Raw genomic sequence first — 288,358 nt, forward strand, 5'->3', positions numbered from 1 at the left:
CAAAATGTTCCGGTGGGTCAATAGGGAAATGGGATTTGAGTTTGAAAAACAGGGACTGACGAATTGAGATTTCATTCCTGCATTTGTCGCGGCACAGAGTGACTGGCTGTGGGGAGGTGTGGCGGGCTCCCAGGGGTTCCGGGATGGGGACCGTGTTAGTCCTGGCTGGTCTCCTCCTCCTGGCCTTGGTTCCTCGCCTGCAGGTGGAGAAGGAGGAGCAAGTGGGAGGCTTGGTTTGCCTCACCCCTGCTCTGTGCCTGACCACACTGGGCCCAGGACGTGTTCCAAAGCGGGGGGCCTCCCTGTTATTCACCCCTCTGCGTTTCCGTCATTTGGGTGGGGTTGGCAGGGGAGGCAGGCAGGTTGTTTTAGAAAAATCCGTGGGTGCCAGAGGGTCCAGCATGGCTGGGAGCTGCCTCGGCTCTGGCCCGGGCTGGCCCCCAGTGCAGGGCGGCTCTGGAATCATGCTGGCCACCATGGGATCTGACAACGGGGTGCAGGGGAGCCAGGCTCAGACACCCCCTCCCCACTCTGCTTGCAGGCTCCCTCCTTTGTTTTCTCTCTTTCCCAAGCAAGGCACTGCCTCACATGAGAGTTTAGACCAGTAGAATGCTCTTGATCTCTGCCCCTTACCTGAACCCAGCCCAGCACCCCCTCCCTGCTCCACCACGCTCCCCTTCCTTTGAAGCGTGCTTTGCTTTGGCGAGGCTGGGTTCCCAGGCTGGGGACAGCCTCTGCAGCTGCACCGCACAGCCGGCTGCCCCTAACATCTGGCTGCCGCCCTGGCCACCTGTCTGTCCCTGGGTCTTTTCCTGCGCTCCACCCTGCAGGACTCCTTGGGGCTGAGAAGGGGAAGGCATGGCTGCCTGTCTGAGATGGAGAGAAAGAAGGAACAAAGAGGGAACTTCTACACCGATATGCTACATGCCCTGTCTCAAAGGGCTTTCCACAGTTACTGTTACCTCGGTCCAAAGAGGCTTGTGTGGAATCTGGGGCTCGAGGGGCCGATGACCTCTGCGATGCTGCCGCTCCCTGGCCTGGGACAGATGTCGGTCCCTCACTCTTACAGTCTGTTCTCTCATGACGGTGGCCAGCCTGGCCTCACTCAGGCCTTTCTGGGGTGCTCTCCTGCACTTAGTCCTGACATTCTGGACTAGTCACTGTGGGCTTGCAGGGCTGGAAGAGGTTCTAGATGCTCTATAGCACAGTGTCCTCACCTCGGCACTACTGACATTGAAGCCGGGTCCATCCTTGTTGTGGGGCCATCCTGCGTACTGTCAGGTGGTTAGCAGCTGCCCTGGCCAGGAGGACCTTCCTCTCTCCCCCACTGTGACAACCAGTAATGTCTCCAGACATTGTTGAGTGTCCGCTAGGGAACAAAGTCAGTCCCAGTTGAGAATCGCTGCTCTACGCTATTCTTTAACAACTAAAAAATGCACCGACCGGTATCTAGAGATGGGCGGCATCATAAGCAAACATCCTTCAGGGCGAAATAATGGAGTGGCCACATGCTCAGGTTCTAGAATCAGTCATACTAATGATCGCATTTCAGCTCTACTCCTGACTAGCTCTACTGTGATCAGTGGTGAGTAAACTCTACTCTGCCTTAGCGTGCCCATCTATTAAATAGGGATATGAATATTACCATCCTTAAATAAAAAGCATTAAATAAGGTGGTGCACATTAAGTGCATTCGGCAAATTGGTGCCTCGCAAGGGTGCAGTTAACAGCAGTGAATGTCAGAATCAGAGACAAGTACTAATTGAAAATCGGTAGGTCTGAAGAAGGTGCTGGATGATGGCGTTCTGAGGACACACTGCAACTTTCTTCCAACCACAAGGTGTCTCCTAAAAGATAGGGAGGCTTTTAGATTCCTATAATCCCAATCAACTAGAGATGATGGAAATTAAAATTTTGTTAGTTGACATTAAAACAAAATTTCAGAATTGATGCACTGAGTTGGAAAATGAGTGTGGATGAAGGAAATGACCCTTGATTGCTGAAAAATCAAGACAAGACTTTCTCCAGAAATGCAATGCCAAAGGGAAGGAAATAGAAAATAGGAGAGAAAGATGAATCAACACCAAACATATGTGAATTAAGAGTACCAAAAGAAGAAATAAAAATGATGGAGGAGAGGCAATACTTAACAAATTCATAGAAGGGAATTTTCCAGAACTGAAGAAAGATAAAAATCCTCAGACTTAAAGGGCCCCAGGATGGCCAGCAAAATTTAAAAAATCCACCAACATAAACGTGTCTCAGTGAGATTCTAGAACATCAAAGATACAGGGAGACCCCTAAAAAACTTTCTTCAAAGAGGAAAATAATTATATGCGTGCCTATCCGTTTCCTATAACAAAGGATCACACCCTGGGTGGCTTCAAACAATAGAAATGTAATTAACACTGTTTGGACACAAAGTTGCCAGCATTGGTCCCTTTTGGAGGCTCAGAGGGAGTGTCGCTTGGGTTCCTGTCCCCTGGCTCTGGTGGCTCCCGCCAGTCCCGTCCCCTTATTGGCTTACCATCTCTGTCTCTGCCTTCCCATGCCCTTCTCTAGGGCTCCCTGTGTCCTCTCTTGGTATAAGGACACCGGCTGTCAGAGTTAGGGACCACCCTACAGAGTCTCATCTGGAGATCCTTCACTTAATTATATCTGCACCTATCATCTTTCCAAAGAAGTTCACACTCAAAACCATTGCTGGGAGTTCGGATGTGGACACGTCTTTTATGCGGGCGGGGGGGCACGATTCAGCCCTCTGTGCATGGGAACCAGGACTGGATTGACGTCATGCTCCTCATCAGCAAAACTGGATACAAAAAAATAATGAAGCATATTTTCAAAGCTCCGAGGGGAAATGGCTTTGAACATAAATTATCATTCAAGTGTGAGGGCAAAATGAAGCCCTATCAGATGAGTGCGGACTCAGAACATTTACCAGCCTTCCCGTTCGCCTCTGGAAGAATTAATGTATTGGGCTAGTGTGAAAGATGCCTTCTTTTCCCATCACCTCCCCTGCCACCCCCAGATTGCCCGGCATTCATCTCTTTCTTTAAGTATATGTGATTTCTATTGTTCAGCAACTTGTACCATTTATACAGAGTAAAAAGTATTGCCAGGGCTCTAATGGGAACGAGCAGCGGGCTACCCTCTCTCTGCATCATAAATCCAGACTCCCCGGAGCAAGCACTGTCCATTCTTTGAGCTAGTTCTCCTGCCGTTTACTTCTGCATTTCTCCATTTCTGGTAGATGTAGCCTTTTCTTGATTTCTCCATCTTGAGAACTATCTGTTGACTCGCAACTGTGAAAAATCAGATTTTCCTCTGCGCACATGCTCACATGCCCATTTCCTCCCCCACCGAATACGCTTATCCGTCCTGCCTGCGCCCGTTGAGCCCCAGCCAGACTTTTGGGGAAAATCACCTATTCGTGTGACCATAGAGATCCTATCCAGGCTTGGCTGTGCAGTGTGTTAGGATTATGTCTTTTTTCCCCCCTCCCCTCCGGATTAAGACTTGTTTTCATTTTTATTTGCTTAGTTTATATTACCTGTTAGCACATGATTGTGTGTCTGTTCCCCAAGTCTCCCACAGACCTGAAGATCTCTTCTCGTTGTGTTCAAATGTGTTGACTGTTCTGTCGGCCATCTTCCTTGGCTTTTTCCTCACCTCTTCTCTTGGTTGGGCTCCTGTTTTCTGGATCCAGTGTTTTCCTTTTTCTTGGCTCACTTCCTCATTTTGATGAAGTGCATTCAGGACCTCCCTGTGAAAGAGGAAAACTCTCCCACTGGCGGGTTTGGTTGGAGATAGAGTTTCAAGTCGGAGATGCTTTTCCCACAGACTTTTGAAGGAATTGGTCTCTTGCTTTTTAGCTTCCATTGTTGCTGTGGATGTTCTGATTCTAAAACATGGGAATGGGACCCCCCCCCTTTTTTAAAAAGATTTTATTTATTTATTTGAGAGAGAGGGCATGAACAAGGGGAATGGCAGAGGGAGAGGGAGAGGCAGGCTCCCCACTGACCAGGGAGCCTGATGCGGGGCTCGATCCCAGAACCCTGAGATCATGACCCGAACCAAAGTCAGACCCTCAACTGAGCCACCCAGGCACCCTGTGAACTTTTATTTTTAATGTGACTTTTTTTCTGTTCTTCAGAAGCTTTTAGGATCTTCTATTGATTCCTGCTATTCTTAAATTTCACTGTAATGTGCCTTAATGTAGGCACACCTCTGTCCTATTAAAAAAAAAAACTCATTTCTTAGCCTCTGTTACAGCTAGGTATAGCATATAAATATAAGTAGAATTATTGTGTTCTGGGAAGTCTCCTTAAAAGGATAGGGTGCCCTTCTTTTTCTGCCTTCTTCCTTCCTGCTATTTTTGATGTAATGGCTGGAGGCCCAGCAGCCGTATTGAACCATGAAGTGGCTTTGGGCCATGTTCTGTGGAACAACAAGAGCGAAACCCAAGTGCCTGACATCATGCAGTGACTATACTAGACCTGCGCTGAGTCCCTCTGGGCTTTATTTTACTTGAGAGAAAAATGCACTTCAGGGTTTTTAAGCTGTTAGTCTGTGGGCTTCCTAAAATTAATATGAACAAAATAATATATTCCCTTCACAAAAAAACCCTTAAAACACTTTCAAATAACTTCCAAAGCTTATAGGATAAAGCCATGTAATTCTTTCCCCCCCAAATATATCTGAATAAAGTTGAGATGGGTTTTATACAACTGAGTGTCTCACACGTAACAATATACCAAATAATGAATCTATAAGGAAGACACAATGAAGTGAAGAGAAATTAGTAAAACCTGTTATTTGTTGTAAAAATATTTTAAAAGCAAAAGCTAGAGCAAACATTTTAGGTATGATTAGCATGAGAGATAACAGGTGGAAGTGGTGAGGGAGGGAGTGATAGGCAGGCAGTTTGTTTTCATTTTGAGCTAGGGGTGACTCTCGGTACTGACTAGTATAGATATTGTTATAGAAATGCAAGGGATTACTCACAAAATTTTAAGGGTAAACACTAGAAAAGTAGGAATCTATGGTATAGTCTCTATATAGCAGAAAAATGGAATTAAATGAAAACAGCTCAAACAAATTATCGAAAGGCAAAAAAATGGGTAAAAACCAAACCAGAAAGCATGGCAAATAGGATACGCAGAGATACATATGCATGGCATTGTTAGAATAATTAAGCATATCAGCAATTGTAATTCTTGTGAATGAGTTAAGTTCTTCTCAAACTGGATTTTTAAAAAATCCTAAATTTCTAGCAAGATACATATATACAGGTGATAAAGAAGCTGAAAACCCAAGGAAAAGTGTAAAGAGATATATCAGGGAAAACTCATAAAACAAAACACAGGAATAGCAATATTCATAGCAAATAAAATAAAGAGGAATAGTTTATGTGGATGAAAGGCACTTCCTGTTAAGATGATATATAATAATCATAAACCATTATGCACATACTAAAGAAACCTGAAAATACATAAAGCAAAAATTGATAGCATTCTTGGGAGAAACAGATAAAGACAGCATCAGATCAGAGGCTTTAACTTAGATCTCAACAGAGCAACAAGACAACCGGGTAAGGATCTAAAGGAAACAACATGATTAACGAGGGTAATGACATCAGAATGTGCGATACATGTTAAGCAAATAGAGAACACAAATCCCTGTCAAATGTATCTGGAACGTTCGTATACTTACCTATGTGTTAGGTCACAAATAAACTATCAATACCTTTCTAAGGATCCCTATCATACCTAAATGTCACATTCAGTAACCGTAATGCAGCAAAATGAGAAATCATCAACAGAATGATGGCAAGAATAAAATCTGTGCACCTGTCATTTAAATAACTTAGTTCTCTAAATAATTATTGGAGTAAAGAGTCGATCACAAAGGAAATTACATTACTAGAATAAATCCAAGAATGCAGCATATTAAAACGTATGGAGTATGGGTATTCAGAAGATAATTTAAAGCCTTAGGTCCATTAATGCCAAGACACCAAGTCTGAAAATAAATGACCTAAGATTTCAACTCAAGAAATTAGATAAAGAGCAACAATACAAAACCAAGGACAATAAACAGCATTAATAAAGCTAAAAGCTCAAATGAATTTAACAAAAAACAAAAAGCAGAATAAATTCATAAAGCCAAAAGTTTTTTTTTTTTCTTTTTTAAAGGCCACTATAATAGAAAATCCTTTGCCAACATTGATGAAAACCAGCAAAGGTAGATATAAGTAAACAATGGCAGGAACTAAAAATGGACCCCAGCTACAACCAGAGGAAAATGGAAGAAAATAAGTGTTGACTTTGGAAAAAATATTCACCTCAAAATTTCCGCTCGTACGTCAGCTTTACGTGTCAACAAGCATGCTGTAAACACATGAATAATGTAGTTACTTCATTAGTAACATTGAATTGTCCACTTTAATGTTCCTACCTTGTGCATCTTTGGGTTTATAAAGGACACCATTGTATTTTGTACTTATTTCAAAGTTTTCATTCTTTTTCTCAAAGTCCCTCCCCGTCTCCAAGTTTCCATCCTTCCTGGAAATGTCCCATGTCACCTCGGGCCTGTCAGGTTGGGCCTCTCCTGCTCTGGGCCACCGCTCGAGGGCCTCATATCATGACTGTTCATTTGGTGGTGGATTCAGGCTGATCTCTTGGCTACCAAGGACCGAGAGCTGACTCTGGAGCAGAAGACCTTTGTCCAGCCTCTTTTGGACATGATTGGGAATGGTATTTGCATGGTGACAGAAGCAATTCCCTCTCTCCCAGCATCTGCTTCTCTCTGCAGGCCCTCTCTAGTCTTCTCCCTCTGCCGGTGGCCTTCCTTGTCCTCGGTGGCCCCTATCGTGCCGGTTAGTGTGGCGCAAACGAGCTCTACTTTCCATCCACAGGCCGTCTCTCACTAGCCTCTGGTTGACAGTCATGAGAGAGGGATCTGCTCATCGCTTTACACCAGGACTTTACAGGTCCCTGTCCCTCCCACGGTGTGGCTGCCCTTAGACTGGGTGCCCCTGTCTGGTCCAGACATACAGAGTGGGCAGCAGGTGTAGGCCATTTCCCCTCAGAAGGGGCGTAGGCACGTCTGGAGATGACTTGACCTCTCTAGGACACGCTGAGGCACTTGCTCCGAGTGTGACCACAGGGGCCATTCAGAGGTTCTGCAACTCATGCTCCCAGCCATGACTGTCCCCTACTGACCCCTGCGAATGCGAGGGTGAGCTCTGACCCTCTCAGAATGGGAGAACCATGTCAGGAGGCAGTGAGGGTACCCAAAATCCTGCCATGTCCCCTGAGACCGCGCTTCCTTGGGTTGGCCTGAAGCCAGTGACCCCTCAGCATCTCACTGGCCTTTGGGGAGAGTTGCCAGGAGCTCTGGATATAGCTGCTGGTTCCTCCATCCTTGGAAATGTGAAAAATGTGCAGGCTTGCACACATCTGCTGGGGACACCTCCCTGTAGTTAGGACCCGGGACAGGCAGCTGTCACCGAAGACCTCGCTTCTCTGGAATCAGCCCAGCCCCGAGACCCACTGAGCCGAATGCCGTGTCCCTGATCGATCACTGAGGCCTACAGCGGCCGGCTAGCGCGGTGTTGGCAGTTGTCTGTACTGTGGTTCCATGTTTGCTGCGCCTCCCGACCAAGCCATCCGGCGGGAGGAGGACATTTCCAGGCGCTCTGACAGCACTGGGCCATGCAGCGTGCTTTGGACAATGAAATGTGAGTGGAAGTGACATGCGCCTCTTTGGAGCAGACGCTCCCAGAACCTTCATGTTTCTCTATGATTTCTCTCTTTTCCCCCCACCGCCGCCACAGGACCTGCATGCTTGAAACGGTGGCTGCCCCTTCCACCTTGGTGCTACCATGCAGAGGGTGTGGAGCAGAGGGCCGTGGGAGGCGAGAGAGCAGGAGGAGGGCCGGCTGTGATGCTCGTGGACGTGGGTAAGAAGTAAATTGCTGTTGGAAGCCACTGCGGTCTGGGCTCACATACCACTGCAGCATCGTTAGCCTGAGGTGACTGTGGCCCACGACCCCCATACTGTAGCCTCAGTTAGGTCCTACTTCCTGCACCAGACGTCAGGGCAGGGACAACCTTTTCGTTTGTCCAGCAACCAGTCGTTCAGTGCCCTCTGTGTGACAGGCTCCATGCTAGACCCTGGGGATGCAGAGACAGAAAGATTAGTCCTTGACCTGGCATTGTCCATTTTGTTATGGACTGAATGCTGTGTCCCCCTTCACCCCATCTCTACATTTGCATGTTGAAATCCAATCTCACCCCCAGAGTGATGGTGTCAGGAGGTGGGGACGTGGGTAGGTGATCGGGCCATGAGGGAGGAGCCCTCAGGAATGGGATTGCCGATCTTCCGAGGAGAGACCCGAGAGCTTGCTCTCCATCTCTCTGCTCTCGCCCTGGGAAGACACGATGTGAAGACAGCCGTCCACGAACCAGGAAGCTGGCCTTCACCAGACTCCGGGTCTGCCGGCACTTTGATCTTGGACTTTCCGGCCTCTAGAACTGGGAGGATTAAGTGTCTGTTGTCTAAGCCGCCTCCCCAGTCCAGGCTATTCTGTTATAGCCACCCAGACTGACTAGGACACCCACATGGATGACAGTGCTGAGGGCTCTAAGGGAAAGGAGGCCAGAGGAAGGACACCCCATCGCTGGGGCGGGGAGGGCCAGGGCAGGCAACACATAAGCCTCGTTTACAAAGGTGAATAGGTTTGTCTATGTTTGTTAATTTTGTTGACTTGTGGCCCCCCCCCACCATTCCCATTCTTGAAGGGTCTGGAAGGTGAGGAAGCCCTTGCTTTGGTGCCTGTGGCCCCGCTGCCAAGCAGAGAGCCGGGCGCACTGAGTCCCTCGACAGATATGGTCAAATGGCGTCCAGACGCCCTGGCCCATTCTCTTCCTTCGGCGTCCCAAGCCCGTCCTCCCCCTCCCGCGGCCCATGGATTTAGCTTCCTCCCTGCCAAGCGGGTGGCTTTCCTGATGCGAGCTCACACCCGCCCGCCGAGCCGCTGGCCTCGCATATCAAGCAGGTGGATGTCTGATGTGAATGTTATTCGGGAACACACATTTAGGATCTCCAGAAATCCTTGTCCACCTCTCGGCCGCGATACCTGAGATTGAAGGTATGAGAGAAGCCATGTGGGAATGGCATTTAGAGTAAATTATTAACGCTAAGAACCTCTTTATTAGCCAGTCGTACACAAAGGAATCTTATTTCAGATCCTCTGACACATGACAAATGGCGGCTTCAGATGAGGCGAGCGCGGCGTCCTCTGGCAGGCGGCACCGGGGGCTGTGTCAGCTGGGGGAAGCCAATCCAATTTGCTTTTAAATGCCATTTACAGACTGTTTCTCTTTCCTACCAATGACCCAAGTTATTGAAGTTGAGAATGTAGAAGTTTCGCCGAGAAGAAACTTCCCTTGGACTCCGTCCAGGCAGGGAGATGGCCCCCTCAGCCCTGACGTGGAGGGTGTGCGGGCCTCCGGCAGCCCCGTGTTTCATGCATCTTCTTTCTCTCGGATATGCCAGGGGCTTGTGGAATAAACGACTTTGCCAGTCAGTGAGCGGAACATAAAATCCACCGAATTACAGCCTACTTAGGAGTTTCCAAAAGGCGGCTTTGCAACAAATTCCCGAGGATAAGTAGGACAGGCCGTGGTGTGGCTAATATGTGTACACACACATAGTGATCAAAGCCTGTCTTCCGACTGTTTAAAACAGCCAGGGGTGGGAAGAGGAATGGAATTCATAGTCAATAGCCCATTGTTCTGCTGACTCGCTGTCCTTCCACACCACCACCCTTGCTGGGCAGTGGTGGATGGCCATCACCAGTTCCTGGGTTAGGAGAGGAGTTGGGGGGTCGAGGGCCGCCATATTGGACGGCAGGCTTTTGTGGGTGGGCCGGATGGAGAGTCAGAGCTGGTGGAGCTGAGGCAAGGCTGGGAACAACCCCAGAGGGACAAGGACCTGGGAAAAACAGTCATAACCCCAGCGGCTACTGTGAAGCCCAGAGGGGCTGACGGGGTCACTGAACACACAGCGGTGGGAGGTCACAGGGTTGCTCGTGGGTGGTGTGGCCGTGGTGGGTGCTGGTGGAGGTGAGTGTCAGGGAGAGATGGAAAGAGCAGAGATTTCAGGACAATGTGAGACCCATGTTAAAAAGCCAGGAAGCACACAGATTCCTGAAGTCAGGACACAGCCCCAACACCAGCCGGGCAGTCCCAGAAATGCTATTTAAGTGCTAAGATAGCACTGACAGGCGGACTAGACAATGGGCTCTTGTCCTGCTCAGCGCCCAAAACTCTGCCTGAATTCTGTCGCTGGCAAGAGGAACTTTGAGGACATGGTTAGCCTGGGCCCTGCAGGTGGGAGCTGCAGTCAACGGCTTGTGTCAACGGCTTGTGAGTGGGGACTCGCAGGTGGGGCTGGTCATCATGGAGGAGGGAATGGTAATGGACAGAGAGCCAGGGCCCCGGGGTCGGGGAGAGCGGAAGTCAAGATGTGAGTGCTGGAAACGTGTGTCTTGCCACCCTAATGCAGTCAAGGAATTAGAAGGAGTTATCACTAAGGTTGCTGGAAAAAGTCGCCACTCCTCACCCAAACTCCTTCAAAGTCCAAGGATCCAGTTTCTTCAAGGCTATCTGGTAAATACTGTGGGGTTGGTGGATTGGCCATGACCCTGCTGTGCACCTTGGAAGAGAAGTTAGCAGACAGGAGAGGTGGCGGAGTCTTTGAGGCACGGGCTCAGGAGTGGTCCTAGTGGTCCTCAGTCCTACTTCCCAAGTCTTCCTTCTGTCTCTCGTGGTTTCTGCCTCTCCACCTGTGGCTAACCAACTGATAAACTAATCACTTTCCAAAAGCTCCTCTCGCAAAGGATGTGGACTTGAGATCTCTGTCTGCCATCCCCAAGACGAAGGGCTGGCTCCTGGTTCCCAGCACCGCAGCCCGTGCTGGAGACCCCTTCCTCGCTTGCTGGGGTGAGAGATTAGTTAGCTGGAGACATGGAAAGTGGGGACAAACGTGGAGCTTCCCACAGGTGGAAGGACAGGAGAGAGGCATTTGGGGTTCTCTTTTGTATGCCCAAATCCTAGTCCCAGCTCTGCTGACCTATTCTATTCCATTCCATTCCACCCATTGGATTCCATTCCATTTGATGGGCACCTACTATGTGCCAGAGAGACAAAACTGAGACAGCACCCACTCTTATGTGGCTCATATTTCTGTGGAGGAGACAGGGGGTAAACAGTATCATGCCTTTGGCTAAGGGGAGTGGAAGAGACACTGCCCTGGGGATTAAGAGGCCTTAGTTTGAATCCTGGATCCATTACCGACCTTGGGAAATCCTATAGCTTCATGGGGCCTGATGTCCTTGTCTGTTGACTTGGAGGTTCACCTAGAAAAATCTGTAATATTCTTTCCCAGCTCTGACATTTCTGTCTTTTCCAATTTACTTTTTATTTTGTCTGCCTATTCACTTACTTACTTCTGCATCTACTTGTTTCCGAAATAATTCGAGGCTATTGTCCGTCTCCAACACTTTTTCCCTCCATGGCACACAATGTCTGCTAGTTTTCAGTGGGACTGGCATTTGGCACCAGGGGAAGTGAGAGCTCTCTATCCTCAGCGTCCCCCCATCCCGGCCTGCTTTTGCCCTTTCGCCAGCCCTCGCCATGCGCTTCTGCTCAGCGGGTTACCACTGAACTCCCGGACTGGTCCAGCTGTTTCCCGCCTGCCGCAGCTCGCTTCTCAGGTCCTCACTCAACTCTGACCTTCCTTGACTTTTGACCTTGTCCATCCAAACGGACTTGGCACTTAGGCATGGACTTGTCCTTGGTCCACCTTTGCGGCCCAAACACACCCAGATACCTACTTTTATCATGACAACTAGCCCACTCGTTAGAGATAATAATAAGAATGTTGGAGAATATAGTGATATTGGAAATTATAATAACAATGATAGTGGAGACTATAATGCCATATAACATAATATAAAAGAGCCCACACAGATGCAACGGGGAGCAACAATTCACGGAAAGCCCTGGAGGGCAGTGGTGGGATACGGGGAGCTGGCCAGACACAGAAGCGATGTTGGGAACTGTTATGGGAGCTGGGGTCAAGGATTATGAGGAACTGGATAGGACCTCAGGGTGTTGAGCTATAGGCCCAGCACAGCCTCTCCTAGCACCTGTGCCCAAGGGCTCAGCCACGAAGCAGTCGGCATTCCCGCCCCACCCCTGGTGGCCTCGCTCCCTCCCTGTTCCACTCAAATAAACATGATTGCTCTCTGTGTGGCATCGTTGTGCTGAAGACTTTGGAGCTCCGGCGGCCACCACCTCTTCCAAACCCTCCGCCCCCAGATTCTCTGGAAATCTCGATGCATGATGACACAACGTGGACATGTGTTAGAGAAATGTACTGAGCGACCAGAGGTCGGCAGGGAGCCTTTGAGCCTCATCCCCTAACCTCGAGACTGCCAGAGCCATTCTGGAGGCCGCGGCTTCCGCACCTTCTGTACCTGTCCCCTGCAGTCACCTGTCCTGGGGGTGGGTCGGATCTGGTCATGCAAGCTCCGGTTCTCTGGTGATTTGGGGTGGCTCTCTGGTCTTCCACGAAGGATAACAGACACTGGGGACAAACCAGTCCCTTCGGCAGACCTGGCCTGGCTAGCAGGGGCGTTGAAGGAGACTCCGTGTGGCTGTTTCTATTTCCGGCCCTTCTTCCTTCTGGAAGCCACTTGTGCTTACAGGCCAGTCCTTTATTTCAAGCCTACCCAGCATTCCCTTTGCCTTCTTCTAATTAAGAGAGATTTGCCCGATGGCTTCAAGTGGCACCTTCATCTGGCTGTGAGTTCTCAGAGGGGTGATCCCACATCCTGTTTTCCTTCCCGATCCTTACCAGTTACCACAACACTATTCACAATCATGCCAAAATACTATGATTACCCAAACACTGTATTATAATAAAGGACTTTTCAAAGGGGAGGGTAAAATCAACATCCTCCTTGGAACACGGTTTTTACAAAGTGCTTTGATTTTTCTGGATAGCCATTTCATCCTTGTCCCTATTGGAGTTTACCTCGTAGAGTTGTGGTAGTGGGATCATGTTTCACGTCCTTACGTTCTTCTCTTTAAACTTGAAAGTACCTTCAACTGTTATGTCAAGAGCGTTTTTCCGATGCTCGCCCCCCGACCACCCTCCATACTTCCCTCTGCCCACGGTGCCAGGCCCAGGGGAGCCAAGGCAGCTCTGGGGCGGAGGCAGGCAGCTTCTACTGGGGGGCTAAGATAGAAATCATTGAGTGACTTCTTGGAAGAAGCAGGCACACGGGCTGCTCTGGGCCTCCCCTCTCTGTCCCTCCCTCCCTCCCTTCCTCCCCTCCTTCCCCATCTCCCCCCACCCCCAAGCTGCTGTTTGGTTAAACACGTTTCTGCTTCGGTTGTTTCTTCCCGCATGCTGAGGCTTGGGGAATAACTACATTGCAAACTATCGAGCAGAGGCTGAAATCCACGCATTACATCCTGCTTAGGAGTTTCCAAAGGCGGCTTTGAGATAGATTCCCAGGGATAAGTAAGATAAAAAATATACCGGGTAATGTTTGTACATGCACAGAGTGAGCAAAGCCTTCCAGACTTGTTAACAGGGGAAGGTGGGAGGGCAATACATTTCATGGGCTGGGGCGCCAATAACCCACACACCCCAGCCCAGAGTGGGCGGTGTGGGGGTGGGGGAAGCTGCCCTGGGACAGAGTGGCTGGCCCCGGGTCGCCTTTGGGATGCAGCATTTCCTGACCTGCTTTGGGCATTGGGTGGTATTGTTTCTTAGAAGCCCTTGGCCACGTGACCGAAAAATGGGCTGTCTGGGGCACCGTGGGATAGAGGACCTGGTTAGTAAGGGGACCTTGGTGGTGTGAGGCCTGAGATTAAGATCTGATTAGGGCACTGCCTTGACAGCTGGTGAGATTAGGAGGACCCCAAGGACCTAACCCAATGTTCTCTTCCCCACTGTGCTTCCACACATAAGGCTCGCAGACCAGAGGGGACCAGGTACTAGTTCGTCCTTATCCCCAAATTATTCCAACAAGCTGGCCACACCTTCCTTTGAGAATCAAGGGGCACCTCGCCCTCTTTCTACTCCAAAGCCCGCCTCCCACGGCACCTGTTGTTCCCTCTGTTGCCAAGCGCGTCCCTGTGTGTCTCTGCACAGCGTGCGGTGTCCTCCTCCCCTGGGGCTTTGAGCATATGGGACTAGAGCTGCCGCCCATCTCACCTGCCTGGTGTGGGGTGTTGTGTTCAGTGAGCCATATAACACTAGGGTGGGAGCCCTCCCTCGTCCATACAGGGAGCAGGAGGGGGTGAAAGCAGCCTCAGGGACACCCAGGGGGAGAGGGTCTGAGTCTACCTGCTTGAGCCGTGTGACCTCTGGTAGGCTCTCCCGTCTCCTCACCTGCCCCCTGGGGACTCTGATCTCTGCCCTCCGGTGTGTGATTGCCAGCGCCCAGGTGACAGCATCACCACTGTCCTGGCGGGGGCCAGGGTGGGGCCGGGGGCTCCGGGAGTGCTGCGAGGGGGTGGGCGCTTGTGTGCATCAAGGACTGTTGTCCACGATGGGATTCCCTGTTCCTGAAGCACTTTCATTGTTGATCTTTCTCCACTGGGAGCGGCTAGAGACATTTTGTTCGTGAGTTTCTCCGTCAAGCCTCCCAGCTTCTCCATGGAGGAGTCGATGATCTGTAAACAAACACCCCCATGCACAAGGGAGCCCCCCCACTTAAAGGCACCTTAGGGGGATCCCTTTTACAGTGAGAATTATTGCCCTGTAATGGCTCTATCTGTGAATTTGGAGTTTTGCTTAGCAAGTTACTTGAAAATGAAGACCGTGTACCCTGGGAGACGGACCAGGAGCGGGTGGACGAGACTTTTCCAAATCCCATGCGGGGGCCCCTGGCCCTGGACACAGCCAGGTGGGGTGCGCTTCTGTTAGGCAGGTTGTTTTTAAGAACTCAGGGGCTAAGGAAAGGTGATGCTGGGGAGAGGGTGTGGTGTGTCCGAAAGAGCCCCAGGCTTTGTCTCTTTTAAGGATGTGATCTGGGGAAGACGTCCTCAGTCTTCCCGCCTGTAAAATGGAGATCGTATTTGCTGCCTTCCTGTCTCACTGCGGACGAAGCAAGGTGTGGCCTGTGGCACTCGTGAGATCTGCAAACTCGGGGTACCATGGGGCTCCGAGCCTATTTTCTTTTCGCCTCATCCCACCCTCCCCGCCCCTCACAGAGAATGACCGGGAAAGGCCCGTTGGTGGTGTTGCTACTGTCCCGTTTCTCCAGCCTCCTCTGGGGGCTCCTTCATGAGCCTGTCATTGTCCCCGAAGCTGGGGGCTGTGGCAGGAGTGCCCTGTTCTTGTACACGTTCTTCCCAGGGTGAGTGCACAGCAGTCATGAGAGACCCCACTTCCAGGAAGTCTTCCGTGTTTAATCTCACCTTTGGCCTGATGGCTCCACTGCCTTTTCTTTATAACTCCTGCCCTGCTGTCCCTCATTTCTTTCCTCTGCCTTCAGTTCAGGGGCCCCCTTCCTCCTTGCCAGCCCCTCTCTGCTGCTGCTGCTTTCTACAGCACTACCTTCTCTTGGGGGGCCCTCCTTTCCCCCCCTCCACCTTTCACACCTGCTTCTCCCATGGCCCCTGCTGTTTCCTCTCCCCATCCCCACGCCCCTTCCACCCTGAACCCCTCAATCTGTGTCACAGAATTGGGAAGGCAGGCTCGGTGGCCTCTCCTGCCGTGGCCTCCCTCGAGTGCCACCGTGTGGGATCGCCTGCGGTCCTGTCCCATTTTGCCCTTCTGTGGTCAGGATTTGCACAAATGAACGCGGGGCCCCAGCTTGGGGACCCAGGGCACCAAGGTCTGGAGTGTCATCTTCCAGCCCAGCCGCCCCCTGGAAACAAGCTGCCGCCTTGCCCAAATGACAAAAATAAAAGAAAGACGGGGCAAGGGCCCACACAGGCAGGCCCGGCGGTACCGAGCGCAACTTCCCACCAGCCTGCTCACCAACTCCTGTGAGCTGGGCTAATTAGAGAGGCCTTGCAGTCCCCGTGGTAATTTGCTTAAATGGAAGAAGTTGATTTCCTCTCCTCTTTCTGTTCTCAGGAATTCCAGTTTTAGGCTCTGGCAGTCTCTAACCACCACTCCCTTTGGCTCTCTGGGGACGTGTTTGCTATGGAAATATGCAATTAATATTGCAGCGATCATAATTGCTAATTATTAAAACAATGCTACCCCCTTTTCCTGGCCTAGTTTCATGTTTAAAACCATTTAAATAACAGGGAAGAAGAAAAAAAAAAGGGAAAAAAGTTAAACACCAGTGCTGAACTTGTGCAAAAGCCAAATGAGAGGGTCCCCGGGCAGCCCGGGACTTGTCCTGGCATCTGGAAGGACAGGGCTCTCTCCAAAGCTCAGCGTGTAGACCCCCTCCCAGAGCCTTGTACTCGATAAAGTGAGGAGCCCATTGTCTTTTGGGTACTGGAATCCCACTTGGCAGTGACACAGAGCTCTTTTCTCTTTGTTCTGACTGAACTCCAGTGGGGTCCCAGACCGTAGCGACCCTCCTGCCCCACCTTTAGCCCAGGGCCAGGCCAAGACTCGTCTGGGAAGAAACTAGTCCGTGGGTTTGGCACCTGGTCATTCCAACAGTAGAGCAGAGAAGGGGTCTCTAACGCATCACTATAGAGCCATCATTTCTGCTGGTTCTTTCATCAAGACTTTAAAATAGCAGTAATAACCACAGGTTGGTTGCCCTTGTCAACCAAGGCATGACAGTATGACGTCAGACCGCAACAGAAGCCTCTTGGCACCCTTCTGAGCCCACCTGAGATATCGGGGGGGAGGGGTGCAGCCCTAATCATTAGCTTGTCATTTCAGTGCTCCCTGTTCCAGGCTCTGTGCATTTGTCCAGCCCTCCCCCCAACAGGACTCCCCACCCCAGCCAGGCTGGCCATTCCCCAAATGTTCCCCAAATGGAATACTTCTGCATTTATGTGGAACGTCCTTCTCAGCTTTACTCAGCCCAAACTCAATGCTATCCTCAAAGATGTGCCTTAAATCTTCCTCTCCAGGACAGCGCCTTCTTTGCAGAGATCCCCCCCTGCCCCACACTGTCCTCTGAGCTCCCCTGGCAAATATTTCATCCCTCAGAGGGCCTCACTGCACGCTGCTTATCGCCTGGGCCGTTTCTAGATGCATCTTCTGGTTTTGATTAAACCCTAAGCTTCTTGAAGGTGTTGAGTTGTACTCCCTGACCTTAGTCAGCTCTGCGTCTCCCGAGCCTAACCCTATGCTTTGCATATAGTAGGGGTTCAATAATGATTAAAAGGGAAGAATGGATAAGACTCGAGAACATTGTAAAGCAAACAATGGTCACGATCATTGTATTGCCTTCCTAGGGCTGCTGTAACAAAGTACCGTTAACTGAGTGACTCAAAACAACAGAAATTTATTTTCTCACCATTCTGGAGGCTGCATGTCCAAAATCAGGGTGTCAGTAGGGCCATGCTCCCTCTGAAATCTCAATTCTTCCTTGCTTTTTCCAGCTCCTTGCAATCAATACCTAGTGCTCCCAGACTTATAGATGGTCGCTCCAGTCTCTGTCTTCTATCACCTGGCCTTCCCCTTGTGTGTGTGTGTCCATGCCCAGATTTTCCTTCTTCGTGTGAGGACACAAGTGACCTTGTCTCAATTTGACTACACCTGCAAGGACCCTCTTTCCAAGTAAGGTCACATTCCCAGGTTCTGGTGCACAGCATTTTTGGGAAGCCACTCTGTCACCAATAGGATAATGGGACCTGGATATGAGGTCTTCACATTCTTAAAGCCCGAGTATGTGGGAAAATGGTGGAGTCATCGGCAGCAAATGGAAAGATTGCAGGTGCTTTCCGTCATGTCGCAGGGGGAGCATTCCAGAAGCAGGAGGTATGATGAGACAGGGCTGCTGGGGATTTAACTCGACCATAATCAATTGGTTATCAATCAGCTAATGTGAAGATAGGAGCTGAATCCTAGTTTTGGACTTCATTCAATAAAACTTTTTTTCAATAAAACACTCTTACCTCTTCTATCTTAAAATATGTATTACCATGTAGTAGAGAAAGAAAAGATAGGTTAAGTCACAAGTTCAAAGGAAACGGGAGAGCAGACAATGGTGCACAGAGGGTTTTGATAATATTTTGGGGAGTGGAAGGCAGATCGAGGCACATGCGTCAGATCTCAGAGAGGACACCATGGTCTAAGTGTACACAGGAGAAGGGCAAAGAGAAGTGAGGGGTCTGTCCCGCAAGTCCTCCAAGGGGCCCACGTGTGGAGGTTCAGGTTACCCCAGAAGGAGAGAAGGAGGTGTGAGGTTGCAAGCAGGATTGGGTGCAAGTCTGTTTACAGATAGTTGGACTCTAGGACTCCTCCCCATTTTGTGCAAGCAGATGTTCCTCTCGTTCCCAGGCACCTCGTTGATACCGAGCTATGTTATTTTCTGGACAAGAGAGGCTCCATACTGAACACCAGACCAGTGGAGAGTGCGGCAGATCACTTAGCCGAACATGGAGGGATTCTGTGAAAGACCTTGTATTGAACCCTCAGTTTCCCCCACCCCTAATTTACCCGCATCATTTACATGGTGGGTGCCGGGGGAAAAATAATGTCCGATGTGTGGGGAGAAGCCCTAGGCTTACTGTTGACTTTGGCACGTGACACATTTTCTCATCTGAGAAATGGGACTGTTCGGTGCTAGGGTCAGGGTGTGCTGTATTGGAAGTGCCTTGTCAGACGTCAGGAGTACCCTGTAGACACGAAGTGTGTGTGAGGATGTGCAGAGGCAGGGCACAGAGCCAGGGCAGGGTTGGAATAGATGGGAGGATCTGAACGTGGGGAGCGTCCGTGTTTCCAAAGCCCTCCAGTTTGCCAGACAGCATCTGGCCCACCCCACCATCTCTCCGACCCTGAACCTTTGCTTGTTAATGAGGTACTCTTGGATTCATCCATGTGCTCAAGGGACAGGTCCGTTCTGTGCCAGGCGCGGTGTGGGATGCTGAGAGCACTCGGAGTGAACCCCGAAGTGCTTGCTCCCCTGGGACTAACAGTCCAGAGGAAGGCAGATTTAACTCAATAGTCCAGCAACTGAGGGAAGATCCCAGCGGTTTCGAGGGTTGCAAGAGAGAAGCGGGAGGCTCAGGGAGAGTGGTCTGTTCCGGAGCCGGATGAGGCTCCCCCAGGGACACCGCACGAGGCTGAGGTGTGAGCAAAGGGCAAGCCACAGCTGGGGGGCAGCAGGGCTGGGACGAGGCTGCGCTGCGTGAAGGGAGCCCTGGTGCCTGAGGAGGCCCAGGGTGGGCATTACCAGGCCCACTAGGGATTGTGGTCTTTAGCCTCAGAGCCCTGGCAAGCCACTGAAGGTCTTAAGTAGGCGGATGGTGGGAGCACGTTGCCCCACCCACCCCTGCCAGCTAGCGTGGCTGAAGTGAGGGCCACGGGGCTCGCTGCTCTGTGTGCCTTCTCCCCACCTGGACACAGAGCCAGTGGGGCTGCTGTCCTTGATCTGGGTCCAGTTCTACACTTGCCCTTGTCCCCTTTCTCTAAAGCACTTTAGCTGCGGTGGCTATTTTTGAAGGCTCTAGCAGATGAGCCCAGTTCTTCATTTACCCTTGATGGAAACACTGTCCGACTGGGAAGGTCACTGCTGCATCTATGCTCATTGTTTCTGGAGGCTCCGCCATGGGGCCCCGAGACCAGGAGGGCGCCGTGGAGATCCGCAGGGCCGATTCAGTCCGTTCAGGTCCCCCGGGCTCCAGACACTGGGGGTTAGATGCCCCTCAGCCGCATGGCGCTGTGTGGTTGGGGCAGGTGACTTGCCATGTGGGAGACGCCAGCAGGAGCTGCTGAGGCTCTTGGACTGATCACAGGTGTGCATCGCACGCCCACGAGGTCATAACGCTTCAAGGTGCTTCAGTGTCACCAGCGCGTGGAGACCTCACTGAGGGCTTCAGCATGACTGGTCCTTGGGTGGGGGGGTGTGTAGAGCAGGCCCTGGCCAGCTATAGAGAGCTACCAGCTGGTGTCCCAGTGTCCTAGAGGCTCTCCTCTGACGGGTCCAGCGCCACAGAGATGTGGGTGTGGGCAAAGGGTCGTGTCTGAGGTGAGTGAGTCTCCATGCCACGTTTTGGGAAGAGTGATCTATTTGTGGCAGGGACTGGGGTGGTGGTTGTGACTAGCAGCGGGCTTCCTGGGCCACCACGCACCACACTGGACCCCAGTCCAGCAGGGAGGGGAGGACAGGGCAGGGAATTAGGGCACAAGCCCCTCAGGGTGCTCTGAGAAAATCCTGCCACGCTTGGCCCCCTCACGGGTCGAGGGCAGCTGAGAGCCCCAGCAAATGCCCCTGTGTCAGCAGGGTGACGGATTCTGGGCTGCTGCAGGCTGGTGGGGTCAAGGTTACTGGCATTGTGCCCGTGTGCCTATGGGTGGTCTCAGTGTCTATGCTGAGGGAAACAGGGACCCATAGGACTGCCACAGGGTCCTGTTTGTGACTGAGTTGGCTAATTTTTTCAACTCTGCTGAGATTCTAGCCACAACTCCTAGCTTGGGATATGTTGGAATGCTGCTTTGTTCTTGGGATGAGTATTATTGCAAGCTGGGAAACAGGGCTGTGTGCTGTTCTGTCCATACACGGTCTGGCCCCCGCTGGCATGCAGTTGGGATCTTCATGCTTCTGGAAGCTACCGTGGGGTAGCAAGTGACCCTCGTCTTCTCCGCCTTTGCTGAAACTGAAGCCACAGATCTGAGACAGGGGGTTTTCTTTGTACCGAGCTGCACTTTGACAAGTAAAAGTGTGCTATGAGTGTCCCCTCCTAGAACCAAAGGTTCATTTTCCTCCCCACATAAAAGGAAATGAAATGTGCAGAGCTATAATAAAACATGAAAGGCTTAGGTGTAAGCCAGGAAGCAGCGCTTTGAATGGGATCCGGCGGTCTCAGCTGGTTGGAGGTGTACCTATTATATGTCGAGCAATTAGAAATAGGTTTCTATTAACTGGCTGACTTTGTTCGCTGCTACCAGTGAAATGGACCACTCTCCCCGCGGTACCCGCCAACCTGTGAGCACCCTGGAATCAGTTATTGGGGTTCAGAAGTGCCATGTTGAACATGCCCTTGGCTTTTGCAGGCGTCCTGGGGTCTGAGTTGTAATGCTGACGTCAAACGGTTTCGTTTCTCCATCCGTTCTTGCTTACAAATCCCGCACCAGCACGTGTGCCCAGATGAAAACAAGTCATCAAGTAACACAAGGAGCTAGACGATAATTGTTACCCATGTGGCTCTGACAAGCATCACGGGGGTTTGAAACAGGGATATGGTTCCTGGGGGCGCTCCATGGAGGAGGAGGCACCCAGGCTGGACCTGAGATGGAGGGAGTCAGAAAATGGCACATGCCCCAGGGTGAACTCAGCCTCGGGGACAGTGAGGAAGCAGAGATCTGGCTGAAGGGACAAATGGGGGAGGGAAGGGAAGACATGCTTGGTGAGGGTTTTGGAGGAAGAGCACATCTGAAGATCCAAGTCCCTGCTCTCTTTGGCTGGTTTTGCTGCCTTACTCTACTTGAGCATGTGCACTTGAGCTAGGCCAGCCAAGTGTTGCATTCCGGCTGGGGCTCCCTGAGGTCACAGGTGGTAGCGCAGAGTCCCCGAGCTAGCCCTCTGAAGCAGGCTACAGGACTCTCGGAACCTATGCCTTTAATTGTGTTTGGGAGGCAGCTCTCTGCCTGCAGGTGTCAGGAGCTCAGGCATCCAGGGCTGTGCCCCTGCAGAGCCAGAGTAGGGAGCTTAGTTGCTGTAGGAACCTGATGTCAGTTCAACACACCAAGAACATTTCTAAGGCGGAGTGGGTGGGTCCAGGCAGGAGCTAGGAGAGCCTCTCTTGGGTGGAGGCTCTTGTCACATTGGCCTGATGCTGAGACAGGAAAAATTCCTTGACTCACTTGCCTTCATCCTATAATAAAGTAACCAGTGAAGGGAGAGGAGTTTCTGCAGGGACTGAGAGCAAGTTTGCCCCATACAGCTGCACAGGTTGTCTACTGAACAAATCCAGGGATAACGTTCGTATAGAGCAGCACTCCTGGAGCTGTTTGGGTATAATCCCAGCATGCTGGCATGGCAGCTCTGGCGTGGGAGAGGAGGATTCAGATAGCCTCAGAGGAAAAACCTCTTTTAGGTCACACAGCTCTGAGGTCCAACCTCCCAGCTGCCCAGACAGGTACCCTCCCTCCTCAGGTCCCCCTTGTTGGCATTTGGTACCCGACCGGGCATGGCCAGCCTGTTTCCAGATTTTTCTGGGAGAAGACCTATGGCATTAATCTGGGATTACCTTCTGGATCCTTTCTTCTGCCTGCAGAGGGGGAACCAGGTGAGATAGGCAGCCCAGCCAGGGGAAGAGGCAGTGATGGGGTTTGGGGAGAACAGCAGATGGCCCAGCAAACTAGACAGTTAATCCAACCAAATTACGGCAACAGATGTTTGAGGATGTTTGCATTCAAATTCAAACTGTTAGGTCTCTTGGAAGAGCCAACCAGAATGGGGAAGTTCAGTCTCCCTCTTAATTAAAAGAAGACAAAACTAAACAATCATTTTTAAAAATCAGGCCCTGGTACCAAGATGTCAGGGATCATCCACCAGCACTGGTGGAGACCCTGGCTGCCCATCCTGTGTGGGGCTGGGGCCCGGCCCTCTGCAGAGGGGCTCACTGTGGGAGCGGGACGTCGGGGGAGTGTGGTCAGCTGCCCTGCAGGTGGGGGAAGGAGCGGTCCGGGCGGTAATGATGTGCGGCGGGAATGCCCACCAGCGATGGCCAGGCCTGCGTGCAGCGTGGGGGAGGCGCAGCATCTCGAAGAGGGAGCATTATTGATGCCCTCGCCTCGGGGAGGGAGAACCGATAATGGATGGCGGACAGGGGATGAGCTTTGTCATCAAACAAGGGGGCTGAAAGATGGTCTGCCAGAATGTTATCAGTCATGCCTTGATCAAGATGTAAGACTCTCAAGGTCTTCCGTCTTCTCTCTCCGACTTCCTCCTGCTGCCCCCGTGGCCCCTCTCCCTCCCGGCTCTCCTTCGCTTGCGGATCCCACCCTCCTCCACTTCTCCCTGTGCTGCCTTTCCCGCCTCTTCTCCTCGCCTTCCTTGGTTTATGGGGCGGCTTCTTCTGTCTTTCACCTTTTCCTCTTTCCCCTTCCACCTCCCTCCTTCCCGCCTCTTCCTTCCTTCTGTCCGGTCTTTTCTCGAAGTTGGGGCCCCTCTCCTGTCAGTTCCTGGCCCCGCCTGGCCTATGCTTTGTGTGGATAAGATTTTTATTTCAAACCAAATTCCTAAGTGGCAGCTTCTTTCTGTCATTATATTCCTCTGTCTTTCCTCCTCTCCCCTGTGCACAGATGTCACTAAAAGGATCTTGCATGTGAAGGAGTGGGTTTAAGGAACTCAAATGAACCCGTGTTCTTAGCAAATTCTCAGCCTCTCTGGACCCCGGGAGTCACACCAGACCATATCCTTGCCCGGCCCATGCTGCCCGTGCCACGGCTCCCAGCTACATGGCTCTCTGTCTTCTGAGCCCCGGTCCTCTACTGCCCCAGACTGAACGTTCTCCCAAATAACGAAGGTGCTGGGAGCTGCTGCCATCATTTTCCATCGGGACCAGGGCTCACCTGACCCAAACTGGGACACCGTCCCATTGGTGTAGAGGCCTGTCCCCTCCCCGGTCTCACCTTCTCTACACCCAGTGCCTTCCTGTGCCTTCAGGGGACCTCAGGCTCTTCCGTCTAGTGCCCTAACCTTGATGCTCACTGCTCCCCAAGGAATTAGCACATGATAGCTGCTCAGTGTAAGAATGAACCCCCAGTGGCGGAATTTCAGGGTCGTTGAACAGGTGTGAAAAATATTATTTGGGACAGGAGAGCTTCTTGATGCCCTTGAAATCACAAAACATAGGAGATTCATTCTATATGTATAGTTGATCTCTTTTTCTTTGCACAGTAGATATAATAATAACACCTTTCCGATCTTAAGGCAAAAGAACCAATTGCAGCTGAATTCTCAAGAGGTTTCTCCAGGCTCGGATAGTATGCCTGGCACTGTGCAAACGCCGGGGCTCCCTCAGCATTTGCTGGTAGATCCCTCGGACAGCAGCATGCTGCGTGGGTTTCCCTCCCCACTCCTGGCTACGCGTATCAAGTTCCTCCTAGCACGCACTGTGCTAAGTGACTTCTGTGCAGGTGCTCGTAACCCTCCCATGTCTGGGATGGCAGTTAGAGTCATCTTATTTTACTGATAGGGAAAGGTTAAAGCAACTTGCCCAAAGCCATCCATCTCATTAAATGGCAGAGCTGGGCTTTCATTCTAGATCAGACTCAAAAGGCCATCCTCTTACTGCCTTGTCCTGGTGGGGAGAGGCCCCACCTTCCCACACAGCGGCAGCTGAGGGAAAGGGCAATGCCAGCCTGGGAGGGGGCCGGCAGGTGACTTCAGCACTGCCTGGCTGGCTGTGTGCTGGGACGGGTTCTTACAGCATCTCTTCCCAAGTCTGCATCCAGGGCAGTCACTTGGCATGGGCCACGGTGGGGGTACTCACACCATAGAAATTGGCCAGTGCCACACATCAGGACTTTTCCTCCCAGGGAACTGGCTGTTCCACGTGTAACAGTGCGCTGCTGGTTCTGGTCCACCCGTGGGTAAGGGTAGGGCAGCTTCATGGACTCGAGTCCCAGCCTTTGCAAAGTAGGGTTTAGGAAAGCTGGAGTGGCCCATCATTTCAGGAAACTCACTCTCTGCCAGCAAGGGCCTGGGGTGGGGGTGGAGTCAAGGAGGTGGTGGGGGTAAGGGCCAGGGGGAACTGACTTCCAGAAAGAACAGGTGCATTAGCATTCCCCAAAGAGCCACAAGGCTAGCTAATGCCTGAACCTAATGCCTGCTGGAGCACCTGCCCCCCAGGCCTCCTGGCTTACATCGGTGGGACGAGGAGCCAGGGGCATTGGTGATTACAAAATCAATGAGGGAGGGAGGGGGAGGAGGGTCGGTTTTAGCTGGGGCTGGGAAGGAGGTAGCCAAGGGAGGCCTGACTGGCCCTTTGCCCACCGCCTCTCCACCTCTCTACATTCATCCTTCCAGGTCTTTCTGGCTCTGGGCAGGCAGGTGCTGAGGTGGTGCAGGCGTCTGTTCTGTCCTGACCTGCATGACAGAAGTCACAGCCAGGACCCTTCCCTCCAAGTGCCCACCTACACGGACTGTTCAGCGCAAGCCAGGAATCAGGTGGTGTGCTGAGCTGGGAGGGTCAGTGACGGCTGGAGACACGTGCTTGCCAGATTCACCTGCTGCCTCCTCCTGAAATCTGACCCCCTTGCCTGTTCCAGCTGTGTGCCCTTCCTCTGACTTCCCATAGCCCCCGCCCCTAAGCTTCCCTGGAAAATTGCCTGACACCTACCACCTACTTGTTCCTCCCACCTGTGATGAAGGAGCCTCTGTGTCCCTGCAAATTGCCACTGCACGTCTTTACTAAGTAAATCAGTGGTGAGGAAGGGTGCCCATGGGAGGTGTGACCGCAGTGAGGAGTGGAGGAGATGTGGTTCGAAGGGGCCCTGAGGAGAGGGGCTGGTGGCAGGCTGTGAGTGGGGCCAGACCCCTGAGCCGGGGCCAGATGTGTGTCCTGTGTAGTCAGGGAGGGGGGATCTCCTACAGGCCGGGGTCAGAACACAAAGGGGTCAGACAGCCTGAGGGGGCCTTCCTCTCCTGCACGGTGCTGCTGCTGCTGCTGGTGCCCCAGGGGTGGAGGCCCAGGGGGAGGAGGTGCCTGAGCCTTGAGAGTTCCGTGCAGTGTGGGCTGGGGCTGGGGAGGCAGGTCCAGGCAGGAGAATTCTTTGTTCCACAGCAGAGCAGGGAAGTGACGTCGGGGTGGAAAGGACACCCTCTGGTCAGAAACGGGTAGCTCTGGCTTGGGGTACAGAGCTGTCACTGCACCCCAGGGGGCTCTGGAAGCTTCAGCTCTTCTCAGCCCCTGCCAGCCGCATAGGGACTGCAAGACACGGCTGTGGTGGAAAGGCTCATGGCCCCCGAAGTTGCCCGTGAACCTGGGCAAATATTACTGTACATGGCACCGTGGACTCAGGTGACGGAGCTGAGGCTCTTCACATGGGACGTTATTCTGGATCACCTGGATGGTCTGCATGCCATCCAAGGGTCCTTATCGGAGGAAGCAGAAGGGCCAGCATCAGAGAGCCCAACGCCAATGCAAGCAGGGATTGGAGGAGCCGAGGAGTGCCCCAGCGTCCTCACCTGGGGGACATGTCCCCTGGCACTTCCGGGGAGAACTGGCCCCGCCAACACTTGCATTCCAACCCTTTCAGACTCATTTGGGACCTCGGACCTCCAGAACTGTAAGGGAGTAAGTCCGTGTTGCTTTCAACCACTGAGTGTGCAGAAACTTGCTACAGTGGTGACAGGAAGCTAGAGCCACCCGGAGACCTGGTGAGACCCAGGGCTGTGGGTATAGATGGCGCTGCCAGCAGGCCAGCCTCCCTCCGCCCCAGCATCTGCGTCTCATGCCACCCCAGACATCCGGGGCCCTCTGCGGCTTCTCTGTCCCTCTCCCCACCTCAGGGTTCCCCTTGCCTGGAACATCTCCCCATTACTCCTTCTCCATCTTCAGTCCTTGGCCTAAATGTCACCTCCATCTAAGTGACATCCCCATTATTCTCTGTCAGGGCGCCCTATTTATACACACACATGCACACGTGCATGCACACATGCCCACACGCACACATACACAGGCATATTTGATCTGCTCCTGGCTCATTGATCTGCTCCTGCTCCTTGATATGGATCATGCTTGTCCTACTCCTCTCTGCTGTATCTTTTGGTATAGCACTTACTCCCACCTGACTTCACCCTTGGACAACCTCTTCCCACTTGCTTGAATGTAACCTCCATCCCCTGCACAGTGTCTGGAGCACAGAGGGTGCCCAGGGTGTATTGCTGAATGGGTGGGGGGTTGGAAGGAAGGACATCTGGGTTGATGAGTGGATGGGTGGGTGTATGGTTGGGTAGTGGGATGGATGGATGGGTGCTCTTGGGAAATGTCCCAAGAGCTGTCGGTGACCATGAGCATAGATGTGAGGGCTTGAGCACTCTCTCTCTCTCTCTCTCTCTCTCTCAGGGAAGTTGTGCCTCTACTGTCCTAACAGATTCTAAACTTGAGCATTTTCTAGGTGTCAGCACCTCTTAAAACAAGCCAGCCAGGTAGGCATGATTATCCCTGTTTGAAAAGGAGGAAACTGAGTTGTAGTGAGATGGGAAATTGGTTCAAGGTCGCAGAGCAGTGGGTGGTGGGAGTGAGTTTCAGCCGGAAAGGAAGCTACTGTGCTAGGCCACTGGCCTGTGGGTGGTCAGAGAGCTGGACACGTGGGAAGGGGATTTTCAACATTCTAGGGCAGGACGAGGAGTGCTTTGGGGCAGGAGAACGTTCGGGATTCCCAAGGGCTCTTGTAATCACACCACGAGGGCTCCGTCTGTTGGCGGGGCCTCTCAGCTGCCAGCATGCGCACGCGCCTTCCTTCATAGAACCGCTCCTTCCTGCTGTAATTGGTCGATCCCTGTCCTCATTAGAAGCCTTCCTGGACAGAGGCTGATGAAGCCACTTCATGGCCCCTTTCGTGCACTTTGGTCACATGGCCGCGGGGTTTTATGGCTTGCTGAGCCATAAAACACCCTTGGAGCGGCACACCTTTTATTGACTTCCAATTGCCTCTTGTCGTCAGAGGTTGGGGATCATAAAATGCTGGTCTTATTAGTGCCCCCGCAGTGGAAGCTGCTCAGGGGGAGGCTGGAAGCAAGGTGGTAGCAAGTGGCCTCCCCCCTCGCCCAAGACTCAAGGACATCTTCTGAAGGAGGCTGGGAGAGAGCTGGGTCTGTCCTCGTCTCTCCGGCACAATTGCTTGGTTGCTTGGTGAAGACAGGAGGTCAGCTCTTCTAGTAATCTATTGAAAATGCTCATCTACAAGACCCCTCCACGGACGGGTCTAAAACGTTGCCCCACGACACACTACATACTTATGCCTTTGTGCGTTTTCATGGACTTCCTTCATCCACTAGAAGGAGGTTCCGGGAGGCCAGGGCTGACTGTTTGGAGCACTGCCGTATCCTCAGTACCTAGAGGAGGCCTGGTGCAGATTTGTAGAATACCTTGGAGCTTGAGTGAGGAGAGGATCTGTCCCCGGCCTCTGCCCCCATCTCAGCTCCCCTGGCTCTCTGCCCACAAGGCCAAGCTCCAGCCAGCGGGCCCCCAGAAGCCCACGGTGTTTGCCGTCTCCCTGGCCCTGCTCCTGCGCCAACGTTCTAGCACTCTCCCCACGCCCGCCCCTGACGCCTGGGCATGGAAGTTCATCCTTTCAGACTCAACTCACGTGTTCCCGCCCAACTCTAGAAAGTCTCCTCAAGACCCCCGTCTTAGTGGACTCCTTCCACGTGTTTCTCAGGTGCCTCTTGTCCCCTCACAGAGGGCTCCATGCAGCCAGCAGCGCTCCCCGCCCCCACCCCAGCCTGAGTGGTCCTTAAGGGAAGATCTTTTGTCTTATTTATCTTTGTAACATAGGAGGTGCTCAAAGTTTCTGGAATGAAAGATGCGATAAGAGTCTGGAGATGGGATGCCCTAACAAGAAATTTATGATCTAAGAAGGGCCAGGGCACCCCCAGAAACTGCTAGTGGAGGCAGAACGTCGACGGGGAGCAGACACAGTAGTGTCCACAAACATGTCGTGAAGGTGGGGGCTGAGCAGGACGTGGAAGGCGGAAGGATGGAATGAGCAGGTGGACGGATGGGTGGATGGTTGAGCGGTGATGGGCAACAGCCCACCAGGGACTTTCTGCAGCAGGAGGAAGTTTTGGTGGGATTAGAGTATGAGAATGAGGCAAGAGTTATACAAGGAGGAAGGCAGGCAATGCAGCTAACTCCCCATTTCCCCTCGAGCAACAGTGTCGACTTGGAGTTTGCTTCTTGACTGCTTTCTGTCCTGAGTTGGTGTCTCGGTTTCCCTGACTGGTAGCGTAGGAGCTCTCGGACCTGGTCCCTGCCCAGTGAGGCTGTTGTGGAGTGAAGCCGGGAGCCTGGCTGGGGCTCTGACACGGGATGAGATGTACAGGGCTGGTGTTTGGAGGTCGTCTTTCCAGTCAAAGCATTCTGTAGGCCTGTCCTCAGCGAGGCTTCTGGGCCAGGGTGTCTGTGCAGAGCACCTCCCCGATGTCCTCTGTCCGCTCCTCCTCTCCTCTATGGCCCAGCCAGGTCCTCTGAGACTCCAGCCAGGGAGGAGTGAACAGGACCCCAAGGGGCAGACACAGTTCCTTTGGCCATGGTCTAGACTTTGCCGGTCGCTGCCCCTTAGTGCTCCATGGAGAAGGGGCGTTGCTGTAAAAAGAATTTAAGAGCGTCTTTGACCGTAGAGCGTTCCATCTGCAAGGGTATGCAAAGCTCTTTCTTCAGTAAGGCCTTTTCTTGGACTCCTAAGGTGCAAAATCAGAACCTGATCTCAGGCTGTACTCCTCGGGGCCATGGCTGATGAGCTGTGGGAAATCCTTATCTCCTGTTCATCTTTATCTCCTGTTCACTCTGCAGAGTTTTACAACTAACCACCCAGGCTGCAAAAGCTCATTCGTCCTCCCAGAGCTTGATCTTTAGGGATCTGGGGAGAGACCACGGACGGGTATGCCCCCCAAACCCATGTACTATGTTGTCCGTCTGTAGGCTTCTGTGCACACATGCAGTAGCCCATAGCTTTGCCCAATACTCGGAGGCTTTCAGTGGGTCAGAACAACAACAGAGACATTGGGAACCATGCTCTCAAGCCTAACAAAGCACCTCCTGTGTGGCCAGGACTGCAGCTGACCAGGAGCTCACATTTCAGTGGGGCGATGCCCAGTAAAGGTGCAGAACCACGTATGAGGTCATGGGTGAGGGTAGCGGCTCTGGGGCCTAGGGAGCCGGGGAAGGCTTGGGCAGAGATGGGAACCTGAAGGATGGCCAGCACGTCCGCTGTTCTGAGGTGCCTCTACCACGTGGGGTTGGGAGCCAAGGCGAGGAGAAGAAAACGTGCAAAGCCATGAGGCTGTGAAGGATGGGTCGTTTAGCGCAAGATGAAGGTAGAATCCATTTCCACTGCTGGTCTGTGAGGAGCGGCATGCGGCGTTAAGCTTTTCCCTAAACCTCCCGTCCCTGATCTCTTAGAAGGAGGCCCCACCAGACGCACTGTTTAAACCTGACTGCAGTGGAGAGGGGGGCGGGAGCACATGCCCGGGGCCATTCATCGTCTTCACTTGTTTAACTGGCCCGCAAGTTCCCCCATGACCTTCTTCCCTTCCCACAGCCCCGCTTCTGGCTGTCCCGGAGCATTAAAAGGATTTCAGAATGCCGAATGATTATTGATACACTAATGAGTCTGTCCGATGGCCATTAGCCTGCAGACTACTTGGATATTTTTAAACTACTAAAATCAAATCTTGCAACATCCATTATGCCCTGGGCGGTACCATGCTGCTGGGGTCCCAACATGCATAAATGCAACTGAGCCTGCATTATCAAACATTTAAGCGCTTAAAAATTGCCCAACCTCTCAAATCTCCTCTTAGGACCCTGCCCTGGCACGGTCCGAGCAGACGCTAATCTCCCCATTGAGACCTCTCCACCTGCTCCCCCCCGGGCCGGGGCCTGCTTTAGACCCGAGCCGTAGCTTTCAGGCGCATTAAAGGATCAGGCTGGAGCAAAGATGATCTTCTTCTAAGTTGGTGGGGGGGCGGGCTAAAGTGGACAAACCAGCCAATCACTTTTGCAGATGGAGCTCTATTGGAAACAATTCCGGGTGTATCAATGTCATTGGGGCTGGGGTCGGTGTGGGGGGGTGCTGTGTCCTGCAGAGCTGGGTGGGTTCTGATGTGCGGGTGTTGGTTCCTGTGCCCCGTGGAGAGACCAGAGGGCTTCACAAAGAGCAGACGCAGCTGGGTCAGGGCGAGAGGCAAGGCTTGATTTTAGGGACACCAGTGCCTGCTTCCCTTTGTTCACCTTGTATCGGGAGCCACTCCAGAGTTTCCCGCCTTGGCCCCCAGGACAGGTGCGCCGCCGTTTAGAAGAATGGGCGAGCTGGCTTCTGCAGATGGGGTCGTGGGTCCGTTCCCTTCTCAGCTTGGCCTTGCCCGGCAGGTGCAGCCTGACCTTCCCCTCCCTGCGGTCTGTTGACAGAGGCAGGTCCAGCCCGGTGTGGGGGAGGCCCACTGCTCTGCCTGGGATGGGAGGATCCTGTCTAATTCAGGAGTCAGGCATGCGGGAGCTGGTGGCTGGAGTCAGATTTCCAAGCCAGCTTTATCAAGAACTCAGTTATTTTGGATTCCTTCTGGCTGGCTCTTGTGTCTTATTTCTCAGTTGATGCAGAAAGAGAGAAGAGGAGGGTGTTTCTTATCGACCCCCCAGATCTGCCTCTTCCTTCCTGGGGTCTAACACCCTCCAGTTTCCCAGTGAATGACCTCTCGCGTTTCCCTTTCGTGAGCACTTCCCAGTGCCACAATCTTCTTATACCCGGAAAGCCCATCATGCCTATCCCTGGGCCTAAGCTCAGAGCAGATCTGATAAGGCGACCCCAGGTTCCACCCTGTTTGAGGCAGTGGGAGAAGAGGGAGAAGCCTGCTCGCGGGCTGCTCACAGTCTAGCTGGGAGACAGACAGCCACGGCCCAGACCGTAACTTGTGTTGGCCCCACATTGGCAGACTCACCCCAGCGTACCAACCGCCCTCACCCACTCCCCAGCATGGGATGTTCGGAGCCGCGGGGCGCTGCGCGCTGGCACCGGGGCGGGCTCTGTTCTGGGTCAGTCCCCAGGGCTCCAGCTCCGACCCGCCGTGGTGCTGTGGGCAAGTGATTGAATATTTACTTATCTGAGCCTCATGTCTCTGTCCTTTTCAGATTCTAGGATTCACTAGGGTTCCAGTGAGGGTGGTCAGCCATGAGCACCTGGCGTAGGATAGATGCTCAATGAACGCGACTGTCCACCCTTCCCTTCCCTTCTCTGTGCTGGTTGAGTGTCCTCGAGAAGCCACACGGCCACTCCCACCTCCGCTTCCATTTCCTTTCCTCTCCAGTCAGCCTCCCCGCTGGGGAGTTTCCTCATACAACTCTCGGTGCATCTCCCTTTACCTGCTGACTCTCCCGTGCCTTTGGGTCACTGTAGGGAGAGGAGGACACAGTCTTTTCTGTCCTCCCTTCTCGGCTCCCTCTTCTCTCCATGACGGGGGGCCACGGGCAGAGGCGGGAGAGCAGCAGAGGAGGACAGATAGCGAGCGGGAGCTCAGAGTCCGTCCGCCGCGCTGGCCTCTTCTGCAGACAAGGCTGCATTAGGTTCATCGGAAATAGGGTCAGTTCACCAAGGCAATGATCAGCCTATTGGAAGTGATGGGAGGCTGCTTTCCCTCTTCCTGGGGCTCTGTCCTCCCATGGTTATGACGGCTCTGGACGGAGGGAGGCCGGGAGGCTGAGAATGTAGCTTCGCCCAATGTGCTATGGTACAGCCCGTTCAGTCCACGCCAAGCCCCTCTGGTCTGCTCCTGTCTAGGCAGGGGTCTCTGGGGCAGGGAAGGGGTGGGGGCCAGAGAAGGCAGAGTCTGTGCTTGGTGGTTGATGAGCCCTCATGTGACCTTGGGTGTGGAGTTTCCGGGGGCGGGGGGAACGCTCCCTGTCCCAGCTTCCTGCCAAGTTCACCTTCATCAATTCTCATCGCTCAGACCTCTAGCTGGAGTTAAGCCGGGGCTTCTAACTACCCACCACCTAGCAGTGTGACATCTGTGAATGGATTTCTAATTACACATATAAATCAGCATGATTGGAAATTCTTGAAATTTTATTGGGAAGGAAATTTATAGTGATTAAAACCAATTAATTTGGGCCTCCTATTCATCCAGGCGGCGGGCTTGGGTCTGCCTTGCTGCTTTGCTTCCTGAAAGCCATGGGGTGGGCATGGGCTCGATCTGGGGGCCACTGGGGGCGCGTGCTCATTTTCCAGGTTACAAATGCTCATCCCATGTTTTAAATTACACCCCTGCCCCTGGCCACGTATCTTGTTTTGTGTCTAAAAATAGAGTTCTAGGCTTTCACTAAAGATTCAGAAACACTAAAAGGAATCTTTTTAATCAAAATAAAGAACCCTTTTTAATTACTCAGCCTCTCTCACAGTTGGAGGTAATAATTGTCGTGTGCTCTTAAGTAGGGCTGTTATTAGATTTCCCTGGGGCTCCTCTATTTTCTAGAAGTTAGCATTGCTGGCTATGCAATGCCAAAGAAGGAGTCAACTTCTGTCTCTTTAAGTCTTTAACGTCAAGATCCCCTTTAATGTCAAGAGCAGGTTGGGGAGCTCCCCTGGTCACATGGAAAGAGATGGGAGAAGAGTGAGCTATGGCAGTTTCCAGGTCTGTCCTGGAAAGAGCCTCCGGGTGCTTCCTACACTGCAGGCAAGATCAAGTGCGAATCCCTCCACGGCCAACCTCTTTTCCCCCATCTAACATCTTCTCCCCGAGATCCCAACCAAGACCTTCTCCTGCTCCATCCAGGCCAGGAGCTTTCTTGGCTTGCATTCCTAGCAACTCACCCCCAGCTCTGGGCCGGTGAGATCGAGTCTGAATTAGCATCCCCAGGGCTGCCGCAAGAAAGGACCACAAAACGGGAGCTTAACATAATAGAAATTTCTCGTCTCCCAGTTTGAGAGGCTGGATGTCAGAGATCAAGGTGTCTGTGAGGCCATGCACCCTCTGAAACCTGTAGGACAGAATCCTTTCTTGCATCTTCTGGCTTCTGGTGTTTGCCGGCAGTCCCTGGCTTCTAGATATGGTGCTCCTGTCTCTGCTTCCTTGTCCCTGCTTCCTTGGTCACGTGTCTATCTTCTTGTATGTCTCTGTCTTGTCCTCTTCTTGTAAGAAAATCAGTCGTGCTGGACGGGAGCCCATCCTAATGACCTCATCTTAACTTTACTACGGCTGCTAAACTGTATTTCCAAATAAGGTCACATTCACAGGGTTTAGGACTTCAACATGTCTTTTGAGGTCTATAAGTTAATCCATAGCATGGTCCTTGGTGATGGATCCCAGAAGTCACTGGACTATTTTTGGTTCTAGTATTAGTGATCCTTTAAAACTTTAAACATCTGTTTTTTTGTTCCTTTGATGTTCACCAGCATCTTTGGACTCAGCATGGTGTGAGATGGGGACAGTAGGCCCCTAGTCTTCCCTCCAGCTCTCTCTCCTTCTGCACCTTTCTCTTGCATCATGTGGCCCTGTGCCGCCAGACCCCATTTCTTTTCTTCATAAGCTGCATTTCCCTGCCTCCCTCATGCAGTTGAGTCTGGCCGACAGAGGGAAGCGAGAGGTGTGTGTGCTGCTCCCAGGCCCGGCCCTCTAGAACCTCCTGCATCATCTCCAGCCTGCAGGACAGATGTGGGCAAGGTGGGGGCAGCCCAGATAAAAAAGATGGTCTTTCATCCCTCATCTCCCCCTCTCAGGGCCTTTTAAATCCCCCTTTCCTCAATCCCAGCCCTCCTGATTCTGCTCCCCTATAACTGCAGTACATTTATTTGCCCTGAAGTCATGGGGGCTATTCATCCCACTTCTGGGGGGCTATGCAGTGAAAGTATAAGGCATCACAGAAGTGAGTTGAAGAAGGGAAAAATTTCAGGTGTCAGTGAGGGACATAATGGAGATGTAGGCGACTCCCTAACCCAGGCTGTGTCCTCTGTCAAGGGCCAAGACCAGCTCTCCTTGCAGATTCGAACCCATTCTTGACTTTTCCCCAAGTAGCTGAATCCTTTCCTACTTCCGTATCCTCCACCAATAAATAGGACCTCTTTCTTCCTGCTCTCCTTGGATTTGGTCACGTGGGCACTTGACTGGGAAGGATCCAGGAGGATGTGGGCATATATTTATTCCCCATGTGTCCGTCATAGCGTGAGAGGGAAAGCCCTCCCATTTGCTGAAGGCTTAACACATGTCAGGCTTTGTGCTAGGTGTGTATGTATATTCTTTAAACCTAAAAACCTTAGTAGGTAGATATTACCCCATTTTCCAGATGAGCAAACTGAAGTACAGAAAAGTGAATTAACTTACCCGGAGTCAGAAAGTGCTAGGACTTAGGCTCATTCTACTAGCTTCCAACATGGTGCTCTCTCCAAAAATACGGTACACGTAGTAGGTTCTCAGAGTATTTTTATTGAACTAAGTCCAACCAAACACTTCACGAGCCCTTGTGAATGAGGTTTTGAAGCTGGATGAGGCCCAGGATAACTGGCAGAGACTCATCCCTCAATCCTGGTTCCCTGGCATCCAAGTCCCTTTAAATCAGGCTGGTAATTGCTCTGGGCTCGCTGTAAGGCAGTGCATTTAACAAAACAAACACAGGTTCCGTTTCACACGCAAGTAAACATTTTCCCTAAGCGATGAGCACCCAGACAGCTAATAATTACCCCACGTGACACTTTTAAAAGCTGACTATGCATATTTATGGAAAATGATTATTATCACAATATTAGGAGCTCATTAATCCACAAGAGCACATGTGAGAACATTCCAAAGTCAGTGTAACATTTGTGCGCAGTAACTACCCATCTGCTTTGAAAGCTGGTGTGGCGAGGGTTTGAGCATTCCACAGGTAGGGAAGCCCTCTGGGTGAGGAAATATGCTCTCTTGTTTGGGGTGTGGCTCTGAAAACAGCCTTGTTCTTTCCAAACACAGCGCCGCACACACATGCACGCACACACACAAGTTTCCTAGCAGGAAGGGCCCTACTCTCTCCCACACAGCTGCTTCACCCAAGGCTGAAGTTCCCACCCTTAGATGACTTTCCAAGTTCAGGGTTAAAGCACAGGCAGTGTTATTAGAATGTAGGCAGACCCTGGGATCTACCGACATGCGTTAATTTAGTAGGAGTCATGAAGCATCACGTTGCGGAATGAGAGTCCTGAGGGATCCAACCAGAACAAGATGGTCCAAGCCAGAGGCCCAGCTGGGCAGCTGGATCTTGCAGAAGCCATGTATCAGGGCATCGTGAGCACACACGGAGGAGAGAGAATGGACGAGCTCTGGCCTGGAAGCCCAAAGTCCTGGGCTCGACAGCCACCTTGTTAGGAAGCCTTGGACAAGTTGTTTAATTACTGTGGATCTAGTTTTCTCATCTGGAGAAACGAAGCGTGGGATTGGAGTGATCGCGAAAACTTTTTCTTCTTTGATCTCGTCTCCACAGAATTAAAGGGAGAACAAGGAGACGGCCCTAGAGACAAGTCAGGGGCATAGCGTCAAAAGCCCCCAGGACCTGTCTGTGGTGCAGAGGACAGCATGCCTCCTTGTAAATGCATGGCCTCCCGTGTCAATCACGAGACCACCAGCATCCCTCACCGGTCTCTTATTTGCATTCTCTTCGGAATCCAGCTTCTGCAAAAAGCAATCCCACTTCCCACCCACTCTTCACCCCTCACCCGAACTGCTCTGCCCAAGGATGCGGGGACCTCTTTGTGGACAAATCCCGTGGGGCCCCTGAGGAACTCGTCGGCCTCCTGGCAGCATCTGGTCCTGCTGACCTTGCTCCCTTCCTGCAACCGTCTCTTCCCTTGTCGTCCGCGACTATTTCTCTGTGGTTTCCTAGTGCTCGGGCTCCTCTTCCTCCACTCACTATGTGGGCGTTGGTCCTCACCATGCTTCTGAGTTAGCGCTTCTCCCTGTCCTCACATTCCTTCTACATCTTTGGCTTTAGTTGCCTTTTCTATCCTTGAGCTCCAGACCCATTTCCATAATCAACTTCTAGATCTTTCTCCATGTAGTTCCCCTGAACCTCTCAAACTCCACATTACCTGGACAGAACTCGCCCCTCCTCCCCTCTATAACTCTACCCCTGGAAGCCTCCACTGGCAGTCTCTGTGCTCCATTAGCTCTGCTTCTAGGCATCACTTCCGTGTGTCCAGCAGCCCCTCCGTCCTCTGGCAGCCGTCCTGTCTCCCTTGTTCATGGCTCTCACTGCTGGTGCTGCTTGTGGTCTCGCCCCACTCACCTTTCCCCGCAGGGTCACAAGAGTCTGGCTTGTTCAGTGGTTCCCCTTGAGTCACGAATCTGAGAAAAAAAGTCACTCCTTGCCAAAAATCTTTCCTGATGGATTTCTCTTTCTGTTTTTCGGTTTGGCTGCCCAGCCCCCATGTGTCGTTCTATGGCAACACATCTCCAGTTTTCCTTGAGGGATCTCCCCTCCCACCCCTCCTCCCCCTGCCCCGCTCTGGCCCACATCTGAGGGGTGGGGAGATGCAATAAGCCTCCCCCTTCACAGATCGTCCCATGTCACTCTCCAGGCCACAGTGGTCATCAGGGATGGGCTGCTGCTCCAGCCAGGCTGGGCCCACCCAAGGCATTCCCTCAAATTACCTGAAAAATGACCTGAGAAAGGATCAGCCAGAGTACGTGACATGTGTGCAGCCGTGGTGTCACGTGTGGAGCCCAAGGTGGGAGCCGTCTCCTGCAGAAGAGAGAGCTGAGCTGAGAGATGGCCAGGCCAGGTCCCCACAGCTCTTCTGAACCCAGCCCTTTCCGGCTCTAGACAGAGCCCAACTCCCCACAGTGTCAGCTGCTGGTGCCCGGGACTCTTTTTGCTAAAGCCAATGCTGCTGGGGTTTCCCCCATTTGCTACTGATACACGTTCAGTGATCCTCCCTTGCCTTTGGGAGAAAGTCCAGGTCCCTGAGCAAGGCTTACAGGGCCCTCTGCCACCCGGCCTCATTTCCCTCCCAGCCTATCCCATCGCCTTGCACGAGGCGGCAGGACTTCTTCCAGCTCCCCGAACACCCCTCAACACTTTCTTGTAATTGCTTATAATTGTCCACCTCCTCTGGGAGATCGCGATGCCACAGGGATAAGGCTGTTTATTTTATTCATTGTTGTAACTCCAGGTCCAAACAGGAATGTGGTTGAAGCCTTAATAAATATTTGTTGAACCTCTCAGGGAATGTGGGTTCACGAGATAAGGGTACAAAATACCGCTTGGAAGATTCTTTTGTTCTTGGGCTAAATCTCATTTTTTTCATTTGTTCAATATGTATTCAACATCTATTCTATGTCAAAAGTGGACAAAAATAAAAAATAGTCTCAGACTTCCAATAGTTTGTAGTGGAGTCGGGGAAAAAAAGATACAGAAGCAATTACATGATATAATGCAATTTGGGGCTATAATTCAGCGGTGCACAATGTATGATGAGAGCACGGGAAAAAACTCTCCTATACTTCCCTGGGGATGTCAAGGCTGTTAGGAAGACGTCACAGAGGAGGTAACGCCAAGATTTCATACCAATGACAATACAGGAAAACACAGGGGGCAATCTGGAAGCAGAAGGAGAGGGGAGACGCTGAGGGCAAGAGCCTTTAGTATGGTTCCTCGCAGGGGGGAATGAGCAAGGCAGGGGAGCCATACGGAGGGTGGCCTCTTCTTTGGTGATGTTAGCAGGCTCTGAGGCATGGAGGCTGTCCCTAGTTTCCTCCTGTACCTTGTGGCCTGGAGGGATTGGGGTGTAGATCCTGGATGGGCTGGTTTATATTTGAAAAGCATGTTCTCAGGTGAATTGTTTACTGTCTCTAGGAATCGGCTAGCCTTGGGAGGGCAGTCTGTCCAGGATCGGCAAATCCCTAGAGGTCATCATATCAGAAATGCTGAAAACAAAAGACGTGACTAATACAGGTCTCCTGAACGCAACTGGATGGATTGACCTTGGAAGAGATGAGGGGCTCCTCTTCCGTAAAGGTGGGTCTTAGGTAAGGCTGGATATGGGTGCAAGTATGGTATGTGTGCACTCAGGGGTCGGTTATGCTGGTGAACTTGAGGAATTCCATGCTTTCTTCTCTTTTAGTATATGTGTTACTGAAGCTGACACTCATGCCTTCTTCTCCCAGGTGACCATAGACTCCACGTAAAAAATTGGGTCATGTGGTCCGATGGTACAAGCGAACTAAGGAGCTTTTCTGGAGAACATCGGCTCTCCAGGAAGGCTGGATGTGCCTGACAAAGGAGCTGAGGCCCAGCAGTGCCTGGACTTCTATTCTTGCTTTGACTTCAAAATTCCTCAAGTGACCTTGATTAAGTCATGTCCCCTCTCTGGAGTTCCCATGTGAGGGGTCTCAGGGTCCCAGAGGGAGGTAGCCCTGAGTGAGGTGGGGCTGGGGCTGAATGGGGACGTGAATGCTGGCAGAGGCACTGTTGTGGGCCCTTGCCATCAAGGGCGGCTGCCTATAGGAGTTTGTGCTCTCAGGGTCTCCCATGTAGAAAAGCCTTCCTTAACCCAAGTGACAGATTGGAAGGAGGTTGTCCATTTTATACAAGAGCCTTTTAAATGACTGTCAGATAATCAACGACTCGACTAAGCTCTCGGAGGCAGAAAACCTCAAAACTGGTGTTAGGCGCCATTGACTGTGGGAAATCAACTAAAGCAAAAATAAACATCTCTGATATTTTGAAGGTCAGAGGGTCCAAGACGGCTCCATTTATCAGCTCTGGTTTGCACGTGACACTGCAAACACACATACACAGTAATAAGCTTTTTCATAATTTAACAAGCACGTGTCTTTGGAAGACCTGCTGTGTGCCAGACATTGTGTGCAGAGGTTTACATTTAAATTAGATATAACCTCAGAACTCAAGCGCAAAGATTCTCAAACTCAGAATGGATTGAAGATTTACCTGGGGATTGAAGATTTATCATTTTCATTTTAATCGCGTTTCCTTGGTTCCATCTCGGGGGCCAGATTCTGAAAGTCTGGGATGGGACCAGTGATCTGCATTTCTAACAGGCATCCTGGGTGATTTCCAATAAGGAGGTCCAAGATGGCGCACTGAGAAAGTTGGCTAAGATGTCACCATCATTGGTCAGTCAAATCTGTCTGTTCAAGAAATGGGGGTGAATGGTGGAGGAACAAATAGAACCGTCCTTTATCATCATAGCCCCACAGCTTGCAAGTGGTGGAGCTAGGAGGCCAGTCCTACAGGGATGACATCAAAATTCGGCTCCTAAAGGAGCATGACCAGTGTTGGATGGGACGCGACGTTTATAGTAAACTCTGGGCCCAATGGAATGACAGGAGCGCCCAGTGTGCTCACCTCCCAGAGAAACATCAGAAGCTTACATGGAGGTGAAGGAGAAGGTCTGGAGGTTTAATGCATTGTGCTTCCCCATGGAAAGCCATGGCTTGCTGGAATTAAATCGGAAAGCGCTTGTTAAAGTAATCAGACTCAGAGAGCCAGAGAGAGAAATATGAGTCTAGTGTTGCCTCTGATCATTTAGCCAGGGGCTGACTTGCCATCTTCCAGGGATTTCTGGAGCCTTGGACTTTACACCTCCGTCTTCAACCCTAGAGAAGCTGCAGTTTTAATCTGAGAGGAAAAATGGATTCAGCCTCTAGGTTTTATTCTGCTGGCCACGCCAGCCCTGGGCAGCCTCTGGTTTGCATTTCCGTCCCTGCTTTGCTCAGGCTGGTGAAGTTCAAGGGTGTTCTCTGACTTCTTCCACTAGTTTTCAAAACCATCTCCAATTTCCTATAATTGCCAATCAAACTCTGTTTTGGAAATAGCCATTGGTTCTCTGGAAACTTCTGAAAGGTTTTCTGTTTTCTTCTATGTAGTTTTAGGGAAATACCCTGTTTGCTCTTTCCAGATTTATTTGATTTAGCTGAAGACATCAGAGGTATGGCGGAAGTCTCTGCACCTATCAACCCCTTTCCCAAGCACACGGGCATGTTGGTCGAATGTCTGTCCAGACCACCTGGGTTAAGATGAAGGCTATTGGAAGCAGGCCTTTGAAACAAGCTTCTGGAAATAGGACTTGAGTGCCATGGGAGTCTCGCGGATGTTCTTTTTTGTCTTCTGAGGGCCTGACACTGGCCCTCCTCAGGTTGCTCTACAGATCTAGGGGCAAGACACAGCTGCCCACCTCATTTGAGGTCTCTTTAAAGTCTTTTTTGTAACTTATAAAAAGGTCTATCTTGTTTGCTCCCCATGCTGTATCCACCTTACTTTTATAGGAAAGTGATTTCTTCTGCCTGCCTTGCTCCCCACATTTCTGTGTCTATCTTGGAGTAGATTTTGTGCTGCAGGAGGAGACCCCAAGTTCTCTCTCCCTGGTGGCTCCCTGTTTCTGCTGGGACACCTGTCCCTGTTTGAAACTGGGGGACAGGAAATGCAGAGACTTAGGTGGGGTGCTCCTACAGAGCAAGAAATGATGGACTAATTATGTCCTAGGCCACTGGGCAAATCTTGGGAATGGACATAATTTTTCCCTCAGTGAGGTTATAGCCATCGGCTTGGTTTCTGGTCTGGATATGGTTAAGAATGCAGGTCCTGAGATCAGACCCGCCCACGTTCATGTCTGGCCATTTGCTAGCTGTGTGACCTGGGGCAAGTCACTTAGGCCTGTCGTATATCCAGGTGGGGAGGCTGGGGAGACAGCCAGATGCATGAAACTGGCTGGAGTCCAAGGGGGAACCTGGAATAGGAGAAACAAATGAGGGGTCAGTAAATAGGTGGTGTGTAAACCAGGAGACTGTGTAGTTTGACCTCAGGACAACGTAGAGGTGGAGAAAAGAATGAGGCCCAGGTCTGAGTCCTGGGCTACCCTAGCACTTAGCAGTGCAGTCTCGGGGAGAGGGGAGGGAATGAGCTCATGAGCAGGAGTGACCAGCAAGAGGGAGGAGATCCTGGATAGACAGAGGCCATGGAAGCCCCAGAGGCCACAGTGCTTCTCGGAGCAAAGTTAAACACAAGAGACAGAATAATGGCCCTTGTACATGGCAACATTGAAGCTTTTGGGGACACTGACAAGAGTGGCTTTAGTGACATGTGTGCATTCACCTCGGGGAGTGGAGTGGATTGTGGACACAGCGGGTGGTGGGGAGGTGGTGATAGTGAGGACAAGTCAGCTTGTTGCCAAGTTTGCTGGAAAGGGGCACGGACAGCTGGGGCTGTAGCTGGAGGCTGAGTGTCTGGCATGTCCCACACCAAGTGCTAGGACATAGCAGCTGCTGTTATCACCTGCTGCTTTCGGTCCTCAGCAACACACTGCATGGGGGTGTGCCTTGCAGGGAGCTCCAAAGACCAAAAGGTTCTAGACACGAAAGAGTGAATTTCTAGTGGTGAAACTGTAGGTGAACAGGAAGGTTTTTCTTTGAAGGGATAGAAGGACCTGTTCAACTCCCTGTGGGCAGAACTGCCGCTGGGAGGTCTGGAAGACGCCTGGAAGCTTCCTCTCTGACCATCCAGGTCAGGGGCGGGGCGTGCAGGTCTCCCAGGTCTCCTGCTCACAATTCTCACTCACAAGTCAGACTTGCCAGTGCAACCTGCATGTGGCAGAAAACCAGTGTGTGTGTGTGTGTGTGTGTCTGATCTTTTTTAAAGAACAGAGTAAGTGTTATACAAATCAGATAATCGTCTCAGAAACTCTGGCTCTTACCATTTACATTCGCCAACTTAGTCTCTCTTCCACATCAAGGACAAAAATATCGGCTTGGCAGGACTTACCGGCTTAGGGATGGAAAACTTAACACCGGTCAGATTCTGCCCCAATCCTATCAGATTTTCTTGCTTCTCATAAACCTTTAATCGGCATCAGCTCTGTGTGTGTGTATGTGTGTGTATGTGTGTGTATGTGTGCACGTGCATTTGTGGGCACTCACAAATGCATACACTCTGCTTTTGTCCTCTCCATCAACTTCAACAGCCTAGCGACAGTGTAAAAGATGCCCACACTTCCTCCCGGAGCTGTGTCAGAAATGGGCTCCAATATTGGCGACCGCTGGGGTATCTGAAGGCAAACTTATTCCCCAGCCTTGGCCAAGGATGGGAGGGAGGGTTTCTGGGCTCCCTGACTCTCATGAGCCAAGGCCCCAAACTCTCTGCTCACTGGCTTTCAAGGCACAAGGCCATGGATGAACAGAAGTCTGTTTGTACCCAATTATCCGTCCTTAGAAATCTTCCTTCCTCCAGCTCCACTCTACATCTAAGCTAAGTCAGTCCTGAGTATTTTCAGTGGAGGAACTCCTCGGTTATCTTGAGACAGGGCCGAAGTCTATTCCACGAAATACCCATAACAAACCAACCAAAGATTCTGGTGGGTGTCTGCATTTTTGGACATTATTTTACCAGCAAAACTTCACTAAACAGAGCCTTCAAATAACCAGATTGTAGTTAGCCCTTATTTCTAGTAATACGTCATTTTGGGAGAAATAGATGAAATCAGAAACTACAAAATAGGGAGGTACTGATCACAGGTACAATTAAAAATAACCCAGTGAGTTTCCTCATCAGGAAATACCTGTTCAACCTGATTTCTACATCCAGCCTGCACAACGAGAAGTGACTTGGGGCTCTGGGCTCCGTATTAGTCAGGGTTCTCCCAAGAAACATATACACACACATGTACACATACACACCAAAGCAGGAGTGGGGATTTTAAGGGATGTCTTATGCCATTGTGAGGGCTGGCAAGTCTGAAATGTTCAAGGGAGGCCAGCAGTGGTTTATCAATATTGTGGTTTGGAGTCTGAAGATAATCTGGAGACAGAAGTCCTTCCTTCTCAGGGAACTGTCTGTTTTCTTAAGTCTTTCGACTGATTGGATGAGGTCCACCCACATTATGTTGGGTAATCCACTTTACTCAGAGTCTACTGCTTTAAACGTTAATCACATTTTAAAAACACCTTCACAGTAACATCAGGACTGGGGTTTGACCAAACAACTGGGCAACTTGCTTAGCCAAGTTGACCCATCCAACGAACCGTCATAGACTCCATACTTCTCAGACAGGAGAAATGTCATATTAGTCCATTTGTTGTCATTACCAATGCCAAGAAGCGTACACAAACACCTTAGAAATCTTTCACAACCAAAGACTGAAATTAAAAGAAGGTTTTCTGTTTTTTTTTTGTTTTGTTTTTTGTTTTTTTTTTTTTTTTTAGAGAGAGAGAGCAAGTATGAGCCCAAGTGGTGGGGGAGCAAAGGAAGAGAGAGAATCCTAAGCAGGCTCCAAGCCCAGTGCAGAGCCTGACACAGGGCTCAATCTCACAACCCTGAGATCATGACCTGAGCTGAAATCAAGAGTCAGACTCTTAACCAAATGAGCCACCAAGGCCACCCCAAAAGAAATTTTTTAAATAATATGAACAAATCACAATTAACAATCCTCCTCTACCCCACCTGCATCCTCCACCATTCTAGAAACAGCTCTGCCATCTGAGATACACAGATCTGTTAAAGTTTGCCATTGAAAATAACAAATGCAAATCAAAGACCTAACCTGGACTCTTGTTTTCTGCGAGGGGAACTCAGAAAGTAGAGGCAGATGATCAACCAGAATGAGAGTTTTTAGTGCCATGGTGCCCAAGCACTCGGGCCAGGCATTCCTGTATGGACTGACCCTGCTGTTGGTTGATCCAACGCCAGCTTCTCTCTTGATAGCCACCTGCTGGCCTGGGGTGGCCAGGGACGTGGGACATAATCAGGGCTAAAGAGATTTTTTTGTTGTTGTCTTGACTTTCCAGAAAAGCCTTTGCTTTCCCATTTCAAACGACTAGATGGGGCCCTTCTGGATGTAACAAAGTAAGCTTATTCCACCCTATCTCTTCCACAAAATATGATTAAAACCCAGGGCAGAATATACAAAACAACTATCTGAAGACTACAAAAAGAAAATAATAATAGTGAGTTGGGGGAGAGGGAATCAAAACTCAAAGAATGAGGAAAAAACCCTCAAAAAGTGATCCAAACTATGGGGAAACCTCCCCCCATTTTTTTTTCTCCCATAGGATCTTGGCTTAGATTCTGAGGCTGCCGTAACCCCAAATGGCACAGACAAAAAAACCTCCAGGAAAAACTCTCATTCTGGCTAATGGACTGGGAAGGAGGCTCCTCCAAGAGAGAAAGTAGGGTGGTGGTGGTGGCTTCCACTGACTTTCCTTTCTATCATTAATCTTTTGGCCTAGCCTGAGGCAAGCTAAGCCACCAAGCTGTACTCCTGCCCTAGTGGCATCAGTACTAGATGGCCTCACAGGCACCCCAAACCCAGAGAAAAACCTGTCTCTCTGAACTGGGAAAGGGGGCTTCCAGATCTGAAGAATGTATGTGAGAGGTAATGCATATTTTCCTCTCTCTTTTCTCCTGCTATTTCAGCCCAGGATGGACCTAATCATGATAAGATGTGACAGCTGAATCCCTGTCTCCCTAGCCAGAGGGCTGAGAGAAAGAGCTCTTTCTTGGGGCAATTGCAGAGAGGAGGAAATTTCACAATGAGGTCTTTTAAGTCTGCATGTGAAGCCTTGAGATTGTCTCTGGGCTGTGGATGTATGAAACTGACCCAGCGCTACAAAGCAAAGCTTTTGAGAACTGAACTACGGTGTGGACCGCCACCCAGCCAGCCCCCAGTTGTGCACATGGTAGGTGGACCAGATAAGCTCTGCAAAGCCTTAGAAAAGAAGATTAACATTGGAACCACAGCCCCAGGAAGGCAGGTCAGGACTTGCATTCTGAACTTAACCGGGTTCATTGCCTATTCAAATAAATTACCTACTAGAACAACATTCTCCAAGCCATAGTATCAGGACCCCAAATCTCATAATATGTTTAATATATCCAGGACACGATTACTTGATATACACAAAAGAAGGAAAAAATTTTCAGAGCTCTCAAGAGAAATCATAAACAGGCACCACCTCTAATATGACACAGATGTGGAACTTTAAGAAAAAGACTTAAAGCAACTATTCCAACCATGCTTCATGAAGTCAGGTCAAACACTGTTGAAATGGATAAAAGGATAAAAAGTTGTCAACAAAGAAAGAAAGCCTCTAAAAAAGAAACAAACAGAAATTTTAGAACTGAAAATTACAATAAGGGAGATTTAAAAAAATTCACTGGAACGGCTTAGTAGAAGAATGGAGATGACAGAGGAATCATGAACAAGATAAACTCAGAATAGTATAAGAAAAGAAAAGGAGAAACCAATGCACCTATGAACAAAGACATAAAGATCTTTAACAAAATATTAGCTAATTGAATTCAGCAACATAATAAGAGAATACTACATCCCAAACCAGTGGGGTTTATCCAGAATGCTAGACTAATTTATCATTAGAGAATCAAAGTAATCCATAATACTAACAGACTAAAAAAGACTGCATGATCGTATTAACAGATACAGAGAAAGCATTTGACAAAATTCAATATTCTTTCATGAAACAAACTCTCAGCAAACTAGTAATAGAAGGAAACTTCTTTAACTCCAAGAGGATTATTTACAAAAAGCCTACAGGTAACATCATACTCAATAATGAAAGATTGAGTGGTATCCCACTAACATCAAGCAGAAGGCAATGTTGTTCACTTTTCACCAGTCTTCTTCAAGACTTTAGTAGAAGTTCTAGCCAAGGCAGTAAGGAGGGAGAGAAGGAGAGAGAGCGAGAATGCATATAAAGTGGAAAAGAAGAGAGAAAACTGGTACTATTTTCAGATGACATGCTGTCTACATAGAATATCTCAAGGAACATACAAAAGTTTCTAGAACTAATTAGTGCCATTAGCAGGGTCACAGAGGGCAAGGTCAATATGCAAAAAAAAAAAAAAAAAGCTAAACCTATTTGTATACATAACAGTCAACAGTTGGAAACCAAAAAAATTTTTTAGTAAAATTTATAATATCTCCTGAAAAGGGTGCCACTCTAACAAAATATATGCAAGATAGTCTAAAAATATGCTCAGAATAATGGAACTCTGACAAAAGAAGTCAAAGACCTAAATAATTGGAGATATATACAAATTTATGGGTTGGGAGCCTCAATATCCTTTGTGATATCAATTCTCCCCAAGTTCATATGTAGATTTAACACAATTCCAATGAAAATACAAGCAGGACTTTTTGGTAGATATTCTCCAGCTGAATCTAAAATGTATATGGAACCACAACAGAAAAAACAACTTTGGAAAAAGAGCAAAGGTGAAGGACTCACAGTATTTGAATTTAAAACGTACTATAGAGTTCCAGTGTTCGTGACAGTACGCTATTGGTATCACAACAGGCATCAGAGACAAATGCAACAGAGCAGGAAGCATAGAAATAAACCCACACAAATACAGCCAATTGATTTTTGACACAAGTGCACAAATAATTCAATTGAAAACTGTCTTTTCAACAAGTGATCTACGATCTATGGACACCCATATACAAAAAAATTGAACCTTGACCAATACCTCATACCTTATATAAAAATTACCTCAAAATAGATCCTGGGCCTAAATATAAAATGTAAACCATAAAACTTTCAGAAGAAAACATAGGACAAAATGTCTGTGACTTTGGGCTAGGCAACTAAACACCAAAAGCATGATCTATAAAAGAATAAGTTACCTAATTGGCATACAACACTACCAAAGTTTTGCTCTGTAAAAGATACTGATAAGAGGATGAAAATTTATTCACTTTTTTTTTTTTACAAGATTTATTTATTTACTTTAGAAAGTGTGCACATATGAGCAGGGAGAGGGGCAGAGGGAGAGGGAGAAAAAAAAGTCCTCAAACAGACTCCCCAGTGAGCATGGACCCTGACGCAGGGCTCGATCCCAGGATCCTGAGATTATGACCTAAGGCGACATCAAGAGTCGGCCACTTAACCGACTGAACCACCCCAGGTGACTCTAAGAGGATGAAAATGTAAGGTACAGATTGAGAGAAAATATATGCAAAAAACTTATCAGACAGAATAGATGAAGAACCGTAAAACTCAACAATTAGAAGATTAACAATTAAAAAGAAGGAAAGTCTTAAGTAAACTCTTTACCAGAGAAGGTATATAGATGGCAAATACGCACATGAAACCAGGCCAAACATCATTTGTCACTAAGGACATACAAATTAAAACTATAATGAGACAGCCCTACACATCTGTCCAGAAGGCTCAAGTATAAAAGCAAGAACAAAAACAAAACACTGACAATGCCCAGTGCTGGTGAGGCTACAGAACACTGGGAACTCTCACGCACTGCTGGTGGGAATGCAAAATGGCGCAACCTTTCTGGAAAACAATTTGCAGTTCCGTATTAAGTTAAACATACTCTCGTCATCCAGTCCTGCAGTCCCCCTCCTCGGTATTTATCCTAGAGAAATGAAAACTTTGGTTTACACAAAACTCTGTTCATGAATCTTTACAGCAGAGTTATTCATAAAAGTCCTAGACTGGAAACAACCCAGTGGCTTTCAGTGGGGGTAGGAATAAAACTGTGGCATCCCCCTACAGTGCAACATAAAACCTCAAGAACAGGAAAGAACTAGTAACACGTGTAAGAACTTGAATGGATCCCAGAGTGAATGAAAGCCAGCCTAAGTATTTGATTGCACTTGGAGGATACTCTGAAAAAGGCAAACGATAGGAAAGGAGACTAATCGGTTTTTATTTATTTATTTATTTTTAAAGATTTTATTTATTTGAGAGAGAGGGAGGAGACAGCACAAGCAAGGAGAGTGGCAGAGAGAGAGAGAGAGAGAGAGAGAAGCAGACTGCTCCTGGAGCAGGGAGCCCGATGCAGGGTTCCATCCCAGGACCCTGGGATCATGACCTGAGCCAAAGGCAGATGCTTAACTGAGCCACCCAGGTTCCCAGACAAATCATTTTTTATTTTTATTTTTTATTTTATTTTTTAAAAAGATTTTTATCTATTTATTTGACAGAGAGATAGAAATTACAAGTAAGCAGACAGAAGGGGAGGGAGAAGCAGGCTCCCTGCTGAGCAGAGAGCCCCATGCGGGGCTCGATCCCAGGACCCTGAGACCATGACCTGAGCCAAAGGCAGAGGCTTAACTCACTGAGCCACCCAGGCGCCCAGACAAATCATTTTTTAGATGATTGTTCCTGCCATTCGGTTTCATTGTATTACATTTTAAACACAAATTTGGACACTCTGTGTGGTCCTATAGAATGGCAGAATTGAAGTAACTCAAGTTCAGATTCTCTACTTTCACAATCACTGTGCTATCATTGCTCATTGTGAATCTACTGTTTAAACACAGGGATGTGTATACAGGTGGAGTCACAGATTGCACTCAGGCAAAGCAAGACAACCCAGACCGCTGTGAAGTTGTTGGGAGTTTTCGGAATTAACTTCCACGCCGAGTACAACGTTCATTAAGAAAATATGTAATAAAATATGCTAATTTGAAACGTACGCTGAAAATAATTTTGGTGTAAAGAGAAGTTTTAAAAAGCGAGTCACTGCAGTTGTCACATAGGCCAGGTCGGCAATGGCTCTTGACTTCTCGGAAGGTAAATACACCGATATTTAAGCCACATTAAATGGGTAGTCGTTTACTTGAAGGTGAACTCAAGCCTACGTTTCTTGCTTTCGTGGGTGGCATGACAGATCTTCGGGAAGAACAGCACAAAAATAAAACCCATTACCTGACTCCACACCATCAGAACTTTGATTTCCTCTGGACACACCCCATAGCTATTCAGGGCTCTCTGGTGAGATGTGGCTATCTCTACTTACCATCCGTTTAGCCTTTGCAGATGACAAACATTATTTCTTTGTGGGGAAGTTGATCTCTGCGATGATTAGGTGGAAAACAGAATTCTAATACGGCAGAATTCAGTTTCCTTCTCAGACACATGGGTTTGTATCTCGCAATGCCAGGAAGAGAGATTGCCCTCCTGGAGCTGCTCCTAGAGAATGAGGCAGGTGGCTACACAGCGCTGCATGGCCCTGTGAAATGTTGGTTGTTGGTGTCCCTGGAGGAGACAGAGAAGTCCTGGCCACATCCCCTTCCTCTTCCCTGGGCTGTTGTCTCCGTGACAGCCAGGCTGACCTCTTTGGTTCATTTATTCCTTCTCTCTGTGCTATGCCTTGGGCATCTTCTCTGTTTGGAGCACCATGCTAGTACCAAGGCCATGACGGTGAGCCAAAGCACACCCAGCCCCTGACCTTCCGGAGCCCACGTTCTAGTGGGAGGAGACACAGACGGTCCCAAGAATCAGTGTGTAATTCTTAGCCATGTTAAGGGTTGTGAAGGGAGCTTAAACCGAGCCAGGAGAGAAGACAGGAGGTATGGGCTTCGTCTAGGGGTTCGGCAGGGCTTACAGAGGCTGCGGGGGTCCTGATGGGGACAGGCCACTCTTGATAATCCTCTGCTCCGGAAGTTACTGCTGCACCCCCATTTTGCTTAGGGGTGTTTGAATGGATTCTGCTCCTTGCAACCAACCCAAGAGAGAAGAGAAAGCAATAGAAACTCTTCCGGATTCAAAGGAATCCACATCACATGGGGAAATTCTAGGCGCCAGGAAAGAGGATGGTAGATGTCTTTGAGGGGAGGGGGCCTTTCGCTGCCTTTCAAATAATATTGCCAACATTCAGGCCGTTGCTCAGTAAGGAGGTGCTTGTGAAGTCTGAACCGTGGAACAGTGACCCTCTGGTTGGCAGGAGGGCTGCCCGTGGTGGCAGAGAGGTTCTTGCCAGTTCCCGGCTCAGGAGGGAACGGTGGCATTAATTCCAGGCCTGCAGAAGAACAGAAAGCGGGGCTCCTGGGAGCCCGGGCACAGCCCTCTGGCTTTGCTGGGAGTTTCCCCGTGTTAAAATGCATTGGCTGTGAGTCAACATTTCCCTCACAGTGGGGGGCTCTGCGCCTGAGTTCCTCGGCCTCATTTCCTTCCCCAGGACCTGGATGACTGGCAGGCAGCTGTGAATGACAAGCCCCCCAAATAAGGGAGGGGGTTTGGCAGGGAGGAAAACAGTCCTGACTTGACAACAAAGCTAGTAGCTCTGGGGCCGTGTGAATAGCATCTAGGCCCAGCCAGGAAGTGCCCCTATGGATGGGCGGGGGAGCGGGCGGCTTGCAGGTATCAGGGACAGTGGAGTCAGTGGGAGCGGGCAGTGCAGATTGGGGCTCAGAGGAGGTGGGGGCCATGAGGAAGAGAGAGACTGGCAAGGGTGTCCTGGCTGGCTTCCATGCGTGGATTACCAGTGCCCTGTCTTTTGGGAGGCATGTGGATGGCCAGGACACCACCTGGAAACCCTCACAGGACAGGAGCTCCTAGGATTCTACTTTGACCCCTGGGCTGGAAATTTGAAGAGCTGGGGCCTGGTTCCAGCTCTGTGCTGACCTGCTTCGAGACACCAGACTAATGCCTGAGTTCTCTAAGCCTGTCTCCTCCTACGGAAATGGAGCCTCAGCCCCAGGAGCTCTGAGATCCTTTCCAGCTCTGTGATGCTGTCTTGGAGGCTCTTTCTTCTTATGCATTTTAACCAGTACTGACTCATCTTCCTCGGTGTCTTTACGACATCACAAAGGGGGTGGGGGAAGAAGACCCTTTAATATTTGGGGGTCAGGTGGCCGTGGAATGAGACACCCCTACGTACCAGACTTGTTTATGACCACAGATTCAGACCCTCCTTCCCAGCTTCTCACGCACAACCTGGGGTGGGCTCGGAGCTTGGGGTCACGCACATCTCAGCCAGGTGGGCAGAATTTGCCAAGCTCGGGAAACTGCCGTGGAGAAGAAAGACTTCTCCTCAGCTTGGATTTTGTGACAACTGGCTAAAAGCCTGTGAGATTTCTGCAGTTTCATGAGTTTTTGGTGACATTTTCCAAAAAATTTTCAAACTTTTAATTTTAATAAAGTCTAAATAATCTGAAATGTTGCAAAGAGAGTAGAGAGAGAATTCCCTCCTACCTTGTACTCAGTTTCACCTGATGCTGACATCTTTCGGAACTAGGATACATTTATCAAAAGAGAGAAATTAACCCTTGTATCATGCTGTTAAGTAAGCTAAGGCTTTGTTCGGACTTCCCTAGTTTTTCCACAGGTGATCTTCCCTGTTCCTAGGATCCAAACAGGATTCTGTGATTCATGTGATCATCCTGTCCCCTTAGTGTCCCCTTAGTGATCTGTGACAACTCCTATCCTTTTTTTTTTCCTTCTCCGTGACCTTGACACTTTGGAATAGGTCTGATCATGTATTTGGAAGACCGCCCCTCCGTTTGGGTTTGTCTGATGTTTTCTCGTGATTGGAGTTTTGAATTTAGGGGAGAGTACCAGAGAGAAGGGCCTTTTTTGGTCATATCATCGGGGTACATGGTATCAGCATAAGTTATCACTGGGGCTATCACGAGGTCTACCTCGATCACATACACGGTTAAGGTGATGTCTGCCAGGTTTCTTCATTGTAAAATCATTACTTTCCCCCTTTCATTTAGAGGGGGGTATGAGCATTTTTCTATGCTTTAAATTTGTCTGGGGTACGCTTTCCAAATCCAGGTCCCGATAAAACAAATTTCTCCTGTCTTAAGGAATACGATTCTCTGAGACTTCAAGGTAATTATTGTACAAGGTGATTTGGGAGGTCCGGGTGGATGGAAAGAGGTGCCAGCAGGCTGGATACAGGCGGGCTTCCCCCTGAGATTTCAGGAAAGACATAATGGGCTGGAGCCGCAGGAGGTGGGGAGAAGGAATGGGAGGGCAGAGGAGGGACAACGTACAGTGAGTGCGCCCGGCGGGGCTGGAGCAGCAGGCTAAGCAAGAAGCTGTAAGAATGCAGGTTTTAGTGGAACCTATGGCAAATTTAGGGATCTCTATCAGAATCGTATTCTTCCATACTTTCTCCCAACCAGCTGGCTCCAGGAGGCACTCATCCAGATTAGGGATACAGTCTGTGGCCATGAAAGGGAGGCTGGCTTCTTGGCCTGTGTGGCTCGTAGAACCACGACTGACCTCACGGTCAGCATTATGGCACTGGATGGCCAGGAACCCCATTCAAGCAATTGTTAAACTACAAAGGGTCTGCTATTGGGGATTTGCGTATCTGACCAAGTTTGCCTGGGTTCCAAGAATGTCCGCCTGTGCCATTGATCAGAAGGTAATCTCACATCCACCGCAAGCAAGGGGCCCAGGGAGGGCAGAGGGTCCAAATGTCTGCTAGGTATGGGTTCGTAGGAGACTTCTCTCGCGGCTCATCCCCTATATTGCCCCACTGTGCTCATCGGGGGCCAGCCGTGGAGCTATTGTTTCAAGGGGAAGGCTCTGGGTCACTTTTGCTGCCTTCTTCAAGTCACAATGACTTTTAACAGGCAACATCTGACAGTGCAGGAGCCCCTTGCAGCCCTGGGTGAAATTATGATAACAAGAGAAAAAAGCTATTACTGCCACCATGCTTTCATTATGCAAATGATATTAAGATAGGCTGTGTGGATCGCCCCTGGCTATGCTATAATCTCCATGCAGTGATTATAATGTGTCAAACTTAGTCATTTTGATTATGACATGTTAATTACATGCCATCCTCATGTAGACATGAATATTACTCCCCGTCAGACAAAACACAAATTGGGGCCATTGTTAGTTGGTTAGTTGTGTGTGTGTGCTTTAACTTTTTTTTTTTATTAAATGGATTAAAAGACTTAAAAGATATGTAATATTGCAAACTAATTAAATACCGGCCTGCTCCTCTGTGCTCCGCTGGGTGGAGAGGGGGGCTGTGGCTCACTTGGACTGCTTGGGTTGCATTTTTGTGCTCTGGGTGCCGTTGGCAAAACGGGGTTTCCTGGGAAACAAGAAGCCTGAGTTGCTGGGAACAGGGGTGGGAGGGAGTGGGTAAAGGTTGGTTGGGGGGGATGTCAGGGAGCACTGGAAAACTTCAGGCCCCGTGCAGATTGGGAGAGAGTGGAGGATAGCGATGGGAAGCCTGGTAAGGATGGCTGAGACACAGGGACCCCTACAGACCCTCAAGGCCACCTCTCCTCTCACAGATGAGGAGTTTCAGGATGAAGAGAGGTCAAGGAATATGCCCAGGGTCACTGGGTCAGGGTGAGAGATTGCTGGGACGCAGCACCACACTGTGCCTCTATGACATGGGACTGCCATTTCCCTGTGGCAGTGGAAGGGTTAAGTCTGGCCTTGATGGGAACTATCACATCTCCTCTAAGTGATCGTGTAGTTTCATGGGTCAAAATCAAGCCCGAGCCTCCCAGGTGGTCCCCGGCCTCCTGTATTTGGGCTTCATTCTACCCATGTTTCGGGCTAGTCTTGTCTACCGTAATTTCTTTACTTCCGTGCAAATGTTTTCCACGACATTTTCCTCCAAACACACCTTGAATGTTCATTCCTTTGGGCTTATATGAAATCTGAAATAATAATAAGAGCTGGTATTTATTTAGTATATTTTTACTGGTATCTATTTACTATGTTTCAGGCGGCATTCCAAAAAAAAAAAAAAAGATTTGTATGAATTCATTTAGTTTCGTAAGTCTCAAGTATGTCATATTAGCATTGTATCAAGTATGTTTTATTAGTGTTCCCATGTAACAGATGAGGAGACTGAGGTATAGAAAACTCAATCCAGGGCAGTCTGCCTCCAGAGCCCACTCTTCAAACTTCTAGAACATGCTGCCTCTCTGAATGAATGGCATCTTTCCTTCTTTAAGTTGCGTTTATCTTTTAAGGCCCATGCCACCTTGCCTCTTCCCCAGGAAGCTTTCCCTGCTGTAGGAGACTGTGTTGTCATTCACAAGTAAGTTCTGTGTCTCTGTATTTCATAGGCAGTGGCCTTGGCCACGTTGCTTGTCTTGGTCATAACACAGAATGACACTCGATGTGGAACTCACTCAACGAAATGGGAGAAAGAAATGACAAGAGGCACATCTAAGCAGAAACATTCCCAGCCAGTTGTCTCTTTTCTGGCTACCAGGACAAACAGAAATGTCCTAGAGAGAGACTATTGCGTCAGCCTCGGTTGCAGAATGAAGAGGACTTGCAGCAGAATATAGTTGGTCCATGTAGAGCAAGTTAGACATAAATCAGATGTAAACCATTGCTGTCGTGAGCCACGGATAGTTCTGGGCATGTTACCCCGGTATAACAGCCTATTCTGACTGATACACCTGCTTATGCATCCCTGAGGAGTCTGTGCCCACCACTGGCCTCCTCACCCAGCACTTACTCTCTGTACCTCCTGGCATGTCTAGACTGGTTAGCTAACTTGTCACACTTCTTTCTTAGTCCCTAATGGGACTGTCAATGCCTCGAGGGCAAGCCATGTGACCTACACCTGTCTACGGCCCCTATACCCTTAATTCATACCTAGAACAGTCTGGGTACATAGTGGTTTCCTAGCACAAGAATACCTATTGAGGTTTTTTTTTTTAATCATTTGTTTATGGATTGATTGATTCATACATTTTTGTTTAAATTCAATTTGGTTAACATGCAATGTGTTTATTTTTAATCAGAGAAAACACTTTACGGAGACCCCATGTGGCCAGGCCAGGGACTCTGGGGACAGTCTCCATCTTTCCTCACACATCTTAACATCCAGTCTCCTCTTAAAGCTGCCATCTGTGTGCTGGGGACTTGGGGGTCACAGTGGCCACTCTTTCTTCAGAGTGACTCTTTTCAGGGCTGCGGGAGGAGATATTAAAGGTCAAAGAGTCAGCCTTGGTGAGAGGAAGCCTATGGGAAAAAAATGAGAATAAAAATACAATAATATAAGTCAGAGAGTCCAACAGCCAAGCCCATCCTTAAGTTCTCTCAGTTCTAAGTTCTCTAAGTTCTCCCCCATCCAAGTCTACATCCAGCCTTAACATGTTGGACCCATTTCCTCATCCTTAAACACCAGTGGGCTGGACCAGATGATCTCTCCAGGTTCCTCCCAGCTCTATGATCTGTGAGTCCAGGCTTGCCGTTTATGGTGGTGGAGGAACCAGTGAAGAGAGAGGACAGTGCGTCTGATAACTCTGCCATCTCCTTTGATGCCACTGGGCTGAGGAGAGGAGGTCCCCCGAGGACTGACTGAACAAGAATGGCAGTCAGAAGAGGGAGGTTAGCATCAAGGTCAATAGCCAGGGCAAGGGGCTCATCTGAGACCGGAACGGCCAGCACCAGCATGACCATGCTCTGACAATGGTCTCAGATGTCCATCCCGGGTCCATGCATTGGCCCCTTCCCCTCCCAGGTTAATGCTCTCTTACTCATCCAGGCTTTCTTGGGGGTGGGAGTGGGGCACATAAACCTATCAGCCATCAGCATTGGAGTCTGAAGCTCTGGGTTTCACCAGTGGGCGCTGGAGGTGAGCACATCTCCATAAGAGCCCCTTGGAAGTCACCAGGGGTTGTACAAATGGAAGGGATTATCATTGAAATATAATTTCAACAAAGATGGCACAATGCTCTGTTCTGCTGTGATGAAATGTGTCATTAAATATAGAAATAGATCAAACACCTTCCCACTGAGATCCTCTGGTACCAAGTATCTAGGTGAAAAGCTGAGTATCTGTGAGAGCTCACAAAATGTGAAGGAGGTGGGAGGAAAAAAAATCCCTCACTAGGGAGATATACTTAACGAGACTTATAAATAGCCTGATCACAGCTCGTTTGATTAATTTGGGGAAAAGGAGTAAAAGTGTTTTGCTAATTCATCAGATTTCATGCTTTCAAAGCAGTTGCTAATGTAAATATTAGCATCCAAAATGAACAAATGGTCTCTGGTAATTAAATGCCCTAATTTACAGGTTCTATTAGCAGAGAACAGAGATAATTTTCCCCTTAAATTAACTTTTCTCCCCTTCTCCCCTCTCCTGTCTCAACTTGATGTTATACGTCTGTGGATGTGTTTCTAGATGGGCTGGGAGGGATGCGTGGGGTTCTCTCACACTCGGAGTACAAAGGACTGAGTGAGTCCCTGGAGACAGAACTCGAGAGAGTGGAATGAGCTAACCTCTAGGCAGCTTAACTTCCACTAAATGTGGCAGGGTGAACTCAACCCGCAGTGATGGCTGTCTAGAGGCCAAAGGCCTTGGTCCATGGTATGGGGTCAGCAATTCTCCCAGTGACTGTGAGATCTACCTTCTTCTGTTGCCTCTTCCTGGATAGGGACATTTCTCTCGGGAAACTTGCCCTGAAGAGAGGCGACCATTGACCTGGCCTCCAAGGCTGGCCCCAACTGCTAAGTCATCCTCTTTGGTCTTTGCGTACCTGCCCCTTTCTGAATGTCTCTCATCCCACAAAACTCCCCTAAGGAGCCCAAGACTGTGCCCTATGGTTCAGTGGCAGCCTGTGTCTCCTGTTATGCCTTCACGGGCTGGGACTAGGGTGAGGTGAGTCAGGCGCACCTGCCATGAGAAATTTTTTTTTTTTTTTTTAAGATTTTTTTTTTTTAATTTATTTGACAGACAGAGATCACAAGTAGGCAGAGAGGCAGGCAGAGAAGAGGAGGAAGCAGGCTCCCTGCTGAGCAGAGAGCCCGATGCGGGACTCGATCCCAGGACTCTGGGATCATGACCTGAGCCGAAAGCAGAGGCTTTAACCCACTGAGCCACCCAGGTTCCCCTGCCATGAGAAATTTAAGAAAAGTGTAGGGTCAACATTTGTGGGACCCCGAGAGTGGGTTTCTCCCTAAATCTGTGCCTCGGGTGCCTTCTCCATTTTACCTGAGTCCTGGCCCTGGCCCTTTCACACCTCCGTAGGAGTTAATGGAGGCATCAGGGCCCCCCACCCCTTCACTGGTTATTCCACTAATATAAGCCTGGACTCATGGACCTTACAAATGGGAGGAACACAGAGCTACTTTGGTCCAACCCATGAGCTTTGGGCGTGAGGCAGCTAGGGCCCAGTGATGTTTAGAGTCCTGCTTAATTCCATACACCTGGGTGGGGGTAGAGGGTAGAGTCCATGCTGTGGTCTTCCACTGTTAGGGGCCCCACCAACTTCATGAAGCTGAGCCTCCTTCGTCCTGTGAGCCAGGCGTAGAGGAAGGACCACTACATGTTGGATGCAGCTGGCTCTTGTTCAACAATGCTCATTTCTGCCTTGACTGTGATCACTGCTGTCACTTCCCTCCCTGTTGCCTGTTAGCCACCCCCCGTGTGAAGAGGCCATCTTCAACTCCTGCCCTCAGAGAGCTCCTTCAAGCATGCCTAGATTTCTGTGATTTTACCCCCAGAAGGGAGAGAAACCTAGACATAGCCTTAAGAGCTCGCTCTCTGCATATAGAAATGGTCAGTCGGGAGCCTGGGTGGCTCAGTTGGTTAAGCATCTGTCTTCGGCTCAGGTCATGATCTTAGGGTCCTGGGGTCGAGCCCCACATCAGGTGGGCTCCCTGCTCAGCAGGGAGGCCTGCTTCTCCCTGTCCCTCTGCTCCTCCCCCCATTCGTATGCTCTCTCTCTCTCAAATAAATAAGTAAAAAATCTTAAAAAAAAAAAAAAGAAAGAAACGGTGAATCAGTGTTTGGCATGTTTTCCATCTGTTTTGTGATATGTCTTTCTGAATCTCAGAGACTTGGAAAGCTAAAAGCTACATTTCTAAGCCTCCCTTGCAGCTAGGGTTCTGTTTGAGAATTCAGTTCTTTGCACTCGAAATATCCTTGTGTGATGTCCCAAGGCCAGGATAGTTTTTCTGAGGGTGCCACTCGTGCTGCAGGAAAGCATGGTGTGGACCTCTTGGGTTTCTGCGGGAGACTTTGGGGACGCAAACACGAGTTCTGAGGGTGTTGATGGGCAGCTGTGGGGAGAGCAGGCAGGGGCTCGTTGCCTCTGGACTGCACTAGGGAAGCTGTGCTCTGAAATTCAGTAGATCCACTGTGGGCCCCCCATTCCCACCTTTCATGGGCTGGTCAGTTTGGCATCGCTTGGCATGCTCAGGGACAGTCAGGCTCCAGCACCCTCCTTCAGCCCTTCTGCTAATTTTGTTAGTATCAATGTCTCGTGTTACATTATTTTCTGCTTTATATAAAATGGAATGTTTTCTGTTTCCTGCATGAACTCTGGTCGATCTTCCGGTGACTAGGCTAGAGCCTGCTTTCCTGTCTCGGGCCACTTGTCCCTCGATATCCAGTCTGCCTCCCCCATCTGCGGGTGTTTACCCTTCAATCTTAACAGCTTGCACATGTTAGAACCAACGCATTTGACCTAAAATAGCGGCAGGAGATGGCAGAGGGTGAAGGTGGGATCTTCATTCCTGCTGTTCCTTTGGTATATAGTTTCTGTCCCGTGTTGCCACAGTCAATTAGAATTGTTCGGAGATGTGCTTACAAAGTTGAAGGCCCAGAAGGCACCATATGCTAAGATGGGAGGGATTCTCTGGGGCCCCGGGGCTTTCCTGTCCAGAGCACTGATGTCCTAACATACCAGGCCCAAAGCTGCCAAATGGGCTAGGCTCCCACAAACCTTAGTGGATGGCATCCTATAAACAGAGCAAGTCAAAAGCCAAGAGACCAGCTTTGACAAGCTTCCTGGAAAGCCCGCGTCGTGAGCAGAGTTTCTAGGTTGAGGAGGGAAGTAGAGGTCTGAGGGTATTATCACCCTGGGGACACGACAGGGCAGAGGTGACCCACAGTGACCATCTAGTTGTGCCTAATCATTTGCCCACGTAGTTGGGTTCTAATTCAGAGTTGGATATAGTTTCAAGTTCTGAATTATTTACATATTCCTTGCTGTGGGAGACCGTACCCCCCAACTTAGTGACTTAAAATAACATTTATGGTAGCATGCAGTTCCTGAGGGTCAGGAATCTGGAAGGAGTTTAGCTGGATGGTTGTAGCTCAGGCTCTGTTGTGAGGTTGCTGTCAGGATGTCAGCTGGGGCTGCCGTCCTCTGAGGGCTTGGGTGGGCTGGCAGACTGACTTTGCAGCTCACTCTCATGGCTGTGGGCAGGAGGCTTCAGTTCCTCACCACGTGGGCCTCTCCTGCGGGTTGGCTTCCCTTGGAGCAATGATCTGAGAGACGGAGGGAGATGGAGAGAGAGGGAGGAGGAGAGGACGATTAAGAGAGAAAGAGAAAAAGACAGAGCAAGATATAAACCATGGTGTTTTTTTGTAACCCAGTTCTGAAGAGGTCATACGATCCCTTCTGCCACATTCTGCAGGTTACATAGACCAAGCCTGGCATGACATAGGGGAAGAGTACGCAAAGGTTTGAATACAGGGGGCAGGACTGTTGGAGATCATCTTGGAGACAGGCCACCTCATGTGCTTTATCCTATTTTTTTTTTTTTTTTTTTTTGTGCTAGGGTGATGCTAGTGGGCAACACTCCCGATCCAGGGCTCAGGTTTCCTGACCCTTGAGCTAACAGTGTGGGCTGACCAACAGATCCAAACGTAGAATTTAGAGTTTGAGGTCTAAAGAAATTAGCGGTATTTCCATTTCTTAAATATTTCCATGTGAAAATATTTTAATTGCTTTGGTGATAGGAGGAAAATTCTTTTTTCTAAATCTGAAATAGTATTTTAAGTACATTCTTGAGCCCAGGGAGTGAACTGCTTACTTCTCGCTTGATTGTGGTATGTGTTGACTGTGACCCTCTTGTACCTTACGCACTTGGCTCTTTCTCCAGCTGTTCCTCAGATCAGCTCTGCCCTCTCGTTTAGTTTCTCCAGGAGACAAAGCACAAGCCACCAGCCCATTAAGATAACTTTGGAACCACTTAAGATGGGCTATTTCAAAAGGTACCAAATTCCCTGATCTTATAACTGAACCATTTAACTAGATCATCCTGTAAAGAGAAAATGCGTTAAAAATACCAGTTAATTACTTTTTTTTTAATTCCCAAGGCACAAATAAGTCCTAGTTAACTGTCTTTGCACATTTATATATTTAGACATCAGGGTGTGACTCTCCAGCAGCCAGAGAGCCAGCAGACATTAAGTAGAGGACAACTGATTCTAAGTAATGGACTGGCTTCCACAGTAACTCAGGGACACTTGCCGTCGGTAGGTTATACTGAAAGACCTGGGAAAGATATCCCTTGGACCAAGGCCTTGTTAGCAATTCTTTTTCTGGAGGACACACATCGTTGGCCTAAGTAATATGGAGCACCTTGATTAGCAGTGCCAATGCTAAGAAATGTTAATGCTGTGATGTGCCAGATGAGGAAAATCCAAAAGCAAGGTTCATTGTACTCCTCAGAAGCAATGAGCATTACAGAAACCCTGGGGACTAGAAACTTTAATAAAATACAATTTGGGGGTTAGAAAATGGTTATCTTTTCCCCCCTCTCTGCATTTGGACTTTAGAGCTGTCTATATGACAAAGGCCTTGTATAGGGAAGACCTCTTAAAATCCGTTCATACCACATTAAGGACATCAGATAGAACTGGTTCTTATGGACTAGTCCATAACCTATTTTACTTTTGGGGGGACATTTCATGTTTTTGAAACCCAGCTACCAAATGGTCCCCAATATTTGGAACCAAGTATGGATTGGATTGATGAATGAGTAAACGGTAAGCCCCTGCCGAAGTTAATTTCACCTACTGATGCATATAGAGATTCAAGGACTTTATCAGTGAGAGAAACTTTTAAGCCCTATCTCAGAGCCCTGGTGTACCTTTATTTTTTGTACTAAGGAAGAATAATTATCTAGTTCCTGGATAATCAATGCATCAGGATTGGTGAACTAGAAAGAGAAGTTGCTTCCAGAGGTAGGCAGTAACCCTAGTAAAACATGACAGGTGAAGCTCCCCAAAGAGGGAAAAGACAGGAAGCAGGGAAGCAGACACAGACTCAAAGATGTATGTTACTTAGGGTTGTAAGGAAGTGCAAAACCCTAAATAGTTTCTGAACTTTGGGGGGGATTTCGTGAGCTACAGCTCAGTACAAATTTTTTATTCTTACATTTAAAGAACATTTAAGTTCCAAACAGGTGCCAACAATGAGGGAACTGGGCACTATATTGGGTAAAATCTTAAGTCCTCTAGCTTTACTGTTCAGAAATTATTTATTAAATGTTCCATGAAGAGTCTGTACTGGCCATTCTACACTCTCTGAGTCCATTTCTAGGTGCCACTAAATAAAAAGTCTAACTTGCATTCAGCTTATTCTACAAAGAAGGCAGGAAAGCCTAAACTGCTTTAGGAAGATTTCCTTCTCAATGGGTATAACAAGCAAGTGTTGCTTCTCATGTGGGAGCACAGCCTACCGGAGTGGCACCTTCCAGGGAGGCAGGAAATGAGGCATTACCCTATGGGTCTGTGAAGGTGATGAAGGAGTAAAGCCTGAGTAATATAGTTTCTATCTTGGGATTGGAGGACAAGTACATGTTGGAAGAGTCAGAGTCTCCTGAGAAGCCAGGTGAGAACATCCCAGAACTACAGTGCTCACAAAGTCAAGGCCTTGGTCGCCATTTTGGTGAAATCAAGACACTGGCAGCCCATGAGTAGGGAAACACCAATAGGGGAGCCCTTCTTCAATGTCAGGGTGAACCCAGGACCACTGCTATACCAGGCAACATAATTTGACCTGAAGAACTTTTTATCATGTGGTGATGGTATTCTCTTGAAGTGTATAGATTATTGAATGCAGGTTGGGTTTACTAAAAGATTTGTTTATGCCCTCCTGGGTCCTCAACATTCCAGGCTTTCCCCGGAATTCTAAGACTTCTAAATTTGAAGAGACTTCAATGAACCCATTTCTTCAGAAATGATCTGGGGCCCCTAGGTGTGCTATTTGTTCAGAGTATCTCCGTGGACACATATGGACACAGCACTATTGCCCTCTGCCTGTTGGATGAGACTGCAAACTACACGGAGCGATGGGACATGGGACCAGGGTGGGGATAGTCTGCTGTGTCATGGCCAATGGCAACCTTAACACAAAACATAAAGGAAAGCACCCTGACAAACTGAACCATGCTTTGTTTTCTTCATTTCACAGTAAATGGAGAGTGTCAGTATGGGGGGACCAGTAAATTATTGGAGGACAATACAGCCATGCGGAGTATAGAGAACTATCTCCTTTTTATGTAGCTTACGACAGGAGGATTGGTGAGGTTCAGGAATGTTTCCTAGTCATTTGGGAAGGAAGAGGCAGAGCCCGACTTGAGCCTTTCTCCCCTCTCTTGGGTCCTACTGATCCCTGCTGTGGTCTACACGGAGGAGGTGAGAGGATCCTCATTTCCTGAGTGGGCTTAGACATTCATGACTTGTCCAGGGAAGCCCATGTGATGGTTCCTTCATCTTCTAAAGAACAGTTTTCCAGTTTTGGAGATGAAATTAAGAGCTTTCTTTCCAAGTAACTGCAACCTTTCGTAGAGAAGACCAACACACCAAATGAGAGCAAAAGCACATTTTGTTGCTTTTTCCTCAAAGCCTAAGACTCTTTCAGAAGAAGGAGAGGGAATGTCTGCATGGGGTTCACATGATGGACACTGGAGCCAAATGGACCCTCATAAATCTACATAGCCTTACAAATCCATTGTTAACCTAACTTGTGTGTGCTTTCATTTTCTCATCTGGAAAACAGGGCCAGTAATAAAAGCTATTCCATAAGGGTGTTGAGAGGGTAAAATGAGTTAATGCATTTAAGTGGCTTTAATACAGTGCTTGGCAAGGAATTAAGTGTTAGCTAACAAGCTGTCACATAGCCAAGAGGAGAGTTAAGTTATAGCTTTCAGTTTTCCATGCAGGATAGGGTCAGCTTTTCACTCCTAAGTATCAGGTAGAAAAGGAAGTGTAGATTAATCTCGAGCTAAATGCCCATGGTCTGAACAGTCTCAATGCGAGTGACAGAAGGTCAAGACATACGGTGAATCAGCAACCTTCCATTAGCCACTTGAATTCAAATTCAAGATTCACGACAGTAGACCTGAATTTGGCCAATGAATTGAACTTTTGATAACATCAGGTTTTGGCCCCAGAGTTGTGTCCTGTTAATACCTGGTGCTTTCTTGCTAGCAGCACTGGCTTTATAGGCTACACTGGTCTATACTTGAGATGAGTTTCAGATGAAGGGAGATGGATATTAGAGCCACATCTGGTTTATTATACGTACAAAGTCTCCCTTCTGAGATCTAAAGCAGGTCCCAGAGTTCAGGGCTGAATTTGGAGTCCATTCAGATTCCTATTGCCTCACTAATTTTTACTCCCCTGTAAATCATTGTGACTATCAAATCTATACTTAGTTCAGGTTAGCAAACATTTGCTGACAGTCGCTTATATTAGACACATGGCTGTAGGACTCAGTGAGTCGGATGAAGGAGAGGCACTTCCTGCCCTCCAGGAGCTCACAGCTTGTTCAGGGATGTACCCACCCAGGTGGGGGAGTGAACACAGAGGAAGGGAAACTAATCTGTAGGTGGAAGGGAAGTGGGAGGGATGAAGGAACCTTCTTAGCCTCCACCTCTCCCACTTCCCTTCCACCTACACTCCATCTCTGTTCCTCCTCGTAGAACCCTTCAGAAGTCTTTTCTGCTTCTGCCTCCAATTTCTCCTTCCTTTCTCCCTTGAACTTGCCCCATTTAAGTTTTACAACCCCCCCCACCCGAGGGGGTTCTTGTCATCCTATTTCCAGATCGAATAGCCAATTCTCCATCCTCTTTATTCAAACGCTCAGCAGCATCAAACACAGTTGATCTCTCTCTCTCTCTCTCTCTCTCTCTCTCTCTCTCTCTCTTTTAAGATTTTATTCATCTATTTGAGAGAAAGAGAAAGAGAAAGCATGAGCAGGGGGGAGGAGAAGCGAGAGAAGGAGAAGCAGACTCCCTGCTGAGCAGGGAGCCCGGTGCAGGGCTCAGTCCCAGGACCCTGAGATCATGACCTGAGCTGAAGGCAGCTGCTTAACCAACGGAGCCACCTGGGCACCCCAGATCACTCTTTCTCTTAAAAACACTTTCTTCACTTGGCTTCCCGGACACCCCACATTCCTGTTTGTCCTCCTGTTGTACTGGCTGCCACTTCCAAGCTGCTTCATGCCCCTGGCCACTGGAGCTGGATCTTTCAGGGCTCAGTGCCCAGATGTCTCCTTCTCTGTTTCCTTATACTCCTCTGGTGGTCCCCTCCAGTTTCAACTATATGCTGAGGACTCTAAAAATTTTAACCCTAGTCTGAACTGCTCTCAATTCAAGATTCATATATTCAGCTACCCTCCAGACACCTCTGCTTGGGTGTTTAATAGGCATTTGAAGCTTTCCATGTCCCCTCCTGAGGCATTGATCTCCTAATCCCTACACCTGCCATTTTTCATAACTAACACCATCCTCCCAGTTGCTCGGGTCAAAAACCTTTTGATTTATCCTTAATTCTTCTCTATCTCTCATACCCCACATTCATCAGCAAGTACATTTATCTTCACCTGAAAATAACACCTAGAACACGAGCTCTTCTTATCACCTCCTCTGCCACCACCAAGCCAATGACAAGCCATTGTCATCCCTTGCCCGGAATATTACCATAGCCTCCTTGTCATTGGCCTGTGCTTCCCTCGTGGTGCCTTTTTCATTGACCCTTGATATACAGGCTTATTAAGTCAGATGCTGTCCCCATCCATCCCTTCCCCCACATGACTCCCATCCCAGAGTCCAAGCCAACGTCCTTACCGTGGTCTGCTGAATAATAGCTATTGTATGAATATCCCACATTTTGTTTGTTCATTTGTCCACTGATGGGTGCTTGGATTGTTGCCACTTTTTTGCATGAACGATGCTGTCATAAATATCAGCATACAGGTATCTAAGTCCCTGCTTTCAGTTCTTTGGGCATATACCTAGCCCTAGAATTGTTGGATTATATGGTAATTTCATGTTTAACTTTCTGAGCAGCTGCCAAGCTGTCGTCCATAGCAGCTGCACCATTGTACATCCTGCCCACAATGCACAAGGTTCCTGATGGCTTCACACCCTTCCAACACTTGCTACCTTTTGCTTTTTGGACAGCCATTCTGCTGCTTGTTTTTCCTCGAAGGCATCAGTCATCCTCTGGTCTTGGTGCCTTGCACTTCTTATTTCTCTTCCTTGGAAAATTCTTCTCTCATACATCTGCATGGTTTACTCCCTCATCTCCTTTAAGTCTTTGCTCAGCAGTCTTTACCATTAAAATTTCACGTCCATTACCAGAGCGCCCTGTCAACTTTCCCCTGCTTTAGTGTTTTCCCATGGCACTTAACAGCTTTTTAACTTACAGGATAATTTGCTGTTTCTGTACTACCTGCCCTCCTCCTTTACCCATCCTGTGAGAGCAAGGATTTTTAAAAATCTGTTTTGTCACTGCTCTACCCCAGTACCTAGAATAGTGCCTGATTCTTTTTTTAACTTATTTTTTAAATTTATTTTTAATTAACATATAAGTATTATTTGTTTCAGGGTACAGATCTGTGAATCATCAGTCTTACACAATTCACAGCACTCACCATAGCACATACCCTCCCCAATGTCCATCATCTAGCCACCCCATCCCTCCCACCCCTGTCTCCTCCAGCAACCCTCAGTTTGTTTCCTGAGATTAAGAGTCTCTTATGGTTTGTCTCCCTCCTGATCCCATTTGTTCGATTTTTTCCCTTCCTATCCCGCAGGACCCCCGCCCTGCCTCTCATATTCCTCATATCAGGGAGATCACAGGATAATTGTCTTTCTCTGATTGACGTATTTTGATTAGCATAACACCCTCTAGTTCCATCCATATCATTGCAAATGGCAAGATCTCAGTGATTTTGATGGCTGTATAGTATTCCATTGTATATGTGTGTGTGTGTGTGTGTGTGTGTGTGTGTGTGTGTGTATATACCACATCTTCTTTATCCATTCATCTGTTGATGGACATCTAGGCTCTTTCCCTAGTTTGGCTGCCGTGGACATTGCTGCTGTAAACATTCGTGTTAGTGCCCGATTCTTAGAGGAAAGGCACTGTTGGTAAGAAATAAGTGTGAAATGAATGAATGATGTCAGAGCTGACTCTTGAAGGATGAGCCAGATGAAGGGAGGCAGAGACGGAGAGGGCAAGGAAGAAGTTTTCTGTGTTGAGGAAACACACGGATTGCTATGGATTGGGGTTACTTAATGAAATGGATGAGGGTCTCCCGGAGGCAGAGCCCCCATAGCTGTAGAACGCATCCCCGGATTGTCTTTGCTCACTGTCAGTTTCCACTTATTTCCCCTGCATGCACCACGATTTGCTTACAGGCTGATGAGTGACCACCAGAGTCTGCTGAGTTACGACAGCGCAGACGTCAACGGCCGAACACACCCCAGCAGTCTCATGAGAGGAGAAGGCGACCATCCGTCCCTGAAAATAGGCCTATAGAGTCGACCCCTTGAAGTTCCTGTCGATCCTGTTAGGATCAGTACTAAATGCAGGAACTTCCAGCTCTTCCATGCTGCACTGCCTCCTGCTGCCCACTGGCAGAGCTAGAGGGGGCTGGAAACTCCCCTCCTCATCTCTGTCAGCATTTGGATTTCCCCCAGACCATGATGGTGGCCGCGCCGGGCCGTCCATCCCCATGCTCTGTGGCTCCCGAGAAACTTAGAGCATCAGAGGAGATGCATGAAATCACGACAGTTTGCGTCAGGGTTGGAGTCAATTGAGTAGTGGTGCTGCTGGCAAGTGCCGGGAAGTGTCCTCCTCCCTCTTTACACCCTCTGCTTCCAGCTCTACCAGGCAGCACCTGGTTCAGAGACTTAGTCAGGCTTAAGGGCGGGTAGAAAAAGAGGAAGAAAGGAGGAGAAACGGATCTTTCTGGCCTGTTTTCTAAGTCCAAAGCTTCCTGGAGGGAGTCTCTGGGCTCCTGTCTGAATCTGAAATTCCTTCTGATTCTGCAGAAGGAATACTCCCTATGGCACCCCAAAGGCAGTCCTCCTCCTGGCCCCCACACGCCCCCAGACAGCAGAGAACATGGATGTGAGCCGATAAGCAAATCTGAGTGAGTTATTTTGCAGCCCCCCACAGCCGCCCCTACTTCTGGCCTGACCCATTTTCTCCAACTACAGTGTGGCTGTACTAGTCCCTGCTCTGCTCTCCATCTTGCCTAGGGGCTGCTAGAGTTCATTAGATTAAAAAAAAATCTATAAACTACTTTGAGCACCTTGGAGGTAAGTGCTCTATAAGTACAATGTAATAATAATAATGCTACAATAATTACCTTGATTAATTTATGCATAAGACAAAAAAAGATTCTTAATTAAGAGACATTCCAACAGCGTGAACACAGGCCCCATATATTGGAAAGTAATACCACCAGCAGGGATTCTAACTCTGGGCCAGAATGACAAGGATAATGAGCCACCCACGCTTACTCTGAGTGTCCTCTGCATGTTTTGTCTTCTGGGTGACTGTAGGCTCTGTGGCCAGCAGACTGGAAAGGCAGAAGATGAAAGAGAGGAGTTTGGTGTTATAATTACACAAAAACAAACTAACTTAATCTCATTGAACTGCAAGTAATTAAGAAACAATGGTGAGCTACTCACTGACATCAATAAAATGCTTGGATTTCTTTAAACGCAGACAAGACCAGATTTACGGACTGGCCCTCCCTTTCCTGGATGGCAGCTGACATCCGTCCTATGGCTCTCTCCTCTTCTAGTAGAACTTCATGTAATCTTCAAGGCCTTGTTAGGTGATGGAATATTCGATTCTAGCTAAAGTGTTAATGGCTAATAACAGCAGTGTTTCCTCTGGGTTCTTATTCTGCATTTGAACTGAAGTTTTCGATGTTTTTATCCATTGGGATCACTCGACATTGTGATCCTCGAAATAGGCTGCTGGGGATAAAAGTGTTAGAGCATGGAGTTCTGGTGACCTTCGGATTACACTGCCAAGCCAGCTGTAGAAGCTGAGAGAAAGAACAGGCATACAGCTTTTTACCAGCAGACCACTTAAGGCTGTGGTTCATGTTTGACCCTCGTGTACTCTAAGTCAGCTGTAATCAGCAAGTCTGTGAAATGGGTCTTGACTTCAGAGCTAGGGTGTGTGTGCATGTGGACTTGACCTTAGATATTCTACTTCTGTCTGCAGCTTGCCGTCACGTTATAATGCCGTATAATCAAATCCGAGAGCCTGAAGAAATGTCCCAAAATTGTCTGCTGCACGTCCTGCCTTTGCGCTACTAACATTGTCATCATCAGCTCCATTTTAAAGACGGGGCGGGAGATGCACCGAGGGCGTGCCCAGCTCCCACAGCTGCTACGAGGAGGAAGTGCGACCAGAACCCAGGACTTCTCCCTCCGTTCAGGGCTCTTCATCACAGCGATGTGTTTAAAGAGCTTCATCTTGTGCTCACTCTCAGCTTGGAAACACGAGTACATACCACCGCCCAGGGAATTATCCTGGCCAGTGTAGAAGCTTCTCGCAAGGCAAGCCGTGAGGTGTCGTGGGAAGGGTCCTGTATAAATTGCATCTTTATGAGCTGAATTTTATCTGCATAACTAAGCGAAGAACGCTAAAGGAATCTTCTGGTAATAACCCCAATATTCTCATGCCTGTACAGTTTGGAGTGGTTATAGGACATACATTGTGTTTGGACCTGTGCACTCAGTTTTAGGTGCATTCATATGTGCAGTTTAAATTCTCGGTTATACGGCATGGATGAAAAAGCTTGTGAATTAATACCTGGATATGCAAGACCCAAGCACAGAGACTGCTGCCCTGCAATCTACCCCTGGCAGAGAGCATCATGGCACAGGGACCAGGACACCCAGGCTCTTTTCCCACCTCTGACACTACCCGGTGACTCAGCCCTCTCTGGGCCTCGGTTTCATGACCTGCCAAATAAAAGGGCAGCATGATCAATTTCTAGGTCTTAGTTCCCATTTTGGCATCATAAGACTCTATGTGTGTCATGGACCCAGAGTGGCCCTTATCCATACGGGCTCTATGACCCTGCCTCCGGCAGTCTGCACAGAACAGAAATCAGAACGATACGCCACAGAGATGGAGCTGCAGGGGCGGGATTTCCAGTGTTATCATTGGGAGACAGTGCTGGGGGCAGAGAGTGAGGTCTGCCAGGGTCCCCGGAAGCCCAGCCCACAGGTGGCGCTTGATCTGCACATAGCCAAGGTCCTCAGTCTGAGCCCCTGTGTCCCAGCAGGCCCCCGCACCCAGCTTGAGATCCAGGTATAAACTTCGGGGGACTGTGGACTCACTGTTGGCTGACTATTTAGTTTTAATGCCCAAAACCAATTTTAAATAAAATAAAGGAACCCCCTAAATATTCTATATGGGGCTTTCCTTTTTTTTAGAAGGACATTTCAAGACTAGTTTCACACAGGTTTAGCCGAAAGGGAAATTAAACTCTACATTTAAATGGGAGATTACGCACAAAGGAATCCATTACTTTCAATATTTCTCAGCAGGAGGGCTCAGAGTTATTTAAATAAGTTTAGATATTAAACCTAAAGTAGCCATTAAAGCAATGTGGATTTGTTTGTCTGTTTTTTTTTCCCCCAGAAATCTTTTTTTCCAGCTGACTGAAAAAATCCGTTGCTTAACCAACGGAGGATATTTTAATGCATTACAAAAAAAATCCAGGGACTTTTTAATATAGCACTTCCTTTGAATTTTTAAGTACCATATAATGGTGTACTTATTATAGCCAAGTGTCATCTTTCGGACAGATTAAACGAAGCGTTTTCCCCTTCCCACCCCTACCCTGGGCAGAACAGTGCTAATATAAACACCGACATTAAACCATATTGGCTATGGAAGAGTCTTTGATTGTCATTGAGATTATTTTAAAAGTTATTTAGGTCCCCCTGTTACATCTCTGCAAACCACTGAGAAAATGTTGCGCTGGGTTTCTCTTTGCGACATTTCTTTGGGGATTCATAAATATTGATTGTACCGTAAAAAATTGATGGAATCTTGAAACAGACTGCAGTTGAGGCAGCTGGGGAATTTGCTCAATTTTTCTCAATCGCTGCAGTCTATAAAAAGAGGAGATTTTGCAAATTGTTTCTCACCTTGTCTTTTTAGTATTTAATAGCTCTCAATTCTATAGCCTTCTGAGCCATGCGCTGGGCATGTTTTCTATCAAAACAGAATCAGGCCTATTCAATGCGAATTAAAAGGTGGGAGCAGGTGGTGAATGGGTTAAAACTCTGTCCTGCTCTCCAGCCTCTCTCTTCCTCCTCTCCTACCACCTTCTGTCAGTTTTCCGTAGCCTGCTGCTTCGGTCATCTCCCTACATCTATCCTACAGATGCCCGTATTATGCCCTGGATCATCTCTTCTCCTCACTTCCCAGGGCCATGATGGAACTAAAGTCCAAGCGATGAATGCCGAAGACTGTCCATGGTCCTGTCTTTCACTACATCTTGGTAACTATTAAACCATACGCCCGTCAAGATACCCCTGCTCCTTCTTTTTTGACAATAGAGCACTTCACCATCCTGGTGTCCTGCCCACCATCTGGCTCCAATCTACCTCTTTAATTTATGCTCACCACTGTCCTTCTAGAACCCTAGTTTCGTTGGTTATGAGTCTCCTGTTTGTCCCTTAAATCTGCATCATGCATTTCTTCTTCTAGACTATACTTTCCCATCATACCTGAAATGTTTTCCTTACACTCCTGTGGCAGGAAAAATGATCCACCAGCATCCCCCCCCACCCCCACCTCACCCCAATGTCTATGTTCTAATTCCTAGAACCTGTGAATATGTTAGGTTACATGGCAGAGGGGAACCAGGGCTGTTAATCAGTTGACCTTAAGATGGGGGGATGATCCTACCTTCTCCCTTTGGACCCAGTGCAATCACAAGGATCTTTAGAAGCGGTAGAGGGAATTGGAAGGGGGAATCAGAGAGATGGCAACGTGGGAAGGAGGCCCAGCATCACTGGCTTTCGAGGATGGGCGCATTAACCAAAGAAGGCAGGTGGCCTTTAGAAGCCGGAAAGAAAAATATAAATGGCAAGGAAACAGAGCCTCCCATAGAACCTCTAGAAGGAACTTGGTCCTGCAAACGGTTTGATTTTACCAAGAGAGATGTGTGCTGAACTTCTGACCTGCAGAACTGAGAGGTAGTATCTCTGTGCTGTTTGAAGCCACTAGGTTTGTGGTAATCACGTATTATTCATCCTTCATGTCATTATCCTTAATCACACCTGCAAAGTCCACTTAGCCACTTGGGGTAACACTCACAGGTTCTAGGGGTTAGGACCTATCTTTGGGGGGTGCTTATTCAGCCTGCCACACTCGGTAACAAGAAGGAGGTGGCTCTGCCAACTCCTGGGCAAGAATCTAAGGCTAGGGAGGGGATGAGCCCAATCAGCTGACATCGAAATTATTGTTAGGTTCAATGCTGGGATTTCTCAGGGCAGGGGGAGGAGGGGTTGCATAAGACATGGCATTGATCTAGAATTAATCATCCATGGAATCAAGTAGAAATTTCCTTTGTTTTGGCCATCAAATTAATTTTCTCTTATTGCAGCTTGCAATCTGAGGTCCAGGGAACTTGTCCAGGATTATACAGAGTCAGTGAATTTATAAATCACATGTGGCACCTGAATGGGCTAGAAATGAACTCTCCTTGTAGGTGAGTACCTGTGGTTTTAGGCACCCTAATTGAAAGGAGCCCATCCTTGATGACAACCCACTCTCTGCTCCCTAAGACACAAAGTATGAAAGCATCAAAGCATCAGGAATCAGGTGTATATTCTGTAAAGAGCCCTGGGCTAGAGCCCCTGCCCTCAAGGAGCTTATGGTCTGATAGAGTAGTTGGGAGCTGTCCATGGTGGGCTTGAGTACCAACCATACAATATTAAGTAGTCTGAAAGTGTTGAGGAACAAGGGTTCCATGTGGGACATGGATGGTCTCATGGTGGTGGTAGGGCTCATAGGAGAAATAATGGGTAGCTAGAAAGGCATGGAGAGGCTTGGAAAGATATTCCAGGCACAGAGAGCAGAATAATAATTGAAGGAGCAGAGTGGGAATTCCCCTGCCTGTGAGGGAAGCCATGAGGAATATAGGCGAGGGACAAAAGATAGGGTTTCAGATTTCTGGATTTCCCTCCACCCTGGCCTCCAAAACCTGGCCCAGGTGTGACCTATTTTGGAAATGAACTCTTTGTGCATTTCCTGACCCTGACCCTCACTCTCTCACTCAACTAAATCCACTTTGTCACCTCTAAGGCATTCCAGAACTAATGCCACCCCCATGAACTCTAAGGAATACTGGTCAGGACAGAGACCAGAATCCAGCCCCATCCTTACCTGGGGCTGCAGCATCCGGCAGGATCCAGAAGGGCATCATAATAAGAATGAGGAAGCCAAGGCCTTGCCCCTTCTGGCCCGCAGAGCCGGTGCAGCAGGGAGCTTTGGTAATGAGGATTTACCCAAGAGAGAAACAGATCATGAGATGGAGTCCCCAAATTTTCACCAAAAGCTCCGCTGGTTTCTGTGGTCCCCACCAGCAGCCTTTCACTGGTGCAAACCTCCCTTCTTTGACTCCCCTGGCTGCAGAAGTCGGCTCACCTCTAAACTTCATTCCCATCCAGGATCTTGGCCCCTCCAGGGCTCATTTCCTCTGCAGACCTCCATCGCCTTCCAGATGAGTGATCTCCCTGTTTCTCTGGCCCTTCTCCTGGTTCTTGGCGGGAGTGCTTGTCTGCCTCAAGCTACCGTATCCCACCAGGAAGCAGAAAACCTTTCCATCTTTTCTTCTGAAAGATATATTCATTGTAGGAATCTGAGGCTGGCCGTTGTTTTCTTTAGGACTTTGGATATATTATTCCCTGTCTCCCAGCTTCTGCGATTTCTATCGAGAAGTTGGCTCGAAGTCAGCTATAAGTCTTCCTCCTGCTCTTCAAAGATAATATTTCTCTTTTTTCTCTTGCTGCTTTAAAGATTTTCCCTGCTCTAGTACTCCAATTCCAGTGAAGTTAATTTTGTCACCGTGTCCCCAATGGCCCCCGTGCTCTTCTCTATACTCCCCATCCTTTTGTCTCTAGGCTGTGATTTGACCTGTCACCAGGCCGCCATGCCTCACCTGGTTCAGGTTCTTGCGACCCTTCATTCGGATCCCTGCTAAGTAAAGCCCTGTACCACGCCTCCTGCTGCGTGGCTTGCTCTCCTCTGTTCCCTTCCTCCACCCCCTTGGCCCCGTGAGCTTTCTCACACCAAATCTGACCATGTCGCTCCTGAGCTTAACATATCAAGTGGTTTTCCATTTCTTGCAGGCAAGTAATTCCCAAGCTTCTTAATATAGGATTTAGGCCTTTACACATCTCCAGGGTGATCTCATGTTACCTTCTGCCCTTAACCGTGTGTTCTAAGAACCCTGATCAGTTTCAAATTCTCCCATGCTCCCGAACACACACACACACACACACACACACACTCCCCAAATTGTTCCTCCACCAAATGCCTCTGTTAATGCTTCTCCTTCTATCTGGAAAGCTCTTCTATCCCCTTTGTCTGATGAAGCCACCTTTATTCTTTGGGCCATGGTCATCGACCTTGTCTCTGCGCTCCACTCTCCTACTTCCCCAGATACCCTGCCTGGTTCTCCCATAATATACTTTGCTTATCGCTATCACTGCACTGACCACAAATAACCCAGTTTATCTTCCTCTCTGGATTGCAAGTTCTCTGAGCAACTGGGCCTTATTCATCTGTAGATCCCCAGTGCCCAATACCTTGCCTGAGACAAGGTACTCAATAAATGTTTGAATGATCGACAAATTAATATGTAAATTTGTATGAAATTTCCTTTAGTTTTCCACATCCTTGTATGAGTCAATAATGTTAGCCCTATTCCAGGTGTGAAAGAATATTGACTAAATTCCTTGTCTCTAATTGCACAGAAAATGAAGGTGAGAGCTCCCAAAATCTCTAAAACAGTAAATCTGTCTGATTCAGCCTGCACTGACTTCACCCTTCCTCCTCCTAACTCTTTTGCAATCAGAGTCCTTAACACACGACCTAGCCTTGATACTCTGTGGCCTTCTAGTCGCTACTTATAACGCAGGGGGGGGAATCAATTGACCGATTGTTCGCTATTACACTTTCCATCCGTTTGGCTCAACACTATGGCCATATTAATTGATGGTGTAGAAATTAGTCATTAGATAAGATTGTTTGACTAAATATCACTGTCCAGATGGTGGTCTAGATGGGGCGGAGCCTGGGACATTTCAGCACCCACCTCCCTGGGAGGGACTCAGGGCTGGGGAAAGGCCATGTCAAGAGCACATGCGGAAGAGCCGTATGCCAGCCTGCAGCAGGACAAGTTGGCTTGAGGTTGAGTGAGTGTGGCAGGAAAGGGAGGGGTGTTGCCAAGTGGGCCAGCTGGAAGATTGAGGAAGGTGTGGCTTCTCTGGGCAGACACTGACCACAGCAGGTCGCAGAGGCAGCCCGCTGGGGAAGCTGACAAGGAGCCAGGAAAGGAAGAGATGGGGCAAGCCCGGAAACCCCAAATATGAGGTCAAGATGGGATGGGGTGGAGCTGGGGAGAGCCTGGGAGGCTGGTGTTGAAGGTGGAGCCGAGGGCTGTGAGCCAGATGAGTGGGTCATGAGTCTGATTCCAGGCAGTCCTGCCAGGTACGAAAGCCGAGCATAGGCCACGTGTCCAAGGTGTCAGGAGGTAAACTGGGCATCAAGGGCCAAGGGGATGGTGATTGGACATCAGAAAGGGACTGGGTAGGATGAGGTTAAGACCTGGGTCTGTGGTCAGGCGCCTAAGAACTCCTGGAGGCAAGGGAGAAGTAGGCAAAATCTATATTTATGGCTCAGGACAAAAGGTGGTCATGAAGCTCGTAAGATGCTCAAATCCAGGGAAATGAAAGAAACCAGAAGGGCAAGAGAACCAGACAATGGCTGGGTATAGACACCAGGGTACAGGCACCAAGCTCTTGCTAACTGAGGTGACTGCCTCGTGTTCAGAGCTCCCAAGTCACCTTTAAGAAGGGGCAGAGTTCAGGCCCCAAGGGGCTTTGTAAGGCCTTCCTTTCAGATAGCAGCCAGCACTCGGGAGCAAATGACATCATTATAATAAATGTATTTGTCAGGGTTCTCCAAATACATTTATTATAAGGAATTAGCCCAGGCATTGTGGAGGGGAGAGGCCCCACAGGGGGTCACCTGTAAGCTGGAGACCCAGAAATCCAGAGGTGCGGTTCAAAGGCCTGAGTGCCAGAGAGTGAATGGTTCAGATTCCAGTGTGAGTCTCAGGGCCTGAGAAGTGGGCGTGCTGCCAGCAGGAGACTTGTCTCATCTCAGTCAGACAGACCCAGAGCGAATCCTTCCTTCCTCACTCTGTGTTCTAGTCAGGCCTTCGGTGAATTGGGTGAGGCCCCCCCCACCACCGTGGGGAAGACTGAAGGCAGGCTTCAGCCAGTCTGTGGAGTCACATGCTGACCTCTTCTGGAAACACTTTCACAGACACACCCAGCATAACGTTTCAAGCAGACGTCTGGGGGACCCTGGCCCAGCCAAGTTAACATATAAAATTAACCATTCCAAGGGCAGCCTCACAGATCCCACCTCCCTGTGGCTCAGGGATGCCCAGGACAGTTCTCTTGCAGATTGATGGCTGATATTGGCTCCACACTGGCCGGTCGGGCAGTCCCAGGCCGTTGCACAGCCTGGGGACTCAGAAACCGAGTCCTTTCCGGTAGGATCTTTTGCTGACGTGCTGACATCACAAGTGCGGCTTCTTGATGACATCTTAGTCGGAGCCATCCTGTACATCTGACCAATTTGCTAATTCCTGGCCTCTGCTTGGAAAGTTCCTACTCATTTTCATGCTACACTGCGCAGTTCTACCTTCTTAATGTAGTTTTAAAGTTGTATTAAACAATGGGTATAAAATCAAATTAATTATTGGACACTCCATGCTATTTAATTTTAAGGCTCCCATTTTGCCAGTATTTCTTTGGAGGACAACCAGGTGTGGAGTCCCAGGCATCTGGGATGGTCCTGGGGCATCCCAGAGGAGGAGGGAGAAGAGGAAAGGGGGAGCATTGAAACCTCTTAGGAGGAATGCTGGTGGAGAGAACCATACTCTTTGGGCCTTTGGCCCAGCTTCGTGGGTTCTCCCAATTGATTGGGTAGTGATTCCTATGAGGGATGATGCTTGGGTAGGGAGGCAGGCCTATACGCCTTCTCCATGGCTCTAGGTCCCCACAATTCTTCTCCCCACTGGGCTCACCTTATCCAAGGGGCTCCGGTGCAGTCAGGAGGCCTTCCCACTTCCTCATTACCCTGGACATGTGTCAGACACCAGCCTCGTGTCCTCTGATGTCTGGAGGCACAACACACTCTCCAAGGAGGCAAGGAAGCCCCTCTCACTAGACCTGAGGTGAAGGGGAGGCACACGTCCCATCTGTCCCGTGAGATGTAAGACCCAAGGGGTATGCCCAAAGCTCACACTCTCCAGGAAAACCCTCTGCCTCTTCGACTTCAGCCTTCTTATACCCTTGACGTGTGTGACGCTGTGTACTAGCTAGGTAGTCTCCACCTCGGTCTTAAGTGTGGGGGGCGCATAGCTCTTATTCGATTTTGTTTTGCTTTTTGACTGACTAAAAGGAACCTGGGCTCAGCATGAAAGTAGATGATGTGTGAGATGAGTCTGGAGCACCTGCTTGTGCCGGCAGGTAAGGAAGGGCTCTAAGAATAGAGGGGACACCGGGGAGACCCAGGAGCCAGCTTGAAGTCTCCCAGAGGCCAAATCTGGGACAATGCGAGCACCACAATGAGTAGTGAGGGTTGAATTACACCCTATGGAAGAAAAAAAGAAGTCTTGGGTGCATGCTTATACCAAGAAAAGCAATGGTTATAGAAATCATCAGAGGAGTGTCTGTGGCGTTTGTAAAGCCGCATACCTCCCCGCCTGGGGTTCTTTCATCGACTGGATCTCTCTCGATCCCATTCTTCCCATTTTCATCTGGAGACGTGGCCACTTTCCCAAGATGACCGAGTGGCCAGTCAGTGACAAATCCAAGACCAGACCCCCCCCCCCAGGTCTTTGGACCCTGGTCCTCTCTCAGGCAGGATGCAAGTGATGACCGTGAGCGACCTCCAGCCCCCACTGCTCAGGGTGTGCCTCTGTCCTGGCTCTGGCTAGCTCTTTACTCTGCTGGGTACAATGCCCTTGGAGCAAACCTCAGAGGACCCCACCACTCTCCCACCTCCTGGCCCCCACGCCAAAAACTTATTAAGCAGCCGCCTGTCACCTCCACCTTAATAAATAAGAATCTCTTTTCAGGTTCTTTGTCTCCCTCACCTCGGGGCCCACCTCCTGTAACCACACTGTCAATTACACCTCGTGTCTAGCAAGGCCAGAGCTAATGAAAAGCAATAGAGAATTCACTGCCTTTTAATGAGGGAAACATGGCTTTTTACAGGGAACAATTTATTGGGCCAATTCCCCCCGTCCATCACCCAGGGGAGTTGCTGCCTTTTTGTACCCTGCGTTTGTTACTGTGTCAGGCACTGTGTGAAATTGCCAGCCAAGCACTGGGGTGAAGGCTCTGACTCAATTTACAGGGTGACATCTCCAATCTCCCTCCTCGGATCAGTAAGTGATCCTGGCAATGATATGCATGGAAATTAATTACTCCACCCCTTCTGCTCCCCGGCAGCCAGGACTGGGGCATCCTCCTCGGCCAGAACAGCTGGGCCCGCAGGCCACTGACCTTCATCCTCCCCAGCTGTTTGTCCTGCCGGGAGGATGTAGGGGAGACAGAGGACCACGCTGCCAGAGGACAAGGAAAACACATGGAAGATTGCATCTTGTGCTGCTAAGCCCTACAGAAGGTCAAAAGCAAGTATCAGGTCCATCGCCATTGCCAGGAGGGAGAGGGAGGCAGGGGATGCAGGAAAAGCACCCCAGGCTGAGACTGGGGAGATACCTCATTCTGCCGCTAATTTTCCCTGTGACTTTGGGCTCGATGCCTCATCTCTGAAGTAAAATGCTTCAACCAGAGCAATTGCTCTGATGTTCTGCCAAAAGCAGAACCTCCCTCCGCATCCTCCTCCCAGCCTGTCTCTGGATAACAGATTAGGCTACTCCAAATCATTGTGCTTCAGACTTGATTGCGTTGGCGTGACCTTGAACAAGTCCCTTTCCTTCTCTGCACTCTATAAAGTCATATGTCCATGGTCTATCCAGTTTTAAGGATGGTTTTGGGAGTCAAATTTAAAAAAAAGAATGTTTTAAAACATAAAATCAGGGCACCTGGGTGGTTAACCTTAACAGGTGGTTAAGCAGCTGCCTTCTGCTCAGGTGATGGGATTGAGGGATCCCAGGGATTATGGGATCGAGCCACACATCGGGCTCCTTGCTCAGTGGGAAGCCTGCTTCTCCCCTGCCTGCCATTCCCCCTGTTTGTGCTTGCTCTCTGTCTCTCTCACTCACTCTGTCAAATAAATAAATAAAATATTTAAAAAATAAATAAATAAAACGTAAGATCATATCATTTAAGTTCCAGACCGCGTTAGCTTGGAAGAGTTAGGAAAATGACCATTCTGAGGCACAGCAAGAATTCCTGATTTAAAGTATCTCCCACATTTCTTCTTATATCTTAACCTTTGCCATCAAGGATTCATGTCTTTGTGACTTCAGATATAACTTCCTAGGGACAAGTCAGTTTTTATTAAGTGGTCACTCATTCTGTCCCAAGTACTTTATTTAGGTCACTGTAATACTTAGATGATCACAGCAGATTTGCAAAATAAATGTTATTTCTATTTTATGAAATTGAGACTCTGAAAGATAAAGTAACTGGTCTAGGCCACTGTAAATGATGAGGATAGAAGATTTTTTTAAAATAGACTTTACTAAAGTATAATTTGCAAATAATAAAATGTGCACATTTGAACTCTATGTGTAATGAGTCTTGACAAATGTATACAGCCATATAGCTAGTGCCACGATCCAGACATGGAACATTCCCAAAACCCCAAAAGGTTTCCTTGTGCCCCTACCCAATCAATTCCCACTCCATTCCCACACAAACACTGATCTGCTTTCTCTGTCATTTGTTAGATTTCTTCCTTATTTTTGCAAAAGTGAAGTCACTATACACTCTTTTGTATTTGGCTTTTTTAAAAAAATGAACATAATGTTTTAAAAATCGTATCCATATTTATGCACGTATCAGTTGGTTATTTCTTCTTATTGTCGAGTATTTGTTTATCCACTTGTTTCCCTAGATGGACTTTTGCATCTTTCTCAGTTTTTTGCAATTATGAAAAGAATTATTATTAATACTTTTTAACAAGTTTTTGCATGAACATATGTAACTTTTTTCATAGGTATCTTTGGGTTTTCTAAGTACCTCTTTCTGCAAATAAAGACACTTTTACTTATTTCTTTCTAATCCATAAGACTTTTATTTCTTTTTCTTGCCTTACTGCACTAGCTAGAACCTCCAAGGTAGTGTTAAATAGGAATGATAAGAATGAATGTTATTTTTTTTAAAGATTTATTTATTTATTTGACAGACAGAGATCACAAGTAGGCAGAGAGGCAGGCAGAGAGAGAGGAGGACCAGGCTCTCTGCTGAGCAGAGAGCCCGACTCAGGCCTCGATCCCAGGCCCCTGAGATCATGACCTGAGCCAAAGGCAGAGGCCTTAACCCACTGAGCCACCCAGGTGCCCCAAGAATGAATGTTATTTTTGATGTTTCCAATAGTAAGAGAAAAGCATTCAGTATTTCACTATTAAGTATACTGTTAACTATAAATTTATCAAAAATACCCTTTATTAAGAAATTTCCCTTTCATTTCTAGTTTGTTGAATTTTTTTTTCACCATGAATGGGTCTTGAGTTTTGTCAAATGCATTTTCTGCATTTGTTTAAATAAGCAAATAGTATTCTTTCTGTATTCTGTTATTATGATGAATTACATTGATTTTTGAATGTTACACCAATCTTATATTTCCGGTATAAATCCCACTTGGCCATGATGTAACACCCTTTTTTAATATGTTACTATATGTGATTTGCTAATAATTTATTAAGGATTTTTATGACTATGTTAATGAGCCTGTAATTTCTCTTCTTGTAATGTCCTTGGTTTTGGTGTCAGGGTAATACTCATAATTCTCATAAAATGATTTGGGAGGTATTCTTTCTTCTTCATTTTCTCTAAGAGTATATGAAGGATTGGTATTATTTCTTCCTGGTATTTGTTTGTAGAACTTCTTGGAAGGTTTTTATTGTTATTATCATTACTAATTCAATCTCTTTAATAGAAATAGGACTCTTTAGATTTTCCGTTTCTTCTTCAGTCAGTTTTTGTCACTTGTGCCTTTAAACAGTTTGTACATTTCATCTAAGTTGTTGAAGTTATTGGCATAAAATTACTCCCAACACATCCTTATTATTCTGTTGATATTTATAATATAGGAGCCAGGATTTTAACACAGTTCTGTCTGACTCCAAAGTTTGTGTTTTTCTTCCATGTAATCCTCTTCCTGTAATGAAATGCAGTCTCTCTGGGAGGACCCATATATGAAGTCCTGAGAAGGAAATACCTTAACAGCAATTGAAAGCCAGGTGGAGGCCAGGTTTACTAGAAGGATGTTCATATGTGTGTTCAGTAATGAACCAGGGACAAAGAGGCCAGGGAATTAAGTGAGGGGCCTCAGGAAAGGCATAAGGAAGGAAGCAGTAACAGTGTTTTTCTTTAATGTAATTAGGCACAAACTTACACTGCATGAGCCCACCAGGGTCTTATATGCTACGAAGGGTGGGTGTTTTTAGGTGGGGGAACAGAAAAAGAAGAGGAGTTATTGAACATATGCATAGCATTTTGAGTTGGGCTTGCCTATGGCAACAGGATGATTAAATCTCTTTCATAGTTTTCTCCACTTATTCCCCTGCAAAACTGTTGGTTTTATAGTACGTGTTGACAGCATGTAGCTCTAGGTTGGCGCAAATACATACTTTACTTACCCAGAAGTCGTCCTCCTCTTTTTCTTTCAAGCTGGCAAAGCTTGTCTTCTACCACAGAGGTTAAGGATGCCAGTTATTTGCTTTCCCAGCTTGCTTTGCAATGAGGAGTGGCCTTGTGACCAGTTTGAGTACAAAGACAAGTCTGTTGGAAAACTTCTAGGGGGAAGATTTTCCTCTTCTGACGCACACACATATTCCCACCCTGGTTTCTTGCTCTTTAACCTGGTTATATGAAGATAGGATGCCTGGGGCTTGAAGCAGTTCTCTTGGGATCATGAGCCAACAGACCTGGGTCTGGAAAGCCAATATGTATTTTGATGGCAAAGCAGAAAGTTAGAAAGAGGCTGGATCCTTGATGATATCACTGAACTTCTGAACCAGCCATGGAACCATGTATCTCCAGGCTTACCTTGTTGATGTAAGACAGTATCTTAAATTGAGGTCTTTTTTTTTTTTTTTAAGAGGCAGGTAAATGTCTCATTTTTTTAGATGTCATTCTTTTTAAAGATGGGTATTCTATTATTAGAGCCTTAGCATCTTACCTGATGGATTTTTTTTTAGGTCCACCTGTATTTACTGGTCTCACCTGGCACCAAGATGTTTATAATCAGAAATGTAGCATTTCAAATCATGCAGAAGTACTCAAAAATAATATGGCCAGGAAAATGTTTATATTAATGTAATTTTAAAGTTATGGCCACAATGAAAACATGCATTAAAATTTTTCTTGTAGAGAACTTTAGAACCTTACAAAAATATATCCATGGTCCTGGTCCAACAACCTCAGATGGGAAACCTTTTCTTGAAGTGCAGATTTGGAAAGTCAGAATTTTATAAGATTGTGGGACATTCACAGTACCCTCCTGTTTGTTATTTATATCATCTCCTGACACTTTCTCTGGAGCAATTGGCAGTATAACTGTTAAGCCACGAGGAGACTTGGCTCTTGCAGCAGAACCGTGAGAAAGAATAATGACTTTCTCTTGCAAAGGCAGCCTTCTTAAGAGGAGACCTGCTCAGGGGCACAGAAGAGCAGCAAGATGAAAGGGAAAGCTGCTATTATACAGAGGAGGAGAACTAAAGAGCTAGTAAATGTATGAAAAGAAGGTTGGTCTCTCCAGGAATCAGAGTAATCCAAGAAATGCAGGGCAATAAAAATTAAAACCACATGACACAGCTTCAAAATATAATCCAAGATACTATTACAAAAAGAAAGAAGTCTGATCATACCAATATCTGGTGAGGATATGGAGCAATCCTGCCTCACATACACTACTAGTGAGAGGGTCAGTTGCCAAACCAGTATGGGGAACAATCCGGCAACACCTGAGAACGTTGGAGATACACAAACTCCTATACCCGGAAACCCCACTCCTAGTTCTACGCTGTGCAGAACCTTTTGCAGAGTATGCATGAGGCAAATGGACAGGAGCACTGTTTGCAATAATGAGTGATCAGAACTACTCTGGTTATTCATTAAAAGGAGAGTGAGCTACTAAACTGTTGTGTCTTCGTGAAGTGGAATACAACACAGCCCTGAACACAGGCAAATTAGTGCTTCACCACTGTTGGCTGAGCATGGCAGGTGCAGGAGACAAGGCACAGCACATCACGATTTACACAAATTTAAAAACTGGCAAAACTGTACGGTGTGCCTTTTGTAGGTGCATCCACATGCATTAATATTGTAAAAATTCATATGAAAATTATAAAGCTAAGTTCAGGATAGTTCCTGCTTCTCTGGGGGGAAAGAGGCAAACAGGATTTCAAAGTGATGTGTGGGGGGACTACAAATAGATTTGTCATGTTTTACTTTTCAAGCAGGATGGTGGTATATGGCTCTTCAAGTTCTCAACCTTTTGTATGCCTGAAAAATTTCATTAACACTTTCTTAAAAAGAGAGACAAGCAGTGAAGCAAAGGAGATTCATAAGGAGAGAAGTCCTGAGGGCTTGACAGGAGGAAGGTCAGTGGCACGGGCAGGAGCCTCACAGTCAGAGACCTGTATCTGAATCCCAGCTCTTCTGCTCACCAGCCATGGTGTGGTTTGAGGGGCAAATTAATTAACCTCTCATGAACCTAAATTTCCCAGGTGAAAAATAAGAATAATGATATTTACTCTTACCTGAATGTGGTCAGTTCAGTAATTAAATAAAATATTTTAAGAACCTAGCACAGCGCTCGGCACATTTTTGGAAGATTACATATTCTGCTTTATCTAGGACAATCTTTGTTAACACCTGCTGTTTTATTAGGCCATCTTTTAATCTCATAAGTGTCCTGATTTGGAGGATAAATGGTATTGTTATCTTACACATTCAATGTACATTCAATATTCAATGTACTTTACTCATGTTAGTCTCATTTTGGTTTTCAAGTCCTTAGAACCAGCAAGCAACTTCCCCTCCCTTCTTTCCCTATGCTCTTCCTACTCCATCTCTGTGGTGGAAGGTTTAGTCATCTCTCCATGTTGTGGGTTCAGAGTATCCAATTGACTGGATTAAATGGCTGCAGGATTCCTGCTCAGTTTCAACTAAGCCCTTGGACTGGAAAAATCCAGAAAGTTCAGAATTGTTAGAGCAAAATGGTACAAGAAGTATTAATAGCAAAAAGCAAAAATTTGCTGAAGAAATACAATGGAAACTATCTTTTACTGAGGATTAACCATGTGCCAGGCATCAGATTTTCCCCTTCTCTCTTGTTCTCATGGTTTCTGACTTAACTTTCTAAGATGGTCCTCTCTGTGCATTATCCTCCATGGCCACAGCCAAAGTGGGTGTGGATATGCATGCATTTTCCAGGGCTGCCAACTTGCATAGCCTTCTTTCTGCTTGAAAGTTTGAAGACCTGGACTTATAGGATTCCTGGGGTTAATGGCCTTTTTAACAATATAATTATCTCAAAAACCTTTGGTCTACTTACTTCTGGTTGAATTCCACATAGTAAGAATCACAACCTGACTTCTCTGCCGTACATAGTTCTTAGACTTGTTTTCATGTCTCTTTTTCCCAAGTTAATGAAGGGAACCCCAGGACATCTGAAGCAACAGGCTTGAATTGGGCTGCAGAAGCCTTTCTCTTGCTATTTCTGGTGCAGGAGCGGATGACTTTTCCACCTATGTAAACTCTCAAATTTCTGGGCTCTTTTTATTCCCTTCCATCCCTATTCTTAAATGTCAGAACTCACATCTTTCTTTTGAAGCCTACCCTTCTGGATCTTTTTCAAAGTCTTCCCTTAGAATTACAAGTTCTGTAACCATCTTGGTCTAGCTTCCAAGTTACCGAATGTGAGAGTTCTACCATGTATTTGGCAACTGTTTCACATGGAGCTCCTTCTTCCCTGCTTCTAGTGTTTCTTTCTCTGCTGCTCATTTTCTGACCCCGAGGCCAATGCCCCAATGCCACATATTTTAGGTTGGCAGACAGCAATACCTACTTCAAGATATTTGGCATAGTATGAGTTTATTCTTGCTTAAGAGTTCCAATTTGATGTTACTGGCCATGGATGACTCTGGGATCCAGACTCCTTTCCAGTCTACTGAGGGCTGTCTTCTTGAAAACAGCAATAATTTAAAGCTCATCTAAAATAAAAGTTAGTTCTGTTCACCAATAGGCTTCACCCATTTGGGTGAATTGTGGGAAACAGCGATCTGAACAAAATCAGAGAAGCAAATAGATTTTAAAGACATTACCCGGGACCAAGGATGCTATTGAGTGGAGGCTGCTGGGGATCTGATTTAACGAGCTCACAAAGTTCCTTGTTAGCACGTTCATTACCTATACACAGATGAATGTCCCTGACGTGGGTGGGTATAGAGTATATTTACAACTCAGACAACGCCAGTCCTGTCTGTCAATTTTCTTAGTTCAAGCAACCAGGGTTCTACCACAGTTTCTTCTACTCCATGTCCCAGTGCCCTTGGGAAAGCCATGTTTCCTGTTTCCTCTCTGACCCCAGTGTCCTCATCTGCAGTCCAAGAAGAGCAACTAAAAGAATATCTAAGGACTGTAGTGACTCCAGAAGTCCACAATTCTATGATCTCGTGACTCATTCAGCAACTCTTGAAAACTATAGTTTATTCTTCATCTGAGTCCTAATTTCTAACTTGAGAAAGACCCAGAATCACATAAACCTATTTTCATAAAGACGGTCCTCTGAGTAGTACGATGTTCATGTCAAGAAAGTACATTGCAAGTGGCAGGTCTTCGGTCAAAGACTTGCTCTGGGGACCGGGCTCGCCATCTGGGACAGACCCAGTCCCCAGGATGAGCCCGCCTTAGACAACTCTGTCTTTCTGAGCAAATGGCATTGCATAGAAAGAAGCAAAAATGGTAGAGACTCCCAAGAACATGAAAGAGGTAGCACAAAAAAGCTGAACCTAAGGGGAAGGTGGACTGAGACAGGAAGAGGGACCTCTTTGCTTCCACGAGTCTCCACTTGGTTGTACAATAATCACAGGATTTTTTATCCGTCCTCCTCACCGATCGTCTGAAAGGAATCCTAAAGCCTCCTGTCCACCAGAGCATCGCCTGCACATGATTCAATTAACCTTTACAGTGGCTGGGGAAGTGTGTGCAATAGGAGAAACTTGCCTTAATTGTCAGCCTGACACACACAATAAAGCTTGATCAGATGAAGAGGGCATCGGGGACGTCATTAGCATCCTCTACTGAAGACTACGTGGTGTGTAAAAGTTGTTTAATTTCTGCTAGAGAAGGAAGGGAAGGGAAACCTGCTTCATATTTCCTCATGTTTTGGCTTATTAAATATTTCATTTCCTCGCTGTAAGCACCAAATGCGCCCCATATTTTGGTGTCTGTGCAGCTTCCCACCTAGCTTTTACTGCTCTGTAATCCGCCAAATGATCATAGCCCTGTTATTAAAACTTTGCATTTAGCAAGAAGTGTTTGAGAAAAACAAACATAAATAGAGACAGATGGAGTGATTCTTTCCTGAGAGTTTCGAATGGGAGAAATGGGGTGAGGCGGAGGGGAGATGAGACTGTGTTGGTGGCCTTAGTGGTTTTTCACTTTCCCAAGGGTAGAAGGTGAGGGAAACCAGGGGAATCACACTAGGCCAAAGTCTGGGTCCTCACTCAGGATCCAGATGAGGTAGGGATTTTTGTTTGTTTTTGTTTTGTCTTGTTTTGTTTTGTTTTGTTTTGTTTTTAGAGAGGCAGGGAAGGGGCAGGGGGGAAAGAGAGAGAGACTCTTAAGCAGGTACCACACCCAGTATGTATCCATGCAGGGCTTAATCTCATGACCCTGAGATCACGACCTGATCTGAAATCCAGAGTCGGACACTTAACCAACTAAGGCACCCAGGCCCCCCCAGATGAGTTTTTAAACCTTGGCTCTTCCAGGAAGCTTTCTCCAACTGAGAAGAGAGAAGGGAAGAGAATTACCTTTTACGGAGTGCCTCCTTGTGCTAGACATGGTCTGAATTATCTCGATTCTCACCATTAGCCCTAGGAATGAGGTCCTATATTGCTGCTTTTGGGGGATGAGGAATCTGAAATTGAGGATTTTTGAGACTTGTTCAGGGAGGCGGTCAGCAGGTGACAGAGCCTGAATTTCATCTCAACTCTGTCTTTCTCTTTATTCCACTAGAAGGAGGATGAATGGCCCTCTTCAAATTGAACCTGACCAAAAAAAAAAAAAAAATTCCCTCTCCTACTAACTGGATCATCTTCCCATTTCCCTACAAGAGACGAAGATGCCTACCAACATAACTTATGTACTAACTAATGTGCACTTTAAAGAGTTTGGAAATGGATAATGTGCTAAAAATGAACAATTAATTTCACTCATGTGAAGGCACTTAAAATTAAGTAGTTAGACCGATGGAGGTATGACTGTCACCAGTCTTATCAATTCTTCTGGAATCAACAAGTTGCCATCTAATATAGAGGCAATGCTCACTCTGAACAAAATACTCTGCTGAGGACAGTTGGGGAGAAAGACAAGTAGAAGTTGAGCTCTGGGCTTTGCAGAAGAGGAGACCATGCAGGAACACAAGGCAGCTGGTAGCACAGTTACCATATTCACACCCATTCACATACACATGCACACATGCACACATGCACACACAAAGACACACACAGTCACCCCTTACCTTGGGCATAAAGCTTAAATGCAAAATAATAGACAGCATGCCTGCTCTTGTGGAGTTTACCAGCTTGGGGGAAAGATAGGCCCAGAACAAGTGTTACATGCCTGAAGAGGAGGGAGCAATCAGGTCAAGAGGGGCTTCTTGGAAGAGGTCGGCCTTGGGAACACCTTCAGAGTCCCAGCCTCTGTGTCCCTGGGAGACCACCCAACCTGCCCATTTAACCCTCCAACATCAGGATGGACTCTGCTGTCTAAGGCCCTTTCCTGACCCATCATGACTGAGAATGTCATGGGATGCCACTGTCCCAGGCAAAAGGGGAAATGAAGAAGACTGTCTCATTTTTACCATCCTCCAGCCTTCTTCCAGGAGTCAGCCCCCAGCACACCTTCCAGCTGGACCATTCCTGGTGATTTGGACAGTTGTCCCAACTCTCACCCGACCTCATTGTCCTCATTGTGCTCTGGGTCACCTCTCTCCCCCAGCATGTTCCCAGCCCAGGCTTTGGTGCCCTCTGACACTTGTGCCAACAGGGAGAGGGCCTCACTTACCCTCACCAAATCCTTGACCATTTTGGCTGCAGCCTCTGGAGATGGGACTTGGGTGGGAAATTCCATGAATGCCTGGAATGGTGGAAATCTAAAGATGCAGAAAGAGAAAATACGGTATCGATGTAGGTACTTGGGGGCTTGGGGCGGGGTATGGGACTTCTCTTTATCTCAAAGCTGACTTTCACATTAGCCCTCTCTCCTTGGCATACTCAGTGGCAGGCATGTGAAGTTTGGAAGGTGAGGTGACAGTGAACCTAGAAAAGCTCCCTCCCTGCACTTAGATGAGTGTCTCTCCTAATTCCTTAATTTCCAGACTCCATTAAGGCTTATTCTCCCCTGACTGGAAGTGTAGGAATAGTTTGATGAAGCAGTCACTCAGCAGAAATAATGATGATGATGATGATGATGATGATGATGGCAGTAATAACAGAGGAGAGGCTCATTTATAGGGCTTCTCATTTTCCAATTTTCTCTTTGTTCTGTCTCAGATGAACATCAGCTAATTGATCCTCTGGCATCTCTGTGAGGTAGGTAAAAATTAGAATTCCTTCTCAAGAAATACTCAGTTTATTAATAACCAAGGAGGCAGATGATAAACTGTTAAGTTCTGGCTTTTCCCTTGCCCCCACCAAAGTCCTTGCCAGTGGGTTCCCTCCCGTGGTAACAGTGGGGGCTGGTTCTATAATCTGCTGGGCTGTGTCCAGCATATAGTAGACACTCGATACATTTGCTGGTAGGACTACTAAAATACTGACCCAATGAATGAGTGAATGAATGAAGATCTTGAGACGCTTGTCAGATGTAGCTCATGGGGGCCTGTGGAGACTGAATGCCTGTGTTCTGGATGCTTCTAACAGGTATGGTTTATTTTATTTTTTTTAAGATTTTATTTATTTATCTGACAGACAGAGATCACAAGTAGGCAGAGAGAGAGGAGGAAGCAGGCTCCCTGGCTGAGCAGAGAGCCCAATGCGGGGCTCGATCCCAGGACCCTGGGATCATGACCTGAGCTGAAGGCAGAGGCTCTAATCCACTGAGCCACCCAGGCACCCCGAAGTATGGTTTATTTTAGAGAGGCCATATGACATCTACAGTAGGTAATCCCAGAGACTAAAATTCCACCATTTCCATTCATCCTCATCTGCACCACGTTGGGAAGGAAGGGCTCCGGGAAGGGGGGGAACGACAGGAACAATACAGCTGTTACCAGGGAGCTGCACCTTGTGTTTCTTCTGGATCCTTCCGCACTCCTCACCTCTGCCTGCCTAAGGAGGATTCTCTACAACAGCTCGGGGAAAGCCAAAATGGCCTCTCAGTCTCCAGTTTCTCCTCTTCTAATCTATGCCCACCTCCTTGATGAATCTGGAAGTTTCACTCTGTCCATGTAGCTCTCCTGATCAATAAGCAAGCAAGCAAAGAGAACTCTTCCTGACTGTTGGAATTGCTTCTGACTGCCCCAACTGCATACACTTTGGCATTGGCAGACTGGGGTTATCAAAGCTTAGCCTTTATCAGCTTGGAGGCCTGGACTATGTCACTTAGTCTTTCTGGACTTAGATTCCCTATCTGTGAAATGGGAATAATAATACCTACCTTGTAGGAATGTTGTTTGAACCAACAACAAATGGGCAGTTGGGGTCCCTTTGTGGTTTTTTTTGTTTATTTTTAAAGATTTATTTATCTATTTTAGAGAGAGAAAGAGAGCGCCTGGGAGGAGGGGGCACAGAGGGAGAGGGAGAGAGAATCCTCAAGCAGATGCAGCATCATGGAGCCCCATGTGGGGCTCAATCCCACAACCCTGAGATCACGATCTCAGCTGAAATCAGGAGTCAGCCACTTTACGGACTGCACCACGCAGGTGCCCCAGGGTCCCTTCATTTTTGACTGACCCTTAAAAAGAAAAATAATGAAGCCAGGATCTAGAAGAGAATAATAAGTGAAAGATTAGGTCCTCCAAAGCCTTGAAAATATCCTGGGCTGACTCTAGCCAGAAGTGCATCTTACACCAGACTGCTTCACGTTTACTCTGCGTGAACCTCATCTATAAATGTCCCTGTGCCTCAAGGACCTGCCTTCTTTTTAATAATATGATTAATTAGTCACGAACTAAGGAATTAAACAAATTAAACAAATTAAAATATACCTCTTTCAGATATCTATTTACATTTAAACACCAACTTCCCCTACAGTCAACTTTTTGTTTTATTTTTGTTTTTTAATTTTATGTTTCCATAAGCTAGACATTATTATATTTGCATGTTTTTCTAAATTTTATTTATTTTTACATAAAGTAAAATTTGTTCTCTTTGATGCGTAGTTCTGTGAGTTTCTATCAATGCCTCGAGTTAGGGTAAGCACAATGAAGATACAGAACAGCTCCAGCAAGCCTCCAGAAATTCCTTTTGTGGTCAACCCCTCTCCCCCACCCAACCTGACAACTGCTGATCTTCTCTGTCTCTATAGGTTGGTTTTCTCCAGAATGTCATGAAATATGTAGCCTTTTGAGTCTGTCTTCCCTCCTTGACATAATTCATTTGCGATTCATCCACGTTGAGTCCTAGATCAATAATTTATCCTTTTGTTGCTGAGTAGTATTCCATTATAAGGATGTTTCATAGTCTGTTTATCCATTCCCTGAAGGACATCAGCTTTGTTTCCAGGTGTGGGTGTTATGAACAAAGAAAGCCACTACCAACATTTACATATGGGTCTTCTGTGATGCAAATCTCTCATTTCTCTTGGATAAGTAAGTGTGGGATTTTGGGGTCATATGGTAAGTGTCTGGTTAACTTCGCAGGAAACTGTCAAACATTTTTTCAAAGTGGAGGTATTGTTTTTCATTCTCATCAGCAATGGATGAAAGTTCCAGTTGTTCCGCATCTTCACAAGCACTGAGTGTCGCATATTTCTTTGACTTTAGCCATCCTACCAGGTATGTAGTGGTACCATATTGTGCTGGTGCCCTTTAACAGGTTAAAGAAGACTCTTTCCGTTCCTAGTCTGCCGAGAGTTTTTATCATGAGTGGTTGTTGAATTTTGCCAAATGCTTTTTTTATACCTATTGAGATGATCATGTGTTTTTTCTTCTTTTCTGTTAATATAATGAATTCCATTAGTTGATTTTCAAGTGTTGACTCAGCCTTGCATGGCAGGGACAAACCCCACTTATTCATGATAGATCATCCGTTTTATAATATATATTGCTGGATTTGTGTGCAGAATTTTGACATCCATGTTCATAAGAGATATTGGTCTGTAGTTTTGCTGTGTTGTAATCTCTTTGCCTGGTACTGTGTCAGTATTAGGGTAATGCTGACCTCTTAGAAAGCAGCCATAGACAATATGTAAATGAATGTACATGACTGTATTCCAATAAAACTATTCTTAAAAAAAGAGGTGGTGAACCAGATGGGGCCCACAGGCCATAGTTCACCATCTCTAGCTTTAGAATATTGACTTGAGATCCTTCTTCTCTAGCATTTAATGCTATGAATTTTCCTCTAGACTCTGTTTACCTGCATTCCACACATTTTGAAATGTCCTATTTTCTAATTTCCCTTGACACTCCGTCTTTAAACTCTCATGGTTTCTTTCAAAGTATGTTGCTTAATTTTTAAATATTTGGGGATATTCTAGATATCTTTCTATGACTGATTTCTAATTCCATCATGATCGGAGAAAATCACATGATTCCATTTTTTTATTTGTTAAAGCTTATTATATTATTCAAGATACAGTCTATGTTGGTGAATATTCCATGTGCACTTGAAAAGAATGTGCTTTCTGTTGTGTTTTGATGGAAGGTTCTACTAATCTAATATGAGTTAGGCCAAGCTGGTTGTTAGAGTTCTTTGGTTCTATATCCTCGGTGATTTTCTACCTACCTGCTTGTTCTGTGGGTAACTGTGAGAGGAATATTAAAGTCTCTAAGTGTGAGTAAGGATTTGACTACTTCTCTTTCAGTTCTGTCAGTCTTCGCTTCATATATTATGATACCCTGATGGTAGGTGCCTACACATTTAAGATTGTGGGGTCTTCTTGACAGGACCCTCTGGTAATTATGTAATGTTCCTCCTTATCCCCAGTAATTTTACTTACACTGATATCTTCTTTTTGTGACACTAAGATAGCTACTCCATCTTTCTTTTGATTAGGATTTGTGTAACATAGATTACCCCATATTTTTATTTTGATCTTTTTTATTTAAAATTTTTATTTTAATTCCTGTTGTTTAACATACAGTGTTACATTAGTTTCAGATACACAATGTAATGATTCAACGTTTCCATACATCACCCTGTGCTCATCATGACAAGTGCACTCCTTAATCCCTATCCCCTGTTTCACCCATTCCCCACCCACCTCCCCTCTGGTGACCATCAGTTTGTTCTCTGTAGTTAAGAGTCTGTTTCTTGATTTGCCTCTCTCTCTCTCTCTCTCCTTTTTTTTTTTTTTTTGGTTCATTTGTTTTGTTTCTTAAATCCTGTGTATGAGTGAAATCATATGATATTTCTCTTTCCCCAACAGACTTCTTTCACTTAGCATTATATTCTTTAGCTCTATCCATGTCATTACAAATGGCAAGATATCATTCTTTTTTATGGTTGAGTAATATTTCAGTGTGTGTGTGTGTGTGTGTGTACCACATCTTTACACATTCATCAATCAGTGGACACTTGGGCTGCTACCATATCTTGGCTATTGTAAGTAATGCTGCTATAAACATAGGGATTCATGTATCCCTCTGAATTAGTGTTTTTGTATTCTCCAGAAGTGCAACTGCTGAATCGTAGTAGTGTAGCTCTATTTTTAACTTTTTGAAGAACCTCCATCCTGTTTTCCAGAGTGGTTATACCAGTTTGCATTCCCACCAGTAGTGCAGGAGGGCACTTTTTACTCTACATCCACGCCAACACCTGTTGTTTCCTGTGTTGTTGATTTTAGCCATTCTGGCAGGTGTGAGTTGGTATCTCGTTGTAGTTTTGATTTGCATTTCCCTGATAATAAGTGGTTGATGAACCTCTTTTCATGTGTCTGTTGACCATCTGGAAGTCTTCTTTGGAGAGATATGTGTTCATGTCTCCCACCCATTTTTAAATTGGATTATTTGTTTTTTGGGGGTGTTAAGTTTTACAGTTTCTTTATATACTTTGGATATGAACCCATTATCAGATATGTTATTTGCAGATATCTTCTCCCATTCAGTAGGTTGCATTTTAGTTTTGGTGATGATTTCCTTCTCTGTGCAGAGGACTTTCTTCACAGTGCAGAAGTTTCTTTTATAATAGGAAGTCCTAATTAATGGGAACTAGGAATCTGTATTCTTAATAAACTCCCCAAACGACTGAGATGTAACCTCTAGCATTGCCTTCTCTTTATAGAAGTTTGCCCAAACTTTATAGAAGTTTGATAGAGGGATAGAACAGCAGCCCAAGAAGGGCACAAGCAGGGCTGAAAGAAATGGTTTTGTAGGATAAAGGAGACTTACAGGATTGGAAGAAGGAACCATCAAGGGAGAGATGGGTTGGGAAAGGAAGGTTATTGGTGGTGTAGATTTGCAGAAACAGTGAGGGTACATGGAGAAGGCTTAAGGGGGAGTGGAGAGACTTATCTGAGAATGGAGGGCAGGCAGGGATGATAGGAAAATGACCCTGAGAAAACCTGACATGAAAAAAAGAGACTGCTCTCTGCTGGTTTCTGGTTTCTGTTACCATTAGTAGAGGGGATTTTCTAGGCTGAGTGCAGGGCAGGGGCTGAACTGGTGGGCAAGGGAACACAAAATGGCCCTGGGTGATCATCTAATAGGACCTATGAAAAGGATAGTGCTGACTAGCCCTGAGGGAAGAGCTGAGGCCAGCAGAAAAAGTCTGTGATGGGGGTGAAGTTGCTGGTTGGGGCCTGGACTCACACAGGGAATTGTAGGCAGAGGAGAGGGAGGTGCTGGGAGGGACTGAGAGGGGCAAAGAGAAAGAAGTACAGGGCCGGGGTGGGGGGGGGGCGGGGTAAGGGAGGGGCCTGGGGTCTGGTGCAGAACCTACCAACACCTTGCTGCGTGACAACCTTCTGGTCTGTGTCTCCTCCTCCTTCACACGAGAGAACACAGCTTCCCAGGTTTCCCGTGAGGATCAGATGGGAAAGCAGGTTAAAAGTTTAAAAATAGATGGTCTACAGATGCAGCGTTGATGACTACCACTTTTGTTATTAATACCATGAGCAAGCGGATGTTATCTCCTAATGATTTTGGCCATGTTGGATGGGGGGCATTTAAGCATTCAAGGCGAGGAGTGAGCAGTTAGCTGTCATGTCATGTGACCTGTTACTAGTGGTGATGAGAAGAATTAATTAAGCCCGTCCCTGAGTTGGGAGTATATTGCGGTAGCATTTAAGGGTGCTTATCAGGAGTCGAGTAGGGCCCCCTGTATAGAGCCAGTTGGGGAACAAATGGCTGCAGAAGCATCGGAGACTAAGTAACACCTCTCAATTGGTGATGTGGTTTTCAATAATTGACATAATGTTTCTGATTATTGTTTTATAATACCTTGCACGCTCCCCCCATTACCATTCCATTTTATGACAATGTTAATATACAGATGTTGCTTTAATCTGTTTTTTAATTTATCTCGGCTGCCCCACACGTGCATTTTCAAGTGATTTGTTTATTTAGTAACACCTCATTTATTTTAGAAGGGTTTTTTTTTTTTTGTTTTTTTGTTTGTTTGTTTGTTCTTATCACTCTGAAAGCGCTAACGACATTCAGACATGGCTTCTCTTTCATTTCTTGCTTCAGCCAGAGGAGAGGGATATCCGCCATTCTTCTCCTCAGGGCCAAGGTCACATTTCTCTCTTCTTGTCAACTTGTCCACTGCCATTGCCTACGAACCACATTCCGGATGGCGTCTGTCCTCCATCCCTTTTGCTTGTTGACAGCGTATGCACCAAGATCGGGTTCTGTCCAGCATCGAATGCGAACGACCTCTTCCATCCCCACCAAACATCCTCATGGTAAAACTGATTCTCTTTTGGTGCATTTCCATCTCTCAAGATGTCTGTTGACACCTTGAACAAGTTGGATTTACGCTGGAGTGCCAGCCAGGGTCTGGCATCAGGGTACTCTGGTGTGTCTCCTCTGCCCTGGGACGGCCAGTTCCAGACAGACTGGTGAGAGCAGCGAGCCAGTCCTACTAGAGCTGAAAGTGGGAGAAGAAAGAAGGTGAAGCCTGTGTGTTGTGAGAGCCAGTGTCCCTTCTGGCTCTGGCCCTCTCCTCTGCTCTAGGTGGCTTTCCCAGCAGCAGCTGGACCTCTCCTTCCGTTCTGCTGGGCAGCTCAAGCCCACATGTCAGACACAAAGTCCCTCTTTCTCCCAAACTGGCTCCACTCCCCTGGCCTAGACCCCCCAGTTCTCATGGCCCTCTACCCCTCCCCCCCAGACTCCCCAGTTCTCATGGCCCCCCACATCCTGCCAGATGCTGAGTTCTATAGATCCTTCCTGCTCAGCCCCTTCCCTAGCTCAGCCCCCAAGCTCATTTCTCCTGTCCCAGCCTCAGCCCAGGGCTTGCTCCCCAACCCCCTGCATGACAGGAGCTGCTCTGACTCCTCTAGCACGGCCTGCCTCCAGCCTTGCCGGCTCTGCCCACCCCACCCCCACCCCACTTACCCCCTACCCCATCCCACCACCCCCGCCCCAGCCCAGATCCTAGGCTCCTCCCCTGCTCAAAAACCTCCACAGCCAGTTTTTCTTACAGGAAAATACCAAACTCCTTTGTCATCTATTTCAGCAGGCCTCCTAAACACACGGGCCTCACCTTTCTTCTCCAGCTTTCAGATTTGCTAGGACTGGCTCACTGCTTTCGTGGGCACAGAAGTTGGTGGCTCAAGAGGAAAAGACAAAAGTTGGTGGCTCAAGACAGAAGCGTATTTGGTTGTTAGGTCACAGGGGGGTCCACAAGTGGTAGTGTCCAGGAGGGGACACTTCTCTGTCCTGCACAGTTTTTCTGGGACTCTGCTCCCTCCACCTGGTGGCTCCTTACCCCGCCAGGTCATCAGCATCCTCTCTTCCAAAAGAGGAACTAGAGTGTGAATCACGTTGGGGGTCCTGAGGGGCCGGTCCTGTAAATGGTAGTTTATGCCTTCTGCCACCCTCCATGGGGCACTCCCTGTGCCCTGGAGACCAGCAGATGTGGCCCACGCCCAGGATGCCCGGGAGAATACGGACCCTGAAAAGTGCCAGAGCCCTACCCCATTTCCCGCTGCTCCCTCATGTAGACCATAGACATAGACATCTCAGCCACTGTCTCCCAGTTGCATCTGGAGGTTTTCTGTTGCTAAGAAATGAATGCAGTTGATTGACAAAGATGGGGAACAGGCCCCCTGGAGGCAGCAGAGTGAGATGTGGTAAAAAGTGACCAGGACAGGGGGCCTGGGACCAACTGCCCTTCTGGTGAGACCTGACAGCAGCCAGGGCTGGATGTTTGGGCCTGTTTTCCTCCCATGTTCATTACCAGCTCGCCCTAACCAATTCCCTGGTGTGGAAGGAATGTTCCAGAGGAGGGATGGCCTTCCTTGCGAAGCACAGCGGAGTCCCCTGGAATGGCAAGTACTTGCATAAGACCAGCAAAGTCCTTAGTGCGCCATGCAGAGCGCATGATAAACATTGCTGGGCTGATGGACATCGGGAATCCAGGGCTTCTAGTAACTACAGGGTGAGGTCCAAACCCGAAACCGCTCTACAAGCCTGGGCCAGGCTGTAACAATTCTGAGTGGGAAATGCCGCTGTGGAGTTCTTGCCTGCCTCCTGGTTTGGCTTCAGAAGCCTTCAACGCTGCCATGCGTTCTCTAATTCGCTGAGCGCCGACCTCTTCCTGTCTCCTCCTGGTTATCCAGCTGCTCCGAGACAAACTCCATACCCTGCTTTCCTCCCAGGTGGCTTGCCTGCCCTCAGCCCTGGGGCTGTTGGGACCCCATTGGTCTAACAGAAGAAGGAAGAGAAATCATGGCAGCATCCGTGCGGGAGCATTGCCTCTACTCGGGAGAATGCTCTTTGGGCAACCAAGGTTCAAGCCAGCCCACCCAGCTCCTTCCTCTAAACCCATCTTCCTTGTGAAGCCACGCCTCAGCCACAGGGCTGCCGTCCCCCAACTCATACACACACGCGGCCTGAGGAAGCGCAGAGTCCTTCCCCTGTAACCACACGGGGGTGCTCTTTGGAGGGACGGGGCAGTAGGCCAGAGGGTAAGTGATGTCACTGACATGGTGGGTCTCCTCGGAGTTTGTACTAGCATTTTCCATTTGCCAGTGTCCCCAAAGCCCCCATCCATTTTCTGTGCTTTTGTCCTGGTGAGCTGTCCTTCACCAAAAGCAGTGCCCTGTTTCCAGGTGGATTTGAATCCTGGGAGGCATCAGTGGGAAAGCAACGGTGGGGGCAGAAGTGGGGTATTTCCTCTGCTGCTCCTTATGCTCCCCAAGGTCATAGTTTGTCCGTGGCTTCAGGCTTCCAGAGCTAGGCCCCTATGGGAAGTGACCCCATTCACAGCAGCACCCACCTCCCTGGGCTCCCGTTAAACCATTTCTACCCCTCATCCCTGGAGTCCTGAAGGCGGTCTTGCTTTCTGGATACCGCTAGTCTCTTGTCTCCTCAACGTTCCTTGGTGATTGCTCTCACTCTGGCCCTATGTAAATAGGCTCTTCATTAAATTGTGCTCAGAATCCCAGCTGAATATCTCCTCTATTTACTGCCAGGATCTTGATGGAGGCAGTGACAAGATAAAAGTGGGAAGGAGAGAGAGCGCTCAAGTAATTTAAATGTTTCCAATATTGTCTTGGTTCCCTGAGAACAAACTCCGAAAAGGAGAGTTTTTTGGGAGGATGCTCTCAGAAAGTCTCCTGCAAGGAAGGCAGGCAGGATCCGGCAGAAGGAAGGGCCGGCTGAATTGTGGCAGCGAAGCCCGATCTCCGCCGATCCCACAAAGATGGCCCTTCGGAGCTGTCTCAGGTTGAGGCGGGGGGCTGGGCTTCTGTATTTCCGGCTAGCCATCTGTCAGCCACGGACCAGACCCTGAGATGGGATAGAATCCTGGGCATGATGATTCCCTGTGGTCCAGGTCCATGCCCAGCGGGCAAGCACCTGCAAGCCACCGGCAGCTGACATTCTGGACAGTGAACGGGACTGTCCTGGGAGGAAGATCTGAAGGAAGCATCAGGTGGCCGCTACAAACACCATTTCACATTAAAGCATATGTGGATACACGCTGAGGTAGAGCCCACCCTTTGCAGGAAATTTTAAGATAAAGCATGAAACTTGATAGACAGTTTCCATCTCTACTAGCCTCTCGGTGGGAGCCTGCGGACTGTTGAACACACTCCCCCCTCCCTCTGCCGAACCACGTGTCCAGGGCTGCAGGAAGAAAACCTGCTCCATAGGAGGGCATGGAGACCGCTACTGACACCTCCAAGCACAGGTGAGGCCCTGGCACTCCCTTCCCTGGAAGGTTTACAACTTAAGGCTCATTCCCCAGTATGGAAAGAAACACAGGGTGCTTCCCAACAAAGGGGTTCCAAGCCTCATTAAGCAGGTGTGTCCAGGTTGTAGGGGGATAAAGGGTGTCAAGGGCCCTCCCCATCCAAGAGCTAGCCATCTGCACCACCCAAGCAGAAAGCTGGGCTAGCAGACGAGGGTTGAAGGGGCCCAGGCTACATGCAGGGTTGGAAGGTCTGGGCATACGAAAACATGAAGGCATGCTAAAAGGCCACCAAACTGTTTATATAGAACAAATTATTCCTCTTATTTTTTTAAAAAGATTTTATTTATTTGTTTCTAGAGTGTGAGGGGAGGGAGGGGCAGAGGGAGCGGGAGAGAGAGAATCTCAAGCAGACTCCCCGCTGAGCGCTTGGCCCAGAACCCAAGGCCAGGCTCGAACTCATGACCCTGAGATCGTGACCTGAACCAAAATCAAGGGTCGGATGCTTAACCGCCCAAGCCCCCCAGACACCCCCAAATTATTCCCTTTAAAACACATATATACATAATGACTATAGTGACTTGTGTACATGTGACCACATTTGTAAGTACTGTGAAAAGCTGAACTAGCTTGTGTGACGATACAATGTCTGGGTCCCGCTAAGTCCCGTCCCTAAGAAGGAGGGCAAAGTTCAAGTCAGTGGCTTCTAGCTCAAAAGGGGACACATAGACGTCCCATTTAAACACCCCTGTTTCTAGAACTGCTTTCTTCTTGCTGTACATACGTCCAGCTCTTCTTCCTCCATCGTGGCCCCCACCCGCCACCAACCCACCCCCCAAACAAAAGCTCCTCCTTGTACATTTATGTCTGGGAGGGCTGAACACAAGCCCCACACCCTCGTAGAAAACAAAAGCCAAAAGGCCATTTGGTGCCGCCTTGATCCCACTCTCGCTGATAGCTTCCAAATGTATTTGCTATTTGCTCCCGTGTCCCTGTATATCCCTGCTGTTCCCAATTGTCCGTTGCCTATTAGGAATGGTTCCAGCCAAGGTATTTCTCCGTATTTATTTGCTCCCTTTTCCCTGGGAACTTTACTATGCATGAGCAACCAGCCTGTGATGCTGCTTTTGTTTGACGTTTTGCATTCGTTAAAAACCAGTCATCTGCATGTTTTATAAACCCGTAGGGGTCTGTCTCCCTTCCATCAATGCTGGAAGTACTCATTAACATCTGGGGAAGTTATGGCCCCAGATAGGGGGGATATGCAACCTACCGAGTACGGTTTTAGGGAATTTGCCTTAAAACACACACACACACACCAAAGCCCTTTATATTCATCACCAGGGCTGCTCGCTAATAGAAATGAGACTGCCTGCTCTTGGTACCTCAGTGAATTCCCTTCCCCCAGCCTGGAATGTATTTCTCTTCTACTCTAAGGCAACTTCTCCTCTGGGAAACCCTTTCTGGGCACTTCGGCCGACTCTGATTTCCTCTCTTCACTGAAAACCACCAGTGAGTTTAGCCAACAATTTACTGGGCGCCTCCTGTGTGCCACATACAAGGCTAGGCGTTGCTGGGATTTAATAGCAGTAAGCAGAGTCCTCTGCCCTCAGGTGCTAAGCAGGAAAGCAGACACACAGACAGATTACTAGAACCAAGTGCGGTAAGAATTTGGATGACATCGTGCACAAGGATGAGAGGCAGGAGAGGAGCAAGGCCTTGGTGACAGGGAAGGGTTCAGAGAGGAATTTAGTCACGGATGCGCCAAAGGAGCTTGAATTCTGCCCCACTGCCGGCCGTGGCTAGGAAGTGTTTCCCTTGGACCAACCACCAAAATGATGGGAGATGGTTGTTAAAATGCAGATTTCTGATCCCATCTTGTTTCATTTTTTCCTTTCCTACCCCTCAAGCCCCCCACATTGCCTCTCAAATTCTTTGTATCAGGGAGGGAGACAAACCATAAGAGACTCTTAATCTCACAAAACAAACTGAGGGTTGCTGGGGGGTGGGGGTGGGAGGGAGAGGGTGGTTGGGTTATGGACATTGGGGAGGGTATGTGCTATGGAGAGTGCTGTGAAGTGTGTAAACCTGGCAATTCACAGACCTGTACCCCTGGGGCTAATAATACACTGTATGTTAATAAAAAATAAAAAATTTAATTAAAAAAATGTAGATTCCTGAGATGAACCCCAGACCCGCTGATTGTAGAGTCTGCATTCTCTCCTGTATCATGGGTGATTTTAATCATCCTGAGGTTTGAGAAATGCGGCTCTGGAGGGTGAGAGCCAACGAAGGGTGCCATCTGACTTTTCATGGTACGTGTTTTGGTTAAGACGAACTTCATGCACGTGGTAGGTCTCAACCTTAGTTCCCCATCCACCAATCCTTTCTCCTCCTCCCACCCCAGAAGCAACCACTGCTTCTAGTCCCTTAGGTGTCTTTCCAAATGTGCCCGGTACCCAGTCATTTGCCTACTTGGTCTAGGGTGTACCCCCCCACCCCACCTTCCTCTGCTGTCCCCAGGCTGCTTTGGCCACTGCGTGCTTTGAAGTGCGGTCGGTAGAAGGCACTGGAAAGCAAGAGCAGGGCAGGAGGCAGGCGTAATCAGGGACTCTGACTCACCTCTCCCTCCTGACCTTGAGCAGCATGACTGGCGCTCTGTGACTCTGTGGTCCTAGCTTTTGGGCAAGCCATTGTCCCTGGCTCCAGAAGGCGGCCCCGGCTCCTGAGCTCTGGTAACGTCCTTCTCTCTTCCTCAGGCTCTGACGTTCCCGATCCCCACATCGCTTCCTTGTTCCCTATTTGCCTTTCAGCTCAACAACACATCCCAAATGACTTCCCTGTATTACATTTTCTCTATAAAATTGTCTGGTCTGGGAAGCTTTCCTGACTAGATTTTCCCTGTGCTATTCCCCACCCCCCCACCCCGCCTTTAAAGTCTATCTGCTGGTTGGGCACTGGGTTGTTTTCAACCAACCCTCTCATTGAGAACAACTAGAAAGATCAAACAAGACATTTTAAAAAATAACAATAATAACAAAAACAAAGAAAACTTTTTGGAAGGTATTGGAGCGTTTCTAAGGTTCTGAGGAATTCCAATGCCAAAATTTAGAAGCGGAAAAAAGACCAGAGAGATAAGGCCAACAAGTAAAGACAGTTTCTCCCTCAAGCATGATGGTGCTTTCAACAGTAGCGACTAAGAGGTCAAGAAGATGGGTGAGGAGAGCTGCCAATAAACTCAGCAGACTATGAAGCTGAGAGCCCATCAAGGAGGTGGTGTCTGCTATATAGCCCGGCTTTGGGGTGGGACCCCAGTACACTAACCCTTTGGAGAGTTGGGGAGTCAAGTAGGTCAGTTCTCACAAAGACTGAAGGCCAACTATGAGGCATCCAAACTTCCCATTGCAATCAGGTTGACTGGGGATTGCTAGAGCTTCTTGCCCAACCGCCTTGCAGAAGTAAATCCTTTCTGGAAGAAGATAAGATCATCTAGAAGATGGAATTATCTCTGTAATTATTCATATACAAGTCAGACACTCATTAACATAACTGGTTGCGTAAGACAAGACATGACTGAGAAACCAAGATCGACGCTAGGCCCAAGGGGTATAGTTATCAGATTTGGACTTTAAAATTACTAGGAGGGGTGCCCAGCTAGCTCAGTCAGAAAAGCACCTGATCTTGGGGTCATGAGTTCAAGCCCCATATTGGGGGCAGAGATTACAAAATAATAATAATAATAATAATAATAATAAACAACTTTAAAAAATCACTATGAATAATATGTTCAAAGAATTGAAGTGATAATTTTAGTAGAAAACAAAAGAAGTAAATAGAAACTCCAAAACTGAAATTAAGAACTCAATGAATTGCACATACTGAGGAAAAAAATACTGAATTAGAAAATAGATTAGGTGTAAATATCCACATTGAAGCACAGAGAGAAAAAAAATCACTGAAAGAAATACAAATATACCTTCATAATGGACAAATTATTTAACTCGAATGTGCCTCAGTTTCCTCATCTATAAGATGGGAATAATAGGGATAATGCCTATGTTATAGGGTTGTTGTAAGGACTAAATGAATTAAATATTCATAAATACTTACAGGGGCACCTAGGTATCTCAGTGAGTTAAAGTCTGACTCTTGACTTTGGCTCAGGTCGTGATTTCAGGGTTGTGAGATCAAGCCCCATGACGAATCCCACGCTGTGCTCTGCTCTGGGCATGGAATTTGCTTGAGATTCTCTCCCTCTTTCCTTCTCTAAAACAAAACAAAACAAAAACCAAAAAAAAAAAAAACCCAAAAAACCCTATAAATATAAAACTATATGTAAATATATAAAGCTTCTAGAATAGTGCCGGACATAAGGTAGATGGCATGTATTTCTTTTATTTCTGTTATAGTATCTTAGAGGTGGTTCCAAAGGAAGTATGTAGCACTGCTTCATTCTCTTTCTCCCCCTCATTCATTCTAATAGTTGGGTAGCACTCTCTATTATGTGCATACTGTGATTTATTCAAGCAGTCTCCTGTGGAAGACATTTTGGATATTCTTTGTAAATATCCTAATATATAAGTATGTGTTTGTGTACATATGTAACTACACCCACGCTCACCATTTTTTAAAAAATATTTTATTCACTTATTTGCCAGAGAGAGAGAGAGAGAGCACAAGCAGGGGGAGCAGCAGGCAGAGGGAGAGGCAAGTCTCCTGATGAACAAGGAACCCAATGCAGGACTTCATCCCAGGACCCTGAGATCATGATCTGAGCCAAAGGCAGATGCTTAATCTACTGAGCCACTCAGGCTCCCCCAAAGAATATGTGCATTGTAAAATCAGTAGATACTTTTAGCTTTCAAACTTGGTAGCACATTTCCACCAATAGCATTTGAGAGTGGCTGTTTCTGAAACTTATTAATGTTGTATATTCTCAAAGTTTCCGACAGGGGCAACCTGATGGTGTCTGATTTTAGGGAAATTGGCGTTTTTTCTTACTGTGACTTTGAGCATCTTTTCATATGTTTAAAAGCCACCTATATTTCATTTTCTGTTCATGTTCCCTTGCCAATTTTCGCATTGGATGGTTAGGTTTTTCTCTTATTGATTTGTAGGCACCATTCATATAGTTAGGCTGTCCGTGCTTTGTCATTTCTATTGCAAATTTTTTTTCTTAATTTGCTGTTTGTCTCTTAACTTTGTTTATGGCGATTTTTTACCAAGCAGAAAATTTTCATTTTATGTATTCAAATCTATCATTCTTCTCTTTTATGGATTGCCTGCTTTATGTCATGTTTAGAAAAAAGACTTCCCAACTCTTACATTTAAAATTTTCTCCCTATGTTTTATGGAATCATTTCAAATTGAGTAGTGTTAAGATCAGATCAAAGTCAGAAAACTCATTTTTAGGCTGTCGTTTAAAGGACAGATGGGAGGGAAGCAAGACTAGAGGCAAGGGGCCCAGCTCTAAGGCTTTTAATAATAATTCAAATGAGGAATAACAAAGGCTTGAGTTTAAAGTGGGAGGGAAAGCAGACTCAGGAAGTGTTTAGAAGATAAAATCCAAAGGGCTTGGTGTTGGTCCCTTGATGTGAGGGGTAAGAGGCAGGGAGACACTTGCTTCACACCCAGATTTGGGGCTCAAGCCTAACTACCCAGTCTTTGGGCACTTAGGTGGTTACATTCTCTTGATTTACCTGTCATGGCTTCCCAATGATACTCAGCACTTCTCAAGGGCAGGGACTCCTTAGAGATCCCTTTGGTGCCCTCTAGAACCTAGGCCAGTGCACTCACAAAGAAGGGGCCGGTAAAATGTTTGCTGATGAGCTCGCAACGGTATTCTCAGAGGGGGAGATGAACTGAGCCAATGATGAACTAGTGAGTGACAATATGTTTACTTTTTTAATCAGTCTTCGCAATGTCCTTGTAAAGGAGTTTCCCCATCCCCAAAGTTCATGACCCGCCTATGGGATCTCTTCATCTGGGTGCCCCACTGGCCTCTAAAATTCTTCATTATCACCCATGTACATGCTGGGTGTCTGTTCGATAGTCTCGATTGCAGTGAACTCAACCATCATCCGTCCAGGCCGCTAAGCTGGACACCTCAGTCAGCTCTGACTGCTCCTTCTCCCTGACAGTCTACACCTTGTGATCTTCAAGTACCGCTGGCCTCCTGGCAAGAATTCTTTCCATGTGGCTTCAAGCCTATCCCCTTCTATTCATCCACGAGCCACCACCTTAGCTCAGACCTGTCTCCTCCTAGGTTGACTGCCTCAGGAGTTTCCGGAGCAGCGCCCCCCCCAACCCGCCGCCTCCCTTCCCTTGAGTTCTTGGCCATTCTACTGTCAGAGCAATTGTTGAGAAAACAAGGAATGAGAGGGAACCCTCCCTGCTTAAAAGCCACAGGGGATAAAAGAATGAGTCATTACCATGCTTGATATATGAGGACCTTTATAAATCTGGTTCTCCCCATCAACGACTGCACACTGACCTCTGAACCCTTCTCTGATCCCAAACAGAGCAGCAGTTCTTCGCACATCTCTGTGCCCTTGGCTTTGCTGCGGCGGGCAGAATGATGGCTCCCCATGATGCCCGGGCTCCCAGCCCTGGAACCTGTGACCTGGCAAAGAGCCATCAAGGCTGCTAATGAGTGGACCATCCAATAGGGTGATTACTTTGCATTATCCCAGGGGGCCCAGGGTCATCACAAGTGTCCTCAAAATTGGAAGAGGAACACAGAAGAGGATCAGAGCTGCACCACGTGAGAAGAACTCAGTTGGCCCTGGCTGGCCTTGAAGGTGGAGAAAGGGGGCCATGAACCAAGGGATTCCAGCAGCTTCTAGAGGGCCCCTCGTGGAGCCTCCAGAAAGGAACACAGCCTCAGCAGCATATGGTTTCTGACCCAGTGAGATGAGACCCACATCAGAGTGCCGACCTCCAGAGCCATAAGAGAGTAAGTTTGCTGTTGTCGTAAGCCACTAATGTGCAGTGATTTGTTTCAACGGTAACAGAAAACATGAACACACTGGCCATCCTCTCTACCTGGAAGGCTCTTTCCTTAATTGCTTCGCCTGGTTTAATAGCACCTCTTCTGGAAGATTTCTTAAACTCCCACAGGCAGAGGCAGTGGCCCTAGTCTCCCAAACCTCCCCCTTTGTACCACTTTTTGCATATCCCTAAGCAGCACCGGGCTGCTCGGTAATTTATCTGATTCCGTATCTCTCTCTCCCACTATCTAGAAACTTGTCTATTAGTGTTGGGATGGTCTCTGATTTATTTTTATTTCCTCAGGAAACCAAAGGACCTGGCCCTTGATGTGAAAGGAAAGAGCACAGGGCAAGTGAGGGAGTGGCTTAGCGCATGGGCCACACCAGGCCTTGCCCTGACAGGCTGACCCAGGGGACTTGGGGCCCTTTGTAGAGCAAACAGCTTTGCTGCCAGATCCTCTTACATTTCTCCCCAAAGCCTTCCTGGTCCCAGACCTGTTTTCCTCTGGGCAACTGGAGAAATGTCTCAGTTCGAAAATGTTAGTGTCTGCCTTTCTGTTGCTTAGATGTTTAGGCCAAATCGGGAGTCAGGGGACAAACATGGGGCCATTGGCCAATACATATTGCGCACCCACCTGTACTTCAGCACCCTCAAGGGTCTGAAGGGGACAGTGGGATAAAGTCCTGGCTTTGAATGACTTCATTCTGCAGCTAGAGAGGCATAACTGTGACCAGACGAAAAGTATGTGGCCCAGCAGGAAGTAGGTGACATTAGAGGTCAATAAGACGGGCATAGGGGTCCAATGGAAATCCCAGCCACATGTGAGCCGGGTCTAGGGAGAGGCTTCCTGCGGGGTCGGGCAGACTGGAGCTGGGCTGCGTGGGGCTGCCTTTACTAGAGACCTTGAACACCTTGGATTTCAGTTAGGGTGGGGGCTGGGAGAGAAAGTGTCTAATCCCGAGACCTAGTGCATTCATTCATTCACTCAACAAGCATTTAAGGAGCCACTCCCAGGACTTGTAGGAATGGAGCAGGAGAATATAACATGAGCATCCAGAGCTGCCGCCACAGATAGCGTTCTGGTGAGGCTCACACTGTCCTCCAATCCAGCTGGGATCCAAATCAAATTCTAGCCTGGGTGTTTGGTAAGTAAACACCTGCGGGTGGTTGGGAGATCACTCTCAGCTGGAAGGCATCAGAGGAGGCTTCTTGGTGTAAGAAGCTTTCTAACTTGGCCTTGAAGGAGAGTCAAGCTAGTGATAGGTGGGACTGGGGAGGGCAGGTTGGGTTGAAAACTAGGCTCTTTTAAGGTGCATATATTTTAACGGGAATTTATTTTCTGCATTGTTAAAGCTTAATGGCTCCCTCAAATCATACTGACATGAAGGGAAGTCAGAGCAGTTCACCAAACAGCCCATTTTGCCCTGAGCAAAGGCACTTCTCTCCATGCGTCGAACAGTCCCCCACTGTTTTCTGGAAGAGCCCGAGCCCGCTCTGGAAATCAAACAGAAGCCCTTAAACAAAACATTCTCTTACCAGTAAAGGAATAACTAAGAGCTGGGTTACTCCAGGACAGCGCCTGCCGGAAAGCTAATGGCAGCAGCAGGGAACCACGCTGTTCGCTCTCAGGTGAGCACCCGAGGACAGGTGAGTCATAATTACCTTCGTACCGCAGCCCCTCTACCTCCTCACCCATACCCAGTAAGCCAGGTGTGTGCTCACGGACCTCCCCACTTGAGGGAGGGGATGAACAATGACTGAGTGGACAGACAGACAGAGAGGTGGACTGATGCCTTTCCGTGGTTGCCCCTGAATGATTGGGGTATCACAGGCTTCTTGAACGTCTAGCCCACCTTCTGCTGGAGGAGGCGTGGCTGGGATGGGCATGGTCCCGTGATACGTGGACATTACATCGATCATCCGTCCACGAGTCCCAGAATTGTAGAGCTGTTCTGAAGAGTGGGGGGTGTTACCATTCAACTCCCTTGTGCATGGGAAGGTCAGGGTGAAAGGGTGTGTCCAAGGTGGTTGGAACTTTCTCACTGGGCGGGGTCCCTGCCTACCTTCTAGGACTAGAACTGGTTGGTGCTCGCAGAGGGCTGATCACAGGTCCGTTGAAGTGAAACTCCTCTCAGTGGGGACAGTAAGCCCTCTAATGTTTATTAATCGCTAAAATCCAGAACAAACCTGTTAACTTGAGAGCTTAAGTATTGTCACTGTCAAATAACCCAGGCAGGAACGGGAGGACCCTGAAAGGGAACTCCCCTCACTTTACAGGAGTAAAGTGACTGACTCCAGCCCTCCCAGCCCCCAAGGCTACAGGGAGGGGGAAGGGGAGGGGGAGGCCCGACCACTCAGCAAGGGGCAGGGGTCTCTGTAGGAATATTTTCATTTCCGAGGCTGCTCTGACCTGGCCCAGGGAGGGTTGGGGGTGGGTAGAGGAAAAGGAGGCAGCTTTTATATTCTGAAGAATCTTCCGGCACTTCCCCAGTCCAGGCCTTGAGGTTCTGGCCCTGTTCCAATTTGGGTAATTACATTTTCCCTATGCAAATTGCTCCCCTGAATTTGCATAGATGCGCTGGTGGAGGCCCAGCCTCCCTGGTGGCCTCTGCAGGCTCCCTCCAAGCCTGGGCCCATTGGTCTTCTTGGCTCCTCTGAGAGGGGCCTGGTTCCCAACTAGCAGCACCAGCTCCCTACCCCTCGTGGCCCTAATATCTGTGGTCACCCTGGACACTTGGGGAGATCTTTACTCTGTCCAAGGGCTCTTGAAGCCATTAGGGGTGGAGGTGGCCCAGGGAAAAGACCAGGCCCAGATAGGGTCATTCACTGAGTCTGCTGCCCAGAGTGGGTCACTTCCTGTCACTCAACCCCTGTTTTTCTTCATCCCTGAAAAGTAAGACAGATGGAGATGAACTGTTTCCAAATCAGTCAGGAGCACTTTCAAAATTCTTACAATAAATGCATCTTTTTAAAAAATTTTTATTTTATTTTGGAAGGAGAAAGATTAAACCAGGGGTCTTCTTAGCCTGTGGTGCCCATGGGCTGGGCAGCACCTCTGGTACCTCCACGGATGCCGCCCGCCTGTAGGCGAACTCAGTGCCCACATTCAAATAGTAGTTCCTCCATTTATCAGCTGTGTGACCTTGGAAAGACTAATGAACCTCTTTGTCCCCCAGTTTCCCCATCTGTGAAATGAGTGTGTCATAGATTTACCTCAAAGGCGTACGGTGAGGATTAAACAGACTCATACCATGCTTAGAGAGCCAGCACCAGCTCCGTGCCAGGTCCTGTCCTGTGTGCTGGCTTTACAGTAACTCCTGTGAGCCTCACGCCAACCCTAAGAGATAGGTGCTGCTATCCCTGCTTAATAGATGCGGGAATGGAAGAACAGAGACGTTAGTCTACTTTCCGGTGGTCACACAGCCAACAAAGGACAGAAGGGGACTGGAATTGAGGCAGTCTGGCACCAAACTCTCCAGAGCTTGGAGGATCGTGACCATAATTAAGATGCTGCCCTGTCTGCCCTGTCCTTGTCGCCATCACTCTGTGTTATTCAAAGTCCTGCTGAGCACCAGCTCCCTGGAACTCTGTGCCAATGAAATGAGGTTAGAAATGTAAAGTTCTCGGCAGGGTGTCTGTCACAACGCAAGTGAGTCAAAAGAATTTAAGTTCCTGTTCCCTTTTCTTCTCATCTGTGCTCACTTTGGTCTCTGTGTACAGTCACCCTGCCACAGGAAATGATACCATGCCTTTGCCAAAAAGCACGCATTAATAACTCAAGAGACATTATCCTCAAGATGTACGTGCCTGGAGCATTCTTTCCCCACACCGACCCCTTTTTCTGTTTCAGCTCCTCCCCCAACCGTCTCGAGAATTTGAAAGATCACCTCATGTCTCCGTAGTTGATTTTCCCATCTCTGTGCCCCAAGGACTGTGCTCCTCTTGAGGACAGACTGTGCCCCCTCCTCTAGAAATCTCCTCAGTCAAGCACGGGGCTTGGTCCGTAGTAGGTTCTCAGTAAACGGCTAGTGAGTGAGGGGAGGAATCCAGTTTATGAAGTAGGTGCTTGGGTTCAGGTCTGCATCAACTGGGAGGAGGCACCCCGAAGACCGCCCTGGGAATCAGGCCAAAGTCCGGGCTGGACTTCCTAAGCTCCGGGAGCCAGGCAGGGCCCAGAGGAAGGACAGATGGACGGACAAAGCAGTGCCTCGCTGAGGAAGGCCCGCTGGGGTCAGGCTGAATGGGGCGCCGAGCCCGGCCCTTCAGACCCAGGGGACGACGGGGACAGGCCATGGCAAAGGAGGTGAGGACGGGGGAGAAGGAGTGTGAGGCTCAGGACCTCCGAGGCAAGCATCGGTGAGCTGGGCAACAGCGCGGGTGTGCCGGCCCTGTCTCCCGGGCACAGTGATGCCCGGCTGCTCAGAGTGAGGGCCCAGGGCACCCGGTGACCAATTTTGGTTTGAGCTGTGGCTTTCTGTTCTCAGAACTGTCTGCCGAGAGCACTCTCGGGCACTCGCTATGCCAGACCAGCAGGCTTTTTCTGAAGCCAGTTCCTCTGCTGGCTTAACCCGCTTCGGAGCCGGTGTTTACCTGACGATTGTCAGTCAGCCAGCATCTGTTGCACACCACCGCGGGCCTTGTCCTGTGCCATAGGCAAAGGGTGTGCCATGCCCTCCGGGCCCAAAGGCCACAGGGTTGACTCTGGGAGTGGGCACAGGCCTCTGTCCGTTCCCAGTGAGGAGCTGGCAGCGGGTGAGCCTGAACAGGAGCCTGAACATGGGGCCTGGACTAAGCAGGGGACGGCTCTGTTAGAACGGGGAGTGGCGTGTGTCTGCCACTTTACCTCTGGCCCTCTTCCTTTCTCCATTTTCCATGGTTCTGTCCTTTTGAGAGGCCCGCTCTGTCCCTTCCCTTGGCCCTCTACTTTTCGAGCTGATTCCTCTTGGCTCCCTCAGTCCGAGGTCACAACCTCAACTCCCTGATCCCACTCGCTACTCCCTGGCTCCACCTCAGCCAGAAAGGCCCCCGGGGTGCCCCAGCAGGGGCCGCAGGCAGCATGGGCACAGGGCGGGGTGGGGGGGGCGGGGAGCAGTGTGCACTGGGGACCAGGGCTTTCCACCGCACTGCCCATACCCTCGCGGGGTCTCACGGTGTATCTCCTCTTGCTCCAATCAGCAGCGGGAGCATGTAACTGGGGAGGGCCATGCACTCTCTACACAGAGGCCCTTGTTCATGTCAGAAGTCGCTGTTCGAATGTGGTCCATATGTGGCTCGTGTGTGTGTGTGTGTCGTGCTATTGTGTTGGTGCGTGCACGCGCCTCTGCTTTCTGCATGAGCCAAGCACTCTGAATCTGTTTATTTCCCTTTTACGATCCCTTTCTTTCCCTCTGTAAAGCACCAGGATGGGCCTGGCATTCCAGGAATTGCTTGCAAGTGGTCCTCCAAGCCTGGAGCCGGCCTCTGCTGTCCCCATGCAGTGCGCGTAATGGGTCCTCCCAGGGACAATTTGCATAAAGGATAAATAAGAGAAACACAATGTGAAGTTTATTCATTTTTAAATCCTGCAGCGCTTGTGATTGAAGGCCCAAGCTCAGATGTTTGCCGGATGCGTCCCATTAAGACTGGGGGCTTTGTCTAATGTCTGCTCTGTTCCTGCAGGGGGGTGTAATGTGCACTCCTTCCCCACACTGGAGTGCCATTTTCAGAGCCTCCTGCTCGACAAGGGACAGAGGAACGGCGGGCTGTGTTCCCTTCTACCAGGCCCCCTCGCTTTAATTTGCTGTAACAGAGCCAGCACATTAAATACAAAACATATTGATGTTCTTGAGAACCCGGGAGGGTCTTTACCCTTCCTTGTCAGAGGAGCCTGGCATGCCGGGAGGGAGAGGAGATGGTGTTTGGCACACACGCGGAGTGGTGCCTCCGGCAGGTCACAACTGATCGTGGGCCAAGAGCTGCGTCGTCCCAGAGGACAGAGGGTGGGCAGAGGGACAGAGGTGCCATCATGTGTGCCTCAGAGCAAGAGGGAGCATGTGGACGGGGCGGGCACCGTCGTGTTCAGGGCCGTGTGGACACAGCGGTGGTTTGTGCACTAATGACAGGGCGTGGGTGGGAAGAAGGAATGGAAGGAAGCAAGAGAGGGGAGGAAGGAAGGAGGGAGGCAGAAGGTGGGCGGGAGGGCACCCAGCGGAGGCGCTTGATGGGGCCTGCTCGCTGCCAGGTCAGTGTGGATTAGCAAGCTCCCGAGACGCTGCAAGGGTCAGAGGAAGCTGGACGGGACCAAACTGCTGGCATCTCTCTATTCAGAATGCCCCAGGCTCCAGGAATTTGGCAGGATCGATCTGGCTGTCCTGTTGTGCATACCGGTCACAACAAGTGCGCAAGGAGAATAGACACACCTCCTCCAGCAAATCCTCCACTTCCCTAACCATGTGACTCCAGGGCTGGAGGAAGCAGACCAAGAGAGGAAACAAAAAAGGTGGGACACTATGATAGGATGAGGCTGGGTCACGAGCCAGATCAATTGGATATGAACTTTACATTCTTTTCTCAAAGCTGGTGTATCTCATTTCTAAACCTCACAGCTCTCGAAGTTATTATTATCAAGACACTGAAACTCAGAGTGTCAATAAATTTCCAAGGGCCACAGAGCTAATAACTGATTGGACTCTTAAATCCAGGCCTGGGGATGGTGGTGATTGTGGGGTGTTGAGGTGGTGACAACTCTATTTAGTGGTGGTGTTGATTGTGTTGTTGGTGGTGATGGTTGTGTTGGTGGTGATGATAGTGTTGGTGATGATAATGGTTGTGTTGTTGGAGGTGTTGGTGGTGATGGTTGTGTTGGTGATGATAATGGTTGTGTTTTTGGAGATGGTGGTGGTAATGGTTGTGTTGGTGTTGATGACTGTGTTGGTGATGATAATGATTGTGTTGGTGGAGATGGTGGTGGTGATGGTTGTGTTGGTGGTGATGACTGTGTTGGTGGTGTTAGAAGTGCTGGTCGTGGTGTTGGTGATGGTGGTGAGTAATGATGGTGGTTATGGTGGTTTTGAAGGTGCTGGTGCCAATAGTAGTTGCAGCTAATATCTTAATCTTCCTTTTAAGAACTTAGACCTCTGGGGACAGTTTGAATAAGGACTTTGAGGTAGTTACTCACAAGTTGTGCTGACTCTTAGCATTAGACTCCTGCATTGACTTCTAGGGGTGCGCAGGGAACTCACCATGAGATGGAAAAGAGTCAGGATATCTGAGCTTGTTCTGGCATCCAGGGGAACTAGACGGGCATTTGTAATGTGATTCTCTGTGGTGCCACTCAGGGTTCTTAGACCTTTGTGACAAGGTCTGGCCAGGTAGGTAACCTCTTTCGCTGAGCCATTTGGGAAGCGAGGGGCAAGACCCCTGCCTCCTGAGTCTGGTCCCCCTATGGCCCGGATATTCTCTATCTGCTGATGCTTCCTGAAAATCTGTCACCTACTCATTTTAGGTGGTTAAGCATTCCATTTTCTGTGTTTGAAATGCACATTTCTTACTCTTGAATACTCTTTATGGGGATTGAGGATACTGAGAGGCTGCTAGAAAATGTTCTGTCCCTGATCAAAATCCATGTCAGTTCTGATTAGGAAGAAGGTCTAAAGCCTTCTAGTTTAAACACTCCCGATCCAGATCTCCAGGGAAGGGACTGCAGAGTAAGTCCCATCCACTTTCACATGGATGAATTCCTTATATCTGCAGAGATTAGAGGGATGGGACATATTGGGGGCCTAGGGACAAGGAGAGTGAAGGTGAGGTCAGACCTCAGGGAGGGAGTATGTGGGTCTTGGGCACACATGTCTCCTGCCCAAGTGAGCCAACTGGGAGACAGCTAGCCGACATAACACACACTGCATCCACATTGAAGTTCCCGAACTCATTACCCCTGCCGAGCTAGACCAAGGTCATTGATACCAGATGTGCCTCCAGAGGAGCAGACATACTCCCAAAGCCTGTGCTACATCATGCTAAGTGCACTCTTGTTACAAGCCAGAAACAGGGGCTGTGCTTAGCACCCTACAGTCCACACACACACTTCCAAGTCAATGTGTTTATTTAATTAGTTTGGTCTTCATGAGAGTTCTGAAAATAAGGTGTTATCATTATCCCCATTTTTCAGGTTTGGACACTGAGACTGAGGGTTTGCCCCTGATGCTGCAGCTAGGAAGCAGGGAAGCCAGAACTGGAAGCTAACTTATCATATCCACTGATGCATCAACTAATTACGGACCATCTACTCTGCCGTACACAAGCACTAGGAACTGGCGAGCAAGAAAAGAGGTTCCTTGATCTCATTCACAGTCTTTCTAGCCTAGGGACCCCTCTTTACCCCTCTTTTCATGTCACCACATCTCCTTATCATAGCAAAAAAAAAATCAGGTGAAATTGACAGCAAGAAATGGGATTATTAAGCTCAGACTCCAAAATACTGAACTATTAGTAGTCTGGGACCATTCAGTACAGGGACAAACAGCCTCAGATCTCTCAATATCATTTTTTTCTGACCCAGAATATTAATGCACCATCACATCGGTGAACGTTGCAGGAAGAAGAGGTTAAATTACACTTGGCAAGTGCTATTTGCATGATGAGGAAATATATAATAAATTTTGGAAACATATTTATCAGTGATTATTGAAAAAATATATCAGAGCTGAAATATCCATCCTCTAACAAACTCATTTATGGGGCTGCTCCATTTTTGGAAAGCCTGAATACATGAGGCATTGATCTATAAATAGGACCCACCTCCCTCTGGAAAATGATGCTGGCTAGTGTATACAGTTGTCCTTGCACTGCTTCTGTGACATAATCTGTTCCTCGGGGCTCAGGTCACACAGGGTAGCTGGGCTCATAAGCTCCCTGTGTCCTCATCTCTTGGCCTCTGCAGCTTACATGGACCTATGGAAGGAAACAGAAGCAGTGCAAGGAAGCTGCCTGATGAAGAGGTCAGAGTAGATCATTTATCTCTCCTCGATAAAAATGCATCTTTAATTCCCTATCAAGGGTAACTCATTAATCCTAGCGTGGGATGAGAGCATCATTAAAAATACAATCCAAGAGATGCCTGGGTGGCTCAGTCGGTTAAGCAGCTGCCTTCAACTCAGGTCATGATCCCAGGGTCATGGGATTGAGCCCTGCATCAGGCTCCTTGCTCAGCTGGGAGCCTGCTTCTCTCTCTGCCTCTGCCTGCCACTCTGCCTGCTTGTGCTCGCTCTCTCTCTCTCTCTGACAAACAAATAAAATAAAAATCTTAAAAAACAAAAACAATACAGTGCAACTAATTCTGCTTTTTTGAGCCAGAACTGGGCTGATTTGGGCTTTCTCTAAGCAAGGTGATCCTAGGAACACTTGCTCACTGACAAGCCCATTAATTTCTGGCCCCTTGCCCGGGATGAATTGTGATATAGTCTGCAAGTACTCCCATTGTGAGGGCTGGCCAATGGAGATTATAAAGTTGATTGAAAGATTAAGACAACATGAGAACCTTAGCCATCCTGGGAAAATTTCAAGTGCTTCCCTTGCATCTCATCACTGACTCCCTAAGGCTTCTGAAACCATTTTCCTCATTGACAGTTTTCAGGATGGTGAGCAGGAGTTCCTGTAAGGTATGTAGAGAGTTACTGACGTAGGATATTCAATGTGAAGGTATGGGAAGTTTCCACTGACCCTGACTATGATGAGTTTTCTGTCCATGCAGGGCTCTTGCTAAACAAATGGTTCCACACATGGAATTCGTTGGGTTCCCTCATGCAGTGTGGGCTGATACTCAGCCTATGATGACTTAAGCTGACACTTCCTAGGGTTTCTGCAAACTCAGAAGGGCTTCTGGAAGAAGGAAACACAGCAGAGCAGAGGTGAGGGGTGGGAATAATTGGCATAGGACCCCCAGAGGTTTTGCCGAGAGCCACATCATGACTTGGAATATGACCTCCTAGATGCCTTGTGCTGTAGTGAGATCCCCATCTCAGCAGACATTCAAGAAGAGGTGGAATGACCCACCAAGAAGGTTGGATTTTCCAAGGAATGACCCTTCCATGAAGGAAGATTTTCCAAGTCAGATTGCCCATTGGCTACATGATCTCTAAGACTCCGTGACTCTTGCAGTCCGTCACAAGCATGTGTGGGGCCTGGTACCTGAGAGAGATAGACAGATGGAAATGGAGCCAATACCTACAGTCCTCTGGAGGCTTGAGGAATGCATTTAACCATCAACATTGAAGGTTCGTTTCCAGCCTGCTTTCCATTCCCCAGTAGGTGGTTTCACCTAAGAGTTAGTATTCCTGACTTCCAGTCTCAGCCCTAGGTAGCCATGTTACCATAAATAAATTTCTTCATCACCTGATCCTTGACTCACTCATTTTTAAAATGGAAACAACAATGGAACCTTTGGTATTTGCTAGATGGTTGGGTTCACGGTTCCTCTGAGGTTAAGGACGAAGTCCACATACCTTCCCTGGCTTTCCAGAGTCCCACGTGGGTCAAGGAATCACACAGATAGCTTGATAGTGACCCAAAATACGGTAAAAAATGGGAGTGTGCTTAAGAAAGAAGAAAAATGAGAAAATTTTCTACATGAAGATGTATCAAGTATAAGGCTTCTTCCAGATTTGAGGATCTCTGATGTTGTGATTAAAAGGCATTGTGGGGTGTTGCAAAGTCCCCAGTGTATCTGCCTCATTACCACATCCCCAACTGTTACAGAGTAACTTTGAATTATTTTGCTTCTTGGGACAATATTATGTGTGCTGTCCGCTGCCCACCCAGGAGAATAAATTAAAGTATCAAATGAAATGAGGTATTCGAAAGTGCTTTGAGTAGTACACAACAGTATTCAAAAGCAAACATTAATATTTGATTAATAGCTCAAGTTATGATCCAATTGGCTGCAAAAGATTTATCAGTTCCCCTAATTATTTTTCTCAGCTGTCCTTTGTAGTCTCAGCAAGTTACAGTCTGTATCCACTAGGCCAGTGGTTCTCAAGCTTGAGCTTGCATCAGAATCTAGAGGGCTTGTTAAAAGAGACGGTTGGTGTCCATCCTCTGAGTTTCTGATCCAGTAGGTCTGGGGTGGGTCCTGAGAACTTGCATTTCTAAGTTCCCAGGGGCTGCTCCTGCTTCTGCTCCCAGACTACGCTTTGAGAACTACTGGTCTGGAACTATTGATCTAATTCTTTGTCACACTTACTACGTATGTGGACTTTTCTTGGCCCGATCACTTCCCAGACTCCCCGTGAAATAGACATGAGGTCAGGCAGTATGAGAGATATTTTATAAATGCGCAGAATGGGGCCGAGAGACCGGAAATGATGAGGTCCTGAAGTCATCACAGAGAATCAGTGGCCAAATGAAAGAATAAAATCATTGTTTTTCTGGAGGTCCAGTTCAGTGTCCTTCCCATTGGGCTGGACTGCCCCCTACTGGCTGGTCAGTCATGGTTGCTAGCCCCACACACCCACCCCCTGCCCCCAACCCCTGAGCTTGGGCTGGTGACAAGTTGCAAGGCTGCCCTCCGAGTCCAGTGTTGCCAGCATCTTCTGACAGCTGCTGCTGTGAGGCATCTGTTTGTTTTGAACGAAGGTGTGTAGTCCCGGGATGAGCTCCCCCTCCCGCAGCTGCAGTGTTTACCCGATTCTGCAGGTGGGATCTGTTCTGAGCTGTCCCTCTTTCACTAAGCACTGGGTCAGGTGCTTTGTCTAAGGCTCAGGCTCCCTATGGGAAGATGAAGTCCTCAGGCTGTGGCTAACTTTTTATCCACCTGGCTTCCCTGGACCCAGGGACAAGCAGTCCATTGATCAAACCTCAGTAGGCTCCTTGGAGCCCTCCATGCCACTAGCCCTCTCCTTAGCGCACAGAGCCCCGCTGAAGTGGAGACTGGCTCAAATGCTCCACCCTTGATATGCAATCAGCCTTCACCCTTGATCTGCAATCAGCCTTCACAGCCAGACACCCAGTCAAGTTCCTCCTGAGTAACTGTCCCTCTTTCTTCCTCGCCCTGCCCCCCACCTCCCCCGGCTATCCATCTCCCGGTGCCTGTTGTATTCAGCTATGCGATGAATGTAGACTCTCCCCTGTTGCAGTAGTCTTGAATAAAATTTACCTTGATGATTTTGCCAAGTGTCCAGTGAGTTGTTATTATGTTTTTTAACACCAGAAACACTTCTGATGCTTTTCCTTCTGTGTCCAACCTGGACACCAGGTTGTTGTCCTCAAAACAGAGTGACTTGTTGACCGGACCTCCAAACTCTCATCCCTTGGAGTGATGCGTCACTCAGCCACCTTCTTCTAAAACTGCTCCTTGCCAACACCCCCACATCTAGAGACCCTGGGGCCCCAGGAAAGTCCATCAGTGCTCCAGTCTGCAGCCCATTTATCCCCTCCCCACACCCTTTGGTGGAGACCCTACTCTTTCCCGACCTCACCAACCGAGGTCCAGGGTCTTGTGGATCCCAAGGGAGGCCAGACCTGGTCAGGCCTAGACAGGGATGGGCAGTGCCTGAGACGTGCAAGAGGCAAGCCGGCCCGGCACTGAGCCTTTCCAAGCTGCTCGACCAAAAAGGGGGGTGCGGGGTGTCAGCTGTGTGAAAACCAGCGCGTGAGCTCTGAACAGCAGCTACAAGCACTAAGTCCTGCGAAGCCGCAGAAAAAGACTAGGTCTCTTGGATTTCCATTTTTCTTCCTCCCTTCTCCCTTTCCAGCTTCACAGCGGTGCTCTCTGGGCTGAGCAGGTTTGTCTGCTGTTATTATGTCTGCCGCTGCTCTCGGATGCCTGTGTGTGTGCGCGCGTGTGTATGAGAGCGTGTGCGTGTTTTCTCCAGAGTGACTGGTTTGTGCTGTCATCAGCCGTTGTTTTGGTAAATGGCGAGTTAAACAGATATATCCAAGCGTAAAATCTAAAAAATGTTCCCTCTGGGCGCCCGGGGGGTGTTGTTTGAAATCAACTACATATCAATTGAGCGGCGGCGAGCGGATCCGATGATAAATTCCAGTCCACAGACGCCTTATAAATTACATTTTTTTGTGCGCGATCTTGCCTCATCTCAGCTCCCCAGAGGCCCTTAGACTGAGAACTATGATTGTGTTGGAGAAACGTTTGCTCAGCTTGAGCGAGGCCATTAGCATTGCATGTGCCTGTCCGTCCCTGCGCTCCCCCGCCCCCCAACCTCCCCCCCGCCCCCCTCCCGCCCCTTTAACAAAATACAATATGTGCCTGGTAATTTTTCTGTTCATTATCTCATTGTTTTCTGTAAGTACAAGGTTAGATTGAATTACTGCGGGCTCCGCCGCCTATTTGTAATTCTCCTTCCATGCCGAGCTGCTAATGAATGGGCAATTTAGTCAATTCTTTGTAACGGCTTCTTCTGTGCGTCAGCCACTTAATTACTCTGAGCCTTTCTCACTGCTGCTTTATTGCATGGGAAGTCGGGCTGCTTTGAGGGCTTGGCACGGGAATCTCCAGCTTCCAAAAAAAAAAGAAAAAAAAATGATCAGAGGCAACCAGGATTGTGAATCCTCGATGCCTTCTGCAGCGGCTGGGGTAACGCTCCGTGGCCTCTGCCCACGCAGCCCCCTGTCCATCCCCGCAAGGGGTTTATCTTCCTCCTTCTTTGCTGTTGGGTTGGCTTATTCCCGGCGGAGGTACTCACCAGCCGGGTGGCAGGAAGGCGCAGGTTCCTTTCCACGAACATCCTTGCAGGGGCAGTCCCGGTGTTTTAAAACATTAATATTATTAGCCTGATTACTGTGCTATTTCAATTTCAGTATCTCCAAACCATCACCAGGGGTCCCACTCCAGGACATAGAGTGCTGACTCTTCATCTCGGTATGGAGCAGACCCCATAACTAGGGGGATGGGAGGGGTGTATATCATCCCCCTTTGACCAAGGGAAGCTCCAGGCGTTCCAAGTGACATGCCTGAGGTCACTGAGCCAGGTGTGGCAGAACCAGGGCTCACAGTCACTCGGGTCACCATGGCACCCTTCTGTCTTCTTTTCTCTCCATCCAACTGCACAAGGGGCGCTGGAGAACAGAGCCGGCAGCTAGGCTGAAGTGTCCCAAGGTGGAGCTAGGTGTGAGTTGTCCTTAAAAGGGACGAGAATAACTCTGGAAAGAGAGAGGGTTTTATGACAATGACTGAGAGGCTGAAACCCCCAAGGAACTCTTCCAAAAGAATATCACTGTATAAGGTGGCATTTTTGGGGACATCTGTCATGCTACCAGGATATTTCTATGTGTCCCAGAGTTAAGAAGAACATATAATTTATTATCCCAACTGGGTTACTTTTAGAAGGGAAAGGAGGCATGCTGGGGCCACAGGAGTAAACTGAGACTGTTGGGAGCAAACCAGGCGACATGGTCCCCCCATGCCCGTGGTGCCCCTTCAGGCCTGACCACTCTGATCACCTGCTGGATCCATCCCTGTAATTATTCTTGGTTGCTGGGCATCCCACTAATATATGAGAGCTACAGGGAACCTCTGCCTATGTCTGGAAAGTGATGGATTCAACAAATACCATGTGAATGAACACGGGCCCGGTATAGACATGCGAGTATGGGAAGACAAGATCTGGCATTTTGACTGCTCTAGCAGAACAAAGATCAGTGGTTATCTGAATGCTGCTAATTTCTTCTAAAACAGGCTCCTTAACATGCTGGTCCATCAGCCCACAAAGCTCATGTCCTCCTTTTGGCTCTGATACACTCTCACCTGACCTTTGGATGGCAGCTTAAATGTTGCTTCCTCCAGGAAGCCTTCCCTTATCTCTCAGATTCCATTAGGGCCCCTTGTTGTTCTATTTCATAGCATCCCATACTTTTCCTCCTCATTACACACCACAAGTATAATTGTGTGTGTAATCATGTGTTTGATATCTCTCCTTCCCCACCCCCAGCCCTGGTCTGTCTCTATTTGGCCCCCAATAAATACATGTCCAATAACAATACCTCACATGTAAATAGCGCTGTCCACGTGCCAGGTGCTATTCTAGTGGTTCACAAACATTACTCATGAAACCTCGCAAGTTTATATGATGGCTATAATTCATAACGCTATTTTACAAAGGAGGAAACAGAGACCCCAGGAAGTAAAATAGCTTGACATGGGGGAGGCAGGATTCCAATCCAGGCAGTCTGGATTTCATGTCTAAAAAGAGCAGAAGCTTGGAGCCGGAAGATGTAACCCCATGGCCTGAGTCTGCCACGTATCCATGGTGTGCCTTTGGCCAAGTCAGCAGGTGCATGGACCAGCAAACAAAATGGTGTTATTATACACACGGTGTGACTGTTGGTTGAAAGGAGGCTTACCGCCTGCCTTCCACACTATGGGCATCCCCATCGGCCTCCAGATGCCACAGCGTTCCTACCCCCACACTTCATTCCTGTGCCCCAGCTTTGCATGTCCGCCTCTGTCCCCCACCTGCTGGCACCCCAAGGGCCAAGCAGAGCCCGCCATCTTCCCGGTCTAGCTCTGGCTGCTTCCTCGGCAGGAAACCTTCCGGGTTGCTCCAACCCTTGCCGGTCTTTCCTCTCTGAGCTCCACGTAGCTCACACAACCAGCAATGCTTCGTGGTGCACTCAATTCTCCCCCCGTGGCACCTGTTTTCTCCGTCAAACTACCTGCTACGAAATCAGTCTAGCAGGCTTGACCAGGGGCAGAGAAATGGAAGTAAACAGAGTAGAAAATGCTGGGATGCTTCGTGCCTAGTGAAGTGCAGCGTGTTTCAGGAAGCACGTGTGTGTGTGTGTGTGTGTGTGTGTGTGTGTGTGTTGGATCACGACGTGAAATGTGTATCTTCAGCTGAGGCTCAGTCCACAAAGGTTTGTCAAGCCCTGCTTGAGGGCTGCATTTGTGTACACTTGTTTGGAGGAGGAAAGGAAGCCTCCCTTCACCGGGCAGTGGCTCAGCTCGCTGGGACGTTCCTTGCCAGCTAATCTGGCTTGGCCAAGGCATTGTCTCTACAGGAGGCCTGCACGAAGCTCCAAGAGATGCGGGGTTTTCTGTGCCGAGGTCCCCCAAGGGCAGCCTCTTGCTGCTCTCACCCTGGCACTTGCCCATATGCCTTCGGGGTCCCGGGGCGCGGGAGCTGCCCGTCCTCGCCTGTCGGCTCAGCCCCTGCAGGACTTCTGCTCTGTGCTGACGCAAGTTCTCCTCCAGCAGTTCCCCCGCCTCTCTCTTGGGCTTCTGGGGGTCTTGTGGTGGGCATAGCTCCCCAGAGGACAGGACAAGCGCTCTTTCCTCTCCTCCGCTGTCTGCCTGGGGGAGCGCTTACTGACCTTGCTGACAGGTTGATCCCAAGCTTCGCTTTCCTCATTTGTTATTAGCATCCTCAGGCTCTGGGAGAGTTTTTTTTTTTTAAGATTTTATTTTTAGGTAAACTCTACACCCAGTGTGGGGCTCAAACTCACAACCCCAGGATCAAGAGTCACGTGCTCCCCTGAGTGAGCTAGCCAGGTGCCCCTGGTAGAGAATTCCATAACAGAAAACATATGTGTAAGGGGCTGGCTCAGAGGAAAGGTTCAGTAAACCTGCCCTCCCTGACCCCCCCCCTTTTTCTGTCACGTCCAGCCACAGCTGGGATGGGGACAGGGAGTGCGGGGAGGACTGAGTTCTGCACAGGGCTTGGGTTGCTGCCCAAGCCATCTCCTGTGCTCACGGTCCAGTAGTACGTGTGTCCCGTGCCCTCCTAGAGACGGCTCTGTGCGCAGCTGCAGAAGTGACGTGGGCTCTTCACTTTCAGTAAACAAAAGCTCAATGTCTATTTCACAGGCAGCAGCTCTCCCAGGTCAGGGAGGCAGGTGTATCCTGTCCTTGAGATGTTCATCATCTAAGCCAGCTCAATGAAAGAGGTATGGATGCACACACACCCCTGGCCTCCTAAACTCTCCTCCTATAGGAGAAAGTGGCCAGCCCTTTGAAGGTCCTGCTTGGTCCTGGCCTTGTTCTAAGCTCTGCATCACCTCATCTCATTCTCAAGACAACCCTATAAGGGATGCCGTTTCATCCCCGTTTTACAGATGGGGAAACTGAAGCTCGGAACTCGTGTCCCTTCCCCAGGCTCACCCAGCTAAGTAGGCAGGTAAACTCAGATTCTGGCCCAGGCGACTTGGCTTCAGCACAGAGATCCTGGTTGCCAGAAGCTGGAAGTGAGGACCTGGGGGCCCTTCAATCACCTTGCAGAAAAAACACAAGTCTCGACCCAATCCTTTCTGGAAAACATCCTGGCAAAAAGTATGGATTGAGGTTTTGGGGGAAGTTCATTCCCTTTGTTGCAATTCTGGGGCTCTGACTTCCAGAAACAACGCACAATCAAGACCAGGTACCATGACAGTACCCTTCATCGTATCACTTTCGCAGGGAAGAGCGAACACCTACCTGTCCAGGCCTCACCATGAACACCTGTCAGCTGAGACGGCCCTTCTCTCAGGCCTGCCACCACGCCATGGGTGGCTTCGCCTCAACAAGGAGTATGTGGGACTGGCTGCACGTCCCACCCCCATAGATGCTCAGAGTAGTGAAGAGAGGTCCTCTCTTTTATCCACTGCTGAGTCCCTAGGCTTAACAAGGGACTAACATATGCTGGGAACTTGATAAATGCCCACGGAGAGAAGAGGTGATAACAGCCAAGTCTAGACGATGACATATGGCATTGCCTGTAAAATATTTTCATCTCTGTTTTAAGTTTGAAATTTTTCATAGTAAAATGTTGGGGAAAAAAGAATAGAAGAAGGAAGCGTATGAACAGATTATGATAGTATGGAAAATGTTTATGCATGAGGAAAAAAAAACAGAAAAAAGTAAGACTACATCTGCAATCATGGAGATAAGAGGGGCAGTAGAAGAAAATACAGAGGGTGCTAGTGGGTTTTGGGGACAGTACCATGATGCATGGTGCTAACATTTGTCCTTGTCCCTGTTTCCCATGTCCTTTGCATGGGACGTGCGTTCTTTCCAGAAGGAAGAACATTTCTTTGTTCTGCTTTGAGTCCTCGATCCAGCTTTCTATAAGAAAAGCAACAGGTCCCCTTTTTGGCAAACCCAGTGCATAAAAACAAAGATAAACTTTGAGTTCATGAAAGAAGTCTTTCCCGGCAACACTGCTTTCAACAGCCAACTCTCTTAAGACGTGACAGAGCCAAGCGATCCTCATGGCTAACGTCAGGACTCCTTGGCCGGCAAGGAGATTGGCTGTCCCCTCCCCACCCCCCAGGTTTGGAGGGTCCTGGGGCCCTCAGTGGCCTCTCAGTACAAGAGCACAGTGATCTGAGCCTGCCTGTAGGAACAGATGATGGATAGTCCGGCTCATTCCCCATAAAGCCCAGCCCTCACGGCCTCCAGGACAGGTGATGCCAAGACACTCAGCCTGAACTGGCCCGGCATCCAGACCTCTACACCTCTCCCCCACTGACACACTAGAGGCTCCCTTGGGCCACCTTTATCTCTCCAGCCTGGCCACAATGAGGGGACACTGCTGGTCCCCAGATATCCCCAGAGCAGTGGTTTTCAGGGGCCAGACCATGTGACCACCTCTTCCCACTGCGCCTATCCCATCCCCAGCTACCTCCCTCAGGCATGGGGCTTTGGACAAGACCAACACCCTTGTCCTCCTGCAGTGAGGGGCCCACAGCTCTACCAGAAGCTACTGAGCTCACACCTGCCTCCCAGGAGACAGGGCTCTTAGGCAAGTTCTAGATCTCCATTGTGGCAACGTGCATCTTTCCAAAGGAACTAACGTTTCTTTTTAAGCTATAATCAGCAGAGAGCAGGCTGTAGGCCCACTTAATTCTCACCTGATATTTTGGGGTCTAATCGTGATCCTTATTTTCCCAGTGAGGTAACTGAGGCTTAGAAACTTTAAACAACTTTAATAAGGTCAAAGTTCCTAAGCAACAAAGCCCAGATTTGAGCAAAACTTCCTAAACTGTGTGTGTTGAGCAAACGGAAGGAATCCTATGGGTTTTGTTCCTCTGCACACGCTCTTTGACAACACAAGTACAATTGGAGGGCTAATTGGCGCTCATTCACATCTCACTGTGAATTAGGAAGGACGTCCTCCCTGACAGCAGCCTGGTACCCAGGCACCTACAGAAAGGGGTTTGGGATCATAGGAGGTGAGTGATGAGAGGAATAATTTGGAGGCAATCATGTGAGGGGCAGGCCACGTTGGGTCCCAAGGGGACATGGAGGCCTGAACCCAGGGGATGTAATAGGAGCAAATACGACTGGGACAAAGCATACCTCCACCTGCCTCTCCTTATGCCTGTGAATGGATTCTGCCTCCGATCTCGGGTCACAGCGAGAATCTGGAGGGTTGGCTCCCCACCCTGTAGACCTGGGAGCGGGGAATTGGTTTGGAACCCAGCCTCAAAATCCAGTGTAGACCAGAGGCAGCAGGGTTGGCTCACGGGTCAGGAGCTCTGGGCTGTGTGACTTTGGGCAGGTCTTTTTCCTATTCTGGGCCCCACGTCCCCTCAATTGAGAGCTGGGTTCTCCTCCAGCATTGATTCTGTAATTCCACCAGGCTCATCTCAAACATAAGGCCCTTGGGAAGAATTTCGGACACAGTCAGAATGGCATTGGGGGCAGGAGGGCAGGTGACCTCTTCATCCCATACCTATGGTTGCCCCTGAGGGAGACTCGAAGATGCTTTCACTCACGCAGTACTCACCTCGATGAGAGCCAGTCCCTCCAGGCTCTGCGATCAGCTCTCTCCTCATCTGTCTGCTGCAGGATATCACAAGCTTTTTGAAAGCTGGGACTGTATTTTTCTTACCTCCAAACCCTCAGCTCCTTTCATCGTGCCCGGCACTGTGATGCTGTCATGGCCGACTGCAGATTTGTTGAATGAATAAACAAAAGAGTAAAATTGGCACTTCCTAGAATTAATGTCATGAAGTTCTATCTCAAGAACAAGGAGATTCCATGGTGGGATCGAGAAGATTAGAACCGACATCTAACCAGGGCTCTCCTTTCCTACCCTTTCCCTTCAACCGTTTACAGTGGGCAACCCCACTTAACCGATAGAAAAGCTGAGGCCCAGAGAAGGGATGTGACTTAGAATTTTACAAAGGCAAAGCCAGAAGGGAGCAGTGGTCCCTTATGTTCTAGATTCTTTCATGTCGCCTATTATGCATGAAGACATTGAGGCGCAAGGAATATGGTGGTGATGATTGCATACAGTCGTACAGCTCAGCAGAGGTGGGGCAGAGACAAGAATCCAGCTCCCAAATCACAGTCAAGGGCTATGTAACCATCACAGAACTCAAGCTGCCTGGTACCCTATCCAGGTTCCCATGGCAACCATATGGAGCAAACCGTCTTCTTTGGGTAGCATTGATTCATTCTCTATATGTTTGTTTGTTTTTTTTCATTAAGGGAAGATACATTTGCATATACTCTTCACCCTGCCCCCAGATGGACTCATTCATGAAAGAGACTGGGACACTTTCCAGAAAACCAGTATCCAGACAAGAAATGAAAATCCTAGCTCATGAAGGCCTGGGGTGCTCTCTGGGTTAGGGCATGTATCCAAAATGGGTTAAGGACTAGCAGAGAAGCATTATAGAATCTTGGTTCGGAGTTCATTGTCTCATGGCTTTGCGATCCCTACCTGTAGATCCCTTTCCGAGTAATAAGAGCCCTTAACTGAACAAAAATATGATGCGTATTTCTGGCAGCTTGTGCTTCTTAAGAGGTTTTCACCATATTTGTTTCATCTCACCCAGTGGAGTTGATGCATTAGATATCATCTTTTCACGGCTGGGGAAATTGAGGCTAGAAGGTGAAGGTCACAGGACACATGTGGAATTCCTTAGCAGACGGGGTTCCCCTTCTCTGAAGAGGGGCCGAGGGATGGGCATCAGGCCTGTGTTGGGTAGTTGCTGGACAGTCTAGAACCCTCAGTGAGGGCTTGGCCACTCAGGGCTGGAGAGGGGCAGGGAAAGAGGCCACTAGCAAGCGATTACTCAACACAGAACTGCAATTCTCGAATGTTTTTATAACTGCCGTGGAGAAAACATATGCAGGCTAGCCAGGGGTAGTTCTCTGAGGGGCTGGCATTTCAATCGAGAACCAGATGGTGGGAGAGAGCCAGGTATGGGAAGAGTGCAATGAGGACAATCCTCGGAGGGAACAGAATGTGCCAGGGCCCTGAGGAGGAAGGCGGTAGGTAGGTACCCTTGAGGAAGGGAAAGGAGGCTGTGGGAGTCCAGCGTGAATGAGAGGAGGGGAGAGGAGAGGAGGGGTTGGGGGGGGGCCCAGAGGGGTAAACAGGGGCCAGATTATTTCTGGTGCACGTGTGCAATCAAATGCACTTTGACTCCCATGTACCAAACGTGTGGGTGTTCACACACACACATGCATTATGCATGTATGTCTATGCATATGCATGCTTAACGTGTCCATATGCCACATACACAGGTGCATACATACATGAAAATGCAGAGATACACAAGAGCGCCTCTACACAACACACCGTTACGCGCACTTAAACACACCCACACATCTACGCACACACAAGCGCATGCTCATATGCATCCCTGTGCCCATTGAGACAGATACACAAAAGCACACAGACACGCATTCCGTCATGCACACACATGCTCTGTTCCATAAACACCCACATTTACACGTGCATGCCTCCTCACACATAGATACTCACATGTGCATGCGTACAGCCCACAAGCCTGGGTCAGATGAGCTCCCAGCCACAGATAAACTTCTCCACTGCTTGGTTATAATCCTTCATTGGAACTGACACGTTGATAGCCCCAGTTTTTCTAGGAAGTGACCTTCATGCCGGCTATTGATTTCCAGTGGCTATCAGGCACCTGCCACTGGAGTGACAGGCCCGGTCGGAGGTCAGCCCTTAAATAAAGCTTCTGGATTACTAAGCACCAACCACTCCAATGAAAATGGAAATTGGCAACCCCGGCTCCCTTTTATGTGGCCTGCTCCTGCGGATGGGGCTCCAGCCCCGAGTGACCACCCCTCATTCCTGCCCTCTGCCCCACCCTGGGGGCCAGCTGGTGGGGGTGCCCAAGGTTTCCATTTTGCAGAGGAACTGGGCTGAAGGCTGCACGTGGTAGCAGTTGCCAGGGCCTGAGACTTCCTGGATCCTGTCCCCACAGATCCCGGGGCTATCCTCCTGAGCCCAGCATTCTGCTAACAGAACAAGGTCCAAGAGACCGGCAGGTGACTCTCCTTGAGATTTTGCACACGTGGCATCATGTCTCTGGATCGGTTCCCCACCCCCACCTTCCTTCTGCATCCACACACGCTCGTACATCTCTTCCCACCGCACAATGCCACGGGCCAAATAAACAAGTCTGTATAAAACACACCATGAGAAGTGTGGTGCCGCTTGTGTCCATGTTTTGAAGGTATTACAATGTGCTAATCCCCAAATTCTGCTTAGTCACTTCATGCATTTACGTGATGACCCAGGCAGCCCCTCGGGTGGCTGCAGCCTCTTGAGGTCCGATGGCAAGCGAGGGCACAGGACGGGGAGGGGCTGAGAGAACTCTCCAAACTCTCCAGTTTGCTCAAGTTGTGTCTTTGGTCTTTTCTGCCTGGAAAACAGGCCAAGTTCATGCTGCCTCACCTGCTGGTCAGAGCTCAATCCTAAAAGCCAAAGACCACCCCTGAAACCTGCCTTTTCTTACTCCCCATCAGTACCTGTGGTCTTCTTCTCCCCCGCGCCTTATCTCCTCTCTACGCATGGAAGCAGGCCTCCGCCCCTTGCCCACCCCTACTGCATCCTGCCCTGATTCCCCAGCCCAAGCAGTCCCGGGAATAACTCGATGTGGCTTTGGAAACTGCATTCAGGCTTACTTCTGAACCTGGACATGAGTAATTTTTGCCTCAAATCTGAATTTTTTTTTTAAAGCTTTTCTTGACTATTCTGGCTTGGGGAAACCTGCAAAGGCTGCCACTTCCGGCATTTCTTTACAAATCTGTAATACAAACATTTGTCCCTCTTTGGCTCTGTCCATCGTAGGACGGTTTGAGCCCATGTGGCCCGGAGGCTTGGGGTTATTCAATGAAGTTTGCACGTCCTGAAGGGAGCTAAGTAGAAATGAGAAATGTCTACAAATTAATTATTTGACGAAGGGGGTGATTTGTTCATCTAAATCAGAGAGACAAGATTTGTCTGAAATTCAGATTAGCGGTCTGTGCCAAAGGCAAACAGGTGAGGAGTCCGGGCAAGTCCACAAACCAGGTTCTTAGCCACAAGCTGCACCTAACACAGGAGCACAGGGGACTCCCAGCCCATGAGCCAGTGAGCAGGGCATGTGATCCAGGGAAGGGGTCGGGGAGAGTTCAGGGTCGTGCAATTTGTATGTAAGTTTGGACAGTTTTATTGGCTTATATATAACCTAATGCTTACTCCAGAACCCGTTAAACACTTCTGGGAACAGGCACTCTGGGGACAGGTTTGTTTTACCTAACAAATGCAAAAGATGTTCAGAAATTTACCACTAAGAGAGTTCAGGGTGACTCATAATTAAAGACTTAACATACCATTAAAATGGCAAACTTAACCAAATTCCTTTTTGTTTTTTTTTTTTTTTTTTTTTTTTTAATTCATCTGAGAGAGAGAGAGACAGAAAGAGCATGAGCAGGTGAAGGGGCAGAGGTAAAGGGAGAAGCAGATTTCCCACTGAGTGGGGACCCCAAATCGGGGCTTGATCCCAGGACCCTGGGACCATGACCTGAGCCAAAGGCAGGCACTGAACCATCTGAGCCACCCAGGCACCCTAGGATTCCCATTTTTTAAAATACAAATATTTCACTTCTCGCTGTGACTGAATCCCCTAGCAGATCTCCTGTGATTTAAGGAGCCCTAAAGTATCCTGCCTGAGAGATCTGTGCCAACCTGGTCGCGTGACCCAAATGTCACACCCAATGGCAGGGCTTTGCGTCTCCCTCTAGGGATCCTTGCCTGATGTCAGTATCCCCTAGGAGGGGTACTGACCCCTTCCCACCACGCTGGGTGCTGAATCAGATACTGTTGTGGGTGAAGGGGTCCTCCCCGGGGGGCACGGGGAGCCCTGGGGAATGTGGACTACAGGGATAAGGAAGCCTGCGTGGGGCAGTGGGAACAGTGGGAGGATATTCTATGGATCTCCCTCACCCCAGGCCAAGTGTGCGATTCTAAAATCTTCAGAGGCCAGCATGCTGGGTTTGCCAAGCTTGCACACAGGAAGCCCCCGTAAGACCTTGAACAAGACTAGGCATCGAACTGATTTCAGCCCCAGCTCTGTCACCTCCCAGCTGAGTGGCCTCACACAAATTACTTGCCCTCCCCCACCTGTGCATGACAGTTTCCTCCACTCCAAAGTGGGGTCAGGAATTCCAGCTACACGAGGGGGGGTCTTGAGGATTTAGCAAAGCGTTGTTCATGAAACCCCTTGTCCTCTGTCCCTGCTGCTCATCTGGGGCCTCGCAGGTCTGCCACACTCACAGCTTACACAGCCCAAGGTATGTCGTAAGGTGGGGCGGGGCGGGGGGAGGGGGGTTGCCTCTGCTCCCAGGACACAATGCAGTCAGTCACGTCTGGAGTCATTTTTGTTGTCACTACGCAGGAAGGAGGCATCTAGAAGGAAGAGGCCAGGGTTGCTGCTAAACAACCTGCACACACAGGACAAAGAATTATCTGACCCCAAATGGCCATGGTGACCCATTGGGAAACCCTAAGTGAGGCCCCCCTCTCTCTGAGAGATCGTTTTCCAAATCTCTGCCTTCCCGTTGGTGGCTGAGCATGGCTCGGAAACCCTTCCGTCTCCCGAACACCACAAAGACTCAGGGGCTGTGTTTGGAGCTGCTGGCTGCCTCCCCTCACCCCGAGGCCACTCAGCCAGATGGCAGAGGGGTCAGCAGCAACCAAACATCTAATGACGTGTGACAAGTGCGGCCAGACAGCAGACCCAGGCTGGGCCCCTCGGAGGCCACTCATTGGGCAAAGGGGGACTCATAAATAACAGCACGGTGACAGCCAAAGTCTTGCTCAGTGGGAGGGATGGAGCTCCGCCCGGCTGGGCTCCCAGCCCCTGGGGCAGGACTTTATGGGACAGGGACTCAGCAGGAGGGCTTCGGACCCCAAGCACCATCAGTGGGCTGGCCAGAGGGGAGGGACCTATCGCTGAGACATCTGTCCTGCCAGCGACAGGCTTTGCTGCATTCACTTCCCTGATGCATTCACAATCCCTGATTGTGAACTATTTTCTCCTTTCTGATCTGGTGCCATGTGGGGCTTCAAAGCCCCACGCAGCAAAGCATTTGTCGCAGGCTTGCAGCGTGGTGCCCTGGCGAGCGTGTGGAGCCCGTGAGTGTGAGTCTCAGGCCTTTTACTTTGCCAAACGCTCTTGCACCTCCGTCTCTCCATCTGTTAAATGGGGATATGTGAGCAGCAAAGGCACTAATTCGTGGAAAATTATGTACAAAGCAAGAAATTAATGAAGGGATGATGATGACGATAATGATTATGATTATGGTTATTCAACCATTTGGGAGAGAGGAATTTATATTTGAAAAAAAAATCCTACCTTCTGATGCTCTAAAAATATTAATCAGTTTTTAGGGTCTTAGGCAGTTCCAAATAGGCTTTTTGCAGTAATAATAGTAATAATGATGCCTATATTAAATAGCATTTTTATTTTCACATTTATTTTTCTCAAGCCTCATGTGGCTTCAAATGGGACCTGTTTCCAATGATGCGTATTCTCTCTCTCTCTCCCTCTCTCTCTCTTTATTTATTTATTTTTTTTTTGATGATGCGTATTCTTCTAAAACAAAAGAGAAAAAAATCAAAATGAATGGCTGGCATGCCGAACAACTTTGATTTTTTTATTTCTTAAGGTCCTGGTTCAGACGGCATGCTGGCCTGGGAGTGGGGACACTGAGCCGGCCTGAGGTGTGGCGTCCCCCAGCAGAGCATTCAGGCTCCGGGCCTCAGTTTTGACCTTTACAAAATGGGGATAACAATTTCTTCCTGACGATCCCAGGGCTGCCTGTTCAGGGAGACCAGGCATGTGGAAGCTCTGGGAGAAACGTAAAACATCACCACACAGGGCATAGGAGCATCACGACCCTTATCGCCATCATTATTATTAATTGCTGTTCACGATGGTGTTGGCAAAGACGGAGCTACTCCCAAGCCCCATTCTGTGAACGGTTTTCTTACTTTTGCAAAAGTCCATGCGTTTCGATGGTGAAGAAACTGGCCATTGGAACACTCCTCCTACTCCTTCTGAAATCTAGGCTGAGTCTTTAAGATTCTAAACAAGCCCCCACCCCCTTCTTTTGTTTTTTGGTTTGGGTTTTTTTTTTTTTTCCAGCCTGGAAGGCCAACTCCAAAGAGGGCCCTCCCTCCCGGACCGTGTTTTGTGTAAGTCTTCCATGAAAATGGCTCTGTGGGCGCAAGACCCCCATGCCCACGCTCAGCCAGGAGCACAGTTTTGCAGGGAGGGTTATAAATCAAAACCGGGGTTCTAATGAAATCGCTGACACTCTCTAACAGTGCACACTGAGGCACCACTTTCGGGAAATGAGTGGTGCAGAGCTAGTGTTCAAGGGTCTGGGGCATCTAGAGGCTGCCCCTCCTGCCTGGCCCAGCCCTCCCCTTCCTTTCTTTACCCTTGCCCCCTTTTTTCCTTGATAATTCCTCTAGAAAGCCGTATGTACTGCCCCATTCTGTGACTCCTTTGAGAATCAGCCTCATGGCCAAGCTGGTTCCCTAGACAGACCCCCTCCCCGGCTCGCTGTGTGGGACCCGGGCAGGGAGGCATTGCATAGTCTTCAGCGTTCCACGCAGCAGAAGATGGTGAAGGCAAAGCGTGGCTTTTGGGCAGGACATTGCTCCAGCGCTGGCTTGGCCACTTCCTGATGACATGAGCCTGTGGGAGATATTTAACCTGTCCAAGACTCAGTGCCTATACCTGTAAAATGGGGCTAACAACAGCACCTGCCTTGTAATGCTGTTGAGAGGGCTGAATGACATCGGCAATGCCAGGTAAAGCGTGTTGGTCTAGAGACATGGGGGGAACGAAGGGACAGCAGAGGTGTGAGTTCCTGAGGACCTTTCTGACTACCTCTGGGAGACCAGTGCTCCTTCTACACAGATTTTATATATTTAATACTGAACCATGACAATTACTCCCACAGTTGGATTTAAGAGACACTAAAAAGGGCACATCTATCCTCAAATAGTCACCACTGGGGCGTCTGGGGGGCACGGTCCGTTAAGCATCCGACTTTTGATTTCGGCTCAGGTCATGATCTCAGTATCGTGAGATGGAGCCCTGTGCAGGGCTCCACAATGAGTGTGGGACCTGCTTAAGATTCTCTCTCTCCCCCTCTCCCTCTGCCCTCCCCCTGCTTTCTCTCTCTCTCTTAAAAAAAAAAACAAAAACAAAAACAAAAACAAAAAACCACTGATGTCATCAACGTCACTGTTAGCAAGTCACCTGTGTGCAAGTCATCCAGGGCTGAGCATGATGCCAACCAGTGGCCCAAACGTGCTCCCAATTATCACCCGGTGGAGAGGAATGCCCCAAGTTCCTAATTCTTCCATGTAGGAATTAAGTTCACAGCAGTCCTGTCCTTCAACAGGTCAATGAAATTTCTGAACCTTGTCCAGGGTGAGCTAATCCCCAGGCCCACTGACCAGATGGGAATAGAACCCCATTCTTCCCTAAAGCTTTCTGTATCCGCTGCCCCCTCATAAGCCTCTCTCCTTTCTTGGAGGCCCCACAGTTTGGCTGTTTCTACCACTTATTTAGCATAGGAGAGAGAAAATATGATTCTCCTCAATTAGACTATAAGCCTCTTGTGGGCCCAGAACATACCCACAATTTCTTACAATTTCCTAGAGGAACTTCTTTCATCTGTTTAGTCAAATTATGATGACCTGAGTCTTTCTAATGACAAAGATCCCTCGCTCACTCACCTTAAATGTCCAGGGAAGATTAGCCGCCCATCGGTGCCTGCTTCTACTCATGTTTCATTGGCCAGAGCCTGTCAAACGGTCCATGGGGCCAGGATGTAGGACCCTCCCAAGGAAGTCAGGGAGGGGCAGCAGAGATCAGCAACAACACAGCCTGTCACGGACCTAGGACAGAACCTTCTACAAAGCTGTTTTTTGCTCAGTAAATATTTAACGGGGATGATGAGCCAAATATCTTAAGACAGAAATATTTGAACACATTATTTTGGCGTGGTTGTTAAAGCTGAACTAGCCAACAAAGGTTGGGTAATGAGTCTTACGCACAGTTGTAAATTTAAACCAGCTACACCCTCTGTCTAGAACATGGTAGAGCCAGCCTAGACGTGCCCTTGGTCTCTAGTGGAAATCCCCAGGCAGGACTAGAGTGTTCACTATCCTTCTGAAAAGCAAGGTTAGCATTAAAGGAAGGGGGTGGGGGGCTACAGGTTACAGACTTCAGTTTCATAGAAGACAGTGTCCCCAGACCTAAGGTCTCTGTCAGAAGGATGAGGCCGCGAAGTCCCTGCCTGGGACTAACTGTTCTTGGGGTGCCATTGAGGGATTTCTGCAGTGGACAGCAAATTCAACGAGGGGCCCAGGACAGATTCTTCCAGCTCCAAAAACCTGTCACAAACCTCAAAGAAATATACATTTTAGTTGTGGACCCAATACAGTACTCACATTCCTAAACAAGCAGGTGTAAGTAAGATGCAATTTGGTAACCCAAAATAATGCGGGGGCCCCTTGGGGTGGTGCAGTTAGTTAAGGATCTGACTCTTGGTTTTGGCTCATGTCATGATCTCAGGGTCGTGGGATTGAGCCCTACATCGGGCTCTGTGCTCAGCCCAGAGCCTGCTTAAGTTTCTTCTTCTCCCTCTGCTCCTCCCCTCTATGTGTGTGCTCTATCTCTAAAATAAGTTAAAAAAAAAAAAAGAAAAGAAAAAAAAAAAGCATGAAATAATATGCTTTGAGAGGTCAGGAGGAAGAACAGGCCAGGAGGCTTCCTGGAGGCACTGGGACCTCATCCGGATCTCAAAGGGCCCGGTGACTGAGGTGCATAGAGGCTGGGCTGAGGCGGGGGTTCCAGAGGGTGGGTTGCAGGGCAAAGGCCTGGATTCGGGCAGGGCTGTCCGAAGCGGTGCACTCCCTTGCCTACTGCCCCTCCCCCCAGCACACGGGGTCCCGGGGGGATGAAAGGAATACAGTCTGCACCAGAGGAAAAGGAGCCACTGCTGCCTTTCATAGCTTTTCCCCATTTCAGGTTTGCATCTTATTTTCCTGCGAACTTTTTTTTCCCCTTCCCTTTGGGGCTCTGGCTTTTGTTGGTGTAACCTCAATTTCTTGCTGCCTTTCAAAGCTTTTATTCCCCAAGTGAAGGGAAGGAACTTTTAATGTCATGCTAGGTCCTTAGCCAGGTGGGTTGTCTTTCCAAATCAGTCTGGGGCTCAGTGGGGTGGGAGTGGGGGGGCTCGGACAGGGAGAGGGGGAGGCTTGGCAGGGAGCAGGGAGAGTCAGTCGCAAGGAGCAAAACAGCAAGTAGAAGGCATGAAGGTCCCCGAGGTGATTTGCAAATCTGCTGAAATCCTGAGCAAGCTTTGATTTAACCCAAGCTTGAAATGGCTTTTATTTACTGTCTATTGTGGAATAAATGACATCTCATAAACAGGCTTTATCCATTACCCCAGAATGGAGAGCACGGTGTTAGGGACATTTTATCCTCTTGATATCAAAGGAGATATGCCAGGGTGTGTTATTACAAATAGAAAAATCAATGCTGAGACACACACATCTGAAATTTCATTTTCGTTGAACCACATTTTCAAAGGGGAAAAAAAAAAGGCAATTGCTAATAAAAATGAGTACAGAACCAGAGGATTTACCAAGCTTGAGCAAAGGACTGGCTGGGAACAAGTCCAGACAGTGAATAAATAGGGCTGTGCCCTGGGGCCATTTCTGCGGCTCCTCCCTGACGTGGGCAGGCGGTCAGAGCAGAGATGCCCGCACCCCCCACCTCCGCGGGTAACAACGGGGTGGGGGTGGCTCCCCCCACCGCTCCCCTCCCTGCAGGTAACAATGGGGGGGCCCAAACTCTGCGGGGATGGGTCATGGTGGCAGGAGCTGTCTCTCACCTCGCAATGTCCCCAGGCCTCCCACCTGACCACACACCACACCTGGCCGCAGGCTGCACGGAAAGCATCAGAAATACTGAGATACTGAGACGACTGCTGCCTCCTCCAGGCCTTTACCACTTCAACGGTGGGGTCTCCAATGCCTCCAGGTCTGCTGGGAGAGTGAAAGGCGCCCATGGAGTGAAGAAGGAAAGTCAGACCCCCCAGAAAGGCTGAGTGGCGGCATCTCCGGGAGGCTGCAGCCATGCCCACGTCCTCCCCTTCAGAGAAAGATGGTGGGAGGTGAACACTCCCCGCTCTTCATAAAATGTTCTTCAAGTCACCTCCCTGGACTCCCATCTTCTTATCTGGTATTGGGGTGACCCTTTGATTCGGGGTCTGGTTCTGCCCTCCCCCCAGCCCCTGGGCTGGAATAAGCTCGATGAGGCTCGAGGCCAGGCCCAATGTTGCTCTCTGTGGTAGTCTCACAGCTGGGCACGGCCCTCGGCGCCTAATAGCTGCTCAGTGAACACTAGTCGAATCTGCGGGAATGAGCGCATGCGGGCCTGTGGAAGGGACGCACGACCTCAGCCGTCTGAGTAGAAGCCTCCGGCTCTGTCAGCAGCCCCGGCCCTGAGGCAGGAGCTAGAGAGAGGTCCCTGGTTTCATGGGGTCATATTTGCCTCAGGAATGCCTAGCTCGGCTGGCTGAGGAAAACAGGCCAGTGGACTTGGCTTGGTTTTAAGGCCCAACGGCAAATCCTGACTTGCCTCCTGAAAAAACAAACAACAACAACAAAACAGACCAAAAAACAGTGACAAAGAACGAAGAGCCAGACAGAAACCCATGCCCTCTCGTGGAGAAAGAGCACACTCCACGCTTCAGAGCTGGCCTGGGCGTCAGGAATCATGCCTCCGAACTCTCTCTCTTCAGAGATGGCGTAAAGCAAGGCCCAGAATGGGTAACTGATTTACCCGAGTCACACAGGAACGAGTAGCCCAGTCCGGAGCCCTTCAGTGGGCCTGAAAAGAATCTAAGGAGAGAAAATGGTAATGAAGAAGGACCCTACCGAGCAATTTCATTATCAAGACCATCAGGTCCATCGAGATAGTTGTTTTGGAAATAATTCCACAAGGAAAGATCTAGAAGCACCCACATTATACAAATGCTCCTGAATTTTGCCGTTTTTTTAAAAGAGGCACGGCTCTTGTTTTCTGCACGGACTTAACTTGTTGAAGGCCACTAATCAGAATCAGGAGAGGCAGCATTTCGGGGAACACAATTCTCTGTGAGATGCGTCCCCCGCTCCCACAGAGACCCGGGCTGTCTATTTCTTCCCCACACGCTTCATAAAGGTTTGAGAGAATAGCCTAAGCCTGCCAATGCAATTCAGGCGATTCTGCCTGAAATAGGTGGTAGTATTTAAATAAGGTTCCAATAGGAAGGAAAAGTCTCTTCGGACTTGGTCTGTGATGTAGTTATCAGGAGGAGAAATTTGCAGAACCCATTACCTGCCACTCCTTCCCCCAGGAAATCCCTTGTTTGCGGAGCGTGAATCTCTCCGGCTTTTCCCGGCTTTTTCTCTCTGAATTGTGCCTGGTAAACATCTGCCTCGCACCGTGTGTTTATAAGAAGAGGCATTTGTGGCTTTGATTGTTCAGAGGTTTCTGCAGAACACACGTGCGCTGCGGTTTTCCCTCTCCCTGGTCTCCCGCACCCCCCCTCCCCCGCCCACCCGCTCCCTGGAGCAAACAACTGCTGCCGACGTTTACTTTGGTCCTTTTGGCAATCACAACGCAGCATCCTTCCGTCCAGAACACGGACCATACACACAGCAGCCCAGCCGTGCTGCCTGGGAACAGCGTTTTCCATAGCAAGGGTGCAAGGTCTTCATTCTGTTGGTGTTACTATTTATTTCACAAATGTTTTTTAAGCACCTCCTGAGTGTGGAATGTGGAGGTAGATATGGCGAACTCTGCCAAGACAGCCAGCCCTTGTCTCCAGGATCGTACGGTCGTATCGAAGAGCCAGCCTGCACACAGGAAACGTTTGGTCTTTGCTTGCATAGAACCACAGAACTTTGGAGGGACCGGGAATCCGTCGCGTCCCTCTTCCTGTTAGCCAGCCTGAGCCTCTCATCTTGAGTCCTTGGGGTAGTCGAAAGTCACCATGGATCAGGTCTTTTGATCATCTACTCCCCCGAAAGAGGGTGACAGTTGTATTCCCCAATGTCCCTGAGGAGGGCGTCCTCTCATGGCTGACTCGGGCCACGGCTGACTATCATCATAGTAAAAAAACACTATTAACTGGAACTCAACAAAATTCCTGGTAGATTGGTTTTTGGGTTTTTTGTTTGTTTGTTTGCTTGTTTTGTTTTTGGTATGATTCCAATGTAGGTTAGACACAAATTATAAGAAAATAATGATATCAAACACCTAGAAAAAAGGGGAAAAAAGGAAAAAACAAAGCTTGGTTCAGATTTCATCCAGGCCCTTTGTCTCCTTCACCTCTCAGCTACGTCCTGGGCAGTGAGCACTCCCGTCTTCACAGAAATGACCAGAAAAACCCATTGTCAGCTAAGAAAGGTGTGTAATGCTAAGTGGAGGGTGCCTTCTGCCAGAAGAAGTAGACCCAGAGATTTAAGAACTGTTTCTCACAATCTGAAAAGGTTTTCTCTTTTCTTTTCAGCTTCTAGAAACTGCAGTCCACAGTCCCATTCACCTATCCTGGATAGTCTAGCGTGGAGAGGGTCGGGGTTCAGAAGATTCACATAGGGACAGCTGAGCCAATGCTTTGTGGGGAGACCCAGGGGCCAGTCCGGGCTCTGGCATTGTCCCACTGGTGACCTTGGATCAGCCTCTCAGCCTGTCTGGGCTCCACTGTAGCTGGTTTCTAGTGGCCTCTCCCCGGGTAAGAGTCAAAGGCTCCACGAAATATCTACGTCATGCTAGAGCCCAGCAGCTTTACAAATCTGCTGATGTCTTCTGTACCTCAAAGAAATCATTGCACTCCCGTGTTCTCGTTATTCAAGTTAGCCAAGACACGGCAGCAACTCAGGTGTCTGTCAACAGATGAACGGATAAAGAAGTGACGGGATTTCTCTACATGGAATAGCATTCAGCCTTTAAAAAAAAGAGAGCCTGCCATTTGCCACAACGTGGAAGTCCTAGAGGACATCGCGCTAAGTGCAATAAGCCAGACACGGGAAGAAAAACACTGTGTGATCTCGCTTACATGGGGAATCTAAAAAAGTCAAATACGTGGAAACAGAGGGTCAAAAGGTACCCTGGGAAAGGTGGAAAGGTAGTTCCCAGGATTAGGGAGGCAGGGAGTGGGGGGGGATGGGAGATGTTGGCCAAAGGGTACAAAGCGGCAGTTATGCAAGATGAATAGGTTGGAGAGCTACTGCACAGCATGGTGAGCATGGTGGACGGCATCGTGTACTAGAAATCCGCTAGCAGAGTAGATCTCAGGTCCTCCCACCATAGCTAGCTAGTAACTGCAGAGGGAGGGATGTGCTAATTAGCTCAGCTGTGTTGTGTATATGTATCAAAACATCATGTTGTATTCCCTCAATAGATACATTTGTTACCAATAAACAGATTCTGCTCATTTCTGCTCTGGATGTGTACGCCACGCAAGAACGTCCTCTGTACCGGCCGACTCAGGCCTGGCGCCTGCTGAATCTGACCTTGCCGTTGTCATTGGAGGATATGCTAATAAGCTCACTGCGGGAGTACCACGGGGGCAGCCGGGAGCTGAGTGAGGTGGGCTGCCGTGGAAAGATCACTCCGGCTTCATCTCTAGTGGCTTCCTTATCTCGCTGAACGGGAATCCTAGAGAACGACAGATTAGTAATCCACACGTGGTGGGTGTGCGCGGGTTTGTTAGATGATGGGTACTTTCCGAATTTTTAATAACTTCTTAAAATGGAAATTATCATTTAATAAGGACAGTTATAGGTAATAGGGGCAGTGGCCTCATCAGGCACCTGGCTCTGACGGAGGGAAGAGAATGTGGAGGTTTCTCCATTGCTCAGCCTGGATGCTGGGCACACCATTGTCCACTGTTCTCGAACCTGTGCTATGCCTTGTATATGCTTTGTGTATATATGCAATATTTCGTGATCAAAATTATTTGGAAACGACTACATAGAAACAGTGTTCAGTTTTGAATGTTTGGGAATTTTAAATTCTTTCCCCAGCCCTCCCTGGTGAATAATAAAAGGGCTCCTAGGATACTTTGCTGTCCCATAAAAATAGAGTGCAAGCCACACATGTAATTTTCAATTTTCTAGTAGTTGCATTTTGAAAAGCAAAACAAAACAGGAGAAACTTATTTTAGTATTATATCTTATTTAACCTGGTATATCCAACTTACTGCTATATCAACGTGTCATCAACATTAAAAAACATTAAAACATTAAACATCAAAAAATTTTAATATTTTAAGTAAAAAGAACATTCTTTTGTTCTTGTTGCTGTTGGCACCGGGCTTGGAAATCCAGCATATATTTTACACTTACTGTATGCCCATCCCAATTGCAACTAGCCAATGCACCAGGCAGGTGAACCCCTGGTAGGACCTCAGAACACAGGCTCTCTCACTGCACCAAGCATGATGGCCCCAGAAAAAAACCATGTCAGCTCCATCTGACCTCTCCTTTCTTCTCTGGGATGGGGTTACTCGCCTGCCAATTTCCCCAGTGCCAGACAGTAAGCCCCGTGCTCTTTGCAGGCAGAAAAGCAGCCCTTTCTCTCGGGCTCCTCGGCCCTGTGCAGAGAGGAAACCTGCAGGCCACTCCACTTTCAAAAGGACAAGGAGGTCCACAGTTTAGGAGGACATTACAAGCAATAAGAAACACTGTGGCGTAGAAAGGCCTGTGCACTGGCTCTTAGTTCTGAAGCGGCCTCATAAATCACAAAACACGAAGTCCAGTGATGGATGCCCCGGGCAGGCCCTGGTTCACGACACGGTCCACAACAGCCTGGCTGCATGGGGTTCACACCTGCCCCAGAAGGGGCCTGCTCCCTCCTCCTGCAGAGGAATTCACACCCTGGGCTGAGAAATCAACGCCAGGCTGGACTGCTCTGGGCACGGTTCAAAAAACATCCCCATCAGATCTGAAATATTGCATCGCTCCTGGGAGAGGGCTGTGACTCCTCTGAGCCCAGGGGATCACTTCTCTGGGCTCACGGGACAGGACCTGAGCACCTGTCTGCCCTGCTTGAGAGCCCAGCCCGCCCCATCCCATCCCAGGTGTTCCCAAGGTACGATGTTCCAATGGGGATTTGTGCCTTACACCAAAACCACAGGGACACCGAAAACAAAGATGTTCCTCGGGATTTCTGAGGATCGACCCCTTTTTTTTTTAAAATCATATATGTGTATATATATATGTATGTGTATATGAAATAGGATACATAGGAGATAGAATGAGACATGTGGGAAATATATATATATTTATATCTATCTATCTATCTATCTATATATCCACAAACATATGTGGTGGGAATGAATAGGATCTATACATCTTAAAGAAAGAAGGGCCAGGCTGCATCTACAACGAGCAAGGTTGTCCAGTCCACGCAAGCAAGCAGCCCTGCTTGGAGGCTGAAAGCTGGTAGAAAAGATGTAATTTAGCTTTGGCTGGTGATGCTGGGACTCCCATTTAAAAGTCTAAGCCAGCTGATTATTTATTGATGTCTCTCTCTCCGCAGCTGTCTGACTCTCACTGGTGGAAAGAAGCTCCTGTGAGCCTAAAGGATTTTTTGAATTAAGTTCTTTTCAGTCATTTTCCCCTCAGGTGTTAACCAAGGAGACTGTACTTTGACAGAAGTCCCCTCGTCTCCCTTCGACCCCCAGCACCGCGCCCCCCTTACTTTATGTCGTGAAATAAAATTAAGCACCAGGAGAGACATCATCAAACAATCGGTCCCGACATGGTTATCTGGCATTTATTTTTTATTTACAGAAAGAGGGAGAATAAGGCGTCTCGGCCGCTCATATTTTACAGTGAATACGCCTCCCAATCCTGTTGGGACACAAATGCAGGCAATTTAATCATAAAAGGGTTCACTCTGATGACCCTGGCAGCGGTCTTGCCGCTAGCCCAGACACGGTCCTGGAGGTGCTCCTTTTCCTCAGCTCCCTGAAGACGGGATGGTTTGGCCTCCTTACTTCAGCTGGTTCGTCATAAAATGGAATGATAGCCCCTTATTCAAAGCAAGGCAGGGGACCGAGGGCCCTTCCCGTTGTCATACTCCTAATTCCAAGAGCCAGAACCTTCTTTTCAAGATTATCCTACCCGTGAGTTCAGCCGGAGCAGCGCAATTGACTCCTTCTTTTGGCAGCAACCCTCACCCTTCCCGCCATCCTCCCCCCGGACACCGTCCTCACCTCTGGCCCCACCCCGTCCCACCAAGGGGATCATAGGGAATAGGGAGAATTTGTGAGGCTAGTGGGGCAGACACAGAAGCCGGTGAGGAGCTCCTGTCCACCCTGGTGTGTCCCTCTGATCAAGAGGGCACACACTAGGGTCTGTCTATCCCACTGTGGGGATGATTGGTGCTCGATCATCCCACTCTCTGGCAGGGGTGTCCAGCATATACAAGCAGAGACAAAGCCTCTGGAAAGGTCTGTCACCTTCCTGGCCTTCTCTAAGGATGCCTAAAAGTCTTTGACCAGGAGACGCAAATCTTCATTCATTCGTGCCAGGGAAACAGTGGCAACCATCGGGGAACTTTCAGTCTAGGAGACAGAGGTTGTCCACAACCACACACGTGTCACATAGACACAACCCATGACAAGAGCCGCAAGTAGTCCCCAACTCGTGGAATGGGTGTGGTGGCCATGGCCACCCTGCATGGCAGAGAAAGCACCACATCCTCCCTCCCCTGTCCCTCCCCACTGTGCTGCCAGCCTCCAGCCCTGACTGGGGCTTTTCCAGACAGCAGGTGTGGATGGGGGCTGGCACAGACCGTGCGGAGGACCCCCCCCCCCCCGAGCTGAAACGGGAGGAAGACTAGGCGTTTCTGGGAGGGGGGCTTAGAAATCTAAGTTCTGCCTCAGCCAGTCTTTTGATGGACTTGGGAGTTGAAAATAATCAAGACCAGTTCAAATCACAGCATCTCAGGCAAACATGTTAGCCTCTCTGTGCCTTTGTTTGCTCGTCTGAAGAAGGGAGAAGGGCTGACTGGTTACCCGCTGTCCCATCCTCTCTGATGGCCAACAGTGTGGCTCCAGGATGCGACTGGCCACTGTTGGAACCTGGCCATGGCTGAGGAATGGAGGGGCCATAGCTTTAGAGCCCTTGGACCACAAGCCACCACACCCAAGTCTGGACACCACACACTCTGGGGGGCCCATCTCACATGCAGAACCCATGTCCACCCAGAGGAGTCCCCTCACTGTGTGTGTGTGTGTGTGTGTTCCAATGGAATTAAGGCCCATACTTCAGACAAAAAAGGCAGGATCTGCTCTAATTGGAGAAGATGGTACGGGCATTTTTGTAGGCAGAGAAGGTACAATGTAACGCTATTTGCAGAGCACTCTTGGCTGCTCTTTCACACAAACACGTCTTCACAAGATTCCTCCTCCATGAAGTCCTCCGTGGTTTGTTCTTGCCAAAGCAATGTTTCGGTCCTCTGAACCCTCCCTGCGTGCTGTGGATCCTGCTTTGACCCTGGTGTTACAACACGCTGTGCTCTGACCCAATTAGACTTGCAGATGGAGCTATAGGATTGATCCCTTATCCCTGTCCAATCCCTAGAATTGCAGTGGAATATTCTAAGAGAGCCAAATAAATACTCGCTGAATGAATGAATGGTGCGTGCCTGGATGAATGCATGGCTTCAATGCAAGAAGCTCTTTCCCAGGGCACTTCCCTCACTCCACCTCGTCCAGATGCTTTCCTGCGCATGTGCTCGGACTCTAGCCCGTCTCTCCTCTCCTCCCCATGTCCTCGTTGTAACAGGTCTTTGCTCTCCACATCTTATTTGGCTGCTTTGACGGTATGAGCAATCATATTGTCATTGGAATAGCCTGGATGAACCCCAGCCACCTTGCCTCAGTGACAATATTAATAGTGACAATTCCAGGGCCCACCTTGTGTGCTGGGTATGACTGTTTGGTCGCCAGAACGGAAGGTTAATAGGTAAACACCTTCCCGGTCTGACCCTGTTACTGAACCCCCAACATTCTGAATCTCTTTAACCCCCTTGGGAGTCACATCTCTGCTGAACAGCTGAGGGATGTGTGACTACACTTAGAAGAATACAACATGATAATTAAGTTGGTGGCTCCATCAGTATTTTCAACAATGATCACACAACGTACATCCCCACCAGCAGCCACGTGCAACCCTTGAAAAACCAGGGCACCCATTTGGTGCTCTCCCAGGGAGCCCTAATCAGGGGGCTGGACAGGCGCCCACTGTGCTCTGGGTTTCTGGCAATGGGGAGGCAGTACCAGGGAAAAGCGGAAGCAGACCCTGGGCTGACATTCTCTGGGCCCTGGTGCATAGGTGACGTCTGTGAACAGTCGGAGCACCAAACGAAGACCAAGGTTCATTCCCCGGAGGCTCACAGGTTGGGCTTTCTCCATGGCCCGGGATCCCCCACTGCTCTGCAGCGTGTGCTAATAAATCACATGAACAGAAGTCATTGATCACAGTGGACACAGAGAGCCGCAATGGTTCATGAGACCTCAGCTTTACGACTGAAAAACCCAACTGAAACCGACTGGGAATTTGCGAATACCCCCCCTGCCAGCGACGTACCGCTGTCTGTGCATGAGGGGGATGGCGTGGTGATGGTGACCTTGACTGGGGGCACGCCCGCCTCTGCCTGCACGAGATACATATTCAGGGAGGTGCAACCGAACATGAGACATTCTGTCCTGAGGAGGGTGAGAAGCATCACAGTAGAAGAGGCAACATGGGGCTGAACTCGTGTAGTCTGTGTAGTCCGTGAAGGTGTCTGTGTGTGTGCTGAACTTGGTGGTCGGGGACCGAGGCGTCGAAGAAAAAGGTCTGGGCTTTGCAGCCAGACACACTTGGTTTCAATGCCTGTCCCACCACCTGTGACCAGATGTCCTTGGTCTGACCGCTTCCCTCTCATCGACTACATGGGGCTAAAAGTGCCTGCTTGATCAGGTCCAGTAAGAGAGCTGCACAGTAGACCCCTCGTGAGATAACTGACATTCACCCCTGGGAAGCTGATGACCTGACACACGTGCTACTGGCATCTTCGTTCTTCAAGTTCTTTAGATCTGATGACACCTGGAGCCCCTCCTCTGGGCTTTCGTAGAGACACGTCAGAGACCTGCCTTTATTTTACACATGGGGAGACGGAGCTAAGGAAAGGGAAGTCATGAGCCTGGGTCCCAGAGCTCCTGGCACAATATTTGGTTCCCATGCAGCCAGACAGATCTTCAGGAACAATCCTCCAGAAGATTCATGGCAAAAGTGAAACAGTATCAGTTCTTCCTGGCGTCCAGATTAAATCCAAAATGGGAGTGGAGTCCCAGTTACCTAATGGTAGGCAACCTTGGGAAGGTCCGTAAACAAAGCCCCCTTGCTGTGTCTTAATGCGTATTTATACTGTATCCATCCAGATGACTGATGACCTACTACTTATTTATCAGACCAACCAGATGAAGCAATTCCACCATCTAGGATTTCTGCAAAGTTGCCTGAAATCAAAAGCTCTCAAGACAGGAGCTCTGCTCCCTTGGGTAGGGGAGGAGGATCAGAAGAGGGGTATTTGCCCAGACAAAGGCACCATGACCCTGGGATCACGACCTACAGCCTTCGTGTTTCTACCGGCTATAATGGTACGAACACCAATAGGAGTCCACATTTGCATACTCCTTTATAATTTTTAAAGCTCTTCCAAAGACATAACATCATTTGATCCTAAATCCCCTTAGTGGACCGTGGAACAGGTGCTCTTTTAAGGTTTATAGTTGGTAAAACTCTGCACGGAGAGGTTAAATGACCAGTACAAGGTCAGAAAGCCAGGCAGTGGCAGAGACATGACTGGGACCCAGGTGAAGACCAAGAGCCTTGAGTTGCTGCTGCACACGCAGCCCTTCTGAGCAGAACAGCAGCAGGAGAGCCCTTATCCTGGCCTTTCAATTTCGTGCCTCCAGTCGGCTACCCCGGGCCAACCATCTGCCCATGGTTCATTCCAAGGGCAAGTCCACAGCAGGTAGGACGCTGGCCTCCTGACTAGGGCTCCCTCCTAGGTGCCTACTATGAGATGCCAATGGCTGGGTACCATCCCGGGGACCAGAAAGGAACCCAAGGTGATTCTGATGGGGTTGCCCAAGAAGGGCCATCCTGAGCCTACATGTGTCCTGAGGGTCAAGGAACCTTAACAAGAGGCAGAGTGGAGTAGTGACGAGAAGTGGGGAGGCTGAGCCCGAGTGCAGGGTTGAATCCTGCTCTGCGGCCTACTACCTACAAGACCTTGGACAAGTCACCTATCCTATTCTGTTTTCTGGTCTATAAAAGGGAACACATAACAGCCAGCACTGTAAATGATTGATGGGAAGGGTAATTGAATTAATATTTGCCCAATGCTTAGGATGGTACCTGGTACGTAATAAGTGGTTTATAAAAGTTTCTTAAATATAGTGCCAGACCAGGTGCGTCTGGGCGGCTCAGCCCTTTGAGTGGCCGACTTTGATTTGGCTTGATTTTGGCTCAGGTCATGATCTCGGGGTCCTGAGATTGAGACCTGAATCGGGAGAGGTCCCCTTCCAGCGGGGAGTCTGCTTGGGATCCTCTCTCTTCCTCTCCTGCCCCTCCCCTGACTCATGCACACTCTCTCTGTCTAAAATAAATAAATAACTCTTTAATAGATACATCATACATACATACGCACATTTGAACCTACATAGTGCCTGATCCTCTATGGGCAGGACACGGTCCCGGTGGCTTGGTAAAACAGAGGAGCAGGACACACCACGTCCCTGGGGAGCCGCTGGCCCATGTGTGTCGGAACAAGGTGGCCATGACCTCTGATGGGCGTTGATGTCACAGTCTGGACATTACTACTGTTTTATCAGCAGGGTGTTCAAGAACTGGGGTATGAATGAGGGCCAGATGACGTTCATGCCAAGGGTTAGAAGCGGCGAGGATGGGAGTGAAGAAGGGGAGGATAGGATATCTGGCTGTGGATGTTCAGGAAAGAGCCCCAGATGGGACCTGGGAGTCTCTCTCTCTGCCTCCCACACAGCAGCCCCCAGGCGCTGTGGCCATGGGGCACCTGAAGGTGTCAGTCCGACTGAAATGGACTGTAAGATTTTGAACCAAAAGAGAAAGTATGCAAACAGTCTCATTAATAATTTTCCCTATGCATTCCATGGTGACACGATAGTATTTTAGATATGTTCAGTTAAATATGCTATTAGAATTCAGTTCACTTCCTTTTCATGTCTTTAAATGTGGCTACCAGAAAATTTTAAATTGTGTCTTTCATTGTCTTTGTGGCTCACGTCATATTTCTGTGAGAAGGCACTGCTCTGCTTGGCCAGGGACTGAGTGAGTGAGCTGGGTGTCAGCTGAGGAGGGCACTGAGCGTCCCCTAGGACAGCCTCTGGAGAAGGTGAGGGCTGATCGGGGCCTTGGGGAGAGGCTCTTTCCTTAGTGGATGCTCGTTTTAGATTCGTTCAATTATTGGTGCAACGTGATTTGGCCACGGGGTGCGAGAGAGGCAGGCAGGCAACCAGACCTAGGAACGGAGGACGCAGCTCATTCCTTAACACACCTCCAGATGATCAAATCAAAGCAAAATCTGCCAAGGCCCTCTTCCTCCAAGCGCAGGCAATGACCATCCATCAGGGCCTTTTTCTATTTCTCAGACTTGCTCCTGTCTTGAATCAAACCCTCTGGAGGGCCCCGCTGACTTAGGCTCCGTGCCTCTCGGGCTGAGTGCTGTCTCAAGAAGGGTTTGGTTCCCAATGGCCTCCAGCCAGCCTCAGCTTCCCCGGGGGTGTGGGAGTGGTGGAGGGGGAGGACACATCCCCAGGCCAGGCATGGCAGGAAGTTTGGGAAAAGTTGATCTCTGCAAATGGCGGTCGGGCGAGGGAGGGCCAGGGCTCAGAAGGCCAGGCTGGGGGCCGCCCTGGAGAGCCAAGACTGATTCCACAGTCTAGCCACTCCGTCAAATGTTTAGTGTATCCGGGTGATTGTTCCCTGGTAGGCCACGACGGTCTATCTGCTGGGCCTTTTGTCATGTTAACTGCAGCCGATCAATGGATTGAGGTCAGGACTTCTGATGTAGGTGCAAGCTTAGAGGGAAAAAAGTCTCAAAGATTCATTTTTTCTCGTCTGGTAACACTCCGGTCACTTATTTTTTCTCCGTTAGCCTCTGCCGCTCTAAAGTGGATATTGATCAGTGCTTTAATGCAAACCTGTCAAATTAATTTTGCAGACCTGGGATATGACTGGCCTAAAATTGCTTCTGCATCTGTTCTCTGCAGCAAGCCTATGAATTTTAATCACGGCCAGAATGGGTTGGTGGCTTTTTTTGTTAGAAACTTGAATAGGAAAGGTTTAAACTGTAAATGCCAGGGAATGATGCTGTTTTGTTCTTTTCAGAAACTCATGTGGTGGAGGTCAAAGAAATTATTATGTCGGGTGTATTCTTGGCAGATGCTGTGGGAAGCCTCGCGGGCTGCTTTCTGCAGAGCTGCCGCCCGGGGAGCCTGGGGCCCCCCTCAGAAAGCACACAGGGCCATCCAGAGCCACAGCTTGGCGGGGTGGTGGGCATCACACGGCCGGCGGGGCGGGGCCCCTGTTTCCCTGTGATCCAACACTCTTCTCCTTCTGGGGGTCAAGGAAGCTAGGGGGACACTTTGCTTTGAAGATTTAGCTTCCGGGCCCGGGTCTGCCTCATCTTCCCCCTCGAGCTTCAGGCGGGGCGAGGGGTCTGTGTCTGAGAATCTGGGGATCATCTGGAAAGCGCCTCTAATGTTGAGTCCTGTGGCACGCCTCTCCCAGGGAAGGGCTGTCCGGCCGGGACTACGGGGCTCTGCAGAGGCCCACGTTACGGGACACAGAGCTCTGCCGGGGTGGGAGGCCATTTAGCCTCTCTCCAGGATCCCGGCAGCCTGTCTGCTATAGCCACCCCCCTGCGCCCTGGTGGGAGGCCCCCTCCACATTTCCAAATCTGGGAGCGGAGCCAGGGCAGTGACCCGCCCCCCCAGGCGCCATCCCCACTCCCGGCTGCTGCCCCTGCCATCCTTACGCCACTCTGTCGCTCCTACCCCCTTGGCACTTTTCCTGATTGGACCACTGAGGCAGGCAGGCCCTCTGGCAGGGAAAGAAGCTGGTGGCACTACTACTTCCCTGGGAAGGGGGTGGCGCGTCCTCCACAAGCATCCAGGGGCTCCGTCCCCTCCCACACCACACCACAGTCTTGCCCAGTTTCCCGCTGCTGAAGATCAGCCCCGGCCATACTGATCTTCACGGCGCGTCACTGTCCTCTTTTGACCCAGCACTTGCTGTGTGCCAGGCCCTATCCTCAGCACTCCATATACCACCCCCCCCCATTCAACCCTCATAAAACCACATGAGGGCAGTGCAATTACTGTCCTTACTGTGCGTGCTGCTGGAAGAGGCCCAGAGAGGAGAGGTAAATTGCCCAAGTTGCACAGCAAACAAGGGGCAAACCTAGCTGGTCCGGCTCGACAGCCCATCCCTGAAGCTGCTTTGAGCTCTGTCTGTCTCCGCCCACGTGCAACGAAGCCCTTGATGTGGAGGCATCCTGCTGGGTCAGAGCACCCTCTTCTTCTTGAATATTCAAACAGACATGTAAGCGGAAGGACCCCGGGGATCCCAGAGACCAGGCCAGGAAAACATCTGGGTGCCGCTTGGGTGGGAACTCTGATTCAGCAGGATAGCGTACAGGTGGGGAAGCGGGGAGAGAGAGAATCGTTTCATTTCCTGTGAGCATATGGGGACTCTCCCGCTGTGGGGAGGCTGTCAGGAGGACACCCTGCTCCCTGGACTAAAGAGCAGGAGGATCTAGAAGGCACGAAAGCCAGAGCTGGGCCAAATCCCCAGGTCAGGGAACTGACCGGCAGAGAGCTCGCAGGAGGGCCTGTGGGACAGTCGTGTTCACGTGCCTGTTACCCTGATGTTGGCAGCCTGCCAGGGGAACCCAGAGAAGCAGACACCCCAGTGCCTGTTGGGTAAAAAGACACTTATCCCTGTCCCGTGACTGCTCCCCCTACCCCCCTCCCCTCAGGAGCTGGTCCCTGAAGAGGGAAGGGGCCTGGATTGTCTAGAGCCTAAGCAGCCTTCCTCCCCGCCCCCCAACTGGTCAGTGCTCCCACTAATACTCCAGGAGTCTGGTATCCTGTCAAACTGCTCTGGGGAGGGCAGACGTGAAATGCAAACCGAGCTTGAAGTGATACTTTAAACTGGGCAGAGTTTTCATCATGGCAAGTGAGCAGAAGTTCAGAGAGTCTAAGCTGTCCCTGAGGGGTGGAGGTGAGAGATGGCGCATAGAGAGTGGTAAGTGGTGGGTAGAAGTAGTAAACCGGTCCGTACTTACGCACCACTGAGAAGCAACCACGCTGCGGGATACTCACCCTGCTCAGAGCCTTGTTTTGGGTTAAGCAGCCCTGAAGATAGTTTCTCTGGAAGCAGCCCCGACTTCAGGCCGGGGGACCCCGCCCTAGCCCTTCCCCCATGCAGAAAGAAGGGCCGACCCTGCTTGAGGACCTAGGAGGGTTCCTCATGGTCTTCATGGCCGGGCGGACAAAGCCAGCTGACCGGTCATCCCTGGTCGCTCAACCGAGCCATTCAAGAACTCGAGTTAAGACTCCTGGGTCAATGACGGCAGAAACCCAGGGACTTAGTCACCATTGGGACTCTCTGCCTCCCTTTCTTGGTTATGCCTGTTGACCTCACTCCTGGGCTATACACAATGGCAGAGACGTGAATATGGGCTCACCCCCTCTCACCCACCAATATAGAGTTTGTCTCACATGCGGTTTTTAAATGCGAAGGACGGCCTCTGACTGTCCAGAGGGGGTCACCAGCCCTCTGCCTGGACTAGTCTCTGTGGTTTTGTGATGAGCTTAGCCTGGATCGTAGAGGCCCCTCGTTGGAAGGGCAGAGGGAGCAGGGAGCACGGGGGAGGTCAATTCCAACTGGAGCGTTTGGCAAGGATCCGTTGATTATTTGTGGCTGCGCGTAACTTTGTGCCGAGGTTACCAAGTTATCTCAAGGGAGCTGACCCCTTACCTGCTGAGCCTGTGGTCTCCAATCCAGCCTCACTTCCTCAGGGATGGCGGTGAGGGCCCCCGCAGGTGAGAACAGGCTCAGGGAAGCAGGCCCCTGCTTCCTTCCCCAGCGTCCTCAACGCCAAGCAGGAAGCCCGACCCAGGGGAGGCACTCCATGAATGAGTCTTGAATGAAGGTCTGGCTGATGAATGAATGACCCTATGAATGGGAGGAGAGGCGATGAAAAGCCCTTAGACACACATACACCCAGAGCTCACCTAACCACAGCGCTTCCTGCCCTCCCACCTCCGCTAAAAGCTTTGTGCCTGCAATATCAGGTTTGGGCTCCTCAGTCCCCGAGGGGAGTGGAGAGGGCCAGCTGCTCTGTGGTCTGCAGGAAAAGACACAGGCTAGGGATCTGGGGATCCGTCCAGCCATTAATTCCCTGTGCGACCTTGGGCAAGCCACAGAACCAGTCTTCACATCAGTTCCATCGTCCATCAAGGACTGTGCTTATCATCCCACAACAGGGTTGAGGGGAACAGGCAGTAGTAGAAAGTTAACAGCACTTAGAAAAATTGCAAAGAAAAGGACAGGGTGGGAGAGCAGAGGTATGACGCCCATGGGCCTCCATCCCGGGGACCACTCGAAGCTAGGTGTCAGGGATGGTGTGGTGGGGAGGCATCCGGGCCCTCCACATGGAGAAGCTCACACTTCCAAAGAAAATTCCCCAGCAGTCCTGAGGACCTGCCTCATGCCCAGCCTCGAGAGGCAAAGACTGAAAAGGGCAGGAAACTGTTCCCCTGCCCTTAAGAGAAGACACACACCTGTAAAGCAGTGAGCTTCTTAGAAGGGGTTTAGGGATGTGTCACAGGAAGTTAGCCAGTCAGTAGATATTTGTGGAGGACCTACTGTGGGCCAGGCATGTTCTAGAATCTAAGGATAAGAGGTGGACATACAGAGTCCTACTCAAAGAGCTACAGGTGAATGAACAAAGGAGGAAACAGGCAGGGAATAAGGAGATGGTCTCGAGTCCCGATCAATGCCGTAAGGGAAAAAGAACAGGGTTATGTGAGGGAGAGTGGCCAGCTGGGGTGAGGGCTACATCAGTATGCAGATCTCAAGGAGGTGATGGCCTGAGCGCCGAGGCCTGAGTGACGAGAAGGAGGGGAGGGTGTGCTACGAAGGTGAAATGCAGTAGGGGCCTGGGAGGGCTAGGGAGGGACCATAAGCATTGCGACCGAGGGGAGAGGTAGGAGCAGAGGACTGTGGGAGAGGAGGCTGGGCCCCAACCTGGGCTGTGCTTGAGCGGGACTATGTGCAGTGGAAATCCGGGGGTCAGAAGTGGGGGCAGGGCACCATCTGAGAGAGGGCATGATCCGAGACAGGAGTGGCCAAGCAAACAAGGCAAAATGCTAGCAACTGGTGAACGGGAGTGAGGAGGGCATGAGACTCCTTGTCTTCTTCCTGCAACGTCTCTAAATGCTTGACAGTATTTCAGAATAAACAGGGAAGCAATAAGGAGGCCACTCTGGCTCCTGGTGGACGATGGGCTGCAGGGGGTGGGCGGGGCGGGGAAGGGGTGCGTGTGAGGGAAGCTGGAGCCACCGGTGGAGGCCAGTGAGGAGGCGGAGAGAGGCCGCTCTCAGGAGGTGTTCATGGGGGCCTGTGTTAGTCTCTATCGCTGTTGTTACTGGTGACCACAAAGTTGCTGGTTATAAACAACGTATATTTATCATCGGAGGGCGGCCCAGGCGGCTCAGCCGGTTAAACGTCTAACTCTCGATTTCGGCTCAGGTCACGATCTCAGGGTCAGGAGATAGAGCATCGAGCGGAGTCAGGCCCTGTGCTCAGGTCAGAGTCGGCTTGAGATTCTCTCCTCCGCTCCCTCTGCCCCTCCCCCTGCTCTGTCTCCCTCTCTCCGTAAATAAAGAGATAAAATCTAAAAAAAAAAAATATATCGTCTCAGAGTTCTGTAGGTTAGAAATCTGATAGTTCTCCTGTGCTTAAAATCAAGAGGTTGGCAGGGCTGCGTTCCTTTCCAGAGGTCTGGGGAGAACCCGTTTCCTTGCCTTTTCGGGCTTGCAGGGGCCCCTGTTCAGACCTTGCACACAGCGGCCTGCATTACAGCACTGACACCAGGCCCTCGGGTCCTGTCCACACAGTCATCTCTCGCTCTGACCACAACCTGGAAAGGTCCTCCCTTTTAACGACTCACGTGACTGCATTGAATCCACCCAGATCAGGCAGGATAATCTCCCCATCCCAAGGTCCTCAACCTTAATCATATTAGCAAAAACCCTTTTGCCCTGCAAGGTAACTTACTCGCATATTCTGGGTAGACAGCCTGGGCATCTTTGGGTGCCATTTTTCTGTCCACCAGGCCTGGGTATGAGGTAAGAAGTCAACTCAGGAGGGCTACTGGGCTTCTCCCCAGAGACATGAATGAGTGGTGGAGCCGTCTCTCGAGACAGCAAGCCTCTGGGAGGAGCAGGGTCAGGGGAATCAGTAGTTCCCTTCCAGATGTGCTAAGTCTGCAGTCCCTGTAACAGCGGTCATTGGAGTCCGAGCAGACGGGGGTGGCTGGGACGGCCTCACGCCCCAGCCCGGGGTGGAGGGCATAAGCGGAGGCCGGGCCAAGAGCAGGCTGGTGTGAGTCAGGACACAAGCCTCATAGGCGTGATCAATAAGGACCACACCCCTCACCGTCTTGAGGCACCAGAAGTACAAATACCTTTGTAAGTAAAAGATGTTCCAGAAGGAAAGGGAAGACCAGCTGGAGAAGTAGCTGGATAGACAGGCTGGGTTCTGATTAACAGGGCCCTTAGTGTGAGGCTCTGGGTGGCGGGCCTGCTGCAGGGATGAGGGGCAGTCATCGCAGGGCCTCAAGGAGGTAAATGACATCACGTGGGAAAAGGACATGGGAACACGTGACATAGAACAGCCTTTAAACAGGCACCAAAGGGGCCGAATGTGGGCGCATGCTGCGAAGTGGTGTGGGGCCAGCCAGGACACGCATGGCCACCCCAGCCCCCTTGAGGAAGTCCCGCCCGAGGCCTGCCCCTGCCCGGTGGCACCTGCCGTGGGGCCCGGCTGTTGAAGGGCTGAGCCTGGGCATGGCAGGGTGGAGGAGGTGTGGAATGGAGGGGAGAGGCATCTCTTCCTCTTTCTGAACTGCCGCTCTTAAATCAAACAATTCAATCCAGGTGGAAGAGGGTTGGCAGCTGGGAGGGGAGAAGAAGAAGAAGCAGACGATAAAAAAAAAATCAATAACTCTTCCCCATAAAATAAATTGAGATTTGTGGAATTCACTTCCACTTGACATCAAAGATGCCGATTTGGTGAATTCGTTTAAGGCCAAATTGAAAACGTATCGTTTTAATCCAGGTCCCCAAGCTGCCCCGGGCTTCGTGGCAAGGGCCCTGGGGATTGGGTTTACGGCAGCTCCAAAGGCTTATTTGGGGCCGATTGATCTCCAAGGCTTGAGGGAAGCTGTGTTCCGGGCGGCAGAGGAGGCCTGACGATACCCTCCTTCGCCCCAGTGCTGGGGCCCCTCCGGCTAGGACATCCTGAGGGACCACTCACGTGGTCACATTTGGCCACTTGAGAAGTGACTCTAAGGTAGACACAAGGCTGGCGGGAGCCCTGGGCTCGTCGCATTCAGCCCTTGGGACCCGCTGGGGCTTAGGCTTACCTCCTATACATGAGTGTCGGATAAAGTACAAGATAATCACAGAGCCCACAGACTCAGTTCCTGGGTCCCCCCAGCCTTCCCTTGGAGCATGAGCAGGGGTGAGTGGTGGCATGGAGGGTGAGGGCACAGAGTCGCTGAATGCTCAGAAACAAGGTAAACACAAGACAAGCAGGAAAACATGAATCTCCTTTGATCTCAGCTCAAAGAAAAGAAGACAGGTCTAGAAGACGTCAGGCCAGGGACCAGAACTCATCTTAACCAAGGTTAAGAGTCAGCCCTTCCCCTACTAGAGGACAGCTCTGGAGGCTTCCCTCTGCCTGGAGCCCGGACGCAAAGGCAGGAGCATCTGCAGCCTGCAGGTTAGGAGGAACTGGGAGAGGAAAAGCAAGGTTTGGGTGGGGGATGCTGGGGCCAGGACAACTCAAAGGCAGGCAGGGCCTGGCGGGCAGATGGCGAGGTCCAACAGCATAGACCGCTGGTCACCAAGGAAGAAACGCAGATGGACCCGTCCAAGTGCAAGTTCCAGCTGCGTGACTTCAGGCTGCTTGACCTCTCCGTGCTTCCATTTCCCAATCTATAGGCATGAGAAACTGGTTTGTTAAAAAACTGTCTAATCATCGTGGATGGCCAGGCAAATCTAAGGCCTTTGGCATGATGCTGGGCAGATCGCCGACACTCAATAAATGTTACTATTCTGATGATGACACCGATCAGCAGGGGGACCTTACGGAAGCTCTCGAGACCCACCCCCCGCCAGCTTCTGCACCCTGCTCTGTAAGGTGAAGGGGTAGAAGCAAAGATTTCACCGTCCATGCCAGCCTGTACTTGCCTAGTCTCTGTCACTGCGGGTCCTTTGCCTCCGAGGGACAACACAGCCGAGCCAGGCTCCCGGTCTCAGCAGCTCCCCGGCCCCCGACCTCTTAACTTGGGTCAGAGACATATGGACATCTGGAAAGGCCTCGAGGGAGTCAGCCCAGAAATCGGCTCAGGAGATCGGACCAGGCTAAAGCGAGACCAAATCCATGGCCACGTCCCCCGCAGAGCCAACTCGGGCTGGCTGGGCCCGGGCTTTGGGCTTTCGGGCCCAAGCTCGATTTGACCTCCTCAAATTGAATGTTCACTCTAGCCTAGATTTGCAAAGCAATTTGTTAATGCTCCTGTGCAGGGGCTGTTTTCTCTAGGGTTTTAAAGAAAAAACTCATTTCAATGTAAAATTCACAGCACCAAATTGAAATGTATTCCGAGCAGAGTGAGTGGTGGAGAATTTCCAGGCCCCTGCCATCAGCACACGTCACATTGTAATTACACCTTTCTTTGTGCGCCAGCTGCAGGCCTGGCGAGGCAAACAGAAGATAATGCTGACCCTTTTGAGAAGAGAAAGGACTTTTGTGCCTGTTCCCTTTCAGAGAGAGCTCTTCCAAGATGAAGCGGGAGAGGGACACCTGAATCAACCTATCAAGGGGAACAAAACCATCAGTATCTTCAGCCTCCTTAGCCAAGATTGGCTCCACTCAGCAGTTGCTGGCGCTCAACTCCTATTTCCTCAAAAGCATTTGAAGCAAGAAAAACATCAAGTATGTTCTTTCTAGCACGTCTTGATTCCTTTCGCTCAAAGATGATGCCCAGCCTCCCCCTCCTTCGACACACACCCACAACGTGCCCACCACAAATGTGAATGCCCAATGCACATGCTCACACATGCGCCCATCTACATGTACGCTTGTGCAGTCACGTTTGCACACACCACACTTCATGAGCTCATTTACACACGTGGGCATGCACGCGCGCACATGCGCACACACACGCACGCTTCCGTGTGTCTGAAAAACAACACTCACAGAACTTTAACTGATTACAGTTCCACAAACAAAGAAATTTGGGGAAGGCCTGGTGTAGATCATAGAGGGAATTCTTGTTAATTTTCTTGGGCATGAGCATAGTATCATAATTAAGCAGGAGAGTGTCCTCGTTCTTAGGAGGTACAGGCTAAGGCATTTAGAGATAATGTGTCGACATGTCTTGGACTTGCTTTCGAATGATCTGAGAGAGAGAAAGGGAGGGAGGGAGTGGGGAAGGAGGGAGGAAAGGAAATACAGCAACTTGTTAACAGTCATTGCATCGGGATGCAGGACAGAGAGGTATTCATTGCGCTATTCTTGGAATGTTTTGTGTGTTTGAAATTTTTCCTTATGAAAAATTAAGGAAATAAAGAACTATGGAAAGGTTTTCACATTGCATCGAGTTGTCAGTCTCCTAAAAATGTGGGCTTCCTATCACGTCCTGTCATCTGGGTAGGCTGGTTATATCAGGACCTCAAATATTGAAAACCTTACAACAGATCCAACTTTGTAAGCAGGGATTAGGGGCTGTCAGGGTACCTGCGGAAGGGAGAGGGTCTGAAAGTGTAGGGAGGAAGAACGGAAGACTTTCTTAGGTTGGGTGAAAATTTTCCAAGGTCTGTCTTACTCTTGGTGAACAGGACTTTCTCCCCTCGTGGTGAGTATAGGATGTAGCTGTGAAAGCTTCAGTCTCTCAGACTAATGAGCATGGCCAGTTGTTATGAATAGGTAGATTTGTAGAGCATGGACCCAATTTTGTGGGTACAAGGAAGGTTTGTGAATGACGTTTGGCAATTGAGCTGAAGATGACAGGTAGGCTAATTTTCAGAGAGTTGGGGGCTGTGGACATTCTGCCACAGTGCCCTCCCTTCTAGTCAAAGGCTGCCATTTGGTGGGAAACACACACAATGAAACCCGCCATTTGTTCCCCCCGTTAGAATCATCAGGATGCAGCTCTAGTCCCTTCCCAGCCATTAGCAATAGTAATAGCCAACAACTATGGAAGGCTCATTAAAAACAGTAAGGCCAGAACACGCTGTCATGCCCAAGGTCAAATCAGATAACCTCCCTGTGTTGTGTCCACCAGGAGAATCCCGAGCTCCTGCTCCGGGGGGCATGGAGAAGTTGGTCTGCTTACCTTCCTGGATTCCTCTCCTACCCTCTGCCTTCTCTGGGCAGGCGGCTTCTTCTCCTCCACGTGACTCAGGGCAAACCTTGACTGGTTTAAGCTAGTTCTTGTAATCACATTCCCTTCAGTTGGAAGCTGGTTTGAGCATGAGTGTAGGATCCCTCATTGGGCCATGAGCCATGCTTGTGAGGACGGTTCCCTCACCTGCAGGCAGAGATGTCCCCAAGTCTTCCCTGGACGTTGTCAGGAAGTGACGCCCTGAGCTGCTGTCCCGAGCCTGCTGCCAGCCCACAGACAGCTTCCTCGGCAGATGGGAGCAGGGCAGACAGGAGTGCACGGGGCAGGTCCATACTGTGTCTGCTCTTCCCGCTACAGGAGCTTACAAATTCCCATGTTGAGTTGAATTTTCTGTTACTTGCCACCAACGTCTTCTGACTGGTAGGTTCCACATCACTTAGGACACACAGTCTTATAGTCTGTTGTGCGGGACCTCTCTTTCTACTTCTGTTCTGTCTGGGCTAACGCCCCCGCCAACCCCAAGAACAGATATTTCGTCCTATGAATACTGTGCTCATAGAACCCAGCCCAATGGGTAGCACACAACAAAAGGGAATTTGTTAATCAAATTTGATGCATCCTAGTGCCTCTAGAAACTATTCAAAAGGATTTATCCATCTCATGTCCTTGATGGAATGGATTGGGAGTATAAATGTTTAAGTGGGAAGGAAGGAAGGAAGCGAGCAAACAAAGAAGAAAAGAAGGAAGGAAAAATGTTCCAGTGATTATTTCTTCTCTAAAGGCTCCCATGGTAGCCCCATGCTTCCTCCGGAGAGTATCATCAGGTCCCTCAAGGAGAAGGAAATCTTCTCTTACCTTGAGGATCTCTATCTTCGGCCACTTCCCACCAACCAGAAAGATTTTTCTCAAGCTTTTATTTTCGTAGTTAACGTTTTTAAAAAATTAAATTTTAAGAGTATCCCTCAAATAAAATTATATTACAATATCAAATCTTTGCTTTCAAATTCCACACCCCAGACATTCGGAGGCGGCCCTGCCCCTGGACAGCCACTCGTCCAGAGCCCCGTGTGGCCACCTGCAGAGGACAGGCGAGGACAGCCAATGCTGCTCTGGGTTTGTGTAACTCCTTCAGTGTTTGCCTTAATTGCTTACTTTGTTAACTGGTTACTATCAACAGCAGGATACCATATTGTGCCTGCTCCCTTTTTATCTTTGGGACCAAGGTTAATTGTGTTTGTGAGTTGTTTCTAACGCCCTTTGATAGCTGAGAGGTGTTCATTATGTTTACAGTCCTTAATTAAACGATCCCAATGTTAAGATTGAAAACAAAAAGTTCACAGAGACTCACAGTCTATGCAGAGCTGAGTGTCTCTAGCTGGTCCGTGAATTCCATTGAAGGACTCTTTTAGGCAGGAAATGTGGTTGCCCAAAGCTGGGAAACAGGAAAAGATAGGAAAACTTGGGGCTAAGAATTTGAGGTACAACCCGGAAGTGAGAGGTGAGCCCAGGATGGTTATGGGTTCTCTGGACAGATCGCTATACTCTCCCTGGCCGTCGGACGCACCTCAGAAACACATGGGCTCCATTTCCGGCCCCTCCTCTTCACTCCACTTTGCCAGTGGTCAGACCCTCCAAAATCCTGTTCATCACATCACTCCCCTGCTTGGAAACCTTTAGTTCATCTGCTCCATGAAAATGCACTGAATGTCTTCTATTATACACACCAAGGTCTGTCCATGGTGTTTTGAGGATGCAAAGATGAAAAGGTGGTGTTCTCCCCCCCTTCCAAAACTTTCGCTGAAGCCACAGAGGGCATGAACAGAGGTCTCATATGTATACATCGCGCTGTTATCTTCTGAGCACTTACCCTCGTGCACTGTAAAGCAGGTACACAAGTCACAAAGGGCTAACAGATCACACACACACCAAAATGGGCTTCATTGTGCCTCAGTTTCCATATATGCAAAATGGACATAATAATAGAACCTTTTTGAAAGCGCTGTAACGAGGATTCATTCATTAGTACACGTTGAGAGCTTTGTGTGGGGCGTGGCATAGAGCGAGCACTGTAGAAATGTTTGCTTCCCTAACTGCTGTGTCCAGATAAGGCCGGCAGCTGGGTGGGGTCTGTGGCTAAGTGGGGAATGAAAAGCCAGTTGCCAAAAGGAGTGTTCAGACTCCTTAGCCCACGGTCCGAATCTCGCGTTCACTATCTCTGTCACACCATGCAGGCACAGGACCTGGTCACAGCCAGGAAGTCCACCTACACACACACTGCCCCCCAAACTTACCAGGGGCCGTCCCTCCTCTGTGCATGCTCTCCCCTCTCTCCCAGGGTGAAATACGGCTTCCCCTTCTCAAGGAAGACCCCTCTCATGAGTCCTTGTTAGCTGCCTGACTTGGTGGGAAACCCCTGCTCCGGCCCATCCCCCGTATGACACCCCACGTCACCTCGGTTTGGCAGAAGCACTCTCCCTCGACTGACCCCATTCTCCCCTTCCTGTCTCCATCATTCATGCTCACACTTGAACTCTTGTCCGGGACCTTATCGTGGGATCACCGCGGCGCTACCTGACTATAGGTGTGGGTAACTCTCAGTCCGTCCATCCTGGCTACACGTTCCTCTGGCTGCTCTGGCCAAGACAGGTGACCCAGACCTGGTCCATCCGAAGCCTCTTCCAGCCCGGACTTGGGCTCTAGAGGGAGTGACCCGAAATCGCCATGACAGTCACAGGTAGTCTCAGCAACAGTCAGTGATGGCAGTACTGACCACAGGGGCCTGACGAAGACTCTCCTTCCGCCAAATGTGAGTCAGGCTTCTCTGGGTTCTCCTCCCGACTGCTCCCTGACCTTGTGCTCTGCCCTTGACCAGCTTAGTAAAACGAAAACTCTGCCCTGCTCGGTGTCTGATCTCTTTCCATGTCTGACTAGGTTCTTCAGCCCCAGTGTGGACCCCAATATCTTATACTCTGCCTGCCTTCCTGTCCAGCTGGTCTAGTAAGACTCTGCCCTAGCCTTGTGGTTTCCTCTTGGCAACTTTCTACCCATAGATCCTATTCCTTGCCTATTAATCCCTGGTCCTTGTATTCAGAACTGAGCCTGACTTCTCTCCCCTGCTGCCACCCCCCCCCCACACACACACAGACCCCCCACGGCGGCCCACACCTATCAGGACGGTTCTCACTTTAACAAGTGTGAGGAATCATATTTTCGCTGACAGTCCCAAGCAGGCTGTTCTGCTGGTCTAATCTTGGCTGTATTGTGCTTGCCTTTCCTCCCTACCCGTTTCTCCGTGCTTGAGACAGGCGAGCTACCTGTCCGATTTCCAGAAAATTCTCTCGCTCCTTCAGTCGATCGGACTTGTTCCAGGCACGCCCCATGGCCTGTTTGCTGCTGGCAATCCGATAGATGCCCAGGAAATACCTGGCCGCTGGCTGCAGGACTGCATGACCTGAGGCAAGGGGAGCCCTGCACAGACTCTAATACTCACCACCGTGTGTGGGCCCGGCATGGATGAGGGCCCTGGTGGCACTACATTTGATGAATATTAGGGAGAACCAGGCAGGCCCATTCCCTTTTTTTTTTTTTTTTAAGATTTTTTATTTATTCATTTGAGAGAGAGCATGCGAGTGAGAGCACGAGCAGAGGAGAGGGACAGAGACAGAGGGAGAAGCAGACTCCCCACTGAGCAGGGACCCCGATGCAGGGCTCGATCCCATGACCCTGAGATCATGACCTGAGCTGAAGGCAGTGGCTTAACCCACTAAGCCACCCAGGCGCCCCGGGCAGGCCCATTTCTAAAACAATTTCTTTAGACCTAAACAAACTTAAACTCAATTGCAAGCAGAGACAGTGACACCTGTTAGCGTAAGGCTGCACCAGGCGTGGTTCCCCAGCTCTAGGACCTAGGACTCAGTGTGAAGGAGGGAGGAGGAGGTCTCTTTCCTCAGCAGGAAAGCTAACCCTGAGCACTGAAGGATGCTCCCCTCTTTGCCGTCTTGCCCTGCCTGCCGTACTCCTTGTTCTTTCGATAGACACCCCACTTCACCTTGGTCCCCCCACCCATAAAACCACATCTTTTCTTCCGGGGTAACATCAGCCATGAAGTCCAACTCAAATGCCACCTCTTCCAGGAAGCCATACCTGATCGACTCTATTCCCTCTGGTCCTTCCTCCCTGGTCCTCCATCCACTTGGGAAGGCAAACAAAAGTCACATGTGCACGTGGCTCCTCTCCTGGGCTGCCAGTTCCATGACGGTAGAGTCTGCGGTCTGATTCCTGTGTAGCACCAGGTGTCAGTGCAGGGAAGAGGGGCTCGAAGAGAATGAACGAATGCAATATTTTCATCCAAATGAATGTACGCAAATGCAGCGCCTGCCTCAGCGTATACCCGGATTCTTACCCTGAGCTTATCAGCCCGGGAGAAATGAACTTTTTTCTGAGTTGTCATTTGAAGAAGAATTATGCAATAGGGTTACTAAATACACCCTTCCTTCCTAGTCGGGTAGGTAAGAGCTAAGAAAGAACTGACTCCGAATCAGGTGTTAGTGCAATGTAGAGACCTTCTGGGCGATTCAGCATGACTTACATACAATAGAACAGGCTGCCTGTAAGGAATGAGCTCCTGCTTTGAGATTTCTTCCCGCAGAGACAGCGAAGAATATGCAGTCCTTCCCATATACAGGTCCCGTCGGCGGAGTTGCTGCCCCAGAATTCTTCAGCAAACTTGCTTAAAATACAGCTCTCTGGACCTTCATCTTCAGAAATTCTGACTTAATAGGCAAGGCAGGGATCATGGAGGTCCTTGTATTTTGCACGGACGTCTCCAGGAAATTTTCTAGCGCAGCCGGGTCTGGGAAGCCCTGTGTGAGAGGGGTCTCCACCTGGAGTAGGATGCCAAACCCAGTGATATCCAAGTATCCTGTAGCTCAGAAAGCTGTGTTCCTCCAGGCCGACTCGGCTTACCATGCTGGTGCCCAACCTCTCCAGCTTCATCCCCCCGGTATGGTTATCTGGGGTCTTACCTGTTGCTGACTTTGGACAAATTCAGGAAGCCAACTCAGCACAAGGAATACTCTCTAAGATGTCTTTGAGAACAGGAGGCCTGATTCTGGTGGATTTACTCTAACTACCGTCCTTGGACTCCAAAAGGTCAGAGGCCCCAGCTTCTCCCAGTCCTCTTTCCCTCCTTTCTTAACATGATGCTGCCACTCTTGAAAATGCTTGAGCAATACAGAAGAAGCTCTTGGGTGCCATCACCGTCCTTTTGAGGCTCTTGGTCCATGAAAATGGTCATGCGCTGTTTCAGAGTGATCTCCTGATTAAATCTAGAGTGTGAGATGCTGCAGTGGGCCCAGATGCACTTGCTGCCATGGCGTGTGAGACGTGAGCCTGTCTTGGGAGGGACTGAATGGTACCCAAGTACGTTGCCTTCTACCCATCACTGCCTGCATCAGCCCAGGGAGCCTGTGTGTGTCACCTGCCTGGGATTGGTCATCTTCCCCCAGACACTGCCCAGACCTAGACTCCGTGCCTGGGCCTCAGTAGACACTGTAATGCAGCAGACAGCCCTTTTTAGGTCCCAGGCAACCCAGCCCTCTTCCCCTCACCCCTTTCTCCACAAGTTTGGAACTTCGAGCTGGAGGCCTGAAATCCCACAGTGCAAGAGAATATGCTTCTTTCTACCTTTTGCACCCCTGGAAATTTAGAGAGAGAGAGAGAGAAAAAAGAACTTTCTGTGCTTCCCATCAGAGCCAGCCCTGAGCCAAACCACAATAATTACACAGACTTTGTCTTTATTTGTCCCAGCTCTCAGGTCCTGGTTGCCCTTCTTCCCTACCTCTCCTCTCCCCGTAACCCGTGCCCTGATGCCATCCCCTGAGCCCTTGCTCTCAGCTGGTGGTTTGCCCCCACATGCTGGGAGCACATGGCAGGCCAGGAAGAGCTCTCCCTGAAGGGTAGGCTTTCCATGCCAGGGGCTCAGACTTTCCTGACACACCCCCCACCCCTCAAGTCTCCCTGGTGAGATGGTCACAGATACTCCCATAAGATCCCCAGCATTGGCTCTGCTTGCTACCCAGTTGGTTTTTTTCTTTTTCTGACAGTGCAATATTGCATATAATAACAATTACCAATGACCTCCACTGGGCTGTCCAATCTCATTATTGCCAATGCATTTGGTACCTGCCACTGCCAATTTGCCTCAGCTGAGGTTTTATTCAGTGGGATATGATAGAGCTGTACAGCAATCTTTTTCCATTTAAATAGTTTAATTGAGGAAAGCTATCAGATGTTTCCAAATTTAATGTATACAACAATTTGCTTTTCCCTATCTCTTTTCAGAGTTGAGTTGGAAGAAAATGACATCTGATTCTTATAGAAGGAAAGCAATTACATTTTGGCGTCTGCCTTCCCCGGCTTGCATATGTTTTTAAACATAAAAAGAAATTCTTAATATGTAATTGTCAGGTAATAAAAAGGGAAAAATATTTTACTTTGCGTTTATGAAGTAATTTTTCAAAAGCATAAGGGAATTACATGTTAATGTTTTATGTTTATGACTGCATGCTAATACTGCGCTATTTCTTCAACTTTGGGGTCTTTTTTTTTCCTCTCCAAGGATAAGAGTTGAGCTGATCGGGCCTAGCTCAAACCCTACCTCCCTGCCGGCAGTGCCCTGGATACCCAGACTTCCCTTTTCTGAGCTCCCTCCTCCGAGCCCACACCTCTGCACTGTCACTTGGCACTTGTTACCTCCATTGAAGTATTACAATGTCACCCTGAATGGTCTCCCTCTATAGATCATAAGCTGCTGGAGAGTAGAGAGAATTCCATTTGCATTCTTATGTTCTCCCTAGTGTTCAGCAAAAGGCTCAGCTTTAAATAGTTAGTGCTCAACAAACACTTGTTGAGCAAATTTACTCATGGAATTGCCAAATAACTCATCTCAAATAATGAGAATGATGTTAATCTAGCTCTCAGTGCATGGTACAGAGAAGAGGTCCATTGAATGAGATGGATGGATGAATGGATGGATGGATGGATGACAAACGGATGGATGGATGGATGGATGGATAGATGGATGGATGGACAGACCAACAGAGGAGGGGATGACAGACTCCACCTAACTCATCTGAGCTCTCTCCAACATTTTGCCCAATTAAATCAGACCTGACAGCCAACAAGCTCTTTCCTGGTGATAAGGCTTATTTACACCAGACAGACTAAGACCATGAGTCTCAAAGCATTTTCCAAAAAGGACCCAGGGGCTATTCACTTAGCTGCAGGGTACCAGAGAGTGTGGGTCTTACTAATTTGTATCTCTTAGGAGAAACTGGTGGGCTAATCCATTAGAGTATTTACTAAGATTTTATGATTATAAATCTCAACTCAGCATTGCCCAGGACTTCTCTTTCTCCTTGAGTGCACTTACCCGTTCCTTCAGATGACTCTCCTCTCTCCTTAAATATCTGATATCCCTTCTCGGTTGGCAAAGTCACCTCATTCTTCAATGAGAAAGGAGAAGTGGTTAACAGGAACTCCCTCATCTTTCCTCCACCAAATCTTCAGTCCGACCTGCACCTGTATCATCTCTCTCTTCCGTCCCATCTTTGCGGAAGAGCTGCATTTCCACACCAACGCTGACTCTCCACTTGCGTCTGGATTCGATCCTCTATCTCTTACTCAGACTTGGCTCTTGCAAACACATTGTCCTTCTCTCCTCTCTCCCATGAACACATTGACATGCTAATGTGCTCTAGTTTTGTCCCTAAAGAAAATAAAAATGAAAATCTACTCCCTTAAACTCACACCCTCTCCAGCTGCCACCTGATCTCTCTGTCTCCCTTTCTAGCAAAATTTCTGAATTGTCTGTTGGGACCATCTCCGCTTCCTCACCTCTCATTCTTTCCAACATGTGCTCATTGGCTTCTGTCCTCAAATCCCCCTGTAACTGCTTTTGTCTAAGTTCTTCATTTTACTTCTCTGCTGCCAAATCCAATGGACAACTTTTGGTCCTGTCTTGTCCTCTCAACCAAGTATTTAGCACAGAAGGGTAAGCTTTCAACCTGGTATTCATTTATCTGTTTGGTGGCTGTCTCCTACTCTAAAATGTCACCTCCTTGCAGGTGGGAATCTTGTGTATCTAATTTACCAGTGTAGCCCTGGTGCCTACTCTGGAAACTGTCACGTCATTCATGTTGAACAGATGTTGGTGTTGCCCAGTGCACTTGGCTCCAACACTCCCAAACCCACTCCATGTCATTGAGATATAGAGTCACAGGAATAGCCCATAGAAATTATTAGATCAGAGTGTTGTTGCTCCAAAGATGAAGTAACTTGCCTGAGGTCACACTGCTGGAAGTTTCTAGAAGAGCTGGCACTTGAGCCAAGTTCCCTTGGTTCTCTGCCCAGGCTCTTTCCATAACACCTGGTCCTGTGGTCATATGGCAGAACTTGGGTGGTCTAGAGTCCACCCATGACAGGGGTAGAGAGTATGATCTCTCAAGACCAAGGTGAACTCAATAATCAAACAGGGATAAAAATGTGCACCTATTGACTCATGATCTTTTCTTTTCTTTTTTAAGATTTTATTTATTTGTTTGACAGAGACAGAGAGATCACAAGTAGGCAGAGAGCCAGGCAGAGAGAGAGGTGGGAAGCAGGCTCCCTGCTGAGCAGAGAGCCCGATGCCAGGCTCAATCCCAGGACCCTGAGATCATGCCCTGAGCCGAAGGCAGAGGCTTAACCCACTGAGTCACCCAGGTGCCCTCATGATCTTTTCTTAAAACCAACTTTGTGGAAGAGCACCTAGCTTTAGTTGCACTAGTTAAATGAACATATTTGCCTTTCTGAAACTTGTTTGATTATCTGTTTCCACAATTAAAACAGCTTTATGGTTTTCTTGATTATATAAAGAATACATGTGTATTGTAAACAATTCAAAGAATAGAAAAAATTATAAGAAAGTAAAAATTATATGACATCCCATCATTCTGAGATAGTTACCACCCAAATTCTTTCTTGTTTATTGAAGTAGAACACAAATACACAAAAGTGCACAAACCACAAATTCACAATTTCACAGAATTTTACAAAATGAATTCCTATGTATCCTCAAGCACGGACAAGAAAGAGAACGTGACCAGCTCCCCAGGAGGCCTTGTATTGCCTCAGAGTTACTCTCCCTGCCCTGCTCCTTGGTCATCATTACTGCCCCTCCTCCCAACACCATCAGTTAGCGCTTGCTGGACTTTACATAAATTAAATCATTGAATATGTTTCTTTGTGTTTAGCTTTTTTTGTTCAACATGATGCTTGGAAGTTCATCTGTGTTGCAGTAGAGAGCTGCGGTTCGTTAGTTTTCACTCTGGTAATTATTCCATTAGAACAATATGTTGTGATTTATTTGTTCATTCTGCTGTCAATGAGCATTTTGTGCTTTCAGTTTGGGACAAACATTCTCGTACATGACTTGGGCTGCCCATGGGCTCACATTTCTGTCAAGTGAACGTCTAGGGATCTAACTGCCCCATCATCACATGCGTGTACGTTCAACTCCATTAGAGAAGTTCTCAAGGTGATCACGCCAATTTGTACACCCCCCCCCAACCGTGTTTGAGCACTCCCACTGCTCCACAGCCCTAGGAAGGCTTCTCATTTTAGCCATTTGAGGGGTATGTGTATCTAATTATGAAGTCTGGACAACTGATGAGATCAAACACCTTTTTCATGTATTTCTTGGCCATTTCTTTATCCTCTTTTGTAAATACCCATTCAAATCTATTGCCATTTTTTCTAATGGGTTGTGGGTCTTTTCTTACTGATTTGTAAGAATTCTGTGTGCAATCTGGTTTTGAGTTCTTATTTTTTATATGTTGCAAATCTCTTCTCCCACTTTGTGGCCTGTTTATACTCTTAATGATTTCTTTTGGTAAAGTGAAGTTCTTTATTTTAACGTAGTCCAGTATAGCGATCTTTTCCTTTAAGATTTGTGGGATTTGTATCAGATTTAAGAAATCTTTCTCTACCTCGAAGTCTAGAAAGATATTCCCTTACATTATCTTCCAGAAGTTTTATTGATTTACCTCTCACATTGACCGTCACAACCCACTTGGAATTCACTTTGTATATAGTGTGAAGTAGGAGTTAATTTTTCTTCATTTTGATATCTGATGGACTTAATATCATTTATTGAAAAGACTTTCTTTTCCCACCGCTCTGCAGTTCACCTTTGCCATAAATAAAGTTTCCATATATGTGTGAACCTGTCTCTGAGCACCCTGTTCAACTCTATTGAGCTATTCATCTCTTTTTTTCACAGATACTATATTGTCTTAGTTCCTGTAACCTCATAAGTCTTAAGTCACGATATTTGATGTGCAAGACACCCCCTTCTTCCCTCCCCCCACTCCACCCCACATCTTGGTTATTTTGTCAAGGGTGTCCTGACTGTTCTTTGCCCTTTGCATTTTTATATAAATTTTAGAATTGGCTTGTCAATTTACACACAACACATACATGCATGCATGTGCACAGACACCCATAGACACACACTCATACCTGCTGAGATTTTTGCTGGGGTTGTATTGAATCTACATGTTAAATTTGGGAGAACTGGAATCTCTATGATATCCAATCCATGAATATATTATTAATATTTAATGAATGTTCTTCCAGACTTCTTTCTCCATTTATGGTTTTATACACACATACACATACAATTTAAAACAAATTAGGCCATATCACTCATGTTGATTTGTATCAAGGTCAACAATCTTTTTATCTTTTGTAACCTCTTTGATTCCTTATACAAACACACCACATCTCGACCCCTTGTTCGTCTCTCATGTTCATTGGTATCAACTTGTTTTTAATCTTTCCATTAATATTCTTTATGCTCATCTATCCATTTCCCTACATGAATATATGTACGTATTCTGGAGGGGTCATAATTACAAAACTGGGTCATATTACATACCATTCTCTGCATGTGTTTTCCTCATCAAAAATGTGTGATAATAATTCCTCAAAGTCAGTAAGAAATGATATGCAGTAAAATCTTTTTTAAGAGCTTTGCGATATTCCATCATATAAATGTTCCCCGATTTAGTCAACTATTCCTCTATTGATAAGCATTAATTTTATTTCCAATTTGTGTAGTTGCAAACAATGTTGATGTGAACATCTTTGACCTTGAGCAAGTATCTTTTCTTACCAAAATTTTGTTTTGAAAGGACAAATTCCCAGGAGTAGTTTGTCAGGTTGAAGGGTACATGTATTCTATGTTTTAAAAATCATCACCTAATTGCACTCTAAAAACATGATTCGCCTTTCCTCAGAAACTATATAAGAGGTCACTTTTCCCCTGACATTTCCATTAGTGGTAGGAGTTACCATTCTTTACATTTTACTAGCTTTGTAGTTGAAATGATATCTCACTGATACTTTTATTGTATATAGACTGCTAGAGAAGTTAATTATCTTTTCATGAGTTTATTGGTATTTGAACTTGATCTTCTCTGAACTGTCTCTTCATAGCCTCTGCCCATTTTTTTTTTAAGATTTTATTTATTTATTTGACAGACAGAGATCACAAGTAGGCAGAGAGGCAGGCAGAAAGAGAGGAGGAAGCAGGTGCCCTGCTGAGCAGAGAGCCCGATGTGGGGCTCAATCCCAGGACGCTGAGATCATGACCTGAGCTGAAGGCAGAGGCTTAACCCACTGAGCCACCCAGGCGGCCCGCCTCTGCCCATTTTCTAATTTATTGTCCTACATATTTTCTTATTCATTTGTCAGAAATTTTTGGTACAATTGAGATATTCACATTTTGTCAATCATTTGCATGAAAATGTGCTCCCCAATCTACTTGCCAAACTAGTGTTATACAATTTTTACATAGTTGAATATGCCTTACCTTTTCCTTTATAGCTTCTGAATTTCCTGACTTGCTGGAATTGTTTTCTATTTCACACTATTCTTTCCCTCAATCGCAGCCCTGGGGAAATTTTATATACAGATATATAGAGATAAACATAAATTATAGATATATAAATAAATAAATATAAATTATATATAATTTATATATCATAATATAGAATATCATTTTTATAAGTGTATATATGTATTCCCTGGATTTTCTTGTAATTAATTTATGGTTTGGGTTTTTTTTTGTTTGTTTGTTTTATATTTAAGGCCTTAATCCAGTTAGATTTTTTTTTATATGATGTGAGGCAGGGAACTGAAATCTATTCTCTTCTAAGCAGATTATCAGCAACATTTATTAAAGATACTACCTTTTTTCACAGGGATCTGTTTCTGGGTTTCCCATACTGTTTCTATGTCAACCCCATTCCGTATGTGTTTTTATATTGGCTTAGTCAAGTTGTCTTTCCTCAACTATTCTTAAAATTTTTTCTTGGCCTTTCTCAGACATTTACTTTTTCATATCAATTTTTAGATAATTTGACACAATAAAAATTCCATTTGAATTCCAATTGATATTTCATTACATTTATACAATGATTTGGGGGGAGAATTGAAATTTTTATGATATTAAGTCTTCCCATCTAAGAAGATACTATGTTTTCCATCTGTACAGATATTGTTTTATTTCTTTCAAAAGTATACCAATGTTTTCATATTGGTTTAGCTCTACGTTTGAATTTCTATTTGTGTTGCCTTTAACATCTAGACGTTAGGATTAGCTAAGTATCATAGACTGAAATTGCTGACTAAGACAGAAGACCTTAATTAAACCACCAATCTGCAAAAATAAAAACAAGCCCACTGGCAAGTTTTTAAGGGCAGTATGTCATACTGACTTTGGCATCAAATGGATTTGGTTCAAATTTTGCTTCCTAAGTGTGCCCCCAGTTTTTCTTCTATGCGGTTAAATGATACCTACGTCGCTGGGTTGAGGTAAGAATGAAAAGAGATCCTATAACAGAGTGCTGGCACATAGTAGATGGTCAATAAGTGCTTAAAGAAGGTTTTTCCTTTCTTTTTCTTAGCTGTTTAATAATTTAAAAGAGAAAAAAAGATCTCCATGCATTGCTTATAACTCACTTGGAAAACTACCACCATCTTTGGTCTACTAACCTTGGCTCACGATTGTGCTCTACACCCCACTGCCCGCCGCCCCCTGTGTCCACCCTAGTCCCCCACTTCCCCACCCATCCCCTCCTCTACATTTGGAATCTGGACCTCTCAGGGACCTTAATCAGCAATGTTTCTCTTGGCAGCAGTATCCTGGGCTCAATGTTCCATGCCTATGATTTTGTCTGACATTTGTACTGTTGTTAACATCTTCTGTCCCCATTTATCTTCTGAGGCAGAAACTGAGAGGAAACCCACTCAGAGAGCTAACAACAATGGTTCTCAACTCTAAAGGGCCCGAAATCCCTTTCCAGAGGTCAACACAATTGTTTTAGTATCATTATAGAGAGAAGTAAGGTGAAAGTAATTTCTAATCAAGTAATGTGCATTTCTGTACGTGATTTCTGTATGTAAGTGTATGCAATTTCAGGCATGTCTGCACCAGAAGACAGTGAGCTTGCTCCCACTAAGTTTGTATTTAAGACAAGATGATATTCAACTGAATGCTATTGGAACTTCTTTACTGACATTTCGAAATAATGGCATAAAAGTATATTTGGGGTGTGTGTGTGTGTATACATGTATATATATAACCCATTACATGTATATGCACATAAATAGAGAGAGAAAGAAATAGAGATTTGGATACAGATGTGTTACATTGTCATTGTTCCAGTACTGCAAGGTGCCTAAATGGTAAAGAACTCTTAAGGAGACGAACTGGAAAAAGAGCTCCCTTTCCCTTGATTTACGAGGTAGTTGCTTTCTTGGGAACACCAGAGTATATTATAACGGTGCAAAAATACTTTGATTTATGTGTGAAACAGTCTAGGCTCAGATCATCATACACGGATTTTTCATCTTTATGGACTGGCGGGTCCTGCGAGGCAAATGTGGGCTTGTCCCCGCACACGGCACGGATGTCCAGCATCCTAGCCTCTTCCCCACCAAACGCAGAGCGCCCCCAAATGCCAGTCAACAGCCCCCCCCAAAATACCCCCAGTGTCCTCTAGGGGGCAGTCCCGGCCCCGCTCGGAGCCTCACAGCCCGCTGGCGACCCCGGCGGGCACAGCCTTCCCCGGACCGAGCAGGTGCCCCGCAGGCCAGGGCGCCGGCAGCCCGGGAAGACAGCGCGGCGCGCGGCTCCGCTGCCCAGCCAGGATTTCCTCCGACCTCCGCGCCCCTTTGTTGGCAGAGAGCGGCAAGCTCCCGGCTTACGGAGGAGGTCAGGGGAACGTGATTTCAATTAGAGGGGGATCACTGAGGTCTCAAGCCAACACAGACAAGTTGTGTAACACGGGCAGCCGGCGAGCGGAGTCATTTATCCTTCTGGGCTCCAGTCAGCCCCGGCTTTGCAGGAAGTCCCTTCACTGCCACGTCCTGCCCAACCCCCTCCCACGCTCACCCCACCACCGCCCCACCGCCCCATCTCCCTTCTCTTTCTGGAAACAGAGTGCTGGCTGGGAAATTTCTCATCTCTGCAGGCTGAGAGCGGAGGCAAGTCACCTAGGCAATGCCAGCAGAAACGGGGCCCCCAGGCTCAGACCCACTGCTGGCCTTCAGGTTCCAGGATTGGAAGCAGAGAGGAAAAATGGGGAGAGGCAGACTGTGTGCCCCTCCTCCCCCTTCTTTCTATAGGAATCCCCAATCCCCAGGGCCATCTCCCTGAAGTCCCCCCAACCCGGCCTGGTCTCGGCATTCAGAGCCGCCATGGCTCAATCCAGAACACTGCGCACGCTCTCCTGATGCTTCTGGAGGTTGGTCCGTTTCTCTGGCCACTTGTTTCGGCCCTGGTTCTGTTTCGCTGCCTGTATACCTGCTGCTTTCTATGTTCATGTTCATTTCTGATACCAGAAATAGACACTGGCACCTTCCAGGATGCAGCACAAGCGTGGAGGGCAGGAGGGCTAAGGAAGCAGGATGGCGTGAGAAACAGAGGAAAGAACCAGAGGCCGGTGCTGAAGAAGTCGGGGCGCTGGGGAGGCCAGTAGAGCGGTCAGCAACTTGTTGACGACTGTTGGCGACACAGGAATAGCAACACTCCCATGGGGCCACATTGTGCGGCCTAGTGACTGTCCCTTGCAGCTTGTCCAGCACAGTAACCTTCATATTTGTATCAGCACACACACAGCGTTCACAACAATTTGGGAGGTTTGCAGTGGGCTGATGGGTGACGATTAGGAGGTTTTGCCTTGGACAATTTTTTTTTTTTTTTTCTAAAATGCCCATCACCCCGGACAGAAGAGGTTTGCAGGTACACAAGAACCCTGGAACAGAAGAAATGGCTCAGTTTGGAAAGCAACCTCCCAATTTTTTTTAAGGATTCAGAGAGGTACAAGACACAGGACTTGCCATCCTGCAAAGAAGGCTACAAGATCCAAATTGAATGCACGTGCGTGTGTTTGTGTGTGTGTGTGTGTGTGTGTGTGTGTGTGTCTGTGGCAGTGGCATCCCAGATGTCCTGGTCCAGAGGCCCGGGCTCCAGGCTGTCCCCACTGCTAAAATCCATGACCTCAGCAAAGCCACTTAACCTCTGCCAAATGGGGCCTCGATATCTTTCCAACTCACCTCACCGGGGTATTGTGAGGATCAGCCGAGATAATGGATGTGGAAATACTCGGAAAGGAAGGAAGGAACGTGCTGCCGGTGCCGGGGAGGGTGAGCTCAGGCAGGACGTCCCTGCAGGACGGCGGGCTGGCAAACCTGAGCCATCTCACTGCTCACGTGCCCCCTACGGCTCTCCAGGTGTCCACCAGCTGTTTTAATTGGTTTAAAATGATGTGTGCAGCACAGAGGGCTGCGGACAGGGCATCGAGACCACGCCTGGGACGTTTCCTCCTTCACTTCCAATAAGCAGTAGACCATGCAGCGATGGTCCAGACTTGCTCCTTTAGGAGAACATTCTTTAGGCTTGGAGTGGTGTGTGTGTGTGCGTACATGTGTGGTGGGGGCAGCGGGGAGGGCAGGAGACAGTGTTCAGTGTCTCCTTTGCCTCTGAGGACTGACCACTCCTCTACCTGTCTACCTGCCCCTCTGTTCCCAATTACCAAGGGATACCCCATCCTCCACTGGGGGATGACCTCTGGACCTCCAGAAACATCCATGCCTGCCCAGCTCCCGGCCGCCTAGCTGTGGGACTACCTCTTGCCTTTCCTCCTCTACCCACTGCCCCACTCGGAAAATTACTTCTGTTCCACTTTATGGAAGACATCTTCTTTATAGGGAAATGGCAAGCAAATGTATATTTGGCAGAAAGAAGGTAACGGTTTAATATATTACTCCGTCTGTGATTATGAAAGTTGTAATGCATATGAAGGATTTCAATAGTGGAATTTTAATGTGACAGTAGGCAGATCAGAGAAGAGCACCCACAAATCACCAAACTCAGGAGAGCTTAAAGCTTGTCTCATAACTATTCTCTGCATGTAATGTGCCCATAAGAACTATATATAATATTCTCTATCTATCTATCTATCATCTATCTACCGAAGCCCAAAGTCACAAAGTAAGGTATGCATACATTTACAATAACCCAAGTCCGATCGACAGTTTCTAAACATAGCCCAGCAGGACAAGGTTCCTATTTAAAAGCCATTCTTTTATTTATTGTCCTTCCCCAGAGTCGGCGACGATTAAAAATTATTCTTCTTATAAACATTAGGAAATGAAAATGGATCTGTATTTTTTATCCTAGAGCCATCTCAGCAAAAACCACCGGGTGTCTGCCCCTCTGACTAAGAATAGAATATTTTAATGTAATATGCTTTGTAAACACAAGTGACAGAGAAGCACAAATAGAATCTATTTCATAGTCACCAGGTTTTTTGCAAAATTGTCTAATTAAAACTAACCGCAATTAATAATATAAATGAGTTACAACCATAAAACTACGCATTCCCTGCACCCAGTACTTCTGCCTATATTCTCATACATCTGTGTAAGGAGTAGTTTAAGAGCATGGTGACCGTGACAGTATTAATTACTGCTGTATCCATGTGACAGAATGCCATGTTACAGGTAAAAAGAACACTGTTCGACCAACACGTAACTCAGCGAACCAACAAAAGCAAACTTGCAGGCCAATGCTTTCAGCACACATTTTATATTCATTTAAGAAAAACTACAAAACACTACTATTATTTGTTACATATTTGACACATAGGTATTTGGAAAGTATTTCAAATAAACTGGAAAGATACACACCAAATTTGGCTGGGCTGTGGGGCACAGACAGGGAGGGAGTTGGCAGGAGACGAAGTGGGGAGAGACAAAAGGGACATCTATTCAACTCCAACTATTGTCTTTTTTTTTTTTTTTTCACTTAACAAAACGAAGCAAATGGGACACAATATTAATAACCATCAATTCTGGGTGGTGGGCACACCTGTCTCTATGATAATTAGTCTCTGTACTTCTCTGTAATTTTTTTAAAATTCCTGAAAATAAAAAATAAATCAGCAGACGAACACAAATAAATAATTAACTAGAAGCGCATATGCTGTTCACTCGTCTACCTACCCAATTACCACACACCCTTTAAGGATTAATCAAATCCTGTATTGCCCATAAACCCCATCCTGCTCCCCGACCCACAGAGATTTCTCCTCCCAATTTCTATAGCACGGTCTACAGTGGTGTGCATTCGGGCCCCGGGTTATGTACATATTATATTGGGTTTGGCACCTGGTCGTATTCGTCTCATCACATTTCCTGTTGTCGGTGGCTGTGACTCCTGGCTCCTGGAGGATCTTTCCCCAGACAGCGGTCAGCACTACATGCTTGACTGGCCCCCACTCTGCCTTGCCTCGGCTTCTCAGCAAACGTGGAGCCCCACTCTCCCTTCCACGGGGGCCATCTCCTCCATCCCAAGCAGCTCAGAGGCCTTTTCCCCAAGCCTGCTGTGTCCCCGCCGTCAGCTACCCCGTCCATGGCCCATTCCCTGTACCTCTGTTATGCCCCCCCCAGAACTTTCTACTTCATCCTGTAGTTTTGGGGCTACCTCTTACACTTCTTGGAGGGTGGGAAGTCCCCCAGGACAAACTGGCCAGGTATTGGCCATAGCCGGTGCCAGGTGGGACCCACTTGAAGCCGCACACCACGTGCAGAGGCACATTCCAGCGCCCCCTGCTGGGCAGAAATAGGCCCTGCCCACAATGCCGGAGCACAGCGGATCACACCAAGAAAGTCTCAATCTGTACCTCCCAACCTCTAACTGGTCTGGCCCACACAGTAGAGGCCTCGGGATTAATCTTTACTGCTGTTATCTGGTTTTACATTTATTCTCCCCCATCCCCCACCTCAGGAAGCTTGGAGTTATTTCCTGCTGAGCCATATCTGTGCCTCTAAACCTTCACACACAACCAGGGTCCTCTCATTCTAGCATAACCTTGACCCCAGCTGCAAGGGCCAGCACGGGCCCGGGTGTCCAGAGGCCTGAGCTCCCTCTGGGCTCCTGTGATCTGCAAAATGGGTAGCATTTCCTCGTGCCCTGCCAGTTCCGAAGTTCCCTGGGTCCCTTTCCAGTCAAGATGACGGTTTACAAGATAATCCCCTAGTCACCGAAGGCTTGAGCAAACTCCAAACTGGTTTTAGCCCTATGGCTGTGAGATTATGGGTGAAATCTTATATTCAAAAATTTTACTTTGTTTTTTAACGGGCTGCTCTTTTACCTTTTCTACTTAAAAAGAAATGAATGACTTATAGTGGTGACACCTCCAGATTTATAGTCCCCACCCACTCAGGAGGCTTTGGGACCCCCAGCTAATCTCCCCTGCCTTCCCTTCCCTCCCCACCCCACCTAGAGAAAGGCTCCTGACCCTGGAAGGTGCATTGCCTTATGGCTGGGGGAGCAGCAAACATCCTTGCCCCATAACCTCCCAACATCGCACACAGCTTTTCTTCCCTGACGCGTCTCTGCCCTCCTCCCCTCTGTGGCAACCAGGAGGCCGGGCCAGATTGGGCCCTGCACTGCGGGTAGCCTCCGGCCTGAGGACACTCACCTCCAGGAACAGGGACGCTGGGCCGCAGTGGGGGTGGGCGGCCAGGAGGGGGTTGCGGCTTCTCCAAGCCTCGGAGAACATTAAGCCTTTGCACTCCCACCCCCCACGAGATTGCTGATCAAAAAAGGGAGGCAAACAAAGGCGGGTGAATGGGAATCAAATTGAGTCAGGGCAGCGGACAGATGGGGCCTGCCAGGAGCCCACAGCCCGTCCTATTCATTTAAAAAAAAAAAAAAAAAGATAATCGGCCTCCTCCCCGCGGCTTTGCCAGAGGTGGGAGATATAGGGTGGGGGTGGGGCCCTGGCCAGGGGGCCCAGATGTTTTCCAAACCATAGGCTCCCAGCCTGCCAGTTTGTAACCCTTGCCCCCCAGGTTAATTGTCTCCCTTGTGCTTGGGATTTCTGTTTTGTGTATCAGGCTTTCCTAAAAGGAGGCATCCCTACAGAGAGAGCGGGGCTCTAGGCAGTTGGTGTTGGAGTGATGCTGCTGGAAGGCTGCCTGGTGGCATCTGGGTACAGGGAGTCTTGAGGACGGCTAAGGAGTTGGGCCTGTGTCCTGCCTGCTACAAATGATTCCTCCCAAAGCCACACTCCCGGGGACCTTCATGGTCCGTATTAAGTGAAAATGGGCCCTGATAGGAATTCCCCCATATTGTCCTCCCTTCCCTTGCCCATGTGCAGAAGCCCACCTGCCGCTACAGGCACATGCGTGGGCCACAGTGAGAGTCCTTCCCATTGGAGGATCTTCTTACCGCTCACACACAGCTCTATCCATGTCCCTTTTCTTGTACCCAGGCTCACACGTGCACACAGCGAGGCCCATCCTAGAGAGATACTGACCTTCGCTTTGGACCACCCTTCCATCCTTCAGGGGGCCGAACCAAATGAACCCGGAGATACCATCTTAATCCCCATAATATTTCTCAGAATCAGATTACAAATTTGTTCTTCGAAAGTTGTCTGCCAGGCAGGAAAATGCTGCCCCGTTAATGGGGAGGAGGGATCAAGAGAGCAGCCTGAGAAATCAGGTGTCAAGCTGACCTTTTGGAGAGAGCCAAGTACTCATTCTTATTATTGATTCCTTTCAAGAAAGACAGAAGGCACTTTATCTCCCAGCTGTGAACTAAGGACAGGGCTGCAGCATGGGGAAGCAAGGACAACAGTCCTCTATGCCACTGGGCTACATGGGCAAAGGGCCCTACTGGCCTCTATCTTTTAAATATTTGTCACAGGCCTTGTAATTCCACTATTAGAGATTTAGTTCTTTTGCTTAAGCATTGTCCTCCACAGTCTTTAACAATGAAAATTCTTGCTTTGATCCATCCAGGAAATACATTAAGTCACTAGTATAGTACAAGTACATCCCTAGTTGCTGAACATTTTTTTTTTATAAAAAGAGATTTCCAAGCTCTACTCCCAGAGAGTAGTCATTCTTGAGTCATTCATTCATTCAACAAATGCACTGAGCACCTACCGTCTAAGTACCAGGCACTCATCTAGACACAAGAGATATGGCAATGAGGTAATTAGGCAAAGTCCCTGCCTCCTGGGAGCTTATATTCTAATAATGAGGATACAAACAGTAAATGAACAGGAAAACATGTCCCCAAGATGTCGGAGAGCGGCAAGTAATACACCCAGACTTAGGTTGACACGAAGATGATTTCACTTTGATGGCCAGAGAAGGCATCTCAGAGAATGTGCCCAGTGTGAAGGTTCGGGGTAGGAGCATTATAAGCAAGGGAATGGCCAGCACAAAGCACAAACGGTTAAAAATGGCTCAGCCCAAGTAAAAGATAAGGTGAAAGACAGAGACAAGGGCCAGAGCAGGCAGCCCATTGAAAACCAGGCTAAGGAGGGGGGATTTTCCTCTAATAGCTAAGGGGTGCCATGTAAGGGTGTGGTTAAATAGAGAAGTGACTTGCTCTGATTTATAGTCATGGGGAAAATGGATTGGAGGAGGCGGAAGAGGAAGCAGGAAGCCCACACAGAGGGGAGGGCCACATCCCAGGCTAGAGGTCCCAGCTGCATAAACTGGGGTCATAGAGGCAGAGGCTGAGAGAAGTGGATCCATACGAGATGAGCCTTGACTCATCTTGAAGCTGGGCAGCCTTGCCGATGGTTTGGATATGGAAGTGGGGGAGAGAAAGGAACCAAGGACAACTTCTAGGTCTCCCGATGCGCCACGGCGTGGAAAGCATATTGTTTATTGAGACAAGGAGGACCGGGAAAGCAGCTAAAGGGAGACCATCGAGGGTTGTCCTCTGGCCAAGTGCAGCTGGAGATGACTATTAGCGACTCATCTGGAGGGAGGGAGTGAACAGTTAGATGGACAGGCCAGAGTGATTTGTCCCGCCGGCCCTGTGTTTCAATGGCCATCACCATATAGTGGGCTTGGGGAGCCAAGGGACTGGACGGGACACTTAGAGGCAAAGTGTAGCTGAAGAAGGGAGGAGAAGCAAGACCTGAGTCCTGACACAGCCCAACCCTTAGAGCAATTGCAGAAGGGGAGGAAGAATTAGCCTAAGCAGGCTGTCCCGTGAGACAGTAGGGAGACAGGCAGCCTGTGTGGTACGTGCCCTCGAGAGCCAAGGGAAGGGTGTGTATCGAGAAGCGACTGCCTGCGTCTCCTGCCACGGAGAAGTCAGGGAAGGTCAGAATAGAGAAATGACTTTGGGTCAACGACAAGAAAGCTGTTGATAACTCTGGCAAGAATAGTCCCTTGGGTGTGGTGGGTACAGCAGCCCAACTGGGGCTGAGAGGAGAATCCAAGGCAAGGAGGTAGAGGCAGGTGTGAAGAGCTCCTACAGAAAGCGCTCTTAGAAAGGACAGGAAGGTGGGGAGTCGCTATGAAGCAGTGGCCTCAAGAGAAAGTTTGGGGTTCTCTGTTTTAAGATAAGAAGCTACGATGAATCCTGGAGTCAGAGACCCGTGTAACTACAGAACTATGAGGATTGTCTGATCCAGCACACTCGTTTCTGGAGTGGGAGATGAAGGTCCAGAGATGCCAAGACACCGTTGCTGGATACAGACTGGTCTGTAGCTCTGGGATTGGACCCCGTAGTGGGGAGGGCAGGCTGCTGAGGATCTCAGATGAGCCACCAGGACGGCCTGCTCCCTTTCTGAGTTGGTGGCCCAGGCCTGCTTTCCTGCCTCTGCTACACCTGCCCTTTCTCAAGGGCTTCTGGTGGCTTCCCTACCAGAGCCTGAGCTGACAGGGCCCTGGTGGAAACACTTTGGTGTTTAGTCCACATGCTTGTGCCTCTTTTCCTGGGGGCCCTCCAGAGGGCTGCCATCAATGACTGGCAGCCCAGGACCGGAGAGACTAACCTCAGAGGAGAAGAGACATGTAGTCCCTCGGGCCCTGAACTACGATGATCACCTGCCAAGAGGCCCGGGCAGGACGGAAGAGATCCAAGTTCAAGTCTGGAATTTGTTGGTACTTTACTATGTGGCCTAAAGCCAGTCATTTGCTCCCCATGAACCTCAATTTCCCGTTTATATAAATAGACTAGATCAGACCAGTTGTTTGCCCTGATCCCTTCTGGATGAGTGGTTTTAACATAGACGGGCACCCTCTCGCAAGTTCCTAAGGAAGGAGTGCCCCACCATGGCCCCCGAGCCCAGGGGACATGTGCCTGTGTCTCCATGTGGCCCGGCTCCCCCTTGGTGCCACGAGCGCTGCCCACCAGAAGCCTTCCCGTTGCATGGCCCGGGCAGTGGAACCCCCTTGGGGGTCTGTCATTTTCCAGGCTTCCCTCCCTTTCCAGCTGAAGCTCTCCCATTGCGCAGGGATTCCCTGCTCAGGAGACCAAGACTCAGGTTGATGCCGTCGTCAAATCTCTGGAAAGTGTCCTGGGAACCGGCCGGCAGGCTCGTCTGCTCTGTCAGAACACACGATGGGAGTTATTCTCCTTGTTTTCCTCGTTGTTACTTCTGCTTTTTATAGAGGGGAGGGCAAAGGTCTTTTCCATTTCTCCTCCTAAAGCAAACCAAATAATATAATCAATTTGGCTGGTGCAGGGCTGATCCCAAGCGCTAAAGCGAGTATTCGTGGCTGATATGACGGGGGAATAAAGTGCTTGTGAAAACCAACTGATTAGTCCAGCGGTGGAGAATGAATGCGCGTCCGTGTTCATCGATCTCTCCCAATCTTTGTCAATGCCTGTGCGTCCCACTCCTCCACCGCCGTGGGCACCATGTGGCCCTGCGCATGGCACTGGGGGTCTCTGGGGTGCCAGTCCTCCAGGCTGCCTCCCATTTAAAGAGACAGACCCAGCCAAAACATGAGTGCACTGAGCAAGCTGCCTTAGAGCAGAGATTTTAAGGGTTAGGAGGGGGGTCTCTCTGCTCCCTAAAATGCCTCCCCGTCTGTTTGCTGAGAAAGACTCCAAAACCTCCCCTCCAGCATGCTGCCTTGGGTAGGACAAGACTTTGGACCCCAGTGCTTTGCAAGAGCTTATAAAATTATTTTTGCAGCCTGGAAAAAAAAAATATTGGCTCTAAAATAAGAAAACTGCAAAATCAAAATTAATTAAACTTTAATCAAATGTTCACAAAGTATATTGTTTTGTCAACTATTCAACCACAACTCAACTCAGATAGTTAAAAATAAATGAGTTTTCTTGTATTTATGTTCAAATAAGTACATTTGTGATGTTCGATATATTGTGGGATGGAGTCATCTCAAGGAAGATGGCATTAAGAAGGGTTTTGGACCACGAGGGAGAACACAGTGGCTTCCACTGAGCGCCCCCTGCCGTGTCACCTCACAACAAGACCCTCAGATCCCAGAGACATGGCAAGGGGCAGATCAAGGAACCTCATGCGGACCCTGAGGATTGGATCTGGTGGGGATGGACACACCCCCAAGATAAATTTCACCTGCTTTATGATTTCCATCGTTTAACAGACCTATCAACCAAGTTTATGTCACTGTATGATACTTCAGGAATATCATACTTAAAGTCTTTATAATCAAGGAGAGAAAAATGTATATCCAAGTCTTTTTTTTAAAAGTCTTAAAGTCTTTATAATCAAGTCTTTATAATCAAGGAGAGAAAAATGTATATCCAAGTCTTTTTTTTTAACGATTTTATTTATTTTTTTGACAGACAGAGATCACAAGTAGGCAGAGGCTGGCAGAGAGAGAGAGGCAGGGGGAAGCAGGCTCCCTGCTGAGCAGAGAGCCAGATGAGGGGCTTCATCCCAGGACCCTGAAATCACGACCTGAGCCAAAGGCAGAGGCCCTAACACACTGAGCCACCCAGGAGCTCCCATCCAAGTCTTTGTGACAGAGGCATGGTCAGTGATATGTGCCTATGAGTGGCACAAATACAAATGGGCAGTTTGCTACAGGCTACAGAGATTAGGAGGTGAGACAAAGGTGGTCTTAAACCTTCCAAACCAGGATAGGTTTGGACGAAGCTCACTTCACGACCTTGCTGTTACTCCCACAAAGTCTCATGGCTGGAAAACTCTGGAGCTGACACCGATCCTTTAGTCCCAGAGGTTGTCTGGTATTTACAAACACATTGCCTGCTGACTGCCCTCTGTTCCTTTCCCAAATATCTCCAGGGGTAGAGGGAGTGTGGGGAGATTTCAGTTTTTATCAAGATAATAATTCACGGGTCGTGGGTGCCTGGGTGGCTCAGTGGGTTAAAGCCTCTGCCTTCTACTCAGGTCATGATCTCAGGGTCCTGGGATCGAGCCCTGCATCGGACTCTCTGCTCCTCGGGGAACCTGCTTCCTCCTCTCTCTCTCTGCCTCTCTGCCTACTTGTGATCTCTGTCAAATAAATAAATAAAACCTTAAAAAAATAATAATTCACAGATCACAAAAGCCACCCTAGGATTCATTGGCTTTTTTAGCGTATTCACAAAATTGTGCCACTATCTTCTTCCAGACCATTTTCATCACTCATTTGTCCTGATTTTTCTGTGGATTTAGATTATCTATAGATCATCTCATCAGCAAATAGAAATAGTTTTCATTCCTCCTTTCCAATCTGATCACTTGTATTTCTTTTTCTTGCTTAATCGCTCTGGCTAGAGCCTCTAGCACAACGTCGAACAGAAATGACAAGTGCAGGCATTTTCTTTTTATTCCTGATCTTAGGGAGAAAGCTTTCAGTCCTTCACCATGGAGGGTGGTATTAGCTGTGGGGCTCTTTGCCAGGTTGCTCTTTATCTACCATTTTAAGACTAACTAATATTCCACTGGTGGATGTGACAAAAGCGCCTCTTGTTGACGTTGGGTTCTTTGCAGGGTTTGTTGTGATAAGCCACACTGCAGTAAAGACTTTTGCACATCACTTTTCCATCTTTTGGAGTACTTTCCCAGGTTAGAGACCCAGAAGTGGGATATCTGGGTCAAAGGGCATAGACATCTTTACAACTTTGGATTGTTGTCCGAAAGGGTTTTATCTATTTATAAGACTCCCAAGAATGTATAAGCATTTCAGGGCACTGTTGTCCAAAGTTGGTATTTTCAAGATTCATTTATGAATGAAAGATTCTTTTTAAAAAATGCACATGTATTTGTCTTCTAGTGATACTGAACACTTTTCCATATTCTTGCTTACTAGTTGTGTTTTCTAGTCTATGAATTATGCTTATGCTTTCAGCTTATTCTTGCGACTTGGTGTTTTCTTCAATTAATACAATCATTTTAAATAATAAAGATATTAACCCTTTGCCATAGTTATATTTTCCCCAATCTCTTGTTTGCTTCTTTTTTTTTTTTCAACGTACAGAAATATTTTGTTCTTCTATATAGTCAAATCTGTCACTCTTTTCCTCTGGGGGTTTCTATATTGCTTCTAAGCTTAGAAAAATCATTTTCATCCCTCTCTCTCCTGAGGCTTGATAAATGGTCAATTTAATTTTCTTCTAGATTTTCTCGAGGTTTAAAAATAATCACCTCTGCAGTATAGAGTAATATTGATATAATGGGATAGAAGACCCTAAAAGAGGTATTTTCTGACATATCTTAATAAAAGTAAAATATTCTATGAAGTCACTAAAGAATTGAGCCTAAATTCATCTTCATGTGATGACATGTAACTTTCATGTGTTCTTTCACCCATTCCAGATATACCAGGTGTATATTTTAACAGGTTTCGTCAATAAACAACGGCTAAACCCAAACATTGACCCTGGAGGGGTGTGTGGGTCCCTTGACAGGCTGATAGGTGGTTGTACAGTACAATAAACATGTTCCCATTCAGAGGGTGGGACCATTCAGAAGATGGGTCACATGCTGCTTCTCCTCTCCCTGAGTCTCTGCTCTGTTTGCCCACATTTTCAGAACCCCCCTCCAACCCTCCCCAATTTGGACAATTGCAGGCCTGCATCAGCTTCTTCTCAGGGAACAGGGACACGCTCCCTCTGCACTTGGCCGGAACTCACTTTGGGAACTCTGGTGTCTAGGATTTGAAGTCGGTTAGACCAACCCTGGCACCATGGTACACCTTTGCCCAATCCATGTTTCCGATGACGTCAGAAGCCCTTCTTCCAATACCACGCAATTTCATAATTGATTACATCCATATTCTACTTTTTGTCAAGATACTGGTAAATGGAATGGATTCTCTAAAAAGACAAAGGCCATGCCTCAGATGGAAGCCTTCTAAATGAAGAGGTGCCTGACTGTTACCCCATTTTGAACAGACAGAAGAAATAGTTTCATTTCTCATGGTTATGCTAGGGCTGAGCTGTTTGGCAGAAAATCCACGTGGAAACCTTAGAGAGCACAGGAGCGGAGAGAAAGCAGCTCACTGGGCCGAAGTCCCTCTCCTCCAGACCCTGATCAGTATTAGCAGGAGCAGGGGCTCAGGTCCATGGCTGATGACCTTATCTCTTGCAGGAGGGTGGGTGAGCGGGGATGGGATGCTGGGGATGGGACAAGGCCAGGCCAGGCCCCTCCATCGGTGTGGGGTAAGCTCTCCTCGGGGTCTGTCAAAACACTAGGCATTTAGTTAAAAACTCTCTCCAAAAGAAAGAGCGTTAAGGCAGAGAGCTTGAAGTGGATCCCGAGTAATTAAGTGTATAAATTAATTCTTCCCCTAAGAAATGTTCTTCTCCTATTATTAGATTTGGCTCTCAGAGGAGCTACATCCAAGTAGTGGGTTTCCAATTTGTGTGTGTGTGTGTGTGTGTGTGTGCGTGCGTGTGTGTGTTTGCGTGCGCACGTGCATATGTGTGTGCGTGCATGTGAACACACATTCTAGGCTTTGCTGCCTGAAGCCTACAATTAAAATAAGTGACATGGATGTGTCTTTAAAAGAGAGATCTGTGGAAAACTAACGGATTGTCTGTCAGGGGAAGAAAAAAAAAATGAAATATGGCTGCCTCAGCCCACTGAATAGATGAATAGGAAAGTACTTGTCCATCCAAGTACCCAAAGGGATAAAACCCAATGATAGCCTTCTCAACTGCTTAGCACATAATGCATGTGCTGTTTTGATACTAGTAATGTGTTTTTTACTTCTTCCTATCTGGGAGGAATGAATCAAATATGAGAAGAGCTGGAACATGATTTTCAACCCATTGCTTTTGATTAAGTGCCCGAACAGGCAGGTCCCGGGACTTGCAGTAATACTAATGGGGCATAAAGTGCTATAAAAAGGACGGGGCCCTACTTTTGTCCAAATGCCATTATCCTGGAATCAGAGACCCTGGTGTAATATGTCCACGGTTAACCTTTTTTTCCTGACAGGAAATTTTCTCCATCCACTCACACCATCAATTATGCTGCATTTGGCCAGAGTGGTGAGTGATTACTTTGTTTCAAAGGAACAAGGCACATATGCCAGGCTCCCCAATACCGAACCCCTCGGAGGGAGCAGGCCGGGAGGAAGGTGATGTCAACTCCTGCTGGTCATTCGGGCTTAGAAAAAAGCAGTTCTTTTGTTTGAGCCCATTGTTTTTTGTTTTTTGTTTTTTCATTTGCCTGCTCATTTGTCTGGTTGGAAAAAGGAGAGGCAGAGTAACTAAAAATATAACAATTTTTATTTTGATCCAAAAAATATAGTTAACTGATTGAGGCTTTCTTTGGCTGCCGAACAGGTGCCAATAGCTAACAATTACCTAGTGAATAGGACTGCCAGAGAGAACCTTGATTGTTTGGACCTGGTGCAGGAGAAAAGCAAAGAGATTCCTTTTTAGCTGATCTTCCCAGGGAGAAGGCTAATTTGGTGGCTGCCCCTAGGGAACCAGGCCCACGGATCTTGTCCCAGCTCTGCTCCAAGCACACGGCTTCCTGGGAGCTCCCCCACTGCCTCTGCACCATTCCAAACTTTGCGATGCAATTTTTTTTTTTTTTGCAATCAGCAAGTTGCAGATTGTCCAACTGCTCTGTCATTTATTGTAAATGGCTGCAAAAGGAAAAAAAAAAAAAGAAAAAGAAAAAGAAAAAAAAAAAAACAAAAAAAAAATTCCACAATGCTATAACCTAGTCCTGAGTGTAAATCAAACATTCCCTGTCATGTTGATAGCTTGTGTTAGTCTAATGTATTTTATATTACTCAAAAGCTTTGAAACCCTGCAGCTTTCTTCATATAGGCCATTATGCGGTTATCATTAAATTGTCTTGCAAAGAACATTATCGGTAATTATAGCAGACACTAAAATCAAATGATCAGAGTGGGACCTTTAACACCAAGAGGAACCATTAGAAGTTAATCAAATAAAAGGATGAGAATAATTATGTTAGGATTAGGCAGTAATACGCCAGAAGTTATACACTTTGCTGACTATATATCTTTACTCTCAGCTTCCTGAATTTCCTTTTCGTTGATGTGTTTTTATATAATACTTTGGCACAGAATGTAAACGACAGTATTTTTGTCATGGCACAATCGGGCTCGAAGGTTCATAGGCGGTTCATATCTAAATGCCATCAGAGGCACGGAGGTAATGATGAAGATAGAAATAATAGTAATAAAAAAAAGTGCAAAGCTGGAAAAAATCCATCGGTCAATGAAGCATGGCAAAATGATAAAAATGCTTGCAACAGGCACAGGTGCGAGGCAAGCTGTTATTGGCTGGTTGCTCCGTCTTGGAGCGGGAGGATTTCTCCTGCAGGCCTTGCTGCAGACCAGCACTCTCCGAAGCCTCCCCTGGCATGTTTGTGCTTGAGAGGAGGAAAAACCAGCATCTCACAGGCTCCTGGGCTGCCCCTGCTGGGGCTTATATGGGGGGCTGTCAGGGGAGTGGGGATGGTTGTGGTGCAGGCAGGAGGGAGCTTGGTTCCCTCAGGCAGAGTGCTGCCAACAGAGGTCCCAGGCTCAAAGGATCACTCCCCTTCCAAATGCACACGTGCACACACACACACACACACACACACATACATACCCCACCGGCACCTTGCAGAGTGCACATCTCTTCCTTGCAATGAGATGGTGGCAAGACATGGCCTGGAAGGCTGAAGACTGTGGTTCTCGTGGAGGAGAGGGTGTCTTCCTCCAGGCCTGGCCCATCTTGGGTTCTAGATGAAACCCGAGCCACGGGACCAACAAAGCTGCTGTAAGCAGCTGAGGGGGCGGGAGAAATTCTATACTGCGTGACCTTAAAAAAAAAAAAAAATTAAAATCTCTCCTGCACCCTTCTCTTCTAAATAGAGATCAGTTCATATGAACAGGTTTGCCTTTGTGTCCAACTTCGGGCTGGGCTCTGGGATACGGGGATGAGTCAGGTAATAACGAGACCATCCGCTTGAAATGTTGCTATCACGATATACAAAGAGCAGAGTAATTTCGTGGGAAAGCCCAGTGTGACTTTCTACACGTCTCACGGTTTCACATTTTGCAGGCTTTAGGACACTTTAAGACGAAGACATTTTTGCATTTTGCAGAAGTCAAACCTGAGCCCGGTTAGATGGGGTGACGGAGCTGGGAGGTGGCGATCAGCCGGCCTCTTCCGAGTGTACAGACACACTCCTCTGTTACTCCTCCTGGTCAAGCGAGCCTCAGTCCCCACTGTCCGCTTTGACCGCGCTAACGCTGTGTGCCAGACACACTTTACAGGGCCGTCGAAGGAGGGTATTGGAGTCAAGGGTATGGAAGCACTCGGAAAAGTTACAAGTTAGCACAACTGGGGCTGCTTTTCCCCAGTGAAAGATCTTTTATTGCTCTGTGTGTTTTCATGGGCTTAAGGCCTGCTCTCCTTTGGGAGGTGGTGTGGGAGGGGCTCTTACTCCTAAGCAATAGCGCAGGGGGGTGAATCTTGGGAGCCCGGTGGCTGGTGTACCATAAACACGGAGACCTTTGTCTCAAATCTGTCCACCGGCTTGACCGATGGGCTGTAAATAAGAGGTCACTCGGCCCAGAAAGAGGAACTTGGGAGAGATTTTGAAACAAGAAGAGATGGCACTCTGCTAGGGTGGTGGGAAGCCTCAGTCCTGTAGACAGGCCTGGGGAAGGCAGCCCCTCCTTCGGGCGCCAAGGTTCCTAGTGGAACCAGGTCCAGAAATCAAGTTTAACAAGCCAAACTTCACCTACATACAACCAATCCTGACAACAAGCCTGCTAATCTTTAAAAACAATCGGATTTTAAAAGAAATGTACAGACTGATAGTCCAAGTTTAGGGGGCTGTGGATCTTTTCAGAGCTCACAGTTCTGGGTACAAGAGAAGAGTCTTAGGGGACCAGATGCCCTCCCTTACCAGGGGGCTGGCCCGGGAGCTCACATCCAAACTAAATTAGACAGCGGGCCCCGAAGGGGTTGAGAACCCCCAGCCCTAGCAGCTGTTCCATCCCAGTCCCATCGCTGGCCTCAGTCTGGGCATCCATCCGCTCAGAACGGGGGTTGCAGATCTGGGAAGCAAGACCCAGAGATTTTACAGGTCCCGGGAAAGAACCGTAAGGGAGGAGATGATTTTTTAAAAATAAATAAATAAAAAAGGCCTGGCCCCACCGCGCAACCCAAGATAAATGACGACCTCAGCTAGGACACCTTGAGTGAATTGTGCTGGTTTTGGGTGTATTTTGGGTGTTGTTTTTGCTGTTTTGTTCTATTTTCACGATGCCAAGGAATTACATTCCCATCTCCGTGTCGGTTCAGGACATAAGGATGGTGCCTGGGGAAACGGTAACCAGTTCTTCAAAGGAAAGTAACCCCAGAGAGGAAATTAAGGGAAGCCCACAGTGGGGCAGGGCGGGAGTTTAGGAATCAATAAGCCAGATTCCTGGAACCTACAGGACAAAAGAAACTCCTGCTTAAGGAATGGATTTTGCATAAAGAAAGGCGACTTGGAACTTAGCTGGGAAAAACCGATATTTTCCCTTTCCCCACTGTTAGTGAGTTCCTGTAAGTGAAGGCAGGGGGCGGAGGGTAGGTGAGGATCAACCACAGCATCTTACAGAGCTCCACAAATGTTTGCAGGTTGATTGATCCGGCCTTGTCGGTGAGAGGTTAGGGGAGAAAAATCTCAACTCACATGTAACCGTTTGAAACCTCCCCTTCTACTCGGGATGAACACAGTTGAGATCTTTTCTATAAACCTACTTCTACAGTATTTTACCCCCCCCCCAAAAAAAGTTTCTGTTCCATTATTTCATCCTTATTCCACACTAACCATGTTGGATAGAAGCAGTAGCATTTGGGATCCTATTTTATAGATGCAGAAACTGAAGTTAGAGAGGGCGGGATCTAATTCATGAGGACGCGTTGACTGAATTCAGCTCTTCTGAGCTGACTCGGACCGCTGCGTCTGTGTTTTGGTGTGCACACACCTTGTGGCATGGTCGTACTTCTGGGGACAGTCCACACGGGACTAACTATGGGGTCTGTCATGAGATTTTGGAGTCTTCTCATATAGGAATCCACCCCAAGCCTCCGCTTGGTAATGAAGTCATAGGAGCAGGTATACGTGCGTCGATCACTGTAGACAGAGGAGCGTGGCAGGAAACAATGGATGTTCCACAAGCCTCTGGCTATTTCCCGGGGCTAATAGTGAGGTGACTTGTACGTCTGGCTAAGCAGTGAACACGTCACCCTGCCTTGTGCCGTTTTCAAGGTCACGGCCCAGAACGAGTCTCAGAATAAGTGCCCCGTTATTCAGCAGGCTCAGAGACAGGCAAGGTCTCGGCAAATGTGGTCAAGCCGTGTCATCCATGAGGATGGGGAAGGAAGGAGCCAGAAGGGATCCCTCTGCACGTAACCCCTCCTTCTACTGAGCTCTTAAATTAGCTCTGAAAACCAGGTGTCAGCCGTCCCCCTGCCACAGCCCAGACAAGCCATTAAAAACGCCAAGAAAAAATGAACGCCTAAATCACCCTGTCTCTCCGAAGGTAGAGTCTTAACCTAATCACATGTCAAATCATATTTTTCTCTCCTCCAGATGGATGTCTTCTTTCAAAGTCTGATGGCCACAGAGACAAAGGTACCGCTTCAGCCTTAACTAACTATTGAAGTTTTACCCCGGTAGATTATTTGCTAGGAGTAACTAACCTAAAAAAAAAAGCGCTGTCAGACACCAGTTGGCTTGCTGTTTTTTTTTTTTTTTAAAGGGTGATGTTTGGTCTCATCTTGCAACTACTTGGGAAAATTTAGCACTGAGTCAGAAAGGTTGGCCAACAAGTAGCACTTCATAAATCGCCGGAGCCCTAATCAATACATATTGTCATCCACTCCAGTCCTTCCAGCCGATTTCTCTCTGCCCCGAGTCGTTGGCGTATTTTACGAGCTTGTTCCTGGCTGGGCTTGCACCGCCTGGGCCTAATGAACCTGTCACTGCCGCTATTGATTGACATACGCCAGTGTAAGTGAGACAGGCCATTCCGATTGACTTCCTAATTACTGCTGCTGGGCTGCCTCGCCAAGGGCTCGGGCCAGAGGTTAATAGTTTTGATGTTCGGCGGCTCCCAGCTCTGGAGGCCGGAGCGGAGCTGGCTCCTTGGAAGTCAATACCTCCGTCAAGTTCTCAAGGCTACCGGGCTGCCTGATCAATTAAGGCCTCCGTGTCCCTCCCGGTGGTGGCTGACAAGGGGCTGATGAGTGGAGGAGTTTACAAGCAAATGGTTTAAGGGAGTTTAGGAGGCTCTGAAAGCACCAATCCATGGGGGTGGGGGTGGGGAGGTAGGAGGGGAAGATTGGCAATTAAGGAGGGGGGCAGAGGTGGGAACAGCCGAAGGACCCACACCCTGGCCTTGGCTGTTTGGGTTGGGGTTTTGTTTTGTTTTGTTTTTGTTTTTGTTTTTTTGCAGCTTTCCATCCCCAGGATTAAAAAATTAAGTGAGATTTTGGGGTCTGGGGAAATCTTTGTACTTGTTCACCCAATGTCCCTGACATTGCTGGGTGCAGGGGTAAAAAAAAAGAAGAAGAAAAAAGAACAAGGTAACTTGTATTCACTCATCTGTTTGGTAGAAACTAATGGAATGTTCGCCTCGTCCCGGGTATGGGCATGTAGAGATTTATAATAATTTTCCACTGATGTCATTTCTTAAGAGTTGGGAATGTTTTCACACCTGGGATTTTATCGGAACATCACACACCCCCACGATGTCCAGGCCTGTCGTCTCCACTTTCCATGAGAAAACAGAGGCCCGATAGAGGTGTCCGGCAACCCCGAGCCGCACAGCCCGGGAGAGAAGCCAAGCCTTCCAAGCAGCCGTTTGGGTTTTCGGGGTGATGATCTTGCTGGGGCGCTGTGATGGCTGGTGCCTGGATCCTAGGAGCTTACAAACGAGTCGAGACAAGTTGAGACAAGGCACCATACAGACCCCGCTCAGGGCTATTTTTCTCTCAAAGGGCCTCATCCCTTCAGCCTGAAACATCCTCCTTTTCTTCTCTATTTACCCAGCTCGCACTCCCTCTGGGGCAACCCCTTAATGAAGAATCCCCAGCCTGCATCAACCTGCATCTTCTCTGAATTCTACCCAGTGCCATACTGTCGCAGGTAAAATCACTGTTCTGTTCTAATTTTTTCTTTACTTTCGTGGGCTCAGTATGTCTCCTTAACCAGATTATAAAACTCTTGAAGGGGACAGAGTTTACCTCTTCTGTGTCCCCCAGAGCATGGCACGCTGTCTTTTTCTTCCTCGTTTCCCTAAGAACCACTAATGGATTCAGAAAGGAGAAATCATGGTCTGGTTTTCGGTGCAGTCAAGATAGTCTCCTGAAATGTAAACCAGAGTCTTATGTGATTGAAAAAAAAAAAAAAAACCCTAAGGAAACTGGGGTTTTAAAGTGTGAACTTGTAAAGAAACTGAGACGTGTGAAAGCTTCAGTCCGCCCTCATCGTCTGGATGGAGACCCAGTGTGTGGCCTGTAGGACTCCACCCACACGCCCCTCTCCACTGCCCTCTCCTCCCTGTCCCGCTAAAGCTCCTCGTCAAGCTTCAGTCTTTATTGGTAACGAGACCAAAAAAAGGAATCCAGAGCCCAGGAAGGAAACCAGCCTTCACATAGGTTTCAGTCCTGCTAAATGGTCATCAGCGGGTCCTGGTTTACCCGAGATTGTCCCGGTTTTTAAACTGAAGTCTGGCATCCCGGCAACCACCTCGGTCCTGGGCGTACAGGGACAGCGGTCACACTAGCCAGCTCTGTGGCAAAGCAAGCGTGGAACCTATTTGGCCAACACTGTGAGGCGATGAGAGGACTTTGCCTTTTGCTTCCGAGAAGGGAGGGACAATATTGCAAGAAGCACAGGCAAGAAACTGGAAGGGACATTGGGAGGGGCCCGCGTTGCTGACCTGGTCAAGAAGTTTCCAGAAGGGGGGATGCCTCCAGCAGTGAGTGGGGCTGCAGCGTGCATCCTTCCAGCCCCTTAAGCTTCACTGAAATTGGCCACAAATATTCATGCAAATGCTGCACGCAGGTTGGTCTCTGTGAATTCAGGAAAATGCTGTGTTCTACATTGTGGTGTGAGACAGAGGCAGCAGAAAACAAACAGGAGGGAGACCTACAAGCTGAATTAAATCCTCAGAAGCAAAGCTTCAAACTGAAGGTGACTTTCAGAAGGTAGGGCCCCCGGAATTCACTGGAATCTGGGGGCGGATTCAGACATTCCACTACCCAGGGAGTAGAAGTTCAGGTCTTCAGAAGCCACTGACATCCCGGTTCTGCCATCCACTTTTCCTGAGGACCAGCCGCTTGTGGTTGGAGGATGGAGAGCAGCGGCTGTTGGAGTGAGCACCTTGCATCCCAGCCCGTGGGGGGCCGGAAGTTCCCCTCCACCCACCCCTGCCCTGCTTCCCACCTGCACAGATGGGTCTGACTTTCTCTGCCAACCCCTGCTCCCATTTCCCAAAGACTCAACTCCATCTCCTCCTTTTCTGCTCATAGGAGGAGTTTCTGGGACAGCCCAGCACGCACCTGATGTCTTCGATGTGTGCTCTGCACTGTCTAGGTCACGGCCTTACACATTCTCCCCAGGGTGGGGGCCCCTTGCATCCAGGAGGTCAGGACTCAGCGGGACAAGCCCCATCAGGGCCCTGTTTGGACTTCCTCTCTGAACAAGGCGCTGCTTCGACTTCCATTTTTCTCCTTGTCTCTCCTGGATTCCTGCTGAGTTCCCGTTCCCTCCGGCTCCATCCCTTTCTGTCCGCAGTGTGCACAACCACCTGGTCTGCTCCAAGAGTCCTTAGAGCGTCTACAGGGAGGATCCTCCAGCCTCGCTGGCGGAGGCTTATTGCCAGCCTTCCCTGAGTCCGAGGGAGAAGGTTGCCAGGTACAGACCTCAGTATTATTCTGTCTGCTAGCATCACGGCGAGGCTCGCGGTCAGTGATACACTGACATGCTCATCTAACGAACTCACACCAACACTGTAAAGTGGGTGTGACCACTGCTGCTCCCCAGATGAAGAAACTGAGGCTCGTAAAGGTTACTGGCTTCAGACCACGACTGTGAAGTAGCCAGACCCAAACAGGGAATGGGATATATCCAAGAGGTTGTCTGCTGGTTCCCACGGCTGTCTAATATTCCATGGTTCTGACAGCTCACAAACTTTGTATCCATCCCGGTGCTGATGGACACTCGGGTTGTTTCCAGGACTGGGCTGATATTGGAGCATTTTTGGATAGGATTCCTCAAGTGCATTTTCCCGAGAACAGAACCGAGTAGCAGGAATTAGCTTTAACTTGACTGGATAATGCCAAATTTTTCTACAAATCATTTGTTATACTTTTACGCTCCCACCAGGAGTTTTCACTGCTACTTATCCTTGCCCACACTTCTTTTTTCAGACTGAATTTTCGCTGAGACGATGAGTGTGCTGTGGTATCTCGTGAAGATGTTAGTCTTCATTGCCTGAATTTCTAACACATTGGAACACCTCTACGTTTGATTATTGGCCAAGCGGATTTCTTCCTTTACGATGGGCACGTTCAAGCCTTCTGCCAGCAGCTGGCTTCGAAGCTGTGCACTCCCGGGAGCACAGTATGGTCAATTTCTCAACTATATGTAGTGTATAATAAGTACTCAATAATGTTCAATAAGTCCTTGTTCAGTTGTGTTGAATTCAATAAGGATCCCTACCCACTGGAAGTCTACCACTCTGACCAGCAAAATCAGTCGTTGACTTCTTAGTTCAAACAGACCTCTACGTACCTTGACTATTTCCTTCGATCCTACAACGAAACAACCCCAAAAGAAACAAGAGGAAACATGAACATGTATTTTATGCCTCCCATGTATTATATATTTCTTCTGGGGTGGTGGTACCCAAGAGATGTTCCTCTGAGGCAGGACACTGGTCCCAAATCTTTCAGTTGCTGAACATCAATGCTGACAAAGAGTAGCAGAAGAGAGAGAGAGAGAGAGAGAGAGAGAAGAAGAAGAAAGGAAGGAAAGAAAAGAAAGGGGACAAAAGTGCTTCATAGCTAGACTTTTTTTTTTTTTAAGATTTTATTTAGTTTAGAGAGGGAGAGAGAAAGAGCATGTGAGCCAGGGGAAGGGCAGAGGGAGAGGAAGTGGGAAAGAATCCTCCAGGAGGCTCCCTGCTAAGCGTGGAGCCTGACCTGGGGCTCCATCCCAGGACCCTGAGATCATGATCTGAGCCAAAATCAAGAGTCATATGCTTAACTGACTGAGCTACCCAGACGCCCCCATAACTTGCCTTCTTATGTCCTCTCCTTGCACTGTGTCCATGAGGAGGTTCTGGGCTGCCCATCCAGAAGTGGCCACAACGATGACATTTACTGACTCACCTAACAAGAAGTCCAGTCACAGGGATGCTCCATGGTTGGCTCGTTCCATGGTTTAGCAAAATCAGGTCTCTCTGAAGCTTCCGGAATATTCCCTCTGAGTCACGTGAAGACTGTGGCAGCTTGAACTTCAGGTCCTTTTGTAACCACAGGCAGCATCTGGCAGGACAGGTTCTTCTCACAGTTGCTACCTTAGGGGTCATCTTTCCAAGAAGCCTTGGTAAGCTTCCTGTGTTGTATCACATGGACCTTCTAGACCAGACACAAGCAAAGGGAATGAAATGGCCTGGATGGACTTAAGGTAATCTACATTTCCTTTCCATTGAGGAGGGGTGGTCTTCCCTAAAGCACTTGGGAAGAGGAATCCTGGATCAAGATGGGGTCTCCATGTGCAAGGGAGGAGGAGGAGGGACTAGCAGTTGGCTATCTCTGTGCCTGCCGCACCCAGGACCAGCTTCTGAGAGCCCGACTTGTGCAGTGGCCTGGATCCTGCCCCTTCCTTGTGTAATGTTCTGCTATCTCCATCTTAAATTTCTTGTGGTTTTTGGTAAGGAGCTCTGCATTTTCATTTTGCACTTTGCACTTGATCTGCAAACTCTTCAGCCATCCAGACCACGCCTGACATGCCCTCCCTTCACTCTGTGCTCACCACACCAGACCTCCCAACCTCCTTGACGTACCACAGCCAACGTGCTATTCCCTTTCCCTAAAGCAGCACTGACCACTCAATGCCAAAAATCAGTACCCTCCAGCTACTGAACATTTGAAATGTGGCTAGTCCCCTTTGAGATGCACAGCAAGTATAAAAAACACACACTGGAATTTGAAGACTTAGAACACGGAGAACAACTCATTAGTGACTTTTAGATTGATTACATGCTAAAATGACAATATTTTGGACACACCGGAGTTAAATAAAACATACTATGAAAATTAATTTTGCTTGTTTCTCTTTACTCTTTCTTAATGGTGCTACTAGAAAATTTGAAACTACATATGTAATTTATATTATATTTTGTATTATTTTTTTAATAATACATTCTATTTAATTGGGCAGCACTGGCCTAGACCAATCTGAATTCCCTCTCATTCACCCTATCTTCCTCACCCTTTAGATTTTAGGTTTTCTTCTCCTATAACTAGAAACTTCTTTGTGCTCCCTTGGCACCCTGCACGCAGGCCACTGGGACCACTCTCCCAGCATCCCCCAAGGGAACTGTGAGCTCAGAAACTGTCTCATCCCAGCAGCCCTAGGTCAGTGCCTGGCACATAGTAGGTCTCTATAAATACTTGTTGAGGATGTTGCTTTCAGGGGACCCCACTCTCCTGACTTTTCTTCCTATTTCCTTCACCTATACCTGCCTTGATCAAGCAATTCGAGATCCTTGTTTCCAAGTGAGAGAAGGTGAAACTTTCCTTTTGAGATGGCTCTCACCTTAGCTGTACATTGGAAACACCCAGCTTTGCAAATACTGATGCCCAGGTCCCATCCCCAGAAATTCAGATCTGCTTGGTCTGGAGTGGAGCCTTGAGCAAAGGAGGCTACAAAGATCCCCATCTAACACTCATGTGCCTTGAAAGCTAGAACTGTTTAGAGCCCATCAGGGACTTGTGGGCAGGGCATCGCTAATTCTTTCAGCCATTGGGGTTGGTCCTCACATCCCCGAAAGTGGACAGGAGGCAACGCGGTAGCAAAATCACCTCTCACAGGAAACCCAAGTCCAGGGCAGATCCCCCTCATCATCAAAAGAGCAAAAGGACCCCTGTCTCTGTTAGATCTCTCCCAAGAACCCGCTCCCATCAAGTGCTAAGAACTCCACTGGGTCACCACTGTAGTTCACATCTGCCACCAAGCAGCCATCAGCTGGTAATGATTTCTGGTCAGATGCAAACAATTAAGTTAGGGAGAAAAGAATCCACATTCCATTACCAATCCCCTAAACGGCTCACTCCCTGGTCTAATTGCCTTCTGAGTTCCCCAGACAGCTGTGGCTAATAAGGCAAACACCCCGAAGAGCCAAAACTTGAACCCAGAAGGAAAGGAGTCTGGAGTAAATTGGAATGCTCAGCCCATCTCCGGGTCAGCCCGGAGAACCGCTGATCCACCAGCAGGAAAGCGACCGCCCACCTCACTGAAGCACCTTCCCTCTCCCCCTCTCCTCCCCCGCTTTTACAGTCTCTCTCCAAAAAACTCAAGGCAACTGCAGCCTGATTTTTGATGGATTGGCCACTGTGTTTTATTCGACAATGTATATCACTCTGCCAATATGAATTTGCAAGATGGTAAAAATACAACCCCCCGAAAAGATTACATGAAAGGGGAAAAAAATCATTAGGCAATTAAGAATGGCAATAATTCACCCATATCTATGCTTTGGGAAGAAATATCGCCCCAGGGAATTAGCTCTGCTTATCACTTTGTCATCTGTCTGGGGTATGAGTGAGAGGAGGTTTCGTGTGCATTGCCGATGTTTCCCGCAGTATTTCTAAGTGGGATCAAAACGAATGCCAGGCTTTTAATAGAACCCTGTCTCTCTTGGGGTAGCCGTAATTTGTACATATGAAGCTGAGCTGAATTAACTAAACATATGCATTCCTTAAGCACCTCCACATAAATCCCTTTCAGAGGAAGCGACTTCTGACAGTCACAGAATTTTTGAGCCAGAAGAGACCTTAGAGGTCGTTGGCCACCCTCATCATTTTATAGCCGAGGCCATTTGAAGCCCAGAGAGGAAAAGCAATTTTCCTGGGGTCACACAGCTGATAGAGACAAAAATTCAACCAAAGCCCTGGGCCTCCCAACTTACAGACTAGCAGGAATCTTCCTATTCCCCCAGCCAGCCTCCTCCTCTGCCAGCTCATTAGCCAGCAAAGAGCTAGAGGGAAGGGTACAGTCCACTCTCTCAAAGCACTGACTTAGAAACCCCCTTTCCTGGGACACCATCCTCAGCTCTGGCACCAGATTCCAGGCTGCAGTGAGTGGTCCCCTCATGTCCTTCTGTCTCCACTTTGTACCTGCCTCACCGGTTCACCTCCCACACCATCATGTCATGCTAATAGCCCAGTTACTGTCGTGCGCCCCCAGTGGCCTGGAAGGTCCTTTGAGCAGGGCTGTTTCACAATTAATTCTGGTACCCTCAGTACCTAGAACGTATGATGTGTTCTATAAATGTGATTTGAATAAATCTGTAAGGTGGTTTTCCTTGTCACAAGGAGAAAGGAAACTACTCTTCGTTCACTCCCCGTGCTTCAAGATGACAAGCCAACCTCCTTATCCCTTTAGAAAGGAACCAGAGAGAAGGTCTTTGGTTGTCTGATGCCACAAGAAATTCCTGCCTGTACGCATGTCCTCCTCCCACCCCCACTTCACCTCCAGCCAATCTCTCCACTCTGCTGTATGATTCTTTGTCCAAAGAGCCCCATTGCCTCCATGTCCATGAACACACGAAGTTCATGCTGGGCTCCCACTGCTATGCTGGGTTCGTGTTGAGTCTCTTGCCTAGAAAGCCTCCCACTCATTCCCCCATCCCATATGCTCCCCAGGGCTGTCCCTGGCTAGCCTCAAGCCATACCAACGGTCGCATCAGTTCATCACTTACAACACTTGGCCTGCATCACCCTTTCCAGAAATACTCTTACCATTACATCGTCATTGGCTAGTTGTACCATGAGTGTAAATAAGCTTACTCTAACAAGATAGGGAACACTTGGCAGAGTCACAACTTCTTTTCTATCTGTCTACAGATAGAAACATTGTAGGTAATCGGACAGAATGTTAAGATGCTCGTTGACTGAATGCAATTTGGAAAGCATCTTCCACCTCAAGATGGGTCGTCCCCTAGTGGTGGAATCACAATGTAATAGCTTTGCAAGACCATGTGAAACAGCCCAGAGCCCGGGAGGGGAAGGAGAAGTGGCCACATGGCAGTGATCCCTCTCTAGCAGTTAGGTCACTCCAAACCTGGCAAGAGCGCTGTGGCTGGTCCTATTTTACAAAAGTGACCACGGTCAGGTGTCCAGTCCTACATGTTTCTATCTCATACAGAGATGGAGTCTGCTTCCCCTCTCCTTGCAAGTGGACTGGCCTCTGTGGCTGCCTCAATGAATGAACAGAATGCAGTAGAAGCACCACTGCGACAGCCAAGGCTAGGTCATAAAAGATAAGCTGAGTCTGCCTTTCTTGAGTACCCTTCCAACTGCCTCAACTGGCCTCAGGTAGAGGGGAGATGGGCTAGCCTATGCACCCAGATTGCAGATTGCAGGTTCATGAAAAAAATGGCTGCTCTGGCTGTATTAAGCTCCAAAGTCATAGGGTGGTGTGTTACAGATTAGACAGTGTGAGTAAGTGCTTAATGAAGTAAAATGTTATTTTTCTTGTAGAACAGAGTCCTGGGGTAGGCAGCACAGGTGTGGTACTCAAGCAATAGCCTCCTTCTCCCTTCCTGGCCCACCATCCTTCTCATGTGACTTTGGGTCTTGAAATTGCAAGTTGGCTGCTCCACTTGAGGGCATCACGTCCAAGGTTCAGGCCAGAGGAAAGGGAGGGGGAACAGTGTAAAACAAAGAAAAGAGAGGTCCTATGGCAGCTGAGTCTGCCCTCTTTTTTTTTTTAATTTTTTATTTCTTTTCAGCGTAACAGTATTCATTGTTTTTGCACCACACCCAGTGCTCCATGCAATCCGTGCCCTCCCTAATACCCACCACCTGGTTCCCCCAACCTCCCACCCCCCGCCCCTTCAAAACCCTCAGGTTGTTTTTCAGAGTCCATAGTCTCTCATGGTTCACCTCCCCTTCCAATTTCCCTCAACTCCCTTCTCTTTTACAATAGAACCTGGCAGGGTTCTATTAAGATTATATGAAATTCAGGCTCGGTGCTGCAGCCCCCCAGACCTGGCCCTGTGGAGGTCACTCTCTGTTCCATGCTAAAATGGAAGAGGGCTGCTACCCCCACTTCTGAGTTTCAGTTTGTCACCTGGAAACCCAGCAGCCCCATGAGGGCCCAGGCTTTTCATCAAGACCCTCATGGCGATAGCTCTACTCTTTTCCTCTCAATACAATCAGGCATGAATCAGTGGGACAGACAGCTGCTTTGTAACCATCCCAAACTTTTCCCTTACTCAGTTCAAGTCCTGCTGACCCCACCATAGCCCACCATGCATGTTCAGACACCTATGGCTCCCTGGAGGCTCGGGTTGGGTCCCCTGCTTTAAGCACATCCCCAGATGTGTGTCTCCCATATGTATTATGATACTTAATTTCATGTGTCAACTTGGCTAGACCCCAGTGCCCAAATATTTGGTAAAATATTATTCTGGGTGTTTCTGTGATAATTTTTTTTTGGATGAGATTAACGTTTAAATCGGTAGACTTAAATAAAGCAGATTATTCTTCATAATGGGGGTAGGCCTCATCCAATCAGTTGAAGTGCTGAACAGAACAAAAAACTAAGCTCCCCCAAGCAAGAAGAAATTTTTCCTGTAGATGACCTTTGGGCTTGGACTACAACTCTTCTCTGGGCCTCCTGCTTCCTGGCCTGCCCTGCAGAGTCTGGGACTTACCAAGCTTCCACAATAGCATGAGCCAACTCCTCAAAATAAAGCAATATCTATCTATCATCTATCTTTACACACACACACACACACACACACACACACGCTATTGGTTCCATTTCTCTGGAGAATCCCAGACTCAGAAAACAAAACAAAACAAACAAACAAAAAAACACCTGTATCAAAACCCATTAGAATAACCTCTTACTGGAGATGCCCAAGGAAAATAAAAGCAATTTCCTGCTACTTTAATTTTCAGTCAGTATTTTATTGAGCCTCTGCTAATTGCATTAGGTGCCAAGGGGGAAAAAAATATGAACATGACACAGACCCTGCTTTTAGGAAGCTCCTATGTGATTGGGTCACACAGCAAACCAGCATTTCCCAAAGTGTGACCCACACAATACCAACCCTGAGATACACTCCTTAACCAAAGGACTCCTTGTTCTGAGACGTTCTGGAAACACCACTTGGAGAGATTTTTAATTAGGTTGACCAGATATTCCGTTTGGCTCAGTACAATTCCATTTTGCACCAATTGTCTTGCGTCATTAATAATGGCACCCCTTCTACTCTCTAAGTGTCCTCAGTTGCATCATAAATTATACGGTCACCCTCGTTATAACTACATGAGCATATTAAAGGCTCTGAGTCATCCTGCTGTAAAGAAACTCACTTAACTATTAAGCCTGGTGTTTCCCAAATGTATCTGAGAATGAAATAATTTTTTACATTAACATCTATTAACAACTCCCAGGGTCAATGTTCCAAGAACACGACCCCAGACAGAAATAACAGTTTAGTAACTTACACACACAGAGAATAATAAGGACCGGAGTATCAGGGAGGCCTTCCTGAGGGAGGGGACATGCCCCGGGTCCTCTAGAATGAACAAGATTTTGAGAGAAAACAGGAAGGTAGGAAGACACTCCATGTGGAGATGCAGTGTCGGTCCAAGTTTGCTGTTTCAAATGATAGTGAGAGAGAGGCTTGAAACAGCAGCTCTGCCGGCAGAATGCATTTCTCTGCTCTTCATTATTCCATTCTAATGCCCTATTTGGCTCGTGGCTGTCAACACAGACTCAGATCTTTATTGGGGCAGACAACAGAGAGTCCTATCCATGGAGTAGGAACCCCAAAATGCCACTTCTGATTGATAGGTGGACTAACGAAGGAAGCGGGTGTTGAAATAGTTAACATAGTTGCCCAAAAGTGGTCAGCATCCTGAAACGTGCTGGAGTCAGCCCCCATCAGTCTCAGCTTCTGGAATCTCTTTACCCAACGCAGGCTGATGGGTCACATTAATCTAGCGATGGCCACATCACCAAGGAATTGAATTGGGGCAGTGATTACAAGCCACCAGCCTCTCTCACCCAGTGTAGCAGGGGACCCATTTTGGGATCTGGAGGTGGCTGATCTTCATCGCCTGATTCTTGGAGAACACAGGCAAGGTAGAGGCAGCAGACAGTGAGGGCCAAGGGTTCTCCAAATGACGGAACCCAATTTTGGCTTTGCTCTAGCTCGTTAGAAATTCCTTGAGGGAAGCCATCAAGGCATAAATGTTTCTGGAAAGTCATCTACAGTCTTAGCCTCTCACCCAACAGGCACACAACAAAATATTCTTTAAGGAGAGAAGATTAAATGCAGAATTCACGTGACTGAGCTGAGCCCCATTTCCTTATCTTCGAATTAGGTTAATAATTTCTGTCCTCATGTGTTCAGAAATTGAGGAATCAGTTGGGTCCCCACACACCTTAGCATTTAGGTAAGACTGACCCAAGCCATTCTTTCATAGATTTGGGTAAATCCAAAGCCTTCCTCGAGATTTCTGAAAACCCCATCCCTGGGCCCTTAAACCCCAGAATTAGTTGTATTTGGAGAATATATTTCTTCCCTGAACTTACTATCTCCATTGCGCCCAGTGTTTACCTGGCTCAGGACTCAGACTAAAATTTTTATTAATTTCCAGACACACCAGCACACAGGCATTTAGGTATGCTGTGGACTTTACTAAGTATTTGAAGAAGTGGAGAGATTTCTACCAGAACAAGCCAGTCAGAAATCAGGTTAGACATTCTAGTTCGCTAAGAAGATAATAATAAATATAAGAGGACCTAAGCCTTCTCTATAGCTTGGGCTCTGCACTAACCTATGCTCTTCCCCTCCTACCTGGTCAAAGTCTCTTGCCCTTCTGTTTAGGGAGCAAAAAACCAGTTTCTCCAATTTTCTTATGCAGAGTAGTTCTGCTATCCTTTATCACCCAAACTCTGCCCCAGTCCCCCTTTGCACTGTCCAGAGTCTCCTCGAAGCCCAGAAAGGATCACCTGTAAGGGCCAAGGCAGTTAAGTGCCTGGGCAAAGACCTTTCTCTTCCACAGTCTTCAGGGCATGGAAAGGGATAGGTTGATCCCTAGTTTTCCTTGTAACATTCAAGTGAATTGGGACGCTAGTTTCAGCAAACTCCCAGACTGCTTGCGTGTAATTGTGGGCTTTCCTTGCCATCTTAATCTCAGTTGAACATCCTCATTTTCCCTTTGCCGTCTTTCTGTTGACCTCAGCAAAGGTAAACTTACTTCAATACAGACCCAAGTTAATTCTCCTTTCTCTTCCATTTTCCTACGATGCTGTTTCATCCCCTAAATTTTTTGAACAGATAGATACAATGCCCTCCTCTGTAAAGACTTGAAGTCCTAGGTAACGTTCTCCCAGAAGCAGAGCCTGAGACAAGGACTTGGATGCAGGTCATTTATTTGGGAGGTAACCTCATAAAAGAGTGAAGGGTCAGGAAGAATGTGGTGGAGAAGGAGAAAAAACCAACTGAAGGACCGTCAAGTTTGCAGCTGTAGGCAGTGGGTGCTCTTGTCCGCAGGACCTTTGAAAATGAGCGAGAATGCCGTTTGAAGTTGTCTGAAGGATGGGAGTTTGGAAAGTTTGTATACTGGCTCCCATCCCCTATTGCCACTCCCAGGCAATGATGTCTTTGCCTTCTGAGATGCACTTGCTCACTGGTTAAGCAGGTTCCTTCTGGAGAAGGCCCTGGGGTGGAAATGAGCATGCACTTTAAATGGACCTAGGACAGTGTGTGTCTGAACTCATCTAGAGAGTTTTCTAGAACTGCCCCTTCACAGTTGCAGCTGAAATTGGAGTGAGTCAACGGGAACTGACACGTGGTATCAAAATCTTCTGCTATGTATCGTAAGAGCTATATGTGTTAAAAGTCAAGGGTTCCTGGGTGGCTCAGTTGGTTAAGCGTCTGCCTTCAGCTCAGGTCATGATCCCAGAGTCCTAGGATCGAGCCCCATGTTGGGCCCCCTGCTCAGCAGGGAGTCGCTTATTTCTCTCCCTCTGTCCCTGCCACCTGCTCGTGCATGCATGTGCACTCTCTTTCTCTCTCTCAAATAAATAAATAAATCTTTAAAAAAAAAAAAAGTCAAAGGGAAGAGGCTTAAAGACAGTTCACACTTCCTCCCAGGCTCTGACCAAGATTTCAGAATCTCTACAAGGTTGAAATTACGCTTCCAAGTGTGACCGTTATGGACAACCATTATATACCCTGTTGGTTGCTATTGGGCTTTTATCCAATGTTTGGTTCTTGTTGGGATAACTCTTCCTTGCCACCTGGATGCCAGCATCATCCTACGATTTCTTTGGTCAACAAAATGTGAGAAATAGTAACAGGTGTCACTTCTGGATAGTAGATTGAAAAGCCAGAATGTGATTCACTGGCTCTCTCTTCCCCGCCTTAGCAATCATGCATAGGTTGAGACAGAGACTTCCTAAATCGGGAGTCCTCCATGATAGTAAAGCACAGAGCCCCCTGGGGACCCCTGATGGATCTATCGCTGAACGGGAAATATGCTGAGTGTTTAGAGGACTGTTCCTTACCGTAGCATCACCAAGCCCATCCTGAGAAATACAGTCGCCCTCTGGAAACAACATACATGGACTTTGCTTCTTGCATAATATAGAGATCAGATGTTTATCAACAGAGTGGGAATTATTCAGATAAAAAGTACATTTAGAAAACATACAATTTTGATAAGACTTGAATCATAGCGTGCAGCTGAAAGTTAACCAAATTATTGTATCTGCTCCATTAGACCACGTGAGGTACTGTTTTCTTCCTTCACCATAAAAGTGTATCCGTCTTCATCCTTACTCCTAGGGAAGCAAGTCCCAGGGGAAGGACATGCTGGTATAAAAAGTCATCCCTGGGTGGGGGGAGGGAAGAGAGGAAGTTACCGTCAGACTGTGTATTTTGACATATAGCTGCTTTAGTCCACCAACCCCCTCTGCAGACCCTTGTGCAGATGAGGGAACTCGGGCTTAGAAAGGTGACACGCCTTGCTCACAGCCACACAGCTGGTGGTCCCACACTCCACAATGCCTTTGAACTCTTAGGCACAACACTTTCAATGGCTTAGGGGTTTTTGCCCAGTTTTTGAGAACTAATTGACATAGAACATTGTATAAATTTAAGGTGTACAACATAATGATTTGATCGAAGCATGTATTGACAAATGATTGCCACAACAAGTTAGCTAACATCCACCACCTCCTAGAGCTACACATTTTGTGCTATCCTTGTGATGAGAACTTCTAAGATCTACTCTTTTAGCAACTTTCAACTAGGTGATACAGTACTGTTGACTACAGTCTGGCTTAGATTTTCCTCTTTAAAACAAGATTTATGACCGTGATCAGACTTTTGTGGATCCAATTTCCCACCGCAGTGAGTCTAAACTTCTCTTCTCCTCTTATTACTTCTATGGCTCTTTGATGTTTAGCTCCTGGGGCTCTGGACCCTGAGGAGGAGGGGTGTCTCCCCCTGTACTCAGCTCCTGGAGCACCTTCCTCCATTCCCTCCATCTGCTCAATGCTATAGAAGCTATCAATTAAAGCTCTCTGGAGCTCAGAGTTGGAAGAGAGAGCAGAGCTGTCAGGCCAATCAACAAGCCAAAAATGGTGAGCCACCTTGTGCACCCATTACAGACCAGATAGCTAATGTGAAATGTACACCCAACGAGATCAGCCAATCTATACCGCCCATCATGCTTTCCCTTCTTGGTGCCGCTGTCTCTCCAACAAACAGGCCATTGGACACCACCAATTTCACTGGGAACTCTACACATTTTAGCTTGTGATTCTCGAGGAACAGAATCTCTCCTCCTGCATGGAGCTCTTTCTACCTGCTCTGGATGATGGGTCCACTGGAAAATGTCTGCCCCGCAGGCAGGGAAGCCCAGGAGTCCACTCAGGGTAAACCCTTGGGCTGCTGGTCCCAGGCAGAGTCAGAGGATCCAAGCCTCCCCTCTTCTGCCACCTCGCCCTCCCACCTTCTCCCCATCCCCCCCCAAAAATAGGGGAAAATCAATTTCAATCAACGTGGAATGTAATATTATCAAATGTCAGCTGCCGAGGTCATGCGCTTTGAAAATTATCTTTGACAGCTTCTGGTCGACTTAATTAAGTGCTCCCCAAAAAGGGGGGAGGGAGGCAAAAATACTCTGATTGCTAGCCACGCTGCCTTTGTGCTTTAGAGCTTCTATTGACAACTCTGAGCAAGATTGCCTTAGGGGGTTTTATTGATAGATTCTCGCCTGATATTGGAATGATTCTCGCACAGATAAATCACATTTAGATTTGTTGGTAATTGAGGAGAATTGATTGGCGCAGGAGGGAAGCCCCCAAGGGGTGGTCTCCTCGTCCTCATTGCAGGAAGCTCAGGGGAAAGTGGGGAGGGGGTGTCATCAGAGAACAGAGAGCCTGCAGGGGGGACCCAGACCTCGTTGTTTACCTGTCAATTCTGACTTCCTCGGAAACTTGCTCCACCTTGTCCCCTCCCAAAGGAGGGCACAGAGGGGAAGATGAAGTGAAGGCTGGGAAGAGGTGTGTCTCAGACACTTCGGAGTAGTGCTGGTTCTGGAATGTCATGTGACCATGACCTCAGCCCGAATCTCTCTTTCTTTATTCCAAGTCAGACTGTGCCTCTCGGCTTCAAACATTTCAGACTTGTGGGCAGAGCCAAGGAGTTCAAACTTCACAGCATGGCCTCTGTGGGCTGGCCCCGCCTGCCCAAGTCCAGCCTTCTCCCCGACTCTCCTATCAACTCTGAACTGCCTCTAACCTCCTTCTCCCCAACTTGGGCTCACTTCCCTTGGGGGACAGATTGTGGGAATTTCTCAGTACAGACTTTCCCGAAAACCAGAGGCTCAAGCAGGTCGGCACCAAGGGGAACCCTGATGGAGAGCATTCCAGACCTTTCCAAGCTACAGAGCTATAGTGCCAAACACATCTCGTGTGCGCACCCCCCCCCCCACACACACACACACTGAGCAAAACAGAGACTGGCAGAGTTGCTGGGTGGCCAGGACCCCATCAACCAGGCCTTTGTCTCTCCCTCACCTCCCACTTACGGTAGGTCCATTGGAACAGCAATGAGCACAGTTTGACTCCCACTGAGCCTGTCCAACACCACAATTTTCCAGACAGCGAATGCTCAGGGTGGGAAAGTGATCTACCCAGGGCCTCAGAGCCAGGAGTAAGATTAGAGCTAGGACTCCTGGCTCTTCACTAATCATTTGCTTTTCACCTGTGTCATGCCCCACCTCTCGTTTTATACTTAAGACTTGACCTGAGGTTCAAAGGCAGGAGGTGATGTGTCCAGGGTCACAGATAAGGCATGGGTGTAAGCAAAATTCAGACTCCAATGACCAAGTCCTGGCTGAAGGTTTGAAAACAGAGCTAGCATCCCATTGAGCCCTGCTCCCAGGATGGAGGGCAACCACCATGTTCTAGGGTTGGCACCTTCCAAGGCTGGTCTTCCTTCTCTCCCTGGACCCCAGCCCCTTCCATCGCAGCGGACTGGAACATTGAGGTCTTTATGTTGCTGGTCCTCATCTTCCCACTTCCCACCCGGTTCCTAGATTCCCTCCTCTCACCAGTTCCTGCCTAGCTGGAAACTAGGGATTGCAGGAAACAGTAAAAGCCCTCAAGGAAACTGAGCATGAAAGCACAGCACTTGTACCCGGAACAATCTCCTAACCACCCCCTTCCCGTCCAGACCCCTGCAGAGGAAGCAAGGGAGAGTGTGAGCACCAAGCACCAAGGGAGAGCACGGGGAAGAGGGGAAGAGATGGGAGCTGGCCCCCAGCGACAGGCCATCACTGCTGCCCTGGTGACACCTGGTGGTGCAAAGAAGTGGGTTTCTGGGTCCCCTTGTTTTTTTAAAGACTGTGAATTGGGGTTACAGACTCACTTTTTGTTCCTTTTTTTAAATTTGATGAAGCCAGTCTGGGCCCAAGATGGGACTCTTACTTGATTGACCCTTCTCACACCCTCGAGCATGGAGAGAACGGCCCATGGTCAGTCCCAGAGCAGAGGACGGCTGCACCCTCAGCTATCCCAGGTGGTTCCTGGCCACAGGTGACCAGAGCTGCCCTCAAGACAGTGGCCCCAGAGCCACTGTGATCACCAGTAGATGACCAGTGACTTCATCTTTTGCCACAACAAAATACCGTAGACTGTCGGGCTTAAACAACAGGTGTTTATTTCTCTTAATTCTGGAGGCTGGGAAGTCCAAGCTCAAGGTGCTGGCATATTTGGTTCCTGGTGAGCCCCTCTCCCTGGCTTGTAGATGACTACTTTCTCACTGTGTTTCTCAGTGTGTTCACATGGCCTTTCCTCGGTGCAGCCAGGTGCACAGGGGTCCCTCTCTCTCTCTTCTGCTTCTTCTAAGGGCACTAATCACACCATGGGGACCCCACCCTCACAATTGATCTAAGCTCAATTACCCCCCAAGGGCCCCTCCAAATACCTTCAAATACTCTCACATTGAAGATGAGAAGCTCAAGTTCTGAATCTGGGGAGACACAACCATGTAGCCCAAAATAACCAGTGTTCCAGGGATGCAGCCAGAGGTAGGAGAGGTGACAGCTGAGGGCTGTTAAGTTTCAACACGCTCACTCAGCCCAGAAAGACCGACAGGCTTTCCTACCTTAATCTCACCTCTTCCCCTACGCGTGCCCTTTCTGCCCTGCAGGAAAGCCCAATCCCCAGCCCCATTCAACATCCCTTGATATTTGCGGGCGGGCGTTGGCTTTCAGAAGAGAAGAGCTGCCTGAGTTGGCCTGCAGGGGGCTGTTTTCAGTTTCCCTGCCCTGGCTCCAGGCTCTTCCAGGACAGCCCTCCCCCTGGGGTCTACATGGAGAGTGGCTGACACCCGGGGGGCCTGGTGGAGGGAGCGCAAGTAGGGGCTGAAATCAGCGTGTACCCAGCTGGCTCAGACCTAAGTGGGCACCCTGGCAACAGACCACGCCAGCTCCAAGCAAGGGTTTGGGGGTTTTTTTTTCTCCCACCTGGTCTGTCCACAGGGGGTATTATTATCGCAAAAGCTTCCCATGAGTAAGCCTTGGCACCTGATTCGACAAAAATCCCCCTCCCGCCCTCCCAAGAAGACCCCCCCTCCAGGGGGCAGCCCTTGGCCTCCTGGACCCTGCCGTACTTCTGCCTGCCGGCTCTTCTCCACCTGGGACCGGCTCCCGTCCCTTTTGCCACTCCGCTCCTGCATGGCTCCCTGAGCTAGACAGTTGGTAAAAATGCACATGTGAAGATGTCTTAATATTAAATATAATTAGATATTATACCACATGCAGGGCTGTATGATTAGTGAAATATATGATCATTAGTTATTAGATTAATGTGTCTACTTGTGTAACTGAAAGCCATTTGCAAGCCGAAATGAAATAGCTCAATTTGCTGTAATTGACTGATCTCCCAGAGAGAGAGTCGTACATTTGCTTATGTACAAGGCGATTTCTTCAGATGTCGCCCCAGATGCAAGACAAAGAGCAGCCTCTCTCTGCGCCCCAAACCACGGGCTGGCTCTGCTGCTAACTGGCTGGACAGCAGGAGCCAGGTCACCCACAGACACATTTTGGGGTTCCCACCAAATAGAGGTGTCCAGGCTGGGCACCAGTTTTTTCTTCTTGCTAAAGGGCTACCTCAGTCTAACTTCCCCAAGTGCCCCTGAGGGAACACTGGCGTCCTGCTGGTCAAAGACAAATTGAGCTGCCGGGTAGACGCTTTACCCTAGCCCCCTCCCCATTTTTCTTCCTGTTCGTGTATATATTGGTTTCCGGGACAACCAAGCTGCAACTAACTAATAAAAGCGATTGCAAAGCACTCCACAAATGGAAGATACAACGGGAATACTTATTATTGTGGTTATGGTCTAATAATAACCAGATGCTAACGAGGGTGGCACAATTTTTAAATTAAAAATTGGCAAGCTGCTAAGCACGCAGAGCTGGTGCACGGGCCACGAGCCTGCCGCTCCCCTCCAACAAGCAGGTACTTCCTACCTCGTGAGCTTCCTTTTCCCGCAAGGGAGGAGGAGGATAAGCATCAGGGAATGGGCCATGGGAAGGGAGCCCTCGGTCTCCGCTGGCGGTAAGGGGAGGAGTGATGGACGGGAAATGAACCGTCCCGCCAGACTGGATTCCTCCACACCTTAATTCATCCACACGGCTGCTTTTCAAATGAGGGATTTAGGTGGTAGATCAGCCCATTGCACAGATAAGAAAATTGAGTCAGAGGGAAGCCGTACTGTGGGATGCTGGGCAAATTGTTTTCTTGTCTGGATCCCCGTGTCCTCGGAGGGAGTGTGGTATGCTCAGACTTCTGATTGTTATCGTCGTAGCCAGAAAAACTAGTACCCTAATTTCTCTTCTAAAGATGTTTTCCCCTTTGCAGAGTGTTTAGTAATCAGCCTTGAAAACTCCTTAAGAGACCTTAACTGGAGGTTTCACTTGCAATTTTATTTATGAATTGTGCAATCAATCAAATTAACAAGTATTTATTGAATATCTAATAGGAACTGAGTAGGCTGCTGCAGGAGGGCAGAGACAGAAGTTTAGGATGTGGCCCCTGTCCGCAGGGAGCTTCTGACCGAGTACAGAAGGCTGCCCCACATGAGGGGCTTGGGAATGACACCGAGGAGTTGGGCCAAGCAGAAGGAGAGCAGCTTCGGTGCTCTCGAGTCTCTTCAAATGACAGAGACGTCCCTGCAGGAAAGGCTCCTAGAAGAGCTGGGGTAGGTACAAGGGTTGAAAGGATTCGCTTCAAATTCCACGGAGCGGGACACTTAAGATTTGTGTGGTGAGCGGTCCCCCTGCCTGCCTCATCCTCTCCCTGTCACTTAGCACTGCCTGGTCCATTATACGTTTTAGTTAACCATCTCCCCACCCCCACCCCCAGCTGGAAATGTAAGCGCCAAAGAACTGAGATTTGAATCTGTTTTGTTCACTGCTCCGTGCTCAGAGCCTGCACACAGTAGGTGCTCAATAAAAGATTGTTGAATGCTTGAGTGGCTGGAGTTTCCCCCACTGTCTCTGTCTGTGTTCCACTCTCTGGTGTTCCTCATCTCTTGTCAGGCAGCGGCAGAAACCTCCTCACAGGGTCCTCTTGCCAGAAACCCTGGACCATTCACTCCCCCTGACTTATATTGTTATTCCTTTTGATTGTTTTTTTGTTTTTGTTTTTTTCCATGTTTACCTCTCAAGTTCATTCCAAGCTCCTTGAGAGCAAGGCTTCGTCTTCTCATTCATCTAACTTTTGTTATGCTCTTACTAGGTGCCAGGCACTGAGCTAGGTCCTGGAGACCCAACCTATGGTGACTTTGAATATCCATGGCCCCCAGTCAGTCAAGCTGAATGATGGAGAAAGTAAATAAAAAGACAGAACAACAGCTGCCCCTTAAAGTGGTAAGGAATATGGATGTCATACAGGCATCTGAGGTTCAGACACCGTGTCACGGAGAAGCAGAGTTGAAGCTGAGGTGTGGAGGATGAGTAAGAGTTAGGGAAGCAAGGGATGGGATGACCCAGACGAGGACACCGTCATGGCGGGTGAAGACCACGGTGAGCGGAGCCGTCCAGGAACTACAAGCTGCCCTGGGCAGCTGGGCAGGTGGCATGTGGTGGTGACAGTGGGCCTGGCCAGGGAGACAGGTGTGTCCTGTCATGGTTTAGTCACTGGACTTCGCACACTGGAGGCTGGTCTTGGCTTTCAATCCATTTCTGGGGTTTTGAAAGCAAGAGGGAGTATGATCCGGGCTTTGGGAGGTGATGGAGTGGAAAGAAGGTGACTTGAGTGTGAGTGGGGCAGAGAGAAAGATCAGGTGAAGGACAGAGGAGGGCCATCCAGTCAAGGGAGACATTTTGTGGTTTCTGTTTCCATGGGAAAGACCAAATCCTTCATATTGCCGCAGGGGAAGAAACCCGGGCCATGGGCCAGGGTTTGACACACAGTTGTATCTTCTCTGTCGGTGGTGTGACAGCCACTCTCCCCACTCCCTACCCCACTAGGGAATTTGTCCTCGACCCCCTGGGGAAAGGAAATGAATGCATTCCATGCGGGACTGGAACACATTGACCTCGCATTTAAATCCTTTGGTCTGTCTGCCTAAATTACTGATTACTGTATCTGCCTACATACACTAGGGAAACTAGGGGAAAAGCCATCTCTCTGACTTCAGTCTCAAGAACTCAAGAATGAGCAGAGAAAAAAAGTCCCCACAACTTCTTTTGTAGGATAAATTTGAGAGAGAGCAAGCCCGCACCCATGAGCAAGTGGGCAGGGGGGAGGTCGGAGGGAGAGGGAGATAGTCTTAAGCAATCTCCACCCCTAGCACAAAGCCCAACTTAGGGCTCGATCTCAGGGCTCTGAGATCATGACCTGAGCCAAAACCAAGAGTCGGTTGCTTAACCGACTGGAGTCATCCAGGTGCCCCTCTTTTGCAGGTTACATTGGAAGACTAACCGTATTAATGAAGATGTTTTGGGTAACGAAGAATCCCATTTCTTATTTTTCAGAGAGGAAAACTTCTCCCAGATGCCCCCATCAAACTCCCACAGTCACCAGACCAGATGACCCAGCCACCCTGGCTGCAGAGGAGGCTGGGAGAGGAGCCGGGGCCATCACAGCGGGTGTAGACCAGTCTCAATTACCACACTGCTGCCCCCAAGGGAACTGGGGTCTGATGAGCAAAAAGTGAAATGACTAGTGGGGGTGAGCATCTCCCAGGGTCTGCCCTGCCCACTACAGACGTGTTGGCTGATCCAGCAAGACGCTCATTACCAAGGACGTGAGCAGCCACCACGTGGACCATCTTCCCTCAGCAGAGTTCAGGGCTGGAAAACCTATCATGGCAGACCAACACAGTGCCTCGGGGAAGCCACAGGATCTGAGCCACCTGGTTCCATCTTGGCCGCCCCACGGACACAACGCGGGTCTTGGGCAAATGAGTTAACCTCTCTATGTCTCAAGTTCCCCTGGAAGCAGGGATAATAGTTGTTTCTTCATTAACAGGTTGCTGTGAGAAGTGCATCAAACCGTATAGAGCTCTCAGAAGGTGACCTGGAACCAGAGTGGATTTGCTTCATGTTGGCTGTTCTTCCCATGCGCTAATGCCCTAGAATCAACTTGGCATTTTAAATGCATTGTCTCCAATTCTTTTTTTTTTTAAGATTTTATTTATTTATTTGACAGAGAGAGACACACAGAGAGAGGGAACACAAGCAGGGGGAGTAGAAGAGGGAGAAGCAGGTTTTCTGCCCAGCAGGGATCCCAATGCGGGGCTCAATCCCAGAACCCTGGGATCATGACCTGAATGAAAGCAGACACTTAACTGACTGAGCCACCCAGGTGCCCACATTGTCTCTAACTCTTAACCTAACCCTGCAAGGTAGATATTCTTACATCCATTTGGAGATGAGAAAACAAAACTTTCAGGGAGAGCAATAACTTCTAGGAAGTCATGAAGCCAGAAAGCTACAGAGCCAGGGTTTGAGCCCGTCTAAGTCCAAAGCCCAGCCCTTTCTAGCAGGCTGTGCTCTCCCTTGTGGCCAAAGAACAGACAGATTGGGGGCACAGGCTGGAGCCCTGCAGGACTGCCCTCTGGTTTCTACACCCCGCCGCTGCAGATGGAAAACGGCAGCTTTCCCAGAAGCTACGTCTGCCTCAGAAGGACCTCGAACGCTGGGTCTCTGCAGCCTGGTGACTCGTCATGGCCCTCCTCACAGGAGACCGAGGCCCGGTCTTCTCCCTGTTCTTGCCGTTCCTAGCAGGGTGTGCGTTCCAGCCCCTCAGCATCCTCGCCAGCCTTCCCGCACACCGCGGACAGCAGTAGCTGCTTCTGCCAGCATCCTCTTTCTTTGGAAAGGTCTTTTGTAAGCTATGGACTTGTGAGTATCGCGATGACCTCCTGGGTCTCAGAATTATTCTCAGATTATCTGTGTGCGTTGGCGGGGGGTAAGGGGGGGTCGGGGAAGGGGAGCTCTTCCTACTGCCAAAAAGGATTTCAGATGAACAGCCAGAGATTCTGAGAACCCCGGCATTTCCACCAGGTGGGGTGACACACACACACAGACATGTGCGCGCACACACACACACACACACACACACTCCACATCCCCATCATCTCCTCTCCATCCTCCCCGATTTTACACCTCCACCAAAGTTCAGCTCGAACTCTACCTCTTCTAGCAAACCCCCTTAGCCCACTGCAGACCAGGCCCCTGCCTGTGTCCTCCTGTCCCTCCAGGAGAGGGGGACTGGGTCTGACTCCTGCCTCAGACTGGCAAGGTCCGCTCTCCCCCAAGACCTTTCTAGAAGTGAATGTTGGTAAAGACGACATTTTCTCAAGCCCTCTCTGCCTACTAAGTGAGAAGACAGAGCTGAGATGTCAAAAACCAAACAAAAACCTTTCCTATAACTGATACTGATTAAAAAGTCAACGGAGAACAAGGTATAATCTACTGAAGGCCCAGGTCAGGACTTGCACCGAGCAGGCCAGCAAACGCCCCCAAGCCCAGCCACGGACCAGTATTTGCGAGGGCGCAGGGAAGACCCAATGACCCTTGAGAGCGGGGACCCGCTGCTGACCACCTTCAGGAGGAGGTCCGCCGGTGCCAACCGCCCCCATCCCATGATAACGCGTAATACACTTCCGCAGATGACACAGCCAACACCTTGCATCACTGGTGTAAGGGCCCTGGGAGGTCAATGCCGCCAATGTGTAATGACAACTAACACACGTCAGGCACTCTCCCTGGGCCGGGCCCTTCATCAGTCCTCACAATTAGAGGGACATTATTGCCCCATTTCACAGATGAGAAAAATGAGGTAATGGAAGCATTCAAGGTTTAAGTACCTCGCTTGAGGTCCAACAGCTGGAAGTGGTGGGTGGGGGGCAAACCCAAACAACCTTCCCCTAACATCTCCGCACAGCTCTCGCCGTGGCAAAGGTGGCTCCTACCCAGGATTCCCAGCTCCCCGTGCAGCATCACCTGCAACACATTCTCTGCCACCAGACGCATTTCAGTGCTCACTAAAACATGGGATGTGACCAAGTTGCCCCTGCTCTGCAAAGACAGCTCTGATGCCTTTCTCTCTCTGTCCCTATGCATCGTGTCACCTGTCTTTGCTGCCTGCTGCCACTATGTGTTCTGCCCACAAACTCCCCTCGCCATCGGTGGGGGCATGTGGAGTATACCCGAGAAACCCCCGCAGGGCAGCACCCTCCGCCAGTCATGGGAGGCCGGGTCCCTACCAGCATGCTGGGAGGCGAGAGTTGAGCCAAGGTGCGTGCCGGCAGGCCCCAGACTACCCCGATCCTTAAGAACATCACTGACAAGGCAATTTCTGGTACTTTTTCGTTTTGCTGGAGATAAAGATATCTATGCGAGTCCATCCATCCACACACATATATAGATGTTAGCCACGGCAACCAAGAAAGCCATCCAAATTGCGGCACTGAAATGAACAGAGCTGAACAATAAGCTAAAACATGCCTAGAGCAAGTTGAGCAATAAACAGGTTTTTAATTTTTTCCCCTTCCATCTCTTGAGTGTCTGTCTCTGATGGATGATGTGACAGAGGAAGGCGGCTCCATAAATTCCGAATTCTGAATACTAAATCAGCGAGTGGCAGCCGAGTGCTGGGTGCCTGGTTCTCCTTCTTCCTGGAGCGGCAGCTTTATGGGGACTCTGGGACCAGCCCTGCCCCTCTCGAGGTCCAGGCGCCCAGGATCTCCGGTGAACAGGGAGTGGGCTCACAGGCCATCATGGTGGCTCACTGGGGCAGCATCCGAATCCCCGACTCTGGGAAAATGGGATTCAGAAAGGCAAGAGGTCTTGCTCAAGGTCACAGAGGGGCAGAGATGAGTTTGCAATACCAGCGTGGCTCTTTGGGTCTCATCCATCCTGGAAGTAGAAACTGTTTCCCCTTTGTACATAAAGAGCTTCAGACCCCTTAAATAGCTTGCAGGAGGTCCCATGGCCAGCACGTGGCAGAGGCGGCACTGGAATCCCGAGCTGGTTTGCATCCAGAATTCACACGCTGTGCAGCAGAAGGGACCTTCCCAAACTTTTGGACAGTGTGGCAAGTATACAAAATAGTAGTATTTGTGCTTCATGCTGGAATGAACTGGAAGGGATTTAGGAGTCTTCCTATGGGGACTGGTGGAAATTTTTTTATTACCTTTTGTTCATTTTATATAATTACAATAAGAAAAATAAGTATTGGAAAAGATATTAAATATTGAATATGTATAAAAATTTCAAATAGTATATTTTCATATTTGTAATAAGAAACCCGAGCTTGCCTCTGTGAACAATATTCTCGTATCAAATTTTATGTTCGAAACGACTACACACCACTCCTGATCAATACCTCTTAATGATGGTGTCTTCAAATTCTCAACAGCCACCACTCACAAGGAACTTTGTTCACACGAGCAGGCAATAAAATTTTTTAAATCATATTTTTTTACAGACAGTTAAAAAATTTACAGCAGTTGAAATTATATTTTAAGAATGTAACAGCCTTCCCTTTTCTTTCACTGACAATTATACTGTTGGAACGTCTTGTGATATGACACTTGGATTTCTAATTGAACTGAACTTTTGCATAGCAAATCTTTCCATAGAGTGATGAAATCTGATTTGAGGGTTGCATATGCAGTATTTGAGCATCACCCAATAGTTGGCTTGGGCCTTCCCAAAAGGGCTCATCAGCTGCCAGCGGAAGAGAGAATCTTGTAAATGTGAAGCAGGGACTTAGAGACTCACTTGTCCTGTCTGTCCCCTCCCGGAACTCCACACCATGTTCCCCATATACCTCGGGTTATTGCCATGCTCCTTGTGTGCCCAGAACACGAGTCCTCCAGGAGCTCTCCACGCCCCTTGCACACGGCAGACAACTGTTTGCAAAAGTAGGCATGCAGGAAGGAGAACAGCTCTTGGCTGCTCTCAGCGTACCTGGAGAGCTGGTGGGCACTGCACACAGGTGTGCTTGCCGCAGGTGAGGACCGCACGGTGGCTCTTTGGAGTCTGTTCCCCTCGGACTGTGCTCAGAGGACCCCCCACTAGGGACCTGGCAGCCCATGTGGATAGCCGTAGGGGTTCTGAAGATCCCAGGAGCCTCCAGGGCTAAAACTATCACTATCTCCTTGCCCACTTACAAAACTTTCGTGCCTGGCTCTCTGGGGGGTGGGGAAGCTCTGCCCTTGATGATATCACCTACCATCGTTACTGAATCTGGTGACTATTCTCTTGGGATAATAACTGGGGTTTTTTCTCCCAGGGCTTTTTTTCATCTTACCTTTCTTGACCCCTTAGGCAGCAGGTGCCCTGCCCTCCAGAGAAACAGCCAGGAACATGGTGCCTCTGTCCAGCTTGGACTCGCAGGTCATGCTTTGGAGTGTCCTTAGCAGAAATGGAGGTGTGACAGCAAAGAGTTTTGTGAGACAGCCTTTTGTGGTACTTAAAAAGGGCTTGGAGGTCTCAGAGCACAGATTTCAAAAAGAATAGAGAGGCATCCAAGCTGAGTAACAACCATTATCTTAACCAACCGCCCCTGGCCGAGGTTCAGAGGAGGGAAAGACCAGCCAGCAGCTGAGAGAAGAATCGAAGGAGATGGGACTGGAGTCTCCAAACAAAATCAGTGGGTGTCTGACCTCGAGCCCAGCAGCACTACGTTGTAGAGCTGGGGAGTAAAAGGCAGGCGGCAGAAGGATGAAAACCCTGATTCCGGATCTCATACAGACGGAGCTGAAGAGAATGTTGTTTGCCTTCCAAAGTGGAGCGCGGGAGGCGAGATGTTCCCTTCCAATACGGTGCCTGAGCAGAAGACCAGCAATGGCTGAAAGTGAGTGTCTACGCAACCAGATCGGCCTGGGGTGCCTGTTCATCCTGGTATGCTACGGAGAAAGCCACCAGCATTCCCATGCTCCCCAAGAGAGATGTAGATGCGGCCCAGAGGGCAGCAGGCAAAGAGGCAAAGAGGTTTTGCTGCTGGGACAAAGAGAAAGCCAACAGCATTGACCTGGCAAATGGAAGCCACAGTGGGGACCAAGGTCACATGCTACAGGTGCAGCAGGGGCAGAAGCCAATTCCCCAGAATCCATGATGGGAGTCAGCAAGATGCACCTCCTCATGGCTCCCAGAAACATAGATTACCCCGGGAAAAAGAGAGCAAAAGGGAAGTTAAATCCTGAACTGAATGGAAGTGTTCAGATGAGAAGAGATGATTACCTTGAATTGGTTTGTTTTCCACCTTTGGAAGAAATGAAGGGTTGAGAACTCATGTGAGTTCTGTTATAAAGAAACACGGAGTGTTACAGTTTGTACATCTCGTGTTAGGACTGTATAAATAATTCATGCCTATCGCAGAATTTATAAATAAATTTGTAACCGTTCACTCTTGAGTATAACCAAGACATGTAACAGGCCAGTCCTCCATGGTTATGAAACAAACAATGGCTGAATCCCAATGAGCGAAAGAGGTGGATATTGGTGTCATAAAATGGTTCTCTGCTTTGCGAAAGATGTTTCCTCTAAAGGTTTTTAATTGGCTAGACATCTTAATGCAATTAAAATAGTATCTGACTTTGTAAAACTCATTTTTCTAGTTGATCCCCCAATACTGTGAAGAAATCGGCACTGATTTGCTTTCATCCAAATCTCGGCCTGCGGTATCCGTGCTGGAACTGTGAAGAAGGGAGGATGTGTTGGTATAGAGAACAGATGAAACTGAAGGTCACATTCATGCTGGACTCGAAGTCAAATGACTTGAGCGCTAGTGTCTGCTGTGCTACCAAGCAGCTGTGGGAACTGCCTTGGGTCCCTCTCAACTCTGGGCTCCTCCCATAATAGGAAACGGATGGCTCTATGGTTTCTTCTAGCACTAACCCTATAGCTTCTATTTGTAAATATCTGGGTTACTGAATGACCTGTTTGTGTTCTTGTAGGTAAGAATACAAAGCCTACAAGCAGGATATATAACATGACCATGTCTGGGACTGTGGCTATGTGTTAAGTAACATCTAGTCAGGTATGTATTGAATGCCCATTATAGACCAGTGCCCAGCTAGGCACTGTGAGGGAAATAAAGGAATGCCCCATTTCCTGCCCTGGGAAGAGAGGACTTCTCAGAGGAAAAGACAAGGGCCAGAAAGACACTGCAAAGTCAAGTGCTGTGGGCCCCAAGGAAGCAGGTCTCCCTAGGAGGGGCCGTGGTCAGGAGAGCACAGACGAACTGGACTTTGCAGAGCAAGTTGAACTTCTAGAGAGAAGGGAGGTCATTCCAGGTGACGCAGGAGGGGACAGTGCTTCTCAGACATTGATGCCACCCATGAAACTACAGCAGTGTGGTCAGCTCGGTTGCATAACTTGTGATGAACAGACGGGCAAGAGGGAATGGAGCGGGTTGCGGACATTTTTCTTTCTTCTTCGTTTTCTTTTCTTTCTTTCTTTCTTTTTTTTTTTTTTTTTTTTTTAGCTTTGAAAATACTACTGTCTTTTGCTTGTTTGTTTCAAGTTTTTATTTAAATTCTAGTTAGTTAGCATACACGGTGATGTTGGTTTCACGAATAGAATTCAGCGATTCATCACTTCCATACTATTTTCATTCATATATTTCATTCACATTTCAATTTTCAAACATTTTTAAGACTTTGGCTCTCTGTGTTTCTTTATAACACAACTCACATGAGCTCATCCCGCCGTGGTGCTGTGACCACCTCCATAGGGCAAGCTGCGAGGGACAATCCCCCAAGCTCTCTTTACAAAGGACGTCACACAAGCCCCAGTATAACTTAGGCAAAACGTATCCACTCCCTTAGACAAGCAGACTCCCCATGTTTTGGTTTTATGTGTAATGTGTACCTGCTATTTCCAAAAGAGTATTTGAGGGGCTGGAAATAAAAGTTATAAATTAGGAGCGCCTGGGTGGCTTAGTCATTAAGCATATGACTTCAGCTCAGGTCATGATCCCAGGGTCCTGGGATCGAGCCCCACATCAGGCTCTCTGCTCAGTGGGAAGCCTACTTCTCCCTCTCCCATTCCCCTTGCTTGTGTTTCCTCTCTCACTGTGTCTCTCTCTGCCAAATAAATAAAGTCTTAAAAAAAAGAGAGAGAGAGAGAAAACAAGGGGTGCCTGGGTGGCTCACTGGGTTAAAGCCTCTGCCTTTAGCTCATGATCCTGGGATCCAGGGTCCTGGGATCAAGCTTACATTGGGCTCTCTGCTCAGCAGGGAGCCTGCGCCCCCCGCCCCCCACCGCCTGACTCTCTGCCTACTTGTGATCTCTGTCTGTCCAATAAATCAATCAATCAATAAATAAATCTTTAAAAAAAGAAGAAAAAATGTTATTTTAAAAAGTCATAAATTAAAACTTTGAAACAGAAATATCAAATCAGGAGCCACAGAGAGATTAGGAGAAGGAAGGAAAGCCTAAACAAAGCTAACTTTGGCCATTGAACTACCTTTAGCTGTGTTTCCTAGAAGCCAAAGAGGAGAGGAAAGTCATTCTATAGAACAGCTAATAAAAGCAAATGTATCAATTATCTAGAAGAGGCCCTCTCTTCCTGAATACTCAGGAAGTGTAACAGGATTTCGAGGGTGTTCTGGAGGGTTTACCAGAACCTCGCTTTAGTTGCCCCAGTAAGTAGAACATATGGCAAAGTAATTCACATAATGTTTACATGTCAGGTACTCACTGCTCTATGGAGACTTTACTGAGCACTGTACGGTATAAAGAGAGATAAGCTGCAATGCTTGGCCACCTTAAGCTTTTAACCTGATAGCAGAGATGCAACATATAATCAAATAAGTATTTATTTATCACCAATATCTATTTAGGATTTTTCTGTGCTGGTCAGATAATAGACCAATCATTTCTCTCTCTCTCTCTCTTTTTTTTTCTCTCCTTTTTTTTTTTTTTTTTAAGATTTTATTTATCTACCCATCAGGGAGAGAGAGAGCACAAGCAGGGGGAGCAGCAGGCAGAGGGAGAAGCAGGCTTCCCGCTGAGCAGCGAGCCTGAGGGGCTGGATCCCAGGATCCTGGATCCCAGGATCCTGAGCTGAGCCAAAGGCAGACATTTAACCAACTGCCGCCCAGGCCTCCCTAGACTGATCACTTCCACAAGAGAGGAAGATTTTTTAAATTTCCTCCAAGGTTGAAAGTTTCTTAACAGAGTCCAGATGTGTCTTTTATTTTTAAAAAAGATCCAATCACACCAAAAAAATGTAACTACGTGAGAAGCTGGTATGTTAATTAGCTGGACTGTAGAATCATTTCACTATGCATACGTGTATCAAATCACCTAGAAAACACAGTTTTGGAGGTCAACATTGACAAACAAGAAAAATACTTTAGAAAAATAAGTTAAAAAAATTGATAACAGGGGCGCCTTGGGTGGCTCAGTTGTTAAGTGTCTGCCTTTGGCTCAGGTCATGATCCCAGCACCCTGGGATCGAACTCCACATCGGGGTCCCTGCTCCATGGGAAGCCTGCATCACCCTCTCCCATTCCCCCTGCTTGTATTCCCTCTCTCACTGTCTCTCTCTCTCTCTGTCAAATAAATAAATAAAATCTTTAAAAAATTGATAACAACATACATATACACATGAATCCAAACTCAGCGAATCTCTCCTTCTCATGAAAATACAGAGTAGGCATTAGAGATAACTCGTTCAGCTGTAAGCAACAGAAACCTTGACTAGACGGTGCTTCTCAAACTTTAATGTGAGTATAACTCACCTGGGGGTGGCTGTGAAAATGCAGTTTTACTGGGTGCAGCCTGGCTGCCTCTGGCTCAGGTTATCCGTGGGGTCCTGGGATCGAGCCCCATGTCAGGCTCCCTGCTCATGGAGAGAGTGCTTTCTCTTGCCCTCTCTCAAATAAATAAATAAAATCTTTTTAAAAAATGCAGCCTTATTTGTATGGTGGGTCTGGGTGAGCCTTGAAAGTCCTTGCTTCTAGCAAGTTCCCTGGTTCACAGGCAGTAAGTACCTTGAATGAGGCGCCACCAGAGAGGTAGTGACCAAGGTTTTGTTTGTGTCCTCATTACACTGTCCTGAGACAAGCATTCCAGACAAAGGTAGTGAGAACTGCATGGAAGCCCAGTGATGCCATCAGGAGCCACTCCATTCCCTTCCCTCCACTCTACCTTCTTGTTAAAAGATGGTGCTTCATGTCACAAAATGGCTGTTCTCCTATGCATCGCGTCTCTATTTCAGATCTGGAGAACGAGGAAGTGCCCCTCTATCAGGAAGACCTAAGTTTCTCAGAACTTATCCCACCCTGCCCTCCAAGAAGCTGAAGTCAGATTGGCCAGAGGGGGTCATGTGGTCGCCTCTAGCTGCAAGGGAGTATGGGAAAGCATTTGGTTTTCGGTGAGCACCAGACTAGGCAACACCAGGCATTTTTAGTAAGGAAATAGAGACCGGTGGCTATCGGGTAGGCAGCCGGCAGTGTCATTACCCAGAAATACTTGTCTTCTCCATAAGCTTCCTCTGCGTGCCCGACGCGTCCCGTGTTTTCCAGGGGGCCTTCCAGGGTGAGGCGTACTGGCCTGTCCCGCTGGTTGTTATTCTCAAGGACGGAGGACGGAGGCTCTGAGGACTTAGATGTGCGTCTTGGGATCACATGTCTGCTCGGTGGAGAATTTGGGCTTGGGGCCCCCGGATCCTGGCCGTTTTGTGAGCACTTTGGCGGTGCCTGTTGACAAGTAATGATGTTTTCAGTCGAGCACATTTAAAGCCTACGCCTCACCCTTTCGGGAAACTTAAAATGAAAGTCACCTCCTAGGCCAGCCAAGGGTGCAGCATGAAGAGAAGCTCTTTGTAAACGTGGGAGGACAGACTCACAGGCAGTGAACGGCAGGCCCTGATGGAGTGCACATCACGCCAGACAAACTTAATTGCTTTTTTTCTAATCTACAGAAATGCCAGATGAGGAGATAAAAGGAAAGCAGTGAATATAATTGCTCTGAATTTTAGGAACGTGCTTAGGAAGAGTGACTTGGGTGAGGTTCTGAGTTAAAATATAAATAATAACAATTCAGATGAGCCCGGGAGAGTGGGGGCAGCGGGGGGGACGTGAGGAGAAGAGGTCCTAGTGCTGACCGCAGGGGTCCCCATGCATAGTGAAGGGTCCTCATTTCAACTGAGGCCTGAGTCACATCGTGACAAATCCTCCCCACCCAGAGTGGGGTCCTGGGAGCAGCAGCCAAGGCCAGGGGCTTGCCAGAAACGCAGAACGCCGAGCCCCGCACCCAGCCAGCCTGCCGTGCTTTCTGCCTGTTACAGACCCAAAGGGAGTCAGGTGCACAGTGACGTGCTATAACCTGGCAAAGTCGGAGGGTGTGCCCCCAACCCTCGGGTAAGGAGGGCCTCCCTCACCTTCACCCTGCTACCCAGCAGTGCCCTCCAAACACTCACTCCAAAATTCACTCTCCAGCTCCCTTATATCAAACCCTTAACTCACTGCCCCCATGACTGCTTGCTCTCCAGGAGAGTATCAGCCTGACTAAGGCATAAACACCATGGGGATGTTTGTCTTTTTAAAATGAGTCAGTTAATGAAACTGTACTGGAGGGACTTCGGGCCACTTAACATTGGAGTGGCAGGGGACACATCTGTGGACAGGGGGCCCTTCAAGATATCAAGGATAGAAAGTTGAAGCCAGTGCCCCCCCCACCACGCACCTCCCGATGCCAGATACAAGGACATACTTTCTTATTTGTCTCTCATAATCCTGAAGGTTTTCTTATCCCCCACTTAGGGTGAGAAGTCCGACACGCAGAAAGGTGAACTAATGTGGGATTATACAACCAGAAGGAACAGAATCGAACCTGGTGCCGGTAAGCTGTCTTCTGAAGTCAGAATCCCACCCCCTCCCCACCTGCAGCACCCAGCCGCCTCACTCCTTCTGCCCACATGTGTGCATCCCCTAGCCCAGCCCTTGTCACACCCGCATCTCAATGACTGCCCGCTGACGGTGACCACACAGGGCGAAGGGTGGGGTTCTGTCCCTTGAGCCTTAAAACCTCATTGACACCAGCTTCTAGAAATGCTCACAGAGCTGGGGAGCAGAAATGAACCATAGAAATACAGGAAAGAAAAGAAGGTCTATGAACTGTCCAAGTACTAAATATACTGTTCGGACCCTACTTCTTTCCAAAAATGTCTGAAGTAAACTTACAGCATAAAGCATATACCTGAGTCCCTTTATAATACTAATTTATGAGTGGGAAAATTCTATAAGGGGAAAAGATAATCTTACAGAGCCCCAGAGAAAAGACAGTTGCTGGCACCATACACAAATCTTCGCTTCAGGTTCTCTGATAGTTGGGGGCGGGGGGGAAGTATGATGACATTTTCTAGGAAAAGCGAGTGTGGTCAGGAGAGACCCACTTTTTCTTAGCACTTAGAGGAATGTATCATATGAAACTGACAGATAGCCCCGCCTGGGAAGGGGCAAGTAAAATTATCCGTGACCCGGAGAAGCGAGCTGTTTGGGTAAGGCGCCCCAGATGAGATTTGCCTCGGAAAGGCATCAGCATTAACACAGAAGGAAAAATAATCACGAAGACAGAGATGGATTCCATAAGTGGAGGGGACCTCAAAAGTGGGGGCCCGCCAAGAGAGGCACAGACCCAGAGCACAGCACAAATTACCTGAGTTTGCAGTGGGAAGTGCCAGAGAGATAAATAAAAAAGGCAAGATGATTTGGGAGCACGCGTGCAGGGCCCAGGACACAAAGCCGGGAGGAAATGGTCTCCGGCGGCGAGATGAGGCTCGGGAGGCCGCAGCCAGCCATGGGCATCTCATTACCCGGCAGAGGGAGGCCACGTGGCGAGGGTTCAGGGAAGGGCACAAGCATGATTAGGTAGCAGGAGAGATTAATTTATGAAGAAAGATTAAAAACTAAAGCAGGAGAGCGGGGCTCTGGGAAGACGGGCTCCCAGGCGTCGGGGGTGGGGAATGTGGGGGGCACACGGGGCCAGAGGGGGCGGCCTGGCCGGGACCACGAGGGGATGAAATAGGCCAACGGCAGGGGGAGATGGTGGAAATACCCACCTAAGGAGACCTGAGGGGGCTCAGTCCAAATTAGAAACTAAGACAAAGCTGCCGTCTACAGAAGCTGCAGAGCCAGAGCCATGAGCCCTACACAGAGAGCCATTCACATGTCCTCTGCAGCCCGCTCCCTCCGGTGCTCACTGGGGCTTCTTTGTGAGGTGGGGTGGATGGGAGCAGGGGCTTAATTCACGTATGAAACATCATGGGGCATCTACCACACGCTGGGTATCGCACTAAGCATGAGAAGACAAGGTCTTATAAGATAGTCCCTGATCTCAAGGTACTGGGGAGTTGCAGATCAATCAACTCTTCTAAGTCAGTGATAAGTACTTTGAAAAAATATTAAGTAGAGAACGCCAGGAATCAGAGGAAGGGGGTCAAGGGAAGGCTTCTCAGAAGAGGTCATGTGTGAACCAAGTCTGGAAGACTGATAGACATTACTGGCCAACGCCGTGGATGGATGGATGGATAGTTGGATGGTTGGTTGGATGAATGGGATAAGAGGCAGCATCAGTTAATCAGTATAACTAATCATTTAATAATAATTAGTGCAAAGATACGGAGGTCTGAAAGAGCATGATGTGTTCAAGGAACTTCAAAAGTTCCAATTTGGCTGCAGAAAGGGGGATGGGAAAACAAAGAGAGAAGATTAACTACTGAGGGGCAGAGTATAAAAGACTTTGTATGCATGAAGCTCAGAAACGTGAACCTCAGGTTGAAAGCTTTGTTCAGTCAGCAACTGAAGGCTTTTAAGAAGAAGCATGGAGAAATCAGATGTAATTTTTAAAAGATTGCTCTAGCAGCTGGGGAAATATGCCCCATTTCCAGGGATAGTCAGGAGATGAGGAAATCAGTTTGACACCTATTTTCATGGTCCAGGTAAGAATTTGCAAGAGGCTGAAGTAAGGTAATGATGGTGGAGACACAGGGGCTACAGATCTTTCCAAATACTTGGAGAGGAGAGCTGGGCAGGAAGGTAGAGATGGGTAAATACAGTCCTGGTGTGGGTTCCTGGCTGGGTAGTGGCGTACATCACTGAGATTGGCAATTATCAGGCAGGTTTTAGGAGATGTTAGAGTTCTGGGTGGCCAGGCAGGCCATGATAGGCTTGAATTACATGCTGTGGGCACGATCAGATGGGCAGTGAGTCACAATGCGGTAAGAGAGGAATGCGGGAGGCGGGGATGGAGAGCAGGGTAGCAAACACTTGAAAATGCCTGGCTGCCAGGGCAAGAATGAGGCAGAACACCCCCAGAGAGGGAGGGGTTGAGGGAGGGCATGGTTTGGTTGGTCCTTATTGAAAATGTCCTGAACATGTTCTCAGACTAGGGGGTAAAGATGCAGAAAATTCCAAGGAACTAACAGAGTGCTGGACAGAGATCATGAGCAGAGAATGGGCTATTAGCATACAAGATTTCAGAGTAGGATCATGTCTGGCTCATCTCAAGCCACAAAATGCATGTCTGGCCGTGCAGCTTCACCCCCTCCTGCCTTCCCCCTTGTTCTTAGGATAGACAACAGCATCCTCCCATTGCCCTCAAGGCTCTGCACAGTCCTGATGCCCCCAGCCTCCTCCAGGGACACATCCCTCCTCCCCATTTTCCCTAAACCCATTCACTCTGGGGGCACCTGGGTGGCTCAGTCATATGGGTGCCTGACTCTTGATTTCAGTTTGGATCATGATCTCAGGGTCATGAGATCAAGCCCTGCTCCATGCTCAGTGGGGAGTCTGCTTGAGATTCTCTCTCCCATTCTCTCTAAATAAATAAATAAATAAAATCTTAAAAAAAAAGAAAAGTGACTCTGAACTTCTTGCACACACGGAGCCCTTGCACATGCCTGGTACGCCCTCCAACCCATGTTTTCCTTTATGACTCCTCCTTATTTTTCAGATTTCCATTTCTTGCAGGAAACCTTCCTCAAAATCCAACTGTGACGTCTTCCTTTCTTATTGCTTGCTTAGAATCCTATTTCTGTTTTCTGTAGAACATATTCATGCATTCTTGATCACGATTATCCAATTCTGTAACAACAGTAGGGACTGTAGAAGTTTCTAATCGCCATGGTAACTCCAGCATCTAACCTAGTGCTAGCATACTGTAGGCTATTGATTCATATTGAATGAATGAATGAATGAATGAATGAATAGCGGTTGTTTGTTTATGAAGGAAGGAAAGCACACAGCCTCTCTCCTTTTGGTAAGACAGAACAAGCCTGGGTATCTGGATATGCACGTATTAAGAATAAACGAGCTCCAGGTCCCAGACCAGAGCTGAGATGGCAGAACTACCCATAACTCCAGACTAGACAGAGAGAAAGGGGGCACACTTATGAGAGCAATTCAGGCTGGCCCCAGCAGCCAACTTCATTTAAAGAAGCATAACACTTTCATTATCGTGGCACTCCAAAGGGCTAATTCAGCTTAAAACTAATTGCTAGTAAAGACTTCCTGGGTAAGGTCAGTGAGTGCTCAAGAAAGGTATGAGGAGACAATGAAACTTTGAATTAGTATGCTGGAAACATCCGAAACATATTCATTGTGTTAATAGAAATGCCGAAGTATATTAGACATTTTGGGGCTTATTACTCATATTAGTTATAATATGGAAATCAAATTTTATTTCTAAATTGCAATCAAATGATATTTTCTATTAAAACTTTAATAGCAAGCCAAATTAAGCAATGCTACGGGTTACATATTAGTAATCCAGTTTGGTTATAACTCATATTTCTTTTATTTTGTTATGAATCATCATGGGAATGAAATCAAACAAGATATTTTCCAAAAATGAACTGAAAAGACTTTTCCTGAATGAAACAGAGAAACCGCTTAAGAGTTCAAATTAGTAGTACTGTCTTAGTAAAATAAACAAAGACAACACTAATAGTGAAGCTTCACACTGGGGTGAAAATAATCCACCCTCTATCACATCCTCCTGCAGAACTAAGAGCCAGAGGTTAATTAATCAAATCTCCCGTCTCAAGACAAAATTGCATAAAATTCTTCCTTAAAAACTGACACGCCATTAAGAACCAACCTTGACTTCTTTGTCCAAAGTTCAGTGGCATGTCACTAAATATATTTGGAGTCCTCCTTGTCTTTTGCACATAGTAGGTGGTCAGTAAAACCCTGATACATTGATTTAATAAATTAATTACAAGTTAACCTCTTAAAAAATGTCTATTGATAACGTATAAACATATAGATCACCCATAACAATACTTGGCACATAGAAGGTGTTTATAAATACAAAGTCTCTTTTTCCTACTGGGCAAGTTGGGGATAGCAGTCACTTTCTTGATCCATCTACAAATCATTATAGGGGCACCTGGGTGGTTCAGTCGGTTAAGTGTCTGATTCTTGATTTTAGCTCAGGTCACGATCTCAGGGTCATGAGATCGAGCCCTGCGTTGGCCTCTGCACTCTGCGCAGAGTCTGCTTGAGCTTCTCTCTCTCCTCCCTCTGCCCCTCCCCTGACTCACTCTCTCTCTCTCTCTCTCAACTCAATCAACAAATAAAATCTTTAAAAATCATTATGTTGGAAAATGTCTATTCTACCTAAAGCAATCTACACATTTAATGCAATCCCTATCAAAATCCCATCCTTTTTTTTTAAAGAAATAGAACAAATAATCCTAAAATTTATATGGAACCAGAAAAGACCTCGAATAGCCAAAGGAATATTGAAAAAGAAAGCCAAAGTCGGTGGCATCACAATTCCAGACTTCAAGCTCTATTACAAAGCTGTCATCATCAAGACAGTATGGTACTGGCACAAAAACAGACATATAGATCAATGAGACAGAATAGAGAGCCCAGAAATAGACCCTCAACTCTATGGTCAACTAATCTTCAACAAAGCAGGAAGGAATGTCCAATGGAAAAAAGAGAGCCTCTTCAACAAATGGTGCTGGGAAAATTGGACAGCCACATGCAGAAAAATGAAATTGGACTATTTCCTTATACCACACACGAAAATAGACTCAAAATGGATGAAGGACCTCAATGTGAGAAAGGAATCCATCAAAATCCTTGAGGAGAACACAGGCAGCAACCTCTTTGACCTCAACCGCAGCAACTTCTTCCTAGGAACATTGCCAAAGGCAACAGAAGCAAGGGCAAAAATGACCTATTGGGATTTCATCAAGATCAGAAGCTTTTTCACAGCAAAGGAAACAGTTAACAAAACCAAAAGACAACTGACAGAATGGGAGAAGATATTTGCAAACGATATATCAGATAAAGGGCTAGTATCCAAAATCTATAAAGAGCTTAGCAAACTCAACACCCAAAGAACAAATAATCCAATCAAGAAATGGGCAGAGGACATGAACAGACATTTCTGCAAAGAAGACATCCAGATGGCCAACAGACACATGAAAAAATGCTCCACATCACTCGGCATCAGGGAAATACAAATCAAAACCACAATGAGATACCACCTCACACCAGTCAGAATGGCTAAAATTAACAAGTCAAGAAATGACAGATGCTGGTGAGGATGCGGAGAGAGGGGAACCCTCCTATACTGTTGGTGGGAATGCAAGCTGGTGCAACCACTCTGGAAAACAGTGTGGAGGTTCCTCAAAAAACTGAAAATAGAGCTACCCTATGACCCAGCGATTGCACTACTGGGTATATATCCTAAAGATACAAACGTAGTGCTCCGAAAGGGCACATGCACCCGAATGTTTATAGCAGCAATGTCCACAATAGCCAAACCATGGAAAGAACCTAGATGTCCATCAACAGATGAATGGATAAAGAAGAGGTGGTATATATACACAATGGAATACTATGCAGCCATCAAAAGAAATGAAATCTTGCCATTTGCGACGACGTGGATGGAACTAGAGGGTATTATGCTTAGCGAAATAAGTCAATCAGAGAAAGACAACTATCATATGATCTCTTTGATATGAGGAAGTGGAGATGCAATGTGGGGGGGTTGGGGGCAGGTAGGAAAAGAAAAAATGAAAGAAGATGGGATTGGGAGGGAGACAAACCATAAAAGACTCAATCTCAAAAAACAGACTGAGGGTTGCTGGGGGGAGGGGGGACGGGAGAGGGTGGTGGGGATATGGACATTGGGGAGGGTATGGGCTATGATGAGTGCTGTGAAATGTGTAAACCTGGCGATTCACAGACCTGTACGCCTGGCGATAAAAATACATTATATGTTTATTAAAATAAATAAATTAATTTTTAAAAAAGCTACCAGGGCAAGGAGACCTAAAAAAAAAAAAAATCATTATATTGATAACAGATAGCATTTGGGTGGCTACCATGTGCCAGGCACTGTGCCAAGCTCTTTACATATATTATCACATTTATCATTCACAACAACCAAAGAAATGGGAGCCACTATTAGCCCCATTTTACAGATGAGAAAAGTGAGGCACTGGAAGGACAGCAACTTGCTCACGGCTGCAAAGCTTCTCATGGTAGAGCGAGACTTCAAGCCCAGCACTCTGATGCCAGTGACAGGGCTCTAACCACTGGACCATGCAGCCTCTCATGCACCCAAAAGTGTGTGAGAGGCACCCACTCTGACGTGTGGAAGGCCTTGCCTCTCCCTCCAGAGCTCTGTCCAGGGCTCTCTCAGACACTCAGAGTATGGAGATTGGCTGGTTTTATTTCAGGCTCTGGCTGTTCATCCTCCTCCATATTCAGAGCTTGTGGGAGACAAAGTCCCAAGTACCATTGGAATTCCCTTCCTGTGCCTCTAAGCAGAACTTCCTTCACCCATGAGAGCCCAGGAGTACAAACATGGTTATAATTAGAGTGAGTATCCAGGTGTCTCCCAGAACTCCCTTGCCCTGCAGCAGTCCAGAAATAATGGACCCAGACTTTGACTCCAAAGTCCAACAGTGACCCCTGAATTTCGGCACGCTCTCCTGGTCCCATCTGCCTCCAGTATCCAGGTCTCTGCATGATCTCCATGTGGGGTTGAACAGTGAATAATATCACCACTTCTTTAAATTCATGCCCACCCAGGAGCTCAGAATGTAACCTGATCTGGAAATAGTGTCTTTATGGATGGAATCAAGTCAAGGTGGGGTCCTGCTAGAGGTGGGTGGGGCCCTAAATCCAATGATTGGTGTCATTCCAGGAGAGAGAGAGATTTGGAGACGCAGTGAGAGGCCATGTGGAGACTGGGGCAGTGATGGGAATGATGGATCTACAAGCCAAGGGATGCCAGGGATTTCCAGGAGCAACCAGCAGCTGGAAGAGGGAGGAAGCATCCTTCTCTAGGCCTTCAGAGGGCACACAGCCCTGCGGACATCTTGACACTGAACTTCTAGACTTTGGAACTGTGAGAGAATAGATTCCTATTGTTATAAACCACACAGAATGTGGTTCTTTGTTACAGCAGCCGGAGGAAGCCGATCCACCGTTTTCACACTTGCTCGATCCAGAAGCACACCTCCCTGCACCAGCACCCCCAAGTGCCAAGCGTCTTCATGAGCTCAGTGTCCAGGTGAGGCTGAGTGTGGTCCTGGACCCAAGACATGCCCCAAACTTTCAATACCAGTCCGCAAAGAGCGAAGTCCAGACATTGAGAGTAAGCATTCGGAATCTTAACCCTAATTCGACAAAGTAATTTTGTGCCTGTTGACTTTAGTAACAACAACAAAATGGGACTTGTGTGTTGTACATCTGCCTGTTCTTTCATGTTTCTAGTAATTCATTTTTACTGCATTTTATAAAAGTATCCATCCATGATGCATGGAAAAGTAAAGGAAACAATAGCCTGATCCTTCAACACCAAGAGTTTGAGCAACCTCGGCGGGGACTCAGGTCTCTCCTGAAACAAGGCTCACTCTTCTTAGGAGGGAGGAAGCATCTGAAGAACGTCTGACATTTTATTCTCTCTTTTATGGTAACAAGCTCACCATCTCTCTGGCATTGATCCTGCCCTCTCCTTTGGGAACTGCTGTCAGCTCAGATGTTTGCCAAGAAGTCCCATCTCGAACCACCTCTGGCGGCTGGTCCATCTGCCCCAGGCACAGACCTCCGTGTTTCCTGAGACCCCTTCCTGGCCCTGAGCTCACTTTCACCAGCCCCGAAGCAGCGGGACTGTGTCTTACAGAGATGATGGTTCCCAGCTCTTATAGTGTGCGCTCATTTTGTATTTCCCTGCAGCTGGGGGCCCCTCTAGCAATCAGTCTCAGGTCCCTGGGGCCTAGCAGGGCACAGCCTGGAAGCAAGGCATTATGGGGAATCACTCCCTCGACCGACCTGGACTCTTGGAAGGGCTCCAGCCCCAGCAGGTTCGTCCTCGGTGCCCCGTGCATGTAGACTGGGGCTGGCCCTTCCTCTCATCCAAGCACCTACCAGCATGACCAAGCTTACGTTGCTTACCCAGCTGAGGCCAGCAGGGCCCCCGCTGCGTGCACAGACACAAAGCTATGGTAACAGCAGCCGTGATGGCGGATGCCAGCCAATGGTCAAGAGCTGTATCATGTAACTCACTCATCCTCACAGCATCCCTGGGTGGCAGATGCTATGCATTTTACAGATGAGAAAACCGAGAACCAGCCCAAGGTCACCAGCAAGCAAGGGGCAAAGCAGTGATTCAGATGTGGGTCCTATGCCTCCAGAGCCCACCCCCCTGGCCCCGGTGCACCCCACCTCTCAGCTCTCATTCTCCCGTTGGGTCCAGACACCAGCGCAGAGCGCACGGGCTCACTTCTAACAGAGCTCGCCCACCATGGCTTTGGAGAGATTCAAAGCAGGCCCCAGGCCCCTTTGTCTGACAGGAAAGTCTTCAATGTCATGCAAACACCCGTGGTCTACAGGGCTTCGGGAGGCACGAACTTGCTTCAGAGTTTCTCGGCTCTCACCTATTTGCCTCCCCCACTCACATCCCCTCTCGTTGACCCCGTTGACCAACCTCCCCTCCTCACAGGTGAGTCCCAGAGCTCCTCCCACAGCAGGTGGGGGGTGACGTCGGGAGCATCAGGACTGTCAAGAAGAATGACCACCGTCCTCCGGCCAGAGACTTGAACGTCCTCTTTAGGCTGTCTGCTCATCTGCTGGAGATAGGAGCCGGTCATAATAAGTCATGCATCTTCACTGGAAAAAAGTGTCCAACTACACAAAAGCACGGAGAAGAAATAATTAAAGCTCCTTCTATTCCTCCCTCCTTCCCCTTCCCCACTCCCACTGACCCTGGGTCATCGGCCATTCTGTGGACGAGTCCTCTCGCGCTGCCCCCCACAGCCCCGACCCGCACTTCTGAGAGGAGGGATTGAAGGCAGTCCAGAAAGAACCTGGGGCAATGCGCCTGGTTGGGAACAAGGTGGTCTCAGATGGGGGGCGGGGAGTACACAACAGAGAGGCAAGAGTCCCGTCCATGAAATGTGCAAACTTCACATTTTGCTAATGTCTGAGCCTAAGGGGGGGGAAGAAAAAAAAGAGGATAGCCTGTGGGAAGTCCAGATACGGTCAGAGCTGGCAGGAATCCTAAAGGGTACAGAGGGGGCAGGACTGTGGCTGAGGAACACACCCGGAGCCGCCAGCAGCCCCAACCCACAGCCTCCGCCACCTGCCTCCTCTGCCCTCGAGTGCTTGCAACAGGTAATGATACACTCAAACCTCCCCTCTCCCTTCCTCACTCTTCCTCCCTTCTCTCCTGTTCCTTCTCTCCTCTCTCTCCCTCCTTCTCTCATACTTCTGACTTCCCAGTCTTAAAACCAGATCATGACTAGATCTCAAAACCTTCTGTCTTCGGAGCTGTCCGCCTTTGCCCTTCCACGGGTTAACCATCTTGGCCGAGGCAGCTCGACAGAGCCGTGGGAAGAAAACCTGCCTCATTCCCTCACTATTAGCCTACGGGGAGAATCACTACAGATCATAATCTCCCTCCCCTTCTACTTCCCCCCAACCAACAAAAAAACCAACCTTGTCATTTTCCCCTCCCCCGGGGTCCGCTGAGCTTCCCTTCAGAACTGGGAGTAAATTATCTCCAAAGAAGGGTTCATTAAGAATAAATAATAATTTGCACTTCTCGTGCACCTTTTGTCTAAGTATCTCAAAGCGCTTCACTTAATTAATTAATTAAGAGAATTAATTAATTCGGAAAACACTCCTGGAGGGAGGGAAGGCATACTTAATGGCACCTGTTTTCCAGATGAGTAAACTGAGGCCCAAAGCAATGTGTTCAAGGTCACAACGGGAAAAGTGGCAAATGGGGTTGGGGTGGGGAGTTGGGGTGAGACTAGCTTTGCTCCAACATGCTAAGGCTTGGGCACCAAGAGGGCAGCGCAGGGCGGGCCCAGGGGGAAGGGGGCTGGAGGTTGGGGAGAAGAAAGCTGAGGTGGCGGCATCTAGAAATCGAAACAAAGAGCCCCCCAGAGGCTGTCAGGGTGAGTCCAGGTAAACACCAAGTGCTATGGCCTGGAGGTCAGAGGCTCTCGATCCAGAACCCAGGCTAGGTAGGCTCCCGGCAAAGGGCCGGGTCTCAAGCCTGTCACAGGCCAGACAAAGGTTCTGAGTGACAGGTGGTGCAGGTCTCCCCTGGTAAGTTGGCAGCTGGCACACAATTAAATGCTTCTGAGCCAACAGCACCTCCCTAGATGCTCCTTAGGGGGCCTAGAGCTAATCAGAGCATGGGGCTCTCTGTCTACGGGTGGGGTGAGCAGGCTCCCCTTGCTAGACCAGGTGAGTGAGAGGCAGAGTCAGTATCCCCCAAACACCATCCCCCCAACCTAGCCCTGGGATACCCCACACCCCACCCAGCCCCTTGCCAACATCCCAGACACCCCCTCCACTGGTCTGGGCTCCAAGTCCCAACGTGACCTCACTGACTTTTGTCCAAAACAGGAGATGGGGCGGCAGGTAGTTCCCATTAGTTCCCAACCCTCTGCATGTCCCCCTTGTGCCTGTCCAATCCACAGCCTCTGACCATCTAGCCCTGAGAACCCCCGCTGCTCCTGGCAAAGCTAATTAGGCCACACGTGTGCGCGCATCCCACCCCCCGCCCAACGCACACAGGCATGCAGACCCCCATGAACACGCGCGGCACTACACATTAACAACCCAAGCTTGTCTTTTTCATTGTGTTTTTATTATGATGCTCCACAATGATGTTTTTAAATGAATTTTGAATAGTCCCCGTAATTTGGTTTGTTCTACATCGCAGTGCGAGTGCGAGGGCCCCGCAGGAATTGCTGCGAGGAATACAATATTATGTGAGCACGGCTTCTGCTTGCTTTCTGCTTCCTCATAATTAAGCTTTATTGAGTTGTAAAATGAATAACAATTAAAAAAACCTGTTTATTGATCCAGGTGCGACATGCAGAGGGAGAAGAAAACTTTCTCCAATTCCTGACCTCACCAAGTGGCCCTGGACTCTCGCACCCTTTGATCTCCGTTACAAGCGATTGGAACCCCTTTGGCCGCAGGTGGAGCTGTCCCTGACACCATGAAGCACCACGAAGGGAGCCCTAACTAGAGCTTGTCGAGGGCAGAAGTCAGCGGAGAGGCTGGGGACTCCCGACATTCTTCTTCTTGATGCCTAAAATTTTTTGGCAGATTGTGCCCCTATTTTTTTTAAAAGATTTTATTTATTTATTTGACAGAGAGAGATCACAAGTAGGCAGAGAGGCAGGCAGAGAGAGAGAGGAGGAAGCAGGCTCCCTGCTGGGCAGACAGCCTGATATGGGGCTCGATCCCAGGACCCTGGGATCATGTCCTGAGCCAAAGGCAGAGGCTTTGGCTGAGCCACCCAGGCGCCCCAGATTGTTCTCTTATTAACATGCAGTTAACCTCAGGGAGGAATAGCATATGACAGCCTCTTGAAATCTGACAGCCTAACAGGACATAGATGTCGGATTCTTTCTGGGAAATGGCCAGCAGGAAGGTCTCTGCAGAAGTGAAACTTGACTCCTGTGAATCAGCGATGCTACGGGGATGGCTCAGAGCACGGGGCAGCGTCTGGTGACGGTCAGTCTGGAGGTAGCCAGGTGGGGCTGACTCCAGCTGGTCCGAGAGGCAGAAGGGCAAGAAGAGGAACAGACCCTCGGAGAGGTACCAAAAGAGGTGGGAATGACCCAGAGGTACACCTTACCCTGCTGTCTTCCTTCTTATCAGAGATTCCAAGAACCTAGCCAGCTTAAAATAGCTGGGAAATCCAGATGGAGTATTTGTTTGGGCAGGAAGTAGGGGTGAGAGTGGCTTTGCTCCCACAGGCTAAGGCTTAGGCACCAAGAGGTCAGGGCAGGACCCTGGGAGGAACGGAGCTGGAGGTTATAGGGCTACACCTAGTTATCCTAACTCCCAGGTCCAGACTAGGTTTCCAGACTGAACCCAACTCAACAGTCACCTTGCTTAACAAGCAATTGCAGACTTTAGGGGATCTCACAAGTGAAACTGTGTGGAAGAAAGAGCTCTGATTTAGGGGGACGGGGCAGAGGTGTAGCCTCACATGGACCCCCCGCCCCATACCAAAAGGGAAGGATAGGAATCTGCACAGGCAAGGGCTCAACCTACTAGAATATACACCTCATGTATTCTGGACACAAATCCTGGCCTGGAAGTGAAGGTTCCTTCTATTCTGTAGGGCGGGTCCATTCCTGTCCCCCACGCCCAGAGGAAAGACTCCTGGGACCTGGACTCTGCACCAGATTCCGCGTACATGCACCTTTGGGAGCTTTAGGAGTTTCTCTCCAGATGATGACAGTGCTTTTGGCAAATGCTGCGGGGACCCTTAGTTGCTAAAAAAAACAAGGCTCCTGGCAGAGGAGCTGGAAGCCAGAGGAGGAAGTCACAGCTAGTGCTAAGGTTAGTTGAAATGTGTACACACCTGTCTCAGTCAGTTCAGGCTGCTGTAGAATATCATAGCCTGGGGGCTTAAACAACAGAAATTTATTTCTCATAGTTCTGAAGGCTGGAAGTTCAAGGTCAGGGCGTCAGCATGGTTGGTCTCTGGGGAGAACCCACTTTGATTTGCAGGTGGCTGCCTTCTTTCTGTGCCCTCACGTGTCGAAAAGAGAAAATGCTCTGTTCTCTTTATCTCATTATAAGGGCACTAATCTCATCATGGGGGCTTTACCACATGACCTCATCTAACCCTACTTACCTCCCAAATGCCCACCGCCAAATACCATCATGCCGAATGTTAGAGTTTCAACATATGTATTCTGGGGACACGGCAACACCCATCAGCAGCCCATGAGCATAAGCTCCAGCTCTCTGCCTTGTCACTTCGCATCAGTAAGATAAGTCATGTGTGAGGGAGGGGATTGCTCCTATCCCTCCCCCTCCAATTCTTTCAGCATGGTCCCCTGTGCTTTATATGTCCTCCAAGGCTGTCACCAATGTTCATTTTGCCCTAAGTGGCAATGCCAGGGGGTGCAGAGGTTCACACGTTATGATTGGCTTAGAAACCCAAACATCCCCTCCCCAGGATGTCCCTGGATCCCACCCTCTGTGACCTACCTGGAGTATACCTGTTTATGTCAGGTCTGGCTATATTACTACATTTTGCTCTTTCGTTGTTTGGTTGGCTGGTCAGCATGTTTTGTAACAGGTATGGTGTTTCTAGTCAAGGTCTTAGATGTTTCCCCTGAATTTTACCAACACCCTCTCACTCACCCAAAGCCGTGTAAATCTACCCTTGGTGATTTATACCACCATCTCACAGGGAGGCAGAAACTGAGGCAAATTATAGTCCCAGGGAAAACGAATAATGGGGAAAAGGACTGGACACCTATCCTAATGTATATGGCTGTCACACCTGTGTGGAGAAGACATGGAGAAGGTTCTAGAAGTCAAATGGTCTCCAGCCATGATATCCTTTTCCACTGAGGCCTCCCAGCCCAAGGAAGCAAAATGAGGTAGTGCCATAGCAAGGACCTTATGACCTTATGGTCCCTTCAGAAACCAATGGCCCGTGCATAGCACAAGCAAGGGAGCCAAAAGGAAAGGGGCAAAGATTAAGTTCAAGCAACTCTAGAATCTGCTGGCCCCTCCCAGTCTTGGAGGGAGTTAGCTTGCTCCCTTCCACCTTCTGAGCAGACAGAGCACTTTTGTATGTATACTTCTTCTAGTAATAACAGCCACCAGATCCTGGGCACTTACTATGAAAGGGGCCCTCTGCTAACATTTGATTTATCCTCTTTCACGCCTCACAACAACTCTGTGAGAAATGTCCATCCCTGACCTCATTTCACAGAAGAAGAAACTGGGCTTAGAGAGGTTCTAAGAACACGACAAACATGCCTGATTGGAATGTGAATCAGTCTGACTCCAGACCCAACTATACACTATCCTGGTGTCGTTCTTGCAGATGTATTTTCTTCCCAGGGACAGGAACTGCTTCTTCCTATGCATCTTCCCTCTCAGCAAAGCCCCATGCTCGGGTCACGGCAAAGACCATGGCAGTTACCACTAGCACACAGTTTTGCAATGTTGCTATCTTTGACAACAGGTCTCTGGATTCCAGCTGCAGTTTTATTTTGGCAAAAAAGCCCATGTGGAATTCAATGGGCCTCATCCCTGAATACACAAAACAAAATTAAAGTGTTGGAGTTCTAGTTTCTGGTTCTGCATATAAGGATCTTTATTTTTTCCACATATCTATGGCTTTTATTTATTTTATTGTGTTATGTTAATCTCCATACAGTACATCATTAGTCTTTGATGCAGTGTTCCATGATTCATTATTTGCATATAACACCCAGTGGATCTTAGAAGTCCCCTCTTTATCCTAACAAGTAAAAACCTAAACAGATTGGAAAATCAGCAACTCTTCTTGGATCCATAAGAATGGGGAAGATGCAGGGCAGAGAGTGGAGAGACAGACAGGCAAAGACACAGAGTCACAAGTGGAAACCACCCTGAGAACCAGGGCTGGAGTAGGGACACCTGAACTGGAATTGGTGAGTTGCTGGAAGTTCAATGTGGATAAGTCTGAGAGCTAAAACTCCAGGTAGATCCGTTCATATGGAAATCCCCGTAGTTCCGTAAGACTGACCTCCAGAAAACTTGGCAAGGTTCTAATAGTAAATATCTCCTGGTGCTTCCAGCAGGGGGAGGAGAAAAGGAACCATTTTGAAAAAAGCCAGAGCACTCTGTTCTTCTTAGCAAGATCAGTTATTAGAGGGAACTAGTTAACCTGAACCTAACCTGCTGGGGTATTATCAAAGCCTGACTGGCCTGGAGGAAAGGAAATACCCAACTCCAGCCAAATCTAGACTACCAAGGGGGAAAATGGAAATACCTGTCTCCAGGCAGCTCTAGCCATCCTTTTCCACCTAAGATGGGTGGGAAGGTGGGCGGAAAGAACCTGAGTAATTTTTGTGAAGTTAACAATCCAGAGGCATAAGCTCACTAAAAGACTAAGACCTAATCATAGGACTATAGAATGCTTTCTCGCCCCCACCCCCAACCTCACCACACTATTACTAAAGGCCTATTTACAACAGTTCCATTTACCTGGCACATCATGTCTGGCTACAAAGAAAAATTGCAAGGCATACCAAAAGACAGAAAAACAAAATTTGAAGAGACAGAGAAACTGTCAGAGCAGACATGGCAACGATGTTGAAATTATCAGACCAAGAATTTAATACAATTATGATTAATATGCTAAGGACTCTAATGGATAAAGTAGACAGCATGCCAGAACAGATTAGGGATATAAGCAGAGAGGTGGAAACCCAAAGAACGAACCAAAAAGAAATGCTAGAGATAAAAAAAAAAATTACAGCAGAAATGAAGAATGCCTTTGATGTACTCATTAGTAGACTGGATATAACTGAGGAGGGAATCTCTTGAGGTTGAGGACACAGGAATAGACACCTCCAAAACTGATAAGCAGAGAGAACAAAGATCGATAGAGCCAGAGAGAATACCCGAGGACTGAGGGACACCTACAAAACATGTAACATACACAAAATTAGAATACCCGAAAGAAAGAGAGAAAGGAACAGAAGAAGTACTTGAAATAATAATGACTGAGAATTTTCCCAATGTAATATCAGACATCAAGCCATGAATCCAGGAATCTCAAGGAACACCAAGGAGGAGAAACGTCAAAAACAGAAACAAAAACTACACGTAGACATATTATTTTCAAACAACAGAAAATGAAAGTTAAACAAAAAGTCCTGAAGGAAGGCAAAGGGAAAGAACACCTTGACTACAAAGGAACAAAGATTAAAATTATACCCAACTTCTCCCCAGAAACCCACAAACAAGAAGAGAGTGGGCTGCAATGTTTCAAGTGTTGAGAGAAACTAACCACCAACCCAGAATTCTGTACCCTACAAAATCATCCTTCAAAAATAAAAAAGAAGGGGTGCCTGGGTGACTCAGTGGGTTAAGCCTCTGCCTTCAGCTCGGGTCGTGATCTCAGGGTCCTGGGATCCAGCCCCACATCGAGCTCTCTGCTCAGCAGAGAGCTCACTTCCTCCTCTCTCTCTGCCTGCCTCTCTGCCTACTTGTGATCTCTCTCTGTGTCAAATGAATAAATAAAATCTTTAGAAATAAAGAAATAAATAAAAAATAAAAAAAGAAATAGACTTGCTCAGACAAACAAAAATTTAGGGACATTGTTCCCAGAAGATCTATCTTGCAAGAAATGTTTAAGATTCTTTAGAGAGAAGGAAAATACTGTAGTTCAGGAACTTGGATTTACATAAGGGAAGAAAAGCATTGAAGAAAAAATAAGCAAAAGTAGAATGAAAACTTATTTTCTTATTCTTAGTTAAGAGATTTTGCCCAAAATAATAATAGCAATGATGTATTCAATTATATGTGCTTGTGTGTGTATCTTAAATGTGTGTATTTGTGTGTGCTTACCTGTAAGTGAAATGAATGACAACAATGATACAAGGGATGGGAAGGAGTAATTAGGATTATACTGCCATTATAAGGTACTCACATGACCCATGAAGTGTTATAGTGTTATTTGAAAGTAGCCTTGAGTTAGCTGTAAATGTCTATGACACATTCTAGGGCAGCCACTAAAAAAGAAGTAAAAAATGAAATATGACTGATATGCTAAGAAAGGGAAGAAAACAGAACCACAAAAATGCTCAACTAAAATCACAAAAGATATAGAAAGAATGGTAGACAAGAATAAGAACAATGAAAAACAAATAGAAAACAGTAACAAATATAACAGGTATTAATCCAACTTCATCAATAACCACTTTGAATAATCAGTGGTCTAAATGCACCAATTAGAAGACAGATATTGTCAACATGGGCCAAAAAATATAACCCAACTATATGTTTTCCACAAGAAATCCATTTTAAATATAAAGACACATATAGATTAAAGTAAATGGATGAAAAAATACACCATGCTAACACTAATCAAAAGAAAGAAGTAAGTATCTTACTTTCAGACAGAGCAAACTTCAAAGCAAAGGTAGTTATCAAGGATACATAAGGAATAAAATGGCCAATTCTCCAAGAAGACATAACAAACTTTAACATGAATGTACCCAACAACAGAGTGTCAAACTACATGAGGCAAAAACTGATAGAAAACAAGAAGCCACTACCATAGTTGAAGACTTCTATCACCCCTGTATCAGAAATAGATCCAAAAGGAATAAAATCAGTAAAAGACTTAGTTGAATTCAACAACACCATCAATCAGCTAGATATAATTGACATTTATAGACTACTTTATCCAACAAAAACAGAATACACATTCTTCCAATCTCACATGAACTTTCACCAAGCTAGACCACATTATGAACCATAAAGCACACCTTAACAAATCTAAAAGAATAGAAATCACATAATGTCTGATCTCAGACTTACAATGGAATTATATTAGAAATCAACAAAAGAAAGATAAGTGGAAAATCCCAAAACAACACACTTCTAAATAACACATGGACCAAAGAAGAAATATCAAGAGAAATTAGAAAATATTTTGAATTAAATGAAAAATGAAAATATAGCTTTATCAAAATTTGTGGGATGCAGCCAAAACAGTGCTTAGAGGGAAATGTATAGCATTGAAAAAAAAAATATATATATATATACACATACACACACACACACACACACACACACACACATATATATATATACACACACACATACATACATATGGGAAAAGAAGAAGTCTCTAAGTCAATAATCTAAGTTTCCACCTCAGAAAACTAGAAAAAGGAGAGCAAATTAGATCCAAAGTAACCAGAAGAAAACAAATAATAAGGATTGGAGCAGAAATCAATGAAATTTAAAATAGGATATCAACAGAGAAAATCAACTTAACCAAAAATTGGTTTTTGAAAGATCAATAAAATCAATAAGCCTCTAGCCAGGCTATTAATAATAAAAAAATAATAATAGTAACAATAATAATTTCTCCTATTGACAAAAGAGAAAATATAATACAATGGAGCAAAAAGCCTTTTCAACAAATGGTAGTAGAACAACTAGACATCTATATGCAAGGAAAATTAATCTAGACACAGACCTTACACCTTTCACAAAAATTAACTCAAAATGGATCATAGACCTAAATGTAAAACACAAAACTATAAAGCTATAAAGCTCCTAGAAGATAACATAGGAAAAGTCCTAGAGGACATTGGGGGTGACCATGACCTTTTTAAAAAAAGATTTTATTTATATATTTGAGAGAGAACCCTCACTCACATGGGGGGGAGGAGCAGAAGGAGGAGGAGAAGCAGACTCCCCATTGAGTAGGGAGCCCAACATAGGGTTGATCCCAGGACCCTGAGATCATGCTCTGAGCTGAAGTCAGACACTTAACCAACCAAGCCACCCAGATGTCCAGGCAATGACTTTTTAGATTCAACACTAAAGACAGAATCCATGAAAGAAACAATTGATGAGCTGGATAGCATTAAAGTTAAAGGCTTCTGCCCTGTGAAAACAGTGTCAAGAGAATGAGGAGACCAGCCACAGAGTGGGAGAAAATATTTGCAAAAGGCACATCTGATAAAGGACAGTTATCCAAAATGTACAATAGGCTCTTAAAATCCAATGATAAAAAAAAGAACTGCTTTTTAAAAATGGGCCAAAGACCTTAAAAACACCTCACCAAAGAATATAAACAGATGGCAAAAAAGCATATGAAAGGGCGCCCGGGTGGCTCAGGGGGTTAAAGCCTCTGCCTTCGGCTCAGGTCATGATCCCGGGGTCCTGGGATCCAGCCCCGCATTGGGCTCTCTGCTCCACAGGAAGCCCTCTCCCTGCCCCCCACCCCGCCTGCCTCTCTGCCTACTTATGATCTCTGTCAAATAAATAAATAAAATCTTTTTTTAAAAAAGCATATGAAAAAATGTTCATCATCATCAGGGAGATTCAAATTAAAACCACATTGAGATACCACATTACACCAGTTAGAATGGCCAAAATTAGCAAGACAGGAAACAACATGTGTCGGAGAGGATGTGGAGAAAGGGGAACCCTCTTACACTGTTGGTGGGAATGCAAGTTGGTGCAGCCACTTTGGAGAACAGTGTGGAGATTTCTTAAGAAATTAAAAATAGAGCTACACTATGACGCTGCAATTGCATTACTGGGTATTTACCCCAAAGATACAGATGTAGTGAAAAGAAGGGCCATCTGTACCCCAATGTTTATAGCAGCAATGGCCACGGTCGCCAAACTGTGGGAAGAACCAAGATGCCCTTCAACGGACAAATGGATAAGGAAGATGTGGTCCATATACACTATGGAATATTATGCCTCCATCAGAAAGAATGAATGCCCAACTTTTGTATCAACATGGACGGGACTGGAAGAGATTACGCTGAGTGAAATAAGTCAAGCAGAGAGAGTCAATTATCATATGGTTTCACTTACTTGTGGAGCATAACAAATAACATGGAGGACATAGGGAGATGGGGACGAGAAGGGAGTTGAGGGAAATTGGAAGGGGAGATGAACCATGAGAGACTGTGGACTCTGAAAAACAACCTGAGAGTTTTGAAGGGGCAGGGGGTGGGAGGTTGGGTGAGCCAGGTGGTGGGTATTACGGAGGGCACGTATTGCATGGAGCACTGGGTGTGGGGCATAAACAATGAATTCTGGTACACTGAAAAGAAATAAATTTTTAAAAAAGCATATGAAATGTCATCAGAGAACTGCAACTTAAAACAACAATAAGATACCAGTACATAGTGATCAGAATGGCCAAAATCCAGAACACCAACACCACCAAATGCTGACAAGGGTATGGAGCAAGAGGAACTCTCATTCATTGCTGGCGGCAACATAAAATGGTACAGTGCTTGGCAAGACAGTTTGGCAGTTTCTTGCAAAACAAAACATACTCTTATCATATAATCCTGCAATTGTATTCCTTGGTATTGACCTAAAGGAACTGAAAACTTACCTTTCACACAAAAACCTTCATGTGTACGTTTATAGCAACTTATTCCTAATTATCAAAACTTGGGAGCGACTAAGATGTCCTTTAGTAGTTGAATGCATAAACAAACTTTGGTGCTTCAGACAAATGAAATATTATTTGACACTAAAAAGAAATGAGCTTTCAAGACATAAAAAGACACGAGGATCCTTACATGCATAATACTAAGTGAAAGAAGCCAATTTGAAAAGGCTACAGATTGTATGATTCCAATTATCTGATATATTGTAAAAGGCAAAATTATGGTGACAGTCAAAAGATCAATGGTCACCAAGGTTGACAGGGACAGGGCACTAGAATGAGCACAGAAAATATCTAGAGCAGTCAAATTACTCTGTATGATACTCTTATGGCGGGTACATGTTATTATACATTTGTCCAAACCCATAGAATGCACACCACCAAGAGTGAACCCTGATGTGAACTGTGGACTTTGGGTGCTAATGATGTGTCACTGTGGATTCATTCATCACAACAAATGTCCCACTCTGGTGGGGAGTGTTGAAATGGCGGAGACCATGCATGGGTGGGAGAAAGGAGTGTATGAGAAATCTCTGTACATTCCGGTCAGTTTTGCAGCAAAACTAAAACTGCTTTTAAAAAATAGTCTTTTAAAAAAATGACATTGCTACAGTCATCTGCAAAGCCAGTAGCAACATAGGGGAAAGATAATAAAGACCGAGAGGAAAGGTGGCTTGGATCCTCACATGGCATGTCACAAAGTACTTCACATGTGAGAGTCCTATAGATGATGGAAGATATTTTCTATGATGTTAGGGTGTGCACGCTTGTGTGTATGTGCATATATGTGTACAAATCGTGTGTGCACATACAGTTATGGGTGTGCAAACAGGTTGATTTGGTGAACTATTTTTGCAAGCCCTATGCATGTATTCACGCATGTGTGTTGTGCATACATATATATGCATCTGTGTGTATGTACATGTGTGTGCATGATGATATCTTGGCTAGCAGTGAGGACAGGACCAGCAACTTAGGGTAAACTTCTGAATGACTGGCCACGCATGACGATCTGCATATGCAGGCGGGTTCACTTCGGACGAGTAGGGCCTGTAGGCACCCAGCATTGAAGTAACCCCTCACCAAGGGCACTGCCATAGGGAGGGAGGGGGCATCAAGGCCACACAGGCTCATAACCCTGGAGTGCTGGGGCAGCTAGGCTCCGACCAAGGCAGCTCCCCAGGGGAGCAGAGCTCGGGGGCATTAGGCATAGGCTGATCAGGGGTGGCCAGGACTGGAGGGAAAGTCATTGTGCGAATAGACTACAGAGTGTGAAGTCCCCGGAGGCCCCTTCCCACCTCACCTCCAGATTTGCACCCTGGGAGCTGGAAGGAGGCAGACATGTGGATTTATGTCTGCTCTGCCTACGAGGAATGCCCTGGGTGGTATGTCTGAAGCCAGTCATGGGATGTTCCCCTTGCTCTGGTCACAAGGAAACAGGTGTCAGAAGGGCTTGTCCTGGGTCACCCAGCAGTCAGTCTAGCCCAGCACGTAGTATTCGAGAAAGGATTATTGATGAGTTAGGAAGCAAAGAAATGAGTGGCAAGCTGAATGAAAGGGAGGAAGGGAAGAGGAAAGATTAACTGAGTGGATAATAGGGACCGTCTTGACCTTTTGACACTCTACTCCTTATTCCAAAGAAGGGAAACAAGAGATGCCTAGTAGAGATGAATTCATTAAAAATGGGGAACTTGATCTATTTTCTGAGGGCAGAGAGAAGGCATGGAAAGAATATCCTCGAAGTACTGGGTTTTCACATGTGATCATTTTGAGGTGTATTTGTGTGTATAAAGGAGAGTTTTATGTGGATGTGTATTGGGGTATATGAATGATACCCCAAATAAAGGGGGACAAAAAAATACTTGCTGAAGCCAAAGTTTACCTAACACAGTCACAAACAACCGAGATTGATTCTTTCATTCCACGGCCGTTGTCAACGCTGAGCTGGGAGCTATGGTGGACGCCAAAACAGATCAGACTCACACTGGACCCTGAGAGAATTGAGGTGCATCTGCCAGCGTCAGGATCAAGGGAGAGATTGCAATGAGCCGAGAGAGAGAGGTGAGGGCCAAGAGGAGTTAGGAGAAGCCGAGAGGTGATATGGGCAGTTGGGGGGCGGGGCGCACACGTCTGGGTGAAGGGTTTCTGCACCTGTGTGTTGGGTTTTTGGCTCACGCGGAAGGCTGTGTTGGGTGCTTGTTAGGTGAGGAGCCCTGCTGCCACGATTTCTGGCCTCCCTCCATCATTCTGAAGGGTGTTATTAGAAGGTCATAGGTTGGGGGGACTGCATAATTTATCACTCAGAAGCAAAAGCGGGCACACTGAGTGACGATGCCAGACAACTGGCACAACCCGGAACTGTCGTCGTGTGCACACGGGGGCCACGGTGACCCAGGCTGTAGAGCTTAGCAGCAGCCTGTCCTAGACGCCCCAGCAGCTGCAGCGTGGACAGGGGAGACCCCATGCCATCCCCCCTTCCAGAATATGGGCAGGGCCCCATTCCCACTCAACACTGAGGCTGACCCATGGGCAGGGGCCCGTCTCAGGAGGGCAAAGTGGGAGAAAAGCCTCCCGGAGCCTCAAACGCCCTGCAGCCCCATGGCGGGGCTCGACACTCAGGGCCCTCTGCGGTCAGCAAGCCTGCCTCTCAGCCCAGGATCTTAGCACTTACGCTACCCTCTGTAGCCCCGCTGTTCCCCCCGCCAACCCCCATGCCAGCCCAGGCCGGCGGCTCTAATGGATCACTTGCATTATCTCCCTCCTCACTGCTTAAATATTTATCAGACCATTATTATCAGACCATGATGTATTTAGCGGCCAGGAGCGGGGAGGGGAAGGGGCAGAAGGCAGAACTGCTCAGGCCCAGATGCAAGGGTTAATTACAGACTGGATAAATCCCTTCCCCCCCTCCACCCCGCCCCATTTAAAATTTAAATAAAAAAAACACGGTTGGGAGATTGAAAGGAGACCGTTACTTACATGTAAGGAAGTCCCAAACAACCAAATTCGGGTTGGAGTGGCTCCCAGCGCCTCGCTTTATGACCTTGCCTCTCCCTTCCCCTACCTGCAAACCTGTAGGCTGCCCGAGCCCTAAACCAGCTTCTAATTCAAACCCGTACTTCCGCTTTTGCTCCTCCAGCAACCAGTGTGTGGGAAAATTCAAGCTCTCCCTGAACCCAAGTCAACATCCGCCTCGTTAAAGTTCTAAAGGTAACTCCAGGGCTGGCACTGTGAAATATTGTTCATTATAACGAAGCAGCTGAGATAATGCTGTTTTCTAATTTCCCTTTCTCAGTCAGAAATTAAATAAAAAGTCATGTCTAAATTACAATACTGGATTGAGATCAGACGAGGGCCCCATGCAGAGAGCTCATGATCTATCCTTCCCACATTTCACAGCCATTAAAAAAGATTATCGCGGTTTCCCCTCCCTTTTCTTGGAGGCCATTTACATTTGTTTTGAACTCTCACTGTGTTTTATTCGAATCTCTTAAAAGTGCCAGTGCACATAATAAGTCAATCACAAACTTAAATTAAGAAAAAAACAAAACAGGCACCCTGACAAACTAAGGCTCTGAACTCCAAGTGCAGCTACCTAGCAGGTCCCTAACTTGGTTGTTAACCCTCCCCTCCCTGGCCCCGCCCTTGGGCCCACTGCCCCGAAGGCAGAGTCTGCTGGGAGAGGGCGGAGAGGGCTCACTCCAAGCAGAACTAGCCTGCCTTTCCACAGCCCTCCCTTGCAGCCAAAATGCCCCCTGGACCACATGAAAATGCTACACCGGCCGGAAAGGGTATTTAAAAAATGCTAATGAGGTTTAATATTAAATGTAATTGAGCACTTGTTTGACTATTCAACGAGAGGAGAAGAAAAACACTGGCATATTCTGTCAGCCGTAATACAAGTTGTTGGTATTCCCAGACTGTTTCACAAAATGTTGGAGCTGAAAATCATTACTTTTGATGGAATTTGCTACTCACCATCATTATGAATCATTTTTACTGCGTGCAAGTGATTTCCTATCAATCACTCCACTGGTACGAATGAACACCTACTATGCACAAGGTGCCGTGCAGGGCTGAACAAGGGAGGATGTGTTCTGGAGTCCTGTGATCAGGGCCCCTGGGACCCTAGCTGCACAGGCAAGTTCACTCTCCAGCCGAGACAAGAGCACATTTAGATTTTAATCAGCTGCACAAATTACTACAAGTTCAGGACACAGATCAGGCCTGAGCACAGATTCTAGAAGTTGAAGGAAGGTGGGTCTCGGTGGGACACATTAGTCAGATAGGGCTTGGTAGAGGAGAAGGGCTTGAGCTGGGCTTTGCAGACCAGGTAAGGTTTAACAATGAAGACAGAAGATGAGAAAACACTCCAGGAAGGAACAAAGAGTGAGCGAAGGCCTGGGGTTGAGCTGCAAAGGGCATTTAAGGAGGCAGCAAGCAGGGCAGGACCCAGGGCAGACACGGTGCGTGGGGATGGTGGACACAGGCAACCTCCTCAGAAGACCACTCAAGGCAGGAAGGGTGTGACAGCGGAGGCTGTGGTTCCCATGGACGGTGAGCAGGACAAATGGCATCTGCACTGAGAATGACCTAGGAGAGACTTGCCACCTGGACACCTACTCCAGCAGCCAGCTGTAAGTCCGCTGGCACCCATCATAGAGACACAGAGTCTGATGAGCTACCGGAGCAATTCGGGTACCAAGGGGCATCAGGTGCAGCCCAACAGGCAGCAACCAGCGAGAAAAGGGGCAGAGAGGATGGGTGGGTTTAAAAATGGCAGGCATCATGGCAATGCCTGTGGATTGAAGTCAGAGATGTCATATGCTTTTGTCAGGTTGTGGTGTCACTTAAGTGTCATCCAAGCCAGCCGCAGAGCGATGCTGCAATGCCCGTCACATCCATATTCTACAAGCCAGAACGCCATCATCCTTCCCACTCCTTGACGTGAATGAGTTCAATTGAACTTGAAACCCATTGCATCATCACAAAAACTTTCAACACTGCCTTTGTCAATGAAAGAAAAGGAAGGCTGTTAAATACTTTACATATAATTTCAACTGTTATGAATCTTTAATGGTTATAAAAATGGCTTTAAATTTTTTATCACTCACTTGTGCGAACAAAGTTTCTTTATCAAAGGGGACTACCAAGAATTTTCAGAGATCATCAGCAAAACAGCCTTGATGAGGCGTGGTGCGTAGTCATTTCAACCATAAGCCCTGATATAAAACAGTTACACTCATGGAAGGAAGCAAGCTCAAGTTTCCCATTAAAACTGGGACAATGGTTTATCCTACTTCAACATATGCCGTCTTTCCTTATATACTATACTTAATTTCTTATGTTGTAGAATATACAGAAAACAGAATGACTTTTTTCTCTCAACCCCAAAATAGAACCCCAAATTCCCTGTAGTTAATATTCTTGTTTTTGTGTGTGTCATGACCTTTAAAGTTCGGGAAACCCTGCTCTAAGTTATTTGGCTTGATCTTCACGGACTTTGGGTGGTGTACGTGTCTGACTGTCAGCTAAGTGTCATTTTGCCATTGTACGAAGACCACTGTGACCATAAGTCCTCCCCAGACCCAACAGAAGGATCGGCAGGGGCCAAAAATGGTGACTTATGACCCCGAGGAGGGTCCCCCTTGGAGTTGTTCAGCTGATACCTCCTACTGTGGGTGCTGCCTAGAACTGAGTCACGAGACGTGGTCCTAGTGAAGGAGGGAGGAGCGGGGTAGAGGGTGGGGGCCCAGCTCCCTAATAGCAAAGACATGCTTCCTGTTTACCCAATCCAACTCTCCCTCCACAGTTCTTCTAGGCTCTCTTCTCCACCTCTTGATTTTAAATAACTTCCTGAACTATAAATGCAAAGAGTTCCAAATGAAAACTGATTGATAGCCTCGTATAATTATATAATAAAAACGCACCGATATGCATATACATTATGTGTGGGCTCATGTGTCTATATGCATCTGCGTCTCTTCCAGAGGGAGGAATATGCAATAACGTCTTCTGGAACAAATTGTCAAGGTGTCAATAAGGAATCTCATAATGAATGTGTGGGTGTGATCTGGGGTAATTTCATTGCAATTATGTCGCTCAGGCTGATTTCCCAAGACAGGTCTTAAAGGCACAAGTCCCATTCCCAAGCGGAAAGCCGGGAGTTTGGATTCCTATGGCATCCTCAAAGCATCACATTTCCAGACCAGAATGCCTTGCCTCGAGCAGACCAGACCGAGCTGAAGAAATTGTGTAGCTAGCAGAGTGTGAAGAGCCTCAGGCCCCAGCTATCGACTTTTAAAAATCTGGGGGGATTCTTGTGTCTGACCCCCAACAATGTTAGCAACTGTTCATGGCTGAAAGGACAGTAGTGCTACCCAACCGGAGAAGTTAGAAGTCCCAACTACGAGTACTAACTATATTGAGCGTTGTCCAAAAATGCTCAGGGATGAGGAAGAGCAAAGATGGGGACTGGGCATGCATATGCTGGGGGGACAAGGGGAATATATGTGGCCTCTGGCCCCAGGGAATCCCCAGCCTATCCAAAGGGGTAGATGCATGAAAACATACTGATAATTCAAATGGAATGTAATAGAGGTCTAACCATGGGGAGCCAGGGTGGGGTGAGAAGTAAGAAAGACTTGTAGGACTGGTATCATCTAAGCTGGGCCTTGAAAGTAGGGTAAAAACCACAATCAATACCTAAGACATTGGTTTTACATAGTGCTCTATGCTGAGTACAGAGGAGACTCTTCCTCAACAGAATTTTGTGGAATGAAGCATAGACTGCATTCAGGAATCTTCTCACCAAGGACAGGGCTCCCCAGTCACCCATCCCTGTGGCCGGACTATGGAACTAGCTGTCAGGAAAGCCAAGCGTGGTCCAGAAAGTTGTGTGAATGCCGACCCCCAGCCACAGGACTGTCTGGGCTGTCTGTGGCAGCCATGTTCCAAGAGCTCTAAGACACGGACTAGAAGAAGAAAAGAAGGGGGAGGGGGCTAGCTGCTCAGTAGGCTTCCATGAGAGATGGGGCAAGGGCAGAAATCATTTTCTCTGCCTTTGTGACATTTAAATCTAGACTAGCCCCCTCACACTAGGATCCTGCGAGTTTTTGCTGATGTCTCCTCACCCCTCACCTCTACAACGTCCTTGGTACCCTCCCTCACCCCATGCACTCCTGTCTCTGAGTCCTGTCAACTGGGCTTTTGTAACATCTCTTGACTCTGGATCCCTGCAATCATGTCCTGACTGGCCTCTCACCCCTTCAATCCATCCATTTCCTGCTACCGGCCTGATTTTTCAAAAATACTTAAAACTTACCTCCTTTAACCTTCCAATGCTCCTCTTGCCCCCTCCCATAAGGCTTAAACTCTTAGGCATTTCCAATAAGATCATGTTGTCACACCTCCTTGCCTTTCCAGATTTATCCCTTCCTTGAACCACCAAATCCCACAGTCATGCCAAATTCCCCGTAGTTCCTCCAGTGTTCCCTGTTTCCTCTCAGTTCTAGACTGTAAACGTACTGATCTCTCACTCTCTCTCCTGTCTCCCTCCCCTCTCATCTCCTCTCCTCTCCTCTCCTCTCCTCTCCTCTCCTCTCCTCTCCTCTCCTCTCCTCTCCTCTTCCCTCCCCTCCTCTTCTCTCTCTCTCTTCCTCCTTTCTCTGTAACAGGATTAACTCAAAGAAGCTTTGAAAACCTATACTCAAGCTCTCACTCTAGGATTCACCTTCTGGATTAGACACCCCACCTCCATGCTCCAGAGCACTTTGTATGTGTTGGAGAAACAATGAACTGTCTCTTTCCCAGTCCATCATGCTTCTGAGCTGTGAGTAACTTGGTGGTAGGGACCATTCCTATCACCCGTGCAAACACTGCACTCAACATCCAGCACATTTCCTGGCAGATAGCATGTGCTCAATCAATATCAAGGGAGAGAGAAGGGGTTGTCTTGATTGATGGGTGGATGGATGGATGGTTGGATGGATAGGTAGGTATTTGGATAGATAGATAGATAGATAGATGGGTGTGTTGGCAGGGCTTAAGCAACCTGATCAATAATAAAATGAGGTTCCTCTTTCCTGTCCATACCCCACCAAGTAGGTCGTCCTCTAAAACAGTGTATCAGATCTCCAAAAGACCTCCAGGACTAGAGAAGTAAGCAGAAAATGATGGAAGCTGCATGATTGCATGAGAATGTTCACAGAAGAAGCGTAGATTATGGCAAAAATCCTGGGTGTAGGTCTTCCAGGGAAAGTAGAATATCCACTGCCAATGGAAAGGAAGCTGGTCACCATATTCCAGAAGGCATCAATCCAATTGTTAAGAATCCTTTTTTAAAAGGAAGTCAGGGATTTTTTTTTTTCAGGGTTTCTTTTAGGTTTTGTCAAGTCAGGCAAATAGGAAGAACTATATAAATCCGACTTCTCTTTTTGGGATTGACTCTCAATACCAAATAAGTGAGAATCAACCAGGTCATTCATTCACCGTCATACTGGTTACATTCATGGAATAAAACTCTGGAAGCCGAATTACGTATTTGTAAAGTATGAACATTTTTAAGACTTAATAAAAATTGCCAACTTCCTCTCCAGAAAAGCTGTAGCCACATGCAGTCCCACTGTGTCCTATATATATCTATTTCACTATGCTCCTACTAATATTGTACAATCCATTTTTAATTTTTCCCCAGATTGATAAGCAAAACTTAGAATCACATTATCTCTTTGATAGCTAGTAAAGTTGTTTTTTTCATAAGTAAGAGCTATCGTAAATTTCCTGTTAATTTTCTTTGCTTGCTTCTCTGTTGGATTTCTTGTACCATATTATAGATTTGTAAAGGCCTATTTTAATATAGTAGTATTATTAATTATTTATTATAGTTACTGTAGTGTTATTAGATTAGTATGATTAATCTTTTACTGTATGTTGCATATTTTTTCTGTCTCTTAAGAATGTGACTTCCTCTCCCTCAACACTGGAAGTGAATTAATGAATCTTTACTAAAAATGTAGTTCACAGTCCTGTGCCAGATTCTCTGGGTATGCAGAGATGTGTAAGGCATGTCATCTGCCCTCAGGAAGCTTGCAATCTAGTTAATCTAGCAAGGAAAATTAGTCACAAACACATCCATGAAGCATTAACAACAATAGAAGTCTTGAGGTAGAGAGAGAATTTGCAATGACCTTGAGGCCTGGGTTGGTTCTCAAGGGACAGATACAAGAACGGTCAGGGCATCCCAGGCAGAGGGAAAGGAGTGAGTAAGGGTACAAAGGTGGGAAAGTGAAGAGCGGGTGGAAGTAAGGTCAGCCAGAGACCTGAAATACCCAGGCTTTCCCACAATTTTGCCTTATAGAGGCTGTCTCCCTCCCCTGGCTAGGCCAAGCAGGAGCCTTTGTCTCTGAGCCATTCAGATGTGTGTGCATGCTGTGTACGTTCCATTCTTTTATGATAGCTGTTGTTTGTCGGGATTGATTAGCCTTTCTGTGTGGGAGCCATCTGCTGTCTGTCAGCTTCCTTGTCTCACCAGCATGTTGATTTCTATAAATTATTATGGCATTTGGAGTGGGCTGGTAGTGTGATGCTGTGAATCCCACACATTCAAATCAGAACTGGATTGAAAGCCATTTAATGCTCTTCCCCTACTGCCTTCTCTTTTGGTCAATAGCATTTCAAGTGAACCAAGATGGGAATCTTCTTGGGCTGCCCAGTACCTTCTGTATCATCCCCCTTCTTCTGGCCACTGGACTGGTCAGTCGTTACTGGCCTGGCCACCACAGTACCTCATTTCCCTGGATACAGAGTTGGGCCTAGGGTGAACCCGTGACTCAAGCAGGCCTCTGGTTGAGAGGAGATGTCTTCCCACTAGGGTTGCAAAGATGGGGGATGAATATTTGGACCTTTCAGTGGTCATCTTTGCTGGTGAGTGGAAAGGCTGAACAGAGAGAGGCAAAGATGAGACACCGTGTCCTACAGGTATGGAGCCCTTGGTTCCCACATCTCTTCCCCTCAATTCCAGAAGCTTCATCAGTTTCTCTCCAGGAACAAGCATCTTTACATTTCTTCCTGTTTCAATTTATATGAGTTGAGTTTTTGTCACCCATAATACAGGGATTCCTGAATATAAGGTATCACTCTCAATCTAGTTGCCCAAAACAAGCATATAGCAGTCATCCTCAAATCTTCTTTTTCTTTCACCCCAAAATCTCATCAATCACCAAATTCTCTTGATTCTGCCTCTACGATATCTTTTCAGTTACTCCACTGTTCTCTGTAATTAACTCTCCTCTGGTTCACACAATAGCTTCGTAACTGGTCTCCTTAGAGCTTGTCTGCTTCAATCTCAACCTCCCCAATGGTACCAAGTTGGTCTTTCTAGAATTCAGCTTGGATTCAAAAACTTCAGAAGACATCAGCAAGATAAATCCAAACTTCTTAGCATAGGATACAAGCCTGTCTCCTTCAGGTCCATCCTACCTCTTCATTCCCAACTCCCAATGTACCCCACCTCCCACCAATCTCATGCCTCCATAACTCCATGCACATATTCTTCCCCATGGCCTTCACAACCTCGTTCACCTGGTTTCTCCTCTGGTGTCTCACATTTCGGGTCACATTGCACTTCTGCAGCATAGCCCTGACAGAAGCATAGCATTCTTCTGGGAATTCAGGGCACTTTAATGTTTGGGTTAAGAACAGGAAGATGGCAGCAGAGCAGTTAAGAACATGGGCTCTGAGTCAGCAGACCTCAGTGTGAGTTCTGGCTCTCTCCCTTGCTAGCCTTGGGGACCTAATCCTGAGGCTCACTTTTCAAATGGGGGACATAAATAAGGGTAGGTATAAAGATTAAATGAGAAAACTGGCAAAGTTCTTAGGTAGAACATAGCAGATCCTCAGTAAATGGCAACTCTAAGTGATAAATGATAGGCCCTTCATCTCTCTCACCCCAAACCCCAACATGAGCTCCTTGGAGCAGGGATGAGGTGCTGTGTATTCTTCTACTCTGTGTCCAGGACACCTAGTACTCTGTCTGACACACAGTAGGCATGCAATGAATATTTATTTGATGACTTCTCATCTCTTTCCATCCACTGTTTTACTAGGGGCAAGGGGGCAGAGGAAGAGGGCACTGCTATGACTCTCCAGTCACTACTGGGACTGTAGATGGCTCAAAACTGATTAATGATAAGGTCTCCATAGGAAATAATTCAGAAGTGACAGTCAGCAGATCAACCAGACTGATGGGGGATACAAATATCATTTCCCTAATATAGCAAATATAATTGGTTGTCTATCCAAAATTCCTCTCCCCATTCTTCTTTGCTAACCAAACTTATTCTGATCCATTTCAACATTCAAGGAAAATGATCTTATTCTCAATTCATAAGTAAGTCCTAAAAAATGTCTAAGCCAGTTATTATAATACCATGCCCTTTGCTGGAGCTAGTGTTTTTTGTTTTTGTTTTTGTTTTGTTTTTTGCTTTTTAAGAGGAACTTTAGTTTTATTACTTCACCAGACAAAGAGGTTACAGCAGCTTCATGCCTTCAAAATTACAGACCTGCCCAGGGTAAAAGGTTGAGGGCTTTTACAGGAAAATACAGGATCTGGGCAGTTTTACTAGGATCCTGGTACGTGCTGTCAACCTCATTCCTCATGTCTTCAAGGCAGTCTTGTGACTAGTGCTGGCGCTGACCATCTGAGTGGCCATCCTTACTATGTATATATACACTGAGGTCAGTGAGATGTCAATTTCAATACAGAGTTCTTGGAACAAAGGATTCTTCAGAAAAACAAGTGATGGGGAGAAGGTGTGTGCAAAGGAGGGTGAAGTCCTCCATGGAGTTACTGGGAAAGTTTTCTTTGTTTTTAAGAAGAGACACAGGAAGAGACAGTTCCTTTTCTTCTACCCCACATTGTTCCAACTGCAAAAGATGCCTTAAACAGGAACACTGCTATCTGGTAACCATGAAGGAAGCCACAAGGTTGGCAAGGCAGAAAAATGGAAAGAACCTGGGTCCTTAATGGCACTGTCAAGCCATAGAATTAGCCAGCCCAGGAGCAGTCCTATCTTGGAACTTCTCACTTGATTAAATACAACTTTATCTCACTGTCTCAATCAGTTAAATCAGAGTTTCCTATTATTTGAAGCAAAAATGTCTTACCAAATTCACTTAACTCTAAAGCTTTTTTCAAGCCTTATTCCCTTATTTGAAAACCACATAATACTATTACTTCCCCATGTCCTTTTTTACATAAGCTGCTCTTTCTTCTTGAAGAGTGTAATACATATTTCATTCCTTTTTCTCCTGGCTAACTTTTACTTTCCTTCTGAAGCTGGATTCGCCCTCCCTGGGGGTTGGAGATCTGAATACAGCATGGTTCCTCATAAAAGTATTCCATGGTTCCTCAAAGGACAACGTAGGTAAACCCTTTGTTTCCTCCTCTGAACCCTATTAGCACTATGTGCACATTTTAAGTCACACTTAATTATAACCCCTGATCTTGTTCTTCTATTCAACTCCAGGAGAGCCCCTTGAGGGTAATGACTACATCCTATCCCCCAGTGTCCCTTGAACCTGGCACAGTGCCTTGCCTGAATATAGTAAAGACTCAATAAATGATGAATGAATGAAGAGACATGTGATGATGAAGAGACTCTACCACTGACAGGCTTCCAAACTTGCCAGGGAAACCAGAATAATATGAACAAACCATAGAATGACAAAAGTGATGTCACTTTGTGTGATGCCCAAAACCTCTAACAATTTTAAAAAGGCATAGTAACACAACTTTAAGGTATCACTACCTGATATTAAATTAACTGAAATAAAGAAAGCATAGGAAATCCAGCTAGGTGGACTGCAGAGGGGCCGGGAGAGAGCATGCCTATGGTTCTCAGTAGCACTACAAATTGATTCAGTCTGTCTAGAGAGCAACAGAACGAGATGTAACATAAGATATAAATGTGCTCATACCCTTTGACACAGTAATCTACTTTAGGGAGTGTATCTTGAGGAAATAACCAAAAAAAAAAAAAAGGCAAATTTATATGAAGGTATTTATAGCCACAGTACTTACAATCCAGAGAAAGACAGTAAAACTAAGCTCTAACAGGACAGTAAAGCTAACCACATCAGGACATTTCAGATCAGAGTGAAAAGTGGCAATGTCTCCATGTATGAATACATATATAAAGTTGTAATAAATGGAAAAACAAAATAGCAACAAAGTACTGATTTAAATTATATAAAATTTTATTTAAAAAAAAATTTCTCTGTATTGTGGAAGATACTGAAGAGAAATAAAAAATGGTTTTCTGATCATTAGATTCCTCTATTTGCATGGAATTCAGCCCCCTGGCATTCATATATCATGTAGATACTCGGGTGTCTACAGTACATGATGTTGTCAATACACTGGATAAACCTGATGATGTGTAGGATGAACAGATGATTAAATATCTTTGTGAATTAAACTGTGACATGGAGATGGAAAGCTGAAGCAATAAAGTGTACTGAAGTCCTTGCCAGGCGAAAGCAAGCTGCATCTTCCTATTGGAACTGAATTTTTAAGAAGCACCGGCCACCTGAAAAGCTGTAGAGTGAGTACTATGGGCTTGGTACTTTCTCCAGTGAGGCAGCCATATCTGGGATGGCTGTAATGAGAGGCCACTTCTCGTGTTTATTATAATCTACTGCCATTCTCCAAGATATAGCCATTTTCTGCACTGGAGAAATAAGGGATTTAAATGGGGCTGTGATAGGAATCACCACACCTCCACATTTTGAGTCTTTAATGGTTGTCATGATTTCACCCAAAGATAGGGTATTACTTTGGGTTTAAGTCTTGCATTTGGCACTTCCTAATGAAGAAACTCTTAATGGAATCAGTATAATAATTCTGCCTGGTATTGAATATATCTGTCCCAACCTTACAGATAGGAACTGAGAAAATAACATGGAATGGACTTGGGGATTCACTAGGCCAACTATGTCAAATTTCATTTATCATTTAACCCCATAAGATCCCCTAGGATCCCCAGGAATTAGTTCAGAGCCAATGAAAAATCTAAAAAGTATAGATGTCTCCTTTTCTGCCAAGCTGCTGTCACCTTGGTAAAAGGCTCTGGGTCTCTTTGAAGATAGCCAGGAGTGGAATTTACAGCACATACTTGTGGTAAAATTGTAGGGTCCTTCCCCAGAGGTGGGGCTCTGGATCTATGGCTCAAGTTTAGGAATTGAGTGAGAAGCAGCAGTTCTCTATACTTGGTGACTCAAAAGAGGCTTCTATTCCTTAGGTCCAATGTTTGCTATTTGTTTGTTCTGATTACCTGGACCAAGAAGTTTCTTAGAAACTACCCATCTATCTCAGCACAAAAGACTGCATAGTCATTTAGCCACCCCCAAGGAAGCTACAGGTGCAGGCTGGTCTGATTAGCATGCCAGCCTGCTGCCTGTTACAGAACCTTGCCTTTGTTAGACACTGTTCACTGTGCACCCAAGAGCCACCCTCCACATCTTCCTTGTCAACAGAAACAAAGTGTGTTGTGGCACAAGACTGTGCTCTACTAAAAGTTCTCACAGTACTAAATTCCCTTGCCATTGGGTGGCAAGTATGTGACTTAGATTCAGACAAAGCAGACAGGTATGTGTGCAAGTTGGATTTGGAAGTGAGCAAAATGAAGAGAAGACCAAAGGCAGTGGACCTGACATCTGGCAAGTACATGGCGGAGCAAGCCAGAGATTACCAATGCCAAAGGGCAGTAGTGTTGATAAATCCCTCCTCACAACCCCAAGCTCTGGTCTTTAGCCACATCCCTGCCCAGCGCAACCTGGGTGGTCCAAAATATCCTTTTATAAAATCCCTTTCTGCTTAAGCCAGCCCACATGGATCCTGTTGCAATTAAAAACATTAAATAATACATGTACCACCTTGCCTCTGGAGGTTTTTAAAGTATCACTCCTTGGTCTCTTCTCCTGGGGATTCTAGTATCCCCTAGGAAATCAAAGATGTCATTTCAGTCACAGCACTCTCAGAATAAAGATAAGAACCGTTACAGTTCTCTTCAAAGATGTGGGTGATTGTGGTTATTCTCAGTGACCTGGTAAAAAGGAAATATCCTCTAGTCCTTCTTAGGGAATACAGAGAGCACAATGAGCAAGTTGCATATGATAAATCCATATCAACTTTACTACTTAATTTTTTTTTTTAGTCTTTACATTATTTCAAATTTTTCTGGCATTTTATTTTCTCTCCTCATGAGCCATTATTGAGTATGGGTTTCAGTGAGTCATCTATAAAAACAATTACAAGTCCCAGATACTTGAGCTAACATGTTGAATCAAACATCTTTGATAAGTACATCCATATCGACAAAATAAGCATGATCTAAAATGATGTCCCTCCAGAATGGAAAGCCAGTTTAGATGCAGGTCACCAAAATGAATGACACTTGTTCAATATAGTCACCAATATTGATTCCCAAAGTGTTTCCAAGAAGCTCTAGGGGGTTCTCAGGACACTTGTAGGAGCAAAAAAATGCAAGACTCTGGGCACCATACCCCACTTCAAAACTATTAATTCATGGCCTCCTGTGTGCTGTTGATACCATTTGGGTATGAAACCCTGGCACCTGCCTTGTTTTGCTCTCCGCCCAGACTGCGGAAATAACCTGAAGGTCTAGAACATCCCATGGCCAGACCTACCATGGCTGAGCTGAAGCCAGAACCAAGACCTCTGAGTCCTTCCCCAACACTTCTCCCCTGAGTCCCTCTGACTCTGTGTCTCCCGCAACTCCATTCTCCCCACAGGGACGCATCAGGTCCAATCCTAGAAAAGATGCCATCAAACTTGGTTTTTGAGAGTGACTACTCACTGGGGCAGAGGAGCCCTTCCCTTTCATTCAAGGGGCTCCATTCATTCCTGAGAAGAAACTGGAGTCCACTGTCTCCCACAAGGAAACCTCTTCAAAGGGACACAAATGCAGCTCTGAAAAACCCATATTTGGCGAGCCAAGAGGTCCCAGGACTCCACTTCCAAGAGGGTTCTCTGCACCTAGGTTTGAATGGAGTGGTTAAATAAAGGCTTCACCAGTTGTGTGTTAAAACCCAGTCAAGGACGACATCAATCTTCTGAAATCCCTGGGGAGTGAGAAACGAGTTAATAATCCCTAGGGAGTCCCACCCACAAAAGTTGGAGTCTTTAACTAAATTCTTTTCTATGAGGACATAATGCAACATCATTAAACTGGCCCGTGATGAGCATTTCCTCTGCAAACGCACCAGCCCTGCTTCATCTGCCTTCAATCTGCCGTGGACTCAGGCTCTGGCTTCTTAAGTGGGCTCAACTGTATTACAGGCTTCTGTGGTGATGTGGGACTGCAGCGAGCTCCATTTTATGTTCTTAAATATTCATAAGGAGCTTTGCAGCATTAATATCTTAGATGGCTTACAAGAACACTTAAATACTGGGTCTTCACTCCCCTCCCTTCTCCCCAAAAGTCCCAGCCTGTTCTAATTTGTGTAATGCATTGGGCCATTTTAATAATTGTCCAGGGATTTATTTGGTGGTTCTGCTACCCCGTCGCAGAGGGTGTAATTACGACCCCAGCTTCTCTTACCATGCGCTAATCCGGCTTGTTTCACTAGCCGAGAAGCCAAGATTGGAAAGGGCAAATGCAGGACAGGGCTAATGCAAAGGAATTAAGTCATGGGCCTCAGCTTTCCCTTAACCATCCCGATCCTCCTCCAGCTTGGCTGCTGCTGAATGGAAAAAGAGCAGCTGTCACAGTATCTAGAGGATGTTTTTAATTAAAGAGCAAGTTTTATCCAAAGGAGTGGACTCAAGAATGGGAGGCCAGGGCCATCAAGGAGCACCCAAACAATAAACTTTTGGCATACGCTGTTCAAAGACAAGAGGCCCAGAGATGTGTCCTCTCCTAAGGTGACATGAAACTCTGCTGTCACGGTTTTGCATAAAAGCAAAACAGAGTAGACACAGCCGGTTACAACGGGGGAAAAGAATGGACGGACTCGGCGTATCTTAGAGCTCCCTGAAGTTTTCTGATCTGGTTCAAACCCCAGGGACTCAGGAGATAGTACAATGCAACTATTCTAGATCTGGACACTTCTGAAGGGATGCAGACCCAGTGGAATGCATGGGAGTCCGCATGGCATCATTTGACATAGGGTCAGTTCATCTCACATCCCTGGAAGTGCCTAACCACCTCTTGCCTCCAGCCCTGTAAGCTCAGGGCAAGAGAGATGAGAGGAGATGAGGAGGCCATAGTGAAGACACGCAGAATCCACGTCAATGCCCAGAAAAATGCGAGCACCAGCATGTGGGACCAGACCCATAAAGTTTAGAGGACTCCAATTCTGAATAATTCCAATAGGGAAATAAGCCAACACACATCAAAGAGTATTAAACCCCTTAGAGGTGAACATATAAGCACATGCAAAGTAATACAAAGCTGATTAAGAATATCTATGCTCTAGGAATAAGCCTGTTGTCACCAACCACCATCCTATTGAGGCAACACTTCTGTAGCTCTAATTCAAGTTCAAATGTCTGAAACTGGCAAAGTTGTGTGCTGGCCTGCAGCCCTGAACCAGGCCTAAGTCTCCTCTTTCTCATCCCTCTCTGCTCCCACCCCTTCCTTCCCACATGCCTTCCCCCTAGGCCATTCCCTGGTTAGCAGTGTTTGCCCACAGAAGCAACCGTGTGGACATATTTGATGTCCTGGGAAAGCGAAGTCTTATAATCCAGGTTCCTGCAGTTCTTTCCACGAAAGCACTAATCAGAGAAGGCTTCATGGCGGAGAAGAGAATTGAACCAGACAAGGCTGAGCTAGTGAGGAACCTTCCAAAGAGTCAAGCCATATTTTGGGAAACCATAATTGGTTTTCCTGCTGGGGAAGATATATACCAGGAAGTTGTAGTAACTTAGGGTGGAAAGAAAGACTGAGGACAGAACATCACACTTAAATGATGGGATTGCCAGCTTACAAAACCCAAAGTGGGTTTTTGAAATTAACCTGGTACCTTTGAAGTAGTCCAAAAACTGTTTAGTTGTCCTTGCTTCCGCCACCTGCCCTCTATCTTCTTTCTAGAAGACATCATTTGAACAGCATGGAATAGTCACCCCACTTGATCTGAAACTGTTCAGCCACTCATACTTGAACATAAGAAGGTATCTCTACCTGAAGTGTGAATTATCATGCATTACTTTTACTCACTCACATTCTTCCCTTTAAGCTCCTAAAGGCACGGCAAGACACCTCCATTTAGAGCAGAAAGCAATATCTCCTCTCCAGCCACACTCCACCTCCATAGGACAACCCCCACTCCCCCTTCCCCGCTACACACACAAGTGTATTAGCCCCTCACCAGGCTTGCTGACATCATGAAACCCTCCAGGACACTGGGTGGAGACCAGAACTTCTAGACCAGAACTGAGAATAGCATAGGATCAGATCCTACTCAAGGAGCCTAGGGAAGGCCATGTGGTGTTAAAAGCCAGAAGGCTTACTTACCATTACCTGCATGATCATAAACAGACAATCTCCAAGCTACCTTTGTGATCTAAGACTTCATGCCTCTTTTTTTGTGACAAAAACACTTTGTTGTAACATGGTGTTAGCTGCTGGACAAATTCCCCACATAGGCCACAAAGGCAGCTTCATAACCAAGGGCCCGTTGACATGTAATTAATAGCAGCATTATTCTCTCTCTAATTCATGTAAGATTCTGAAATAGAAGGGAAGGCCAGCGGCTCCCCAAACTGGCTCCCACAGGTTCCCTGATATCCAAGCACGAACCAGGATCACAGACTATCCTTGTCAGATCGTGATTTACAATACAGCACTCAGAGGAGTTACATCAATTTCCATAAACATCCGCAAATGCCCCAGACATCAGATTCTGCGAGCATGAGGGTGTGGGGAGATAGAGAGCAGATCCCGGGGATCGTGGGTGATGAGGCAGCTTCCTGCACGGGGCAGCTCAGCAGCTCCCCTAACTTCAGGGCATTAAAGCTAAATTTGACTAATTGTGAGTGGTTCTTCCTCTCCTGAGCACCTGAGCGCTAATTACATGCCTGGTTAATTCAGTAATGTACACACATTGCTGCCCGAACCCAGCTCTCGCCTTTCCTCCATTTCACGAGATTAATGGGGGAAGAAGAAGGTTGTTACAAACCTGTTTGGGTGGTTGTCCTTCACACCTCCTGTGACGATAGCCCAGAACAATCTGAAACCCCCCTTCCCCACCGCTGCTCGGGCGCAGGCATGGGCACCGTTTAGCACATGGCACCCTTCTCCCCAGCAGCCAAGCACGTGGGGCACAATCAACAGAGGAATGGTAAGCTTGGGAGAGAGACTGGGGCAAAGGGGTCATTCTCAGCAGAACTTTTACCATGAACTCCCCCACAGAGTCCCGATGTCACACATTTATTAGCCACTGTTGCCAGATGGCCATTGTGGGGTGTTGGTTTCCAGGATCACTGACCGTGTTCTTGTCCCCCCACTCCACACCCCTCCAGATGCAGCTGGGCTCTGTCCTGTGAGGATCGAACTAGGTGTGCATTCCCTCAGTGCAGGATCCCCAAATTCCAAGGTCTCTGGGACCCAAAGCAAGGCAGAGACTCAAGAAACAAAAGGGTGGGGGTGCAGGAAAGAGGCTTGCCAGGTGGAACAAGAGAGAAATCTGGGGGTCTCCTAGACACTTAGACCACTTCACCTGCCACCCTTGCTGCCAACATCAGGACAGAACAGAAGAGATGGCTCCTTCTGCCCCACACACCACCGCTGCCCTTCTGTGCCCTTTTCCCCACAAAACTTGCCTTGGTGTTTATAGCTTTGTTCCATTTTTTTTTTTTAATGCTTGTAGAGGGATGGGGAGAATATCCTGTCATTTAACCCAGGCCTTCCTCCCCCCCCCGCCCCCCCCCCCGAAATAGCCCCGGCTCCTGCCCTCACTCTCCCTCAGGAATAACCCTCAATTCTGGCCTCTGGTTTGATCTGCTGGTTCCAGGCCTGGCTGGACATCCACGGAATGGAAGGAAGCCTACAAGCAGGCTGTCTGCCTGGGTTCAATTCGATAGCCATTTGGAGAGCCTCTACCTTGGGGGTGCCATTGACCGAGCATGCCAGGGGTGCTGAGGTGAGAAAGACAGGCTCTTGCTTTCAGAGAGGTTCCAGTCAAGCAAGACAGTGGAGCAAACTCCTGTGTCTGCTAAGCGTGTCTATCCGGGCACAGGGTTCCATGGGGGTGCAGAAAGAGACCATTCACCGCTGCGAGAGGGATGGCCAGGAATGCTTCTCCAGCAGAGAGGAGCTCAGAAAGAAGAAGTGCGATAGACCAACAGAGCAGGCATGGAACAGCCGGAAGCCCCAAGGAACAGCACGTGCGAAGGCATGGAGACTGGAAAGTGGCCCAGACAATTGGGCGGTGACTCTTCTCCTGCGTCACCCCCCTTTCCCTCTCCTCTCTTCTCTCCCACCTCCCTCCCCCTTCCTTTGCTAGTTCCCGGGGGAGCGTCCCCAGAAGCCCATGACCAGAGCCAACCCTCAGCGGACCCTCAAGGTCACACAGCCGCCCTGTCTACACCGCGGCATTCGACACAGCCAGCCTGTAGCTCCTCCACTTCTTTGTCTGGCCTCTGTCCCTCCCTCTCAGGACCACTTGTCATCTACTTTGGACCAGTAAGCCAGGGACCTGCAGGGTAGACTGACGTCTTTAAAGGAAAAGAATGTGGTGAGGAATCTGGGGCAGCAAGAACAAGAGCTCCCGGGAGCTACTCTGCAGGGTGGACACACCTTCCTTGTCCTTCACCTAAAAGGGAGGCTGGACCAACTCCGCGCAGTGAGTTGGGCAGACATTTCTAAGAGCATCACATTATGTCAAAAGATCTCAAGGCCTTTTTAGAGCAGATAGATTCCTTTCAAAAGGAAACGTAGAAGCTCTGGATCTAGTGTCTCTTGCCTTCGGAGTCCATTGGCCATTTGGTCACGAGGCAGCAACATGAGAAGGCAGAGTTGGCTTCCTGAGCCAGTCAAGTTGGGAGCCAGGCTGCTCCCCCATGCCCTCCTGGCGTCAAAGGGGGATTGGAATTCACACTGTCTCCAGGCCAGTTGCCTCCACACCCCTCTCCCCAAACCTTAGTACAGCTCGGTTTTAAAAAAAGGGACCCTGGAAAATGTCCTTTGACTCTAGCTGTGGAATCACCCAGTGATGCGGGGATCCCCACTTGTTGACAAGCTGTGGCCAGAGCCCCGGAACAGACCAGCAATGAGATCACATCCCCACCGTGTGCACCCTCCCCCAAGCCACCTGGCCCTAGCCCGGCGGGGTGATGAACAGCACTGGCCAGGCCCTTCTCCACTTCCCAGAAAAGGGGAAGCTCCCCACACAAACCACATACACGGGGTTCCACCGCCGTTCCATTGATAGCCAAGAGCTTCGGCAACCGCGCGGCCTCTAGAAACTAGGCAAGTCATCCCAGAGATGCCTTGATTACATCACGGGCTGCAGCCCAACCAAGCTTCTATCCTGGCCCACAAGAGAAGTGGGTCTGCAGCCGGCCCCGGGCTGCCACTGGGCGGCCCCACGGCCACCCGGCCATAGATCACAGCTGTAAGCCCGTGGAGTTCATTATCTCCCTAATGCTGCTTCTTTTGCAGATCATTAGAAAGAAACTTGACCTGACCTGTGAACTCTGAAATTGATTGCTGCCTTGAAACGGTCAACAGCCCATTTTCTAATCGATGCACGGAATAATTTTATACATATTTAAATTATATATTAACTTTAATGCTTGTTAAATTTATCTACCACTTTCCTCCTGTGCTTCTTTTACATTCGCTCGAACTCAGGAGGGTGTATTTACCATTGGGTGGGAGGAAAGAGATGGGGGGAGGGCTGGGCCAAGACCAAGTGAAGGAGGAAAGAGAAGTCCCAGGGCTGAGCCAGAGGCCACAGAGGACTGGGGAGGGGGTGTGAGGAGGAAAGTGTGTGTGTGCCTGAGAAGACATATGTGAAGGGGTGTGTGTGTGTGTGAAAGTGTGTGTGTATGTACGTGTGCATATGACAGAGGAATGTGTGTGTGTGTGTGTGTGTGTGCAATTCTGTCTGTAGCTGGGAAATACATGTGTATGTGAGTGTGCCTAAGAATATACATGCACCGAGTGATGTGCGAGTGTGGGTGTGTGCCAGAGTGCAAGTGTATGTGGAAATAGTGTGTCTGTGGCTGTGTATGAGAGACAGTGTGTGTGTAGGTAGGAGAGAGTAATGTGTGTGAGAATGTGTGTAGGTGTGTAAGAGTATGTGTATATCTGGGAAAATACAGGCGTGAATATGAGCATATTTTCTCTTCCGTGTACTCTCCCCCAACTTGCCAAGTATCTAGACATCTTGCCTAATCCCTAGTCCTGAGAATTAGAAAGAATTTTCCTCTTAATAGACATTAAGGAACTATTGAGACAGGTGGTTTGTCTGAAAAGGGCAAACTCAGACCATTACGGTTATCCTCAAGGTGGCTTGAAAATTTTAGTATAGAGAAGGGTCCCCAAAGTGCTAAAGTATCTGGAAAGAAGGCCAGAACTCCTAACAGTCTCGAAAGCAGAGGTTCTTAACCTAGTGTTCATCAAGCCTAAGACCTCTGTGGATCAGTGAATCCCTTGAAACTGACCTGCTTCTAGCACTTTCAGACACAGCCCCCGCACCCCTGCCCTTGCTTCTTTCTGGGGCAAGACTCACCATGGGTCTCTAGCCTTAAGCCAAGAATACCTGCTTGAGAGCCACTCTCCCAGAGCAGAGCAGCAAACAGATGGCCTCCAAGTTCAGAGTCCAAATCAGTATGCTCCTGTTGTCTTTCCTGACCCCAGCCTTCCAGAATTTGGACACACCCAAGATTTATATTCTCTGTCTGCCCCCGTGGATGAAGTATAAACAGATGAGCAAACCTTCTAGAAACAATCTTCAAAACATCCATACCCTTCATGCCAGTTATTTTGCTTCTAAGACCTTACCCTAAGGAGATCATCAAACCGCAAACAAAGGTTTGTGCACAGAGCTGTCCTTCGGAGTATTAACACCAGAGCAAATGACTGGGAACAACCTCCCGGTCCAGCACTAGGGGACTAGTCAAATCAATGCAGAGCATTCCTATGAAGGACTGCTCTCCAGCAAGTAAAAAACATACTTACACTCACAACCCATGTAACTAAATTAACTACCAATAATTTTAATTGCCCATCCTCTATGTTTTTACGTATGTTTCCTAGGAGTTTTAATGTCATGGGAAAATGCCTACAATACAATTATACAGTAAAACCACAATATGGTAGGTTTTCAAAATTTGTTCAAGGCATACAGAAAACAATTGAAGAAAAATATCCTCTGAAGTCGTAAAAATGATTTTCCGAGGTAGAATGAGTCTTCTGGCCTTTCCATACATTTTTGTACTTTCTAAGCTTCTGTTATTAGCATGCATTAGTTTAATTTTTTTTCAAAAGCTAAGGTAAAGAAAAATCTCTGATTTCCAATCCAACCACCACAAGAGGCATCCCTCATCTAGATCCCAAACTCACAGACTCCGAGTTTCCCTGTTTCCCTCCTTCCTGGGAGGACTACAGCTAAAAGGTAATGCCCCACCAAAATTTGCATTCCCCCTTAGGGGTCCTCTAATAAAATCAGAACAGTACTTACCTCTTCAATTCCTTCACACTTCCACTTTCTTCAGGAACCCCCAGAATCCTTCCTTGGGCAGTCTGTTTTACCTTATTTCCCTTTCCCTGGTTATTCAGGACAGCCTGATCCCTCATTTACACACAAATGCCCAGTTTAGGTGAGGGAAGACAACCCAGGTTGTCATTGTGAAAACAGGAGGGGGCTGGGCAGGGCAGGGAAAAAAGGAAGTGGGTGAGAAAGACCAGCTTTGCGGTGTGGGTTGCTACCTACTTCCCCGGGAAGATCAAGGTCATCTAGCGTGAACTGCCTTGACTTCTTCCCTCTGCCTCAGAGACTCTCGGCATCATTATCATCCATCCTTTCAGCCCCCGTCCTGTCTCAAAGGAAGACGTATTTTCTTACTTTGCCAAGGTGCACCCCTCCACCTGGACTATTGATCCCATGCCTTCCCATCTCTTCCAGACCATTACTAGATCAATCATCCCCAGCTCTCCAGGGTCTGTGATCTCCCCTCCCTAGTGGCTCGTCCTCCTTCTGCAGAGTCAGGCTGCATGGATTTGAATCCCTTCCCTTCCACTTAGTAGCTAGGCAGGCGGCTTTTCCTCTCGGTGCCTCCATTTGCATGTCTGGAAGTTGGAATAATAACAGCACCTGCTTTGTACAGTTTGGGAATGGAACGAGATGCTCCCCTATAAAACACTTAGAATCGATGTGTCCCGTATCAAATGTTAGCTGCTCTCGTTATTGCTATGGTCCTCAAGCATGCTGAGTGGGGGCTCCTGTTTTGGGAAATGCCCTTCCCAGCACCCTTCTCCATCATTCTAACGCCCTGAATCACTCCTTCCTGTCCCGGGAAAGTCTCTCACTGCCCAGAATTTCTCTGCTTCTGTCAGATCTCAGTACTCTGCCACGCAGACACTGCCTCCCCTCTACTAATATAGATGCTCTCACTGGCACTGCCAGTTGCACCCCTAAGCCCCCAGGACTTCCCTCAGCCTTCATGCTCCTCAATCCCTATCACGATTCAAACCCCTCGATTCTCCAAACTTAGGTCTCCTCAGCTTCCTAACAGTGTCCAGCCTTTGGTTCTGTGTCCCTTTCACCACACCCTCCAGTTCCCCTTCCTTCACCAGCAAGTCCTTTTCTGTTTGCTCCATAGACAGAAGCTCATTTCCTAAGGTTCTGAAGCAAGTTCCTCCTCCCACTCAGTCCCCTTTCCCTGAGTGGCCCTGTTAGCCCAACTGTGGTGCCCTCATCCTCTCATTATCTCCTCACCTATAAAAACAGGTAATAATGTCAATCCTGGAGGGCTGTGGGGAGTCCTGTGGCCAATTATTAGTTTCCCCCCACTTTTCCCCCATCTTGGCCTCAGTTTCTTTATCTGTGAGATGGGGACAACAGCATTGAGAATTCATAAGTTCCTTTGTGACTCCTTTGAAAGGATTTGGCCCCAGTCCTCTGCCCTACTTAGGAAGTGACTCCTAATGAGATTTTACTGGTCAATAAATAATACTCCTTTTCCCAGACAGACGACTCAGAAGCGCTGAGCCCACCGGAGAGGAAATCAGCTGCATCGCTGCCAGGCTGGAAGGCGCAGTTTTAGATCTGTGGCCAAAATGGTTTGCCAACATTCCATTCTAGAAATCCCACCTCCCCTCCTACCTGAAAGGCCAGTGTCCCCTCCCCAGCGTACATCAGGCTCTATTCCCTGCTTCCATTCCCAGTGACAAAAGTTCTTTGAGAACACAAGAGAGTCCTGACGTTTTCCAGCTGGGTAGCAGAGATGAGAGTTTGGGTTGAAATGGGCCTCCTGAATCCCTTGCCTAATTTCCTTGCCGCTGCCCCTGGAAAGCCACGGGAGCGGTACTGAGTAATGCCTAGTGCTCACGCAAGCCCCCAAAGGGTGGAGCATCCAGGGACTGATGGTACCCCATCGGATCAGCCAGATACCCTGTGGGACCCCAGTCTAGAAGCCCGGAGTTATAGTAGTTCATATTATGGCCCTGTTCTCAATGCTTTGTGTGTATGAGCTCATTTAATATTTACAACTGTCTTACAGGTAATTACAGGTAATAGGTAATAGTCTTAAAAGGAGATACAATTATCAACCCCACTTTGGGGATGAGATTACTAGTCCCTGATCACACATAAAGCAAGTGCAGAGACTGGGTACAAAGTCAGGCTGTCCCAACTCCAGAGCCCATGCCTTCACCACCTTGCTCTCCTGTCTCCTCCACCGTCCCGGGATCCACCACACCAACAGAACGGGCATAGGACACTGGGATGCTTCACCCCATCACCTGCTGCCCACATGTCAGACGCCCACTGTGATGGTTAATTTCATATCAACTTGACTGAGCCATCAGGTGCTCAGACATTTGGTCGAACGTTATTCTGGGTCCATCCGCGAGGGTTCTTCCTGGTGAGATCAGCATTTGAATCGGTGGCCTGAGTAAAGCAGATCACCCTCCCCAGCGCGGGTGGACCTCACCCAATCAGTTGAAAACCTGCATAGAACAAAAAGGCTGAGAAAGGGAATTTTTCCTGGCTTACTTCCTGGGCCTGAACACTGGTTTTCTTCTGGCCTTTGAACTCAGACTAAACCATCAGTACTTCTTGGTCTCAAGCCTGCCAGCTTTCAGACTAGAACTCAAAACACCTTTGGCTCCCCTGGTTCTCAGGCCTTTGGACTCAGCCTGGAACGACATCAGGAGCTCTTTGGGGTCCCTAGCTTGCCCACTGCACGTCTTGGGATTTGTCAGCCTCGATAATCACGTGAAACAATTCCTTATAATAAATCTCCTCCTATAATACTTGTGCATCTTGTGATTCCTTTCACTGGAGAATCTGGACCAACATACTCCTATCAGCTCGGCTTTCCTAGTTTAGTTTTACCCATCTGGTGACCCCGGGACGAGGGTCCAGCGGTAACCGCCCTGGTACAGAACACTGGAGCACCAGGGCCACTGACCCCAGAAAGGAAGAAGCAGAGAAGGCCACCAAAAAGAGGTGCCTGGGGGACAAGGAGGGAAGAAGGCAGTGGAGTTGGCAGTTGGGAACAAGAGAGAAGGCACTTAGCCTGACAAGCCGGAGGAATCCTGGCAGAGAGAAGGAAGAGGATATGGGAGGAACCCCCCATCCAGCACTGCCTCCACGAAGAATGTCCCCCCCCTCCAACCTGGGCCTAGTGTGCCCCCAGCTCTTGCCTCCTGACTATCCTGCTGGCACGTGAAATTCCTGGGGGGAAGCCTGGCTTCATCTCCCATCCCTAACACCTGGCACAAGGGGGTGCCCTACAGTAGTGGAATTGGCGGTGGGGGGAATGTCTATCAGCCTGAAGCCGGATGAGAAAGTCATTCTTCTTGTTGTGTGATGCAGTTCTGCTTGAAGAATGAAGGAATCCTTGCTCACGGGAGTAGAACATCTTGGGGAGACAGTGTTCTGGAACCACACCGCCAGATTCAGATTCCAACAGCATCTCTGACTAGCTGTGTGGCCTCGGGCAAATTTCTTAACCTCTCTGTTCCTCAGTTTGGTTCCTCATCTGTACAATAAAGTTGACAATAGCACTCACCTCAGAGAGTTGTCAGGAGAACTGATGAATCAATGCCAGGGAAGTGCTTAGGACACTGCCTGGCGTAGAGCAGGCACTAAATACACTTGACCATCACCTTCACCACCACCAAACATCATTTTGGACACGTGGCCCATCGAGGGGCCTCCAATTTTTTTTTGTGACTCATCTGAGCCATAGGAGTCCTTTTCAAGGTTTGACCTTGGGAACTCAGCCTCTCGTAGATGTCACAGATCTATCGCCTGAATCTGACCCTCAAAGAAGAGACTAGACCCAAATGAGGACTGTAACACAACGTGTTTCCAGAAATTGCTGATGTCCCGAAATAAAGCTCCATGGATCAGGAACCTGAGAAGAGAGATACTAAGTCACCGAAAACATTCAGCTTCATTCAAGGTGGTGGGGGAGGATTATTTGTTTTTGCAAATATTAAACTTTCCAATTTTCTTATAACTGTGGTGGCTTCATCAGAAAGCTGGAATTGGATGCCCAGATTATTATGAGACAGGCTGTGGCTTAATCTTCTCGATGTTTTTATATTTGAGAATAAAGAGGCATTTGGCACTTATCTAAAATTACAACAGCGGAGAAGGGAAAAAGCCCTCGCAGGTACATGGCTGTGATCTGCATATTTACATGCTTTTGAGTTCATTACGGAATCACAGAATCAAGGCATCGCACAGCTACGAGAGACTCAGCACCCCTCTCTTCCAACCCCTTCCTCTGACAGCTGGGGAAACTGAGGCCCGGAGGGAGGATGTTAATTACCCAGCATCACTCAGCTAGCTAGTGACAGGTTAACTACGCTTTCTGTGTAGAAAGTTCTGAAATGAAACTTTCGGGAAAGGAGAAGGTCCACTTCTTATTCTAACAACAAGATGCCTTCCAGCTTCCCTGTCCGGTCAGGAATGGACCCTAAGCCTTCACTATGAGCCTCTCCATAATCTGGCTCCAACCGACCTCACTGCCCCATGTTGGCCTTCATGGCCAGTCTCCCCACAACCTGCGTGGCTCCCACACTCCCAACTCCCCAGCTATCAGCCATGCTTTCTTTAGCCCACAAAACTGATACTTCCTTTCCCCTGATGCCGAGTGGGAGGCCACTCCTTTGACGTTTTTCTTGCGACCACCACCGTCAGAGGAGCACTGCCAGCCCCTGACCTCCCAGAGCAAGGTTGACGTGTGCAGCCTCAAGGCTGAGAAGCGTGTGGGGAGAATGCTGGGGAGTCTGACGGCCACAGCCTCCATCCCGGCTCTGCCTCCCAACCTCAGGCCAATTCTTTTCTTCTTCAAGCCTCAAGTCCCTCCCCTGTAAAGATACTTAGCTTGTACAGTTATTCTGAAATGAAATAAACTATAGCATAGTGGGCACTCAGGTAATGGAAACTTGTATTTTAAGATACATGATTTAGTTCATCCATATATAAACATATAGGACACCATTTTGTCCCATAGTTGATTCCCAACTAGACTAAAAGGAAATACAGCTAAATGCCATGAAAGCAAGAACTGTGTCCCTTTTATTCCCTGAAATACCCCCAGTGCCTCACACAACGCCTGGCACATAGTAGGCACCGGGTAGATCTTTGCTGAATCAAACTTGCCTTTCACCCCCTAAGGCGTTTAGGTCCACAATAACCAAGGTAAGCCTTGTGTGTGTGTAGTGATGTCTGCTCTTCAAAGCATTTTCACGTGGAAAAATCTGTTTGCTGTTCAGACAACCCTGAGTTGGTGGAAGATCTGGTATTACTTGTCCCCACCCTACAGGTGAGGAGGCTGGGGCGCGGACGACAGGTCTAGAAAGTGCTGAGGCACAGGCTACACCCATCTCACAAGTCCAGATGGAATCTGTTCTCAATCTGCCCCGCCCGGTCCGTGCTCATGGAAGGTGCTCAGGATTCTTTCGGATTCCGACTTTGATCAACTTGGTGAAGCACTGATGACTGTGTACAGCTGCCCGGCTTCCAGAAGAAAGACATTTCTGGACTGGTGGCCAGATGAAGGGACGCCTAGTCAGGGAAGCTGGGGCATTGGGAGGGAAGTGAATTAGAGAAACTCTTCCTTCAGCAAGACAAATTTGTGCTGGGAAACCATGCTTGGCTGGGGAAGCCAATTGGAAAAGAATGATAGAGGGCTGGCTCCTGAGGTTCATCAAAGTCATTTGTTGCAGGTAAGCTCATTTTTCACAGGCCAAGGGGATATTTACCTGGAGTACACCTTTAAGGAATAGCCGACAGATTGAACGGTACAATGCTTTATTATATCTCACGCCCTGGTGATTCAATATGATGGAGGCAGAAGGGGGGTTGGTGCTCAGGAGGGAGAGCAAAGAAGAAAGAGATATTAAAATGTCCAGCAAGGGGGTGTCCTCCTATTCTAGGGCCTGGGGCAAACCTCAACTGCAGGGGAAGTCACCAGAAGGTGAACAAACAGCCATGCCCTGTGGATGACGCTGACCAGAGACTGGGTATCTGACCTAGGCTGACCTCACACCTTCCTCCTAACCACTCCCTTACATCCCATGGGGCCAATTCACCCCTCCACCATTTTCAGAAGGGTTTTCACACAATTCTGGGAAACCCGAAGGCTTGCATTCTAGTCCTTGTTCCACCACTCTCTCCGTTGGGTGAGCTGAGGCAACACATTTGACCTCTGGGTTCGTTTCATCATCTAGAAAAGAAAGAATCCCCTAATGGTCTGGGTGCCCTTCTAGCCCCTGTGTTCCACCATTCTGAGTCAGCCCCAGAGATCTACCTTTATCTGAAAACATCTGGCTTTTCTGCAGCCTTCCCTCACATTCCTGTCACAAGAGTCAGCTGCCCAGGACAGAAGAAGACCAGTCTCAGCCTGGAGGCTGCCTCTGATCTGGGCGCCAAGGGAAGGAATGATGATCTCCCTGACAACCAGCACCCCTTCAGGACCCTCAAGAATTCTCTCCTCCAGGATTCATCTCAACCCTTTGGGAAACTGTATTTTTAGCCCTTTCCACCACTTACAGAGTATCATAAGTTGGGGGCACTTAGGTGTTTGTGCAACACAATTGGGTTTCTGCTGTCCTCAAATCTTCAAAGCCTCTTAGGAGTCCTTCCCATTGGTTTCATCTTCTTACTCAAGATGTCACCATGAAGTGCCTACTCCTATCTTTCCCCTTTATCCCTCCAGGAATCCCCCTAAAGACCTGTTCCTTTTACTCTTATCAACCTGGCCCATGTGCCCAGCGGCAGGTGCACTCCATTGCCTTCGTCCCTTCCTCATCTTGCTGCCTGGAATGAACATCTGATTCTGTTACCCTCAGAGGGTAACAGAAAGGAGCTGGACCTCTAGTGGCCAACTGGGAATGAGGCCACCTTGAGGATGGGTGGAGGCCATGGATGAAGGTTCTTTCAAGATGCTGGATGCTGAACGAGAGTGTTGGTTGGGCTGGGGACCCACCATGGCATGGTCACATTCATCCCCCTGGAGGGATGTGTTTCCAAAGCTCTAATGAGGGCACCTGAGGCCATTTTGGTACAAAGGATTTATTTTGTCTTTAAAGGCCAACTGCTATGAAACTGAGCATGAAGTGTGGCCGAGGCCCCTTTGCAATATCCTTCAAACTCTCCCCTTCCCCCTGATGACTCCTCCATCGGTGTTATTTGGGACTGGGAATTTTTGCCTTTAGGTAGAGCACTGAGGAGACATACTAAGTAATAACCGTGAACTTGAAGGTATGCTATCAGCAATTTGGCAGTCATTTAGTAAGGCTTGGAGACAGTGGGGCACGTGACAAGCAGTTTGGATGAAAAATAGAAACTCAAAAGAAAAGGGCCAGATGGAGAAAAAGCCAAAGAGAACCAGATCCTGTGTGGACAAGGTCAGCATGGGGACAGGAGGCCTGGAGAGTAAGGGATATGGCAATTCAACTCAGCCCAATAGACAGTCACTGAGCACCTCCTAGGGAAACACGGTAGGAACTGAGGGGACCCTCCCCTGGAGGAGCTTACAGTCTAGAGGATGTTTATGCAAATATGTAAACTATAATTTTGTGTGTCCAAAGAGAAGAATTAATCAGGCTTATGAGAAGGAAAAATGAATTCTGCCTGAGGATAAGAAGGCTTCCCAGAAAAAGAAGCTTAGGGTTGGACCAGGCAGACAGAGGAGACCTCTGGCAAGCAAGGACATGTGTGCTGGCAGGAGTGGGCAGTGGGAGCAGTGGGGCCATGCAGGGATGTGCTAAGAGAGGAAGTTGTCTCTAACTTTAAACTTGCATCGATGAAATGGATGAATGGTTTTTGGACACCAGCCTCCTCAGAGAATACCCACAGCTCTATTGTCCAGGAAATGGTTATTCTCCCCACACCCATAAAGATGGACTTAGAGCCCTAACTCAGGTACATGGCATTTCCTGGGAGTGAGTCCAGCAGTGGAAATAGTTTTGCTGAAACGCAGGTGGCCAGTGAGGTCAGCAGGCCCAGTGTGCATGTGCACTCCCGACTGTCCCCAGATGTCACACCTGTGGGATCCAGTTTGCACCAAAATGTCCCTGAACATTCTAGAAACATGGGCTAGATACCAGATGGCTTAATAACATTGGCATCTAAGCCAGTCCCTGGTGAAGAATCCCAAGGATCTCATAACTACCACGTACTTTTCTCTATGCATCGGGTAGCCCTGGGAGACTTCCAGTACATGGTTTCTAGAGTGACACAGACATGTTAGCCTCAGTCCAGCCTCTTTAAGCTCACAGCACAGTTACAAAGTCAGGAAGCCCAGATAGGAAATAGCAAGAGAATACCCTCAGAGGGTAAAAGAAAGGGAGTCAGAGAGAGCTAGAGTGTCATTTGGGATGGTGTCATCCCAAAAGTCAGTGGCTCCAAGCAATAATCAGTCACCCTCACCCATGTTACTCCAGGGCATTGATGTAGTCTCAGCCTTGCTGGGCTTAGCTACAAGCTACAAGTCAGGTCCATGTGTGCATGCAACTTTTTATGGTCCTTTCAGGAAGGAACAGGCCAGCTGAGGCGTGTTCTTCTCAGCAGACGCACGAGAGGGCTTGCTGATGTCATATCCATTAATATCCCATTGGCCAAAGCAAGTGACATGGCCGAACCCTTCATCAAAGAGGTGAAGTACACACTGCCTACTATGATACAGCCAAGCCCAACTTCAATAGAGCAGGGCAGTGTGTGTGTGGGTGTGTGCATGTAGGAGGCAGGAGGGGATGGAAAAGAAGTGAACTGTTTTAAAATCTACTATAGTGATGAAGAAAAGGGGAAAGATATCCCACGTATATATATCCCACGGGATTATATAAATAATGGCATTGAGGTGAGTATGGGTCTGGTGTGGGGGATCACCAGGAGGGCACGTGCGACCCTAATCAAAATGCCGGATGCACAGAGAGGGAATGGAGATCCACCTATCTCGGGCAGCAAGCCTGGAAGCATAAGTTGCTGGCAAACCAGCTAACCATCTCTTCCTTGAGCCCTTGCCTTGGAGAATCCCTTGGAGAATTAAGAAATTATGAACTAAAAGCAAGAAAGCACTCCTGGGGGAAGTTCTCCCCGGAAAAATATTACAACTCACCAAGCTGCTGCCTCCTCCGGAGGCATTCCAGGGTTGGCCCAGCACCGGGCTCTCCCCCTCTTTTGAGCAGAAGGCACACACACAGGGGCAGCACCGCTCCAGCACTCAGAAAGCACCTGTCTTGACTTCCTAGCTAGACTCTCAGCCATTGGGGCCGGGGACGATATTTTACACTTTTTTCCCATCTCTCAACAGCAGGAGCTCCACCCCCACATGTGGAATAAATGGTTGAATAGTAGACAGTGCTGAGAGAATCAGGCAGTGCCATTTCTGGAATAAAAAAAAAAAAAAAAGCTAGGGAAAGTAGGTCAGCTGGACCAGCCACAATCAAGACAGTCCTATTAATAGGAAACGCAAACATTATTTAGGGACAGGAGCATGAAATGGGAAAGGGGAAGGACACTTGAAGGTGGATGGAAACTCAGTGTGGTGTGAAAACACAAACTGGAGTGGAAATGAAATTGCCAGGGAGGTTGTCTATTCCTGGAGAAATGTAGTCACAAGTAACGGCCCCAGGGAAAGCTTCCATGGCAAAGCAGCCCACCAGCCACCTCCTGCAGAGCCCAGAAGGCTATTGCTAGCAACACAGGCTCTTGAGACATGCTTGTGGCAAGCTTTATCAGCCACATGAGGACGGCTGGACAGTAGGTAGAATTTACTCTGCTTTACACTGGGGCTCTTCCCACTGGAATGAATACCTTCCTCTTTGCCTCCTCCAGGAAGCCTTCCAGGATAGATAATACCAAAACACCGACTTAATCTCAAACAAAGTGCACGAATTCCCCTATAATCAGCTTAATATATTCCACTTCACTTGTGATTACAGAGTTTGAAATTTGTCTATTGTGTTTTGTACATTAATTATAGTAGAAGCCATGGCTTCTCTTTCTTGTGAACCTCTCTTCCAGGCTGGGCACTCTCCTAGCTCTTATAAAATTCCCTTCAACAGAATGTGGGATAAGTATGTGAGGACACTTAGGCAATCAAAGACACACAGGAATTCAGGACTCTCGGGTTGAAGCAAGAGACTTGACATAAAAGTTGGCATCTTAATCAGAGTCATGTTGGGAAGGGATAATCATGTCATCCATGAGAGCCCCAGCCTCTCAGCACTCTCTACCCCTACCCTGCATGGCAGGGCGCCTGGGCACAGGAGGGGAAAGGAACAGGGCTGGCGGTAGGTCATCAGTCTTCCTTCCACTGCTCCCGAATTCCACCACTGCTCAGTTTCTTTCTGGTCCATCCCAAACCCTTGAAACCCCCTGAGGTACGACAAGGGCTCCTTGCCTCCTCATCTAGAACAAGGATGAGAACAGCTTGTGTCTTCTGATGCTCTATGTTTTCCTTTGATTCTCAGCAGATGTCCTTAGCATCCTGGCCTTTCTCACAGCTCAGTCAGGGTAGAACAGTCACAGGGAGGACCGTGCTGCTGGGTCAGGGTAGGGCACCCGGAGGCTGACATCTCTTGCTGGCGTCTCTTGCTGGTCTACTCACTGGTCTACTCACTGTCTACTCACTGTCGTCACTCAGCCTTCCAAGGTTCAAACCCCGTGTCCTCCAGGAAGCAGTGCCTGGCTCCCAGTCCCTTGACGATGTCTCCAGAATGCCACGCAGAGCCGGCTCTATGCTGTGAAGGGTTTTGGGGATCAGTTCCTGATGGGCTTCCTCCTGGGGACCTGGCCCGGTCCTCCACACAGGTGGCGGTCTCCACGGGAACTGACGCCCCTACCTAGAAAGGGCCCTGGGTGGCCACCACGGGGTCTGTATCCACGCACAACCCAGGGGAGGGAGGAGATGGGGATGTCAGCTATGCCTCCAGACATCGCTAAATGTCCCTGGGGGAGAGGGGACAAAACTGCCCCTGTTGAGACTATTGTTGTCCATCGAGCTTTAAAGGACAATGCCCCTGTTGGTTGACGTCTGATTGGTCGGTTGAGTTTTTTGAAAAATGACCTCATTTGGAGGTTGAGGAAGTCAGAGGCCAGCGGAGGCCAAGATGTCAGGGGGTCTGATGGAGGAGAAGCTGCCGATGGCCTCCCTTTATTCCAGCGCACTTGGCGGCTCTGCTTGTTTTTGGAAGGTTGATTCCGAGATCACGGACTGTTCCACCGGGGATTAATGAGAGGAGGCCGACCAGAGCCCCTCCCAACCAGAAATCTTCCCCTGATGAACACAGAGCTTCCCGCTGCCAATCTGGTGAAAGGGTTTCTTATTCCTCCAGGGGAAGTGGTTATACACACTGATGACCAGACACACACACTCTCACACCCACACACTCTCATTCACTCGCACACACGCACATTCCCTGCGCTTTGCCCGGACATAAAGTGGAATCAGGGCTTGCTGCCAAACGATGCCGTTCCTTGGTATCACGCTTTGGGCTTTGCAAAGGATTCTCGTAGCTAGAATTATTGAACCTTCCGTGTTGCTTGTGGTGACCACCTCTCTGAAGCAGGCAGACAGCTATTATCATCGCCAGTTGAAGAAAATGAAGCCCGGAAAGAGGAGCAGTGCATTTCAGGGGGAAAACACCCATCACCAGCCGACAGCAGTGCCTGGTGCAAACCCCCTCCAGTGTGCGGGGCAGTGCCTGTCAGAGGGTAGCCCAGCTCCCCGCAATCACACTGAGGTCAAGAAAGCCCACAGCACAGTCAACAAGCAGTCAGGAAGCCAGACTTTTGGCCTCTTGTCTTGCCCCAAGTTGCTGTGTGACAGAGGCCAAGCGACCTCGCTTCCCTGGGGTTTGGATGCCAGGCCGCTGGGGCTCTCTTGGTGGCCCTGGTGTAGGGACAGCCTTGGCTCCCCCCACTTGTCATGAAGCTGCTACTGCCTCCCAGTTCCAGCTGTGCCCTCTGACCACAGGCACCCCACCCCTGGCACAAGTCAAACGGTCCAAGGACGGGCAGGTGACCCAACAGGTCAAATAACTTCCTGGAGGCTTTCCTTTCAAAACAAATGAGGCTTCTCTCTCGAGGCTAAACTGTGACGTGGGATTGCAGGAGCAGTGATGGCTGTGTTTCAGTTGATTGGAGGAAGAAGGCCATCCGAGAGGCAAAAGCCAACCTGCAGAGAGGGCAAGCAGAGCCCCGGGCTCCTGGAGCACCAGCGCTAGCAATCCTGGAAGCCCAGCCACTTCCTGGCCTCCCTGACATTTGGGGACGGGAGACAACCGATTTCCCTTTGGCCTGTCTTAGTCTAAACTAGGTTTCCATCGCTTGTAACCAGCACACTACTGCCTAACTTCCCAGTGCTCTCCCTTCTCGGCCTCCCCTGCACAGCGAGCAGTCACGAGACCCAGTCTGGACCACGAGACATAAGCAGACACTCTGCTGGGGACATCTCTTTCTTCCTGCCTTGGATGGTTGGTGCTCTGGCCAGAGCCACGGACTGATTCTAGCCGCTGCTCTATTTCTTATTTGAGGGAAACAAAACCTAACTCTCTTCATGTAAGACACTGTCATGGGGTTTCTGCTTCATTCGGCCACACATATCCCCATTCTACTGGTAAGAGTCTCCTCAAGCAGGAAGGGAGCTGCCCGGTGGTTGTTCACGCAGGACCCTTCAACCCTGCACTGCCTTCCACCTCTGTCAGCCCCTCCCCTGCTTGCCAAAATCCTGAACTCAAAGTCGGGGATGGGAGAACAATGCGGCTATGGCATTGCTTGATGTGGGAGAGAGCATGGTTGACCCCGGTCCTAAGGCCAAGGGGGGCTGATGAAGGCAAGTGTCACAGCGTGACCCTGACAGGTAGGTAATCCTGGTAAGCCAGAGAGGAAAATAATGAGTGTGATTAACGGTCCCAGGATACTTGAGGCTAGGGACCAGGACAGAGCCGGGGAGCACGCAGAATATCCCTACCTGGTCGGCAGGGTCCCTATAGGCCAGACGGGTTTCTGAGGTCAGAAGGTCAGGCCAGAAATCACCCGGAAGGGCCCACTGCCTCTTCTGACTGGTTCTTTTGCCCCACTTCGGGCCAGATATGCTGATCAGGGCCAGTCCCCGCAGGCCTCACAGGTGGCCTGAGGAAGAGGCACGCAGGAGACTTGTCCCAGGCACGCCCACCCAGTCATGAAACTTAGCTCCTGCCAATCTGCAAACGGGAGCCTTTCAGAAAGCATTTTCACAAACCTTCACCAAATGGTAAAGCTGAAAATCACCTTAAAGATTTGTCTAGGTCAACCTCTCATCCAAAACTAAAGGGCCTGGGATCCAGAGAGGAAAGAGTCTGGATGACAGAACCCCACCAGGACTCCGCATCTCCTGGCTCCTTCCTTCTGCTATCTGTCACCACGAATGCCTCCCTCTCATTAATGGAATTAGCTCTTGGGTCCCAAAACCTGTGCTAGAACAGTGATGGGCCTCCTAGTCAAGGGAGAATGTGGAAATGTAGCCGTTATCTACTGCTGTGTAACAAATTAACCCACAACTTAGTGGTTTGAAACCACCAGCACTTACTGTCTCAAGGGTTCCATGGATCAGGGCTCGGACCTGCTGAGTGAGGGGGTTCCTGGCACAGGGTCCGTCCTGAGCCTGCAGTCAAGATGGAGACTAAAGCCAGGGGATGGGACAGCTGTAGGGAAGAGAGTGTTCCCAGCATGGAGAGAACGGGGAACAGCAGAGAACACTGGTGACTCTGGGATCGCAGAGTTGAGTGAAGCTGACATAAAGCAAGCGGGGGGGGCGGGGGGGGCAGAAAAACTGCAGTCTCTGTGCACACTTCTTTCTAGAAGCCTTCCCCAACCCTGCAAAACTCTCAGCCAGCTCCCGTCTCCCTGCGTGTGTCCCTACTATACAATCATAATTGACTCTTAGCTTCTCTCTTACTCTGATGTACTATAAACACAACATAAAGTAGTAATAATTAACAAGAACAATATAAAGGTAACAGCTAACAATTGCTGAGTTCTTACCAAATAAATGCCAGGGCCTATGCCATCGGCATGAACCAAAGGATAATGTTTTGAGAAAATAAGTGGCTTTTCCTTTTCCCCTTTTGTCTCTCTTGCCCCTGGGTGTCTCCAATTTTGGAAATCAGGGGGACAAGACCAGCTTAGAACAAAGACGTCAATGGAGCTGCTGAATGCATTTTTCTTTAACTCACTGAAGGAACACTAGTCTTGAAAACATTTTATTTTATGGAAGTAGAAGTTTAATCAAGACATGAGGGTTTTCAGTTCTAAAGCTTGCCTTGGGGTTGGAATTCTCTAAGGAGCTAGAGGACTGGATACCCAAAGGTCACTCAAGGAACTTGGTAGGGGGAGAACACTGCTACGGCAGTATCAGCCACAGGTAGAAAGCTGAGCAGCGGACAGGAGGAGGAAATGGGGAGCCTGACAACAGCTTGAAGTCCCTGAGGAGCCCAGCACCTAACAGGCACTGAATGTGGGGAGTGGGCTGGATGGTAGAGACCACGGAAGGCTGAGGTCCCCGGCCCTCTGCAGCATGGGCAGCATCCTGGAGCCTCTGTGCATGTCACCTGGTAGCCACGTGTACAGGCAGCAAAGGCTGGCAGTGTATCTGGGCTGCAGGGCCTGAGGGCACCCCACAACTGTGTGTGTCAGGGTGGGGTTTCTATGCAAGTGTGTGCTGAGCTCCACCAAACCAGTGTGTAAGGCTGAGGGAAGGCCGGGGGGGCCCCAAGTGATGAGGGAGACACAGCTTAGCCTGCCTGGGCCTGGTGACCACAGGCCACGGGGGTCCATGGTCCTTGTAGCAGGTGCGGTGAGGGTGAAGAATAAGATCCAAAGATTCCATGAGACAGACCACACTTCAGCCAAGGACGAGGCCAGAGGACCTGTTCAGACCTGCCCCTTTCCCAGTGCTGGGACAAACCACACACACACACACACACACACACACACACACACACACACACACCCCTACCGCCACCACTTTCCCAGTCAGGGAAAACAGAAGGAAAAGGAGGAAGGGAAGAATCATGAACCTACTAGTTTTTACACCAAAGTGACTACATTTAAAACCAGGAGAAACTACCTTAAGTGGGCAGAATTGAATTTCTGCCCCCATATTGATATAGCGTTCATAGATCCGGTTACATTTGACAAAAAGAAGCGAGTTTTGCCTATCTTGCTAACCTCCCATCTCACCCCCAACAGACCCCGTCCCCTTCCCTGTAAGGCAGCCTCGAATTCTCCTGCTGCCTTCTCACTGTGCTTCTGCCTCAGGCCACCTCTTTGGGTCCCCCTGCCCTCCTTCTCTGGCTGGGCCTGCTTTCTCCCAAGGCTGCATCCTCCCCTCACACCTCCCAGACACCTGCAAGTGAGCAGAATGGTGGAGAACAATCTGGATAACGAGGGAAGAGCTGGATTCCAGATGGTTCCAGCACTGATGGACCATGAGACCTTAGGCAGGTGAGCACTCCTCTCAGCCTTGGTCTCCATCCTAAAAATGGGGGTATTGGCAATGAAGGATTCTCACACAGTTTCTGCAAGGCTCACGTGGAATAGGAGATGTACAGAGCTAACTGTCTCCAAAGCTCACCACGTAAGAGCCAGTTACTATTTTGAGCATCTTCTGTAAATTGGCTCATTATGTCCATTTCACAGATGGGGCAACTGAGGCCCAGAGGACATTCAGTGTCTTGCCTCAGGACACAAAGCATCAGTGATCTGTCAAGTCACAGTCGGAATCTATTTTGTCAGCTGCGGCCACTGATTCACAAGCCCTTCTCCGGGGAGCTCAGGTCTCCTGTCTTCTCACGCCCTGGAGACTCCGTTCACCTCCAACAGCAGCCCCCATCCCTCCCAGTGGTTTGGTAGCAGTAAATAAGCACCCTGCACTTTCTACCCTCAAGGAAGGGCACCCAGTAAGGCTCAGTGGTATAGATGATGTTCCCAGACTCCCCAAACACACCTGCTCAGTGCCGTAGACAGGGTAGGACACTGACCCGTCCGGACAGAAGCTGGCCTAACACAGGAGCAAGGTCCCTGAGTACCCACCCCCCACCAAGTGTGCCAGGGGTAAACCCTTTGGGGCTTGGGTTGTGAGGAGATGGGGAATGAAGAAGTTTCAGGGGACCAGAAAGAGGGACAAGAAGAGGGACCAGAGCTATAGACAGGGTACTCTGGGGGTTGGGGAAATTCCCATGGTCTGAATGTTCGTGTCCCCCACCACCACCAAAATTCCCCCCAGGATGAATGGTATTAGGAAGTCAGGCCTTTGGGAGGTGATTTGGTCATGAGAGTGGAGCCCTGCGGATGGGATTAGTGTCCGGATGAATAATGTCCAGAGAGATCCCTCGCCGCTTTCATGGTGTGAGGATAGAACAGGTGCCAGCTATGATCCAGGAAGAAGGCCCTCGCCCAAGCTGCTCCTTTTACCATCTCGATCTGTCCTTCCCAACTGGGCCACTCTGAGAAAAGGTAATTAAAATGTAAGATGGCATCTCTTCCTTAGTCGCCAGCTCTCGTCTGTCTTCAGCTGTCCCCCTGTCTCACCCAAGACCTTCCAGACCAAAATGTGATTACTCAGCAGTGAGGCCCGCCTCCGAGGGTAGAGCCTAACCCTGGACTCACCCCTCCTTGGCCAGATCCCAGGCTTCCAGGACCCAGCCTCCTCCCAGTGGTGTGCTAGAAAATGACCCCCGGGACCTGACGTAGAGCATTTGCTGATTGATGGTGGTGTGAATATGGCCTACTTCAGACTACTCGTGGTTGGTTAAACAACTGGCTGGCAAAATTCCTGAAATATTTAACAATCAGCTCGTGTGAGCTGGTATGAGCCGGTTCCAGGACACTCTCCCACTCCCAACCTGCTACCAGGTGTTCATGCGTGGATGGTGCAGCGGGAGGTTTCTAGGACAGAACACCTTTCCCACCACTGGGTCAGGGCAGGAGTCTGTCTCCCAACTCTCTCCACCCACCTCCAGGCCAGGACACCCTGAAATTAACACATCTGAGAATCTTTATTCCCTTTTCGTTATACCCAGAGATGGAAAGAACCAGCTACCACCAACAATAGATGATGTAGATGTAGATATTCTGAATATAGATCCATAGGTACAGGCATAGGGATATAGATAAGGATCTACAGATAGAGATACAGATTTCCTCTGTGTTTCACATATTTTGCAACTTGGAGTAAAAAAGTGGGTCTATATAATAATCATAATTACTATCATATGAGGTGAGACTATCTAGTCCCGGTAGAAGCATCCAGTTCCTACTCCCCGACTGTAGTCAGCATCTGCACACAGAGTGCATGGTTTTTCTCTCTCTTTTGGCGGCTCCCATTAGCAGGCAGTGGGCGCTCGAGCAGCCGCTGACACGTCCACATGCTTGCCGGTGGGCCTGCCGTTTGTTTGCTTTTCAGCCGTGTGAAGGCTGAGTTGAGTCATTTTGCACCCAATTACTTTGCAGTAAATTTGCCGGATGGTTCTTGTCCTGCAGTATTGATCCAACATCTCACCTTGAGCTTGTTTATTGACACATCAAATTCAGAAGTCAGGTCCGCTCGATTGACCACTTCCCAATTAGGGCATTTATATGATGTCACCAAGGCTCCTTGTCATGTTCCAACGAGAAACATTCGTCCCCCCAACCACCACCGCTACCCGATCGCCTGCAACCAATCTGCCATTTTTCTCTGACCTTTCCGGAGACAGATGGCAGTCCATAAAATACATCATTAGCAACGTGTCATTTTATCTTGCCGCCGTTTCTTCACGTGAAAGGTGCTTCGTTCAACAAAAGATTCTGCAGCCCAGTTCTCCCCAGAGAGAGGCTTACAACTGCTTCTTTGCTGGAACCACAGGTGATGAAAACAAATGCTTCCTTTCCCATGGGAGGGATGCCCTTGACCCTGTTGGGAAAAGGGGTGTTCGGACAATGACACGAAGCAGACGACCAGGAGGGGAAGAGTGGAGGTGATGGCAGAACTGTCAAGAACACAACCAGATGTCCACAAGAAAGCAAGCACTGGGGCACCTGGGTGGCTCAGTGGGTTAAAGCCTCTGCCTTCGGCTCAGGTCATGATCCCAGGGTCCTGGGATGGAGCCCCACATCGGGCTCTCTGCTCAGCAGGGAGCCTGCTTCCTCCTCCCTCTCTGCCTGCTTCTCTGCCTGCTTGTGATCTCTGTCAAATAAATAAATAAAATCTTAAAAAAAAAAAAAAAAGAAAGAAAGAAAGAAAGCACCCAGTGACATAGTGATTCCATCACACCCAGCCAGCTTCCTCGGTGAGGTTTCCTCTGACAATTTCACCCTGTTGTCTCTTAACCAGCCTGTGTGTGTGCTGGGGGTGGGGATGAGGGAGAAGCGTGGTGTCATGACACATGCACTCCCAGTACTGAATTCAAGGTCAGGAGATCCCGGCCCTTCACACAGCGAGATTGCTTTATTCCCCCATTTCAGGGGCAAGTTCACAAGTGGAGGGGCAGTGGGAGTGAATGCGGGTCTTCCACTTCCTGATGTAGGGCTAGAAAGAGCTAGACAGCGGGCTCCATGAAGGCAAGCACCAAGACTGGAGTTTTGCCAACCACTGGGTCCTGGGGACTGTCACACCTGCCCCAGAGAGGGCCCTCCCGAAACTGCTTGTTGGGTAGTGGCTGAGAGAGGTGCCACGTGGCACAGAAGTTCATATTACATTTTAAACAGAAACACTAAGTATATATTCTTACCACCAGCACCAGGAATTTGCATGGATTTTTGGAGGCCATTCACATAATATGGACTAGAAATATGATGGTCCAAGATACTCTTGCTAGTGAGGGGGCGGTGAGGCTGAGCCAGAACTGGGGTCCTGGTCTCTGGATTCCAGGTAGAGCACAGTTGGCTACGTTGTGTTTGGGATCATAGGAGCATAGTGCAAGACAGAGCCTTCTTGGCTTTTTCAAGTGAAGGCAGACAGAACAGGAGACGATTTGGGAAGCACACTGAAGTAAATGGAGAGGGTGGGCAGTCCTAGAGACCAGAGGTTTGAAATCGGGGGATCCTGGCTGCCCAGGGGGCTGAAGCAATCAATAGCTCAGCAACCCGTAACCAATTCAAGGCACTCAGACCAGTAGGTCTGGAGTGTGATTGGAAACGTGGCAGTGGGAGAGATTAAATCCACCCCAGTCATTCACGGTGGCCGTACAAGAGTGAACAGTGATCAGAGCCGTCCCTGGGGTGAGTCCCCTGTCCTCCCGCTGGCCATTCCCATTCCTACCTGGACCCTCACAAAAAGCCAGCAAATCTCGGGTTAGAACAGGGTCTGGAGAGGCTATTTATGCCATGTTAGGTCCTGAAAATCAGCTCCCCTCCCGTGATCTTGAACTCTCCAGCAATATCCTCCACTGTCAAGCACTCAGACACATCCCCAAATGTGGAGGCCCATTGTGTGTCTTACTCTCAACTCTCTTGCTGAAATTAGAGTCTGCTGCATCTTGGAACAATTATCTTTGGCAGAATGGAGAAATGGATGAGCAGGGCCTTTTCTGACTATAGGCAACCAGGAATTATGGGAGGATATAAGATTTTAACATAGAGTTGCCTGTCCCTCACTAGAAAGACCATTTTGGCATGAGACACTTCTTTTTTTTTTTTAAGATTTTATTTATTTATTTGACAGATAGAGATCACAAGTATGCAGAGAGGCAGGCAGAGACAGAGAGGAGGAAGCAGGCTCCCTGCTGAGCAGAGAGCCCGATGTGGGGCTCAATCCCAGGACCCTGAGATCATGACCCGAGCCGAAGGCAGAGGCTTAACCCACTGAGCCACTCAGGCGCCCTGGCATGAGACACTTCTAATTCAGCACAAGTTTGTCTGTTTTCTTTTAGCCCATGCTTGTTAAAAGAGACACACACAAAAAAAGGATAGGGCGTGATACCTGTCCACAGGGGGCATAGATCTACTTAGGAAGAAGAACTTCCAGGAGGTATAGAGAAGAATACAGGCAACAAACAGTATAATATATCAGAGTATGTCAAAAAATGGTGCAGATAGAAATTACCATCAGTTGTCAGTACTGATGAGGATGAACTGGACTGTGGAGGAGGTCTCAGGGAGGCAAGAGCTAGTGGAAGGTAAGAATCG

The sequence above is a fragment of the Martes martes genome (genome assembly GCF_963455335.1).
Source record: "Martes martes genome assembly, chromosome: 13".
Classification (NCBI taxonomy): Eukaryota; Metazoa; Chordata; class Mammalia; order Carnivora; family Mustelidae; genus Martes; species Martes martes.